The sequence below is a fragment of the Lygodium microphyllum genome, chromosome 15 (genome assembly GCF_053477565.2).
Source record: "Lygodium microphyllum isolate KBCC chromosome 15, Lygodium_microphyllum_v1.1.10, whole genome shotgun sequence".
In the NCBI taxonomy this organism is placed as follows: Eukaryota; Viridiplantae; Streptophyta; class Polypodiopsida; order Schizaeales; family Lygodiaceae; genus Lygodium; species Lygodium microphyllum.
In genome coordinates, this window is record NC_141149.1 from 8,772,559 (window position 1) to 9,060,916 (window position 288,358).

Here is a 288,358-nt window from a genome sequence, read left to right on the forward strand (position 1 = left end):
TTGCCATTATCTTCAAGTAGTTACATTGTTGTGTTTTCCAATCCTAGTTCCAAAGACTGATGCTTTTGATTTCTAGCATGTTGTCCTTCCACTTTTTTAGCATCATGCTTAACTATGATGATTAGTGCTAGAGTACTTTGAATCTATCTTTGGTGGATGTCACACTACTCTAAATACTCCCTTGTCTTGCTCCCACAAGAGCCATCAACTATTGGACAAGTCTATTCTTGAGCATCTTGTACTCTTCCCTTCATTTAGAGCACTTGTTCATTCACTTCATAGTTATCTTTCTTCTTTGTCTATGTTTGTGTTTGTGTTTTATATTTTGCATTCTATATTTATAATTGAGTTCTTTGTATTTCATCCCTTATTGTACACTTAGTTTTTTTCTTTTGGTTTTGCAAATGGTAGTATATCCCCACATGGTATCATAGTTGATGGTCTTCTAAAGTGTTGCCTAAGGCTATTATGAATTGCATGGTTTCTTTGTCCTAACTACACTATACATTACTATTGATTCATGATGGCTCAAACTGCTCCATCTTTGGATCCTCTAATTCTTTCTCAAGTTACTCCTTCAAGGGAACCTTTATTGAGGCATTAAGGCCATGATTTAGAGGGCAATTATCTATTTAGCAAACTAATTTTAATCCTAGTGGTGGTAGTGCCACACCAAGGAGGTTGAGGGGAGGTCTTCTCCAAGGAGGTAGCACACTTTCTCCACCCCTTGGTATCCGTGTTCATCAGTGGCATGCCAATAGTAGGGTAGATCCTAGATCTCCTCCTCAATTATTTCCTCATGGAATCTTTAATGGATTCTGTCATTATCTTCCCCTATACTAGTTTCTTAGGCATGCTAGGTCATCCTTAGGAACCTTAGGCTTGTTTTGTTTAAGCTTAGTTGCACTTTTTCAAGTCTTCCACTGCACACGTCCTTCTTTCATCTACTTTCATTGCATTTAACACTCATTTAGATCCCCTTTTCATTTAGCACAACATTCAAAGCATCTCAATTTGAAACAATTTGTATGTAGGTTGCTTTCTTGATGCTTTCATGCTAGGTCCTATATTTTAGATATGACTAATATTGAAGGCATATTGTTGGTCGTGCTTGGGTTCAAGGTTTGGTTTTTAGTTGCCTTTTATGAAGTATTGCCTCCATCAACATGGAGACAAATATAATATCTTCTCTCTCAATATTAGACACCCTTTTTCCTCATCTTGGGATCTATCTAAAAAAGAAAAAATTCGTTATCAAATTATGTGTGGGGTGGGGGGGGGCGCAGGATATAACAAGGCAATCAAAAAACAAGTTCACAAAAGAAAACATTACATTACAAGACCTCAATAGTTGCCATCACATTCCGTTTTTGCATGTTACATTGCTACAAATTACATTAGGCAGCTTTACAAGAGAGTCCAAAAATCAAGCTATAATCTTTAGAGAGAATACATAGCAATATCATTGGAAAACACATGGTACATAAATAGATATGAAACATTGGAAGAAACACTAGATTTATAAGTTTTTCCTATAGTTTGGAAGGAGAGAAAGTTTTCCTTTTCAAAAACCTTCAGTATGACCACTTCATAGGCCAATTTTGTGCCCTGATGGGGATTGTTAGGGTTAAGGTCTCTATATCAAAATCACCTAAGGGGGAAAACATGTGGACTATCTAGGTGAATGACTCTACATAGTCCAACACTTTGGGGGGGGGGGGGGGGGGGGAGCCATGTTGTGGGGAGGTTGGGATCTTTCATTACTCAAGCAGCATTGCTGTTGTGTATTCCGACTCCACATCAAGTGTGAATGCGAGGTAGAAAGGCACGATCTCATCACTAATGTGTGTTTGATGTAAAGAGAAACAAGGGAGGAGCATGAAAGTTCTAGAATGAATGGGGAGGAAAAGAAAATAACAAATGGGGATGGAATGAGGGTATGCTTTCGTTTCCCATTGTGGACCAAGCCACATGCACACGAGAATTTGTAATGTGTTTGGTTCTTCTTCAACAATGAAATCAACATTTAAGATTTCAACCTAAAGCATTATCATTGTGAGCCTCATCATCTTGTTTGCACTAATGTGTATGCTATAAAGATTGAGAGCTAAATTGTATAAGGATAAATTTCCTTTGCACTTTAAATCCCATGTGAGCAAGATTGAATGACAGTTGATAAAGTGTTAATGGTATCCCAATTTAAAAAAATTTAGAGAAAATAAAATAAAAAAAAGATATGCATACATATTCAATGCACTGAACCTATGGGTTCTCATGCTAGAATGCATCATTCCCTCAATTGAGTGGCTCCATCTCCAACCCCCTAGGCCCCACTCTATAGCACTAACACACTTGAGGCATATTAACCCCTTGAGCCCCTTGAATCACTTGCATATTTTTCTCCTTACAACACCATTCACCCACCTTAGTCTCAATTAATCTACAAATAGATGGCAAAAAAAAAAAAAAAAAACTTTGCAAGAAGAGAAGATGCCTTAGAGACACATGATTTAACTACCACTTAGATCAAACCCATGTGTTTGTCTATCCGACACTCTATCTCCTTACACTCTTCTTCATGATTCCCTTAACATTGACAAGATTTTCTACCCCTCAACCTTGCAAATTAACCTCTTGATAATGCAGGTTCCTAAAACTTTTGATCTTTAGGTTGTTGCTATAACTGTTGTTTTTGAGATTGATGTTGTACATTCCTTTCCTTTTCCAACTTAGAAGAACACCATTGAACCATCTCAATTGAAGAGTGATTTATAGAATATTCATCACGTAAATCTTCATCAAAACCACAAAAACTGAGTGATTTTTGTAATTCTTGAAATTTAACTTGCTGTTGTAAACCTGAACATTGCTGAAAACTGATCATTTGCTATCCTAAAACTTATTGTCCTAAAAACTGCTCATATAGGCAATCAATCGAAAAGTTTATAGTAGTATAAACTTACTGAATTTCTTTAGGCTAAATAGTATAATGACTTGAAATAGTATTCAATATGTTGAAAATGTAGGTATCTTGAAAAATAACATTAAAAAATGATGCATTTTGCACTGGAGGTAATGGCATTTTAGGTAGTTGTGCTCAAAGCCTCTCCATTGAAATTTGATTTCCTTGTTGTGTTATCCTAATGAACTAAGAAAATAATCCATTATAGCATCTCCATTGAGAAAACCATAATCCTTATGCTTTTCATCTATGACAGCATAATCTTCTTGACCACAAAACTGATCTTCTTGATCACCAAGCTAATCCATTTCCTTGATAATAACTTTATTGCTTCTTCCTTTTTCAAGACAATTGATTGGAGATTGATTATGATAGTTTGCAAGACACCAAAATATGGAAAATGCCTTTACGTTTTTGATGTAAGGTATATGATGCTCTACTCTCCCGTTTGTAAGCCCCTTCATTAGGTTTGGGGCACTTGAGGATCCTTGGTTGCTTTGGCTCTTGCCCTCTCTCACTCCCTCAGCCTCAATCTTTGGCAAACCAAAGGTAAAGGGTAGCAATCATAATGATCACTTGAACTTGAATCCAAATCTAAAAATAGAACATCTTCATATTTCTCCTTAAGTTTCTCGACTGCTCTAAGTAATCTCCAAACATGATTCAAACCAGAGCAAGATTTAACTCTCTGACCTTCATGATCATCATGCCATTCACAAGCATTATGAAGTACATTCTCAGAAAAACTCAACTTTTCCCATGCTCTATCCATCCCTCATCCATCATTGAACTTGCACCCTTCCTATTGTTGCTAAAGAACGCTTATTGTGTGAAAATCATTGAACTGCATATTAACCATGCAAAAATATTTGCATGAATTTTCTCTTTCACAAGATCCATAAACATATGGACATCTTCTTAAGGTATGTCCATGCTCAAAGTAGACTTTGTATCTCTTTTGCTTCTTCCTAGATTTACCCATGACGAAACATGCTTCTAGTTTGCAAAGGATCTAGTTTTCTTTCACCCAACCTCCTAACTTTTACAATGATGAAGTAGCAAGTTTTTAAACTATGATATATTGAGTTTATTCATGTGGTTTCTGTAGTTCAAGCTACCTGAAAAAATTGTTTGTAAATATTGCCTAAAAACTCCTACATTGATAAGATTTCATTATCTTATCATGCTAATTCTAGTAATTTTTTGTAGTTCACATTATTCCTATTATTTTTGTAGGTCCTTGACACTTTTGCAGTTCAAGTTATTCCTAAAATTTTGTTTCTATTTAGCCTATTCTTGAGATTTTTCCATTTCAGAATACTTCTAGAGGTCCTATACTATTTTCCCCAAAGAAAAGTGGACAACCCTTTGCTTTATCTTCTCCCTTTTCTTCTTCTATTTTTTATTTATCTTATCTTCTTCTATATCTTTGTGTTCTTCATCATTACCTAAGGACTATTTCTTGACAATTCATTCCCATCATTCTATTCTCTTGGGATTGCTCATGATCTTCTTCTTAGTTGGTGGGCATCCTTTTTGTTAGTTGTCTTCTTCTTTTCCACCACATCTTGAACGTATAAACTAAAGAAAACTCCTAGAACTGCTTGAATTTTAGAAATTTGCCTACATGCATGTCTACCTTGAAATAGCTTGAAGGTTTATCTACCTTGAAATAACTTGAATGACTATCCCCCTTCAAAAAACTTGAATGCAGGGTGTTTTGGATGACTTGACATTCTCTGCTTGTAGAACATCATGGAAAAGGACACCTTTCTCCCATCAGCAATTACATAACTACCACCACCCTCTTAAAAGTTTCATTCTTCCAAGCTTGAGAGCTAAATCATGAGTGTAATGCAACATGAAGAAGACAAGATCACCAAAGTATATTTGATAATATATTTCTTGAATGGAGAAACCATTGTAAATGACATGAGATTTTTGAAGAATTATTATACATTTAGGTTACAACTTTAAACACCCTAATAGGGCACCATCCTGAAGGATTTCGACTATAAATCAAAGATAGATCTAAAAATATGCATACATGGAGTTAGAACCAAGAGATCCACCCTTTACATAACTTCACATGACATTCAAGGACTATTTCATACATTGTAAATAAAGCACACATGCATACTAAGGTTAAGTGTGTAGTTCAAGCCTCAACACTACAGCATATATGAAGCAATGCACAATATGTTCACATTCATTATAGCTAGGGTTTCTTGAGTTGAATTGATCTCTAATCCCCATCCCTTGATCATGACATATAGTAGAAGATAAATGACCAAACCAAAAAAGCCAATAAATTCATAACTCGCAACATGTTTGTCCATTAAAAAAAAGGACTTATCTAGGATCAGAGATAACAATACAAAAATCATTGTGGACCCATGACCATAATAACATTCTAGTACTAGTGATTTCAAGGCTAAGGATATTCTATCCTCTAAAGAAAAGTAAGCACAAGTGAATCAGAACCTAGATAAATGGCTAAAGCTAAAGAAACAAACTCACATCAAGTGAGGATATTTGTCTCTTAGTAACATTTCTAGTTAGTTTGATATTTAATTTTCGTAATTGCTTCTTGATCCCACAAGAATTATGGTTAGGCACCTAACCTTGAGGAGTATATCTCACTTGAGGCACCCCATTCACACTTCATAAGGTCTCCATTCATCTAGGCTTTTTGAACATCAAGTTATCTCTCTCACCTCATATACTCCCTATTTGCACTAATATATATACATTATTTTTTAAACATATTAATAGATCCCAAATGGGGGGAGTACATCCCAATTTTAGCATATTCTTTTGTTTCATTACAGGTAATTCTTGAAAGGCAAATATGACCAATGTGTCTGCTTTGGGGGACCGTGTGATTTGGGATCATTCAAATCTATTATTGTCCTATAATTCTCACCCTTCATATTCTTCTTGGACTTCTAGTCTTTTGGCATCTTGTAACAATGTCCCTTTTAGAGGCCTACATGTTCTAGACTATAGTGAAAGTGATGGTAAGAGAAAGAGGGAGAGAGGTAATGAGCACACACACACACACACACACACACACACACACACACACACACACACACACACACACACACACACACACACACACACACACACACACACACACACAAAAGAAAGTTGTGGATATGGTAGGTCCTCCTATTGAAGTATCCTCCACATGTTCTAGATCTAACTTATCTAGTTCTCCTAAATATCTAACTATTGTCTTCCTACATATTCTCTAAGTACATTTTCATATTATTACACATCATCATTCTAACATTCCCCCTTGCTAGAAAAGATTAACAATATCCTCTACATTCTTCTTCTCTTCTCAGGAGAAAATAAGATTTTCTTTTGCAATACAAATACTTTCTACCAATCATATTGGCTACAAGAATGGTAAGATTACAATTATGAGTATAGCATGAGACCTTGTCCTCATCAGCATGGAGGAGGAGAAGAAGAAGAGGCGGGCAAGACATCATCATGGAGGAGGAGGAGGAGGAGGAGGAGGAGGAGGAGAGGGAGGAAGCGGGAGAAGCAGGAGAAGAAGAGAGAGAGAGAGAGGAGGGAGGTGAGAGAAAGAGGGAAGGATCAGGGAAGGGGTGTCGAGGAGAGAGAAAGAGGGGAAGAGAGAGGGAGAGAAGAAAGAAGAGGGAGAAGAGAGAGGAGGGAAGGGGTGGTTATGACCTGGAGAGGGGGAAAATTTTAAAATTGTTTTTTAGAAAAAAAATTATGTTTTGTTTTTGTTTTATGTGTGTTTTAAAAAGTTAAAAATTAAAAAAAAAGAAACCCCTCTCGTCCCGCACGTGAAGGTGAGTGAGGGGTTTTTTTTTTTTGCAGTGTTGGGATCAAAATGGCGAGCGGGGTGGATGTGGAAATGAATGTGATGTCATAGATGCGTATACACACTGTGGGAGCTTTCGCTCAACCGCCAAGACCCACGGACTGCTTATTGTTCAAGTGTTCCAAGCCAAGCACTAATGGCTACCTCTCACATAGCCGATGCGCCATCCATATCTATGGGTGTAGTGAGCTTACCTCCATGCCGATCGAGTTACCTCCTCTCCCGCGCACTCCGATAGCTCCATGATCCAAGTGCAAGCTTCAAGCAAGCTCCATCCTCAAGCTCCACGCTCCAAGCTCCATCGCTGCAAGCAAGACAAGAGAAGAGAAAAAGAGAGGAGAAGATGGAGAGCTTCTCCTCGCCGGTCCCTCACCCTCACACATTCACTTCCTCACACTCTCACACTCCCTCTCTCAAGCATAAGCTCAAGCAAGAAAGAAGAAGAAGAAGAATAAGAAGAAGAAGAGGAGAGCCACTTTTGGCCACACACAAGAATGAGCTTCTCATTCACTTTTCAACTTTATATACAAAACCCTAAATCCCTTTTGGGCAGTCATCCCCTTATCCCCTTTTTTACATGGCCTAGGCCCTTTTTCCCATTGTCCTTCTATCTTCCTAGCTTCATTTCCACCACCTGTCTACATTTACAAATTGCATGGGTGAGAGCCCGACGCTCCTTGAATTAAACCATGATGCACTTGGACTCTTTTACAAAAGTATTGACTTGCACTTTTTCTTGCGCGTCTTTCTCTCTTATTTAGGACTTTTCTCCTTGTGCATCTTTGTCTTCTGTTTCACTTTGCCTTGGCCTTTGTCTTATGCTTTAGCTTTTCTGGATTTTCCACCTTCGTTTGTTTGAGGGTTAACATTACCCCCCTCCTAGATGAGTGCCAGTCCCATAGCACTCACCGGCATAGGTAGCAGGCTTCAGCATGCACCAAAGACCTGGGTGGCTATGACGTCTATGGTTGCCATGGAGGAGTGTCGGTAGTGGTGGGAGGAAGGTCATTGGGGGCACGTTGGTGGTTTAGGTGGCTGGTGGTAGGGCTATTGGAGTTGGTGGTAGGCTGTTCTTTGCGGGGATTGCAGTGATGGAGGACAAGTGGCGGTTTATGGGGGATTCTGCACATGACAATTCTTGGCGGGCTTGCAGGATGATAAAGGATACAAATTCAAAGTTGAGTGTCAATGAAGAGCGAACGACACCTTTGTTGGAGTCTTCAATACCTGCAATTGAAAACCTCTCATAGGTGGTCTCTCCCTAGGGGTAGTGCTAGTCTTCTCTATCGTGCACAAGACATAGTTCAATTAGTTTGGGAGACAGGTTGAACCTTAAGCAAGCTGAGAATATTGTCCTGCACTTAAGGACCCAAACTGTGTATATACTTTGGTGCAAATATTATGTGAGTGCTCTTGCATACTTAGATATTACGTAGCTAGAAGACCGTGGGCTGGTTTCTTGTAACAATGTGTGGATGAAGCAAAGTTGTCCATGTTGAGAAGTAAAACACGTGAGGGTGTATGAGACATCCTTTGCGTTGTGACCGCATGACGTAGCCTAATTGAACGGAAGGACACCACACTTTCGATAGTTGGGAGCTATTGGACTTACTTGATGGGGACGGTGTACTTTTCATGGCCATTCGTGCGGTGCTTACCACAAATGATTACAATGGTATTAAGGCAGAGTACAAGAGGGAATTGTGTGAATGGATCAGGGTGACAGGTCTAACCATAGGCGAGACAAGCTCCCTAGGTATGTCTTGCCCTTGGTGTGCCCTGAACACTTGTGGGTGATGCTAAGGGGCTAGGGGACTAGGGACGGAGCCAGCCGACCAAGGTCACTAGACACCTAATTTGAGGACCCCTAGGTGCTGTGTTGTGATCGTGGGTGCTTGTTATCTTTTCGTTCTTTTTTTTAATTTTTTTTCCTTTTTTGTTGTTTTTTTTGTTTCTTTTTATTATGCTTTTTTTTTGACTTGCCTGAGTACAAACATTGCAATATGTTGAGGCTATCAGCCTTTCAATGGATTGAGAAATGTCAAGCTTCAAAGGCTCAGGAAATGGATATTACATTGATGATTGTGCCCTAGCCTTGTTGTTAGAGAAGCAATTGTTGAGATGGGGAGATACACTTGAGATATTGCAAACCTCTTTGCGACACGTGATATTGGTACAATTGAGGTAACAACTGTTGTGAGCCAACTGTAGAGCTTGACATAGAAAGAGAGAGTAGCCCATGACTATGCTTTGGGTCATGCAATGTGGGCACTCGCAAGGGTGATTTTTTGCGTTCGGCAGTGTGGTTTTGTCATGGTTCTTTGTGATGTTGGTGGTCTTGCGGTGACTTGGGCATTGAATATGTCTACACGAAGACCTGTGTCATCCTGCATCCACTTGTCACTTCATGAGAGTATATGCAAGTCGCATGCGTCAAGTACAATGAAAAAATGCAATCATGTCAAGATATTACTTTTTCAAAATCCTATGATGCTAATTGCAATGCCTACTTTGGTCTTGTTAAAGACTTGGCATATATTAGCAATAGGTGAGGAAAGTGTGTACAAGTGGGGAGCCTGCCCCTTTAACCATCAAAAGACAAAAAGTTATGGTAGGATGGCCTTTGCTAAGTTGCTTGTATATCATAGGGGCTACTCTATCTGCACAAGGCAGTGAGTTCGAGTGGTCAGGCGACTGAGGCTCTGCTGGTGAGGGGCTCCTGTGAAGTTGGGCAGGGAAGATGTCAGCTGGGACTTGAATGGTGTAGTCTCTGGCCGCAACCGTTTCCAAAATGCTTTTGAACAATGCATTGAATTATTCCTTGTCTCGAGCTATCCTCTCCGCTTTCGAGCACTTGGTGCCCGAGCGTCTATTGGGGGTTCGCACATTCAGCGTTGCCACGCCTTTGTGCTCCCTTGAGCTTCTATTCCCCTGGCCTGGGGATTTTTTGGCCTACATATGGGGTAGTATCGCTTGGGGTCTCGTTTCTTTGCATACCTTTTGAGGTTAGGCACGTAGTGCACCGGCGTGGGAGCTTGTGCCGCATGCTCCCTTCGACGGTAGAGAGCGCCTTTGCACGCCAGTTGCACTGGGTGCGCCATGCTTGCTATGTAGGGGGACCTGAAAAATGTGAACCAAGGATTAGGCCTTGAGACAAGATAAAACCATTTGCATGGAAGGGATTATATAGTGGGTTATCAAGCGCATATGGCGAGGAGGGGAGATGTGAGGCATGCAGTGGTTGTAGTAGAGGGATGGCCCCTATGATGATGTTCGTTTGGCCTCCAGCCATTAGCAAATCTTGGCTTATGCTATGTTGCCTGGGTTGGTTGTTAGGGAGCGGGGCAGGGCTCATTCTCAGAAGGATAGACCGTAAAGGGAAAAGGTGTATAGGAAGGGACGGTACCCTGTCCAAACCCTCAGAGATGTTGGTCAGAGCTTCTTATGGTGGTGATGAGGGTTGCATGCCCTTCACTTGGAGGTGAGAATGATCACACAACTTCTAAATGTGTGGTGAGAGGAGGACATGAGGAGCTTAGCCTGTTGAACCCAATTCTTCTCCCTGCGCTTGACTATCATTGCTTGTGTGTGTTGACATTGTCTATATAGGGTCACAAAAGTCATTGTTTATTTATATACATATCTACGAATCCATGTCACTTCACGAGGATAAAAGCCAATTGTAGAACTCCAGATTGTACTGGAGCATGGCACACGCATCTAGTACTCGTCACAGCTTACTCAATACTGATAGATATTTTGCAACATCGAGTAGCATGGAACCTTGTCCAAGTCTACTGGCAATATATAACTTCTCCTCAGTGAGAACCTTATCAGATAGAGAGTTCTCTTGGCTAGTTTCAGCTAAGTCCGTACCCCAAATGGCAGTCAGCACTCGAAAGGAAGTTGGTGCCACATAGGTTGGGTCTCTTTGAGACCGCCATTTGGCCAATCACTCCTCTGAGACTGTCATGATCTAGGCTCCTAGTTCGGCCATTGCAACACGGTTTTCACACCAATGTTGTTCAAATTGACTCCGACCCTTTGATAGTCGCTTTAGTTACTCTATCTCTAAGAGATTTGGTTGGCAAAGCATCTCATTGAATGTGATAGCTAAGTGTAGTTCATCGGCTTTCTCATCAGAGATGAGTCGTATGCGTTTATAGAGGAGATTGTTATAGTGCTCGTTAAGTTGTTCTTGCTCTTCCTAGGATAAGGGAAATGGCAAGTATTCTTCAAGCTACTCTTTAGGGAATGCACCCATGTCTGCTAGGACATAGACACGTGTGAACACTTTGAGCTTAGCATCCAACTCGGTTAAGCATTCTGTGACACTTCTATGTTCAATGAGGGCTTGCTCGGTTGCTATCTCATGCAAGGTTCTAGGAGTTTGCTTAGGCTTTAGCATAGCTGGGGGCAGAAGAGCAAGTTTGGTCAACACTAGGATTTCTTATGCTCTTGGGGTTTCCATGTTTCTCCTGAGGCTTCATTATTGCGTCATGGTTCTCCTTGGATGTGACTGGTATAGACTTGTCACCCTGTTGTGACAGCGTTGTATCTACTCTTGATTGGTCAATGCGAGTTCTATTGTCGGTGGATTGAGTGTTGCAAGCAGCCATTGATGGTAACGACTGCTTTGATTTTTCAGAGCACACGGATGTGTGTGAGGTTTCACCGCTATTAGGAGAGGCGTCAATGGGTTCATTGGTGGATGGACTCGATGCTTTATTCCTCAGCTCTCCAGCGCTCTTGGTGTCAATGTTCTTGGGGTCCACATCCACCGGTAGCTGTTGTTGTTTTCATTGTTTTCTCCTCTTTTTCTTGGTTAGTGAAGGTGCATCTCTCAATGACTCAGGACCCTAGACTAGGTCAACCATTGATGTGCTTAGTTGGGCCTCATCATTTTCTTTCTCTAGTGTGTCCTCATGGGACATAGCCATGGCCTGCTGAATAGCCTCGCTAGGTTATGAGGGTACAACTGCCTCCCTCTTTGGAGAGTCTAGCTCTTCAGCCAATTTCCTTGTGTTTAACTCCTCCAACCTAGGCTTTAGGCACTTTGGAAGCGCTTGAGTTTTCAAGAAAGTTGGTTGCGACACCTCCTCCACAGGTAAATTGCTAAGGACACGTTCTGCAAGGGGCATTGTCACGGCCAAGGGCTGTGATCCCTGATTGGAAGTAGTAGTAGCTATTTCAATGGATTGGCTACTACTAGTAGATTGCAGTGTCAAGTCCCTAGGGCGATCGGAAGTGGTTGTGTCTTTTATTGCCCTTTGAGCATTCACTTGTGTAGATCGAACATGTTTTGATCTAGTCACATTAGGTTGCACAGGCATATCCTTGGGCCGAGAGCTACGGCTGGTGTCATGTCCCACATCTTGGACATTTGGAAGCTTAGATGGAGATAGAGATTGGGATTGAGCAGTCGCCCTTGACGACTGTTGTAGTGCTTCCTGTGTCTGTTTGGAAAAAGAGGGTGTAGGAGGTCTAGGACTCTTAGGTGGACTTGGCACTGGCTGAATGGTTTGCTTGAGGCTATTAGACGATTGTGCTATTTGCTTTCTTGAGCAATCAACCTTCTCACGAGAAGCGTTGTGCCTTTGGTGCTCATTATCCTCTTGGAAAGTCAAAAGCTCCTTGAGCACTAATGGTATTTGTGCACGCTCAATGGTTACATATGACATCTGCTTATTAAGCATTCTAGGGTGAGGCTCTTTCTTTCGAACACTCATGTTTGGTTTCTTACCTCGAGACCTAGAGTTTCTCTTAGGTTTCCTCCCGTGTCTTGTTGCTTTTGGTGCAATCCGGCCTTCAGCTGATAGAGGTGGTTTAGCAGGGGGTTTTGGTATCCAAATCCATCGGTTATGTGCGTAATACTCTTGAGCACGTAGCAACGCTTTGGATATCCATCGCGGCGTTGTGCTAATCCTCCATCAATGCCTTCGTATATAAGGCTTGGGGTTCTTTTGGGATCTTCTATGATATTTGTAAGTCCAAAGCCCGTCCTTGGCATTGTCTCTTGACCTTCTTGTTTCAGGCATGGCCTCACTCACTGGTTCTCTTTGTTCGACCTGTGCTTGTATCAACTCTTTCAACAAGTCCTTGCTCTCGTTAGTAGGCTTGACTATTATGTCAGCACCTTCCTTGTCTTTCCCTCAAGGATCGATGAGGTCACCCTCGCTAAAGGTTGTGACTATCCTCACACCCGGTGCTGTCAGGTGTAACCTCTGTGCTACATAGTCAGCCTCAACACTTGTTTGCCCTTTTGAAGGGTCTTCCTAGGAGGGTTTCCTTCCCTTAATTAGCACTATTTGGAGGAACACGAAATAGGATAGGCAAGCTTTCAGTTTCAATTGTCATAAGGATTTTGCACTTCCCTATTAGTGCTTGTGGGTGTCCCCTGTAAGGGCTAAGAGTTGCACTAGTCAGTGTGTGAGCTCTGGTTGGGCCTAGTAGGATCCATGATTCATAGGTCAAGATATTAAAATTTGCTCCTTCATCAATCAAAGCATCGATAGTGTGCTCTCTCTTCGCAGTGAGTTTGACCCTAAGATAAGTAGATGGTACTATGTCTTCGTCTTCTGGGTCTTGACTTGTAAATTTAAGCCTTCTAACAAATGCCCTTGAGTCCCCAACTGCATGACCAGATGTGGATTCTCCACCAATGTCTTGGGTCATTTGTGTAGTGCTGCTCAAGGTACATCTCTCGTCAAGAGTGTCATGTCTAGTCATCTTCGCATTTGTAGCTTGCTGATGTTGCATTTTGCTTTGACTCGACACAGTCTAAACACAATGTCTTTGTGTTCTCGTGGTGTGGCCTTTTTGCCCTTGATGGCTAGATTGGTCTGTTGAGGTTCTAGGGTCTCTTTTTGTCTTTGTTTTGGTGTGGGCTTCTGTTTGCTGCTTTGTAAGTGAAGATCTATGCTTGTGTAGAGCCATTACTACACTAGGGTCTAATTTGGAGGACCTATCATGGTGCGCATTTTCTCTCCAACCTACTTGGGGGAGGTGCAGAGGGGACAGAGCCCTCTATGGGGGTCCGAGGGGCAGTTCCCCCGAACCGAAGGGCCATCACGGTAAACGCCATGCGCAATTTGAAGGACTGTTTATAGCCAAATTTTGAACTACTTGCTCTAAGTGTCAGCCCAGTGATGGATCTGTGATATGCCTTTAGCTCTACGTAGCCTTTGGGGTCAATTTTGGGGTTTAGATGCGTCAAAATTTGTGTTCTAGATACCTGTCCGATTTTGACATTAATTCTTAGATGTCCGATTTTTAGGAGTCCGATTATCAGAATCGGACGTTCAATTTTAGGGGTCCGGGGGGGGCAGTCCCCCTTGGCCCTCAGGGCCATCACGGTAAACGCCATGCACAATTTGAAGGACCGTTTATAGCCAAATTTTGAACTACTTGCTCTAAGTATCAGCCTAGTGGTGGATCTGTGATGTGCTTTTAGCTCTACGTAGCCTTTGGGGTCAATTTTGGGGTTTAGATGCATCAAAATTTGTGTTCTAGATATCTGTCCGATTTTGACATTGATTCTCAAATGTCTAATTTTTAGGAGTCCAATTATCAGAATCAGACGTCCAATTTTGGTTGGTTCGATCGGCCCAGTGGTCCGATTTTGGTCACGTCCGATTTCGACAGGTGTCCAATTCTGAGTGGTTCGATTCCTTGTGTCTGATTTCCAGGGTCCAAGTGTCCTATTTTAAAAAATCGGACGGCCGATCAGTCAAACAAGGGTGGTCCAATTCTGGAACTGGTCCGATTCCGAGACCGGTTCAATTGTGGGACTGGTCCGATTCTGGGAATTGGATCGAAAAGGTGGTTCGATTTTTGGAGTCGGACGGTTTTCGGGGAGGTTCGATTTTCGGAGTCAGACGGTTCGACTCCAGAGTTAGGGCAATCCTATTCTGGGACTCGGACAAACTGGTTCGACTACGTGGCCGACAGCCCGTGAGTTGCACGTGATGCCTCTAGGCCGATGTCTATTTCACCCAATCGTGCCGCACCGTCTAATTAGATGCAAAGCAACAAAGGAAAATGCATGGAGTACCTAGAAACAGTGTGGCACTTGAATCGATCAGCACATCAACGATCTCCCTGCAGCTCTTTGTCTCTCACTCTCTCCTTGGCTCTCAAGCTCACTCTCTTCTCAGAAGGCAGGGTGTCAAATGTGGTATTTCTCGATTCCCTGGGCCTCTTATTGCCCCATCCTAGCTTGCTGTGACCTCAGAAGTTAGTCCCTCATACTCTTCCAGCCAGAAATCTGAATCTGTGCTCCTATTCCCCTGTTTCAGCCTGTTATACAGCAACAGAAAACCCTACTGTTTGCTCCAATTTTTTGCTCCTATCCTTTCTAAATGCAATAAAAAATTATAAGAAAAATACCTACACTACTCCATTATGCTTTCCCAAGTCCAAAACAACAAAAACCTACTTACTAAGGAGATCGAATACCTCTTTAAAATCCCTCGCTTCCTACCCATCTACCTCAAGCACTGGTTTGGGGAAAACCCTACTTCAATGCTCGATTCGAAGCGCGCAAGCACTCAAGACTTGAATCTGTTTGTCCCGGCAACGGAACCAAAATGTGGGAGCTTTCGCTCAACTGCCAAGACCCACGGACCGCTTATTGTTCAAGCGTTCCAAGTCGAGCACTAATGGCTACCTCTCACAGAGACGACGTGCCATCCATATCTACGGGTGTAGTGAGCTTACCTCCATGCCGATCGAGTTACCTCCTCTCTCGCGCACTCCCGTAGCTCCACGATCCAAGTGCAAGTTTCAAGCAAGCTCCATCCTCAAGCTCCACGCTCCACGCTCCATCGCCACGAGAAAGACAAGACAAGAGAAGAGAAGAGAAGAAGAGAGGAGAAGATGGAGAGCTTCTCCTCCCCGGTTCCTCACCCTCACACACTCGCTCTCTCACACTCTCGCACTCCCTCTCTCAAGCACAAGCTCAAGCAAGCAAGAAGAAGAAGAAGAAGAAGAGGAGAGCCACTTTTGGCCACACACAAGAATGAGCTTCTCATTCACTTTTCAACTTTATATACAAAACCCTAAATCCCTTTTGGGCGGTCATCCCCTTATCCCCTTTTTTACATGGCCGGCCGTGGCCTAGGCCCTTTTTCCCATTGTCCTTCTATCTTCCTAGCTTCCTTTTCACCGCCCGTCTACATTTACAAATTGCAAGGGTGAGAGCCCGACACTCCTTGAATTAAACCATGATGCACTTGCGCTCCTTGAATTAAACGATGATGCACTTGCGCTCTTTTACAAAAGTATTGACTTGCGCTTTTTCTTGCGCGCCTTTCTCCCTTATTTAGGACTTTTCGCCTTGTGCATCTTTGTCTTGTGTTTTACTTTGCCTTGGCCTTTGTCTTCTGCTTTAGCTTTTTCGGATTTTCCACCTTCATTCGTTTGAGGATTAACACACACGTCAAAACCTGAGAACACGGATGGCATGTGCGAAAGAGAAAAAACGAGGCACGTGAAACACACAAAAATTAATACCAGAAAATGCATCCATCGGAATTAAGTGCGGGAAAAAGAAAAAATGTCTAGTTAGATGAGTCGGACGGGACTATCATGTCAAAACATGATTTAGATGTGAAAAAGGGGTGTTCACATGGAAAAAACAAGATAATGGAGATCGAAAATACATAAAAAATTGTAACAAAAAATTCGAAAGTCGAAACAGGATGGAGTAAAAAGGAAGAATGGGAAAGAATGGACATTGGATAAGGCTATCAAATTAGAAGAAATTTCCGAGGAGATAGGGCAGGTTCGCATGGAAAAAGAACAAAAAGATGTACGGAAAAGACACGAAAACCTGCAAAAATTAATAACGGACAAACTGTACCTTGGAATGACTAGCTGTACAGAGAAAAAATATCAAGTGGAAGGTATAGGGCAGGGCTATCACATCCATTAGCTATTCCAAACAAAAAAAACCACATTCACATGGGAACACGTCAAGGTGATGTAAAATTCTTCAAAAATTAATAACTTGTAAATTGTTGATTGGAATAGAGGGCTGTAAAAAGAAAAAGTGTACCATTTAAAGGGATGAATAGGGCTATTAGGTTGGATATGGGTTCAGGTGAACGTAGGATACATTCACATGGAAATTCATCAAATCAAGGGATAAAGAGAAACAGGGGAGGAGCATCCTCAAGAGTGGGGTGATAGAGGATGGGTGGGTAGGTAAGGGACCCCATCCGGGTAAAATCTTGCCATGTAATAGATGCATGATCAGAATCAGGATATGCATGAGTATATGCCTCGTAGATGCGTAAGGATGTGTCCCCACACTTAAGATTTTAACGGGAAGGGTGAATCGAGCAACAAGGATCTAAGACTTGACATTTTACTGGACGGCGACATCCCCACACTTAAAACATGACCATCACTTGAAAATAGAAAAAGCAATAGGATTAGAAACACTTGGTCCGATTTTGCAGATAGTCGACGGTGATTGTTCATGGCACGCATGGTATCACGGTCGTCTACAGAAGGTACCAGAGAGTCTTTATAGCACACGTCCAACATGGCAGGGACCACACAACAACACCTAGGGAGTGCATCGGTGATGATGAAGGGAGTAACATTCAACTCACTATCGCTCATAGAGGAGGATGAAAGAACAGTCACTCGCCCCAACTCTCACATTGCTCAATGAATAATCATGGGAACCCATAACTCACATCTGATTTAGAATGGAACAAGGGAAAAATAATTCAGAGAGAGTATGCCAATGTGCATAGTTAATGGTGCAAGAGTGTGTTCCAACCTGTTTGACATAGGTGCAAGAAGGCAGGCCAGGGAGCTTGATAGTGCAGTGCACAAAATAGAGTGACGTGTCTTGTGGTGATGGCAAAAACCCATCCTGTGTGTGTATAGGAATCCAAGTGTCATAACATTGGTAGGTGAATTGGGTAGTCAGCCTCTAATAATCCCCAAGACAACACCACTAGATAAAGATTGAGGATCTCACCTCAACAAAACCCACAATACGGCACCACTGAACACATGATAAAAAATTATTGATCACTCACTCCTCACAACTCAACAACTTGAGCAATTTAAACCTTCAAGCTTAGAATTACCATTTCTAGAGAGAATCTGATACTAAAACAACCATGGTAGAGACTCTGATAACATGAGCTTTCAGATTCACACAACTCTTATTTTAAGGGATGGCAACCCCATGCAGCAAACCATCCCATAGAGTGTGATTGCTTCAAGTAGTACAAAATCAGTTGTAGACCCTCTCCGTTCTTCTTGTGGAAATGTGCGAGATCTAGCTCTGTCCATGTGGAAATGTGTGAGATCTAGGACATGGAAGGGAGCTATGGTGGATGAAAGAAGAAGAATGAACTCATGATGACATAGACACGACTTGACTTGTTACACAAGTGAATTATGTTCCAAGATTGAGACTTGGACTCATAAACACAATCTTGTGTATAAGACTTACAATGGCAAGACAGCAACTAAAAAGACAAACTCAACAACTAACATGTATCACTCTCAATAGGATGAAGAACAACCCTCTGCTGTCTATCACTCATATCCATACATCAAAATTGATCTGTAAACTCTCTTCTCCACGGAATAGTAGAAGAAAACAAGACAAAAAGAAGACTCTTATTACCATCATCAGAAAACTGAGAACTCCCATCAGCTCATTGACTTCAGCATCCTTGCCATCTTGCTCCATAGCTTCAATAACTTCAGCTTTATGGTCTCTTTCTTTTGACAATTTGTTCTTCTTAATCTGAGTTTTAGATTTCTCCCTTCTTCAACCTGCAAGATTCTTCTTCTCCCTCCCTCCGTCCCTCTTTCTCTCTTTGTCTGTCTGTCTGTTTGTCTCTCTCTCTGTGATTGTCTTGTGTCAAACACTTCTCTTCTCTTCTTTTTTTCCTTTAAAAAAAAACTAAAACTCATCACATTTTTTTTCTTTTTCCCATATTTTTTCAAGTTGCCCCTTGCTTCCCCTTAGTTGTTAGATGGCAAACATGCCCATGCCATGTAGAATTCCACTCAGGGGCTCAAAATCAAAAGTGAGAATACATTTTCTTCTCTTCCTGCGTGAGGCACGTGTCTCAAAACTGAGATATCACAACCACGTGTGGAACATGCATGGTAGCACTTGGAATTTCCATCTATAAACCCGACTCCTGCTATGGGTAAGTGTTAGAAAGACAAAACAATGACATTTGCATGTGTTACCCCACTTGACTTCACGCAGCATCATGTCCTCCGTCGCTCATTTTCACTCATCATGATTAGCCACCCCCAGTTTGGAATACAAAGTGTGAACAAACCTTTATTAAAAGCTTCAAAAACATCCGACAAAGACAAACTCCTTTTCTTGAAAATCTGCTTCATAGAGCACTATAGAGAACATCTCATAACTTTCTAATCAGAAGTTGGATTGCCAAGCTTAAAAAAGGAAAGTTGTAGCTCTCTTTCCAATCTATAATTCTTCAGAACAACTCAGAGTCAAATACTTTGATTTGTTGCCTGAAGCAGCTCTACATAGTCTGTAGTCCTAAATTCCAGCATGTAGTCCACATTGACCTTCCTCTAGAGACCATAACTTTCACATTCTTGCTCGAATCAACACCAAACTTGATAAAGACCTTTAGTAGGTATCACCGTACACTTTGAATATGATGTCCATCATTTAAAACCATCTGATCAACACCAGATTTCAAAAAAATGAATCTACCCCAAACAATAAATTGGAAGCAACCTACTTTATGTATAGTATGTACATTACCTACATCCTCTTTATTTAAAGGATTATGCAGATATATTTCTTTAGACGAAACCCATTGGTTCTATTGTTTTGAACAGTCCCATCAAAATCTTGTAGCAAGTAAGAGCCATTTTCAAACTTCTGCTTGATGAGGAAAGGTCCTTCCCATCTGACTCGAAACTTGGTTTGAAAAGTGGAGTCCAAGCTACTGTCATATCTCATAACCAGCATTCCCTCTACAAGATTCTTCTTCCTCAACTATGTATTAAACCATTCCTTTCTTTTCACAATCTATTTTTCATAACAATTCATTGCTTATTGCCTATCCAATTGTAGGGTATGCAAGTTCAATCCTATGTCAATTCCCAATTCTCTTTGATCTAACTGATGCTTTCTTACAAACTCCATTGTAGGGAACATGACATTCATAGGTAATAATGCATCTTGACCATATACTAACTGAAAAGGGGTGAATCCTGTACTTGTCTTCTACATTGTTCTACAAGATCAAAAAGCTTGATGTAGATAATTGTTCCAATCTTTAGGATGATCTTCCACCAGCTTAAAGAGAATCTTTTGTAATGTTCCATTGAATGCTTCCACCAATCCGTTGCACTGAGGGTAATAAGGTGTAGCAAATCTGTCTTTCAAGTCTACTTTCCCTGTTAATTCTCTCAATAGCTTATTTTTGAAGCTAGGACCTTGATTTCTCACTATTTCTAGTGTTATTCCAAATCTGCAGCATATGTCCTCCATGAGGAATTGAGTTACATCCTCTTTCTTGCAATTCCTTGTAGCCTTAGCTTCATGCCATTTGGTCATATAATCAACTACAGTAATGATGTAAGACTTCTCTATTTTTGTACAAGGTAAAGGTCCAATAAAATCCAAAACCCACTTCTAAAATGGTCCATAGGCAACAATGGCTTTAGCAAGTTCTAGAATTAGTACCCTTTTTGCATATGACTAGCAAGCATGACAACTTTTACACCAATGAGCAACATCAGCACTCAGACTAGGCCAAGTAAGTGATGCTAATAGAAATTTCCTTTTGGTAAGCTCAAAGCCAAAATTGAAAGGGAGCGACAGATGGAAGGTTGGACTCAAGAGCTATGGTGGGAGAGCAAGAGCAAGAAATGGGGAGACTAGAAATGGGAACTCCAACAGTCACAATGTGTGATCGGACCTTCCTTTATTCAAACTGTCACTAAAATAATAAAGAATAAAGTGATGGTGACGGGCGCCCGCCACCTGCAGTGTGCAGTGGTGATGACTGTCAGTGTAGTAATACATGGGCGGCTAGGCAGAGGCGCCCTTACCCCCAACAACCTCCCACTTATAAAGGAAAATCTGACCTAGTGAGGAGTGAAAAGAAAAATAAAAAAGACAGTACAACATGTACACATGTACAATAGGATGAGAAAAGATGTCATCTCATCCCACGCCCATCAACCTCCTGAGGAAGGCAAAGCGCTCTATAGAGAGGCTTTTCGTGAGCAGATCTGCAGGATTCTGGTCAGTCGAGATCTTGACAAGATCAACAGACTTGTCCTCAATGACCCCATATATGAATTGATACCTCACCTCAATGTGTTTTGTCTTTGCATGGAAGATCGAATTCTTGGCTCGGATTCTTGGCCGGACTCTTGGCTGACTCTTGGCTAACTGAATAGCACTCATAGAATCCGAATGCAGTGTAGGGATAGCATCAATACCAATGTTTGCAACTAAACGACCCAACCAAATGGCCTCCTTTCAAGCCTTAGTGGCTGCAACATACTTGGCCTCTGTAGCAGAAAGGGCCGTGTATTTCTGCACCCTGGATATCCAAGAAACAACACCTATAGAATAGGTGAATACATAGCAGAAAGTGGACTTCCTACTATCTACATGTCCTACATAATCAGAGTCACTGTACCCCACAACTCATATATCTTAGCTACCATAGCATATTCACACATCTGCAGTGCCCTTCAGGTACCTGATGATACCCTTCACAGCATCCCAATGCTTCTTGCCAGGTGTAGCCATATAGCATGCCACAACACCAACTACAAAGGCAATATCTGGATGAGTGGCTATCATGGCATACATAAGACTGCCCATTGCAGATGCATAGGGAATCTTGGCTATCTTGGCCCTTTGCTCATCTGTCTGCAGACAATCAGCCTGCGATACCTTCACATAATAAGGCAATGGACAACCAATAGGCTTTACGTCCTGCATGCAGAAGCGCTCAAGGACTTTATGAATGTACTCCCTCTGTGACAAGTAGAGGAGTCCCTGATGCCTGTCGCATCTAATGCGCATACCAAGTATGTGAGCGGCCTGTCCTAGATCTTTCATCTCAAAGCTCTCCCGCTGTAGCCTTGTAAAGATACGGATCCATAGCACTCCCGCTGTAGCCCTGTGACTGCATAAAGGCATCAAACTTATGATACCACTCCCTAGGTGCCTGTTTCAAGCCATAAAGACTTTTCTTCAATTTGCACACTAGGTGCTCCCTACTAGGTTCTGCAAAGCCCTTAGGTTGCTCCTTATAAATTTCATCATGCAAGTCCCCATGTAAGAAAGCCATCTTGACATCCATCTGGTATAAATCCAAGTCAAGATGAGCAATCAAAGCCAAGACTAAGCGCAGGGTGGTCATCTTAACCACAGGAGAAAAGACCTCATCAAAGTCCACACCATGCTCCTGCTTAAAACCCTTTGCTACCAATCTAGCCTTGTATGTCGGCTTGGGGTGACCAGGGGTAATTTTCAGCTTGTACACCCACTTGCATGGCAAAGCCTTCTTGCCTGTAGGTAAGGAAACCAAATCCCAGGTGTAATTCTTATGTAGGGAGTCTATCTTAGACTGCATAGCCCTCTCCCAAGAGTGACTGTCACCCCTGCACATAGCCTCATCATAAGTGAAAGGATCTCCTGCATCTGTAACCAAGACATAATGCATCGAGGGCTGAAATCTATCAGGTGGACGTCTTTCTCTAGTAGACTGCCTCACGGCAGGCTCTGCTGCCTGTCCAACATCTTGACCATGAGCATCTGTTGCAGCTATAGGCTGTCCAATTGGCTATGTGGGAGCTCTTGGTTCCTTCTGAAATATGACCTGTGGATCTCAATAACTCTCTTAGGCTGCCTATGCATTTTGTCTTCATGGAAGATTACATCATGATTGCGGATGACTTTCCACGCTTGCTGCGGATCCCAAAGACGGTAACCCATCAATCTTGCCTACATCCCCATAACCAAGGAAAATGCATTTGACACTCTTGGGATCCAGCTTACTTCTCTTGTCCTTGGGCACATGGAAAAATTCCTCTCATCCAAAGACACAAAGATGCGCATAAGAGGGAGGATTTCCAGTCCATATCTCCTCTACAACTTGGAAATCCAAACCACTAGAGGGTGATCTATTTATAACATGCACAGTTGTACTAACTGCCTCAGCCCAAAAGCTCTGTGGTAGGCCTGCATGGCTTAGCATATTGTGTACACACTCCTAAATGGTTCTATTCATCCGCTCAGCCAAACCATTCTGGGGGGGGTGTAGGGGGTGGTCAACTAACGCTTACTACCCCTCTCATCACATAACTGCTCAAAAGCACGCGAGACATACTCACCCCCATTATCTATCCTTAGGTATTTTAGCCTATACCCAGGACTGGTTCTCAACCAATGCAAGCCATCTCTGAAACATAGCCAAGACATCAGATTTTAGCTTAATGGGATAAGCCCAAACTTTCCATGAAAAATCATCTATGAATGTAACAAAATACTTTGCACCACCCATAGACTGACAAGGTATGGGCCCACAGACATCCGAATGTACCAATGCCAAGGGCTCACTCATGAGTGGCCTACCAGACTTCTTATGCATAGACCTAGTCTACCTGCCCCATAAAGACAATGCTCACATGAATCAAAACATGCATAATCAAGGGGCGGTAAGTACTGCAAACCAGAAAGCATTTTCATTCCCTTCAAAGACATATGGCCCAAACGGGCATGCCAAAGAGATACATGTGGGATAGAACCCACAGAAAAAACATGATCAAGGGAAGAAGCTGATACAATCAAGGGGTAGAGACTGCCAGCCTTGGCACCTCTCACAATCACAAGTCTGCCACGAGTGATCTTCCATGCAGAGTCTCCAAAACATACATGATATTCTGTGTCATCAAGTTATCTAGCTAACATGAGAGTGCGTGTCAAAGCAGGTATATGACGTACATCCTGCATAACAAAACTGTTGCCAGAAGGAAACTACAGTCTAACATCACCAATGCCCATAATATCAAGAGAGCTATCATCACCCAAGCGCACAGAACCCGAAATAGTACGATATGAATGAAACCACTCTCGGCATGGTGTCACATGAAAGGATGCACTTGAATCCAAGAGCCAACACTGTGCATACATAGAGTGTATCTCTGTCATCTGGGAAGCACTAGAAGAAGCTGCTAGGATATAATCATCATCATCAACATTCTCAGGCTGCATAACATTGATCTCTTCAATTTTAACATTGTACTTTGCAGGTACTATGCTGCGATTAGAAGAATTATCGTGCACTTTGTCTTTTCCCTTATCTTTGCGCCTTTCATTGTGCAATTCATGGCATTGTGGCCTAATATGGCCCTTTTTCCCACAATGGTGACAAGTAACATCTGCATTTTTGCCATGGGATTTTCTACATGACTTCCCACGAGACTTGGACCGAGATTTTTGAGAATCCCATCCACGGCCATTACCACTGCCTTGCTTTCCATATCCATCATTCCTGCCTCTAACTGTCATACCATGAGACACACGAGAGGCATCCAAATTCTTATCGTTAACCTCTTCCTGCAGAAGAGCACTCTCAACATCAAATAATTTCAAGGTAGCAGTAGAGGCACATAATGCAGTGCAGAATACATCCCATGACTCATTAAGAGTACCAAGCAAGAAAAGAGGAGTGACATCCTCTGTAAAAGTGATGTCCTGCAAAGTCAAGTTCTTGAGTATAGCATGGAACTGGCTCAAGTGAGCAGACATAGTCACATTCTCCTTCATGCGCAAATCCATAAGCTACTTCACCCAATACATCTGACTCGCTGGACTTTTCTTGTCATAGAGATTTTTAATCTTTTCCCACAACTGCCATGCACTCTGTTCTTCCTCAAAGACATTATAGTGAACTTGTTCTGTGAGATACAATACAATAGTGGACTTGCATAACTCATCAAGCTCAAGCTATTCCTCATAGCTGCAGGCGGATGCTCGCTTAACCTCAAAGGTTTGATTTGCAATTTCTGCACCAACACCTACCAAATCTGGCTCTTGCAATAAAATTAATTCATACCATCAAGTTTAGTGATGTTGAAAATAGCATGATCAGTGGACGAACTCGCCATAATGCAGGCTGGAAGACTGTAAACAGTTCAAAACTACTTGCTGTTTACTACAGAAAATGACCAAAAAATCACCAAAATTGAGGAAAAATGGCAAAGAAAGTGGAACCAAAGCTGCTGCCCACTAAGTACTAGTGAAAGTACATCATTTCAGAGTGTTTTAGCATGAAAAATCCATGTCAGTCCATACATATATGCTTGCTATAATAAATTTTGAGATTTCAGTAAAAGAGCGCTAACAGTGCCAAAATCGGATTCCAAGGCAATCAGATACTGCCAATACCAAAGCCGGCATCACGCAGGCATAGCATAAGCATATGATAGTCGATAAGAATGAATCCAAAACCCACGTAAGTCATACAAATATCTTCTTGTGAGTAGGCACACCCCCTAGGCAACGGGGCAAAGTGTTCTTGCCATTACTAAAACTTGACACAAGTAGGTGTCAGTTCACAAAGATACAAATCCAAAACTGAAACTTAGCTCATAAGCATACAATGAACCAAGACATATGATGTATCATCCCAAAAGGTAAGAAGTCCCAAATTCTCAAGTGTCTATAACTGCTCAATAGCATGTAACGGCTCAATGCATAAAAGTACCACCTGCTCAATGTCTGATAAGCATTCAAGAATGCTCCCACTGGCACAAAAGCTGTATGTATGAGCTCAAGCCAAGGCAAGACACAGTGCCAATGACATAAATCCAAGACAATACATCAACAGTACATCCTGAACATGTAGGCGGTAGAGTATCTGTATGTAGCATCCATAAGCACGTAAGACATCAAGTACATCCCAAGATACAACTTTGGCAAGCCAATAAATAGCTCAAGTAAGCTCCAAGAATCCAAGGTCAAGCCAAGACCGAGCTCTTGTAGCAATAGGCTCCAAACAATGTAACTAGCATGTAGTAATGGCATAGGCTAAGCATATCAAGACTGGTAAGACAGAAGCAATATACATGCCATAAGTACATCCAAGACGGAGCATCCAAATGCTTTGCAAAGCGATCTCAAGCTCAACCAATGATCCCGAATCAAAACCAAGCTCTATGTCGAGCCCCAAGTGTTAATACATCACCATATATGCCCGAAACATAGCCCGAAAAGCATAGGCATATGTATACATAAGTAAAATGACTTCAGCCCAACTGTGTACAACAGTGATTTACTATTCAAAACTGAGAATTTCAGCACTAGAATCAGCTCCAAATGGTTGCCAAACAATAGGCATATATTCCCCTAACATCCGGGCATCAAACGGGACCAACCGGGCATCAAATGACAATGCCAAACAAGCTGTAGCATCAAATATCAGTGTAACACTGTCGTAAACTGCCTGTGGACTGTTATGACAGCCCCAAAACAATGTTAAATCAGTCCAAATGCTATGCCAACACATCAACCATCAAAACCAAGCATCAAAGCATGTTCATATGCCCGAAATGGAGCCTTTCCAAGTGCCAATGGAGGGGGAGAGCTGTTGTTGTGACTGCCAATGGAGGGGGAGAGCTGCTGTTGTGATTGTCAATGTTGAAGTCATATATGGGAGGGCTGCGTGATTCCACCAATTGTAAATGTTGGTCCTGGGGCTGCAAAAAATTGTGGCTAAGCTTCAGAGGGGTCCGGTTAAAGCCAAGGAAGGCCTCAAACAAGCTCCAGCAAGTCTTGTTCAAAGGCAAGTGAGATATGAAGCAAGGGAGCTTCAATGGTGTGCTGGCTACCTCAATCTTGTTTATAGCTTGTGAGACCTAAGGAGTGAAGTAAACCCTAAAGAAAATGATCAAATACCTCTGATGTAATGCCTTGAAGGTGCCCAACAATGCTAGGAAGGTGCTCGGGAAGCCGGGGAGTGATGGGAGCTCGAAGGAGTCGCATATGGTTGCCGAGAAGGAGACCCAATGCAAGTAGGGAGTCAATGGGATGCTGAGAATGCCACGAACCAAGCTCAAGAGTCGGAAAGCAAAGCTCTGATACCAGTTGAAAGGGAGCGACGGATCAAAAGTTGGACTCAAGAGCTATGGCGGGAGAGCAAGAGCAAGAAAGGGAGAGACTAGAAATGGGAACTCCAACAGTCACAATGTGTGATCAGGCCTTTCTTTATTCAAACTGTCACTAAAAGAATAAATAATAAAGTGATGGTGGACGGGCGCCTGCCACCTGTAGTGTGCAGTGGCGGTGATTGCCAGTGTAGTAATACACGGGCGGCTAGGCGGAGGCACCTTTACCCCCAACAAAAATGACCACCACATGCTTCCTCATGATAGTAAGATAAACAAGCAGAAATCTCAGAACTATCCAACACCCTTCTCAGTACATTATCAATCCCCTTCATGTACAACTGATCATTTATGAGCACATATGCCCTGGCCTTTCTGATAATGTCATATCTTTTGTATATCCAATGACTTTAGCTCCCTAGTTTTTAGAAACTCTTCAATCACGTGAAGGATCTCCTTGCCCTCATATCTAGGATTATCCACCCTCATTACAGCAACATACTGGGAAAGAGCATTTTCAGCCAATTCATGAGCTCTACGGTTGTTCTCCCTACCAATATGCCAATTTTCAAATTTTGCAGCTGCATCATGAGGCCTTTTATCTTAAATAGCCAGTCCTTCAAAATATATTTATTGGCTTTCCAAACATTTTGAACCTATTTGACCACCAAGATAGCATCTCCTTGTGCAACTATCTTCCTGTATCCCAGTTGAATACATTGTTTTAGGCGAGCATATAAACTCCCATATTCAGCTTCATTGTTACTTTGTATCTCTTTACTCTCTTAACTTCTAGAAAATTCTTCTCAATTTTCAACATCCATAATGACAAAACCCAATCCTCCTCCCTTTTTCAACACTCTTCTGTAACTGCCATAAAAAAACAAGGTATCATATTTATCCTTCATCTCCTCATGAATTTGTGGATGCGGAATCAACTTCCGTCTTATAACAACTGCACTTTCAATAGGTCCTTTATAAGTCAAGATATCAGTCAAGCTAACTCTTACAGTATCCTCCTTCAAACATGTAAATTCAAATTCTTGCAAAGCCAACAACCACTTAGTAACTTTTGGAGCATTTTTAGCAGATTGCAAAACCTATGGAAGCAACTAGGAAACAGTAAGTATGACAAATGGTTTTTGAATCAAGTATGATTTCCATATTTTAACTACATATACTAGCCCCCATACCAACAATTCTTCTTCCATCCAAGCTTTTTCAGTCGCTTCAAGGATCAGCTTATATAAAACACAAGCCTCATATAAGATATCCCCTTTTCCTTTTGCATTAAAATGGCTCCCATTGCATTTTTCCCAACACTAATACCAATGAAGAAAGGTTTATCCTAGTTTGGAGACATAAGAACTAGCAAAGTGCTTAACTTTTCTTGAATCTGCAAGAATGCATCCTCTTCAACTTGAGTCCAAACTAAAGGATCCCTTCGAGTTTCTTTTTGTAAAGGATATACATATTCAACCAGTATATGGAATGACCTTGATAGATACCTCAACTTTTGAACAAAACTCATCAGTTCTTTTACAAAATTTGGAGAATCCATAAGAAGTAAAGTCTCCACTTTACTAGGGTTAGGTGAAATACCATTAGAGACCATTCATGACCCAAGAGTATCACTCTAGTTCTTGCTATTTTACATTTATCAGGGTTCAACTGACCACCATCCTCATCAAGTTTACAACAAACTTCATCAAGTTTTTAGAGTGTAATGCCCTTGAGCTGTATACACAAAAGTCATCCATAAACACCCGCAAAGATTTTCCAATGAAAGGGGAAAATACCCAACTAACCCATCTTGAAAAGCTAGCGTATGCATTCATCAGACCAAAAGGCATCATTCTATAACAGACGCATCCCTATGGGGTAATGAATGTTGTTTTCTTTTGATATTCTTCCTCTATTCTGATTTGAAAATATCCAGAGTATCCATCCATCCCACACACTATAAAATTCATGACCAACCACTTGATCCACGATCTTATCCTGAAACAGAAGAGGATAGTATTCCCTCTTAGTAGATGCATTAAGAGGCTTTGAAATCAACACATACTCTCCACTTTCCATTCTTCTTTGGTCCGATTACAACATGAGACATCCACTTTGCATCATCAACATGATAGATAAATCCCGCATCAAGCAACTTTTGAATTTCAGCTTTAAGTACATTTCCTAAATTGTACCAAGTATCCTAAGTTTTTGAGCCACTGGTTTATACCCTTCTTTCAATTTGATATGGTGCATAATGCTGTTAGTACCCCTCACTTGGTGATATTCTATAACAAACAATTTTGGGTATTTTTTAAAAATGGCTAAATACTAATCTCTTTCATCATTAGTCAAGTCATTTCCCATCATATTCATAAGCTGTAGTCGAACATTCATTTCAGGTTGTTTCCTGCATGAAGTCTGTACTTCCTGCAGCAATATTTACTACTTTTTCCTCTCTTTTTGAACCTCGGATTGACAACCCAAAGAGGTCAACATCCCTAGAGAGTAGGCTAGCTTCCCATTCTCTATCTTCCTTATCAAGGTTATAATTTTCTGAATCACTACTTTCATTACCTCCAACATCACTTTCATGTCCACTTTGAATAATAGACCATGTTTTCATGTCAAAGATCACCCTCTTATGAGTTGGCTTCTCTAGATAAAGTTCCAATTGACCTCTATACCAGTCTTGTCTAGATCTCATACCAATCAACCATGGTTGTCCCAAAATGAGAGGATATGCCCCAAGTTTTACAGGCATAACATGGAAATCCAAACATTCTCTTTGACCTCCGGTGTTGATTTCCAAGTTCTCAATGATTCCCAAGCATTTAACTTTTGAGCCATTTGCCATTTTAACCTTAAACAATGACTTCCCTATCATTTTAAGATGCATTTACAACATTTCTTCTTCAGTGATTACACAAACTTGTGCACCGCCATCAACATAAACTTGATCAATTTTCCTTCCGTGTATCCATGCTTCCATGACATGTATAATGCCTTTCACATTTGATAGGTATACCACTCCAACATGCCTAGTTTAGGTTTTTCCTTTCTTGATGCTAACCAAACCATGACATTGCCTCCTCAGAGATGAGTTCATCTACAGTAGCTGACCATATGTAACATCAGCCTTTTTACCTTTTAAATCCTCAAGTAGGTTGTAAGGAGCTTGATTGAAACCCAAAGCAAAGTTTCCCATTTGAATCTTCCTTCTTTGTCTACCTTTCCTGCTAGTTTCTGGATCAACGTATGCAACCTATTTTTTCTTTTTAATCCTTGTTGGCCTTTGAGTTTCAGTTTCAGTATCCCTCTCTTTGACTCTCTTATTAGCTAGAATATCTGCATTTTTCCCATCATCAGACATGTTGGTTTTGATCAAATTCATATTCGATGTGCCTTCATTAGTTCTTCTTTTCAACTGTTGCCTAGTTGCTTCAAGTGGCCTTTGTTCCTGTTGAGGCCTAGCATCTTGCCTAGCATTCCCTTATGGCATGGGATACATCTCCCCTCCTGTTCTTCTTGGATAAGGGCAATCAGGAGCTATATGACCTCTCTCCTTGCAATTAAAGCATTCAAAGTTTTCTCATCTATTTCTTGGAGGTCCTCCAAAATTAGGTTGCATTTGAGGCTGCCTTGTATGCAATAGGCTCATATTCAAATTCAGATTTGCCAATTGTTCATGTAGTTTACTAATCATATCATCATCAAGTTTCCTATGGACATGTTGAGTTCCATTCTCCACTCTTTCAAATGCCCCATGAAGATTCATAGCTTGCTATCTTGCATTTCCTACAGCAGTGTCAACCTGATTAGGCCGTAAAAATGCATGCACAACAATATCTCTTGATTGATCCACCTCAATTGTAATTTCCTGTGCTTTTCTTTGGCAATTTTGACTGCATCTTCATATGTATCAGGGTCTTTGATAATAATCTTTTCTATAATGAAACAAACTTGTCCCTTTTCAAGAACATCATGGGAGGTCACTCCATACTCTATGCAATTTCTATCCATTTTGCTTTAAATCTCGCAGCACATTTAGACACTTCCTCATTTTCTCCCTGAAACATCCTTTCCAAAGATTTCCATAAACTCTCAGGAGTTTTCTTAGTTGCAAACCTTGTAAGGAACTCATTTTTTACTTCATTCCAATTTGCCCTTGTCAAGAATCGCATGGTGGGGAGACTTGCTCAAGATGCTGCACCAAACAGACATAGAATGCACAAGGAGAAGCTCACTCAAGAGACAAGAAGAGAGATGGAGGCCAAAACGTTTTCTTGCTGGTTTCTACTTCTTCTTCCAAACACTTTACAATGTACACAAAGTATAGATAAGATACAACATAAAGGAAACTGGCTTACTAAGTCAAACAATGCATAACCGACTACACTAATTGACTGGCGCTATAACTATGCCAGCTGTAAATAGGTGTAACAACCTGAATATAATAAGTAATGAGTCAGTGGCCATGTGAGAGTCATAATGACCACCAACGTGCTAAGTGTAGATGTCTGGACCCATCTAACTAGGCGGTCCATCATTAATGTCCGCATGTGTTGAGCTTGTCATCTCAACACTCCCCCTCAAGCTCAACTGCATCTTTGCAACTCCAAGTAAGCTTCGAAACTTTTGAAGCTTCTCTTTACCCAATGCCTTTGTGAAGATGTCAGCTATCTGATCCTGTGTGTTGACATACACCAAATCAATCTCACCTGCTAGTACATTCTCTCTCACAAAGTGGTAGTGTACCTCAATATGTTTTGTCTTGGCATGGAACACAGGGTTCCTAGCCAACTGTATACTGCTCATGTTGTCACAATAAATGACAACTGGACCTTCCACCTGCACATCTAAATCAGCCAATAACTTTCGCAGCCATACTACCTCACATGCTGCAACAGGAGCACCTCTATACTTAGCCTTTGTACCGACAAAGCAACTGTAGATTGCTTTTTGCTGCTCCAAGTAACTGCTGCACGACCAAGAGAGAACATGTATCCGCTGGTAGATCTTTTATCAGACATACTACTAGCCCAATCTGCATCTGTGTATCCAAATACCTGTACATCTATACCTGCCTCATAGAAAAGTCCATAATGTAATGTGGACTTCACATATCTCAATATGCGTTTGACTGCATCCAAATGTGGCTTTCTAGGTACTTGCATAAATTGACTCATAAGACCAACAATGTAGCTCAAGTTTGGCCTTGTAATGGTCATGTAGATCAAACTCCCCACTATCCTCCTAAACATAGTAGGGTCTTCTATCTCATCCCCAACATTAACACTCAACTTTACATTCTGCTCCAATGGGACTGAAAGTGGTTTGCATGCTGTCATACCATACTTGGACAACATATCCAAGCCATACTATCTTTGGGACAGCCATATACCATCATCACATTTGATCACCTCAATGCCAAGGAAGTATCTTAGCTTACCTAAATCCTTCATCTCAAACTTCTTCTTCAAAAAGCCCATGACTTCAGCAATCCCACTATCACTATCACCTGTAATAATCAAGTCATCCACATAGATGACTATGATGACCAAACCTGCATCTCCCTTTCTCACATAAAGTGAGTGATCCGTATCAAAAACATAAAATCCAATATTGACAAGATACTCTCTGATCTTGTCAAACCATGCTCTAGGTGCTTGCTTGAGTCCATAGAGCGCCTTCTTCAACGTGCACATATACGTGGGATGCTCTAAATCTTCATAACCTGCTGGCTGATCCATATACACTTCTTCCTGCAAATCACCATGCAAGAAGGCATTCTTCATATCCATTTGTTGCAACTTTCAACCTTTGGCTGTTGCCAAAGAAATCACACATCTGACAGTTGTCATCCTAGCAATTGGACTAAAGGTTTCTTCATAATCTATGTCATATGTCTACACATAGCCTTTTGCAAACAGCCTAGCTTTGTACCTACTAATAGAACCATCTGCATTGTGCTTAATCTTATAAACCCACTTACATCCAATAGGTCTCTTGCCCTTTGGCAATGATACTAGATCCCAAGTCTTATTGGCCTCTAATGTAGCCATCTCCTCATCCATTGCTGCATCCCAATGAGTATGACCAACATCATCCTCAAAACAAGTGGGCTCAACATCCTCAACTAGTTTCACCATATAAGCATAATGGTGAGCTGCATAACCTTCAAAACCGAATCTTTTAATAGGGTATTTGACCCTACTAGATTTGTGTACCATCGGATCACTCAATGGAGCCTTTACATTAATATGAGCTCTCTGTACACCTGGTGTCCTGACAGAAGGAATACCAAGCTCATCATCCAAGCTCTCTGAGCCACTCGAGTCTCCATCAAGAACTGCATCAATGCCATCTGACACTTTATTCTTTTCTTTGTCTTTACCTGTAGTGCTACTAGATGCACCCGAAGATGTAAAGCTACTCCTTAGTCTCCCAGAACAAGGACTACTAGATGATGTCTTTGGTCCACTAAGAGTCCGTGATTCTTGCTTTTCAGCCTACACATGAGTGTCATGATCATTATCATCATCCAATGCATCACCACTAGATGCATACCAACTGCTCATTTCATCAAAGATGACATTCCTGCTCACTTTGAACTTACATGTGATAGGGTTATTACAACGTTACCCTTTCTACTCTAAAGAGTATCCAATAAAGACACACTTTTCAACATTTGGATCCAGTTTCTTCCACAACTCATTTGGCACATGAACATATGCAATACAGCCAAACACTTTCAAGTGTGAGACATCACGATTCTTGCTAGTAAAGCATTCTTCAGGAGTCATACCATGAATTGCAGCTGTGGGAGTTCTGTTCATAATATAAACAGCAGTATGAACAGCCTCAGACAAAAAATGCTTAGGTATATTCTTTTCAGCCATCAAGGCGTGTGCAACTTATGTAATATGCTTTTTTCTCCTTTCTGCAACCCCATTTTGCTATGGGCTATACCTACATGTGAACTGTCTCTTTATCTCATGAGACCTCAGAAAATCACTGAACTCATTCGAGAGGTACTCTCCCCCTCCATCTGACCTCAAGCACTTTAATTTCAAGCAGGTTTCTCTTTTAACTGCAGCCTTGAAAGTTCTAAAGTGCTCAAACGCTTCACTCTTTTCCTTCATAAAATATACCCACAGCTTTCTAGAACAATCATCAATGAATGTGACAAAGTATAAACTGCCTCCAAGAGATACATTTTGTGTAGGCCCCCAAATATTTGTATGCACAACATTAAGGATATTTCTGCTTACATTTCTGTCATGTGAAAAGGGTTGTCTTGCCTGCTTACCAAACTGACATGCTTCACATACCTTATGAAATTCTGCAATTCTAAATGTAGGCAAACCTATAACCAACCCTTTGGATTGCATTAATTTCAGCCTTTGTACATTTGCATGTCCAATGCATTTGTGCCAAATTTCAATATCTGCAACAACACCTTTTCCTTTAGCATACATAGTAGCATTCATAGTAGGAATTCCAGCATCCAGAGTAAACATACGTCCAACTCTACTTCCCTTTGCAACCAACCTGCACTTGTCATTGAAGTCTTCTACAAAGTAGTCCTTTGCATTAAATCTAACTTGCTGCCCTTGCTCTACCATCTGATCGATTGTCACCAAGTTCTTTGTAATAGATGGCACATGTAATACATCTGAAAGACTCTTTGTCTTACCATCATGCAAGGACAAGGAAAATTTTCCAATGTGTGAAATTGGGTGGCATGAATCATCACCCGTCTGCACATAAGTTGCATTTTGCAAATCTTGCATCTCTCCAAACCATTCTGCATGGCTGGTCATATGATTGGTTGCACCTGAATCAACATACCAAACATCATCATGTGTTCCCTTTTCTATAACAGCATTCAGCATATGCTGCATAACAAATAGACGTTCATTTTTATCTTCATTCTGTCGTGAAGACAATGCATAGTTTCCTTGCTGCAACTTGCCACTGTGAATATCATCTTTCTTACCATAACATTGGAGTACAATATGACCTATTTTGCCACAGTAGTGACACACAATATCAGAGTTGTTAGAACCTCTGTTCTACCATCCACCTCTTCCTCTAAAGCTCCCCCTGCCTCTAAAGTTACCATGACCTCCTGAAACCTGCATATCGCCAAATTTCTCATTCAATCTGTTTTGCTAGTTGTCACTACCACGTCCTGTACCACGGCCTCTTGAAGAGAACTTGCCATGTCTCCTTCCTGAAATGGACTAGAAAGCTTGGACCTGTTCACCACTTCTTTCAGATGTCTCACTCTGCATGTTGATTGTTGAGATTCAGCAATCACGCTCACTAAACAGCCTCTTTGTATGTAGCTTCAAGGCCAAGGACATGCAGACTAATCTATCCCATATGCATAGTTGTGCCTACTGCAGTTTCCTACTTTCCTATAAAGCATTGTACTTGCTTCCTTTTCTTATTGCAATGATAGTACTCTTTTCTTTTTAATGAAGTGTCAATGTCATTGTCCACATATATAAGATTGTGTTTATGAGTCCAAGTCTCAATCTTGGAACCTAATTCACTTGTGTAACAAACAATGTCTTTGTCTTCTCCATCATGAGTCCACACTTCTCCTTCCATCCACCATAACTTACTGCCATGCTCTAGATCCCGCATGTTTCTCAACATGGTATCACAGCCCAGTCGGGCATGGCTCAGCTTGGCTTAGCTCTCCTCTGCCCTCTCTCAGCTCATGTTAATATCTGGTCAGCTTAGTTTCATCCCATGACTTTATCTCCCAACTCTACCTTCACTTAAGCTTCCATGGCAGCCATAGCCAACAGCACCCTGTCAGATTGAGCTGCTTATATCTCACTCCACAAGTCAAATCTCTTGGAGCTTCCTTCTGGAAAAGTGTTCCCTAACTCACAAAGCTTCCCTGTATCACATCAATCCATGACATTTGGCTATCTGAAGCTCAGCATTGTGAAAATTCCCAGTCACTGCCATAGTCTTCAATTGTGACCTGCAGGACATACCCTCCATGGAGCCTTCATATCTCTCTCTGTAGAGCATATCTTCATGAACTCTCTTCTAGACATATCTTCCTCTACTTAGGGCGCTCCCTCTTGGCACAAAAATCGACCACATTGGTGATCTATAGCCCTGGCATTGTAGAAATTTGTGGTTGCTAATGAAATCTGCGCCTGATGTATTCGTCCACTCTACGCACGCCATACATGTCGCGAACTTGACGAGGAGGATAGGTCTTTTGAAGAGCTTGAAGTAAGCTTCATTTCCATACAAAAAGTTTTGGAAATGATGAAGAGCACCCTGCCACGGCACAAATAGAACCACGAATCGGCTAGGTAGAGGCTGCAAATACATTGCTGGCCACAAAAACCTGCAAGAAAACTCTCATTCTCACCAAGAATCCATATCCTTAAGACACACAAGAGGAAGACACACAAGAAATTGAACAATTCTTCCATCCTCACCCTCTTCCTCTTCCTCACTCTCCATTAGATTTTGCAAAGGAGCACAAGAGAGAAAAGCAAGAACAAGAAAGATGAGAGTTGTGCCAAAATGGGAGAGGGAGAAATGAACCGTGAGAGGAGAAGATAAAGGAAGAGAGAGGGTGTAACCACCTCAACCTCCCACCTCCCCAAATCCCACGACTGCAACCACCTCCTTTTCCTTTCTTGAATTATGAAATTCAAATTTGCATACATTAGCTAAGGTCTAAAGACCCTTCAATTTTTAGCATGAGACAAAAGGGCTTGACCTTTCCTTTTCCTTTCCATATTCTTTTAATGTGAGCCTTTTGGACTACACATTTTACATTGCTTCATATTTGATTTTAACAAAGGGGTACATTTGCAAAGTATCAATTTAACAAAAGATGTTTCCATGTGAGCACATTTTGGTGCCTATTTTTGCACATATTTCCTAGTCATCATTCCTCCCACGCTTAAGTGTGAAGCGTCCTCGCGAACAAACTTGAAGAAGAACCACAATCAGCTCTTAGAAAAGTCTTTGTCTTCATCTTCGTCTTTGGTCTTCATTGTCTTTGAATTGTCATTGGATTTGGATAGGAAAATAATCACAAAAATACACACACACAACTAGGACGTTTAGCCTAGGTCACAAAGCACATCAAACAAAAATCAAAAGATAGGGCTCTTCAATAATTTATGGACAATAGCAACATCACAATCAAGTTAGGTTGAAAGATGATCACACTGTGAAGCACAATAATAAACCCGAAAATATATAAAAATGAAATGCATCCCTTGCAAAGGATAGGGTATTGAAGTTCTCCCACCCGATAAAATGTGTTTCAAAAAAAAGGAAAGGGAAGAGGCTTTATTAAAAATAAGAAAAAAAGAACAAAAAATGATCTTGTGTGCTTGAGGGAGAATGATCTTGATGAAAGGGCATGTTAAACATAAAGATGATGCATGTGAATGAGCCTTAGAGAAATTTTTTTAATAATTAAAGGTTAAAAATGGTTGGTTCATGTATTCAGGGTCTGAAGAATTAAAAGGAAGAATTGCAGAACAAGATAATGCCACCGTTGTTGCCACGTGTAGGATGAGGAGATGTGTGGACTAGATGGGACGTTGTCGTCGTTGCTACGGATCTTGCAGTAGGTGTAGAGAGGCTGAATGATGGGAGAGAACGAGTAAGGCACAGGGGTGGCGTTTGTGTGTTGGTAGAAGCAATTCGTTTGATGCGGCTGCCAGTGAGGACGGAAGCGGCCGTTGTTTCGTTGAAGGAGGGGGTGAGAGGGAACGACCGCCATAGCCGAGGAGGAGGAAGTGGAAGAGCGGCAACAGGTGAAGGAAGGTAGCGAACACAAAGTCAACGCAAGGGGAAGACATGGCGCTGCAAGGGGTAGGTGGACGGGAGGGAGCACAGGAATTCCAGGACCGGGGACGTGTTAGGCCCCCTATCTCATTAATCCCCCAGGAAGATGAAGGTGGACGGAAAGAAGGTCGGGGTTCCAAAGCACAACTCTAGATTGCGCCATAGTCTGCGCAGCATAGCCATGGATGTCCCCCGTGCACACTGTCACCTCTTCTCCTTCTTCAATATTCTTCTTCAATCTAAGTGTGGGAAGAATCGGAGGGGTAGGCATGGGTGTGTTGAAGGGGAGGGAAAGAATGGTCGAGGCCAGCAGCACACACAATAGAAGCCCATTGGATAGCCTCGTTGATCCTCTCTTTCATTCTCCTCTAGCATCTCAGCAAGATTGTCTTCATCCCTTGCTCTTTCCCTCGAAATGTAGCAAAGAAAAATCATATTCCATGGCAAAAATGCACCTGCAAATCCTTTCTTCTTGCAAGTACCATGACCACCTCATTCCCGGCCAGTGCACCAAATGAAGAGCACCCTGCCACGGCACAAATAGAACCACGAACCGGCTAGGTAGAGGCTGCAAATACATTGCTGGCCACAAAAACCTGCAAGAAAACTCTCATTCTCACCAAGAATCCATATCCTCAAGACACACAAGAGGAAGGCACACAAGAAATTGAACAATTCTTCCATCCTCACCCTCTTCCTCTTCCTCACTCTCCATTAGATTTTGCAAAGGAGCGCACAAGAGAGAAAAGCAAGAACAAGAAAGATGAGAGTTGTGCCAAAATGGGAGAGGGAGAAATGAACCGTGAGAGGAGAAGATAAAGGAAGAGAGAGGGTGTAACCACCTCAACCTCCCACCTCCCCAAATCCCACGACTGCAACCACCTCCTTTTCCTTTCTTGAATTATGAAATTCAAATTTGCATACATTGGCTAAGGTCTAAAGACCCTTCAATTTTCAGCATGAGACAAAAGGGCTTGACCTTTCCTTTTCCTTTCCATATTCTTTTAATGTGAGCCTTTTGGACTACACATTTTACATTGCTTCATATTTGATTTTAACAAAGGGGTACATTTGCAAAGTATCAATTTAACAAAAGATGTTTCCATGTGAGCACATTTTGGTGCCTATTTTTGCACATATTTCCTGGTCATCAAATGATCAACCATAGCTCTTGCAATCTGCAAAAAACCAGGCCCCTATCTGAAACCCTAAACTGTCAGCCATAGCTAGTTTCATCAAAGCTAAAAAATCTCATCATTTTTTTCTCTCCTGTCACTTGGAGAAACCCACTGCCACTCTGATCTACTGTTCCAGCACCAAATCAATGAGGGGAAGGACCTGATAAGATTGAAGAATGACCGAATGATCCCGAACAAAAAGAATCAAGCTCAACATCAACACTGACATAGTGTGTTTTCACATTGTCATTAACTGTGTCTCTTGACACATTGCAATCTGCTCTTCTACTGATAAAATCTCATAATTCTGGTGTTGATTTGCTGCTGATCTTGCAACCTCAACATGGGAAAAGACTCTCCAAATGCTCGATTCAAAGGAGTCAGGTTCCACACTTGGCAAATCCGCATCAAGCTCATCTTGATGAAGAAGGGTCTTTGGGCCATCACAAATGGAAAAGAGAAGAAACCTCGAGATGCGGACCTTGTAGTTACTTGGCAGAAGAATGATGACAAGGCATAAGCCATCATCAAACTGGAATTGGACGACAGCTACATCCATCATGTGGATGCCTGTGACACGTCCCATGACACTTGGGATAAATTGGATACCCTATTTGGTGCACAGTCAAAGTCATCCAAGTATGGTCTATTAATTGAAATTTTCCAACTTGATATGAAGCCTCATACATCCCTGGCATCCCATCTGAACTACATGGAAAGCCTGCTTACTCAACTTGTAGGAATAAAGCTAAAAATGGATGAAGATGTTTGTATTGGTGTCTTGCTAAAAAGTCTGCCTCCTGCCTATGATAATGTATCAACCACTCTAACCAATATGCCTGATCCTCAACTTGTTGATATTAAAGCCTCTCTGTTAGAAGAAGAAAAGAAACTTAAAAGCAAAGAAGAGCCTAGCACTTCAAAGGATGAACAAATGCTATACGTAAACAACAGATACAAAGGTAAAAAGGAACCGCTCTTCTCTGACTTCTGCAAAAGGACCGGACACACTGAGAAGTTCTGTCATGCTAGGAAGAGGTCCCAAAAGGCCTATCTTGCAGCTGTGAAAGAAGAAGAAGACCATGGACCAAAAGATGAAGATGAAGACCACCAAGATCGGAAGGACAAGACTCATCAGTCCTTCTACTCTCATTACTTTGATAGACTGTTTTAAAAGCCTTGTATTTCCTTGCCCTAATGCTTCTTGCCATAAGCTTTGTAAACTCCTCATGTAACTTGGCATTACAGTCCATGTACACTTTGTGAGGCCCCTGTTACAGCCTCTGGATGTCCATCATGTTTTGGTGCCCACACTTAGCCTTTTTTGCGACAGCCTCTCGTGTCTACCATGTTTGTGGTGTGCCCACACTTCGCAGGTGGTTCTCATTACAGCCTCTACACACTTTGTGCCTTTCTAGTTGTGATTGAGAAGGGGTGTTGAGATTCAGAAATCACACTCACTAAACAGCCTCTTTGTATGTAGCTTCAGGGCCAAGGACATGCAGGCTAACCTATCCCATATGCACAGTTGTGTCTACTGTAGTTTCCTACGTTCCTATAAAGCATTGTACTTGCTTCCTTTTCTTATTGCAATGATAGTACTCTTTTCTTTTCAGTGAAGTGTCAATGTCATTGTCCACATAAACAAGATTGTGTTTATGAGTCCAAGTCTCAATCTTGGAACCTAATTCACTTGTGTAACAAACAATGTCTTTGTCTTCTCCATCATGAGTCCACATTTCTCCTTCCATCCACCATAACTCACTGCCACGCTCTAGATCCCGCATGTTTCTCAACATTGATCTCTTCAGTGATCATAAGGGAGACCAACTCATCGAAATCTGGAAATGGCTTTCTGACATATACGGAAGTTACAAAAGACTTCCAAGCCTTTTCATTGTTAAGTCCACCCAAGGTAGAAGACAACAAATCATCATCATCGGGCATTGCATTAATCATTGCCAAGGCATCTGTAATGCTCCTTACCTTCAGTGCATACTCATTGATAGACATCTTCCCTTTCTTCAATGTATTCAACTCTTGCTTGAGTTGAATCTTTCGTACCTTTGTATTTATGGAAAACATACTTTCAAGTATGGTCCAAGCTGCATATGAATTCTCTACATTTCTAATATGTCCCAGCATATTATTGTCAATTACTGCAGATAGCCAATACATGACCTTTTTGTCTTTTGCATTCCATTCCTTTCGTGCCTTTGTCTCTTTTGCAGTTGGAGGATCACTCACCTTTGGCTCCTTTTCTTCACCTGAAACAAACTCGTAGAGGCCTTTTCCAATAAGGAAGTTCATGACACGGAACTTCCATGAAGGGTAGTTGTTCTTATTGAGCTTCTCAATGATGGTGTTTCCACTATTCTCTGCCATTATCACAAAATGAATACCAAACAACAAGTAAATCTTCTGCAACCCTCAACCTGTAGTGCACAACAATACACCAGACAGCCTTTTTCACTATCTGCTCAACAATACATGCAATCTGCAATCAATTTGCAGATAAACCTTGTGTTTATTTGTTGGTAAACACCTTTGAACTTACAGATTTGAAATCTGTAACCTGTGCACCTGTATACGGCAGACATAGCTGAAATTGCAAGGTATCTCAAATTGCTATCCGCAACCTTGCGGCTCTAAAACATGACCTGAAATGACCTCGAATGGCCAAAATAGTAGCGGGAAATCCCTAAAGTTCCTATTTGTAGAATACATAGTGGTCTTCGCGCACACCAAATCTCACAGCAATCTAAGATTTTTGCTCTGCCCTGCTTCTGGTGCCTCCACAAGCACTGTCCAAGAGAAAGAGTGGAAGAATGGGAGAGCTTCTTACCCGTGGCTTGCTTGCTCGAACCTTGCTTCTTCTCCTTCACTTCAACCTTCGAAATTAGTCTCTCTCAGTGGCGCGGCTCTGATGCCATGTCAAGAATCACGTGATGGGGGGACTTGCTCAAGATGCTGCGCCGAACACGCACAGAATGCACAAGGAGAAGCTCACTCAAGAGACAAGAAGAGAGATAGAGGCCAAAACGTTTTCTTGCTGGTTTTTTCTTCTTCTTCCACACACTTTACAATGAACACAAAGTATAGATAAGATACAACATAAAGGAAAGTGGCCTACTAAGTCAAACAATGCATAACTGACTACACTAGTTGACTGGTGCTATAACTATACCAGCTGTAAATAGGTGTAACAACCTGAATATAATAAGTAATGAGTTAGTGGCCATGTGAGAGTCATAATGACCACCGATATGGTAAGTGTAGACGTGTGGACCCATCTAACAAGGCGGTCCATCATTAATGTCCGCATGTGTTGAGCTTGTTATCCCAACAGCCCTTGCCTCTTCATTCAATAAGTTCCACCATAATCTTGCAAAACCTTTAAGCAGCATGCTCATCATTCGAAGCTTATCTATATCAATTTCCCTTTGATCTTGGTAACCCAACCACTCCAATCTCTTAATAAACTAATTAGCATCCTCATTTTCAATACCATAGAAGGGTTCATATCCAAAAGCCACCATGCTTGAGTTTGTGTACAGGTTGGTTTCCAAACCTTACACTTGCCAACTGAAAGATTAGCAAGAGATATTCAATACAAAAGATCCTCAGTGGGGGCACCAATTTTTGTAGGAAAATTGGGTAGTTTGTGGCCTCTAACAACCCGCAAGACAACACCACAGGATAAAGATCGAGAATCTCACATCAACAAAATCCACAAGATGGAACACATGATAATTTTTTTTTGATCACTCACTCCTCATTGAGACTTCAACTCAATAACTTTATCAATTTAAACCTTCAAGCTTAGAATTACCATTTTTAGAGAAAATCTGATGCTGAAAAAATTGTGGTAGAAACTCTGACAACACGAGCTTTCAGATTCACACAACTATAATTTTTAGGAATGGCAACCCCACGTAGCAAACCACCTCGTAAAGCGTGATTGCTTCAAGAAGTAAAAAATCAGTTATTGAGAGTGGAGTTTTGATGCTGAGAAGTGCTTAAAAATAGCTAAAAATTATGAATAACAAGGGAAAAATATTCAACGTCAAAGGCGGCGGCTCCAGCTGGACGATTTTAAGCGTCAAGTGCTTTAAAGACGTTCAAGTGACACTTGTTGATTTTTGATAATTTTCAGATTGTTGTGCGGGTTGTCAGGAGTTGCGACCAGTGCGGGATGTCAAGCCGGACGCGTAGAAATTTACAGCACTCGATTTGGACACCGGACGGGGAAATGGCCAGCAAATGGGCAAGATTTGAAGGGGTGGACCAAATTTTGGCCAAATGGTCATGACCTTTGGGGGGGGCATGTAGTATTTGGATGTAGCATGAAACTTTTGAAGAAATCATGATGAAGAAAACGTGGGAAGAGGACGTACAGGAAGGCGCCGAAAAATGCGCCATATGTTGATGGAGATCAATCTCCTAGTTGCAAACAATCCCCCTATTTGACATTGGGCCTTGGTTTCCTCCTGTATGTTGACTCTATCGCTGCCTCTCACCCATCAAATGGTGGCCTGGATGGAGATCTCTGATTTTAGTCTTTCTCTCTCCTCCCTCTCTCTCCCTTAAGGGGTTGTTCTTGTGTGGAAGAAGACAATGAAGAATGATGGAGGAAAGCTTGTCCGGATGAGATCGGATTGTTTCCCGATGCATGAGGACATGAAGAGTGTTGGTTTTGAAGATACTGAGCATTAAATGCATGCTGGAAATGAGTCCCGTAATCAAGACCAAGAAACCGAGATCTGAAAATAAGCGGTAATGCTATTTTTATGAAAAAAAATGATCTTTTTATGCTATTTGGTTTATGAAACTTTGTTCATATGGGATGAAAGTGCATTATAACATTGTTTGCCATGAGTTTGATCAGTTTATGCTTTGGAAATCAGAAAATATAAGGCTATATGGCCGGAATTAGTGTTAAAATATATGAAAAACACACATTTTAAGGGTAAAATTGGGTTTTTTGCTATATAAATGAAAAATATGATGTGTCACACAAACTAAATCTAAGTTTTTTCTGCCAATGAACCTAAGGGCCATAGCCCACAATCAATTTTCATTTTCAGTCATTATTTATTAAAGAAAAATAGAGAAAAAAATGCCCAAAAATGAGAAAAATGGGTTTAAAATTAGGGAAAAATAGAAAATGGACTGAGGAAAATTAGGGAAAATTATATCTATGTTTGTGCAATGTATAAGGATGGCAAAGCATGAGGTTGGCCTCGGTTTGTCCCCGTTTCTATGTTTTTGTGCGTATTTATCATTCTTTTAAGAGGGAAAAATGCATAGAAACCCTATCTAATTGATCAATGATGCAAAATGCTAAGAGTTGGATGAAAAGGGGTTGAAACGTTGAAAGATAAGAAAAGATTTGATTTATGCATTACACTTGGCATATAGGAAATAGTTTAAATAAAGAGGATGGTAGCATGGACATATGGCTCGGTGCCTCCTTTCAACGCAACACACGCTAGTGAAATTCATGGAAATAATGTTTTATGCACTATGCATGATGTTGATTTTTCTTTTGTCTAAGCACATAGCCATACATGATTTGCATTAAGCATAATAATTAAAAGGTATCAGAAAAACCTCCTGGATGCATGGCACTTGTCTTCCTTAGGTTGTGACCAACGATGAGCATGAGAGGATGTCCTAAGTTGAAGGTTAGTCATTGGGTCCTAAGGGGAAAGTGTAGTGGGGAATGGTACATCCTGGAATGTAAAATATTGGTACATTGAGAGGAGTTTGTGCTCGTATGTGTTATATGTTTAGCAGTGCATCAAAGGGCCAATCCCTGAGATGTAGGAGAGCTGCAGTGGGGCTCTGACTATTAGTCCTGACTATTAGTCGGTGGAGTGCCTCCTATGTGTGTGTGATCGTGGCATTGCCAATGTATAAGGGTTCTCCCTTTGAGGAGTTTTAGGGAAATGTTGGACTATAAACTATATACTCAGGAATTAAGCTTTAGGGCGGTTTGTCCTTTAGCATTAGATTGATGCTCCTGGTCCGCAAGGCCGTGAGAGTGTTTGTGTGTCATGAGCATGAGGTCCGGCTAGTGCTATAGCCAGTGCCGGCCCATTTCAGGTCCCATCAGTTGTAGACCCTCTCTGTGCTTCTTTCCTCAGAGCACACATAAATAGAATCCAAATACATAGGTACTCAAAGCTTTAGACATCCAACTTTCATGCCAACGCAGCTGCTATAAGAATTTCACTACTGTGGACATTCCATTATTGCATCAAAACAAAGTTTACAATAATATAGCAATGGATAATCATGATGAATTTCATGAGAAACCAAGTTGGTGACATAGCTGCTGCCTAATTCACTTGTTTCCTCATAGAGCACTAAAATTGCCTCATGGAGTATTACATAGAATAGTTCATAACTTTATACCTAGACCTTAGATTGCCAAGCTTAAAAAATGAATGTTGTAGCTCTCTTTCCAATCTATAATTCTTAAAATAACTCAGAGTCAAATTCCTTGATCTGCTACCCTAAAACAACTCTACACAAATTGCAGTCCTAAATTCATTCATGCTCTATACAACAAACACAACTTCTCTATTTCAAAAGCACAATCTTGCATTGATGAAGAGTCGTGGGAGCTTTGAACTTTACAAACTATGATCTATTATTTTCTTGGCTGCAAATCCTTTTAGATTTTGAGTAACTTGAGTCCGTGCATTCAACACCTGACCATAATACATATTCCTTTCTACATACCATGTTTTAGATGTAGAGACCCTTTATTTCCATTCTTCTTTGCTGATGGGAAGCCTCACTCAACAACTAACATGCATCACTCTTAACAGGACGAAGAACAATCCTCAGCTGTCTTTCACGCATATCCATACATCAAAATTGATCTGCAAACTCTTTGCCCCACGCAGTAGTAGAAGAAAACAAGACAAAAAAAGACTCCTATTATAATCATCTGAAAACTGAGAACTCGCATCAGCCCATTGAATTTAGCAACCCTGCCATCCTGCTCCACAGCTTCAATAACTTCATCTTTACAGTCTCTTTCTTCTGACAATTTGTTGTTCTTCTTTTGAGCTTTAGATTTCTCCCTTCTTCAGCCTCTGTAAGCTTCTTCTTCCCCCCCCCCCCTCTCTCTCTCTCTCTCTCTCTCTCTCTCTCTCTCTCTCTCTCTCTCTCTCTCTCTCTCTCTCTAATTGTCTTGTATTGAACACTGCTCTTCTCTTCTTTTTTTCCTTAAAAGAAAATCCTCACGTTTTTTGTTTTCCCCCTATTTTTCCAAGTTGCCCCTTGCTTCCCCTTAGTTGTTAGATGGCAAACATGCCCCTTGCCACGTAGAATTCTGCTCGAGACTCAAAATCAAAAGCAAGAATATATTTTCTTATCTTCACGCGTGAGGTGTGTGTCTCAAAACTGAAATATCACAACCACATGTCGAACATGCATGGTAGCACTTGGGATTTCCATCTATAAACCCGACTCTCGCTACGGATAAGTGTTAGAAAGACAAAAAAATGATATTTGGATGTGTTATCCCACTTGACTTCATGCACCATCATGTCCATGGTCACTCATTTTTACTCATTAATATCCCTTAATCCTCACCTCTTGATAATGGATTGAGGAAACATCAGTCATGCTCAGCCCCCCCTCTGTCTCACGCTATATTGATAGCTATAGAAGGGCAGCCCGTTCCTGAAACCCATTGATGTAATCCTCAATGTCACTTATGTAGAGGGTGTATGCCTTGTCCGCAATTGATGGTGCAATTGTCCATCTCGCCATGTGCCAGCATACTGTGAAAGATGGAAGGCCAGGGAGCCTTATAGTGCCATGCACATGAACAAGTTTGTGTTGTGTGCATTGAGAGGCCCATCGCCCATGTGTGCAATGCTCCATTCACACATCTCACCTTTGTTGAATATCAAGGGCAAGGATTGGTCACTCACCCCACCCTCTGTCTCACGCTCTATTGATAGATATAGAGAGGGCAGCCCATACTCACATTCCTATCCGATTAGGATGAAAACTCATGATGCTTTAAGTTTGCCGATGAAGATCAGCTTTTTCTGGTTGACGGTGTGAACATGCATTGGTTGACGAAGAAGCCTACCTAGGGAGGAAGTCAACAAGTTTGGCACTAGGATTACATGTTGGAAATGACGTATGTTGGAGGAATTAGAAGCACTGGAGAGGTTACAAGATTTAGTGCACCAAGGGAGGTGGCTCGAAAACTTTTCCTGCAAGAGGTCCATTAGAGTTTTAGCAATCCTAGATTGTGAGGTGTTACTACCTTTTCCACAGCCAACTTTCCATCCAAGGGTGTGGGCCACCTTGTCTTGGAATGAGGCCTGTTATGATAGTTATGATAGAGAATTGCTTCCTTTTCTCCCATAACAGTTTTATTTCAATTTTTTCTTTTCTTTTTCCCCTACTCTCGAGAGTGTTTTCACCTTTTCTTGAAGAATAGGTTAGCATGACAGGGACGAAAGTCCTTTTCTCCCATGACTGATATATTTTTATTTTTCTTATTGTTTTTGAAGCATCGAATGGTAGGAATGCCATGTATCACAACCATCCTCGATACCTCTGTTGCATTAGTCGTCGCAAGGGGAGGGGGAACTGGCTGCGAGGGGCTATCAGGACGAAACCATATCATCAAAATCAGCAAGAGGGTTATCAGGAGCATTAGGTAAATCCATCTCCACCATTGTGCAAAGAATTAGGAAGCTATTGAGAGTGATTGTTAGGATCCTCGGGGGGGTAATACTCCTTGAGGAAATAGCCATTAATAAGGAAGGGATGATTCAAAGCATCAATTTTCTAGACTTGAGCCATTCGAATTGATGATAAGTACCTTATAAGGACCCATCCAGCGTTGTTGAAGCTTTCCTGGAAACTTGCCAAAGCAGGAATCATAAGCGAGGACTAAGTCACCTTCCTTGAACTCTTTCTACTTGATGAAGCTACTATGATAGACCTTTCTACGAGCTTGTGTGGCTTCCATGCATTGTAGGGAAATCCTAGGAATCTCATCAAGACACTCTAAATGCAAGAGACAACATCATAGAGACTTGTCACAAGCGTTCGTTGATGGCCACACGCAGATAGGGTAGTTCGACTTCAACAAGAAAGATGGCTTCTGTTCCATACACCAACTGGAAATGAGTTTGTCCTGTAGTTGCCTTATGGGAGGTTCTGTATGCCTAGAGGGCCTCTATAAGTCACTCATCCCAATAACGTCGATTAGTGGCTATTGTTCTTGTCACAATCGAGTAGAGGATGCGATTGGTAACTTTGACTTGACCATTGGATCTGGGGTAGTAGGGGGTGGACTTACAGTGACGAATCTTGTATAGTTTGGTCAATTCTTCCATGATATTATTAAGACAGTGGGTATCTCGGTCATTGACAAGCTCTAGGGGATTGCCAAAATGGGCGATGATGTCCTCGTATAGGAACAAGGCTACACTATTACTATTGTCCCGGTTCAAAGCTTTAGCTTCACACCACTTTGTTATGTAGTATGTACAAACCAAGATGTATCTATTCTGTTTCCTTCTAGTTGGCAGATTAATGGGCCCCACGAAATCAATCCTCCACTTCTGGAACAGCTTTAAGGAAAGAATGGGTTACAAGGGTATGGCACTGGATTTAGTAGGCTTTCCCATTCACTGACAAGCATCACACCACTTGCAGTAATCATAGGCATCTTTATAGAGGGTCGACCACCAATATCCTGCAAGTAAGGTCTTTTTGGCTATCGCTTCTCCTGCAAAGTGTCCACCACAGGGCTCGTCATGGCATGCTTTCAATACTATGCCAATTTCTTCCCCTGCAACACATCTTCGCAAGACTTCCTCCTTGCCTTTCTTATACAGAGCACCTCTTAACAAGGTGTAGGGGGCCGATTCCAATAGAAGCTTCTTCTTCTCACGGTTCAAGATGCCAGGGGGATACTATTGGGTTATCAGGAGGTTGGCTATGTCTGCATACCATGGGGTAACTATTTTGATTAGAAAAAAGGAAGCATCAAGAAGGTTTGGATCATCTTGCTCGTCTTCTTCATCACTTTGAGGGATTCACGACAGATGATTAGCCAAGACATGAGAGCGATCGGGTTTGGTAACCACTTCAAAGTCGAAATCTTGAAACAAAAGGAGCTATCTCAACATTCTTCCTTTCACATCAGCCTTGTTCATTAGGAAGAACAGGGCTTCATGGTCCACGTAGATTTTGAACTGTGTCAACAATAGATAATGTCAAGACTTCTCTAAAGCAAACACCATTGCTAGACACTCAAGCTCCGTCATTGTGTAGTTTTGCTCTTTGTTGATTACATTTTGACTTGCATAATAGATTGGTTGATCTAACTTAGAGGGAGAGAGACCCTTTGGCATAAGACTGCACCTAGGCCTTCAACTGATGCATCAACGTGCACATGGAACTCCTTCATCCAATCAAGAGGCCGTAGGATGGGTGCTTCAATCAAACACTACTTCAGGGTGTTGAATGCCCCGTCACAACCATTGGTCCATGTAAACTATTGGGAATAGCAAATGATGCTTAACATGAATGATTTTAGAGGATGGATGTGTGCCCAAAAGAGGCTTGCCCATAAGTGACTTTGTACTAGAAGATAGACAAATGATGTATGCTCTAGGAAGAGATGTTCAAAATCTCATATGCACAGTGAGGAGAGTGATACTATCCAAAAAGCTATATAAGCATGTAGTTGACACTCATTTCAAGGTAATGGAACTATTAGTTTAAGATACTCAAGACTGTTTTTATGAGTCCAAGATAATCTATCTTGGAACCTAATTCACTTGAGTTATAATCTCTCATTCTGATAATGTATCATGTATTTGATTTACATCCACCATAGCTAACTAGGTCTAGATTTGTGTTTCTTAACATGGTATCAGAGTCATGACCGAGCAAGTTGGCTAGTGTGTGTACACTTTCATAATCTTCCTCTCCCCATTCTCTCATTCTCTCCATCTCTCAAAGTCATCCAATGTTTGCACTGCATTTCAAGATTAGGAGGTTCAAGTATTGAGGCCGAATCCTTCTCTATTTTCACGTGATAAGAAGGACAACATGTTTTTCACACTCAACCATTTTGTAGAGATCATAGATTGGTTACTCTCTATAGGCATTATCAGATTTTTACACCATGAGAGCTACCATAGCGAGAAGAGGCAAAGCCGAAGAGTGCCAAGTCAATGTCTTGTTTGCAAAAGGAAGGTTTGCAGTTTTCGATGGGAAGAATCGCTCGATTCCTTAAGAAGGGCAAGTATGCCGAGCGTGTGGGGGCTAGGGCTCCCATCTACATGGCTGCTATGATAGAATACCTTGCGACGGAGATGATGGAGCTTGCAGGCAATGCAGCACAAGACAACAAGAAGACAAGAACTATCCCTCGCCACATCCAGTTGGCTATGAGGAATGATGAGGAGTTGAGCAAGCTACTAGGAAATGTGGTAATTACTGATGGAGGTGTTCGGCCAAATATTCATGCCACCTGTTGTCCATAGAAGGGGGCTGCCCCATTCATGCGCTTGAGGCTTGAGTAGCTACTCGTGGAGAGTAGCTCCATGGAGGTGGATGCTGTGGCCATGAAAATATAGAGTGGCATCGCTGGCATCCAAGGGAGTTGTGTCAAACGAGAGCGGCTACTACGACGAGTGGTATTGGATGATTGGAAGTTGTCGATGTTTGGGTGCACGGACGACCATTCATGTTGTGATAAGCTTTTTTAGCTTATCCAAAAGCTTATTCATTAACCTTATCACTAAGGTTAAAACCTAAGCTTAGTCAATAGAGCACATTCACACCTAGTCTCTTCACAAACCACTTCACTAAAACCCTATCACACACATTCATCCACATCGTCTTCCTTACATCTCCATTAAAATCCCAGACATTAAGGTGATTTACCATTTCTTTATATTTACCATCAAGTATCTTTTGACACTAGCACTGTGTGCTTTCTCACTTTCTCTAAAAATTTTTGTAATCAGGATTAGACAGTACCATTAAGCGAAAAGTGAATTGGTAAGACCTTCCCGCAGTTGAAAAAAACATAATTTGTGTGCAAATGATCAATGCCATGTATGTCAAAGAAAGCGTGAAACACCATATTGGGGAATATGGGAATTTCCCATAAGTTTGCGACACGTGGTCAAATATTTAGATTTTTCATAACTTGAACACTATAACTCCAAATCGAGTGCTATATAGCTCAATAGATTCCATTTTTCAAGCGCTTTCCAATGATAGGTCACATCATATGGTTTTGAGAAACTTATGGACATGTTATCCGGGTTCCACCTTTTTTGTATTAAAAAAATGGGAATTGGGAGATTCCCAAACTCACTAATATTGTGTTCTGACAAGACAAGGCCATGTACCCATCAATAAAAGCATGAAGCAGAAAGAATGTGTCAAGAAGACTAGAGTAAAAAGCATGTACCACACATCAACAAAAGGGATAAGGAGCACAACAAAAGCTAAGGAGCATGAAGATAAAGAAGTCCAAGAAAACAAAGAAGGTCAATGATTGGAGCAAAAGAACAAGAAGAAAGATCAAAGGTTTCCAAAGAAGTAACAAAAAAAAGAGATGAAGAAAATATTTTCAGTTGCTACAAACCAACAAAATGTTTTGAAAAAATTTTCCATAGAGGATCTCAAATTCCCTGAGTGGATTTTCTTCCCATAGTGGATGTAACAAACCCTACCAAGATGTAAAGTTTCAAGCCTTAACTTGACTAGGCTACCAAAGAGCTAGTCTCCTAGTCCATGTTCACATGCAAGGGGAGAAAAAGCCACATCAAGGGTAGAGACTCATCATTCGAAAGGGGGTGTTGAGAATAGCAAATGATGCTTAACATGAATTCCCATAGAGGCTGGATATGTGCCCAAAAGAGGCTTGTCCATAAGTGGCTTTGTACTAGAAGATAGACAAATGATGTATGCTCTAGGAAGAGATGTTCAAAATCCCATATGCACAGTGAGGAGAGTGATACTATCCAAAAAGCTATATAAGCGTGTACTTGATACTCATTTCAAGGTAATGGAAATATTAATTTGAGTTACTCAAGACAATATTTATGAGTCCAAGCTAATCTATCTTGGAATCTAATTCACTTGAGTTACAATCTCTCATTCTGATAATGTATCGTGTATTTGATTTGTGTTGACCATAGCTAACTAGGTCTAGATATGTGTTTCTCAATATAAACTTGGCATCTTTTCTCAAGAATTTATGCAAAGGAGCTGCCTTAATCTCACAGTGTGCAATGAATCTTCTGTAATAGCCCACATGGTCAAGAAATCCCTTGAGTTGCTTAAGGTTAGTTGGGACTTTCAAGGTGGAAATCTTCTCAATCTTAGGAAGATCTATTACTATCCCTTGTGTAGATACAATGTGACATAGAAGAACTCCTGATGAGATGCCAAAGACACATTTGTCAGGGTTGAGAGAAATCCCATACTCTTGACATCTATCAACACACTGTTCTAGGTGTCCCCAATGCTCATGAATTAGGCTATAGACACAAAAGTCATCGAGGTATACCTCAATGAAATTGTGTAGATGGTTCTAGAAGGTAGCCATCATCACTCCTTAGAAGGTAGCATGAGCATTATAGAGCCCAAACGGCATCACTTTATAAGCATAGGTTCCCCATTTTGTTGTGAAGGTTGTTTTGGATCGGCCCTCTTCTACGATTTGGACTTGGTTGTATCTACTGATTCATCCAAGAGGGGATATAGCTCATGGCCTACCACTGTGTTCCAACATTTGGTTTAGGGATAGGGAAATGATCCTTCTTTGTCTTGGAATTTAGCTTTCAAAAGTCCACACATATTTGAAGTTTCTTATTCTTCTTGGGTATGACCACAATGGGTGAAACCCATTCACTATGAGCCACTGGATAAATGAACTCAGCTTTAAGGAGCTTCAATAGTTCCAAGAGCAAAATAATTAGAATTTATATGCCTTTGTCTTTGCCTTAGAGGTTTGGCATCAGGCTCTAGGTCAATGAGGTGTTGACATACTGTGGAATCGATCCCCTTTAGATCTTTATATAACCATGCAAACATGTCTAAGTTCTCCTTTAATAGGTCTTGCAAGACCACTAGTTTCTCTTTTGGAAGATTTAGACCCACCTTTAGGTGATGTTCAGTACCATCAGCATCCACAAATGTCAATTACCTTTCACCTTCCACTTCACGGATAAATGCCCCATGGACTACTTTTGGGTAAAGATTTGACTCCTTCAAGGGAGTGGTCTCATCTTCTGATGATGCACTGGAACTAATGTCCTCTTTTAATGGAGGCCTAGCTTGCTCTTTGGGAGGCTAAAAGGGTGTCATTGAGGTTTCGGGTTTGGTTTGGGGATGAGCTACTTCTTGGCTTGAGGATTTGTCTTCTGAAGATGCATCCAAGAATGTCATGAAACATGAACTTCCTACATTCCGTTTAACCTGCAAGGCTAGGGATTGTTGATAAGGTGCATCGTCATTATCTTCTTTAAGGAAGGGTAACTTTGGATGACAAGACCTACTGCTAAAGGAAGGCCTATTCTTCTGAATCCATTTCTTATAATAGCTTTGCTCATGATGTGACTCATTAATCAATCCAAAAGGTACCATAATCATTTTGTTGTGACCAGAGAGGGATCTTATGCTTTTGTGGCTTTAAGAACTCTAGGAACTTCTTCCTCATCTTTGCCTTCTATGAGTAGGATAGATCCTTCTAGCTCACTTTCATAATCTTCTTTTGCATTATCACCTTCATATCTGTTTAAGGTTCTATTTCTACATCGGTGAGTGCTTTGTAAGAGGAGAACAAACTCTTTGTTATGTCCTCTACTTCTGCTTCTGCTTGTCTCTATGTTTATCTTTGTCTTTGCTTTTGTCTTTGTCTCAGGCTGTGTTTCTGTGATTGTCATGTAACAGGGAGAACAATACATCCATGCTTCTATCTCGCTATCAGAGGTGATTTTGGAAGTTAATTCAGGTTCAGGAAGGAGGTATTTTTCCATAGACAAAGACTTTGCTTCCTTCGGTAATTGGCTTATAGTGCCCACTGCTAGGGACTGTGCCTTTTTTTTCTTGGGAAAGATCTATTTGATGGCCTCTTTGTCTCCTGATGTACCATCTATTACTTCATTGGAGGAGTTGGTTACGACTTCGATTGATGTGGATCCATTGCCTTTTCGTGATCCATACAACTTCAACACCACTTTATTGGGTCCTTTGCCGAGGGTTAGGGTTCCTTTGAACTAATCCATCCTTGCTCTTACTTCAAAAAGCCAAGATTTTCCCAACAGTAGAGGGTACGAGGTCCTGTAAGAATTTGGTTTGACGACCAAGTATGTCAACCAATAGTCTCTTCCTGCAAGGGTTGTTTTTACATATGGGAGGATGCCCAATGGTTTGATTCTACTTTGATTTTCCAATTCGATAAGCCACTACGTAGGTTGCATTCCTTGCACACCTAGATCCTTCATTGTCACATCTGTCATTATGTTTATTACTGATGAGCCTCTATCAATCGATGAATCTGCAATAAAGCATCCTTCAATCCATACACCAATCTCTAGGGTTCCAGGATCTAGGAAGGCGTTAGCCAAATCTACTTCCTTCACGGGTTCTGAGGCTTTGTTGGCCTTGGTTACCACCACGGAAGGAACAATTCTTAGGCCTCTTCTTCTAGTTATTATGTTTTTGAATTTCTTTCGATAGCTAGGAGACAACATCAATAATTGTTAAAATGTTAAGTTTGGTTTAAAAGTGACTAGGTCTTTGACCAAATCATACTCTTTGATAGGATCCACAGGCTTTTCCAATCGGCTGGGACATGGGGCCACACCCACTTTTATCTTCTCTTTTTCTTCTAGGAGCGGCAACATCTACACTTATTCTCATGAGGAGGTACTTTAGCATCCTCTATTTTCCGGACCTTTGGTCCTGTCTCTGCAACTGTCTCTGTAGCTCTCTATGGATCTCTAGTGCTCTGTATCTCATTGTTCAAGATTGCATTGTTCTGCTTTTCTCAAGGAAGGTTGAACTTCACAATCTTGGCAAGGGAATGTTCTCTTTTGGAACAACAAATCTCCTTTCTTTGCATGTGTTGTTGCAACGACTTCAAATTCCACCAAATTGGAAGCAAGTTCTTGGGTTTTCTGTTGGGTATTAGAAGTAGATTTCACAGGGGCTGATCTTTTGCAGTGTGGCCTTCTCCTTTGCATCAAATGCATAAGGGCTTGTAATCCACACACCTTCTAGGGTTTGGACAATTTGGTGAGATATGACCCTTTTCCCCACATTTGTAACACTCTAACTCTGATTCTAACCACTGCACTACTGTCATCCTCTATAACTCTGAGAGGGATGCCTCCTTGGACCGAAATTAGGACCAAACTCCCTAGGCTTTGGTCAAATGTCTTGTGTTGTCATTTTTGATTCTAGCAAGTTCAATCTTGCATCTTCATCTTTATTTCTTCGTTTGTGCATCTCTTTCAGAGAGCATATATCCTTTGTATGGTTCTTCGCCAAACAATATGAACAAAAGACTCCACGAATAGTTGGTTTTTAGGTACATTTAGTGGCTAAATTTCCTGCTCGATGGCACTTTCTGCATCATTTATTAGAATGCATTACATCTCTCGCACCTCTCGTAGGAGTGGATATATTGGCGGTATTCACCTTCAGCGTCGTCCTGTAGCTATTCTGTAATCACATCCATAAGATCTTTCTTGATACCTGCCACTAAATTGGACAGGTAGTCCTTCAGATTTTCACCTCCTAGAGTACTTGTAGTAGGGTTTTGGGAAGCTTTTATGATTACTACATATACTGGTTGGGTTGATCCAGAGGGTCCATTGTTCTAGTTTTGATTTAGAGCTCCTATTGAGACTTGGGGATGTTGGTTCCAGTGGGTAGGGTCCCATTGTGGTTGAGTCACCATTGGAGAAATTGTTTGGGGCCACTATTGTTGTGGTTGAACCATTATTTGAGGCACTATCATTTGTGGTGGCTACTATGGGTTAGGTGCATTGTATTGTGGCAATGTTTTCATTTAGGGGTAGGGATAGGGAACTGTTCCTGGAACTGCATTTGGTGGGTATACCATTCTTGGCATGGGAGGAGGTAAGAATCCTCTTCCTGTGGTCATTGATAACCTTGCTTCAACTTCGTCATACAGTCTCGCAACTTCCACTGCAACTTGTAGATTGATTGGTCTTCTCAATTCCATGAACTTGAGAACTTTTGGTTATAGCCTTTGAGAAACACTCCTTTCTGGATGCCTTCATCCAAATGATGATTTTGGTCCACCTCTTCAGGATGGATTCGATTTGCGAGACATAAGCTTCTACTCTTTCTCCAAGGGAGTGACTTAGGTTCATAAACTTCTCTCATATCTGCTCTTCAGAACACTCACGTATAAATTTAGTGAGGAAGGCTCATGTGCAAAAATTTCATGTCGCTTGTCTCTCATACCACTAAAACACTGCGTCCTTGAAAGTGATGGGGAATATTGCTAACCAATGCTCAGGGGTTTTGGCATTGTTAGCCACACATGCTACCATAAACTCTACTACATGAAGATCATGATCTTCATTGTACTCTCCCTTAAAAATGGACAGTGGGACTACATTTTCTGGCCTGTTATCAATATTTTGAGAACGGATTTGACTAGGAAGGGGACATTGAGTCACCATGGGGACTTTTGTAAAAAGTACTTTTAGGGGGTCAAAGGAGGCTTCTACTGCAATCTCGTTCTTGGCCTTGATTTTTTCATTCTCTCTTCTCACGTACCTCTCGACTCGCTGTAGTGCTTTCCTCCTGATTGTGTCATTCATCAGGGAGTTGGCTTTAGCCAATTGGTCTGTACTCAACAGAATAGAATCAGAGGGGGCTTCAATCTTTGTGGGACTCTCTAGCCAACGTTTCTTCTACTTCCTTCTTTTCTACGTCTCTGGATTCAGTCTTCAAACCACTACAAAGGGGGAGATATTCCACTCTAAAGGTATCAAAACTCATTCTTTTGAGAATCGTTGTTGTGCCATCATCATAATAATGCCAACTTCTGATGGTTTCAATAGTGTATGTTGTGAAGAACATTCTATCTATCAACTTCCAATGGGTTTGTAATTGGAAAAATAGGAGATTGTGCATATACCATGTGTCCCACGTGTCTTGGTGTTGAGCATCCATGAACAAATTCCAACTCTTTTCTTTCTTGTTTTTGTGAATCTCTACTAACCATGACTCCTGAAGCTTATTCACGATCTCCCATCTTGCCAATGTTGTCTGGAAACTTCTCAATGAATGCCAAATCTTCCATGGATGGTCATTCTCTCTGTTTCTACAATTAAGTTTATTCCCAAACAATTTGCCACCAAGATGCAAGTCTCTGCTGCTTCAACAGAAAGAGGAAATAGTCCACCACATAGAGCCTGCATCATGATGGTAATATGTTTTTGCCATTGTGGAATGAACTTCTTGTGGAAAGTGGCTTTGATAATAAGAATCTCCAACTCTTTAGTGGAAGAAGGAACTTTGCAAACATCCATTGAATTCTTCTCTTCTTGGTAATGCCATTTCCTCCATTTTCAGCCTCTTCTGATGCTTGTAGATGGCAAGTTTCCCCGGTTACGCACAAAAATATGGAGCCCCAAGAGAGAAACTAAGAAAAAGGGGTTTCTACTGCAAGAAAATCTATCTTATAACATCAACAAGCTTTTGTTTCATTCTTTAGAGAACCACAACAAGGAAAAGAGCACCATTAGCAAGAAATCTTCACGTAGCTTCATAGAAACAATTCTCCCATGACTTTAACTTCAACAAAATCCATCATCCTCTTTGAATTATTCATAGAATTCATCAACCAAAAAAGAGAACACGAAAGAGACACCACTTTTAATGGAAAAATATCACATATAGTATTCATCTTTATTGTCTTCATAGTTCTCTCTCACATTCTCTCATAGATAGATAAATTGTTTAGCATAGAATTGGCTATCTCTGACTCTCTCTTTCTCTCTCAGTCAATAGTACATCATCTACTCACTACAATACTCAATAATCATTCATAATAATCGTTCTTTGGTCGTGGATGCCCCTTCCAAAATGTGTGTCTGATATGAAAGGTCACCATAGCCACTATAGTGACTTCATAGCTCATCACTGTCACTTCACTCCAGTCTTCTCTTGAGTCTTTAGCAGCTACTTCTTCCACTTTCTTGAGCTCTTTTGAACTTAAATTCACCTCTTTCCAAGGCTAGAAAAATTTCCCAAATTCACACATACATTCCACAGAACACTTATAGAGGCATACATGATAGGAACAAAGGCTCTACAGAAGCTCAACAGAGGGTTACAAAAGGTCAATAGAAGGCATCAGAACCACATAACTCATACTAAAACGATTCCAAACTATAAAAAACCATTCAATGAGATTTCAAATGACCTCAACTTCCATCAATCATTAATCCATGCTTCATACAAAAGAAAAATAGAACAAAAGAAAAGCTAAACAAAACCAATTAGAACCTATCAGAACATCATAGAGCCTCATATCTCTATTGAAAATTATCATAAGCGTCCAAAAAATAATCAATCTCATCCAAAATACTCTTAAATACTTCCAAAAAAACTAATAATCATTCAAAATCCTTCAAAATTTAACCATTCAAGTCTCAAAATCAATAAAAATCAACCAAAAAACCTAGTCAATTTAACATTCAACACACGCATATATACAAGAAAGCTGTGTCTATGGAAGGTCATCTTACTAAAGTATCCTCTACATGTTTGAGATCTATTTTATCTAGTTCTCCTGAATATCTAGATATTGTCTTTCTAAATATTCTCTAAGTACATATTCATACGAGTATATATCATCATTCTAACATAATAGAGACTTGGGCAAACCTTGGGCATTCATTTTCTCTCAGTTAAATAGCCCTACTAGAGTCAAGACCTATGTTGCCTTCTCGGAGTAGGTAGTCTTTGTTGAGGATCCTTTTATAGGAGCCACTCTTGTGATCGATAACTAGGAGAGGGGGATATACATGCTTCATTATCCTTCTATTGTGCATGACCCTCTGAGGTAGATTTCCATTGCTACCCCACTTTTTACTTGTACCATCTCTCCCATAGGTTCCATCCCATCCCCCATCATCTCCTTTGGTGGTTTCATCTTACTCTCCATCTTTTACATGATATTGGCGATCTCGATGTGGATCTCATGGCCATTTTTTATTTAGAGGGGGATTCCTAGGACCTTGAGGAGTTTGTTTAGGGAATACAATTTTGTTGGTTCTTTCTTCAAGATGGTGATCTCTTTCCTTAATCATTGAGCCATCATCGTGTGCCACTTGACCCTTGGTCCCTATTATTCCAAGGCAGGTTATGGTTCCTTCAATAGTTCTTTGCTATCATCTCACAGTTTTCTATCTCCTTCCTCTCTCCTTGCTCACTTTACTAGTGTCAAATATGGTATATGTGTCCTTCCAATTCTACACGGTCCACCTAGGAACAAAACATATCGTAAGAGTCAAGAGCTTTTCCTTTCTCAATAGATCTTCATGCTATAGAATTCTAAATTTTGATTATGTACATGTCTTTGTGTATAATATCCTTCTCAAAATTTTCCATATTGAGAGTCATCTACTGTGTTCTTGAGACAATTGCATATAGCTACACTCAAATTATTATAACAATTCTATATTTGTTGCTAAATCCCTTGTTAGGCTTAGCAACCTATTCCAAGAAAGTTATTTTTCTTAGCTGCTATAGAGATACCAATATTGGGTCTCATATTGTGAGATTTTTTCTTAGGAAGAGATAGACTTCATTATATGAAGGAGATAATAGAAGAGGGTTTAGAATCAAGCTATAGACACTGATACGTTGAAAGCATGCTTCTAATATAATTGGATTGTAAAGAAGACTATGCATTTAACACAAACAAAGTATGTAGCTCAGTTTGGAAGACCTATGTATAGTGTATCTTTGGCTATGAACAACCCAAAACTTTTTTACAGAGCCCTGTATGCTTCCATCATTCAAGAACACTATGCAAGTATATGTTGATGCTATATTGAACCTCCATCTGCATTGTATAGAATCATGAATAATGAAAAATTAAATTGAAAAAATAAATATAAATGAATTTTTTTAATTATAATTTCTCATTGAATATTATTTGTTCTATCTTTTAAACAAAAAATACATGATTAAGAAAAACAAGAGACCCTAAGCATTTTTTGAGGAGTCATGGAGCCATTTTTACTAAGAGATGCATTTGTGGATGACATGGCCTTAGAAAAATACTTATTTAAAAAAAATATTTAAAGAATTTATAAGTAGATATATTTTTTAGTCTAATTTTTATTTTTGAGATATAATAAGAGGTGGCACAATTTAGGCTACGAGTAGAGGCCACACATCCTAGCTAGGGCAAATGGGTAGTGGGAGGGGATTTATTGCCACATATATAAGTGTCTAATAACATTTTTATATATTTTATTTCATACACATGTGTTTTTTAAATGTCTTTTTGTTTGTAAATAGATGAAAGACTATGGTTTTCTACCCACTCTTGCAGAGCTAGAGTTCATGATGTATTATGGCTCTATTGAGCTTTGTAGGTGAGACTTCCTCTATCACATCCCTTTGTAAATGCCTACGTATATTTATGAATCAATGCAATTTGTTAGTAATAAGTTTACAGAGAAGAGGGAGTGGATCCAAAGAGAGAAGAGTTATTCTTATGAGAAATTAGACTCCAATACACAAGAGCATAATGATGACTCAAGGGACAATGATGGTGGTGTAGCTTGAGTCACACTTCTATTAGTTGGCTATTTGGCCACTGCATCAAGTGTACTTTCACTTATTAGATGACTGCTTGTTGGTCTTTCATGTATCATGATACTCTTATATTTGCATACATATTTTACTCTTATGATACGGTATTTCTTTTTCTCATATTATTCTTTATTTGTTTAATCTCACAAATTGTAGTTGGGAACATATAAATATATCACTAACATGTCAATAAGAGTATATGTGTACAAAAAGATTAAACAATGCTTAAGTGACAAATTTCAATGTCCCAACGGCCCACGAATTGTAGTAATGAGCATTCTTACTTTTGTGATTTAAAAGGGGAGTTTGTTGATGTGAGATAGAGTATATGTAGCTAGATGATGCTATAGTAGCACCTCCACACTCAACCTCTGTACTTGATAAAGCAATTGTTTGTTGCTTTTTGTTGCTCCAAGTGATTGTTACACTACCAAGGAAAAATACAAATCCACAGGTAGATCTTTTATTAGACTTTCCAACTAGCCCAATTTGCATATGTGTATCCAAACACTTGTACATCTTTATGTGTCTCATAAGAAAATCCATAATGCAAGGTGGACTTCACATATCTCAATATGTGTCCGACTGCATCTAAATGAGGCTTCCTAGCTAGCTACATAAACTAACTCACAAGTCCAATAGCATAGGCCTTGTGATAGCCATATAGATCAAACTCTCTACTATCTTCCTAAACATAGTAGTGTCTTCTATCTCATCCCCAACACCAAAACTCAACTAAGAATTTTGATCCAATGGCATTGAAAGAGGCTTATATGCCGTCCTACTATAATTTAATAAAATATCCATCTCAAACTTTTGCTTCAAAAGGCCCTTAACAGTAGCAATCCCATTATCACTATCACCTATAATAATCAAGTCATCCACATAGATGATTATGACAACCAAACCTGCATCACCCTTTGTCAGATAAAGTGAGTGATTTGCATCTGAAACATAAGAGCCACTTTTGAAAATCTATTCTTTAATCTTACTCTACGTACTTGTTTAGACCTTAGAGTGTGTAACATTTCCCATGCCATAAGAACCCCCCCTTTTAAATTTTTTTAAAATTAGTTCAATTTTTTTTACCTCTCTCTATCCCCCTGCAGACATCATGTTGGGTAGAGAGAGAGAGAGAGAGAGAGAGAGAGGGAGTATGAGTGGGAGAGGGGGCATGCACCCCCCAGGTGTAGGAGTGGCGGCTCGTTAAACGGACGTCTCCCCCCCATGAACCACCCCCTCCCCACTATATAAGGGGAGTGTTCCCCCCCCAGTGGTCTTCAGTGCGGCCCCCTCTACTCCATCTTCAGCGCCGCCCCCTACTCCTCCTAACATGCCACGTCACCCCCCTGCTCCGCCTGAAACGCCGCCAGGCAGCCAGGACCGCTGCCACCCTCATCATCATCATTTTCGTCATCATCACCACTCTCAGCACGATTGAGGAGGAGATGCTATCAGGGACGATTGTCAGAAAACAAGAAACTAAAGAAGCTTCTTAAGAAGCTTCCTATAAGCTTCCACAAAAAGCTTCTTAGGGGTGCTTCACCCATAGATCGCGTGAAGGACACAACTTGTTGTGAAGGGAGTTCCCCTGTGGGAAGGAAGGACTGCCAACTTGTAGGAAATTTTAGCACACCCTCCACCTGCCCGACTTATTCCCAAATCCCAATTGCGATGGCCCCAAAGCACCACACAAGAGGAGCACGCATGAGAGCAAGAGGAGCATGTGTAGGAGTCCCCACTTGAAGCATAGGAATCGATAATATCCCTCCTGCGGATGTTCAGGTTCCATCAAATTCACCTTCTTCATTTTCGCATGATATATAAATTCGCATAGGGAAAAATTAATTGCATTGAAAATTTACTATATTTTAGCACCTTGTTTTAAAAAAGATCATAGGAATGTTCGAAAAAGTTTTAGATTGCATGTCAAGGTATTTCTAATTCTTGCACCATCATGATGAAAGGTTGTTACATTATTGAATATATGGCTCATGTGTTACAAGATGCACTTATGCAATAATGTCCTAGTTGCATCTCGCATATGGGTTAAATATATATTGCGATGCTCTTGTGCATTGGAAGGTTTGCATTGGGTAATTTACGTTGGAAAGAATGAATTATGTTGTATACAATGCATTTGTGCAATAAAAATAGATAGTTGTTATGGAGAGGAATAAAAGGGTTATATTTTATTTGATGAAAAGCATATAGGATGTAATACGCATGAAATGATAGTTACATTCAAAATGAAAAGATAGGTTAAGTTAAGTTAAAATAATGCTTAGTATTGTGCTTGCAAAGTTAATCCAACATTCTCATACTTAGATCCTTCTATGTTGCGAGTAAGAGAGGCTAGTAGGCCTTGGGACACGAATACTAGTAATATCAACAAACAAAGGATGTTAAGCGACCAAGCAAGTTGCTTGCAAACTGTCGCTAGGACCTTAGACTACGGAACAAGGACATTTCCCCAGTCTAAGATAAAATGATAGGTTAAACTCTAGGTTGGATTATCGATCAAGGCCTACGCCTTGGATATTTGGAGAGGATAATTTTAGACAATCATCGGATTTGTCTAATTAGACAATCTTACTAGGGACAAGTGGTCCATAAGGAGAAAGGACGTGATCTTAGGATTCTCATCTTAAAGATCGAAGGACCAAAATGTTAAGATCTCACAAGAAATCCTAGAGCCAAATCAATCTTCAGCCTAGTGGGACTAGCGTTTTTGATTGGGGTCAATGGAACTCCCAAGTTATATACCTTGATCAAAGGTATTCTTAATCAAAGAATGCCATATGACACGAGATGTAATTCCTCAAGATAAGTACTGCTACCTATCTCGTGCAACAAGTCTGCAAGGTCATATGCTATTGCAACTAAATCATAAGATGCTACTACTACATCTTAGGCCAAGGAAGGCGAGATCTAATTACAAACTAGATTCGTTAAGAGTCGTGTAGTCGCCCTACTACAACTCTCTTGGGACCGATTTTTCAAACTTAGGGAAATTGGGAATTTCCAAGAAGCAAATTGACCAACCAAGGATGACGGGATTGTCCAAGATCTATTTGACTATAGTACAAGGAGACCTAAGGTAATGATAATTGGGGTTGGCAGGGTATAAACCCTAACCCAAGGAAAAAGGGTAAACAAACAACCTAGCTTGCCAAGCCCTTGGAATCTCTCCAAGTCGTGAACAATCTAGGATCGAATGCTGGGAGTATTCGGGAAGAAGGAATCACACCTTAGCAGTTGGTCGTACGAACGACCATAGAAATGATCGTGATTGTACACTTAGGTACATTGCTTGAACTTCTTGCTCAAGGAACTAATTCAAGGCCAAACACTTAATGCTTTAGGTTAATAGCCTAGAGGGAGAGGCATGTTTAGTTACCTCGGACTGCCTACCTGGCCCTATCCAAGGGGGTTGTCAGCCGCGCCGGGTACATGGACCGAACCCGCCGTGAGAGGTCTCTCCATGGGTACTGCTTGGAGCGGGAGGACGCTTCCATGCCAGGGGAGCCCTTGGCTATAAATTCCTTGCCTCCAGATCCCGCACAAAAGGTCGACATGGCTCGAGATGGGATCTCGAGGCCCGTGTACTAGTCTACAGGCGAAACTTGGAGCAACAATCCTGATGATTGCTGGGATAGCCTTTGGGCAAGATACTTGATGTATTCCAAGATCAATTATTTGAAAAAAGAACTTGCTTGACATTGTTTTTTAATGTCAGTCCCTAAGTTAGGTGAAGAAACCTGTGTTTAAATTGGTTAATTAAGGAAGTTGCTTTCGCATACCAAACATAATATGGTAGGTAATTAGATAACTAAGCAACCCGAGGAAAGTGCTGTGGACGTGACTTGGGTCCGTCCTATGAAAGGGTGGTCCCAGTTAGCTGGGAACTTTTCTGAAAGATGTGATAATGAAATTGTGAAGACCTAGAGACAGTAGAGTTAGAATCCCGATTTATGTTGTTTTGGGGGAGCGGAATGGGACTATGACTTATGGGTAGAAACGTTGAGCTTCGCATCCCTCTCGTTTTCCATTCTCCATGAACCAAGTGTAGCATAAATCCGCTTCGACTCTGTTGTTCCTACGCAAAGTGGTTCATCTGGAGCTCGACGCTAGCTACTTCCTAGAGACTTGGCTGATAGGAAAAAAAAAACCCTGATTTTAGGTCAGTCCTAAGTGGGAACGATCGGATACTTCTACTTTGCGGTAGACTTGGGAAGACCTAGATCGCAAACCTTATGATATTCCTTGCGAGTGCCAGGTGGTGCTTTCTAGACTCTCCTCTCGATGGGCTGCTAAGACATGTCCCATAAGTGGACAAGCGGACACGTTACAGTTGGTATCAGAGCAAACCAACAAGAGCTAAAGATTATAAGGGAGCTTAATGAGGGAAAATAAAGGAAATAAGGGGATAAATAGGGGAGGGTGAGTAGAAATGTTTATCCCCTTATTTCTTTACTCACTTATGGATGCTGGATTGCAGAATCACGAAGCATGGAGCAAGTTCTTGGTGTTCCAGGTCATGTTCATGACTACAATGTATACTTTCAATTATCGTCAGAGGCTTGGCATGGTGAATATTTTGGACCACATCTATAATCCTTTGCCCCTATATGAGGAGCAGAGATGGACGGGAGACTCAGGAATATACTACATAGCAGCCCACTGACTCGCGTACCTTCAGACCAAGTTGAGGAGAATCAAGTGGATGGAGGATTTAAAGATCGTGAAGCTGTTCATCTTTGTCGAAGCTCATGTAAACACAACTTTGCATATTAGCAGCCGACAAGTTAAGTAGAATAAGTATGTCTATGAAGAAGTGACCCAGGTGATCTTTGCTAGGACAGAATCAAAGAATTAGGGCGCTATGAGAAGAAGGGTATCAAAGGAAGGGATACCCCAAGCTTCCTATGACTTATCGTTTCTTGAAAATCCATGATCCCACTCCATATTATTATTCCATCCATGTAGCCGATTGTAACACAATCCTATTTTCCCCAAACTGATGTATCAATCAACGTGTCCTACTTATTCAAAATAAATGTACTCAAAGGGTTATATATTCATGAATAAATAAGACTTTTTACAATTGTCTATTTTGATCATAAATGTTAACTAGGGTGTTAAGTGATTAAATCACTTCGCAAAAAGGTTGTACTAGTCATATTAACGTAATATGAGAATGTATGATAATATGTTAATATAAATAATCTTATTGTTTAGATGCAACCCCAAGCGCAGGTTCCAAATCCGACTCCTGCACTAAGTCTAACTGCGGCTCAAGAGAAGAAATTCATTCTCAAACAAATTAAGCCACCCGATTTTAATGGAAAGGGAAGGACTGTTCAAGCCGACGCCGAAATCTGGATTGAGTCCATGGAGGACTATTTTGAGGCAGTAGGAACTGCACTTGCTAACCAAGCCATGCTCGCCAAACTTAAGCTAACAGGCAAAGCGAGACTTTGGTGGAAACAGTGGTGTAGAGACCAAGTGATCTCGGAGGGGATAGTAACTTGGGATAAGCTTAAGGAAGCTGTGCGAGGGAGGTATCTGCCACTTGCCTACCGCACACAAAAGATGAATGAATTCTATGATTTGAAGCAGCTAGGATTATCCCTTGAAGCATATTATTGGAAGTTTGTCTCACTCCTAAAGTATGAACCTCCAATGGATATGACATAGCAAGTGTCAAAATTCTATATTGGATTGAATCTATCCATAAACACTCAATTGGAATCAATGCGCCCAATGGACCTACAAGATGCACTCATTTGAGCTGCTCCAATAATACAGGAGGTGCAGACCAAACCAAGGAACAACACGATTTGGCCTTACAAGGATCAAAATAAGGGCATGTCTAAGGAGGGAGAACCTCCAATTTTTCCATCAAGGAGCTGGGCAATGAAGAAGATCCATCCATGGACGGTGACATTGAGAGGGTAACAGTTCATGCCACTCTTCACAAGAAGGGTCCGAATCGCCAATTCTGGGTGATTCAAACTCCATCAGAACATCAAGGTAAAAGCTTTAAAACCTTGATTGATTGTGGCAGCACACATTTCTTCATTTCACAAATCTGTGCAGAAAGATTAGGGATAGCCACAATAGATGCACCTACTTTAATTGTGGAACTACCAAATGATCGTGAGGTCACTTGTACTAGGCAAACTACTAAGGTGAAATTCCTACTGGGTGGGAAGCCAACTTCTATGAGATTTAGGGTAATGAACCTAGGTGTCCACAAATGTTTACTCAGAATGGATTGGCTGATACCCAATGATGCCCACATTTATTGTGGGAAGGGCCATGTCTCCTTCCGCAATTCTGAAGGGGAACAAGTCACCACTCAAGGTGAGGTTGGTAAGCCAAAAATACAGTTGGCAAAAGCAACACGGATAATAAAAGGTGTTCAAAAGGGTCTACTTGTCTATCTGATTAAACTGAATAAGCTAGATTAGAATCAGGAATCTAGAGAAGAACCTCTACAGTTAAAGGAATACGTAGACATATTCCCTGAAGATCTAACGGAACTTCCTCCCCAAAGGAAAGTCGACCACAAAATCAAACTTGTGCCAGGAGCTGCATTGGTTGTAAAGAGGCCATATAAGATGTCCATCCCAGAAGCTATCAAACTAAAAGAGCAACTCAAGCAACTATTAGATCAAGGCTACATCTGTCCTAGCAGTTCACCATGGGGAGCTCCAGTGTTGTTCCAAAAGAAGAAAGATGGAATGCTTCGCCAATGCATTGACTACAGAGGGTTGAACCAAGCAACCATAAAAAATAAATACCCCATTCCAAGAATAGATGAATTACTTGACCATCTTCAAGGGGCAAGGATCTTGTCAAAGATAGATCTCAGATTTGGATATTATTAGATAAGGATCAAAGAAGAACATATCTCGAAGACTGCATTTAGTACAAGGTATGGACACTTCGAATTCCTAGTGATGTCATTCAGGCTGACGAATGCTCTTGCTATCTTCAACAAGTTAATGCAAGATATCTTTAGGCCCTACCTTGATGACTTCGTTCTCATCTTTTTTGACGATACCCTAGTCTACTCAAAACAGGGAAATGATCGTGAACCCCAGCTTCGCATTGTTCTTGAAACAATGAGAGCACACAAGATTTATGCCAAGAAGAAGAAGTGTGCATTTTTTAAGCGACAGATTGAATATCTGGGATTCATCGTATCAGTAAAAGGAATTTTAGTAGATCCAACTAAGGTCAGAGACATTCTGGAATGGCCAACACCAACTTATGTCAAAGAAATACGTAGTTTTCTTGGGTTGACAGGGTGATACAAAATTTTCATCAAAGATTATGCAATACCTCTGACTGATCTACTAAAGAGGCAAGTAGCAATTGTATGGTCACCTACTGAAAAGACCGGCTTTGACAAACTAAAGCAAAGCTTAGTATCAACACCCATCTTGAAACTTCCTAATCTTAGTAAGGAGTTTGAAGTGGTAATTGATGCTAGCGCACTTGCTTTAGGATGTGTACTTATGCAAGAAGGTCATCTCGTAGCATATTCTTCAAGAAAATTGAAGAGCCATGAAAGGAATTATGCTACCCACGACCTGGAGCTGTTGGTTGTCATCCATGCTCTCAAAATTTGGAAACATTACTAGCTAGGTAACAAAATTTTCTTAGTAACAGACCACAAGAGTCTTAAATGGATTTTCACCCAGAATGAGCTCAATATGAGGCAACGTCAATGGATTGAAGTGTTGGAAGAATATGGTTTTTAAATCAAATATAGGCCTAGAAAAGAGAATGTAGTTGCCGATGCACTCAGTCGCAAGGCATTTCTAAATTCTCTCATTTTGCAAGATCCATCAACAGCAAGGTCTCTAGCCACAAAGGTATCAATGCCAAACAACCCAATTCATGAGCTAGCAAAAGAAGGGGCATATCATGACCCAGTTTATTAGAAAATGCTAAGGGAGATCCCCATCAAGGATCAAGACCTGAAGCTAAAGACGAAGTATCAAGAATTCTCCATTAGTAATGGACTTGTCTACTTTAGGACAAGATTATGTATCCCTACAAGCCAAACTCTCAAGCAGAAGATACTTTGGGAAGCCCATGACTCCCCTTTCTTGGGGCATCATGGTTATGCCAAGACCCTTAATACGGTCAGCAAGATCTCTTTTTGGGAAAGGCTCGAGGGAGACGTACTCAAATATGTCACGGAATGTTTTTCTTATCAACGCATTAAGGCAGAACATGTTAAAATGCCTGGGAAATTGCAACCACTTGACCTTCCACAAATTAAATGGAGTTCATTAGTATGGACTTTATTGTTGGCTTACCCCAAGTTCAGGGAGGATATAACTCTATTTTGGTTGTAGTAGATATGCTCACCAAGGTCGCACATCTCATCCCTGTCAAGATGAACTATAAAGCTTCAGATATTGCATGATTATCCATCAAGGAAATATTCAAACTTCATGGGTTACCCAGAAGAATCATTAGTGATTGTAACTCTCTTTTCACATCACACTTCTGGAGGGCTATCTTTGAGGCTATTGAAACTCAAATCTGTTTCAACACAGCTCACCATTCCCAAACTGATGGTCAAACAGAATGAGTCAATCAAGTCATTGAAGATATGCTTAGGGCATACTACTGTTGCGAACCCAAAAAGTGGATTCAATACTTACCACTGGTTGAGTTTTCTTACAATGCTTCTTACCAACAGAGTATTCAGATGACCCCTTTCCAAGCATTGTATGGGCATGATTGTTGTACCCCTTTGAACTTCTTGGATCCAACTTTGAGGGTAGAAGCTTCAAGACAGATGCTGGAAGACATGGATGATCAAATCAAATCAATAAGACAAGACATTCAAGCTGCCAAGGATAGACAGAAGGCTTACGCTGACTTGAAACGACAAGAGAGATCCTTCGTCGAAGGTGATATGGTCTTCATCCATGTATACCCTAAAAAGAGTTCATTGTCCTTGGGAGAGTACAAGAAGCTAAGTCTGAGGTATTGTGGACCTTATAAGATCATCAAGTGCATAGGGCCTAATGCTTACAGACTAGAGCTACCTGCAACTCTAAATATTCATAATGTATTCCATGTTAGCCTTGATGCCAGGAGGCATATTTCACGGTGGATTCTGTGCCACGATGGATTCCGTGAGGTTTTATGGTGGATTCCGTAAACCTTTATTACCGGGGCTCATACACAAAGTGGATTCTTTGCGCGAGAAGTCAATGGGGACGCCTATCCTTTTCGGGCATTTTGTTAATTTGACGTGTACATGGGTGATTCCATAGCGGGTGATTCCGCAAAATACATATTTAAATTGATAAACATTTACGAGTTTATAGTGCGCACTCATGATAAATTAAGGTTAGGATTCATGGTGGATTCCGTGCCACGGTGGATTTCGTGAGGTTTTACGATGGATTCCATAAAAATTTATTATCGAGGCTCATAGACAACGTGGATTCTTTGTGTGAGAAGTCGATGGGGATGCCTATCCTTTTCGAGCGTTTTGTTAATTTGATGTGTATATGGGTGATTCTATAGCCGGTGATTTTGCAAAATACATATTTAAATTAATAAACGTTTATGAGTTTAGAGTACGCACTCGTGATAAATTAAGGTTAGGATTGATTTCCAACCAATTAATTTATTTATGTAGCTGAAGACTGCTAGGTATTCACTTTTGTCGGTTTAATTGTATTATTTTACTAACGATTGTGAATGCTTCAGTTGATGTGTAGAGATAGCAGCGGTGGCAGTGGAAAGCATTGCAGGATAGTGTGTATTCGAGTTATCATCTATATTTTGATAGGTGCATACCTTAGGCATGGCACCTATATTTTGTCGCGTCTATTTATCAAGGCATTTGATATTTATTTATTATTTTTGTATGCGTATGGGTGTACGATTTAGATATTTGTATTTGGACATTGTATTTGAGTACGCCTGACTTCTTGGGTGCCCATTAGCTTTATTTCTATTTGGCACAAAATCAAACTCAAAGCTAAAGCATGCTATTTTGTAATTTGGGCTATTATTTGAACTTGAAGATGATTAATACATAAAATACATGCTTTGTGGAGCGCTCACACAAGGCATGGGGGGAGATTGCACCCAATTGGTCTCTTGTTCATGTCGTATAAGCTTTCTACATTGATTTGTGTGCAAAAAGTAGAGTTCTTTTGTTCTTGGGGACCTTCTGACGCTCACTACGTGCGCTTACGGCATCCGATCTGTGCACCAAGCCTATTGAAAAAGTATCCACCTAATTTGAATTATGTACTTGATGATCAAAAAATTGTAATGCCTAGCCAAGGATTCCTTGAGCTATAGCCTAATTGAATCCTAGATGTTAGGGAGAGGCATTTGAGATCAAGGACCTTGAGAGAATACCTCATCTAGTGGAAATATTATCCCAAAGAGGATGCCACTTGGATGGATGAAAATACTGTCAACCAATAATACGCCCAGATCTTCTCGAGATGAGGACATCTCGATTCCTCTAAGGGGGAGAGGATATAACATTTCCCATGCCATAAGAACCCCCCTTTTAAAAATGTTAAAAATTAGTTAAATTTTTTTAACCTCTCTCTCTCCCCCTGTTGAGAGCATGTCGGGGAGAGAGAGAGAGAGAAAGGGAGTATGAGTGGGAGAGGGGCATGCACCCCCCCAGTGTAGGGGTGGCGGTCTGCCGTTAAATGGCCTTCTCCCCCCCATGAACCACCCCCTCCTCGCTATATAAGGGGAGCCCCCCCTGTGGTCTTCAGTCTTGCCTACTTGCTCTGCCTTCAATGCCGCCCCCCTTCTCTGCCTTCAGTGCCGCCCCCTTGCTCTGCCTGACACACCACGTTACCCCCTACTCCGCCTGAAATGCCGCCAGGCTGCCAGGACCACCGCCACCCTCATCATCATCATTTTCGTCATCATCACCACTCACAGCACGATTGAGGAGGAGGAGACGCTGTGAGGGCCGACTGTCAAAAAATAAGAAACTAAAGAAGCTTCCACAAAAAGCTTCTTAGGGGTGCTTCAACTGCAGATCACGTGAAGGATACAACTTGTTGTGAAGGGAGTTCCCTTGCGGGAAGGAAGGACTGCCAACTTGCAGGAAATTTAAGCACACCCTCCACCTACCCAACTTATTTCCAAATCCGAATTGTGATGGCCCCAAAGAACTAACAAGAGGAGTACACACGGGAGCAAGAGGAGCACGTGTAGGAGTCCCCACCCAAAGCGCAGGAATCGATAATACCCCTCCTATGGATGTTCAGGTTCCATCAAATTCACCTTCTTCATTTCTACATGATATATAAATTCGCATAGGAAAAACATAATCGCATTGGAAATTTACTATAGTTGAGCACCTTGTTTTAAAAAAGATCATAGAAATGTTCGAAAAAGTTTTAAATTGCATGTTAAGGTACTTATAATTCTTGCACCATCATGATGAAAGGTTGTTACATTATTGAATATATGGCTCATGTGTTAAAAGATGCACTTATGCAATAATGTCCTAGTTGCATCTCGCATATAGGTTAAATATGTATTGCGATGCTCTTATGCATTGGAAGGTTTGAATTTGGTAATTTATGTTGGAAAGAATGAATTATGTTGTATACAATGCATTTGTGCAACAAAAATCCCGTGTGATGACCGTAAATAGGTCAATTCATAGAAGGATGTTTGACTAAAGAATAGATAGTTGCTATGGAGAGGAATAAAAGTGTTATATTTTATTTGATGAAAAGCATATAGGATGCAATACGCATGAAATGATAGTTACATTCAACATGAAAAGATATGTTAAGTTAAGTTAAAATGATGCTTAGTATTGTGCTTGCAAAGTTAATCCAACGTTCTCGTACTTACATCGTTCTATGTTGCAAGTAAGAGAGGGTACTAGGCCATCGCTACAACCTTGGACTACGGAACAAGGACATTTCCCTAGTCCAAGATAAAACAATAGGTTAAACTCTAGGTTGGATTATTGATCAAGGCCTATGCCTTGGATATTTGGAGAGAATAATTTCAAACAATCATCGGATTGTCTGATTAGACAATCTTACTAGGGACAAGTGGTCCATAAGGAAAAAGGACATGATCTTAGGGTTCTCATCTTAAAGATCAAAGGACCAAAATGTTAAGATCTCACAAGAAATGCTAGAGTCAAATCAATCTTCAGCCTAGTGGGACTAGGGTTTTTGATGGGGGTCAATGGAACTCTCAAATCCTATACCTTGATCAAAGGTATTGTTAATCAAAGAATGCTATATGATAGGAGAGGTAATTCCTCAAGATAAGTACTGCTACCTATCTCGTGCAACAAGTTTGCAAGGTCATATGCTATTGCAACTAAATCATAAGATGCTACTACTACATCTTAGGCCAAGGAAGGCAAGATCTAATTACAAGTTAGATTCGTTAAGAGTCGAGTAGTCGCCCTACTACAACTCTCTTGGGACTGATTTGTCAAAGTTAGGGAAATTGGGAATTGCCAAGAAGCAAATTGACCAACCAAGGACGACGACGTTGTCCAAGATCTATTTGAATATAGTACAAGGAGACCTAAGGTAATGATAATTGGGGTTGGCAGGGTATAAACCCTAACCCAAGGAAAAAGGGTAAACAAGCAACCTAGCTTGCCAAGCCCTTGGAATCTCGCCAAGTCGCGAACAATCCAAGATCGAATGTTGGGAGTATTTGGGAATAAGCAATCACACCTTAGCAGTTGGTCGTACGAACGACCATAGAAATGATCGTGATTGTACACTTAGGTACATTGCTTGAACTTCTTGCTCAAGGAACTAATTCAAGGATAAACACTTAATGCTTCAGGTTAATAGTGATGCCAGGAGGCATATTCCACAGTGGATTCCGTGAGGTTTTACGGTGGATTCCGTAAACTTTGATGACCGGGGCTCATACACAAAGTGGATTCTTTGTGCAAGAAGTTGATGGGGACGCTTGTCCTTTTTGGGCGTTTCATTAATTTAGTGTGTACATGGGTGATTCCATAGCGGGTGATTCCGCAATATACATATTAAATTAATAAACAATTATGAGTTTAGAGTGCGCACTCGTAATAAATTAAGGTTAGGATTTATTTCTAACTAGTTGATTTATTTATGTAGCTGAAGACTGCTAGGTATTCACTTTTGTCGGTTTAATTGTATTATTTTACTAACGGTTGTGAATGCTTCAGTTGATGTGTAGAGATAGCAGCAGTGGCGGAGGAAAGCATTGGAGTCTAGCGAGTATTCGACCTATAGATTATATTTTGATAGGCGCCATGCCTATATTTTGTCATGTCTATTGAGGCATCGATTATTTATCATTATTTTGTATGCGCCTATGCACACAGATATGTTATTTCTATTTGGACATTGTGATTAGGCGTGCCAGACTCTTTGGGCATCGTCCATTAGCTTTATTTCTATTTTTGTAAAAGCAAACTCAAAAGCTAAAAGCTTGTCATATTTTTGTAAATTGGGCTATCATTGAGCATGAAGATGGAAATATACATAAAATACATGCTTTGTGAAGCGCTTACACAAGGCATGGGGGGAGATTGAACCCAATTGGTCTCTTGCTCTTGTCGTTCAAGCTTTTTACATTGTAATTTGTGCAAAAAAGTAGAGTTCATTGTTCTTGGGGACCTTCCGGGATTCACTACGTGAGCATACATCAATCGATCGGCGCACCAGTGGTATCAGAGCGGAGCTGAGATCAAGAGCTTCCAATCCCTACCCGTCTCGTGCAAAGACGGAGCTCCTGGAACGATTGGGCTCTACAGTCAATCTCGTCGCGAACTGTCCATACAGGCAGACTTCTGGCGATCAAGAACCCCTGTTTCTATTATCAGCTCGCGAAGGACCATGCAATACAGGCGGAGGACCACTCCCTCATCTCCATAAACAAGTCGTGGGCAAACTAAGAGAAATTCCATATATTCTCTCTTTCAAAGTTGAATCTTAGAGTTTATAAGCTTGGATTAGAAGCTTAATAGCTTCAACAAATCATCGTGAGGTATCCAGGGATGTCCGATTTTTCCGCGTGGTGGAAAAAAATGCCCCCCCCCACGACTGCGCCGTTTTTCATCAATTAAGCCCCCCTCACTAAGCTTAATCCATTAAGCTTATCCTAAACAAGTCAGACAAATCACCTCTGGTCAGCAAGTCGAGGTCCCGCGCCTCAAAAATCAAGTTCTGCAAGTCATCTGTGATCAAGTTCTGCAAGTTCACTAAGTCGACTAAGTTCTGCAAGTTTGCAACTCTGCAAGCCACATAAGTCTGCAACTCTGCAAGTCAGACTAGTCAACTGGAGTCAGAACTGACTTGTGCTTTAAAACTCCTAGAAGGGCTGTTCCTGTGTAGAAACTCCGAACTACAAAGTTGTTCGTTGGAAGGTATTCTACCCATACGCAGGTTTGCTGAAGTATTTTCAGCATACGAAGAAGGAAAAATTGCAGATTTTCTGAAGATTGAGAAAGATATACCCCAAAACATATAAGCCTTGTAACCCCGAATTTGAGCTACGCTCATCCCGCTAACCTGATTTTGAGTGAGAAAGGTCTTTTGAGTTTTACAGGATGACGGAACCACATATGGATGATCCTGTGGCTAAAGACGACCTACCTGAGCCTACGATGGAGCAAAAGCTGGACTTAATCATGATGCAATTGGAAGAAGAACGAAGGGCTAGGCAAGCATTGCAAGCATAATTGGCAAAATTACAAAGAGCGTCTACCGACAAAGGAGAACCTCAAGCTAAAGATTTGATTCGACGTACCATTGATGCCACTCTTGAAGCTCAAACCATTTGCAAGGAATCAAAGATAAGTAAACGAAGTTTCAAATTTCGCACTTTCAATGGCATACGAGAAGAAAAGACTGTTCTAGCATTCATTAGTCAGTTTGATGACTATTTCCATGAGGAAACCTATGCAGAGAAAGATAAAATCAAGCGTGTTACTAATCATTTGGTAGACAGAGCATCACTTTGGTGGACTGTAGTACGCAAGAGCATAGAATGTCCTGCTACTTAGGAAGATTTCAAGAAGAAGTTCATGTAGAATTTCCTTCCACCGCAATTTCATGAGAAGGCTATCAAGCAATGGGATCTACTTCAACAACGGGATCGTGAGCCTATACCTCAGTATACAGAGCATTTTTGGAATGCACTCCTCCAGCTACGCATGCTTGAAGACGTACCAGAGACGACACATAAGTGGAAGTATATGTCTGGACTTCTTAGACATTACTACGCTGAAGTGAACATGTTCAAGCCTGCTACCTTGAAGACACCATTTCACTAGCTCACGACACTGAAGATAAGCTACGAGGTAGAGACAGACGACCACATCAATTCCAAGTCAATGGTAATTATGGATCTAAACAATTCAATTCCAATTTTAGAAGATTTAATCCAGGTCATTTCTCTTCATCATCTTTCCGCAAGAATTGGGCTAAACCACCTGCATTACCATCCAATATCAATCCAAATCCTAAGCCTATTCCACAGCCAAATCCAAATGTACCTAGACTTCCCGCCATTGCAAATAATGTAACCAAAGCCAAGCCAATAGTATGCTATAAATGTCACCAGCTTGGACATCTCACAGCAATCTGTCATTCAAAGAAGCCACCAGCTCATATCAACTATCTTGGAGCCATGGACGAAGACAAACATGAGGATATGCCTGATTTCACTGAAGATGAGGACGACATTACTACTATTTCCGATACTTTACCAGGTATGCCTACTCCACATTGTTTATTGACTATGAAATGTTTGGTGCATGGAAAGGAAAAGACTATTTTGCATGATGACGGTAGTACTCATGATTTTATTTCAGCAAAATTGGTAAAGGAATTGAAATTACAGACTGTACCTACGCATTATCGCATAAAAGCTGCATTCTTAGGCGCTAGGTATAATGGTACACATGAAGTGCAAGACTTAGAGATTCAAATTCGTTCATATACTGAAAGAAGAAATTTCTTAGTTGTTCCATTACAATCGAGTGACATTATTTTAGGAATGCCTTGGCGACACTAACATAACCCAGATATAGATTATTCCACACACACAATGAATATTAATTTTCAAGAAAAATCTATTACATTATATGGTATGCATGCATCTAATGTTTTTCCACTGCTTTCGCATACTCAAGCTAAACGTGCATTACGCAAGAGTAGTAAATCCTATCTCATTTGGGTGAATGAATTGCAAGTAAAAGAAAATCATATGCACCCTAGGCATAAGGAATTTCTTGCATATTTTAAGGACTGTTTTGCAGAAGACCTACCACCAGGTTTACCTCCTTCACGTCCAGAAGACCATAAGATAGATTTAATCCCTGGCACACAACCACCTTGCAAAGCACCATATAGGCACAACCAGATAGAGCAAAAAGAAATCCAGAGTCAAGTTGAGGAATTACTAAATAGAGGTTTGATTCCACCTAGCAGTTCTCCATTCGGTGCACCTGTATTGTTAGTCAAGAAAAAGAATAATACCTATCGTATGTGTATTGACTATCGAGCTTTAAATAAGATCACTGTAAAGAATAGGTATCCTATTCCTAGAGTTGATGACCTTATGGACAAAGTGCAAGGATCTTCTATATTTAGTAAAATTGACCTTAAGTCTCGTTATCATCAGGTGAGGCTAGATAAATCTGACATATTTAAGACTGCATTCAGAACACAGTTTGGTCAATACGAATTTTTAGTCATGCCATTCGGATTGACTAATGCACCTGCTACCTTTAGTAGAATGATGAACCGTATCTTTTTGAAATATCAGTATTGTGTAATTGTTTTCTTTGATGATATTTTGGTGTTTAGTCAAAATGAGAAAGAACATTATGAGCATTTGTCATTGGTTTATCAGTTATTGAAAGAAAATCAACTGTATGCAAATCCTGAAAAGAGTGAATTCTTTAAGACACAAATTGAGTATTTAGGTCATATTGTATCATTTGATGGAATTAAAGTTGATCCTAAGAAAATTGATGCAATATTGAATTGGCATGTTCCTAAAAATGTGCATGAGTTACGTTCATTCCTTGGTCTTGCTAGTTTCTATAGGAAGTTTGTACGTAATTTTTCATTACTTGCTTTACCATTAACCAAACTTCTCAAGAAAGGAATTGTTTATCAATGGACCGAAAATCAACAGAAATCCTTTGACTTACTGAAACATGCATTAACCAATGTCCCTGTTCTACAGTTGCGTGACTTTAATAGACCATTCTTTCTAGTAGTAACTGATGCTAGTGGATCAGGAATAGGAGCCGTACTTATGCAAGACAATCATCCTATAGCATATTCTAGTTGTAAGCTGAAACCCTTTGAGCTGAAATATTCCACATATGACAAAGAACTATTAGCAGTTGTACAAGCATTAAGACAGTGGAAACACTACTTAATGGGTTCAGAATTTATGATAAAGACTGATCAGCAAAGTATTAGACATTTACTTAGCCTACCTCAAATCTCTGACCGTCATATCAAATGGGCTTCCTTCATTCAAAGTTTTCATCCTATCATTCAATACCAACCTGGAAAAGAAAATGTGGTGGTGGCTGATGTATTGAGTAGAAGACCTGCCATTCATAATATTTCTGTCATATCTTTTGATTCTTTGATTGCTATGAAAGATACATATCACCAGGATATCACTTTTCATTCTGATTGGAATAAATTAGTTCAAAATCATTTCATTCCTGTTGATTCATTCTCATATAATGATGGATTTATGTTTTATGAAAAGAGACTGTGTGTTACTATTCCATTCCGATCTTTTGTTTTGAATGAAATTCATTGTCCCCCATATCAAGGTCATAGAGGTATCATATCTACATTACGTATGTTAACTGAAGATTTTTATTGGCCGCATATGGATGCAGATGTATCTAATTTCGTTTCTAAATGTTTGATTTGTCAAAGAGTTAAGAGATATCATGGTAAACAATATGGATTACTTATGCCTTTGTCTACTAAACCTTGGGAACAAATCTCTATGGATTTCATTACTGGTTTACCAAATACTAAATCTAACCATGATATGATTTGGACAATTGTAGATAGATTTAGTAAACAAGCATATTTCATTCCATGTAAGAAAACTTTAACAACATCACAAGCAACACAATTGTTTTTGAAAATTGTTTTTACTAGCCATGGATTGCCAAAAGTTATAATTTCAGATCGTGATTCTAGATTTTGTAACAATTTTTGGATTATACTATTTGCTAATCTAGGCACAAAGATTGATTTTTCATATGCATTTCATCCAGAAACTAATGGACAAACATAAGCCACAAACAACACTATTCTAGATCTTTTACGTGCATATACTATCTCTAAGCCTCAGACATGGGACACTCATTTGCATTTATTACAGTTTGCATATAACAATACACCGCGCACATCTACAAAGAAAGCACCATTTGAAATCATTTATGGATATAGATTATCTACACCTGTTGCATCTTTTCTAATAGAATTCAGAGTGCTGATGATATTGCTAGTATGCATAACAATATATTTGATGAGGTTAAGGATATGATTGCTAAAGCCCAGCAATCATATACCAAACAAGCCAACAAGAAAAGTCAAGCCATGAATTTCAAAGTTGATGATTATGTTTGGCTGAGAATAGAAAAATGTAGACTGCAAAGTGTAGATCGACATCCAGTTGTCAAACTAGCTCCTAGATTCTATGGACCATTTAGAATCATTCATAAAATTAATGATAATGCATTCAAGTTAGAATTACCATCTCATTGGAAAATTCACAATACATTTCACATTAGTTTATTGAGACCATTTAGAGGCCAATTACCTGTCCACCCTGTTTATGAAAACCCACCTTTATTAGAGGAAGAGACTGAAATACTTGAACTAGAAGCTATCATAGACACTGACTTTATGACCACTAGAACTGGCTGAACGTATTCTAGATATTTAGTTAAATTTAAGAACCATCCTATAGAGGAAGCACAATGGATGCACGCTAGAGACTTAAATGCTTTCCCCACTCTGTTAGCTCCACATTGAGCTAATAGCAATTGAGGTCAATTGCTATCCCACCCCGGGGGTATGATGCCAAGAGACATATTCCACGGTGGATTCTGTGAGGTTTTACGGTGGATTCCGTAAACTTTGATGACCGGGGCTCATACACAAAGTTGATTCTTTGTGCGAGAAGTTGATGGGGATGCCTGTCCTTTTCGGGCGTTTCATTAATTTAGTGTGTATATGGGTGATTCCATAGCGGGTGATTCCGCAAAATACATATTAAATTAATAAACGTTTATGAGTTTAGAGTGCACACTCGTAATAAATTAAGGTTAGGATTTATTTCTAACCAGTTGATTTATTTATGTAGCTGAAGACTGCTAGGTATTCACTTTTGTCGGTTTAATTGTATTATTTTACTAACGATTGTGAATGCTTCAATTGATGTGTAGAGATAGTAGCAGTGGCGGAGGAAAGCATTGGAGTCTAGCGAGTATTTGACCTATGGATTATATTTTGATAGGCGCCATGCCTATATTTTGTCATGTCTATTGAGGCATCGATTATTTATCATTATTTTGTATGCGCCTATGCGCATGGATATGTTATTTCTATTTGGACATTGTGATTGGGCGTGCCAGACTCTTTGGGCACTGTCCATTAGCTTTATTTCTATTTTTGTAAAAGCAAACTCAAAAGCTAAAAGCTTGTCATATTTTTGTAAATTGGGCTATTATTGAGCATGAAGATGGAAATATACATAAAATACATGCTTTGTGAAGCGCTCACACAAGGCATGGGGGGAGATTGAACCCAATTGGTCTCTTGCTCTTGTCGTTCAAGCTTTTTACATTGTAATTTGTGCAAAAAATTAGAGTTCATTGTTCTTGGGGACCTTCCGGGATTCACTACGTGAGCATATAGCGACCGATCGGTGCACCAAATTAGCCTGAAGGGAGAGGTAGGTTCAGTTACCTTCGACTACTTGCTTGCCCTATCCAAGGGGGTTGTTAGCCTCGCCGAGTACATGGACGGAACCTATTGTGAGAGGTCTCTCCGTGGGTGCTGCTTGGAGTAGGAGGATGCTTGGGTGCCAAGGGAGGCTCTGGCTATAAATTACTTGCCTTTGGATCTTGCACAAGAGGCCGACGTGACTCAAGATGGGATCTCGAGGCCCATGTACTAGTCTACGGGTGAAAATTGGAGCAGCAATCTTGATGATTGCTAGCCTTCGGGCAAGATACTTGATGTATTCCAAGATTATGATAAATAAAGATCAAATATTTGAAAAAGAACTTGCTTGATATTTTTTTAAATGTCAGTGCCTATGTTACGTGAAGAAACCTGTGTTTAAATTAGTTAATTATTAAGGATGCTACTTTTGCATGTCAAATATAATGTGGTAGGTAATTAGATAACTAAGAAACCTGAGGAAAGTGCGGTGGACATGACTTGGGTCCATTCTACGGAAGGGTGGTCCCGGTTAGTTGGAAACTTTTCTCAAAGACGTGATAACGAAAGTGTGAAGACCTAGAGATAGTAGAGTTAGAATCTCGATTTATGCTATTTTAGGAGAGCGGAATGGGGCTATGCCTTATGGACAGAAAGGTTGAGCTTCACATCCCTCTCGTTTCCCATTGTCTCCATGAACCAAGTGCAGCATAAATCCGCTTTGACTCTGCTATTCCTACGTAAAGTGGTTCGTCTGGAGCTCGACGCTAGCTACTTCCTAGAGACTTGGCTGATAGGGGAAAAAAAAAACCCTGACTTTAGGTCGTTCCTAAGTGGGAACGATCTGATACTTCCGCTTCGGGGTAGACTCAAGAAGACCTAGATCACAAACCCTGTGACATTCCTTGCGAGTGCCAGGTGGCACTTTCTAGACTCTCCTCCCGATGGGCTGCTAAGATGTGTCTCACAAGTGGACAAGCGGATACGTTACAGAGTGCCTTCTTGAACATATGTACATATGTGGGATGCTCTAAATTCTCATAACTTTCTAGCTTCTCCATATACACCTCTTCTTGTAAATCACCATGCAAGAAGGTATTCTTCACATCCACTTGTTTTGTAAACTCCAGTATTTGGGTACTTCCAAAGCAATCATACATCTAATAGTTGTTTTCCATCCTTGCAATTGGAATGAACGTCTCTTCATAATCTATGCCATATGTTTCGGTATAACCTTTTGCAACCAGTTGGCCTTAGACATGCTAATAGATTATTTGCATTATGCTTTATTTTATAGAATCACCTACAACCAATAACATTATTTCCTTTTGTCAATGGTACTAGATCTCAAGTCTTGTTCACCTCTAATGTAGCTATCTCCTTATCCATTGCTATATCCCAATTGTCAAGAATTGCGTGGTGGGGAGACTTGCTTGAGTTGTTGCGCCAAACACACACTGTATGCACAAGAGGAATCTCACTCAAGAACACAAGAAGAGAGATGGAGGCCAAAATGTTTTCTTGCTGATTTTTTCTTCTTCTTCCACACACTATATAATGTACACAAAGTACAGATAAGATACAACATAAAGGAAAATGGCCTACTAAGTCAAACAGTGCATAACATACTACACTGATCAACTGGCACTATATCTTTTCCAGCTCTAGGTAGGTGCAACAAACTAAATATAATAAGTAATACGTGAGTGGCCATGTGATTATCATAATGACCACCAACATGCTAAGTGTAGACGTGTAGACCCATCTAGCTAGGCGGTCCATCATCAATGTCTGCACGTGTTGAGCTTGCCATCTTAACACTCCCCCTCAAGCTCTACTCTATCTCCGCAACTCCAAGTAAGCTTTGGGACTTTCGAAGCTTCTCTGCACCTAGTGCCTTTGTTGAAATGCTAGCTATTTGATCCTGTGTGCTTACATATACCAAGTCAATCTCTCTTGCAAGTACCTTATCTCTCACAAAGTGGTAGTGCACCTCAATGTGTTTTGGCCTAGCATGGAACACTGGATTTCTAGCTAATTGTATGCTGCTCATGTTGTCACAATGAATGACAAATGGACCATCTCCCTACACATCCAAATCACCTAATAACTTTTGTAGGCATACCACCTCACATGCTGCAATAGTTGCACCTTTATACTTAGCCTCCGTACTTGATAAAGCAACTGTAGGTTGCTTTTTGCTACTCCATGTAATTGCTGCACTACCAAGGGAAAACATGAATCCACTCGTAGATCTTCTATCTGACATGCTACCAGCCCAATCTGCATCTGTGTATCCAAAAACCTATACATCCTTACCTGCCTCATAAAAAAGTCCATAATGTAAAGTGGACTTCACATATCTCAATATACGTCTAACTGTATCCAAATGAGGCTTTCTAGGCATCTACACAAACTGACTGAAAATACAAACAACATAGCTCAAGTTTGGCCTTGTGATAGTCATGTAAATCAAACTCCCTACTATCCTCCTGAACATAGTAGGGTCTTCTATCTTATCCCCAATGGTGGCACTCAACTTCACATTTTGCTCCAATGGTACTGAAAGAGGCTTACATGTTGCCATACCATACTTAGATAACATATCCGAGCCATATTGCCTTTGGAAATATACCATCATCACATCTAATCACTTCAATACCAAGAAAGTATCTCAACTCACCCAAATCCTTCATCTCAAACTTCTTTTTCAAGAAGTTCTTAACTTCAACAATTCTATTGTCACTGTCACTTGTAATAATCAAGTCATCCACATAGATGACTAAAATGACCAAATATGCATCTCCCTTTCTCACATAAAGTGAGTGATCAACATCAAATACAAAATCCAATATTGACAAGATACTCTCTAATCTTGTTAGACCATGCTCCAAGTACTTGCTTCAGTCCATAGTGCGTCTTCTTTAACTTGCACACATATGTGGGATACTCTTAATCCTCATAACCTGTTGGTTGTCCATATACACTTCTTCTTGCAATTCACCATGCAAGAAGGAATACTTAATATCCATTTGCTGTAAACTCCAACCTTTGGCTACTGCCAAGGCAATCACAGAGCTAACAGTTGCCATTCTAGCGATTAGATTGAATGTCTCTTCATAATCTATGCCATATATTTGAGCATACCCTTTTGCAACCAGCCTAGCCTTATACCTGCTAACTGAACCATCTGCATTATGCTTGACTTTTTGAACTCACTTACAGCCAATAGCTTTCTTACCCTTAAGCAAGGGTACCAAATCCCAAGTCTTATTGGCTTCTAATGCAGCCATCTCCTCATCCATTGCTACATCCCAATGAGCATGACCAATAACATCCTCAAAACAAGTGTGCTTAACATCCCCAAGTAGTTTCACCATATAAGCATAATGGTGAGCTGCATAACCTTCAAAACCAAATCTTTTAAGAGGGTATCTCACCCTGCTAGACCTCCGTACCATTGGATCTCTCAATGGAACCTTTACATTACTATGACCTCTCTGTACACCTGGTGTCTTAACTAAAGGAATACCAAGCTCATAATCCAAACTCTCTGAACCACTAGAATCTCCATCAAATCCCAAATGACTAGTAGATGCATCACTACCATCCAACAATTTCTTCTTTCCTTTGTATTTGCCTATAACACTTATAGATATACCTGAAGATGTGGGGCTACTTCTTAGTCTCCTAGACCAAGGGATCATTGTAGATGTAGTACCAAATGATGTTTTTGGTCTACTAAGATTCCGTGATTCTTTCTTTTCTTTCTACATATAGCTATCATGATCATTATCATCATCTAATACATCACTAGCAAGTACATACCAACTGTTCATCTCATAAAAAATAACATCCCTGCTTACTCTGAACTCACCTCTGATAGGGTTATAACAATAATAACCTTTCTACTCTAAAGAGTATCCAATAAAAATACATTTTTCAGCCTTTGGATCAAGCTTCTTATGTAGCTCATTTGGCGCATGAACATATGCAACACATCCAAATACCTTCAAGTGTAAAATGTCAAGCTTCTTGCCAGTAAATCATTCTTCACGTGTCATCCCATGAACTACAGCTATGGGGGTTCTATTCATAATATAGATAGCAGCATGAATAGCTTCAGACCAAAATTTTTTTGGCATATTCTTTTCAGCCATTCATACTTGTGCAACTTCTGCAAAATGCCTATTTTCTTTTCTGCAACCCCATTTTGCTGTGGGGTATACTTGCAAGTAAATTTCCTTTTTATCCCATGAGTTCTCAAGAAGCCACTAAACTCATTAGAGAGGTACTCTTGCCCTCCATTTGATCTCAAACACTTCACTTTCAAGCCTATTTCTGTTTCAACAACTACCTTGAAAGATTTGAAGTGCTCAAATATATCACTCTTTTTCTTCATAAAATATACCCATAGTTTTCTTGAACATTCATCAATTAATGTGACAAAGTATTTGCTGCCATACCAAGAGATACATTTTGTGTAGGCCTCCAAACATTTGTATGCACTACATCAAGTATATTTCTACTCACTTCTCTATCATGTGAGAAGGGTTGTCAGGCCTGCTTACCAAACTGGCATGCTTCACAGACTTTATGAAATTTTGTAAATCTAAAAGAAGGCAACCTTGTAACCAATCCTCTAGACTGCATTGATTTCAGGCTTTGCACATTTGCATGTCCAATACGTTTATGCCATATTTCAATATTTGCAAGTACTCCTTTTCCTTTAGCATACATAGCAGCATCAATTGTAGGAATTCTAGCATCTAAAGTGAACATGTAGCCAACTCTACTTCCTTTTGTGACCAACTTGCACTTATAATTAAAGTCTTCTACAAAACAACCTTTTGCATTGAATCGGACATACAACCCTTGCTCTACCATTTGGCCAACAGACACTAGATTCTTTATGATTGATGGCACATGTAATACATCTGTCAAACTCTTTGTCTAGCAATCATACAAGGACAAGGGAACCTTTCGAATGTGTGAAATTGGGTGGCATGAATCATTACCCATTTGCACATAACTTGGATTTTGTAAGTCCTGCATCTTTCCAAACCATTCAACATGACTGGTCATATGATTAGATGCACTTGAATCGACATACCATACATCATCATGTGTCCCCTTTCATGTAACTGCATTCATCATATGTTGCATAATAAACAGATGCTCATTTTTGTCTTCATTCTATTTTGAAGACAATTCATAGTTTCTTTGTTGCAATTTACCACTGCGAATATAATCCTTCTTAGTATAACAATGGGCTGAAATATGACTTATCTTGCCACAATAATGGCAAACAATAACACAATTTCCAGAACCTTTATTCCGCCATCCACGTCTTCCTCTAGAGCTCCCCCTGCCTCTAAAGTTTCCTCGGTCTCCTGAAACCTGCATTTCACCAAATTTCTGATTGAACCTGTTTTGCTGGTTATTGCCAACACGTCCCATACCACGGCCTTTGGAAGAGGATCTACAATGTCCCCTTCTTGAACTTGAGTAAAATGCTTGGACCTGCTCACCATTTCTTTCAGACGAGTCACCCTGCATATTAATCTCTTCGGTAATCATGAGAGAGACCAACTCATCAAAATCTGGAAATGGCTTCCACATGTACATTGAAGTAACAAATGATTTCCATGCCTTCTCATTATTGAGTCCACTCAAAGTGGATGAAACCAAATCATCATCATCAAGTATTATATCAATCCCTACTAAAGCATCTGCAATGCTCCTCAACTTCAATACATACTCATTGATAGACATTTTCCCTTTCTTCAATGTATTTACTTGAAAACATGTTCTCAAAAATTGTCCAAGCTGCATGTGAAATTTCTGCATTCTTGAGTCCCAACATAGTATTAATGACTACAAATAGCCAATACATCACCTTTTTTTCTTTTGCATTCCACTCTTTCCATGCCTTTAATTCATCTGCAGTTGAAGAGGGATATCCAGCTCTGGCTCATTTTCTTCACCTAAAACAAACTCATAAAGGTGTTTCCAATGAGAAAGTTTGTCACACGGAACTTCCATGAAGGGTAGTTGTTCTTATCGAGCTTCTCAATAATGGTATTTCCACTATTCTTTGCCATTATCACAAAAAAACGTACAACACAACAAGCTAGTCTTGTGCAACCTTTCACAACAAGTGCACATCAATATACCAAGCAACCTTTTTCAGTGATTGCTCAATAGTACATGTAATCTGCAACCTATTTGAAAATAAACCTTATGCTTACTTCTTGGAAAATACCTCAAAAATTACAAATTCAAAATCTATAACCTGTGCACTCACTTTTGGTCAATATAGTCGAAATCACAGTGTACCCTGAAACTGTTGTCCACAACTTTACGGCTCTAAAATGGGACCTGAAACCGCCTCTCTGAGATTTTCACTCTACCCTGCTCCGGTGCCCCCACAGGCACTATCCAAGAGAGAAGGTGGAAGAATGGGAGAGCTTCTTACCCATTTCTTGCTTGCTCGAATCTTGCTTCTTCTCCTTCACTTCAGCCTTCAAAATTAGCCTCTCTCAGTGGCACAACTCTAATACCATGTCAAGAATCATGTGGTGGGGAGACTTGCTTGAGCTGTTATGCCAAATACACACTGTATGCATAAGAGGAAGCTCACTCAAGAACACAAGAAGAGAAATGGAGGCCACAATATTTTCTTGCTTATTTTTTCTTCTTCCACACACTATGCAATGTACACAAAGTATAGATAAGATACAACATAAAGGAAAATGGCCTACTAAGTCAAACAATGCATACCAGACTACACTAATGAAAGTAGAGTATACAATGAAAATACATATTTTAGCCTTTGGGTCCAGCTTCTTCCTTAACTCATTAGGCACATGGATATATGTAATACAACCAATCACTTTCAAGTGTGATATATCAAGTTTCTTTTTTGTAAAAGTTTTTTCAGTAGCCATACCATGAACTACAATTATAGGCGACTCATTCATAATATAGGCAGTAGTATGAATAGCCTTATATAAAAAATTCTTGGGTATATTCTTATCAACCATCAATGCCCATGCAACTTCTGCAATATGTTCATTTTTTCTTTCTCCAACTCCATTTTGTTATGGGATATAAACATGCGTGTAAATTGTGGCTTTATCCCATGAGACACCAAAAAGTCACTAAACTCATTAGAGAGGTATTCTCCCCCTCCATCTGACCTCAATTCATAGGCCTTCACAAGGCCTCCCATGCCTCACCTAAGTCAGCTATGACATCCTCTAAAGTCTTACCATGGTGGCCTTTCTAGGATTCTAGATCGTAATTGGCAACCAACTGTTGGATTTCTGTTTGGGAGATCGCCTAAGTCGGGCTTCTCATCCCAATTGTGGCTAGTGCTTGTATGTGCCATGTTTGCGGTCTCATGCTCCACCAAGTTGTTGACAAGATTGACTAGATTGGGTATATCCACTCCTTCGATGGTGACTATTTCTCTTGGATTCCCTACTGCATCTTCTGCTTGGTCCTATGCTTGGGGTTTTGATCACCCGACTATGTATCCAGATCTCCTCCTACTGGTGGGTTCCTTCTTGGGTTATGCTTGGGAGAGTTCCCTGTTATTTACAGAAACTCCTCAACTTAACTACCTCTGTGGATGTGTACACGTGCTCTCTTCCATGCACTGTGAAAAATCAGGCTCTCAGATTTTCAATGCATGTTAAGTGATGAAATTGATGTGGGGTGCGAATGCAGAATGCAAGATGCAACTCATGCTATCCTCCCTTTTTGTTTGTAGTCTAATATGGCTCTAGGTGTGCTCTTTGGCTGCTTGTAATAATTGTCTAGGGTCTCTACTACTCCCCTCTACTTGGTCGGGGTAATTCTATGGTCTATGAGCTGGTTCTAAGGTTGATTCTGGCTTGTTCTAGTCAAAGGATGGTAAATTTTTCCTAGTTTTGTTTTGCCCTGTTGGTTTGATTCCCAAAGTTGGACGGTCCACCAACTATGGTGGTTTGTTGACTGCAGTTGGTCCAAATTAGACTATTTGAGTCAGTTGGTATGTTCAATCGGATCAGTGTTGTCTGACTGGACATAAGGCGGGGTCCGAATTGACTGGGCGTGGTTTGACTCGGGTGGTCCATTTCAGACTGTACAAATTGACTGGGCGTGGTTTGACTCGGGTGGTCCATTTCAGGCTGTACAAATTGACTGGGTGTGGTTTGACTTGGGTGGTCCATTTCAGACTGTACAACTTACTTAGTCGGACGGTCCAATTGGTCCTTAACTCTAGGAGTTAGACACCGACTATTGGTCTGATTGCGGTGGATGCAATCTCAAATGCCAACATGATCGATGCTAAAGATCCCTAGGACTCGTTGCCCAATCCCTGCAACCCTCTAGAACTACTGATTAGAACACAAGGAAGACTTGGAACTACCTAGACTACAAGATCGGGCTCAGAATCAATGCACTCGATTTGTCTTGGACCTGCAACTCTCTCTCTCTCTCTTGCAAGCTCTCTCAGAATGCAAGAGTTGAAAATGAGCTCTTCCTTGAACTCTTGGGTTATAAATCCTTCCTCGGCTAAGGCTTCAACCATTCTAGTCATTCTCCTAGTGATGTAAATCCTTCTAGCACTCTTTTTTCCTGATCTTGTGCCCTGTTTGGGCCTGTTTCACAACAACAAAACCCTACTGTTTTCTTGCAAGTTATTGGTCCTAAACTACTCTAAGTTTCAAAAAAAAAATTGTAATACTGCCTCCTACTTGGCTAATCATCAACAACACAAAATAATTACTTGTTTTGAAGCTTAAAATCCCAAATCTCCTACCTGTTGAGATGACAAGCTCAACACGTGCGGACATTGATGATGGATCGCCTGGCTAGATGGGTCCGCACGTCTACACTTAGCATGTTGGTGGTCATTATGACACTCACATGGCCCCCACTGACTTATCACTTATTATATTTAGGTTGTTACACCTACCTACAGCTGGCAAAGATATAGCGCCAGTTAATTAGTGTAGTCGGTTATGCACTGCTTGACTTAGAAGGCCACTTTTCTTTATGTTGTATCTTATCTACACTTTGTGTACATTGTATAGTGTGTGGAAGAAGAATAAAAATTAGAAAGAAAGCGTTTTGTCCTCCATCTCTCTTCTTGTGTTCTTGAGTGAGCTTCCTCTTGTGTATACAGTGTGTGTTTGGCACAGTAGCTCAAGCAAATCCCTCATCACGCGATTCTTGATATGGTATCAGAGTTGCACCACTGAGAGAGGCTAATTTTTAAGGCTGAAGTGAAGGAGAAGAAGCAAGGTTCGAGCAAGCAAGCAATGGGTAAGAAGCTCTCCTATTCTTCCACTCTCTCTCCCTTGGATAGTGCTTCTGGAGGCACTGGAAGTAGGGTAGAGTGAAAATCTTAGATTATTGTGAGATTTGGTGTGCGAGAGTAGAGCTTTGTTTATTCTGCAAGTAACACCTTCAGGGCTTTCTCGTAGTTATTTTGGGCGTTTGAGGCCATTTCGAGCCCCGTTTTAGAGCCGCAAGGTTGCAGACATCAGTTTCAGGGTACACTGTGATTTCGGCTGTATTGACCGAAAGTGGGTGCACAAGTTACAGATTATGAATCTATAATTTTTGAGGTGTTTGCAGAAAGTAAACATAAGGTTTATATGCATCAAGGTTGTAGATTACATGTACTATTGAGCAATCAGTGAAAAAGGTTGCTTGGTGTAGTGTTGTGCACGTGTTGTGAAAGATTGCAGAAGAGTAGCTTGATGTGTTGTATCCTTGTTTGTGATAATGGCGGAGAATAGTGAAAATCCCATTATTGAGAAGCTTGACAAGAACAACTACCCTTCATGGAAGTTGCATGTGACGAACTTCCTCTTTAGAAAGGGCCTTTATGAGTTTGTTTTAGGTGAAGAAAAGGAGCCATAGCTGGGTATCCCTCACGATTGTAGATGAATTAAAAGCATGGAAAGAATGGAACGCAAAAGACAAAAAGGTAATATATTGGTTATCGACAGTCATTAATAATATGATGTTGGGATATATCAGGAATGTAGAAACTTCACATGCAGCTTGAACAAATTTTGAGAACATGTTCTCAGTAAATACAAAGGCTTGAAAGATTCAACTCAAGCAATAGTTGAATGCCTTGAAGAAAGAAAAAATTAACTTTCACAATGAGTATGTGTTGAAGGTGAGGAGTATTGCAGATGCTTTAGCAGTGATTGATGCAATGCCTGATGATGATGATTTGGTTTCATCCACATTGAGTGGCCTTAATAATGAAAAGGCATGGAAATCATTTGTTACTTTAGTATATGTACATAAGCCATTTCTTGATTTTGATGAGTTGATCTCTCTCATGATTACTAAAAAGATCAATATACAAGGTGACTCATTTGAAAAAAATGGTGAACAGATTCAAGCATTTTACTCAAGTTCAGGAAGGGGACATGGTAGATCCTCTTCGAGAGGTTGTGGTATGGGACGTGCTGGTGATAACAAGCAAAACATATTCAATCAGCAATTTGTCACATTTATTGATGATTGTTTAAAGAAGTTATGGGTATACTTCATGAAGAAAAAGAGTGATGTGTTTGAGCACTTCAAATATTTTAAGGCAGCTGTTGAAATAGAAAAAGTCTTAAAAGTGAAGTGCTTGAGATCAGATGGAGGGGGAAAGTACCTCTCTAATGAGTTTAATGGCTTCTTGAGGAATCATGGGATAAAGAGGCAATTTACTTGCAGGTATACTCCACAGCAAAATGGGGTTGCAGAAAGAAAAAATAGGCATATTACAGAAGTTGCATGGGCATTAATGCCCAAACATTAATGTAAAGAAGTTGCAGATGAAAAATGTTTGGGCTATCCATACTGCTATCTACATTATGAACAGAACTCCCACAACTACAGTTCATGGGATGACTCTTGAAGAATGATTTACTAGCAAGAAGCTCGATGTATCACACTTGAAGGTATTTAGATGTGTTGCATATGTTCATGTGCCAGATGAGCTATGGAAGACGCTTGATCCAAAGGCTTAAAAAGGTATTTTTATTGGGTAGTCTTTAGAGCAGAAAGGGTATCACAGTTATAACCCTATCACACGTGAGTTTAGAGTGAGCAAGGATGTTATCTCTCACATAACTGACGTGCTATCTCTCACATAATTAACGTGCTATCCTTGTCTACGAGTGTAGTGAGCTTACTTTGATGCCCAATTGAGTTGTTTCCTCTCTCAAGCACTTCGATAGCTCCACAATTTGTGATGCAATCTCCAAATCCCAAATGAATAGTAGACATATCATTACCATTTGACACTTTCTTTTTTCTTTTATCTTTTCTTGCAATACTCCAAGATGCACCACAGAAGACATGGGATTGCTCATGTTCTCCCAAACTGAGGGCTAATTGTAGATGTAGTGCCATATGATGTTTCTCGTCTGCTAAAGCTTCATAATTATTGCTTTCTATTTGCACATAAGTATCGTGATCATCATCATCATCTAGTGTATCACCACTAGATGCATACCAACTACTAATCTCATAAAAATAATATCCATGCTCACTTTGAACTCACTATAATAGGGTTATAATAGCAATACTCTTTCTACGTTAAATAATATCAAATGAAAATAAAAAATTTAGCCTTTGGATCGAGCTTCCTTTGCAACTCATCTGGTACATGAATATATACAATACAACCAAATACTTTCAAGTGTGACACATTAGGCTTTTTATTGTAAAACATTCTTTGGGAATCATTTCTTGAATAGGAGTTATGGGAGTTCTGTTCATAATATAGACAATAATATAAGCAGCTTCAAACCAAAAATATCTTGGTGAAATATTTTAGTCAATATTTTCCATGTAAATTTTGCAATATATCTATTTTTTCTTTTTGTAAACCCATTTTGTTGTGGGATATATAGTTACAAGTAACTTATCACTTTATTCCATGAGACTTAAAAATGTCACTAAAATCAGTAGAGAGGTACTCTCCCACTCCATCTGACCTTAAGTACTTAACTTTCAAGCCTATTTCTATTTCAACGGCAACCTTGACATTTTTGAAGTACATAAATACATCACTCTTATGCATCATGAAATATACCCATAGGTTTCTTGAATAATCATCAATAAATGTGATCAAATATTTGCTATCACCAATAGATATATTTTATGTAGACTCCCAAACATTTGTATGCACAACATCGAGTATATTTCTACTTATATATCTATCATGTGAAAAGATTGTATTGTGTCCTAACCAAATTGACATGCTTCATACACTTTATAAAATTCTAAAACTCTAAAAGCAGACAATCCTATAACCAGTCCTTTCTTTCACAAAACAACCTTTTGCATTGAATCAAACTTATAGTCCTTACTCTACCATTTGGCCAACACATTAAATTCTTTGTGATGGATGACATATATAATTTATTTGACAAACTCTTTGTCTAAGTATCATGCAATGATAAATAAATTTTTTAAATGTGTGAAATTGGGTAGCACGAATCATCATCCATCTACACATAGCCTAGACTTTGTAAATCCTCCATCTCTCCAAATCATTCAACATGGCTAGAGATGTACCTGAATCAACATACTATACATAATCATTTGTTCCCTTTCTTGTAATAGCATTCATCACATTTATCATATGATACATAACAACAAATACTAATTTTTGTCTTCATTCTATTGTGAAGATGATGCATAGTTTCCTTGATACAATACCATTCTAGATATCATTCTTCTTAGCATAACGCTCGGCTATAAAATGACATGTTTTGCCATAGTAAAATGATAAATAATACCAGAATTACCAGAACCCCTATTTTTCATCCATCTCTTCCTCTAGAGCTCCCCTTGCCTCTCAAGTTTCTACAACTTCTTGAGACTTGCATTTCATTGAAGTGCTAATTTAAGTTATTTTATTGGTTATCACTAGCATGTTTCATACTATAGTCTCTTGAAGAGGATCAGCCACGTCTTCTTCTTGAGCTAAAGTAAAAGGCTTGGACATGTTTACTTGTTCCTTTAAACAATTAACCCTACATGGTGATCTCACTTTCAAAACCACTCAATTACAAATATCTTCCCTTTCTTCAAAGTATTCAAATCTTGCTTGGGTTGAATCTTCCATGCCTTTGAATTTATTGAAAACATGTTCTCAAAAATTGTCCAAGCCGCATGTGACATTTTTACATTTTTGATATGTCTTGGTATAGTATTATCAATGATTAGAGATAGCTAATACATCACCTTTTTGTCTTTTGCATTCCATTCTTTAAGACTATAAACATGCCATGAATTTATATACAAATTAAAAGTTGCATTGTTGTATATAAAACTTACCCTTATAATCATATATAATAATCAATAATAAAAATCAAATTATTTTTGTATTGCATTTTATCCTTGTTATAACTATTGCATATTCCTATTAGATAGGTTCTGGTGGCAAGGTGAAAACATTTTTTGTGAGAATATTCCCACATAAAGTATTTCTCTCTTTTCTTTGGGACACCAACACATAAGGTTCACCATGATTAGCATTATTATCAAATAAAAAGTCATGTATCTTAGACAATGTAACATATTTTTGGATTATGTATTATATCTACCTTGTAACCATTACAATTGAATGACTAAGTAGTAGGGATACTAATGTCCTTTTTTGCTAGGTCCATTTGCACTTGACATAAGGAGATGTTTGTCGTTATACTTAGCATAATTGAAAGCTCATCCTCTAACCAAACCCCTAACATAGTCATAGGATTATCAATGTCATCTTATGAGTCTTCATCAATTGCAACAAACTTTCTATCCATATAATACCATCTCGTACAATAGAAAGTCAAAAATCATATAATGAATTTTCGTTGCACTTTAGAAATAATCCCACACACTTCTTTTATATCTCAACTTTGATCTAAAAAGTCCATGCATATCTCTAATTTGCATGTGAACATTAATGATGTTTTTCAAACTTCCTCATCATAAAAGAAGTCCACAAAAACATGTAATGATATAAAGACTATGATCTTCACTTGTCAACTCACTACATTAGGTTGCAAATTTCTTTGAATATCTGTATAAATTTTTATCTAAAATATTTGCATGATTTTGGGTCTAGAATTGGGTACTCTATGTGTTATCTAGAGCTAAGAGAACCATATCTTATCATACTTGATGGTGCATTGCAAATTTTTTCATAAAATAAAATGCCTTCCTTTGCCGATTGAGATTGCTTTGTACCATGAAATGCATCAAATATTTCAAACATGCATTTGATAGGTTGACAATCTTTGAGATTTAATGGATATATATACCTAGAAACATAAACAAACTTTAGTAAATTTCTAAAACATAAGACCTCGTTTAAAGCTTATTAAAATATTCTAGTAAACTTACAATTTGTTCTATGCCATGGCATATCAATGGGCCAATTTTGCAAGTGCAATTCTGAGTGCATATATACATGTTGTATAAGTATCTATTTTTTCCTTGATCCTTAGCCTGAAATCCTTAGCTCACTCTTGTAAGTGTCAATGAATTCATCTTCGCGTTTTCTCCTCTTCTTTGTCTATAACATGACCTAAGAACCATCAACAATAGTAGCAATAATCCACCTATTGTTGTCGAGGTCAAAATTGTTGTATATTGTGATTGCTCTGATAGAAGATAAAGAATGCTAAGGAGGTGAAGCTTCCATTGAAATAGAGGATAAAGAAGAGGAGGTTGAGTGAAAAGAGAAAATAGCAAATCTTGTGAAAAATGAAGGGAGGGCATACTCTTTCTTGAATTGTTTGCTATTTTTGAGAAAATGAGAGGAATACTACAATGGAAAGAATACATTTGGGTGTAGTATTCAAGAATTTTGAGAAATTAATTAGGAGACAGCAAGCTTGGGATTGACAAGAAATGTGTCTAATCTGGCATCTTTAATTATACTAATGCCTCTTATAGTTCGTGTCTCCACTAATTTTTGCTCCAAAAATACCTCAAAATGATTTGTTTAAGAAATCTTTAAATATGAGATGAAAGAATTCAAAATTGGAAATTCCATATTTTACTATAATAGTAGCTTTCACCATATTGGTTGAGAGGTTTTCTCTCTCTAAAAATAAAAGGCCTAAACTTAAGTCCGAATCTCCTCTAATGTTTGATCTGGTGAGAAGGCATCATGGAAGGCCTAATTCAAAAAATATGTCAAATAAAGGGATTTTAAGAAAGGTGATCTTGTGCTGATTTTGTCCATTATAGAACATAAGAAAAAGATGAAATTCAAAGACCTAGGGCCTTTCCACATGCATGCAATTAATGGAACTAGCAACATTGAACTTGAGATACTTGATGACAAAGGCATAGGCTTCTCCAATGGCAACCAAATTAAAAAAACATTATTCACCAACACATGGACTGCATGAACCACCAATGGTATTGCCATTAATTTATATTCATATTTTCACAATTATCATAGTCGATCCTGAGGGGACAAAGAACCAATACCCATTGCCTATCTTAGAATCAAGCTAACAACAAACAGAAATATATCATTGATACCCTCATTTGACAAAGGTGCTAGTTATAACATCATGACCTATAACAACTTGACCAACCCATACTCATTCATGCTCCTATGAAGGTGAATCCATATGGAGGTACACTACATATACTGTTATGAAAGCACAAGGTTTGGTAACTATTGAGACTGAAAGTTTTCTAACCATTTTCTATGTGTTGGTTAACATGGAAGGAGTTGGAAATGTGACATTGTTTGGACCACCCATTTAAACAATTAGACCAAGTGTATGGTTGACTCTAAAATGCAACACATTCACTTGGAATTACCCAATGTATGAATTATCACAACTTTTGGCAAGGAGCACCCAATAAGCACATTCAACAAAATTTTAAATACAATATCTTTTATATATCAAAGCTAAGTAAAGAGCTATGGAGGGAACCATCATATGCAAACATAGGAATCACCTCTCAACATCACTAAAAGCCAATGAGAGCAATGTAAGGCCCTCTAACTTTTTGTTCCCTTTGGCTCCACCCCTCAAGTGGCCACCTACTAGTTGTCATGAAAATCAACTCAAAATCCATCCTTGCAACCACCCAACCCATTAGCTGAATGCAACTAATTACCCGTATAAATGAAACCACTCATAAACTAGGTGAGGTTGTCATCCATAGCATTCAAAAACTAGATAACACTCTCACCTTGTTTGTGCATAGCTATGACATATTAGACCTTAATTACTTAGATGATAACATGGTGGAAGCTATGAGATTTCTACTATGTGAGAGAGGTAAGAGACTAGATGAGAGCTATCCTGTAGTAGATAGTCAAACTCCTAAAATAATAGGAGCTCCACACTTGTTCCACCATTGAGCATTATTGTGACGTGATAACTTGCCTAAGGATGAGTCTACTATGCAATCCCATTTTGTTGACCAATGAAAATACTTTGTTCCACATCTATCCAACACATGCATGACCAGAAAAGGTGGAGAATATTATCTCTTTGCATTGATACAAAAAGCACCAAGGCAACATAGGTTTGTAGACCAAAATCTTATCCTTTGTAAGAAACTTCTTGGCAATCATCCTCCATAGGAAAATATTAAGGGGTGGTAAGGGGGTTTCCTTCCAAGTAATCATGAAATGCTTCTTCCAAAAGCTTAGGAATATGCCAAGGAGGGTGTCCTTCCACTTAATTGGTTTTTCTCAAATTTGCAAGAAATTGTATGAAATAATAAAATACATAGATATGGGATTTAGTCCTTTCAAAAGGTGTCTACACCCAAAATCTCTAATAGCAAAAAGGTGATGAAATTAGGTATAATAGCAAGGATACTATCCTTGTTACATTGGGATGACATTAGCCTAAAAGGAAAAAATATGCTTAACATGTTGATTTTGTGGAAACTAGACACAATAGACCAAGCTAATGATTCATCATTCTACCTCTTCTATGGAAGTCACATAAAGAGATCCAAAGCTAGCTTCTTTGTAGTCCAATGGTACATGGCACTCCTCATATACTCAGAACTCTTTTAGAGAGATGGATTCTCCAAACCAGAAAAGATATTTTAGGTTGGATAGATGGCGAGTAAATTGCTCTAAATCTACATTCCCATTGGATCTTATTCTAGGAAATTAGCCACCTTTTATTTACTTTACAAATTTATGAGCTGTTAGATGAAGGTAGTCTAAGAATGGGGGACATCTTAACCTCCATAAGCCACCAAATATAATTAATTTTATTCTAAAGGTTACATTGAATAGAGGTTTATACATCATCCTAACAAACTTTCCTAATAGACAAAACTTGCAAATCACCATTATTAAGTCTAAATCTCTCCTTGCGAGTTTTATCAATTGACCACTTTTTCTCTTTAAAGTCCCATATGTCCCCCCATTTATGAATGCCTTATTCCACTTATTTTATCCCATTTGGTTTGTCTAGTATGGGAGGTTTAGATATGATTTGTATCTTTGCCAAGCCTTCCATGTGTGCTTAATGAGGGGAGGGATCCTATAGGCGAAAACCTTTTTTGGAGAATATTAGATTATATAATGGGAGATTTGTGACGTTGGAGCATTATGATAGTCTAAACTTGCTAATAGTGTGGTCAAATAGAATGGCCTAGTCCTCTTTAGGCTATTTTCAATACCGAATGACCATTTCACTACCATTTTGTCTGTACCATAGAGTGAATATCCATAATCCCAAAACACCCTTGTTTCTTAGGAAGGGTGCAAGTCCTCTATGCTACTTTTGTAGTTTTGAATTTATACTCAATTTATGAGTCTTCCCCTAGAAATAATTACAACAAAGAGCTTCTAGCCAGTTAAGACTCGTCTTAACACATCTCCAGCAAGCTAAGTAATAAAATATGATGATAGAAGTGAATCCATGATGCAAATTATTCCACCTATTTAGTTTGGTCTGTACTCTATGTAGCACTCACATCCATCTTCACTTTACTCATATGTATATGAGGAAGTAACCCGTGTAATCCCAGTCGACAGGACTAAAGTGTTGGGCCACCATGAGAAGTATGGATTCCAACGGAAAGGGTATCTTGAACTTCCAATGAACTATCGATTCCTAAAGATCCATGACCCAAAACCCTACTATTACGCAGTTCCTGTAGACAAATGCAATACAACATTGTTCTCCCCAAATTGAATGTAATGATTGGCTTATCATCACATGAAACGTTGTATTCAAAAAGGCTATGCCTATGTAAATACAAATAAAGACTTCTTTTTAATATCTGGCTGTGCATAAGAGTTGTTAAAAATTAAGTGGCTACATTGTTTACACGATAGCTGAACTAAAATGAAAGATAAGCTAACGTCGATTATCATATAATAATGTTAAGAAAACTTTTATCCAGGCATAACCCCAGGTACAGGTTCCAAATTCGCCTCCGACATCAAGTACTGCTGTGACCTAGGAGAAGAAGTTCCTCCTCAAGCAGATAAAGCCACCTAAGTTTGACGAGAGAGGCAGATTCGTCCAGGCTAATGCTGAAATTTGGATTGAATCCATGGAGGATTACTTTGAAGCAGTTGGTACTGCACCTACCAATCAGGCCATGCTCATCAAGTTAAAGCTCACCGGCGAAGCCAGACTTTGGTGGAAGCAATGGTGCAGGGATCAAGGGATTTGAGAGGGGTCCGTTACCTGGGAGAAATTGAAGAAAGCCGTGCAGGGAAGATATTTACCACCTGCATATCATACGCAGAAAATGAATGAGTTCTACGAGCTAAAACAGCTAGGACTCACTCTTGACGCATACTACTCTAAATTCGTCTCACTTTTAAAGTATGCGCCACAGATGGACATGACGTAGCAAGTGTCCAAATTTTGTGCGGGCTTAAATCCACCCGTAAATACTCGTCTTGAATCTATGCATCCATCATATCTTCAAGATGCACTCATTCGAGTGGCGCCTATAATTCAGGAGATGCAAGCTAGACCAAGGGGTAACAAAACTTGGTCCTATAGTGACCCGAACAGAGGAGCATTCAGACCTCAAATGAAGAGAGTTCAAGGTCATAATCAGGGACAAAGGAAGAAAGCAAGGATAAATAATGTCAACAACTTTGTTCCTACTCAAAGTAATGGCCGAAACCTCCGTTGTTTCCACTGCAACGAACCCGGTCACTTCAAGAGGCAATGTCCCAAGCTTAGCGGAGGACATTGTCAAATACCTTTCCAAGGTGCAGGCCGCAGTCAAGGAGCCGTTACCCGTGGAAGAGGAAGAACCGCTTGCATTGCCAATAGGCAAAGATGCGAAGAAGAAGGAGAGGAAGATTTGACTATGGAAGCTGAATTCGAAAAAGCGACAGTCCATGCTACTTTACACAAGAAAGGGCCAAATCACTAGTTCTCGGTGATTCAGACACCGTCGGACTATCAAGGTAAAGGTTTCAAAACCTTGATTGATTGTGGCAGTACACATTCCTTTATCTCACCAGCATGTGCAAAAAGTTTAGGAATAACCACAGTAGAAGCACCTACCCTGCTTGTGGAGTTGGCAAACGGTCGTGAGGTAACTTGTACCAGGCAAACTGCTAAGGTGGAATTCTTTTTGGGAGGAAAGAAGACTTCAGTCAAATTCAGAGTCATGAATCTAGGTATCCATGAGTGTCTACTCGGGATGGATTGGCTTAAGCCCAACGACGCCCACATCCACTTTGGAAAGGGTCAAGTTTCCTTTTGAAATTTCTGAAAGGGAATTTGTCACAACTTTAGGTGAGGCAGGAGTGCCAAGAATCCAATTGGCCAAAGTATCTCAGATCATAAAAGGAGTCAGAAAAGGATTACCCATTTACTTGATCAAACTCAACAAGTTAGATCAAAAGCAAGAGTCTCATGAGGGACCTTCTTGGCTAAAGGAATACGTTGATGTATTCCTTGAAGAATTGACCGAACTTCCACCTCAAACAGAAGTGGATCATGAGATTAGGCTAGTACCTGGAGCTGCACCAATTGCAAAAAGACCTTATAGAATGTCCATACCAGAAGCAATTGAGTTGAAGGAACAACTCAAGCAACTGTTAGATCAGGGTTAGATCCAGCCTAGCAATTCACCGTGGGGAGCTCCAGAACTATTCCAGAAAAAGAAAGATGGGACACTTCAACTATGTATTGATTACCAAGGGTTGAATCAATCAACAGTCAAGAACAAGTATCCTATTCCTAGAATAGATGAGCTTCTTGATCGTCTTCAAGGTGTAAAGATCTTCTCCAAGATTGATCTCAGGTCAGGTTACTATCAGATAAGGATCAAGGAAGAAGATATTCCAAAGACGGCCTTCAATACAAGATATGGGCACTTTGGGTTCCTGGTTATGTCATTCGGACTTACAAATGCACCTGCCACCTTCAATAGATTAATGCAAGATATCTTTAGACCATATCTTAATGATTTCGTGCTTGTCTTCTTCGATGACACTTTAGTCTATTCTAAACAGGAAGAAGATCATGAACCTCAACTTCGGATTGTCCTTGAGACAATGAGGTCTCATAAGCTGTATGCAAAAATGAAGAAGTGTGCATTCAACACAATATTAGAGAGTTTGGGAATCTCCCAATTCCCATTTTTTGAATACTAGAAAGGTGGCACCTGGATAACATGCCCATAAGTTTCTCAAAACCATATGATGTGACCTATCATTGGAAAGCCCTTGAAAAATGGAATCTATTGAGCTATAGAGCACTCGATTTGGAGTTATAGTGTTCAAGTTATGACAAATCCAAAGATTTGACCACATGTCCCAAACTTATGGGAAATTTCCATATTTCCCAATATGGTGTTATTCTTCAAGCGTCAGATTGAATATTTGGGATTCATAGTATCATCAGAAGGAATATCAGTAGACCCATCCAAGGTCAGAGATGTGCTTGAATGGCCAATACCAGTATCCGTCAAAGAGATACGTAGCTTTCTTGGATTAACAGGATGGTATAGGGTCTTTATAAAAAACTATGCTTTGATTGCAGCACCTCTTACAAACTTACTAAAGAAGTAGACTTCCATTACATGGTCAACTTCCGAACAAAATAGCTTCGACAAATTGAAGCAAAGTTTGGTATCAACACATATTCTAAAACTTCGTGACCTCAATAAGGAGTTCGAGGTAGTAATTGATGCTATCATTCTTGCCTTGGGGTGTGTACTTATGCAGGAAGGTCATCCAATAGCATACTCTTCAAGGAAATTGAAGAATCATGAAAAGAATTATGCCACGCATGATCTAGAATTACTAGATGTCATCCATGCTCTAAAACTTTGGAGACACTATCTGTTGGGTAACAAGTTTACTCTAGTAACCGATCATAGGAGTCTCAAATGAATTTTTACCCAGAACGAGCTCAACATGAGGCAATGTCGGTGGATTGAAGTATTGGAGGAATATGATTTTGAAATCAAGTACCAACCAGGGAAGGAGAATGTAGTTACTGATGCACTCAGTCACAAGGCATTCCTAAATTTCCTAATCTTGCAGAATCCATCAACGGCTAGATCTCTGGCTACAAAAGTATCTATGCCAAACAACCCTATACTTGAACTAGCTAGAGAGGAAGCATGCCATGATTTGGCCTACCAAACAATGATAAAGGAAATATCTACCAAGGAGCAGAATCAGAAGTTTCAAGCTAAGTATCAGGTTTTTTCCATTGATAATGGACTTGTCTACTACAGAACAAGGCTGTGTATACCAGCAAGCCAGTCACTTAAGCAGAAGATATTATGGGAAGCTCATGATTCTCCTTTCGCAGGACATCTTGACTATGCGAAGACTCTTAATGCAGTTAGGAAGAGCTACCATTGGGAGAGGCTTAAAGGTGACGTTCTCAAACATGTCACTGAGTGTTTGTCTTGCCAACGTATCAAAGCCGAACATGTCATGATGCCAGGGAAACTGCAACCGCTTGACATTCCCCAAATGAAATGGGAATTCATTAGTATGGATTTTGTTGTGGGCCTACCCCAAGTCCAAGGAGGATACAATTCCATTATGATTGTGGTTGACATGCTTACCAAGGTTGCACACCTGATTCCAGTAAAGACAAACTATAAAGCCTCCGACATTGCAAGATTTTTTATCAAGGAGATATTCAAGCTACATGGGTTACCTAGAAGAATCATTAGTGATCGAGATTCTCTCTTCACATCACACTTCTGGAGAGCTATCTTTGAAGCTATTGGGACTCAACTCTGTTTTAGCACCGCCTACCATCCCCAAACGGATGGCCAAACAGAGCGAGTAAATCAAGTCATCGAGGATATGCTTAGGGCATTTGGTTGAATTTGCCTACAATGCTTCTTACCAGCAGAGCATTCAGATGACCCCTTTTCAAGCATTATATGGTCATGATTGCAGAAGTCCCCTAAACTTTTCTGATCCAACCCTAAGAATTGAAGCGCTAAGACAGATGTTGGAAGACATGGATGATCAAATAAAGTCAATAAGACAAGAAATACAAGCGGCCAAGGATAGACAAAAGGCATACGCAGATTTGAAACGTCAAGAAAGAGTCTTCGAAGAAGGAGACATGGTCTTCATTCGTGTATGCCCTAAAAAGAGTTCTCTATCCCTAAGAGAATGCAAGAAGCTAAGTCCAAGGTATTGTGGGTCTACAAAATCCTCAAATGCCTAGGACCCAATGCTTATAGATTGCAACTTCCTGAGAACCTAAAAGTTCACAATGTATTCCATATCAGCCTATTGAAAAAATATGTACCCAACCCTAATCATGTACTTGATGACCAACAAATTGTAATGCCTAGTCAAGGAGTCCTTGAACTAAGGCCGGATAGGATCTTAGATGTTAGGGAGAGACAGTTAAGATCTAGAACCTTAAGAGAATGCCTCGTCCAATGGAAAGATTATTCCGAAGAGGATGCCACCAGGGTAGATGAAGGCACTCTCAACCATCAGTATCCCCAGTTTATCTCGAGATGAGGACATCTCGATTCTTCTAAGGAGGAGAGAATGTAATATATCAAAAGGAAAAAAAAAGGAAAATCTTTTTCGCCTTCACGGCGGCGTGTTGAGTGGGAGCATGCGAGGTGGAATGGAGGAGCCAGTAAGCTCCTCGCCGCTGGAGCTTGCTTGGCTCCCTTGCCATGCATGATGACAGCTAAGGGGGGAGGGATTCTCTCCCCCCCTATAAAAAAATATGAGGAGAGGAGGTGCTGGAGTATCGTGGAGGGAAAGAAAGATTGAGGCGTTGCTGCCGTTGAGGGGAGACCCTGCAAATCGCCGCCTGTGCCAAGGAGGAGCCGCTCGATACACCAGTCGGCCTCTTTTGTCCTAGTTTGCGCCCCCCAGCTGGCTGTCGAAACGCCGCCGAGTCGCCGTGTGTGCTCCCCCCTCTCACGTGGAAGCTTCCTGGGGGGGAAGCTTCTAAAGGGCCATCTTAGCCCCCTTTCACCCCCATGCTAAAGCCCTTTCCCCTTTTCCTTGGAGCCCCCCCTGTCCCCACCCCCCCCCCCCCCGCCTGGTTTTAATCCTCTTAAGGGCCTTTCACCCCCTTGTTGTGTCTTTCAAAGACATTATTATTACCCCCGTGTCCTAAAAACCCCCAAGGCCCCCTTCTTATGTTTTTTGGAACCTCACCCCCCCCCCCCCCCCCCGTGCTTTTAAAAGTCACATAGCCCCTTTCCTTAAGTCCCTTTTTCATATTTTATAAATCCTCAAGTCCCCTTTTCGTTGGAACCACACCCCCCATGTATTAACCCTTAAACCCTTTCCTTGGACATCCTGAAACCACACCCCCCGTGTTAATCCCTTAAACCCCTATCCCTTTTCTTTGGAACCACCCCTCTTTTCTCCGTGTTTAAACCTTCCCTAGCCCCTCCCCTTGTGGCGTATTGAAACCCCCTTTTAAGTTTGACTTAAGGGTCCTTCGACCTTATTTATAACCTTTACGGTTACTATATCCCCTTTGAAGTTCTCTCCTGCACCTTGTGTTTTTTCCATCCCTTTTTCGTTCCTCCTTTGAGCGAGTCATTAAAAGACCATTAAGCCTTCCCCATGGCTTCAATGGGTCTTAATCATAGAAGACTTTGAAACACCCTTTCGAATTTCCCTGATTTCCAAGGAGGGAGCCTTCCAAAAACTACTATCGACAAGTGGTGCAAGGAAGCGACGGTGGAATTCCTAGGAGGAGTTGTGGAGCTGCTTCCACGTTCGAAAAACTACAATTGCGATGCCTCCCAAGAAAGTCCAAGGCGTATCCGCGGGAGGGTCATCACCCGGTATCCATGTGGATATCTCACCCCAAAACCAGGTTTTTCTTCTTAGCTTTAATTCGGTTTTAAGTCGATCATGCAAAGAGAAATTGTTAGGGATAGGACATATTTGTCCGAGTTATTTGTAATGGAAGAGTTTAGTATTTGAATGAATGATAATGTATAGAACTTAGTTTCCTTCAAATTGCATCAAGCATTATAAATTACGAGCAAGATTATCCATTTACTATAGTAGTATATTTTAGTTAAATCCTAAAGGTATAGAAATTATATCTTGCACCATTAGTCTTATTTCTTTCGCAACAAATCATTGAAAATGATTAAATTCATGAAACGTTTCTTTTGTTGCTCAAATTACTAGGAAGTTATCAATGTTTGTTATTTGGCATGAGTTCATCTGCAAGGAAAAAGGAAGTTTAAATTGAACTGTATTGACTAAAAAGTAAATTGTCACAAGGATAGCAAAACCGTGAGAAGACGATTAATATTACCTTCCAAAAGATATCCAAACCAATCTAAACATAGAAATATTCATACCCTAAGCACTTGACTACTTTCCTTATTGTAGGGTCAAATTTTTTTTTTTTCGTAAAGATAAAGAACTAGGGCTGTCCCCGAGATCCTTAAAAAGAATCCCTAGGCCCGATATACGTCAGTTTAAAGGATCTAAAATGGATTATTCCATCGCAAGACTTGCGTAGCAAGTACGAAATCATTTAGTCTTGTGATTGATTCACAAGGAGAAAGGATTAAAAAAACCTCAACAAGGATGGCAGATCCCTACGCAAGTTATCTTGCAAAAGGACGTATTTTTAGATATCCTTCTAAATAAGGAAAGTTGTAAACCGGAAACTAGCATATCTAAGGAACTTTAGGGTTGACCAAGTTGGGTTAATAAGGTACGCCCTACACCAGAATGTAAAGGATCTTGCCAATTTACAAGACACCTTGGGAACGAGTACTGATACACTCAAAAGGAAAGAACACTTCCTTAGCAGTTTGCCAAACAACACGGTTGATTAATGGAAATGTTTGTGCTTGCTAGAGATTTTAGGGCTCTGTTTGAATTATGAATTACAAATTAAATGAGTACCTATACTTCAGGTTAAAAGCCTGAAGGAAGAGGCAGTTTCAATTACCCCCGACTACCTGCCTAACCCTAACCAAGGGGGTTGTTCACCGCGTCGGGAACGTGGACCGAACCCGCAGCGAGAGGTCTCTTCGTTGAGCTCTACTTGGAGTAGGAGGATGCTTGGGTGCCAGGGGGGGCTCTGGCCGTAAATCCCTCACCTTCCAGGTCCTGCACAAGAGGCTAACGTGACTTGGGATTGGATCTCGAGGCCCGCATACTAGTTTACGGGCGGAAGCTTGGAATAGTGATCCCTGGGGAGTACTGGATAGCCCTCAGGGAAGCCTATGGGTGGAACTTCTTGTATTTCAAAGATAAAATGATGAAATGTTAAAAAAAGAACTTGCTTGATATTGTTTTTCTATGTCACGTGATAAGATTACGTGAAGGAACCTGTGCTTAACAGGATTAATTAAAGAAGTTGATTGTTATATGTCAAATTAATGTGTTAGATAATTACATAACTAAAACCAAACCGAGGAAAGTGCGGAGGATGGGCCATGGGTCCGTCCTACGGTTGGGTGGTCCCGGTTAGCCGGGAACTTTTCTCAAAAATCTCGAAGAACAGCGGGATGATCATTAAAACGAATAACGAGAGCGATGACCTAGAGTTACGTCTTACCCGATTTACACTGTTTTAGGGGAATAGAATGGGACTATGCCTTATGGCAGAGAGGTTGTGCCTTGCATCCCTCTCGTTTCCCATTCTCATTGAACCAAGTGCAGCGTGAATCCGCTTCGGACCTGGCATTTCTGTGTAAAGTAGTTCACTCGGGTTTGACGCTAGTTGCTGTTAGCTAATGACCAATCATGAAAACCCTAATTCCGATCGATCCTAAGTGGGAAAGGCTAGGATACTTCCGCTACGTGGCAGATACGGGAAGACCTAGATCGCAAAACCCGTAATATTCCATGGGAGTGCCGGGCGGAGTTTTCTAGACATCCTTTCCAATGGATTGCTAAGACGTGTCCTGGATGATACTAGTGGACACATTATATTTCTGTAGGCATGGTTACTAAATCAATAACCCATCTATAGTGAATGGATAAAGGATAGGTAGGCTGAAGCCCATCTCTATGCTTAACCATAGAGTACATTTGACAAACATGACAAGACTCAACAAAATGTTCAATGTCTTTATACATGTTTTGCTACCAAAAGTTCTCTTTTATTTTGGTAAAAGTGCCCCATATGCCTCTATGACCAGCCAATAGGCTTTCATGAAATTCTTGCATGACCTATCTTTGAGTCTTTTTGTCTCCTAAGACACGAACAGGCACCCTTCCTTTCTTTTTCTCATGCCTCCAAAGGTAACCATCTTTAAGAAAAAAGCCATAAGATTTTCTCTTAATTCTCTTGAACTTTTCATTAGACCAATCTTCCTTCTTTGTCATAGTGCTAAAAAATTGGCCAATTTTTAGCCAATCATCTGCATAATATTCTTCTTTAAAGTGTGAACAAACCATAACAAAACATTGAGCATGTTGTCTACTAGCTTCCCACTATCCTTCTTTGGTTGTTTCATCCTTCATTGCTGATGTAAAATTGGCTTTAGCAACTGAACCTGTTGTACTTGCTGTAATTATTATTGTACCTGCATTTTTGACTGTTGAATCATCATTAGATTCAGCTGTACTTGCTGTTTTCAGATTTGTACCTGCATTTACAACATCATTTATAGACTCTAATTCTTCTTCATCCATCATTTCTTCTTCATCCTTATATTTGGCACGCAAAAGCATGTCAGTAAGGATTATCTCTTCTTGCAATATGTTTCAAATCAGGATTTAAGGATTTAATATAGGATATCCATCTTAGCATAGCTATATCGGGAGTGGAACAGTTGGCAATCATGCCGAAGAGTGGGAGGCAATCTGTTTCAACTATTACGTGTGTGCCCATGTAGTACTCCCTGTCACATTTCAATGCATTTAGTACTCCCAAAAGTTCTCTTTTAACTTGAGCATACCTTCTTTGTCGTTCATTAAGAACCTTCGCTCCAAAGCGGATTCCATATCTGTTGCCTTCAAGGTCATCTTGACCAACTGCCCATCCTATTCCAACCAATAGGACTTGTGTCCACTGTGAGTATAATAGGCTGTCCATTAGAGTAATTAGCTCTCTTTAAGGTGGGGGCTGAAATCAGCAACTTCTTTAGTCTTTGAATAGCTTGAGTATGTTCTTTTTTCCATATAAACCTTTGGCCTTTTCTTAGCAGTTGATAAAGATTTTCAGCAACATGAGCAAAATGTGGGATCCAAATAAGGTAGAAGACACATGCACCAAGAAATCTTCTCACCTTTGAAACATTTGTACATATTTCTTGCATTTTGCTGATAGCATCAATCTTGGATGGAGAAGGCTTTTGACGATATGGACCACACATATGCCCTACCACAAGAACTTCTTCAACTCCAAAAATAGACTTTGCACCTGAAAGAGTAAGATGGGCTTCTTCTAATTTAGACAAGATTTGAGCACAATCATTAATATGATTGGAAACAAACTTGCGACATCCAAGTTCATTGAGTTCTTCATTCTTCTCATGAACTTCACATCCTTTGATTGGAACATCATCAAGGAAGGGAAGAGTTAATTGAGGAATATAATCCCTCAATACTTTATGCATGGCATTCATCATGTGAGCTACTGAATTCGTAGCCCCTTGAGGTAGAGTACACATGCGGACTAAGCCAAGAGGCATCTTCATTGTGGTAATGTCTCGGCTTTCCAAAGCAAGTTGAAATTGGTCATAGCTTGAATATAGATCTCCCATGGAATAGATTGCTCTACCTGAAAAAGCTTCAACAAATTCATCAACAATTGGCCCTTATCCAACATTTCTAATAGCGACTTTATTGGCAAGCTGTAAATCTTGAATGAATCGCAAAGATCCATTCTTCTTAAGCATGGTAAACCATCAGTGGAATATGGAGGTGAGGATGGCTCCAATATTCGCATTTTTATCTTTTCATTTAGAAGTTCCAATAACTTAGGCAAACGAGCCCTTGGTACCAGAATCAGTTTAAGATTCCAAGGAACATGTGGGACCGTAAAAATTACCATTGGTGCCACAATGCTTGGATCCACATAGCCAATTTCATGTGGCTAAAATGAAAAAGATTTGCCATGATTTTTTAACATCTGCATGAAGATTTGCTTTTCAGCTCTAGCAAGAGAAAAGAGTCTTTATCAATTTTCAGCTTTTGTAGACTTTCTGCTGTAAATTGGTGACCAATATCTTTAGGATCTTGAAGGCTTGGCTGTTTGAATACCCTTTCTACCAGTCCTTCACTTTCAGGTGGTAGAGGAGTAGCCATCGACTTGACCTTTTTGTCAACTATTTTATACTTTGTTTCTACTCTTACTTCATCCTTGTTTGGCTGTTCAAAAGCTTCATAATTTGCAAATTCTTGAATTATGTCATACATATCCAATGTACATACCTGTATGGCTGATTTTCAGCTTGGTTTTCTGCATGAACGGCTATATAAATTTCAGCCATTGTATCATTATAATTCAGCCCATAAAATAGCCCTGAAATTTCTTCATCTTTAGGTAAAACATCAATTTTCTTCAATTCTTGTTCCATATGACACAAATACTTTCTTTTAGCCCTATTCATGGCTGAAAACTGTTTATAACAGCCCACACTATTGGCTATAAAAATCTGCAAGTCAGCTTTTGGCCTTTCCTCCTTTATATATGGAGGCAATTTTTTATGACATGATGCACTGCCATAGCCTCCACTTATAGCAGCGCTACCCGAAAACCCTTAAATTCTCGGGCATTAGGAGGAACAGGATGATCTCTCAACTAATCCCTATTCCGGTGATGATTTACACATATAGTCAAGAATTGGACAGCTTTGTCATTATCCTTACTTCTTATCCGAGCATATGATGAACCATCATCAAGGGCCTTTGCCTCTAAACGAGACTCAGAAATAAACGGTTGTCCAAGAATGATAGGATAGCTGTAGGAATCTTAAACAAAGAAATGAAATTCATCTTTTACATTACCAATAGTAACTTGTACATAAGGACATACTGCATAAAGATCACCAGAAGAGTTATTGGTTGCCTTCATGCGCCATCTTGGGTCCACATCAATGGGCCATCCGCCATTCTCATAGAGACTTCTTGACATAACATTAATCTCCAAACCATGGTCTATAAGGGCAATGCATGGAGTCTCTTTTTCACCGATTTTAACAACGGTTTCAGTAGTCGCCCTTGCCCAATGGGTACGGGAGTAGTGACTACTAGGAATAAAGTGAGCATCACTTTCTTCTTGCATGTTGTGAAGATGAGCTTCTTTCTTAAGCATGGGCTGCACTTTAGATTGAGAAGTCCCCACCATAATGGCTTCTTCAATTTCTGCTTCATAGATGTCTTCATCTTTGGCTTCTATGGCTGCAATCAATTCTTTGATTGCCTCCAATCGAATCCCTTGAGTTTTCAACTTCTCTTCATCCTGCAAATACACATGAAGTGCTTGCAAAAAAGCATGCACAAATTCTTCAGTTTCCTCACCAACATATTGTCTTTTTCGTTTAATTACATCAATTATTACATCATGAAATCCTCGTTTTGCAATTTCGAGAATTTCACCTAATATAAATTCAATTCTACTTCTAAGAATCTTTTCTTCTAGGATTCGTTTAAGATCCATTGCAGTCTCTATGTCTGACTACAACTTGTAACTGGGATGTTTGCTTTTTCTTTTTCCTTCTATCTTCTTTGCTTGAGGAGCATCTCCCATATCAAGCTCTAGCGGTGATGGATTTTCAGTAGCCTTCTGCTGGTCTAGTTTACTTCTTGTCACGTGTTTAGTTGGCCCTGAAGAAGAAGGACCGGCAGCATCTTCATCTCTTCTTCTCTTTTCTTCTATCATGACTTCATGATTATTAATTTCAGCTAACCGGGCAAAAGCTGAAAATGAATCAACAGGCTCGGTCCAACCGGTTCTTCCTCGGATGCATTGACTGGCTGTGGTTAAATCATCTTTGATTGCCTTGTCTTGCTCCATGGGATCCAAGGCCTGCATCCACACTTTAGATTTTGCATTAGTTTTACATGCTTTAACAATTTCATTAGTTGGCTCAATTTGCAGCTCATAGGTTGCTGCATCAACAGTTGCAATGGCTGTTCTTGTTGCCAAATCCTCCAATCTTTTCTTCATGCCACCGTTGCCAAAGTTTGGCTCTAGAGGAAGCCCGGTTTCAGTTGCATGAATTTTACCATCCTTCCAAAATACTAATTTTTGTGCTTCAGCTTCACAGAATGCACCGCACTCCCTCTTGTCATGCTGCAGGCTATCACACTAGATATAGAGTCTTTTGAAGCCTTCTCGTACAGGCCTTTTCCCATTCTTCCACTTTCACATCAAGCTTTTCCACTTTGAAATTAATCTCTGTTAGATTAAGATGGAGATCCCACATACTTTTAATTAACTCATCCATGACATCCTTCTATGGAGACGAAACATCAGAATTTCTTGGTTGCTCGGCCATAGAGACAAGAGGTCAAGAAACATGAAAAGGCTCCTTCATGGATTCGGTTGTTGCGGGGGTTGATCTCCATCTTAGGCGCAACCAAACTCTTCGAGCAATCATATTAACTACTTTAGTGACATCACTCCAAGCAGTCTTCAATCTCGTCTCATAGTCAGGATCTTCAAGTCGATCAGTTAGCTTCTCTTGAAGGAAAGGATCTGCAGCCTTTAGAAATAATTCAATCTTCTAGCTTTCCATACCTTGTTGATCGTCAGGATCTAGTTGAGCAAATTTTCTTTCGAATTCTCGATGAAAAGCAGTGGCGGTTAGATCCTTTTTGGGCCTTTCGACCCATTCAGTGAAAACTTTCTTTGTCATAAGGCGAGAATCTTCAATTAAAAAAATTTCTCGAAGATCCTTCTTGAACATGGACCATTTCGCATCTTTTTGGAAAAGACCATGAATTCGGTCCTAGAGACCATGCACAGCCAAACGGGCAAAATAATGGCTCCAGGCATGTTGAGGAACTCCAAAGAAGACCATCTTGTCAGTATAGAGGCAGATAAAAGAGGACACATTTTGCCCATTAAACTGCTTGAGCTCTTGCCCAACTGCTTCCAAAGCTTTAATGGCAGCAATATCAATCCTCTCTTCTTATTGTCATTATTGTTGTTTCAATTCCAACTGCTACTGAAATTGCAATTGTTGTTGTTGGCTTTCTTGCATTAGATGAACCAACTGTTACAAGGCATCTCCTCCCGAACTTGATGACTCTCCCATTGGACTTCTTCTTCCGCAATGGACCTTCACATCGGGTTCACCACTGTCGCCATGTTAAGGGTTGAAGGTCTACCACCGGGGCTTAGTGCAGAAGAGGAGTATGGGATTCAAAGTTCAGGAAAGGGAAAAAGATTGGGGTTTAACAAGATCCGGGTTTTAGAAATGATTTAGATGTGGAAGAAGAATTCAAGCTTTTTCTATGTATTAAGTATACATGAATGGAATAAATAACTCCATCTTGATTACATCAAATGCCTTCGGATACATAATCCATAACATTAAGGATATACTCAGATTCTTAATCCAAATATGAATATCAAATGCAAGCTCTAATGGCTTTTATTTCAAGTACATAGATGGATTTTAACTCTAGGGAACAAGTATTATGTTGGTAGACTTCAAATACATTCAAGATTTGGGCCAATGATACATGAAATGCATTGAAGAAGCATAATCTTTACTTCAGCCCTGTTTTAAAACAAAAAGTTACAGCCCATAATCAAGCTCAAAAAGAGTGCATAAACTCAAGAATAAGCTCCTCTAATCATTAATGAGTAAAGTCCTGATGAAAGGAGGTCATTTTCTTCTATTACAACCACATAATCTCTTGTTTGCTCATAAAAAAGGACAAGAACACTGGGCTGCCCTGTTTATGACTAGTTATTTGAGCCCGTAACAGCCCATACACCTTCAAAATCCTCACCCTTTGCTTGTCCCAAAGTCACTCAAGTACTTGGGTACAAGTCGTGCTTCATTGGACCATGAATAAGGTAGAAAAAATGAGAGAAAGTGTACAAAAGAGCAGGTTGAATCCTTTTCTCTCAGATTTTTCCTGTTTATAGACTATCATACCATGCATTTTTGTTAGACCAAATGGACAGATAGGTGGAGCTCTCACCGTGTTTGCATCTTCATCTTTAGCTCCTGTTAATCTTCAGTTTTCATGCTCCAAATCATGCACCATGGCTTCAGTTCTCTCCAACTGCACTCAAGCTGTGTAGCCCGCATTTTACGCCGAAAAATGCAGGTTGCTTCCTGCTCAGGCCCAAGTCACTTTTTGACCTACTCAAGTCACTTGTGCTGGTCACATTAGTTTGTTACTTTAGGTCCCCCATGAACCTAGTGGACATTTAGCATTTTTCTTGAGTTCTAACCGTATTTTTGCACTTGAATCAATGTGATTTATCCTACAGACTATCAATTACTTCCACCTGACCAAGTTGTAGGTCCCCATAGACTTATTTTTCATCAATATACAACTGAAAATTATATGCTAAATACAAAAGAACTTATGTGATTAAGTTGGTTATTGGGTAACAATGACTGAATTTTGTATGCAAATTCCTTATATAACTTCCACTGAAGTTCTTCTGTGTTCATAAGAATCCCATGATTTATATTATGAACAATAAACTCTTTGACAATGCGATCTTTTCCCAGGCCTTATAACCCACTTCCGAAAAGGGGTATTCCTGCGTAAGGGAGAAGCGAATAGATTTTGAAGCTATTTACCAAGCTTGGAGGCAATTCACAGATCATGTAAGGGCGAAGGCAAACCCGGAGTCTAAACACACTACCTCTACAATGGCTCCAAACTCCAAGTCGCAAGGCGCACGCGTGGAAGATTCAAACCCAATTTACACGTGGACATCCCCACGGATCCACAAACCCAGGTTCTTGAAAGTTTAATTCCGCGTTGGGCATGCTTAAAATTCATAGGGAAGCTATGAATATAAATTGCTTATTCATCTTACGAGCGTAGTTGCATGTTGCCAGTTTTGTGCATTTCTAAAGTGAGAAGTCTAAACGCATATAGCTTAGGGTTAAAAGATGAAAATTTTAAGTGCATTTTTGATTGGCTGTGGAAAGAATAAGCATAGATTTCATTTAGACAATAACTTCCTTGTTGTGATTCGCATGGGGAAAAATTGTTAACATCCGTTAGATGTTGTTCGAAAAATTTCATAGCAATGAAACCATGGTCTTGCAAGTTGCATGCAAGAGATGCTTGGGAATGGGTTAAGTCAACACTAGTCTTAGTCTTGCATTAACTTCATTAACGATGTTGTATCTAATGGTTGCATGTTACATGTTCGTCATGCGTAGATTTCATTTCATCGAAGTTGCATGTAGAAAAGGTTGCATGTCATATCAAAGCATGAAATTCAATTGCATTAAATTAAAGGTTGTAGGCATAGTTTCTTGATGTGAGTCTTGTAGGTTTTATGCAAGATATGCTCCAAATTGTCATTCATCATGACTTTAGCAAGAAAAGAAGTAGTTATTGCAAAACCTTTTAGCTGCCTAAAAGTAATGAATCGCATGTTTCAATTATTTACACCTTTAGAGCAAGCTTAGCCTCTAAGAAAGGATCGTTCCTTGTCGCAAGACGAGTAGACCAATTTAGCTAAATCACTTGTGGCGTTATAACCCTCAAGGGGTTTATGAAAGCATATTTAGTTGATATGATAAACACCTCAAAGTGCTAGCTAGGGTTTAGCACATTAGAAATTCTGTCTAGTATTGCACTTGGTCGCCAAGTCAAGACCCTCAAACCTAAAGGGTCCTACCCACATTCACAGAATGTTTGGATTAATCGGATGCCCATACATTAATGATCTAGGGGTTATACCCTAAGGATCGATTGACCTAATGCTAAAACTCGGATTGAGTTTGGAATTGCTAGGACGTCGGCCTAGTACAATTAGGGTTCCGTTGCGTAAGAAGACACCCCAAATCCTACACCTTGACTAAATAAATTCCTTGAACAAGAAACACCATTGATGGGTGAAATGATCCCATGAGTTAGGTGGGACACTTGAGCAACAAGTTGCAACGTCACATGGCTTTGTAGTTTAACCACAAGATAAAATTGCCACTCTTTGGAATAAGGTTGGTAGGTTCTAGTGCAAGTCTAACTTGCAAGAGGATGAGTAGACATCCTGTTACATCACCTTTCTTGGGTTGATTTGCGAAGTTAAGGGAAATTATGTATTGCATAGTAAGCAAAGGATTAATCAAGTTAGAGCGACATGGTCACCAGGATTTACTGTCTTAACTTAAGAAACCTAAGGTGTTGGTTAATTTGGGTTGATAGGGTATGACCCTAACCGAAGGACAAAAAGGGTAAACAAACAAACCCTTGAGGATCTTGCCAAGTTGCAATTTGATCCTGGAACGGATGCTGGATGCATTCGGAGAGAAGGATTCACTCCTTAGTAGTTGGCCAAATAAACGACCACTGGATTGATTGTGTTTGTAACAATTTAGGAGCACTGTTTGCATTGTTTGCTCAAGGAACTAAAGATGGAAAGATAATTAATGCTTCAGGTTGAAGGTCTGAAGGGAGAGGCAACATTAGTTACCCCTGATTGTCTGCCTGACCCTTACCAAGGGGGTTGTTAGCGGCGCCGGGAACGTGGACCAAACCCGCTACGAGAGGTCTCTCCATTGGGCGCTACTTGGATCAGGAGGACGCTTGGGTGCCAGGGGGGCTCTGGCCATAAATCCCTTGCCTTCTTCTGGGCCCTGCACAAGAGGCCAATGCGACTCGGGATTGGATCTCGAGGCCCGCATACTAGTCTACGAGCGGAATCTTGGATTAGTAATCCCTTTGGATTGCTAGATAGCCTTGGAGAAGATTATGGATTGCCTTTGGGCAAATTATGGATTATATGGATGTATTCCAAAGATAAATAAGATCAATTGATATAAAGGAACTTCATTGGAAATGTTTTTCTATGTCAAGTGCTAAGATTATGTGAAGGAACCGGTGTCTAGTTGGCTAATTAAGGAACCTATTTTTGTGTGTCCAACTAAATGTGGTAGGTAATTAGACAACTAAAGCAACCCTGAGGAAAGTGCGGTGGATGTGGCCATGGGTCCATCCTATGGATGGGTGGCCCTGGTGGGCTGGGAACTTTTCTCAAATGAAATCGACAGCAGGGAATTTTTCTCGAAGGAAATGAACAGCAAGGGCGTTGACCTAGAGTCTAGGTTACTACAATCCCGATTTATGTTGTTTTAGGGGAACGGAATGGGACTATGACTTATGGGCAGAGAGGTCGAGCTTTGCATCCCTCTCGTTTCCCATTCTGATGCCAGGAGGCATATTCCATGGTGGATTCCGTGAGGCTTTACGGTGGATTCCGTAAACTTAGATGACCGGGGCTCATACACAAAGAGGATTCTTTGTGCGAGAAGTTGATGGGGACGCCTGTCCTTTTCGGGCGTTTCATTAATTTAGTGTGTACATGGGTGATTCCATAGCGGGTGATTCCGCAAAATGCATATTAAATTAATAAACGTTTATGAGTTTAGAGTGCGCACTCGTAATAAATTAAGGTTAGGATTTATTTCTAACCAGTTGATTTATTTATGTAGCTGAAGATTGCTAGGTATTCACTTTTGTCAGTTTAATTGTATTATTTTACTAACGATTGTGAATGCTTCAGTTGATGTGTAGAGATAGCAGCAGTGGCGGAGGAAAGCATTGGAGTCTAGCGGGTATTCGACATTTGGATTATATTTTGATAGGCGCCACGCCTACATTTTGTTATGTTTATTGAGACATTGATTATTGATTATTATTTTGTATGCGCCTATGCGCCCGGATATGTTATTTCTATTTGGACATTGAGATTGGGCGTGCCAGACACTATGGGCACCGTCCATTAGCTTTATTTTCCTATTTTTGTAGAAAGCAAACTCAAAAGCTAAAAGCTTGTCATATTTTTGTAATTGGGCTATTATTGAGCATGAAGATTGGAAATATACATAAATACATGCTTTGTGAAGTGCTCACACAAGGCATGGGGGAGATTGAACCCAATTTGTCTCTTGCCTCTTGTCGTGCATGCTTTTACATGGGTTTTTGTGCAAAAAGGTAGAGTACTTTGTTCTTGGGGACCTTCCGGGATTCACCACGTGAGCTATCTGCGACCGATCTGCGCACCAGTGGTATCAGAGCGAAGCAGAGATCAAGATCTTCCAATCGCTACCAATCTCGGGCGAAGGCGGAGCTCCAGGAACAAACGGGCTCTATAGTCAATCTCGTCGCGAATCGTCGATACAGGTAGACTTCTGGCGATCAAGAACCCCTGTTTCCACTGTCAGATCGCGAAGGACTAAGCTTTGCAGGCGGAGGACCACGCATTCATCTCCAACAACAAGTCGTTGAAAAAAACAGTGAGAAAAGTCTTAATCCTCTTCACTAAAAGCTTAATTACAAAGCTTTAAAAGCTTAAAGGAAGCTTAAGCTTCCCCAAATCTCCTCGGCGTATCAGAAGATAGGCCCGAAAATATCGCGCAGCCAAAAAAAACGGCCCCCCCCTCACGAAATCAACGACGGCCTGTTAGTCCTCCTTAAGCTTCATAAGCTTAAGCTTAATCACTTAAGCTTACACCACTGCAAGTCATACAGGGCAGACAAGTCCGCAAACTCTGGGTCTCGCACTTCTGAAGTCAAGTTCCGCAAGTTGACGGTAATCAAGTTCTGCAAGTTCTGCAAGTCGGCCTAAGTTCAGCAAGTCAACAACTCTGCAAGTCTGCTAAGTCTGCAACTCTGCAAGTCAGACTAAATCAGAACTGACTAATGCTTAAAACTCATAGAAGACTTGTTCGTATGCAAAAATTCTGAACTGGAAAGTTGTTCGCAGTAAGCTGTTCTACCTATCTACAAGTTCGTTGAAGTACTTTCAGCAAACGGAGACAGAAATATTGCAGAATTTCTGAAAATTGAAGAAGAAAATACCCAAAAATACATAGCCTTGTAACCCCAAATTTGAGCTACGCTCATCCCGCTAACCTGATTTTGAGTGAGAAAGGTTTGTTGAGTTTTATAGGATGACTACCCCACATATGGATGATCCTATGGCTGAAGACGACCTACCTGAGCCTACCATGGAACAAAAGCTGGATCTAATCATGCTACAATTGGAAGAAGAGCGAAGAGCTAGGCAAGCATTGCAAGTGCAATTGACAAAACTTCAAAGAGCGTCCACCGATAAAGAAGAACCACAAGCTGAAGATTTGATTCGACGTACCATCGACGCCACTCTTGAAGCACAAACCATTCGCAAGGAATCCAAGATAAGTAAACGAAGTTTCAAGTTTCGCACTTTCAATGGCATAAGAGAAGGAAAGACTGTTTTATCATTCATTAGCTAGTTTGATGACTATTTCCATGAGGAAACTTATCCCGAAAAAGATAAAATCAAGTGTGTTACTAATCATCTGATAGACAGAGCATCACTTTGGTGGACTGTAGTCCGCAAGAGTATAGAATGTCCTGCTACTTGGGAAGATTTCAAGAAGAAGTTCATGCAAAATTTCCTTCCACCGCAATTTCATGAGAAGGCTATCAAACAATGGGATTTACTTCAACAACGAGATCGTGAGCCTATTCCACAGTATACAGAACGTTTTTGAATGCACTCCTACAGCTACGCATGCTTGAAGACGTACCAGAGATGACACATAAGCGGAAGTATATGTCTGGACTTCTTGGACATTACTACGCTGAAGTAAACATGTTCAAGCCTGCTACCCTTGAAGATGCCATCTCCTTAGCTCACGACACTGAAGATAAGTTACACGGAAGAGATCGACGACCACAACCATTCCAAGCTAACGGTAATTATGGATCTAAACAATTCAATTCCAATTTCAGAAGGTTTAATCCAGGACGATTCTCATCACCATCTTTCCGCAAGAATTGGCCTAAACCACCTGCATTACCATCCACTGTCAATCCAAATCCAAAGCCTATTCCACAAGCAAATCCAAATGTACCCAGACTCCCAGCCATTGCAAATAATGTGACCAAAGCCAAGCCAATAGTATGCTACAAGTGTCACCAGCCAGGGCATCTCGCAACAAATTGACATTCAAAGAAGCCATCAGTACATATCAACTACTTTGGAGCCATGGACGAAGACGAGCATGAGGATATGCCGGATTTCACTGAAGAAGAGGATGATATTACTACTACTTCCGACACTTTACCAGGTATGCCTACTCCACATTCATTGTTGACTATGAAATGTATGGTGTATGGAAAAGAAAGAACTATATTGCATGATGACGGTAGTACCCATGACTTTATTTCATCAAAATTGGTAAAGGAATTAAAATTGCATACTGTACCTACGCATTATCGCATAAAAGCTGCATTTTTAGGCACTAGGTACAATGGCACACAAGAAGTACAAGATTTAGAAATTCAAATTGGTCCATACATTGAAAGAAGAAATTTCTTAGTTGTCCCATTATAGTCAAGCGACATTATTTTAGGAATGCCATGGAGACACTAGCATAATCCAAATATAGATTATTCTACGCACACAATGAATATTAATTTTCAAGGAAAATCTATTACATTATTTGGTATGCATGCATCTCATATTTTTCCACTGCTTTCGCATACTCAAGCAAAACGTGCACTACGCAAGAATACTAAATCATATCTCATTTGGGTGAATGAATTGCACGCAAAGGAAAATCATATGCACCCTAGGCATAAGGAATTTCTTGCATATTTTAAGGATTGTTTTGCAGAAGACCTACCACCAGGTTTACCACCTTCACGTCCAGAAGACCATAAGATTGATTTAATACCTGGCACACAACCACCTTGCAAAGCACCATATAGGCACAATCAAATAGAGCAAAAAGAAATCCAGAGTCAAGTGGAAGAATTACTAAATAGAGGCTTAATTCGACCTAGCAGTTCCCCATTCGGTGCACCTATACTCTTAGTCAAGAAAAAGAATAATACCTATCGTATGTGTATTGACTACCGAGCATTAAATAAGATCACTGTAAAGAATAGGTATCCTATACCTAGAGTTGATGACCTTATGGACAAACTGCAAGGATCTTCTATATTTAGTAAAATTGACCTTAAGTCTGGATATCATCAGGTGAGGCTAGATAGATCCGACATATTTAAAACTGCATTCAGGACACAGTTTGGCCATTATGAATTCTTAGTCATGCCATTCGGATTAACTAATGCACCTGCTACTTTTAGTAGAATGATGAACCGTATTTTTCTGAAATATCAGTATTGTGTGATTGTTTTCTTTGATGATATTTTAGTGTTCAGTCAAAGTGAAAAAGAGCATTATGAGCATTTATCATTAGTTTTTCAATTACTGAAAGAAAATCAATTGTTTGCAAATCCTGAAAAGAGTGAATTCTTTAAGACAGAAATAGAATATTTAGGACATATTGTATCAAAAGAAGGAATTAAAGTTGATCCTAAGAAAATTGACGCAATATTGCATTGGCCTATTCCTAAAAATATACATGAACTACGCTCATTCCTTGGTCTTGCTAGTTTCTATAGGAAGTTTGTACGTAATTTTTCATTACTTGCTTTACCATTGACCAAACTTCTTAAGAAAGGAATTGTCTATCAATGGACTGAAACTCAGTAGAAATCCTTTGATTTACTCAAACGTGCATTAACCAATGCCCCTGTTCTACAATTGCCTGACTTTAATAGACCATTCTTTCTAGTGGTGACCGATGCTAGCGGATCAGGAATAGGAGCCGTATTAATGCAAGACAACCATCCAATAGCATATTCTAGTTCTAAGCTGAAACCCTCTGAGCTCAAATATTCCACTTATGACAAGGAACTATTAGCAGTTGTACAAGCATTAAAACAATGGAAGCATTATTTAATGGATTCAGAATTCATGATAAAGACCGATCAGCAAAGCATTAGACATCTACTTAGCCAACCCCAAATTTCTGACCGTCATATTAAATGGGCTTCCTTCATTCAAAGTTTTCATCCTATCATTCAATACCAACCTGGAAAAGAAAATGTAGTTGCTGATGCATTGAGTAGAAGACCTGCAATTCATAATATTTCTATCATATCTTTTGATTCTTTGATTGCTATGAAAGACACATATCACCAGGATATTACTTTTCATTCTGATTGGCAAAAATTAGTTCAAAATAATTTCATTCCTGTTGATTCATTGTCATATAATGATGGATTTATGTTCTTTGAAAAGAGACTGTGTGTTACTATTCCATTCCGATCTTTTGTTTTGAATGAAATTCATTGTCCCCCATATCAAGATCATAGAGGTATCATTTCTACATTACGCATGTTAACTGAAGATTTTTATTGGTCGCATATGGATGCAGATGTATCTAATTTCGTTTCTGAATGTTTGATTTGTCAAAGAATAAAAAGACATCATGGTAAACAGTATGGATTATTAATGCCTTTGTCTATTCCATCTAAACCTTGGGAACATATATCTATGGATTTCATTACTGGTTTACCAAATACTAAATCTAACCATGACATGATTTGGACAATTGTAGATAGATTAAGTAAGCAAGCATATTTCATTACATGTAAGAAAACTTTAACAGCATCACAAGCAGCACAGTTATTTTTGAAAACAGTTTTTACTAACCATGGATTGCCAAAAGTGATTATTTCAGATCGTGATTCTAGATTTTGTAATAATTTTTGGATCACACTATTTGCAAATCTAGGCACAAAGATTGATTTCTCATCTGCATTTCATCCAGAAACAAATGGACAAACAGAAGCCACAAATAGTACCATTCTAGATCTTTTACGTGCATACACTATCTCTAAACCTCAGACATGGGATACTCATTTGCATTTATTACAGTTTGCATATAACAATACACCGCACACATCTACAAAGAAAGCACCTTTTGAAGTCATTTATGGATATAGATTATCTACACCTATTGCATCTTTGTCTAATAGAATTCAGAGTGCTGATGATATTGATGTTATGCATAACACTATTTTTGATGAGGTTAAGGATATGATTGCTAAAGCCCAACAATCATATACTAAACAAGCCAACAAGAAAAGACAAGCTATGAATTTCAAAGTTGATGATTATATTTGGCTTAGAATAGAAAAGCGTAGACTGCAAAGTGTAGATAGACATCTAGTTGTCAAATTAGCTCCTAGATTCTATGGACCATTTAGAATCATTCATAAGATTAATGACAATGCATTCAAGTTAGAATTGCCATCTCATTGGAAAATTCATAATACATTTGATATTAGTTTATTGAGACCATTTAGAGGCCAATTACCTATCCACCCTGTTTATGAAAACCCACCCTTATTAGAAGAAGACACTGAAATACTTGAACCAGAAGCCATCATAGACACTGACTACATGACCACTAGAACTGGCCGAAGGTATTCTAGATATCTAGTAAAATTTAAGAACCATCTTGTAGAGGAAGCACAATGGATGCACGCTAGAGACTTAAATGCTTTCCCCACTCTGTTAGCTCCACATTGAGCTAATAGCAATTGAGGTCAATTGCTATCCCACCCCGGGGGTATGATGCCAGGAGGCATATTCCACGGTGGATTCCGTGAGGCTTTACGATGGATTCCGTAAACTTAGATGACCGGGGCTCATACACAAAGAGGATTCTTTGTGCGAGAAGTTGATGGGGACGCCTGTCCTTTTCGGGCGTTTCATTAATTTAGTGTGTACATGGGTGATTCCATAGCGGGTGATTCCGCAAAATGCATATTAAATTAATAAACGTTTATGAGTTTAGAGTGCACACTCGTAATAAATTAAGGTTAGGATTTATTTCTAACCAGTTGATTTATTTATGTAGCTGAAGACTGCTAGGTATTCACTTTTGTCGGTTTAATTGTATTATTTTACTAACGATTGTGAATGCTTCAGTTGATGTGTAGAGATAGCAGCAGTGGCGGAGGAAAGCATTGGAGTCTAGCGGGTATTCGACATTTGGATTATATTTTGATAGGCGCCACGCCTACATTTTGTTATGTCTATTGAGACATTGATTATTGATTATTATTTTGTATGCGCCTATGCGCCCGGATATGTTATTTCTATTTGGACATTGAGATTGGGCGTGCCAGACACTATGGGCACCGTCCATTAGCTTTATTTTCCTATTTTTGTAGAAAGCAAACTCAAAAGCTAAAAGCTTGTCATATTTTTGTAATTGGGCTATTATTGAGCATGAAGATTGGAAATATATATAAATACATGCTTTGTGAAGCGCTCACACAAGGCATGGGGGAGATTGAACCCAATTTGTCTCTTGCCTCTTGTCGTGCATGCTTTTACATGGGTTTTTGTGCAAAAAGGTAGAGTACTTTGTTCTTGGGGACCTTCCGGGATTCACCACGTGAGCTATCTGCGACCGATCTACGCACCACATTCTCCTTGAACCAAGTACAGCATGAATCCGCTTCGACCATGATGTTTCTGCGTAAAGTACTTTGCCTAGGATTTGATGCTAGCTACCGTTCTAGGAGTTTGACCACTAGGAAAACCCTGATTCAGGTTGGTCCTAAGTGGGAACGGCCGAAATGCTTTTACTACATGGCAGACTCGGAAAGACCTAGATCACAAACCCCGTAACATTCCATGGGAGTGCCGGGCGGAGCTTTCTAGACCCTCTTCCGGATGGGCTGCTAAGACATGTCCTACGAGCGAACAAGTGGACACGTTACAGTTGGTATCAGAGTGGACCAACGTAGGATCTGTCTTTATAAGAAAAATTAATAAGATGAAGTAAAGAAAATGTTGCTATTAAGAACATTTCCTTACCTACTTGTCAATGCTGACTTGTAGAGTTGGGAAGCATGGGACAGATTCTTGGTGTTCCAGGTTATGTTTACGTTCCAGGTCAATGTAGACTTTGAGAGGGCAACAATCCATGCCTCCCTTTACAAGAAAGGCCCGAATCGCACCAGTTTTTGGTGATTTAGACACCATCGGATTATCAAGGTAAAGGCTTCAAAACCTTGATTGATTGTGGCAGTACGCATTCCTTTATTTCACCAGCTTGTGTAAGAAGATTAGGAATAGACACAATAGAAGCACCTACCTTGCTTGTGGAATTAGTAAATGGTTGTGAGGTCACTTGTACCAGGCAAACTGCTAAGGTGGAATTCTTTCTAGGAGGAAAGTCGACTTCGGTGAGATTCAGGGTCATGAACCTAGGTATCCATGAGTGTTTGCTTGGAATGGATTGGCTTAAACCTAATGACGCCCACATTCATTGTGCAGAGGGCCAAGTTTCCTTTCGAAACTCTAAAGGGGAATTGGTCACAACTCAAGGAGAGGCTGGAAAGCCGAAAATTCAATTGGCCAAAGTATCTCGAATAATAAAGGGAGTTAGAAAGGGACTACATGTCTATTTGATTAAGATTAATAAGCTAGATCAAAAGCAGGAGTCTAGTGAAGAACCTTTATGGCTAAAGGAGTACGCAAACGTATTTCCTAAAGAGTTGACAGAACTTTCGCCTAAAAGGGAAGTTGATCATGAAATCAAGCTAGTGCCAGGAGTTGCGCCAATTGCAAAGAGGCCATGTAGGATATCCATTCCAAAAGCGATTGAGCTAAAGGAGCAACTCAAGCAACTGTTAGATGAAGGCTACATCTGTCCTAGCAGTTTGCCGTGGGGAGCTCCAGTGCTATTTCAGAAGAAGAAGGATGGAACGCTTTGGCTATGTATCGATTACAAAGGGTTGAATCAATCAACCATTAAGAACAAGTACCCTATTCCAAGAATAGATGAACTTCTTGACCGTCTTCAAAGTGCAAAGATCTTCTCCAAGATTGATCTCAGGTCTCGATACTATCAGATAAGCATCAAGCAAGAAGATATCCCAAAGAAGGCATTCAGTACAAGATATGGACACTTTGAGTTTCTAGTCATGTTGTTCGGGCTGACAAATGCACCTGCCACCTTCAACAGGTTAATGCAGGATATATTTAGGCCATATCTTGACAACTTTGTGCTCGTCTTCTTCCATGATACCTTAGTCTACTCCAAACAGGAAGAAGATCATGAACCCTTGTCCTTGAGACAATGAGGGCACACAAGCTTTATGCCAAGATGAAGAAGTGTGCATTCTTCAAACGTTAGATTGAATATATGGGATTCATCGTGTCAGCGGAAGGAATCTGAATGGATGCGGCCAAAGTCAGAGATGTTCTAAAATGGCCAATACCAACAACTGTCAAGGAAATACGTAGTTTTCTTGGATTGACAGGATGATACAGGGTCGTTATAAAAAACTATGCTTTGATTGCAATGCCTCTGACCGATCTGCTGAAGAAGAAAACATCGATTGTATGGTCAACTGCTGAACAATCTAGCTTTGATAGACTAAAGCAAAGCTTGATATCAGCACCTATCCTGAAACTTTCGGACCTTAGTAAGGAGTTTGAAGTGATAACTTATGCTAGCACACTTGCCTTGGGATGTGTGCTTATGCAAGAAGGTCATTCTGTAGCATACTCTTCAAGGAAACCAAAGAGCCATGAATAGAATTATACTACCCACGATCTAGAGTTGCTAGCTGTCATCCATGCTCTCAAGCTTTGGAGACACTACTTGCTAGGTAACAAGTCTACCCTAGTAACGGATCATAAAAGTCTTAAGTGGATCTTTACCCAGAATGAACTCAACATGAGGCAACGTCGATGGATTGAAGTGATGGAGGAGTATGATTTTGAAATCAAATACCGGCCTAGAAAGGAGAATGTAGTTGCCGATGCACTCAGTCTTGCAAGGCGTTCCTTAATTCTCTAATCTTGGAAGATCCATCAACAACTAGATGTCTAGCCACAAAGGTATCCATGCCAAACAACCCAATACTTGAGCTAGCTAGAGAATAAGGATACCAAGATCCAACCTATCAGAATATGCTAAAGGAGATCCCTATCAAGGATCAAGACCTGAAGCTACAGGCTAAGTATCAAGAATTCTCTATCAATAGTGGACTTGTCTACTACTATAGAACGAGATTATGAGTCATTCAAGCAAAAGATACTTTGGGAAGCTCATAATTCCCCTTTCTCGGGACATCATGGCTATGCCAAGACCCTCAATGCAGCCAAAAAGATCTACTATTGGGAGAGGCTTAAAGGTGACGTTCTCAAATATGTCACTGAGTGTTTGTCTTGTCAACATATTAAGGGCGAACATGTCAAAATGCGAGGAAAGTTGCAACCACTTGACATTCCCCAAATGAAATGGGAATTCATCAGTATGGACTTTGTTATTGGCCTACCCCAAGTTCAGGGAGGTACAACCCCATTATGGTTGTGGTGGATATGCTTACCAAGGTTGCACATCTTATTCCTGTTAAGACAACCTATAAAGCCTCAAACATTGCAAGGTTGTTCATCAAGGATATATTCAAACTACATGCGTTGCCCAAAAGAATCATTAGTGATCATGATTCACTCTTCACATCACGCTTCTGGAGAGCTATCTTTGAAGCAATTGGGACTCAACTCTGTTTTAGTATAGCTTACCATCCTCAAACCGATGGTCAAACGGAGCGAGTCAACCAAGTCATTGAGGATATGCTAAGAGCACACTGTTGCCGTGAACCCAAAAAGTGGATTCAATATTTGCCACTAGTTGAGTTTGCCTACAATTCTTCCTACCAACAAAGCATTCAGATGACCCCTTTTCAAGCATTGTATGGCCACGACTGGCGAAGTCCTTTAAACTTCTGAGATCCAACCCTAAGAGTTGAAGCTTCAAAGAAAATGTTGGAAGATATGGATGACCAAATGAAGTCAATAAGATAGGACATCCAAGCTGCCAAGGATAGATAGAAGGCATGCGCGGATTTGAAACGTCAAGATAGAACTTTCGTTGAAGGAGATATGGTCTTCATTCGCGTACGCCCAAAGAAGAGTTCCCTATCCTTAGGTGAATGCAAAAAGCTGAGTTCGAGGTATTGTGGACCCTACAAGATCCTCAAGTGCCTAAGACCCAATGCTTATAGACTGCAACTCCCTGAGAACCTAAAGGTTCATAATGTATTTCATATCAGCCTATTGAAGAAGTATGTACCCAATCCTAGCCATGTACTTGATGACCAACAAGTTGTAATGCCTAGCCAAGGAGTCCTTGAGCTACGGCCTGATAGGATCTTAGATGTTAGGGAGAGACAATTGAGATCCACAACCTTGAGAGAATGTCTCATTCAGTGGAAAGATTATCCCGAGGAGGATGCCACTTGGATGGATGAAAGCACTCTCAACCAACAATACCCCCAGTTCTTCTCGCTATGAGGACATTTGGATTCCTCCAAGGGGGAGAGAATGTAATATCTCTGCTTTAAATATTAAGGAGCTTTGATTACCCCACGCCCGCGCAAAAACCTGTGCAAAGTTATTTTCCACATCGTTAATATTGGCAACTTAATCCTTACCCTGTATGCACAATAATGAGCCCATCTGCATTGTGCAATTGAGGACGGGGTTTAAAACCACAAAGCGGTGTGAGAACACCCTTTTTAGAAGAAGGGAAAATTTAATAATGGGTAAGGCTAAGTCAAATTTTTTTAATAATTACCCCTCCCCTCAGCCGATGCATGGCAGAGGGAGAGAGAGTGTGTGGAGGAGTGACACAAGGTGGAGTGGTGTGTGGGTTGCATGAGGGGGGAGGCATGCACCAGCCACGTATGTGGCCACCTCTCCCTCCCCTTAGCACTATATAACCTCCTCCTTAGCCTTGGGGGGAGGCACGATCATAGAGAAGAGGGGAGGCTGCCGTACTGAGGGTCACGAACGAGGAGGGAAGAAGAGGCCGCCTGTCTACCTGCTATCGTGTTGTCTTGTGCCACCGCTGCCGTCACGACCACACGGTTGCAGCCGCCCTGCTGCCGCTCCCCAAGCCACCGCCGCCATATCATCATAAATACCCCCCTTTTCGTCGTCATCTTTCCACCAATCATTACCTCCATCCACGTTTTCTAAAAAGGCAGAAGCTTTCTAGAGGCTTCTAAAGGAAAACCTCTTAAGCCTTGTGCACGCGATCTTTTCCCAAGCCTTATAACCCACTTCTGAAAAGAAGTATTCCTGCGTAAGGGAGAAGCGGACAGAGTTTGAAGCTATTTACCAAGCTTGGAGGGAATTTGCAGATTGCGTAAGGGCAAAGGCAAACCCGGAGTCCAAACACACTACGTTTACGATGGCTCCAAAGTCCAAGTCGCAAGGCGCACACGTGGAAGATTCGAACCCAAGTTTACACATGGACATCCCCACGGATCCACACACCTAGGTTCTTGAAAGTTTAATTCCGTGTTGGGCATGCTTAAATTCATAGGGAAGCTATGAATATAAATTGCTTATTCATCTTACGAGCATAGTCGCATGTTGCCAGATTTGTGCATTTCTAAAGTGATAACCCTAAACGCATATAGCTTAGGGTTAAAAGATGAAATTAATAAGTGCATTTTTGATTGGCTGTGGAAAGAATAAGGGTACATTGCATTTAGGCGATAACTTTCTTTTTGTAATTCGCATGGGGAAATATCGTTAGCAACCGTTAGATGTTGTCCGAAAAATTGCATGGCAATGAAACCATGGTCTTGCAAGTTGCATACAAGAGATGCTTGGGAATGGGTTAAGTCAACACTAGTCTTAGTCTTGCATGAACTTTGTTAACGATGTTGTATCTAAGGGTTGCATGTTACATATTCGTCATGCGTAGATTTTTATTTCATCAAAGTTGCATGTAGAAAAGGTTGCATGTCATATCAAAGCATGAAATTCAATTGCATTAAACTAAAGGTTGTAGGCATAGTTTCTTGATGTGAATCTTGTAGGTTTTATGCAAGATATTCTCCAAATTGTCATTCATCATGATTTTAGCAAGAAAAGAAGTAGTTATTGCAAAACCTTTTAGCTGCCTAAAAGTAATGAATCTCATGTTGCAATTATTTACACCTTTAGAACAAGCTTAGCCTCTAAGAAAGGATCGTTCCTTGTCGCAAGACAAGTAGACCAATTTAGCTAAATCACTTGTAGTGTTATAACCCTCAAGGGGTTCATGAAAGCATATTTAGTTGATACGATAAACACCTCAAAGTGCTAGCTAGGGTTTAGCACGTTAGAAATTCTGCCTAGTATCGCACTTGGTCGCCAAGTCGAGACCCTAAAACCTAAAGGGTTCTACCCATATTCATGGAATGTTTGGATTAATCGGATGCCCATACATTAATGATCTAGGGGTTCTACCCTAAGGATGGATTGACCTAATGCTAAAACTCCGATTGAGTTTGGAAACCCTAGGACCGTCGAATGTTGTCCGCCTAGTACAATTAGGGTTCAGTTGGGTAAGAAGATACCCCAAACCCTACACATTGGCTACATAAATTCCTTGAACAAGAAACACCATTGATGGGTGAAATGATCCCATGAGTTAGGTGGGACATTGGAGCAACAAGTTGCAACGTTGCATGGCTTTATGGTTTAACCACAAGATAAAATTGCCATTCCTTGGAATAAGGTTGGCAGGTTCTAGTGGAAGTCTAACTTGCAAGAGGATGAGTAGACATCCTGTTACATCACCTTTCTTGGGCTAATTTTCCAAGTTAAGGGAAATTATGTATTGCTTAGTAAGCAAAGGATCAATCAAGTTAGAGCAACATCGTCGCCAGGATTTATTGTCTTAACTTAAGAAACCTAAGGTGTTGGTTAATTTGGGTTGATAGGGTATGATCGTAACCCAAGGACAAAAAGGGTAAACAAAAAAACGCTTGAGGATCTTGCCAAGTTGCAATTTGATCCCAGATCAGCTGATGGATGCATTCGGAGAGAAGGATCCACTCCTTAGCAGTTGGCCAAATAAATGACCATTGGATTGATTGTGTTTGTAACAGTTTAGGAGCACTGTTTGCATTGTTTGCTCAAGGAACTAAAGATGGAAATATAATTAATGCTTCAGGTTCTTGAAGGCCTAAAGGGAGAGGTAGCATCAGTTACCCCCGGTTGTCTGCCTCACCCTTACTAAGGGGATTGTTAGCTGTGCCGGGAACGTGGACTGAACTCATTGCAAGAGGTCTCTTCGTTGGGCGCTACTTGGAGCAAGAGGACGCTTGGGTGGCAGGGGGCTTTGGCCATAAATCCCTTGCCTTCTTCTAGGCCCTGCACAAAAGGCCAATGCGACTCGGGATTGGGTCTCGAGGCTCGCATACTAGTCTACGGGCTGAATCTTGGATTAGTAATCCCTGTGGATTGCTGAATAGCCTTTGGGCAGATTATGGATTGCCTTCAGGCAGATTATGGATTATATGGATGTATTCCAAAGATAAATAAGATCAATTGATGTAAAGGAACTTGTTTGGAAATGTTTTTCTATATCAAGTGCTAAGATTACATGAAGGAACCGGTGTCTAATTAGTAAATTAAGGAAGGTGTTTTTGCATCCAACTCAATGTGGTAGGTAATTAGAAAACTAAAGCAATTGTGAGGAAAGTGCGGTGGATGTGGCCATGGGTCTGTCCTACGGATGGCTGGCCCTGGGTGGCCGAGAACTTTTCTCAAATGAAATCGACAGCGGGAAACTTTTCTCGAAGGAAATTAACAGCAAAGGCGTTGACCTAGAGTCTAGGTTACTAGGATCCCGATTTATGTTATTTTAGGGGAACGGAATGGGACTATGACTTATGGGCAGAGAGGTTGAGCTTAGCATCCCTCTCGTTTCCCTTTCTCCTTGAACCAAGTGTAGCATGAATCCGCTTTGACCCTGACGTTTCTGCGTAAAGTACTTCGCCTGGGATTCGATGCTAGCTGCCATTCTAGGAGTTTGACCACTAGGAAAACTTTGATTCAGGTTGGTCCTAAGTGGGAACGGTCGGAATACTTCCACTACATGGTAGACTCGGAAAGACCTAGATCGCAAACCTCGTAACATTCCATGGGAGTGCCGGGCAGAGCTTTCTAGACCCTCTTCCCAAGGGGCTGCTAAGACGTGTCCTACAAGCGAACAGGTGGACACGTTACAGGTACATCAATAATTATACCAAGTACAGTAGGTACTGCTACTGTAATAGAAATTACAGCAGCAAAGAATGAAGAAACAACCATGGAAAGTTGGTGGGCAGCTGAAAGACAGCCATCTCGATGCTTTGTTTTAGTTTGTTCTCATTTTATGGAAGAATATTATGCAAATGATTGGCTAAAAATTGGCCAATACTTGAGCACTATGACGAAGAAGGAAGATTGGACTAATGAAGAGTTTAAGAGAATTAGGAGAAAGGCTTATGGCTTCTTTCTCAAAGACGGCTACCTTTCAAGGCATGCAAAGAAGAAAGGAGAAGCACCTATGCGTGTCTTAGGAGACAAGAAGATTTAAAGACAGGTCATGTAAGAATTTCATGAAAGCCTATTGGCTGGCCATAGAGGCATATGGGGCACTTTTGCCAAAATAAAAGAGAAATTTTGGTGGCAAAACATGTATAAATACATTGAGCATTTTGTTGAGACTTGTCATGTTTGTCAAATGTACTCTATGGTTAAGCATAGAGATGGGCTTCAGCCTACCTTTCCTTTATCTATTCATTACAGATGGGTTATTGATTTAGTAACCATACCTACAAGAATTTTGAACATGAGATATCTAGTGTTTGCTAGAGAAGATCTCACAAATCAAGCAGAAGAAAAAGCCTTGACAACAAAGACCACTCAAGTTGTTTGTAGATTTTTACTTGAAGAAGTGTTTTGCAGGTATGGCTGTGTTGCCAAAGTAACTGGGCTGATAGAGGAGAATTGGATACTGATGAGGCTTGCCATTTCTTTGCTCAATTGGGAATCAATCTATCTCCTACATCAGCCTACAATCCTAAAGGCAATGGTAAGAGTGAAAGAGGTCATCAACCAATTCTCAAAGCTTTGGCAAAGTCTTGCAGAGGGAAGATGAGAGAATGGCCTAAAATGCTTCCATTCGTGTTATGGCCTGATAGAACTACCCATAGAGTAGTGACAAGTTATATGCCGATTGAACTAATGTATGGGCAGCCACCTATTACGCCTATTGAGGAGTCTATTATCACACCATATGTGGTGAAGGTAGTACATGATAATTCTACTTACACTTTGGCTGAAATGGATGGGACCATGATCAAGATACCAATAGCCGGAAAACATATCAAGCTCTTCAAACGAAAAGATTCTTCTACTTATGAGCTTGATAACTTGGATGTGAGCCATCTACTTGAAGACAAGGAAGAAGAAGAAGACTTAGAGGATGAAGATGAAGATATGTCAGAAGAAGAGCCTCCTTAACCTGCAAATTCATGAAGTGGCACATGCCGGAGGATGTGCAGGTTAGGAGGGGGTGAATGTCAAAGGATCTTCTGTTCATGGCATAAAACATGGAGTTCTTATGTTTGCAGAATAACTTCATTAGGATCCACATAAGAAACTTTCATACATAATTCAATTATTATTCCCTTACATTTGTCTTAGATGTCATTTAATCTCATAAGTTCTTTCGTAGCTTGACATCATGTAATTTGCAGTTTGTATCAAGAAAAATGGCAATGATAGTGTATATGAGGACCTTCAACTTGATCAACAGGTGGTAATTGATAGTTTACAGGTTATGTCACATTGGTTTATGAAGTTCATTAGCTTGGAAGATCCAACTGTTGTCAAGAGCACTCCAAAGCTGACTAGGTCCACAAGAGACATGGAGTAATAGTTGCTCGTGTTTTTCGGTGCATTTTTTGGGCCTACACACCTGTGGAAGATGGAGGGAGAGTTGAAGACTATGGTGAATGCTCCAAAGCATGCTAACATAGAGCAAACTGAAGATAAAGAGGAGATACAAACAAAGAAGTTGAGAGTCCTTTTTGCCCCATCCATTTGGTATCACAAAAATGAGTTGTATGATAGTCCATAAAAGGGAAAAATTGAGATAAAGTATTCAACCTACTCTTATGAGCGTCTTCTTCCATTCTCTTACCATATTTGTGTACCATTTAAGCCCTTCTTGTTCCCAAGTACTTGAGTGACTTTGGGGCAAGTCAAGAGGTGATTTTTGCCAATGTATAGGCTGAATAGGCTCTCCCAAAAACTATCATAAATAGGGCAGCCATTAAAACTCATTCATTTGAAGGGGTTTCTTAAAGTCTAATCATTTTCTTGTGTAGATAATGCTCCCGAAACAATAGGGCATTGGTTGAGATTGTAATGAGAGATTTTCCCATGAGTTTGTATACATTTTTGACTCAAGTTTGAGGGCTGGAAATTACTGTTTTAATGCAAGGCTGAAGTACATTTGTGGTTCTATTGAAGCATTTTTATCATCCTTTGGACTCTATGTCAATTGTAATGAGTTCTATCTCTCTATACCTTGTATCCTAAAGTCTCAATACATGTATCTTCATGAAATGGAGGGAATTAGATCTTGAATTTGTTGTAGGAAATGGAAAAAAATGTGATATAGATCTATGCATAAACCTCATGGTTATTGATGTAATCAGATCCAAGTTTATTATGGTAAACTTCTATGACACGGCTTTGTAAGATATTGGTTACTCTCTATCTCATCTACTCTCTCCATAATCTGAGAATCCATCAAACCCCAATCTTTTTCCTCTCTCCCCTTTGAATCTCTCACTCCTCTTCTGCTCTAAAGCCCGGTGGTAGACCTTCGACCCCGAACACGATGACAATGTTCTAATCTTTAGCTTCTTCTTCATGCTTTCCTTTGACTTCAAAAGATCTCATTAATCTTCGTCATTCCTCTCTTTAGCTACGTCGGCAGATAGAACTTTTTCTCCCCCTGTCATCACGCTTCTCTCCTTTAAGCTTTGGAAAAATCTAAAAGCTTCGTATATGTCTCTTCTATTTGAGACACGAAAAAAAACACACCATGGATGTCACTGATTATGTCATTATTCTCCCATAATATTATTCCCTGTTGAGTCCCAAGAGAGAGATGTAAGAGTCTTGTAAGAAGTTTCTTTTTATTAGTGTGCCTTTACATTTTCCAGTCCTTGTATTAATGCTACTTGGTATTTTTGATGTACTTCTTCTCTAGGTACTTGTTTACTTCGACTCTTTCAAGTATTGATCCTTTCTTTAGTTTTGTTGCATCATATCTCTTAAAGCAGAGATACATGGATGCATAAAAGTAAAGGAACAGTTATCAGAGCTAAAGTTTCCCCCTTCTACTCAAAGAGTACTAGTGTTAGTTTGTAGCATAATTCCACTTAAATGTTTATAATATGAACGGATATCCATGGACTCCTAAATATTGTTCCAATCTTCATGCCCAACCACTCATGCTTTAAGGAAATACAAACTTTCGATTCATGATATGCAAAGAATTGAGCGATGCTCCAAAGAAAATTATGAGTGCATTGAGGATTTCGTGCCTATACTATCTACATGTGCTCGTGCATCATGCAAATACACATAACGGAAATTAAACTTATAATGACGATGACTTAAGAGTGTAAAATTTTGGCAGAAAACTCCACCCTCAGGTTTGAAGTGGTAGACGCGTAGCATCACGACACCACATCCACAAATTCATGAGGAGATGAAGGATAAATATGCTACCTTGTTTTTTTATGGCACTTACAGAAGAGTGATGAGAAAGGGAGGACAGGGTTTTGTCATTATGGATGCTAAAAATCGAGAAGTCTTTTTGGGAAGTCAAGAAAGTAGAGAGATACAAAGTAACAATGAAGCTAAATATGCGAGTTTACATGCTGGCCTAAAACTGTGTATTCAACTAGGATACATGAAGGTAGTTGCAAAAGGAGATGCTATGTTGGTGGTCAGACATGTTCAAAATGTTTGGAAAACCAATAAAGATACTTGGAAGGATTGGCTCTTTAAGATAAAATGCCTTATGAGGCAGCTGAAAAAATTTGAAATTTGGCATATTAGTAGGGAGAACAACCATAGAGCTCATGAATTGGCTGAAAATGCTCTTTCCTAGTATGTTGTAGCAATGAGGGTGGATAATCCTAGATATGAGGGTAGGAAGAGCCTTCATCTGATTGAAGAGTTTCTAAAAACTAGGGAGTTAAGGTCATTGAGTGATAAATACAAAAGGTATGCCATTATCAGAAAGGTCAGGGCATGGGTGCTCATAAATGATCAGTTATACATGAAGGGGATTTATAATATACTAAGAAGGGTGCTACATAGTTCTGAGATTCCTGCCTGTTTATCTTCCTCTCATGAGAAAGAATATGGTGGTCATTTTGGTTTTGAGCTTACCAAAAGGAAAATTTTGCTAGTAGGACTTACTTGGCTTAGTCTGAGTGTTGATGTTGCACAAAAGTTGTTATGCTTACCAGTCATATGCAAAAATGATACTAATTCGAAAACCTACTAAAGCCATTTTTGCCTATGGATTATTTGAGAAGTGGTTTTGGACCTTTGCCTGGTACAAAAACAGGAAAATCTTACATCATTACTACAGTTGATTATATGACCAAATGGATTGAAGCTAAGGCTACAAGGAATTGCAAGAAAGAGGATGTAACTCAGTTCCTCATGGAGGACATATGCTACAGATTTGGAATACCACTAGAAATAGTGACAGATCAAGTCCCTAGCTTCAGAAATAAGCTATTGAGAGAATTAATAGGGAAACTAGACTTGAAACACAGATTTGCTACTCCTTATTACCCTTAGTGCAATGGATTGGTGGAAGCATTCAATGGAACGTTACAGAAGATTCTCTTTAAGATGGTGGAAGATCATTTCAAAGATTGGGACAATCATCTACATCAAGCTTTGTGGGCTTGTAGAACAATGCAAAAGACAAGTATAGGATTCACCCCTTTTCAATTAATATATGGTCAAGATGCTTTATTACCTATGAATGTCATGTTCCCTATAAATGGAGTTTGTAAGAAAGCATCAGTTAGATCAAACAGAATTGTGAATTGACAGAGAACTGAACTTGCATACCCTACAGTTGGATAGGCAACAAGTAATAGATTGTTATGAAAAACAGATTGTGAAGAGAAGGGAATGGTTTAATACATAGTTGAAGAAGAATAATCTTGTAGAGGGAATGTTGGTTATGAGATATGACAACAACTTAGACTCTACTTTTCAAACCAAGTTTCGAGTTAGATGGGAAGGACCTTTCATCATCAAGTAGAAGTTTGAAAATGGCACTTACTTGCTACAAGATTTAGATGGAACTATTCACAACAGTAGAATCAATGGGTTCCGTCTAAATAAATATATCTATTGAATACTGTAAATAAAGAGGATGTATGTAATGTATATACTATACATAAAGTAGTTTGCTTACAATTTACTGTTTAGGGTAGATTCAATTTTTTAAAATATGGTGTTAATTATATGGTTGTAAATGATGGACAACATATTCAAAGTGTGCTTTGACACCTATTAAAGGTCTGTGTCAAGTTTAGTGTTGATCCAAGCAAGAATGTGAAAGTTATGGTCTTTGGAAGGTCGATGTCTAAAAAAGGCTCCATGCAGGAATTTAGGATTGCAGATTTGTTTCAATGCAGGAGATCAAGGAATTTGACTCTGAGTTGTTTGAAGAGTTATAGATTCAAAATAGAGCTACAAATTTACTTTTTAAAGCTTGGCGATATGAGGTTTGGTTAGAAAGTTATGAGCTGTTCGATGCAAAGCTCTATGAAGCAGATTTTCAGGAGAAGGAGTTTGTCTTTGTTAGATGTTTTTGAAGCTTTTAATAAAGGTTTGTTCACGCTTTATGTTCCAAACCAAGGGGTGGCTTATCATGGTGAGTGAAAATGAGCGACCAGGGACATGATGCTGCGTGAAGTCAAGTGGGGTGACATATGAAAATATCATTTTTTTGTATTTCTAACACTTACCTATAGTAGGAGTCAGGTTGATAATTGGAAATCCCAAGTGGTACCATGCATGTTCAACACGTGGATGTGATATTTTTGTTTTGAGACACACGCTTCATGTAGGAAGAGAAGAAAATGTATTCTCACTTTTAATTTTGAGTCCCCAAGTGGAATTTTACGTGGCAAGGGGGATGTTTTCCATCTAGTAATTAAGGGGAAGCAAGGGGCAACTTGAAATATTAAGGGAAAAAGCAAAAATGTGAGTAGTTTTTTTTTTTTAAGAGAAGAGAAGTGTTCGACACAACACAACAAGCGTGAGAGAGAGAGAGAGAGAGAGAGAGAGAGAGAGAGAGAGAGAGAGAGAGAGAGAGAGAGAGAGAGAGAGAGAGAGAGAGAGAGAGAGAGAGAGAGAGAGAGAGAGAGAGAGAGAGGGGCGGAGGGAGAAGAAGAATCTTACAGGCTCAAGAAGGGAAAAATCTGAAGCATCATAGAAGAAGAAGAACAAATTTTCATGAGAAGGAGTCTGTGCAGCTGAAGTAATTGGAGCCGTGGAGCATGATGGCATGGTTACTGAAGTCAATGGGCTAATGTGAGTTCTCAGTTTTCAGATGATGGTAATAAGAGTCTTTCTTTTATCTTGTTTTCTTCTACTGCTTTGTGGGACAGAGAGTTTGCAGATCAGTTCTGGTGTATGGATATGATTGAAAGAAAACAGAGGGTTGTTCTTCTTCATGGTGAGAGTGATGTTTGTTAGTTGTTGCATGAGGCTTCCCGTCCGCAAAGAAGAATAGAACTAAAGGGCCTCTGCATCTGAAACTAGGTATGAAGCACGAAATATGTATTATGAGCAAGTGTTGAATGTACGAGTTTGAGTTAGTGGAAATCTAAAAGGATTTGTAGCCAAGAAAATAATGGATAAGAGTTCATAAATTTTTGAAGCTTTTGCAACTCTTCATCAATGCAAGTTTATGCTTTTGGAATAGAGAAGTTGTGTTTGTTGTATTGAGTATGCAGGAATTTAGGACTGCAGACTGTGCAGAGCTATTTCAAGGCAGCAGATCAATGGATTTAACTCTAAGTTGTTCTAAAGATTGATTGGAAATAGAGCTACAACTTTCCTTTTTAAAGCTTGGCGATCAGAGGTATGGTTAAAAATTTATGAACTGTTATGTGTAATGATCTATTAGGCAATTTATGTGCTCTATGAGGAAACAAGTGAATTTCGCAGCATCTACGTCACCAACTCGGTTTTCCAAGATAGTCATCATGATTTTCCATTGCTATATCAGTGCAAGCTCTATTTTGATGTAGTAATAGAATGTCTATAACAGTGAAATGCTTGTAGCTGTTGAATTGGCATGAAAATTTGCCGTATAAAGCTTTAGTTACATGTGTATTTGGATTGTATTTATGTGTGCTCAGGGAGAAGAAGAATAGAAAGGATCTACAATTGGTTTTACACTGATTGATGCAACCACGCTTTGTGGGGTAGTTTGCTGCTTGGGATTGCCATACCTAAAAAATAGGAGTTGTGTGGATCTGAAAGCTCATGTTGTCAAAGTCTATGCCATGGTTGTTTCGGCATTAGATCTTCTCTAAAAGTGGTAAAATCTGAGCTTGAAGGTTTGAACTATTTAAGTGTTGATTTAAAGTCTCAGTGAGGAGTAAGTGATCATGAATTTTGGATCATGTATTCAATAGTGTTGTTTCGTGAGTTTTGTTGAGGGGAGATCTTTTGTCTTTATCCTGTGGTGTTGTCTTAGGGGTTGTTAGAGGCCGACTACCCAATTCACCCCCAATGACACTTGGAAAAGATTGGATACTTTGTTTGGTGCATAGTCAAAGTCTTCAAAGTATGATTTGTCGATTGAAACTTTTAGACTAGACATGAAACCTAACACATCTGAATTACATGGAAAGTCTCTTAACCTAGCTTGCATAGATCAACATTAAAATGGATGAAGATGTGTGCATTGGTATTTTGTTAAAAAGTTTGCCTCCACATTATGATTGATGTCTCCAATACTGAATCAACATGCCAAATCCTAAACTTGTTAACATTCAAGTCTCTTTGTTAGAAGAAGATAAGAAGATAAAAAATAAAGAATAGCCAAGTACTTCTAAGGATGAACAAGTACAGTATGTCAGTAAAAACAAGTATAAAGGCAAAAAGAACCAACTAGTTTATGACTTCTGCAAAAGGACTGGACATACTAAAAAGTTATGTCATGCTAGAAAGAGGTACTAGAAGGCCTACCTTGCTACTAGGAAGGAAGAAGAAGATCAAGAAGGTGAAGTAGAAAAAGAAAAAGACCATCAAGAGCAGAAGGACAAACCTCACTAGTCCTTCTATTCACACTACTTTGATAGACTTTTTAAAAGCCTTGTATAACCTTGCCCTAATGTTCCTTTCATAAGCTTGTAAACTCCCTATGTAACTTGGCACTATAGCCTCTGTACACATTGTGAATCCCATGTTACAGCCTTTGGATGTCCACCATGTTTTTTGTACCCACACTTAGCTTTGTTTGCCATAGCCTCTGGATGATTACCATGTTTGTGGTGTGCCCACACTTTGTAGGTGGTTGCTCACTAAAGCCTCTACACACTTTGTGTCTTTTTCGTTGTATAAGCTGAAAATTTTAACTCAAAATTTTGAAGGAATTTTTAATCAAATTATATATTATTATTATTATATAATTAAAATTTTAAAAAAATTTAAACATTCTCCCTTAAATTTAAGTTTAACAATTCATTTTACATTAAACCTTGATTTTTCGTGAATATTAGTTGGCGAAACCTCTTTAAACAATGAGCATGTAGCATGCCAGTCGTGAGTTCCTCTCCCCTTAAATCAATTGGTGAACCTCCGTGTGGCAGGGCCTTCGCAAGATTTTAGGGGGAAAACCTTAGATCGAAAGTTGAAAGTTGAAATTCGTAGTTTCGCATGTTGATGAATGTAATGTGGGGAGGCGATATGCTAACCAAAGGATTGAATTGTGCACACAGGTATCATGGCGGACGGCTTCATGGCACGTGATATCTCGTTCAGGAACACGGCGGGGGCCAGGGGGCCACCAGGAAGTGGTAGTGCGGGGTGGGGCAGACAGACTGGTGTTCTACCGCTGCAGCTTCGAGGGCTACCAGGACACGTTGTACGCACTGGCGGGCCGGCACTATAACAAGGAGTGCGTGATCGTGGGCACGGTGGGCCTCATCTTCGGGAACGTGGTGGCCTTCTTCTCGAGGAATGCCACCCACTGGCGCGGCGGCCACTGGACACCCGGAAGAACGTCACATACACGGCTCAGGGCCGGACCCTCGCCCTAGATGTGTTCAGCTTCTCCTTCTACAACTGCACCCTCACCGTCGACTCCGCCACCCTCGCCCTCATCGACGGCCCCACCGCCTTCGACACCCTGACCTTCCTCGGCCGCCCTTGGAAGCCCTTCTCCCGTGTCGTCTTCCTCCAGTCCTGCATAGAGGCCCTCATCAACCCCGCCGGCTGGCTCCCCTAGAATGCCAGCAACCCTTTCGTCGACACCATCTTCTATGGTGAGTTCCAAAATACTGGCCCCGGATCCAACACCTCCCTCCGCATCGATTGGCCTGGCATCTACCGCAGCATGACTTCCATGCAGGCTCGAGTGTTCTCCTTCCGTAGCTTCATCGCGGGTTCTTCCTGGATCGGCTCCTTCGGCCTTCTTGATTCGATCGTCACGGTTTGATACTGTTCCTTGATCAGCAGTTGCTCGCAATCAGCTTTCCACGACTCACACTCAACTCGAGCGCCATGCAGCTGCAATAACGTCTCCTCGTGAGTCGTGCCTACGCCAATTATGTGACAGGATTTGTCGACAATAACTGAACATCATAACAGGATTCGTCAACTTTCCACTTCGAGATTCTGTATACAAATTACAAACTCATATATGTATTTGTTGCAATTCTCAGGAAAGTAAGGAAATTTTCCGAAGGAACCAGTCTTGTTCTTCGAAATCTCTATGACGTGGGTTTTAAAGCTTTAAAAATGCACCCTCATTTTACAAAATATCAGCCTATGTTTCAGGACTCGAATCGGTAGAAATACATTGAAAGGTTATTGTCCGTGAGCATTAGAGACTTATACATTTGAAGATCTAAACTTTGAAACATCAAATATTGGTAGTATTTTCTGGACAAGTTGCAATTTCTTTAAACACGAGTACCCCATATGGATCTCGTGGCCAGACCTACTGGATAGTGAACTTGTGGCCATTGCTAAAGTGCTCGGGAATTTTGTGGGACGCAGGAAGGCGCCACCATATGATCTCAAGCTCTTCAAGACCAATAGCGTCAAGATCATTACCGAAGTGTGCTTTGGGCTTTCCTCGGCAATTTCCACCTATGCAAAGGGGTGGGTAATTTTTCTCGTCAATGGCCGTGCAAGCAGCAAAGTGAAGACACGGATGTGGAAGAGGATCATAGCTCGAATTGGGGCGGTGTCCTAGAGTCAGCCACATGTGCAAACGGCTGCTGAAGCGACTAAGGTGCCAACCTCTTCCACTACTACATACCAAATGTAACATTCCTGATTTTCTAAAACACGCATTCTTCATATGAACCTCCTCTTAGGAGGCCAAAAGGATAATTCATGGGGGAATAATGGCAATTTTTTTAAATTAACTATCCCTCTCTCCTCCAGCCGACTGTCGTGCTGGAGGAGAGGGGAATACCAAGGGGCAATTAAGCTCCTTGATGAAGCTCGCAAGAGGGTGGAGGCCATGCGTAATGGCGCGTGGAGGGAGGGAGGTACCTCTCCCTCTCCCTATAAAACCCATTGCCATGGGAGCTTTGGAAAAGGAAGGAGGAGCCGAGACACTGCTGATGCTGCCATTGAGAAAGGGCGTAAGGCTGGCCGTGAAGGAGGAGGGAACTTCGCGCTGCAGTCTAGAGCCGCCGCCTGAAGCCGCGTACGCCGTCCCAAGTCACTGATTCGGTTTGTCTCTTGCCCGCCATCATTTCTCCAAAAATCATCCCCTTTTCCACGTGGTTACTGAAACCCCAGAAGCTTCCAAGAAGCTTCTTGGAAGCTTCTAAGGGGAGGAGCTAAGCCCCCCTTCATATGGCCTCCTTAAAGCCTTCCTTTAGAAGGTCTTTTACACCCCTTGCTTCCCCCCTTTTTCCCGTGGGGTCCCATCTGAGCTTGTAAAAGGCCATTAAGCCCCCTTCCCGTGGCTTTAATAAGCCTTACTCTCAAAAGATTTTAAAACCTCTCTCCTTAGGATTTAAAACCCTCCCTGTGGGTTTTTTACCCTACAAAATGCTTTAGGGTCCTTTAAGCCCCTTTCATATTGCAAGCCCAAAAAAATCCTTTCTTGTGGGCCTCCTTCAAAGCCCCCTTTCTTGTATTGTCCCATCCAAGCTTTTATAAGCCCATTAAGTTCCCCCCCCCCCCCCCCCCCCGCGTTCTTACACAAAGGTTCATCTTGACCTCGGGGTCCCTTAGAACCCCCTTTCTATTGGCCTTCACAAACAACCTTTTCCCCCTTAGGTTCCCCACAAGTTCCCATTAGCCAAATTTAAGGAGGAAACCTATAAAGCCTTCTAAAACTGACTCTGAAAGACGGTGCAATTGGTCACACAAAGGGAGTTTCGCGTTCGAAGAAGATTGGCCAAGATCATAGATCTGCATCCAAGACGAAAAGGCCGCATTCGCGATGGCTCCTAAGAAGGCACAAGGCGCAACCGCAGGAGGATCGTCTCCTAACATCCATGTGGATATTTCACCACAAGTCCAGGTTTTTCTTCCTAAATTTGATTAACGTCGTAATATTTCAATTATGCATGGATCATTTGATGAATAAGGATGCATGTTTTTTTCGATTGAAAATACTTTGGCTAATAGATCACAATTGAGAGATTCGGTCATTAGTATTTTTCAATAAAACGAACAAAATAAAGTGAGCATAAGATTTCTATGCATTTCCAGCAAGTCATTTTTATGCATTGCAAAGTAATAAAATTAGATTAATTAATGTCCATTTTTACAAAACAGAATTATGATAGTACACTTCGATTAAGCATGGAAGGAATAAACCGCATATCGCATTATTGAACATCTTTTCTTCGAAATGATTTTTAAAGAAAGTTGCTAGCAACCATAGAAAATTGCTAGGGCTGCATGAAGAAGATTTAACTCTAGGCAAGTGGCCTAAAAACTTAAATCAACAAAAGGGTGTGTAAGTTCAACATCCGACAAATTCATTTGGAAAAGAAAGTAGAAAAAGGCTGCATGTTTAAACATAAAATCCTAAAGTTTAGTAGCATGAATCTTGTTTGCATGTTATAGGATGATCAATTGGAATTTGCTTTAACTTAACCTATGCTTTGACCTTAACCGAAAAATTAGGGTTTGTAAATTAACTTATACGTAGACAATGAATAATGTGGTTACGAAAATGGTAGCGTAATAGACAAGTTAAATTGGTTTAAACCTAAACACCTAAAACCGCGAGGTACTCGTTTATCAGGAAGGGTTAATTCAATGCAACATATCCCAAAGAGCTAACTAGGGTTAGCACGTTGAGGACATTACCTAATTGCTCTTATTGCCAGAGCTGAAACTCCTATCCCCTAAGACTTGCCCACATTCACGGAATGTAGGGACAGTAGGACATACTTGCGAGAAATGATCTAGGATTTTTCCCCTAAGGATCTCTTGCTAAAAAGATGAAACTCGGTTTGACTTGGAACCATAGGACTGACAATGTCGGCCTAATGCAATCAAGAACAGATTGTTATATCTAATCATGATTTCGTGATTATAAGACTCTATTCGATGGGTAAATAGTCTCATAGTTTTGATGCGACACTTGTATAACAAGTTGCAGAGTCGCATGATCTTGTGATTTAATCACAAGGAAATGGCCAATTTCTTGGAATGAGATTGGCAGATTCTCACGCAAGTTATCTCGCAAGAGGATGAATAATTGTCTTGATATAATACCTTTCTTGGGTAAAGTGACCAAGTTACGGGGGATTAGATATTTTCTTGGAAGCAAAAGACCAATCAATGAATTGGAATAACATATTCACTACTAATAGAACTTATGATTTTGATTAAGTCAGGTTAATAGGGTATGACCCTAACCCAAGGATATAGGGTTAACAAACAAACCCTTGGGGATCTTGCCAAGTCGCAATTGATCCCGGATCGAGTGCTGAATGCATTCAGAAAGAAGGATTCACTCCTTAGCAGTTGGCCAAATAACAACCAATGGAAATGATTGTGCTTGTAACAGTTTTAATAACACTATTTTTCTTTGTTTGCTCAAAGAATTAAAGGATAAATGGATATCTAATGCTTCAGATTGAAGACCTGAAGGGAGAGGCAGTTTTAGCTACCCCCGACTACCTGCCTGATCCTAAACAAGAGGGTTGTTAATAGCGTAGGGAAGGTGGACCGAACCCGCCGCGAGAGGTCTCTCCGTTGAGAGCTACTTGGAGCAAGAGGACGCTTGGGTGCCAGAGGAGGGTCTAGCCGTAAATCCCTCGCCTTTTGGGCCCTGTACAAGAGGCCAACGTGACTCGAGATTGGATCTGGAGGCCCGCCTACTAGTCTACGGGCGGAATCTTGGATTAGTAATCCCTGTGGATTGCTGGATAGCCTTCGGGCGGATTATAGATAAGCCTACGGGCTAAACTTTATGTATTTCAAAGATAAATATGATAACCTGTTGAAAAGGAACTTGTTTGACATTGCTTTTCTATGTCAAGTGCTATGATTACGTGAAGGAACCAGTGCCTAACGGGCTAATTAAGGAAACTGATTGATACATGTCCAACTAAATGTGTTAGCTAATTAAATAACTAAAACAACGTGAGGAAAGTGCAGAGGATGGGGCCATAGGTCCGTCCTACGGATGGGTGGTCCCAGTTGGCCGAGAACTTTTCTCAATCATGATGGACAGCATAAAGATTATTAAAAGGACACGAACAACAAGGGCGCTGACCTAGAAGTCTAAGTTATAATAATCCCGATTTACGCTGTTTTAGGGGAACGGAATGGGACTATGCCTTATGTAGAGAGGTCAAGCCTTGCATCCCTCTCGTTTCCCATTCTCCTTGAACCAAGTGCAGCGTGAATCCGCTTCGGACCTGGCGTATCTGCTTAAAGTAGTTCGCTCGGGTTGGACGCTAGTTGCCATTTAGGAAATGACCAATAGGAAAAACCTTGATTCAGGTCGGTCCTAAGTGGGAACGGCCAGAATACTTCCGCTACGTGGCAAATGCGGAAAGTCCTAGATCTCAAACCCCGTAACATTCCATGGGAGTGCCGGGCGGGGCTTTCTAGATATCCTTTCTGATGGACTGCTAAGACGTGTCGTGAAGACAACAGGTGGACACGTTATAGTTGGTATCAGAGCCAATCAATGTAGGATTTGTTTTTAATGAAATCTTAATAAGATGAAGTAAAGAAAATGTTGATGTTCCGAACATTTTCTTATTTTCAATGCTGTCTTGCAGAATTATGAAGCATGGAACATGTTCTTAGTGTTTCGAGTCATGTTTATGACTGCGATACGTTCCTTGGATTATCAACAAAGGGTTGGGATGATGAACATCCTAGAGTGTATTACTATATAGCTGCTCACTAGTTTGCATACCTTCAAACCAACTTAAAGAGGATCAAGTGGTTGGAAGACCTGAAAGTTGTGAAGCTGTTCATATTTGTGGAGGGTCACATAAATTCAACTTTACATATTCGAGGCTGGAGGGTTGAGCTGAACTCATATGTATATGAGGAAGTGACCCATGTAATCCGCACCAATAGGATCAAGGTGTTGGGGCGCCATGAGAAGAATGGGTTCCAAAGGAAAGGATACCCTGATCTTCCAATGACTTATCGATTCCTCAATATCTATGACCGGAAACCATACTATTATCCAGTTCCTACAGATAAATGTAATACAACATTATTCTCCCCAAACTAAATGTAGACAGTTGCCCTATCATCCCAAGAAATGTTGTATTCGGAAAGGGCTATGCCCATATAAATACAATAAGACTTCTTTTTATCAATGTCGGATTGTACATGAAAGTTGATAAAAATTTAAGTGATTAGATTTCTTAGTTGATAGGCTGAAATAGAGATGAAATATAAATCATAACAATTAACGAGTAATAACGTTAAGAAACCTTTATCCAGGCACAACCCCAGGTATAGAATCCCAGTTTGCCTCCTACATCAAGTACTGTTGTAATCCAGGAGAAGAAGTTTCTTCTCAAGCAGATTAAGCTGCCCGAATTTGATGGGAGAAGCAGGTCCATCCAAGGAGATGCTGAAATTTGGATTGAATCCATGGAGGATTACTTTGAAGCTACCGGTACTGCACCTGCCAACGAGGCTATGCTCTCCAAGCTAAAGCTCATCGGCGAAGCCAAGCTTTGGTGGAAGCAATGGTATAGAGATCAAGGGATCGCGGAAGGATCCGTTACTTGGGAGAAGCTGAAGAAAGCCGTGCAGGGAAGATACTTACCACCTGCGTATCACACGCAAAAAATGAATGAGTTCTACGAGCTAAAACAGCTGGGACTCACTCTTGACCCATACTATTCTAAATTTGTCTCACTTCTTAAGTATGCACCACAGATGGACATGACACAACAGGTGTCAAAATTTTGTGCTGGTTTAAATCCACCAGTGAATACCCATGTCGAATCTATGCACCCATAAGATCTACAGGATGCACTCATTCGAGCTGCCCCTATAATTCAGAAGGTGCAGGCTAGACCAAGAGGTAACAAAAATTGGTCTTATAATGACCCGAACAAAGGAGCATTTAGGCCTCAAATGAAGAGAGTTCAAGGTCAGAATTAGGGACAAAGAAAGAAAGCAAGGACTAATAATGCCAACAACTTTGTCCCTACCCAAGGCAATGGTGGAAACCTCCGTTGTTTCCACTGCAAGGACCCCAGTCATTTCAAGAGGCAATGTCCCAAGCTTGGAGGAGGACATCGCCAAGCATCTTTCCAAGGAATGGGCCGTGGCTAGGGAGCTGCTACTTGAGGCAGAGGAAGAACCGCATACGTTGCCAATAGGAAAATGTGTGAGAAAGAAGATCCGACCATGGAAGCAAAGTTTGAAAGGGCGACAATCCATGCCGCTCTTCACAAGAAAGGGCCGAATCACCAGTTCTCGGTGATTCAGACACCGTCGAACTACCAAGGTAAAGGTTTCAAGACCTTGATTGATTATGGCAGTACACATTCCTTTATCTCACCAGCTTGTGCAAAAAGATTAGGAATAGCCACAATAGAAGCACCTATCTTGCTTGTGGAATTGGCAAATGGTCGTGAGGTTACTTGTACCATGTAAACTGCTAAGGTGGAATTCTTTCTGGGAGGAAAGACGACTTCGGTCAAATTCAGAGTCATGAGCCTAGGTATCCATGAGTGTCTACTCGAAATGGATTGGCTGAAACCTAATGATGCCCACATTCATTGTGAAAAGGGCCAAATTTCATTTCGAAACTTTGAAGGGGAATTGGTCACAACTCAAGGAAAAGCAAGGAAGCCAAAAATTCAATTGGCCAAGGCATCTCGAATTATAAAGGGAGTCAGAAAAGGACCACATGTCTACTTGATTAAGCTCAAAAAGTTAGATTAGAAGCAAGAGTCTAGTGAAGGACCTTCATGGCTAAAGGAATACGCAGATGTATTTCCTGAAGGGTTGATAGAACTTCTGCCTCAAAGAGAAGTGGATCATGAGGTCAAGCTAGTACTAGGAGTTGCACCAATTGCAAAGAGACCTTATAGAATGTCCATACCGGAAGCAATTGAGCTGAAGGAACAACTCAAGTAACTGCTAGAGTAGGGCTACATCCGTCCTAGCAGTTCACCATGGGGAGCTCCAATACTGTTCCAGAAAAAGAAAGATGGAACGCTTCGACCATGAAAGTAGACTTTGAGAGGGCAACAGTCCATGCCTCCCTTCATAAGAAAGGCCCGAATCGTGCCAGTTTTTGGTGATTCAGACACCATCGGATTATCAAGGTAAAGGCTTCAAAACCTTGATTGATTGTGGCAATATGCATTCCTTTATTTCACCAGATTGTGCAAGAAGATTAGGAATAGCCACAATAGAAGCACCTACCTTGCTTGTGGAATTAGTAAATGGTTGTGAGGTCACTTGTACCAGGCAAACTGCTAAAGTGGAATTCTTTCTGGGAGGAAAGTCGACTTCGATGAGATTCAGGGTCATGAACCTAGGTATCCATGAGTGTTTGCTCGGAATGGATTGGCTTAAACCTAATGACACCCACCTTCATTGTGGAGAGGGCCAAGTTTTCTTTCGAAACTCTGAAGGGGAATTGGTCAACTCAAGGAGAGGATGAAAAGCTGAAAATTCAATTGGCCAAAGTATCTCAAATAATAAAGGGAGTTAGAAAGGGACTACCTGTCTATTTGATTAAGATTAATAAGCTAGATCAAAATCAGGAGTCTAATGAAGAACCTTCGTGGCTAAAGGAGTACGCAGACGCATTTCCTGAAGAGCTGACAGAACTTCCGCCTCAAAGGGAAGTTGATCATGAAATCAAGCTACTGATAGGAGTTGCGCCAATTACAAAGAGGCCATATAGGATGTCCATTCCGAAAGCGATTGAGCTAAAGGAGCAACTCAAGCAACTATTAGATCAAGGCTACATCTGTCCTAGCAGTTTGCCATGGGGAGCTCCAGTGCTATTTCAGAAGAAGAAGGATGGAACGCTTTGGCTATGTATCGATTACAAAGGGTTGAATCAATCAACCATTAAGAACAAGTACCCTATTCCAAGAATAGATGAACTTCTTGACCGTCTTCAAGGTGCAAAGATCTTCTCCAAGATTGATCTCAGGTCTGGATACTATCAGATAAGGATCAAGGAAGAAGATATCCCAAAGACGACATTCAGTACAAGATATGGACACTTTGAGTTTCTAGTCATGTTGTTCGGGCTGACAAATGCACCTGCCACCTTCAACATGTTAATGCGGGATATATTTAGGCCATATCTTGACAACTTTGTGCTCGTCTTCTTCCATGATACCTTAGTCTACTCCAAACAGGAAGAAGATCATGAACCCCAGCTTTGCATTGTCCTTGAGACAATGAGGACAGACAAGCTTTATACCAAGATGAAGAAGTGCGCATTCTTCAAATGCCAGATTGAATATCTGGTATTCATCGTGTCAACGGAAGGAATTTGAATGGATCCGGCCAAAGTCAGAGATGTTCTAGAATGGCCAATACCAACAACTGTCAAGGAAATACGTAGTTTTCTTGGATTGACAAGATGGTATAGGGTCTTTATAAAAAACTATGCTTTGATTGTAGCGCCTCTGACCGATCTACTGAAGAAGAAAACATCGATTGTATGGTCAACTGCTGAACAATCTAGCTTTGATAGAATAAAGCAAAGCTTGGTATCAGCACATATCCTGAAACTTTCCGATCTTAGTAAGGAGTTTGAAGTGATAACTGATGCTAGCACACTTGCCTTAGGATGTGTGCTTATGCAAGAAGGTCATTCGGTAGCATACCCTTCAAGGAAACCAAAGATCCATGAAAAGAATTATACTACCCACGATCTCGAGTTGCTAGCTCTCATCCATGCTCTCAAGCTTTGGAGACACTACTTGCCAGGTAACAAGTTTACCCTAGTAATGGATCATAAAAGTCTTAAGTGGATCTTTACCCAGAACGAACTCAACATGAGGCAATGTCGATGGATTGAAGTGATGGAGGAGTATGATTTTGAAACCAAATACCGACCTAAAAGGAGAATGTAGTTACCGATGCACTCAGTCGCAAGGCGTTCCTTAATTCTCTAATCTTGCAAGATCCATCAACAGCTAGATCTCTAGCCACAAAGGTATCCATGCCAAACAACCCAATACTTGAGCTAGCTAGAAAATAAGCATGCCAAGATCCAACCTATCAAAATATGCTAAAGGAGATCCCTATCAAGGATCAAGATCCGAAGCTATAGGCTAAGTATAAAGAATTCTCTATCAATAGTGGACTTGTCTACTATAGAACGAGATTATGAGTCACTCAAGAAAAATATACTTTGGGAAGCTCATGATTCCCCTTTCTCGGGACATCCTAGCTATGCCAAGATCCTCAATGCAGCCAAAAAGAGCTACTATTGGGAGAGGCTTAAAGGTGACGTTCTCAAATATGTCACTGAGTGTTTGTCTTGTCAACATATTAAGGCCGAACATGTCAAAAAACGAGAAAAGTTGCAACCACTTGACATTCCCCAAATGAAATGGGAATTCATCAGTATGGACTATGTTATTGGCCTACCCCAAGTTCAGGGAGGATACAACCCCATTATGGTTGTGGTGGATATGCTTACCAAGGTTGCACATCTTATTCATGTTAAGACAACCTATAAAGCCTCAGAAATTTCAAGGTTGTTCATCAAGGAGATATTCAAACTGCATGGGTTTCCCAGAAGAATCATTAGTGATCATGATTCACTCTTCACATCACACTTCTGGAGAGCTATCTTCGAAGCAATTGGGACTCAACTCTGTTTTAGTACAGCTTATCATCCTCAAACCGATGCTCAAACGGAGCGAGTCAACCAAGTCATTGGTGATATGCTAGGAGCACAGTGCTGCCGTGAACCCAAAAAGTGGATTCAATATTTGCCACTAGTTGAATTTGCCTACAATGCTTCCTACCAACAAAGCATTCAGATGATCCCTTTTCAAGCATTGTACGGCCACGACTAGCGAAGTCCTTTGAACTTATCAGATCCAACCCTAAGAGTTGAAGCCTCAAGGAAAATGTTGGAAGATATGGACAACCAAATGAAGTCAATAAGATAGGACATCCAAGCCGCCAAGGATAGACAGAAGGCATGAGCAGATTTGAAACATCAAGATAGAACTTTCGTTGAAGGAGATACGGTCTTCATTCGCGTACGCCCAAAGAAGAGTTCCCTATCCTTAGGTAAATGCAAAAAGCTAAGTTCAAGGTATTGTGGACCCTACAAGATCCTCAAGTGCCTAAGACCCAATGCTTATATACTGCAACTCCCTGAGAACCTAAAGGTTCATAATGTATTTCATATCAGCCTATTGAAGAAGTATGTACCCAATCCTAGCCATGTACTTGATGACCAACAAGTTGTAATGCCTAGCCAAGGAGTCCTTGAGCTACGGCCTGATAGGATCTTAGATGTTAGGGAGAGACAATTGAGATCCACAACCTTGAGAGAATGCCTCGTTCAATGGAAAGATTATCCTAAGGAGGATGCCACTTGGATGGATGAAAGCACTCTCAACCAACAATACCCCCAGTTCTTCTCGCTATGAGGACATCTCGATTCCTCCAAGGGGGAGAGAATGTAATATCTCTGCTTCAAATATTAAGGAGCTTTGATCACCCCATGCCCGTGCAAAAACTTGTGCAAAGTTATTTTCCACATCATAAATATTGGTAACTTAATCCTTACCATGTACGCGCAATAATGAGCCCATCCGCATTGTGCAATTGAGGCCAGGGTTTAAAACCACAAAGCCGCGTGAGAACACCCTTATTAGAAGAAGGGGAAATTGGATAATGGGTAAGGTTAAGTCAAAATTTTTAAATAATTACCCCTCCCCTCAGCCAATGCATGGCAGAGGGAGAGGGAGTGTGTGGAGGAGTGACCCAAGGTGGAGTGGGGTGTGGCTTGCTGAGGGGGGAGGCATGCACCAGCCACGTATGTGGCCACCTCTCCCCCCCCTTAGCACTATATAACCTCCTCCTTAGCCTTGGGGGGAGGCACGATCAGAGAGAAGAGGGGAGGCTACCTTGCTGAGGGTCACGAAAGAGGAAGGAAGAAGAGGCCGCATGTCTACTTGCTGGCATGCTGTCCCGTGCCACCGTTGCCGTCACGACCACGCCGTTGCAGCCGCCCTATTGCCTCTCCCCAAGCCACCGCTGCCATATCGTCATAAGTACCCTCCCCTTTTCGTCGTCATCTTTCCACCAATCATTACCTCCATCCATGTTTTCTGAAAAGGCAGAAGCTTTCTAAAGGCTTCTTAGAAGCTTCTAAAGGAAAACCTCTTAAGCCTTGTGCACGCAATCTTTTCCCAAGCCTTATAACCCACTTCTGAAAAGAAGTATTCTTGCGTAAGGGAGAAGCGGACAGATTTTGAAGCTACTTACCAAGCTTGGAGGGAATTCGCAGATTGCGTAAGGGCAAAGGCAAACCCGGAGTCCAAACACACTACACCTACGATGGCTCCAAAGTCCAAGTCGCCAGGCGCACACGTGGAAGATTCAAACCCAAGTTTACACATGGACATCCCCACGGATCCACAAACCTAGGTTCTTGAAAGTTTAATTCCACGTTGGGCATGCTTAAATTCATAGGGAAGCTATGAATATAAATTTCTTATTCATCTTACGAGCATAGTCGCATGTTGCCAGTTTTGTGCATTTCTTAAGTGACAAGCCTAAACGCATATAGCTTAGGGTTAAAAGATAAAATTCCTAAGTGCATTTTTGATTGGCTGTGGAAAGAATAAGGGTAGATTGCATTTAGGCAATAACTTCCTTTTTGTAATTCGCATGGGAAAATATCGTTAGCATCCGTTAGATGTTGTCCGAAAATTTGCATAGCAATGAAACCATGGTCTTGCAAGTTGCATACAAGAGATGCTTGGGAATGGGTTAAGTCAACTCTAGTCTTAGTCTTGCATCAACTTCGTTAATGATGTTATATCTAAGGGTTGCATGTTACATATTCGTCACGCGTAGATTTTTATTTCATCGAAGTTGCATATAGAAAAGGTTGCATGTCATATCAAAGCATGAAATTCAATTGCATTAAACTAAAGGTTGTAGGCATAGTTTCTTGATGTGAATCTTGTAGGTTTTATGCAAGATATTCTCCAAATTGTCATTCATCATGACTTTAGCAAGAAAAGAAGTAGTTATTGCAAAACCTTTTAGTTGCCTCAAAGTAATGAATCTCATGTTGCAATTATTTACACCTTTAGAACAAGCTTAGTCTCTAAGAAAGGATCGTTCCTTGTCGCAAGACAAGTAGACCAATTTAGCTAAATCACTTGTAGTGTTATAACCCTCAAGGGGTTCATGAAAGCATATTTAGTCGATACGATAAACACCTCAAAGTGCTAGCTAGGGTTCAGCACGTTAGAAATTCTGCCTAGTATCGCACTTGGTCGCCAAGTCGAGACCCTAAAACCTAAAGGGTCCTACCCACATTCACAAAATGTTTGGATTAATCAGATGCCCATACATTAATGATCTAGGGGTTCTACCCTAAGAATCGATCGACCTAATGCTAAAACTCCGATTGAGTTTGGAAACCCTAGGACCGAACATTGTCGGCCTAGTACAATTAGGGTTCGGTTGGATAAGAAGACACCCCAAACCCTACACATTGGCTAAATAATTTCCTTGAACAAGAAATGCCATTGATGGGTGAAATGATCCCATGAGTTATGTGGGACACTTGAGCAACAAGTTGCAACGTTGCATGGCTTTATGGTTTAACCACAAGATAAAATTGCCACTCCTTGAAATAAGGTTGGCAGGTTCTAGCGGAAGTCTAACTTGCAAGAGGATGAGTAGACATCCTATTACATCACCTTTCTTGGGCTAATTTTTCAAGTTAAGGGAAATTATGTATTACTTAGTAAGCAAAGGATCAATCAAGTTAGAGCAATATGGTCGCCAGGATTTACTGTCTTAACTTAAGAAACCTAAGGTGTTGGTTAATTTGGGTTGATAGGGTATGATCCTAACCCAAGGACAAAAAGGGTAAACAAACAAACCCTTGAGGATCTTGCCAAGTCGCAATTTGATCCTGGATCGGATGACGGATGCATTCGGAGAGAAGGATTCACTCCTTAGCAGTTGGCCAAATAAATGACCATTGGATTGATTGTGTTTGTAATAGTTTAGGAGCACTGTTTACATTGTTTGCTGAAGGAACTAAAGATGGAAATATAATTAATACTTCAGGTTCTTGAAGGCCTGAAGGGAGAGGCAGCATCAGTTACCCCCGGCTGTCTGCCTCACCCTTGCCAAGGGGATTGTTAGTCGTTCCGGGAACATGAACCGAACCCGCTGCAAGAGGTCTCTCCGTTGGGTGCTACTTGGAGCAGGAGGACGCTTGGGTGCCACGGGGACTCTGGCCATAAATCCCTTGCCTTCTTCTAGGCCCTGCACAAGAGGCCAGCGCAACTTGGGATTGGATCTCGAGGCCCGCATACTAGTCTACAGGCGGAATCTTGGATTAGTAATCCCTGTGGATTGATGGATAGCCTTCGGGCAGATTATGGATTGCCTTCGGGCAGATTATGGATTGCCTTCGGGCGGCGGATTATGGATTATATGGATGTATTCGAAAGATAAATAAGATCAATTGATGTAAAGGAACTTGCTTGGAAATGTTTTTCTATGTCAAGTGCTAAGGGCTCTTTCCATTTGCTAAAGAATCTATGGTGTCTTTTAGTTCAATTTCTGTGATGTCCCCCTCTAGGATGCTAGCTAAACTAGAAGGTAATACCTTCTTTCTTACCCTTGCTATCTTGGCTTTAGCTACAGTGTCAACCAAACTGCTCTCCCTAGGAGTACTAAACATGTTGGAGAAGAACTCCTTAGCAATAAGGAGGTTCTCCCCATTGTTATGGGCATAAGTTCCGTCCTCTCTTCTAAGCAGGGGGATTGTGTCTTTGTCTTTTTTCTTTTTAAGGATTTGAAACATTTCTTTGGTGGGTTTGTCAGCCTTTCCAACCCACCAATGTCTCGTAAAGAGTTGAATACTAGAGGCCTCTTTCTCTTGTGCTAACCTTCATGTTTAACCCTTAGCACCTGAGGCTGAAGGTATGTTTCCCCTTGGTCAACCCTTATTTCAAGTGTTTGGCATTCAACATATTTTCTTGCTCTACTAATCCTTGTACTTTTAACTTGGTGTAGCTTAACCTCTTTAAGGTATTGTTGGGTGTCTCTAATGGCTCTAGTCTAGGCTTGGGCAGGTGACCAATCTTGTAGAAAGGATAGAGACCATATCATGCAAAGAGTGTCTCTTACATTCTGGTTCTTGAAAAGCCTAGCGTCTGTATGAAACCACCCAGTCTTAATGGTATGCCCAGAATTTGAAAGGACAAGTTGAATGGGTTTATGGTCTGACAACACAATATTATCTAGGACTTTGGACCTACAATTGACATATGAGGCTAACAGCCCTGCTAAAACATAAAACCTGTCAAGCCTAGCCTTTCTTAGGTGATAGTCACTTTGATTATTTTCCCAAATGAACCCCAAATCCTCACTGACATTAGTAGGACCATGAAATGCTTTAGTGATTAACCATTTATCTTTTTCCTTACCTGAAACACTATGTCCTTTTTCCAAATACCTATCTTTGGAGGTTTCCACCATGTTGAAATCTCCAACCAAAATGATGGGACAGCTGATTACCTGTAAGGTATCCCAAACTCTAGCTCTCTCCACAGAGGAATTAGGTGTATAGATAGACACAATTGCAAACTCATCTTTATCCTTGAAGTGCATTGCAACCCAGTTAGCATTATCATCATGAGTGACTTTGAGCAATTTGTCATTCAGCTTTGATGAGATTCCAATGCAGGCTCCCCCTCTCCTATTTGTGTGTTTGGTTGATAACCATATGTGTTCTCTTGATACTCTATCTAAGTTCTTAAGTAGGGGGTTTCAGTGACTTTAATCTCCCGTAGGCATATTATATCAGGGGAAATGGCATCAATTTTAAGCCATTCCCTGATGATTAATGCCCTTTTAGGGTCTGTCAGCCCTTTTGTATTATAAGAAATAGTTTTCAGTTTGTCCATCATCATAGTAAATCTAGTTCTTTTTAGATTTTCCCTTCTTACTAGCTTCTTTACCCTGACCAAATGGTTTACTAGCACTCTGCCCTACTCTCGAGTATCTTCTTTTAGAGTTTTGTGCCCCAGTTCAATCTTTTCTTGGGCTTTCCCCTAAAGGGGGACTTAGGGGAATGTCTCCCCCATCTGGAAGCTCCTCCTCTTCAGCCTGAGTCAGTTCAATGCCATCCTGAGTGTTGAGGTCTATGATGGGGTTCTCCCTATTTTTTCCTTCATCATTGGCCTCCATTTGAGTCTCTTCAATAATCACATCATCATTATCAGATTCTGTGGGTTTACCCTCCTTATCTTTACTAGATTCTCCTTTCTCAAATGTACTAGTGGGCTCCTTCTCTATATTCATTAGAAGTGCTGAAAATCTATTGGTATTATTGTTTTTACTCTTAGTTGGGTTATTGTTTTTATGGGCTAACTGATTGTTGTTTTTCCCCTTCTTATTTACTGTCTGAAAGCCATCATCCTGGGCTTTCTCAGTTTGTGGAGGGGTTTGTTCCTTTTGGGGCTCTGTCTTTTCCTTTTTTTTCCATTCTGAGCAATTTCTAATAAAATGCCCTGTTTTGAGACATTTAAAACATGTGTTGGGGAGATTTTTATAGAGGACTGGCTGGTCCTTTATAAAATTTCCCTCCGAGTCAGAGATTAACAAAGATTCTACAAGTTTTTTACTGAGATCTACTTCTATCAACAGCTGGGGGTGCCATCTAGGATTGATGTCCGTGTACGGTCTTTGTCCCAGAAGTCTGCCTATTGGGGATGATAACATCTTAAGGAATGGGTACAAATTCAGTGGGAGATTAGGAAACTCTACCCACACAAGTATACAAGTAGGCTTTGGGCCTGTAGGGTCGAATTCCGGGGCCCATTTAAACAGAGATAATGGTGAGCTTTTGAGCATCCATTGCGCATAGCTCAAGATGGTCAGGGCAGCTTGTTCATTCTCAAATAAGAAGAAGAAATAACTATTTGGGAGATAATGCATGACTATTGGTTTAGCCCCAATTGGTTCCCAATTGGTACGTACCCATGTCCGTAGAAATTCCATTGGGGGTCGGGCACCATGACATAATCCTATAAGAGCCCTAGATTGATATGACAAATTGCATTTTTTAAACTCACTTGCTGGAACCAAAAGAGGTACTTTGTTACCTGCTGTGGTTGTGGATTCCGTTTTTGAGTTAGTGAGAGTTTGGCCCGCTTTGGGGATGTCATTGGTGTCAGATTGCCCTTTTTGTGGTCCACCCTCAGCTTGATGTTCGCTTCGTTGAGCTTTCCTCAACGAAAATAATATATTGAAATAAGTTATATATAGCTTTGCGTTTTGTTAGTTACCTACTGTCGCCGTTCTATAGGTGTTGAAGCTCCCAAGGGCCACGCTCCGGTCACCCGTGATGACAGTTCGGCCGATGCCACCGCCAATGAAGCTTATGTTCTCAAGGTCGCTGGTCACATTGAACACTTCGTTGTAGATGCCTGCCTTGATGTAGATCACGTAACGGCCTTCGAAGAAGAGCGGGACGTTGCCCAACGCCGTGGTTATGCTGAGAAAATCGCCGCTCCCGTCCATGGCAACGACAGCATTGGGTTTAATGGTAGTACTGCTACTATTACGACTCACAGCATCTCTGTCGTCTAACTGTACATGCAAGAGCTGCGGCCCGTCTACGTCAGTCACCCAATCCAGTAAGGCTCTCCTGGCTCTATACTCATGATCGGATGACACAATCTGACGATTATGATCGTATTCCTGTACATTATCCGAGCCCCTTGATTCATAATCATCTCCCGCTATACTGTCAAAATGCAGGGGTGCCAGCCCGACGGCGCCGTATTGACAATAATATCGGTCTACCATCCCCTCCAATCGTTCCCGAGCACGAATTCACAAGGAACTTTCAATCGATCCCCATATAGGAAAAAAAAGAGAATTCCCCATGGAATTCCCTAGTTGAAAATATATATAAATGGGAAAAGTAAAAACTAGGGAAAATGGGACATTTCCTAGTGAGAATAAGTAAGGAATCATATAAGACCTTTCTTATGTAGGAAATATTTCTTACATAGGAAATTCTATAGGAAAATACAAAATTTTCTATGTAGGGAATAATTCCTATATAGGAAATATTCCATATATAGGAAAAAAATTCTAGAGGTGATTCCCTAGGTACTCTCACTAGGAAATCTCTCATTTTTCTTATTTTTTACATTCCCTACTTATATGTACTTTCAACTAGGGAATTCTCTTTTTTCCTTATCACTTTATCTACTTTGCCCTTACTCTTAGACATGCTAATATCAAACAAGAAATTACATAATAATTTTTTAACTAGAAAATTATATAGAGAATGTCATCATTTGTAAGTAAGGATCAATAGCATACATCGAATGATCAAAATAGATTAAACAAATTAAGACATCAACATCTACTTCTAGCAACCAAAAGAAAAATGAAAATACTTTTAAAGGAACATAGAACTAAAAAACTAATTAAGCAACATGTGTGTCTTGATTGTTTTATCCCTTAAATCTCCAATATGTTGCAAAGTAATAAATGTTTGAGTAATCCCTCAAATCTCCAATATGTTGAAAAGCAATAAATTCTTAACTCAAAGTAGAAGTTATGCTAAAACTTCCACATCATCTAGACTAAGCACATTGCTATTTTTGTTTAATACAACTTTGCCATTTCCTAGTAGCCAATAAATAATCTCCTTAATCATATCATCACTTGTTAGCTTCTTTGTATCCTTAATCAAGACTCAAAAGCTAGCTTCAATCTTTTTGAGATTCATGTATGTACTCTTTAAAGAAAAGTACATATCATGAATTGTAGGCACACCAAGATACTTCAAAAGTATGGTTTCCATGTTTTCTTTTGTCATATTAACTTGCATTGAATAACAAAAAGAGAATAAGTAACTTATTATACTATGTATAGATAATTAAATGACACGAATTATAATATGAAAAGCCATAAATTTAACTACATGACTATTATATATATATAAACTATAAAGCTACCCTTTAAGCATCATTTGAAATGTTAATCTCATTGCCTTGGTTTGGGAGATCTTTACATTTCTAATTCAAATAAAATAAAAAAATTAGATTATGCTTTTCATGTATGACATAAACAAAAATATAAACATTTACATCTAGCACCTTTGGTTCTTTTTCGTTGATATTGGTACCTCGTTTCATGCTCCTTTGTTGCAAAAGATCTTTCATCTTCTCACTTGGCTAGTCAACACGTAAAATAAATAGTTATGTAATAAATTATATCTTTAGTTATTCACTAAACTATGACACTATTGTTCTCTCACAAACATATATCAAATACCTTCCTCTTTCTTTGACTTTTTCGAGATGTTTCAATAATGTCATCATCTGGATTAGCCTACATTCAAAACTAAAATTAGTAATCACATTAAAAACATTTATATAAAAAAAAAAGTTATATACCTTATCATTGCTTGAACTATGGATACTTTGTTCCAAAGTTTCTTGATATTTAGTTCAGTACATTATTTTGTCTAAACCATGTGACAACAACTTTGAAAAGCTGGCACAATTTTTCATATCAAGTGTCTCATCTTCATTTTCAACATCCTACATTTTAAGCATGTAAAGGAGAAGATACTGTTAAGAACATGAATCATATGGTCAATCTTAAATTTAATATAAAGCAAAGAACCTCATCGGATGTATAACATTGAAATTCTTCAAAGCTCTTTTCTTCCTCCACGAACATATTCATCTATGGGAAATGAAAGTTAATGTATAAGTATATGTATAAGAGACATTCTCAAAGAAATTTATTAGATATGAGCTTAAAAGCATTACCTGCAATGATAAATCTGTTTGCTTGTATTGTTGTCCCTCAAAGGAGCTACTTTCTTCAAGAGGATACATCAACAAAATAAGATCATGTGTATACATCAAATGTCTCCAAAATATATGAAATCAAGTATAAAAATGATAAACATATAAGATTATAAGATACCTTTTCCAAACCTTGTTCATTCGCAATATCATCCATGCTAGGAATGTATACATCAAGTTGATTAGAATCAATAGTAGCAACATATGGTTCACTCTACCATCAATAGACACCCCTAAATGAGTATGGGAGAAAAAAAACCAATCCTACACTTATGATATCAAACTTATAAATCATATCATCTTATCATTGATGATGTTATGTCATTTGATATTTTGTATCAATTTGGGTCACCAAATTTGTACAAGTTTTTTATCCTTAAAGTTGGTACCTGCATCTTGACTTGAAGAAACATTATCGCAAGTAACCTCCTGATCTCCCTTTCTTACATTACCTCTTTTCCCACCTTTTGTTGTTTTTTTATCTATGCTTATATATATACACAAAATTACTCAAAGTTTAAAAATATGAATAACTATGAATATTTTAAATTAGGCAAAGAGACTAATTAAAACTAGTTAATCCCAAAATGAATCACCTAATAAAGCAAGATGTAATATATGTATAAATTTTAATTTTCAAAGTTTAGTAGAAATAAATACATTTACCTGTATCGTGATTTGAAGAGACATTAGGGCCAATAACCTCCTTGTTGAACAATGCGCGAGGGAGACGAGGAACGGAGGAAGAGAGAGGAGAAGAGAGACACGAGACACCAAAAGTGGAACCCTAGAAGTGTGTCAACTGAGCACACATGATAGGAATATATAGAGGGGACTGGGGTGCTATATATAGACAGACTATATATATAGCTAACACCCCCGCTCAAATAAAGGTCCCTTATTATGGATGAAAAACCCCTTGGGGGCTCAAGGGAAAAACCCACAGCTCTATATAGGCCTACCATTATATTAATATTAAAAATATAAAATTACAAAGTTGAACTTACAAGAGCCTATTCATAGGCATCAAAGGAGCTACATCACTCATGAATTACAACATCAACGGAGAAGGAGCTACATCACTCCTGAATTACAACAGCCTATTCAAAGGCATCAAAAGAGCTTTATCAATCCTAAATATACAACATGTAAAATAGGGATAAGCGACATCATTGCAAAAGATAAAATCTCCAAGAAATTCCTTCAACTGAACTTGGAATGTAAGCTCTATATCTGTCATATCAAAACTTAAAGAAAAACGTTACAACACAAGGTCTATAGAGACAGTTTGTGATGCCGCTCTATAGACAACATAACACATGTGGGACCCCATGAACAGAATATAAATAAAACAATTTGTCATCAACTAGAATATAGACGCTCATCAGCTGGAACGAAATAATGTGTCATCAGCTGGAATTTAGACACTCATTAGGAAAGAATATAAACGAAACAATTTGTCATCAGCTGGAATATAGACCCTCATCAGCTGGAAAGAATATAAATGAAACAATGTATCATTATTAGCTAGAACAACTCAACAGCTGGAATAATAAGGAATGTAACACTAGCACGCATAGCCAAAAAAAATTGTGTAGCTCAAAAAGTGTGATAGAACACAATCCAAATGATGACAGTGATCCTTCTAGAGAGATGAAGTTTTGAAAGTGCAAAATCTGAATTGAACTTTTCAGAGCTCGCACATAATAGCCTAGATCCACTAGGTCTAATTATACAAACATTGATGATTCTAACAACAGTGTGGCACTAGGTCTAATTATACAAACATTGATGATTCTAACAATAGTGTGGCAACTGAAAATAAATATGATTGATGCTTCTATACTTCTCTAAAATAGATAATTATTATACATAATACGTTCCACATTTCAAGTGGAGCACTTGAATTGGTTATGATGAAGCTCCACCAGAAGCTATAGAACACCACAAGTCAGACCCTCAACCCACATTCCAAAAGCATAATGGATATAATACACCATAAAATAACTTCTCAGCTTGAAGTAGTGATCATCTATGTCCTTCGCAACTATCGTCTACAAACAAAGCAGCGCATACTGACCCAAGGTAGTCATTCCAGGTTACATACACTTGGTAGTTAAGTGATGTTGATCAGACTGAAACCATGTTAAGTAATTTCATTAACAACATTAGCAAAGACCACTAAACCAATGGAGCAGATACCTTTCTGCGGTTTCCCTGACTCAAACAACACCTGCATGAATGCATCTCAAAAGGGTGCACCAATAGAAACTAAAATAAAGATCTCTGATATTCTAAAATGTCAGTCATCTCACCAAAGAAAAAATACAACATATTGTTATCAGCTTTCTAATACCTACCAAGAAAATACTACCCCTCTACTTCCATTGACTGAGAAAAACAAGAAATAAATGGAGTCATGAACCAGATGGTTTTGGAGGTAACAGAAACCCTGAACTTACCTCCATCATATCCACCTCCAAAAATCACCACTGTCTGTGAGATAGAAGCCATTGAGATAGAGGCCCGAGCAGCCGGATAGACATCTCCCTGATACAATCTATGCCAGCTAACAGCACCTAAAGCCACATCTGCCTGTGCAGGCGCTTCCATCCTATCTTGCCATCACGAGGCAAAAGCCAAGCATCCATGGCACTGATCTCCCATTCTCGCCTGTAAATTAGAGCCCAGAGAGAATCTGAATTGGCAAGATCACGGAACCGTCAGCATGTCATCCCAAATGCCAAAACTGAGGATACCGGGAGGCGCTGAAAAATGCCCAGCACTCAATCTGCTCCAGCTGAAGTATACTGTGATCTCCATCGTCCTTATTGTCATCATCCATTTCCTCATGGAATGACCAATCCATGGTTACTTGGAGAAGTCATACATGTTCTGTTGACCATGCCCAAGCACCAGAGCCCTAAAAAATGCTTTGATCTGTGTACTGGGATATCAAAAAGCAATTGGCCTGAGAGGCTCTATTCACCACATACGATTTGTCCACTAGTACTTGAGCCCTAATAAATGCTCTGATCTGTGTACTGAGGCATCAAAAAGCCGTCAGTTTGTAGACCATGTCCAGTCTGTTTGCAAGTATCAAGCCCTAAATATTGATGTCAAGCTGAAACACTGCGTCAAAGCACAGTCACAATATCTGTGTGCCGCCCAGTACAACTAGAGGAAGCCCTAAAAGGAGAAGAGCTTCATCCTCTCAAACGATCTTCAGCTGGAGAGAGAGCATGTAATCCGAGCAGCAGCAGGGGAGGGCATGCGCAGTCCGTCGCATCGAGAACAGCACCAGTCGGCAGGTACTGGAGATGGAGGAGAAAATAGGGGAAGGTCTCCCGACTGGGCATTCTTGCCTTGTGCACTAACATAGAACAAATGTCACTTATTTCTCAACATAATGGCCAAACACTTGATATTCACATCAAGAATCTTGCCCTTTTGAATATGTTTTTGAAATTCCATTATAAACCTTTATCTCGATTTAACTAGTTTAATGTTTTGATATTTCAATTAATATCTACTAGCAACACTTGCAAAAATAGATACACATGGAGAGTGGCTACAAATAGGGCTAGCATTTTGCAAGACATTCATTATTTTGAAGTTGTGGTCCCACAATATCATACTTATAAACCATCGATGATTGCGTATTTGAGATGTTGCAAAACCAAGTGAGCCCTCACTTGTTTATGGTCGTAGAGGCGTACGAGTCTTGGTCCAATTCATGAAGCACATTTGGCTTGGTTTCTTTTCATTCGCCCCAGGTCCACGAACGGTGACCCGATTTCTTTAGGCTCCCTTCAAGCTCAAGAGCTAACATTTTTACATTCTCTCATGTCAAGAATTTTGAGAGAACATGGGGATTTCCTTTGGTGTCATTGAATTGAGGTGCATCACACTTAAGCAAGAGGTAACTTGCATAAGTCTACATGAAAGCATACCAATTTTGTTTACAATTGACCTCTCCTATGGTATTACTGTTGCAAAGAGGACGATGATGTATTATACGTATACATGCAAGAAATTTAGGTAGCCATCACTCAAAAATTTATTTCACCGTGCTATTGGTTTTGGGAGACTTTTGTGGATCAACAATACTTGGACACATTTGGAAAGCATATTTCTAGACAATAGGGATAATAGAGGCATCACATATATTTCTTCCTATTCCATCATTTATGCTACTATAGATTGGGATAAGGATTCTCTATATGGTTGGTATGATACTTCAAACACCTACTCCAGGGCTAGTCCATATCCCAATGTCATCCAACTTATAGGAATGATTATGCCTTGGATTATGTAGGGCATGATATGGACTACAATATGATGCTTGTGCATTATACTTGGACCATGTTGGTCATTATCAAGAGACCACGGATCATTCGCACGCCACCTCCTCAGTAGGATGTCGATGCCCTCTAGGAAATACATGCACAAATTTTAGGTAGCTAACACTCATATTTTATTTCAGTGCATTATTGCATTTGGGAGCCATTGGTAGATTGGCTAGTACTTCGATGCTCTTAGGAATTGTATTCTTCAATGAATGATAATAGAGCCTCATGACAATTCTAGCATAACTAAATACAACAAAAACATTAATACTCTTTAAGGATGAAATTCAATGTTTCCTTTGGTTCTAATCCACAACATCCAACACATTTTACTAACCTAAATGCTAATTCATGTAGTTTCATTTGAGAATAAAACCCCCAATGCATGTAGTGTGATATGAACATAATGTGGTTGGATGCATCTACATCATCAATACTTTCTCATTTCTCATCCTCTTGCTTGATGATTTGCTTCCATTGTTTGTTCTTGTTCTCTCCTGCTTGATTGTCTTTCTTCAACATCAGAATCTCTATAGACTTACATGTCCTCAATGTGCAAGTGTGTCTGACACTAGCATGTGCCATCACTTTCCATTACACACCTTGCAGTCTTTTCACTCTCACATGGTATACACCTTTCAAGCACATCACATGATATTGGAAGATACTTTCAAAAACACATCACGGAAGGTTGTTATACATTACAAGATTGGTATGCATACACACACAAAAACATACACACACACACAACGCATTTCATTGCAATACTGTAAAAAAAAATCTAATAGTAACTAAAAAGGTTATGTTTTTTGGTATTTTGCCACTTTTACTTCATTTTTCCTAGGTTTATTTGGGAATATGTGTTGTACAGATATAATACAACAAAATCTTTGCTTATGTATGTTAAATCAAACCACCTAGTACATTATTCCATTATAGCTCCATATATATATATATATATATATATATATATATATATATATAGAGAGAGAGAGAGAGAGAGAGAGCACAAAGTTGTTACCCTTAAGACTTCATTTTTCCTAGGTTTATTTGGGAATATGTGTTGTACAGATATATAATACAACAAAATCTTTGTTCGTGTATATTAAGTCAAACCACCTAGGACATTATTCCATTATAGCCCCATATATATATATATATATATATATATATATATATATATGTATATGTATATGTATATACATATATACATAGAGAGAGAGAGAGAGAGCATGCACAAAGTTGTTACCCTTAGAAGTTAATGTTAATGTTATAAATACAACTATAATATATTTAAATTCTCATGATTAATTTTAGTTTACGAAGCCTTTCTTGTATACCCATCATAGCTACCCATGTGGTCTAGGAATGGGGCCTGAATGAAAGTTAAACATAGAAATAAAATAAATAAAATACTAAATATTAGTAAAGTAAAAATAAGATTGATCTAGTCACCCTAGTCGAGTATATGGGCTAGGTGTGGGGCCAGCAAGTTTGGCTAGGTGTTGTATACCCAAAGCTAGAAATTTTAGTGTTGTATAAGTTGCAGCAAAGGCACATTCACTTTCTACAAGCTCAAGTACTAGCACAAGAGGCACATGCTATGGTTGCACAATAATCTCTTTATCACTTGGCATTTCTAGAAAAGACATATGTTGTAAATGTGATTATAAGAAAATAAGCTCGAATGCTTGCATGGGAATGCACTGCAGTTTATGGAGCAGCCTTGGAAAACTCCACCATGCTACAACCCTTCATCAGCGTAGTCGATCTCCTCTACCACCGTTACCGTGCTCAGTAACACAAACCACTCCATCCAAATCTGTAGACCCCTCTATAACCACTCCTCTCTCGATAGCTTTTGGCTTAGCTTTTATTATTGCGATTAGTCTAGCAGCCTGACTTGCTCAGGTCACAGTAGCAGACTGATATCTATTCATGGTGTCATCCTTCTTTGTGGACATTGTAACTAGAAATGCTACTTGGTATTATATGTAAACTTAGCTTTTTAGCAACATAGCCGTGTTTAAAGAAGCAAAGATAAAGCTACAAGAGTGGCAATGAGTTTGAAGGAAACTATCATTATTTGGAGGAGGAGTTGCCTTGTATTCATGGAAGAGTGGACCACTTAGAGAGCATCCAAGTTTGAAATGCAAGAAGAGGCACGTTGTCGTGTTGCTGCGCATCCGAGTCGTAAACACCTCCATTTTTGTTGTGCATCTGTGTTATCTTATTGCACGTGTTTCAATAAAAATATGAAAAACTGATGCCAAAGAATATTATTAAGCTGTCAATTTCAATGATGAATTCTAAGTAAAGCGCTGGACAAACTTCAAATCCCCAAAACAAACAAGATGTGCTTTGGTGATGGAGACCCGCAAAAACATGGGAACATCGAAGTTGATATTGAAGATGGAGATGATGGTGAAATTGTGTAGTTTGTCTAAGGATTTTTGGAACTTAAGCAAATCTTACATCCCCAAATGACCATGACATGAATGATGAGAATTACGGGGATCACCTTGCTAATAGGAACAACTAAATTTGTTGGGCCTTTTTGCCTATTTTGAGAAAAAGGGGGGGATATTTTTGAAAGGCTATGAATGGCGGGCTGTGCCTGGATTAGAAACAGAGAGAGCTATTGTGAATCTATTCAGGGAGAGATTGTCAGCAAATTACGAACGTCAGGGATTCGACGACACAGATCATCCCCCTTACAGGTGGTTCTTCCTTCTTAGAAACTGGACATTCAAGAGAAAGGACGACTCATTGCTCTGAAATGCCATAGCGCTTCTGCAAAATCTGGAGCCCTGAAGTTCTGGACATAGGAGACAAAGAGCACTATCTGATGCCTTCTGTTTTCATCCTAAGGCGGCGTCATAAACTCCGAGAGCTTCAGGGCATTGATGGCGACTTCCATGCACACGCAATGATCTCCTCAGTGAAGGACTGCTGACTCGAATTTCCAATTGCCTGCACTCAGTTTTGCTTCCCGAACTTCGACATCCAACCAGTATACACGATTTCAATCTTCGAGAGGTATGGGAATCGGGTGCAAAAAGAGGACAATGCAGATTCAAATGGATGGAGGCCGCAACCAACCTTGAGGGCATGTCGATGCTGCCGCTCGAGGTCGTAGAAGCAGCGACTGACTTGGGAGATGACATTGAGGTCTGCGACCTGTTGCCGTAAGTGGGAGAAGATGAGGTACAGCAGTTGAACTGGGAGCTCATCCATCATGCCTAGCGAGCCCCCCCCGCCGATAAAGCTGCTATTGATGCCATCCTGGAACAGCGTGTGGCCATGGCCCAGAACTGTGCAGACGAAGGTGCTAGGGAAGGTGCCAAAGCTGCACTAAAAGCATTTGTTATTACGGCAATACCCACTCTTGTTGCTGCACGAACGCTACCTTGGGCAAAGGCACATCTGAATTACACTGGCCAAGCATTAATCATCTGTAGAGCTACAATTGCTACATACTTCATTGTTTCTCATAGAACTATTTTGGAGTGTGCTCGGATGACTTCGTGTGAAAGGATCAAAGCTGAATGTGCTGCTGCAGGAAATAGGGATGGTTAGATTTTCTGCTTTGTGTGATCCTTAACTCTTTGAATGCTGCATGACATTGAGAAAGGTCTTTCCTTGGATAGCAAATCTGAATGAGCTCACAGTTTTTTTTAATCGCATGATGCAACCAACTTCCATGTTGCAAGTATCCCAAAGGCTCTGTTTAGGCTGAAATTTCAGTAACCCAGTTCCCATTCTCAGCAATCCTCTCGACAGAGTTTTCATCTTCAAGCATGGCATACTACAGCTGAACGACCACGTGCAAGGCTTTACTTGGTGCTGTACTTGTTTGAACCAAAATTTTGAGCTGTGGCTATGTTCTTGGCATCATTTCCCTCATGAGTTGGTACCCTTTCAAGGAGCGGAAGCAACTTGCCAAAGTCCCTCTTCGTGTAGTCCTTCACAGAATCAGACTGACAGCTGGTCAAAATATACAAGTGACACTGTCCTCTTTTTTTTTAGCCATGAATCCAATCAACAAAAGATGGAAGTTGTAAAGACTTGCTGATATCTTTTCAGCAAATAAAGATGGACTTGACCTCATTATAGAGATGTTCTTTTGGAGTTTCTGAAATTCTCTGCTGAACTAGTAACTGCCAAGTTACGAAATGAACATGTTGATGTGAAGAGTGTTTCCCTTCCTACTGCAACTGTCATCATACACCTGAATGTAAACAGTTTATGAGATACTTCGGATTATCCTGAACATGAATTTCTTGTAACTCATTTGACAAGCAATATAGTGAACTTTGACATCAAAAATTTGAGTTCTTCTTGTTAGACTCTTCCATTGCTGTACCTTGAACCCCGTGTTCTGCAGCTCTTGCACGATCTCTTTGACATTTCTGGTGAACCCGACGTGAAAGTGCTGCGTCATCAGCAAGATGGGAGACTCGCAAGAAGAGATGACATATGATAATGTCATGAAGAACCTGTTTCAGTCATTTACCATGTATATGCAGCAGCAAGCTCATGCAAAACGAGACAGTGATGCTATGGATGCTTTGAAAGTTGTCCAACAGGAGATGAAGCAGTTTAATGGCCAGCAAGTGTCAACTTACCTGCATTTGTATGAAGAAAAGATGAAGTTTTTTGGGGTTTCTCAAGATGTTTGGAGCCGCTACTTCTTGCGGATCGTGGTTCGAGCTCTTGAAGGTCGAATTGCAGAAATTCAAGAAGCACATGCAGGTTGGGCTGAATTTAAAAAGGCATTAAAAGATGAATATTTCCTGGAGGATACAGGTCTTATGAATCGCAGGAATTTTTTAGCATGGGTTTCTATGCCTAATAAGGGACTTTATGTTACCGTTCTTCTGCGAGAGTTTGAAAGCCGTTATGATCAGTTGGATGGGACTGAACAGCAAGCTTTGGAGATGCAGAAAGTGGAGTTATTTTTGCAAGCTGCAGATGCTGATTTACAGGAAAAGTTGGATGATCTTTTGGAAGATCAAGCTACTGATTCAGGTTTAAAGACTGAGTGGAGACATGTCATTGATGCTGTGAATGCTCTTGTTAAGAAGCAGCGCAGGAGAGTCAGATTGCATCGAAATACAGGATCAGTTCCTGAAAAATCCTTGGAGACTTCTTCTTCTACCCCTGCTGCTTCTTTGCCTAAGCCTACTCCTCCTGTTGTGAATCCACCAGTTCCTGCTGCTCCAGTGCCCTTATCTGTAGATGATGTTATTAAAGGCTTGGCGGATTTGACGATTGAAGCAGTCAAAGCTGAAGTTGGTAAGTTAAAGTAGCAACTTATGTCAGTACCTGCTGTAGCACCTGCTCCAGTGACTGCTTTTCCAGCTGGTCAAAGAAAAGGGCGACGATGTATTTGGTGTGATAGTACAGAGCACCAACACTGTAGAGATTGTGATGCTTTTCAGGAAGCACGTAAGAAGAATGTAGTGTTCTGGGGACAAGATGGGAAGATATGGCTGACAGAGACTGGCGCTCCTCTTGACACGAACTTTGGTAAGGGAGGTATGAAGAAGCTTGTTGATGATATGGCTGCGCGATCAGCTTATGTGAGTGTTAGAGGAGATGCTTCAGCTTTTGGAGTCCAGCTTGAGCAGAAATCTGATGGAGACTCTGCTTTATGGTCTTCTGCCTTGGAGATAGCGAGAAGAGGGAAAGTTCAAACTTCTACTATGACTTGTGTGGGCTCTAGCATCCGAGGAGAAACAGGATGGGATTCTCCTGTTGACAGGTATTCTATTTTTGCTTATATGGCTAAAACGCAGGGTTTAGATGCCATGGTTGAAGAAAAGAGAAGAAGAGATGAGGAGGGTCCTAGCTCCTCCAAAAAGACTAGAGGGGGTGACTTTGTTTCACCACCTGTTACAGCTCCACCTATGCCAAATTCTCCAACTCAAACAGGTTCCAATCAACCAATGGGAGACAAGCAGAAGGAAAAGAAGCAACCAAGAAAAGAACCAGGATTCAAGCTCTTGTCAGACCTTGATATGCAAACGGATATGAGTAAGATTTTTCATGAAAGAATTTTGAATAGTGAAGTCACTTTTACTGTTGGAGAGGCTCTTGGGATTGCTAGAAGAGAAATACAGGATCAGATGCAAGATCTTTTGCGGAGGAAACGACATGCGATGGAAGGACCTGCTTTATAGGGATTGTGGCATGGAGCTCTTGGGGAAGAGCATGATGATGCAGTGATGGTTGAGAATGCTTCTGTTAATTCACAATTGGAGAAAATAGTGCAGCCTATGCAGTATGAAGATGATGAGACCCCTATTCTCATTCCTCGCAGCCATTTTTCACGAAGTCATTGGGCTAGAGCAACCACTGAGACAGTGGTAAGGATTGGACAGAAGCAAATTCCCTTGATTGCTTTAGTTGATCATGGTTTTGAGATTAATCTTATTGCTCGAGGTGTTTATGAGAGTGGCAAGTGGCCTATGGATGCAGAGCATGGCTGGCGCATGAGAGCCGCCAATAATACTTCTGGTGATATGTATGCTGCTTGTCCGAGTATCAGAATTTCTATTGGTAATGTTGAAGAGGATTATCATTGCTTTGTTCAGGATTCATGCTCTTATCCGATTATTCTTGGACAGCCTTTCATTATAGAAGCAAGAATGGAAACAAAAGTGATGGATGACGGATCAGCTTATGCGCGGATACGCAGTAAAGATGGTATGCGAGCTGTTCAGTTTATGACTGTTGGGGTAAATCATCCGAGGAACAGGGACTCCTTGCGTGAGGCACCACTGCCTGCGAAGGAGTTGGATTTTCATTAGGTACCGCTGTCTTGCGAGACGCCAGTGGTACGGAGCGGAGAAAAGAGGAGATCTCGCCTCTTGGCAGCCAGTCTTTCTCCAATAACTTTGTTGGGTTTACTTCAGATAGTTCAGTAAGTTATCAGAAAATTTCAGATTTGCCTAGAGCTACCAGGCAGTACATTGGTCGTAAGGAGAAAGAGTTGAAGAATGCAGGTATTTTGCAAGCAGAAGAGCATGTGGATGGATTGTATGAAGGGATGTCTTATGCAGATACATTGTTTGAGATGAGAGCAATGCTGAAAACTGATGTATGCAAGGGTTCAAAGATCATACCTGTGCAAACCTTGGATATGTTTCAGGAAATTTCTGGTTTTATGTTGCAAACAAAGTTAGAGGCTGAGAAAACTCAGCAAACTGAATTTATGGCCGATCTTGATCAGCTAATAGAACTGCAGAGGGCTGAATCCATTCAGCCAACAGAGTTGAATGCAGAAAAATTTCTGCATACAGAGTTTCAGGATGCATCTATGCAGTCCATAGAGCCGAGGGCTGAATTCATTCAGCCAACAGAGTTGAATGCAGAAAAATTTCTGCATACAGAGTTTCAGACTGCATCCATGCAGTCCATAGAGCTAAAGGCTGAAATTTTTCAGCCAACAGAGTTGAAAGATGCTGAAAATTTGCAGAAATTGCAGCAAAGGAAAGAGTGCCTGAATGATGCCAAGGTTGATGACACAAAATATAAAACAGTTGATAAGAAGGTTAAGCCGGTTGCAGGCCCGCTTCCTTCTGATAGTGATGAGCAGATTGAAAAACCTATGAAGCAGCCTATGTTGAGGGATCTTGCAAATATTGGACATAAGTTTACAGTTGAAACTCTTGCAGAATTGAAGATTGGAAATGATGATTTTTTGCTTCCAGTGGAAAAAGAATGTTTTAGAGAGATGCTTGGACGTCATGGTAAGGCATTTGCTTTCTTTTCACATGAAATTGGCTGCATTAGTCCCGAATTGGTTGCACCCATGGTCATCTTCACTGTTCCTCATGTACCATGGAATATACGTCCTATACCTGTGCCTAAAGCACACTTGCCAAAGCTGATAGAGTTGCTGAATGAGAAGATTAAAATGGGGATTTTGGAACCCTCTTCTGCACCTTATTCTAACAGGTGGTTTACTGTACCAAAGAAGAATGGTACTTTGAGATTTATTCAGGATATGCAGCCCGTGAACAAAGTGACAATCAGGAATGTGGGAACAGGTCCAGTTGTGGATGAATTTGCTGAGGCTTTTGCAGGACGAGCCATCTATTCACTAGGTGACTTGTATTCAGGTTATGATCAGTTTCAGCTTGCCTTGGAAAGCAGGGATATTACTACTATGCGGACACCTATTGGTCTTGTGAGGATGTGTACCTTGCCACAAGGTGCTACAAACTCAGTTGCTCATATGATGAATGCTATGCATAGAGTTCTTCGAGACTATATTCCGCAGTATACCATGCCATTTCTAGATGATGTGCCTATTAAGGGTTGTGCAGAAGAAGAAAAGAATGAAAGTCTTGATTTGCGTGGATGTAGACAGTTTGTGGCTGATCACTTGAATGCTTGTGAACAAATATTGACACGATTAGAGGAGGTAAATTTGACACTTTCAGGGCTGAAATCTGTCTTTGCTGTTAATGAAGTCATCATAGTTGGGCATATGGTTGGATATTATGGCAGAAAGCCTTCTCCTGCAAAGGTGGATGCCATAAACAGGATTGCAGAGTATTGCTCGACTACTTCAGAGGTGCGGAGATTTGTGGGAGCTTGTGTATTTTACATGATTTGGATTCCTCATTTTGCTCATATTGCAGATGTTCTCTATCAGCTGCTTCGAAAGGGGCAGAAATTTCATTGGGATGAGAGGCATTCAAAAGCCATGCGTAAGCTCAAGAAGCTATTGCAATCAGCTCCTACTCTACGCAAGGCGGATTATCAGTGTGGACGGCCGATCATGTTGACAGTTGACACTAGCCCTATCGGCATAGGTTGGGCTGTGGGACAGGATGATGCTGATGGAAATAGGTATGCTATCCGCTTTGGAGCTAAAGTTCTTAATGAGCGACAAAGGAGATATCCGCAGATTAAAAGAGAGTTGTGGGGAGTAGTCACTGCACTGAAGTGTGACAAAGGATATTTTATTGGAGCTTCAGTTATTGTGGAAACAGATTGTTTGCCTTTGCTTGGCATGATTACTAGTTGCTCGACTCCAGATATAGCGATGCTTCGGTGGATTGCCTATATTAAATCATTGAATCCAGAATTTCGACACATAGCAGGGAAAGATAACCCAGTTGTTGACATGCTTTCTAGAGCGAGATATGAGGATGAGGAGTCAATGCTTGCAGAAGATGATGAGACAGAGTTTGCTGCTTCTGTCCTTATTCATGATTGTCATGTATCTACTGTTGAAGCTTTTATTGAAGAACTTTATGTTGATGAATGGCTGCAAATTGGACAATATCTAAGTTCATTGACTCGAAGAGCTGATTGGACAGATGATGAATTCAAGAAAATCAGAAGGAAGGCTTATGGGTATTTCTTGAAAGATGGTTTTCTTTGGAAGCATCCAAGAAAGAGAGGAGGCTTGCCCTTGAGAGTAGTTTGTGATGTAGCGATGCAAATACAGATTATGCGAGAGTTTCATGAGAGCTCATGGGCAGGACATAGAGGTGTGTGGGCTACCTATGAGAAAATCAAAGAAAGATACTGGTGGAAAGGGATGTATAAAGATGTTTCTCACTTTGTGGAGACTTGCAGGGACTGCCAGCTTTACTCTTTAGTGCGACATCGTGATGAGCTGCATCCGACTTATCCACTATGTATGCATTACAAGTGGGTGGTAGACTTGGTTACTTTGCCAGTGGGACTTTGGCAGATGAGATATCTTGTCTTGGCTAGGGAGGATCTTACAAACTATGTTGAAGGTAGACCGTTGCGGACGAAGACCACCACTACAGTATGTAAATTCTTGTTGGAAGAAATATTTTGCATGTATGGATGTATAGGCAAGATTACAGCTGATCGTGGAGAGCTAGATGCTGATGAAGCTAGAGAATTCTTCTCACGGCTTGGGATTAAATTGGCTCTTACTACTGCCTATAATCCAGAGGGAAATGGCAAAAGTGAAAGAGGACATCCGCCAATAGTTAAAGCATTGGAAAAAGCTTGTAGAGGTCGGATTGGAGATTGACCGAGATTACTACCTTTTGCATTATGGGCTGATCGCTCTACACATAGTGTGACTACTGGATACATGCCTGCGGAGTTGATGTATGGGCAAAAACCTGTCATGCCTACTGAAATTTGTGCTCTCACTTGGAGTGTTCTTCCGTGGCATGAGAATTTATCAAGGGAAGAGCTGTTAGCCCTTCGGATTCGTCAACTAGAGAGAAGGACAGAAGATGTGCAGCTAGCCGTTGACCGTTTGAAGGCAGCCCTTCTCAGAAATAAGGACAGGTTTGATTTAAGGCATCGCTTGAGGCCTAGAGCCATAAAAGAAGGGGATTGGGTTCTAGTCTACGACAGTAGTCTAGAAAATCAGCATAGTAGCATGAGAAAAATGGTTCAAAGATGGTTTGGACCGTATGAAGTGAAAAAGGTTTTTGACAATGGTACTTATGAGCTGACTGAATTAGATGGAACAGTATTGAGGGTGCCTATTGCTGGAAAACGAGTCAAGATTTTCAAGAGAAGAGAAGATGAAGAATATGCACTTGAAGCATTGACAGAAGAAGAGCAGATAGGAGAAAGACAAGCAGAAGAGACAGAAGACATAGATGATGAAGCCGATGGAGAAACAGGTCTACTAGAATCAGAAGATGGACTTGACCTGTTTGTGGAGTTGAATGATCCTGGATAGTTGGCACATCTGGAGGATGCGCAGGTTTAGAGGGGGTGGATGTCGTGTTGCTGCGCATCCGAGTCGTAAACACCTCCATTTTTGTTGTGCATCTGTGTTATCTTATTGCGCGTGTTTCAATAAAATATGAAAAACTGATGCCAAAGAATATTATTAAGCTGTCAATTTCAATGATGAATTCTAAGTAAAGCGCTGGACAAACTTCAAATCCCCAAAACAAACAAGATGTGCTTTGGTGATGGAGACCCGCAAAAACATGGGAACATCGAAGTTGATATTGAAGATGGAGATGATGGTGAAATTGTGTAGTTTGTCTAAGGATTTTTGGAACTTAAGCAAATCTTACATCCCCAAATGACCATGACATGAATGATGAGAATTACGTGGATCACCTTGCTAATAGGAACAACTAAATTTGTTGGGCCTTTTTGCCTATTTTGAGAAAAAGGGGGGGATATTTTTGAAAGGCTATGAATGGCGGGCTGCGCCTGGATTAGAAACAGAGAGAGCTGTCGTGAATCTATTCAGGGAGAGATTGTCAGCAAATTATGAACGTCAGGGATTCGACGACACAGATCATCCCCCTTACAGGTGGTTCTTACTTCTCAGAAACTGGACATTCAAGAGAAAGGACGACTCATTGCTCTGAAATGCCATAGCGCTTCTGCAAAATCTGGAGCCCTGAAGTTCTGGACACAGGAGACAAAGAGCACTATCTGATGCCTTCTGTTTTCATCCTAAGGCGGCGTCATAAACTCCGAGAGCTTCAGGGCATTGATGGCGACTTCCATGCACACGCAATGATCTCCTCAGTGAAGGACTGCTGATTCGAATTTCCAATTGCCTGCACTCAGTTTTGCTTCCCCAACTTCGACATCCAACCAGTATACACGATTTCAATCTTCGAGAGGTATGGGAATTGGGTGCAAAAAGAGGACAATGCAGATTCGAATGGATGGAGGCCGCAACCAACCTTGAGGGCATGTCGATGCTGCCGCTCGAGGTCGTAGAAGCAGCGACTGACTTGGGAGATGACATTGAGGTCTGTGACCTGTTGCCGTAAGTGGGAGAAGATGAGGTACAGCAGTTGAACTGGGAGCTCATCCATCATGCCTAGCGAGCCCCCCCCGCCGATAAAGCTGCTATTGATGCCATCCTGGAACAGCGTGTGGCCATGGCCCGGAACTGTGCAGACGAAGGTGCTAGGGAAGGTACCAAAGCTGCACTAAAAGCATTTGTTATTACGGCAATACCCACTCTTGTTGTTGCACGAACGCTACCTTGGGCAAAGGCACATCTGAATTACACTGGCCAAGCATTAATCATCTGTAGAGCTACAATTGCTACATACTTCATTGTTTCTGATAGAACTATTTTGGAGTGTGCTCGGATGACTTCGTGTGAAAGGATCAAAGCTGAATGTGCTGCTGCAGGAAACAGGGATGCTTAGATTTTCTGCTTTGTGTGATCCTTAACTCTTTGAATGTTGCATGACATTGAGAAAGGTCTTTCCTTGGATAGCAAATCTGAATGAGCTCACAGTTTTTTTTAATCGCATGATGCAACCAACTTCCATGTTGCAAGTATCCCAAAGGCTCTGTTTAGGCTGAAATTTCAGTAACCCAGTTCCCATTCTCAGCAATCCTCTCGACAGAGTTTTCATCTTCAAGCATGGCATACTACAGCTGAACGACCACGTGCAAGGCTTTACTTGGTGCTATACTTGTTCGAACCAAAATTTTGAGCTGTGGCTATGTTCTTGGCATCATTTCCCTCATGAGTTGGTACCCTTTCAAGGAGCGGAAGCAACTTGCCAAAGTCCCTCTTCGTGTAGTCCTTCACAGAATCAGACTGACAGCTGGTCAAAATATACAAGTGACACTGTCCTCTTTTTTTTTAGCCATGAATCCAATCAACAAAAGATGGAAGTTGTAAAGACTTGCTGATATCTTTTCAGCAAATAAAGATGGACTTGACCTCATTATAGAGATGTTCTTTTGGAGTTTCTGAAATTCTCTGCTGAACTAGTAACTGCCAAGTTACGAAATGAACATGCTGATGTGAAGAGTGTTTCCCTTCCTACTGCAACTGTCATCATACACCTGAATGTAAACAGTTTATGAGATACTTCGGATTATCCTGAACATGAATTTCTTGTAACTCATTTGACAAGCAATATAGTGAACTTTGACATCAAAAATTTGAGTTCTTCTTGTTAGACTCTTCCATTGCTGTACCTTGAACCCCGTGTTCTGCAGCTCTTGCACGATGTCTTTGACAACGTGAGAGACCAGAGAAGACAACCCTTGAGACTCAAGCCTAGAAGAGAGAATCAACTTCAAGCCTTAACACCTATAGTCCATAAGATTTATTTTGAGAGCATGTTAGACCATTAATCTTTTACTACAAGAGTCAAATCATTTTTATCTTTTATCATAAAAATGTTAAAATATGTGTTCTTCTATCATACATAAGATTTGAATGATTTTAATGTACTCATTATAATAAGAGTGATATTGAAGCTCTATAATGCCTATGATGGTTCATCTTTCCTTCTTTGGAAACTTATTGAAAGTGCAAACGTTTACATTACTCCATACGATGACAAAGTACATGTGAGAGTTTTGTTTTGTTGTGATGGAATATGGTGCACCTTTTTTTCAAATTATAAAGGTCAATGCGAAGGTATGAAGAAAATTTGGTGCCTTTGAGACTTCATGTGGAACAATCTTTTGATCATACAATGAATAGTCCTTTCCTTGAGATGCATACAATGCTCTATACCTCATGTGGCAAATGTGATATATATCATGTGGTGATGTCTAGCTACTAGTTGGCTTAGTGAGTTGTTGCCATGTCCAAAATTTCTTTTGGTTCAACTCTTAAAAAAGAGAGAGATTAGTATCTTGAATTAAGAGAGTGTTGACTCTTTACTTGAGGGATTGATTGCATGAAGAATATTGTGAGAATCAAGAACAACCTACTAGTTCTAGGTGTTTTGACTTGAGAATGTTATTACATGCTTACAAAACCTAAGAAAAAGAAGATATCATCAAGAGTTTGAGTTGAGTCTAATAACATTAGATTCAGTGATAGAAGGATCCTCATTGGATAGAAAGATTTAAGACTACTTCTTGGAGGAGAGTTCAATTATCTATGTTGGTGGCTTAGGGTTGTAGCACTTGTCAGATATTCTCACAACTTGAAAAGGGATTTTGAGGAAGGTGAGATGTCTGTAAGAGTACTCCACCATTGGGCAAAGGGAAATTAAGGCATAGGAAAGTTGCTTCTTTGTAGTTTGATATGAAGATTGTTTCCCATTGAGCATGTAGTTGATGTTGCTAGTTTTATCACGTAAGTCTATCAACCCCTAAGTTGATGTTGAGTGTAAATATGGTGAGTGGATGAGAGAGCCACTATAGGTCAAGCAACACTCGAGTTTTTAGCATAGTTGCAAATCTTTTGGGTAAGTTGCATGTTTCTCCCAAGGAGATTTCCTAAAAAATCATGAAAAAACTACTCATTTTCAAAATTGGGTTCAATGTTAACATGTGCTTTTTTAAAAAATCCCAAATCTAGTAGTTTTTTAATTATACTTCTTTAGTGATAAATATTGTTAGTAAATTGGATATTTTTAAGTAGTTTATATTCACACTAGTACATGGTTAACTATCAAGAGTTTTATCCATCACAAAACTATGCATTTTGTTTATCTTCACCTTAGTTTTAAACAAATTTTGATCTTAAAGTTGTCAACTATTTTGACCCCCTAAATAACTCTTTAGATATCCAATGGAGTTTCTACACTTGATATTTGGGATAATATCAATATATATTCTAGGATGTACATATTGATATATTAATACTTAGTAGTATTGCCTAATGAAAACAAGTATTGTATACTAAGTTTTCTGCATCTCAATGAGATACTGACTTTAAGATGCCATATGTGAAGTGAATGTAGTAATTTTTCAATAAGATATTAACTTACACTTATGAAAGTAAGTGCTACATAAGAATTTACCACATACTCTTTGCATGAGAACTTGATTCTAGACCATCAACACATTTATTTGATTTCATAAATAGGAATACCTCATACTAGAGGACCCTCTAAATGAAAGTTATGTGGAATAATTGTCAAATGATTTATGAAGCTTTTGGGCACAAGATCCAAACTTGGTCTAATTTATCAAATCATATTCACAAGATGAAACTTGCTCTACTTTTTCAAATCTCAATGCAAAAGTGGGCATCAATATTGCAAATCCAACAAAATTAATCGAGTTGATTAAAAAGGGTTGCAATATTAAGGAGCTACAATGAAAAATAAATAAAGGATTCAAACTTAATAAAATGCATCAAGGTAGATTGTAAGAATTGTATTAAATAATCTATATTTTCCAAGAAAAATTTCTCATATTGTATAACTTTTCATTAAGTAATAGGGTTAAAGCTACATGACTTATAATCATGTTGTGCACTATTTAAACGTATGTTACAAATATATAAACTCATAAACATGACGACCTACAACTTATAGAAAATATATGATTTCCAAATCTATGTAGGCTTGTTATAAGTTATACATCTATAAAGTACCTTTAACCACATCCTTATAATTCCTTATGTAGGGATTTTCAAAGGAATGTGGGGAATGCTCTATATTCCCTATTATAAGATGTAGGGAACGTAGGGACTTTCAAAAGAATGTAGGGAATGCTCTATATTCCCTATTATAAAATGAAGGGAATGCAATTTCCTAGTTATAGATGGGGAATACTTGTCTGCATAGGAAATATTGGAGAATTTCCTATATTCCACCAAATTGCCTATGTGGGGAACGATTGAAAGTTCCTTGTGTCATAAGCTCCTAAGGTCGGTGGATCCCTATTAACAAGCCCCTAAGGTTTCATATAACAGGCCAATTTAGGTAGGCAGGCCTGCAACAGATCACCATGAGGGGGGCAGGCCTCATTCTGACAGTTAGCTCCATCTGTGCACTGAACGTGGTTGCCGTTGTTTTTGGACGTGTGTCTCTGCATGACACTACGAGCCGCGTAGAACAAAGGGCAACTAGCCATGATGCAGGACCGGTACATACAAGTACATTCGGCCGTCATCGCCAAGCGTTAAGTACTACAGTACCGTCTACGATTAATGCCTTAAGAATCCAGTCGCTATGCACGGGCACAGTTTATCCGGACGTATGCGCACAGGTTGTTTACCAGACTCAATCCCGTGCCAACGATCTTCGACAAGAACTCCTGGCGGGTTTGGATTTCGTGCCGGATACTACCGGTTCCGGCTGGCTTGACTGTTGTATCGTTGGCGCTTATATTTTCGAAGCCGTCGAAGCAAGCCGTCTGATAGCTCAAGGATGCGCTGAGCAGAACTGGATGTCCCGCACGGAGCAGCTCGAGTCGTTGCGGCAGCCGACGGCTATGTCTTGGAGCCTGACGATTACGGCCCGTAACCTGTGCTTTACAGTGTCCATGAGCTCCACGCAGTCGGTCGCGGCTTGGATGTCCCAGGCCGACTGTCCTGCATCATTAAGACTAGATTCACAGTCATGCGCGCGCGATCGAGTTTCCTTTTGCGCCTCCTCCGCGTGCTCGACTGCCGCTCCCAGAAACGACGATACCATCTCTGACGGACTGGCCTGATCGGCGCTCTGCAGCCATAACGATGACAGCTGCTGGAGTGAGTCCTGTCGGCCAATATCACATATAGTTTTTGAACACGTTTAAAATGACTCGTGTAATTTCATAATCTCGGTTGTAAATATGAGATTTCAAAATAGATGTGAAGACATCTTAGAGACATGTCGCACGTAGGTTGATTGACGTGGATGCAGTCGATGGAGTCAAAGTTGTGCACATGTGAGTGTGTAGCTTGAACTTTGGGGGGTGATGGGTGGGACTTGTCACAACACTCTTGGTACATCCAATTTTAGTGTGACTTGCATTTACTAGGGCCACTTCACCACCACATAGCAATCAAATAGCTCAACATCTTTCTCTTTACGGATTGTTCCTAAAAAGGCCCCTTCCCTGCTACCTCCCACCTCTTCCTTGAGCATGCAAAGCACACTTGCAGGCGCGAGCGTGTGCACACACACACACACAGCCAATAGAGATCCCGTGGGAGACACCATTACATCCCCTCCCCCAGCATCTAGTTTTACATGCATCTAGTGGGTTTTTTATTGTTACCACTACCAAGAGTTACATGAGGAGAGTGAGGGCACATCTCCATCATAAGCAAAGGGAAACAAGTACATGATTCAGTAGGGAAATTCTTTCATAATTTTGTACACGTGCTTATTATTCTCCTCTGCATGCAGATTGCATGTAGATATGATCTCATGCCTACAACACCTCTCTCTCTCTCTCTCTCTCTCTCTCTCTCTCTCTCTCTCTCTCTCTCTCTGTGCAAAGCCTCATGTTACTACATATAGCGAGTAAATTTGGGTTTTGAGAAGAGAGTTTGATGGCTTTTGAATTCACGGGTTGCATGGCCACTCTACTTTGTTTTGAATGAATATGTACATTCCATAAGATCGAGCCATTGTGTATGTAATTTGTTCAACTTTATTTCGTTACATCTAAAGCACTTAATTTGCAACCACAACTACCATAAGAAAGACAAGCAAAGGAGACACAAATCTCATTTTAAAGCCCCATAGCAAAGTTGATATGCAATTAAATCCATCCTTACATTTTGTTTTTTACTATATATTTGGTTGGATCATTTGGTCTCAATAAATTTCCATTACATAATTGCATTCTCTCTATGTGTGTGTGTGTGTGTGTGACTACAAGATACAAGCCTTATACTGACGTTCAAAGCGACAAAAATGTTCATAAATAAATTTACCCCCGTCGTCACAAAAAACATTGGTATTAGCGATGCCATAGAACAGTCGCTATCAACATCACTATTTGCATTACTATCAGCGTCGAAAATAGCGATGATGATAGCAATTCTTTGCAACGCATATTATGACGCTAATAGTGACACGTGCAATAAATTTGCGACACTAAAAATAGAGATGGTAACAGAGAAAAAAAAAAGTTGTGGCAGGGTACTACTTGAATCATAAGACTGACACATCAAATAAATATAAGATTGCATAATGAAAGCGACGGTACAATCATGGCAAGATACAAAGGATGATAATAACATAGTGCATAAAAAATGCATACATAAATCTTATGACAAAAAAAAAGAGCATGTGCGCTCCATGGATCCAAGGGCGAGCTATAGATCCTCGCCATCCGAAAGCTTATCCCACCGCAAAAAGGAGCATCGAACGGACTCTGCAAAAAAAGAAACAACTACACATCAGTCCACCATACAATAATGAAATTTAAATAAAATTAGTAACTATGGACAAGAAATATGAGTAACTTATAGGGCCGCCGCCTCCATACAATCGGTCGATCAATGCAGTGAGACCGTGTCTCTCTGTATATCGAGTCTCCAGACCGGTGGGATCGCGGTTTGTAATGAAGTGCTGCAAAGAAAGCAAAATACAACTGCTAGAAACATGATTGTTCGTACAAGGGATATTGCAAAAAAATAAGCAAGCAGAACAAAAGAAAAACTTACAAAGTCCTCCAGATAAGTCTTGTGGCTACCACTCCTAAGATGATAGACCACTCTTGTCTCCAGTTGTGCCCTCACCGCCTCTCACTGCTGTCTCCAATGTCCTCGAGAATCTGTAGCCTCTTGCTTGAGTCGGTGCCAGTCATCCACATCTAGCCACTCGGGCTTTGAGGTCCCACTCTTAAGTGCCTTGCATGCGTCTGATCATCTATGTGATATGTACGCACGGATGCACTCCATCATCCAGCCTTTGGAAAGCCTATCTGCTGCGATGGATACTGGAAACTCCTCATGCAAGGATGCTACTATGTCTTCCTTACTCCCTTCCGGTATGTTCTTCCAATGATCCAAGACTTGTGACGAAAAACTTGTTGATACAACTCTCTCTTACAAGCCATCACCCTCCTCCCCTCATCATTCATGATAATGGCTCTTGTCCTATCATCTACAAGGTATCCATACCCCTCTAGGGGTATGCCTAAGATGTGCCCTCTTCCATCTTCAACTACGCTCCTGGGCATATCCAAGAGACCCATGTACATCTGGTGTACCTACGGGGGTAGTATCTCTCAAAGTAGCATCCTTAGAGATGCCACCTGCGGACGGTTGAGCAAAAGCTAGAGTGACTGGAGTAGACATCCCCACAAGTGTGAAAAATCCCATAGGTGACACAACTCTAGCAAAACGAGGAGATGGAGACACTATGTCAGTACCTCCACAACAACCACCTGAGCCACCCTCTCTCGAACTTGCATGAGAGCGAGGAGTAGTATCTGTATCCCGAGGCGACCGTAGACTCATTGCATCCACATCTCCGCAGCATCCCCTAGAACCACTCCCTCCTTTCGGCCCAAGTTTGGAGCGTCGACCTCCTCTATTGGAAACTCAAGCATCCGAGCGCACCAAAGTAGATCTAACAGAACGGCTTGATGGTGTCCGAGATAGCTCCTCATCTGCCATATGTCTGTATTGAGCCATCTAATTTGGAGATATATGCGTGAAGTTCTCCTGTAGCTCCTCGTTGCTCATCCCTTGACTCATCATGCTGATCTAAATATCCACAAAGTTCACATGCATAGACGGAAATTGATGTTAGCCTCCACCCCTTGCAATATCGACCCCTCCATTTTCATAATGTCCTCATCTACGCTGAGAACATCACTTTGATCATATACTCTCGTACTTCTGGGAGCTAAAGATATAACATACCACCGAGATCTTCGCAAGTTTAGATAGAAAATTACATGTTCAAAATCATGTACAAGAGAGATTTAACTTTTGTGACACGTACCATGTCGTAATAAAATTCAAAAAAACATGAGTTCATGCACATGTTCACAATGGATTGATAATGCAAACATGTCACCTAAATCCGTCTATCTTTTTTCAGAATCTTTTTCCAGAAATCCAAATGGACCTCATCGAACTGTTGCTCCAGCTCCTTCAAATACCACTTTCAACTACTGCACATCGAATAGGATGATGGAGAAGTTACAATAATCTACCATGATAATACTTTGCAAGTTTTCAAAATACTCCATCTTATCTATAATCATGTTTGGATCCATTGCTCGTCATTGGCTCTCTTGCTCGAACTTTGCCATGATACCACAATCTATTGTGGAGCACATTTTGTCAATACACTCCATGCAGAAAATATCATTCTCACAACCACGCCGCACTATATATTTTGTATTGTACATTGAAATACTCAATTAGTTGTTGCATATAAAATGTAGATACGACAAATCTTAAATAGGTCATCACCTTTGGACTACATCCCCTCGAGGATTCCCACTCCTCGGTTGAGACCTCCGTCCCTTCGCGAGACGCTGTGGTCAAAGCTCCATCCAACCATCGCGTTGATATAAACTGCCCTCAGGATATCGAATCAATCGATGGTGTGTACTACGTCAAAATTCAGATTGTGCTTCTTTCCGATCTTTCATGGCTTGCACTACAACAGAAACGAGGCATAGACACGCATGTTAGACGTGCAAAGTCAGGTGTGTCTATCATTGCGTCTATATGTGTGTGTAAAAGAGCATGTAAATAGATGCAAATTTTGGATCTATATATCCGTGTAAATAAACGTAAATATGGACGCATCTTCAGACGCATAATTATTTAACCACCTGAAATTGGATTTAATACAATTAAAAAATCAGAGTTAATAATTACTTTTTCATTGCTCTCTAATGAATGGCAGTTCCTCCAGTTGACAAGCCTGATATAAGTAATTAGCGGCAAGCGACAGAAACCTTACAATTAGTAGCAAGCATTGCAATATGTATCTCATAATTTCTCTGCGTATTTGAAGATGATAAAAGATACTTCCTTTTTATTATGGAAAATTCAATTTAGCTTTAAAATTGACTATTGATTCTTGAGTATACATGTGCGCGCATGATAAAAAGCATAGAATTAAGAATACACATTGAATCAATAAGCAAATTAAGTATGTTACAGTGAATGATCCATCTCATCTTCAATGAGATCAACCCTTGCTAAACTATCTACTTCTAGGTCTATGTTACCAAGAGGTAACGAAACAAATAAGTCTATCCCACTATCAAATGTATTGCTATATTGCTCAATAACTTCATCAATATCATCGACAATCACATTATTGTCTTATTCTGTGTTTCCTTGAACATCCTCGTGAGGTTCATCTTGTACTATATCACGCATATCATCCATTATGGTATCATCATGCACATCATCATTAATTGTTGGATTGTCATCTGTTATCTCCATGTCGGTAATATTACCATATATTGGTTTTGAATGATTAGATATAGGGATGACATACCACCATCGGTTATTGTTTACCATTGGATGATACACAACGTGTATTTGAAAAACAAAAGCAAAAAACTTAAGTACTTATTATATTGTGTATATGTATCACATGTATACATATAAAAAAATTAGCCTTTGCATATATACCTGCTCGCATTGTTGAGGTAGTACTAATGTGTCATTCTTGTTTTGGTGAAATTTTGTAAAGTCAATGATTACAAAACCACTTGGATGACGTCTGATTGTGCAATGCTCACCATTTGTTACCACTTCTTTAAACCACTTCACATCCAGTACATATATAAAGAATCACAAGCTTCAGAATATCTTGGATCAAGCCACAATAACCTTCCATGGTACCATTGGCATCCTCGAAGTGAGCAAGGACACCACAATCTTGGGTATTTCTCTTTTCATCTATACGTTGAGTTCGAAGATGTTTACCCTTACACCAAAGTGCATTGAATAATGTGCACTAGTAGTAAAAGATAAAAGATCAAACATGTGAATTATTTATATAAAATAAAACTTATAGAAATAAATTAATTGATAGTATGTCTCACCTTTGATAAGCAACCTCGTGCGTATTCCCACTCTTCTTGAGATATATTAATTTCCTCATCTTTTTCCATTCTCTCCATTTCCTCATGTAACCAATCTATATTAATATGACGTGGGAGCACATTTAGATGATCTGGAAATGAGACATTACGTCCATATCTTTCGCTTTCTCTTCTTGCCCTTGCTTCATTATATAGTGTCACCCATTTGCTCATTACATCACTATTGAGCACACAAAAACTATTTAACTTACGAAGTTCTTCTTTTGTTAGCACCTTACTCATTCCTTTTCCTTGAGGTACTATAGAGGTCATCCTCAAGTCCTCATCATCTTTCCATAGTCATGGTTGAGAGGGATCCACTTTAGCAAGATATTCAGAGATATAAACAAGGGATGATTGCACTAACCAACCCTCAACCATGCTTCCCTCAGGCCGTGCTTTTTGCCTCACAAAATCTTTCAAGGTTTTCATGAAGTGCTCAAGAAAAAACATCCACCTTAAAATGAACTGCCCCACAAAGTGCAATCTCATCAATCAAATGTATGAGTAAATGAAATTGAGTAGTCAAAATGGATCGATAAAAAATTTCATCCACCAAACAAACCACCTCAATAGATAATACTCGAGCATCTTGCAATGTGTTTGGATCAATTTTCTTCGAGCTCACGTATCTGCCAAGATGTATTTTAGAATTGTTTATTTTTGTGTAGAAATTCAAAGATATATAATGAAAAAATACAATGTATACACACCTCACAATGTTTATTTTTGTGTAGAAATACAATGTATTTGAGGACACTCTTGTACGAACTCATGAATCCCACAAAATAAGACACAATCATTGACACATGTATGGATCTTGACATAATCGAGGCCTCCCAGAGATGTCAAGTAATGTCTTGCTTGCTCTCTCTTAGTTGGCAATTTGTTTCCTTTTGGAAGCATTTGTGATAATAACCTATATATATTTTTAAAAGTGAGTTAAAAAACCACCAACATATATTTCTGTTTGATTTCAAAATAGAATTAACAATTAATATTATGATTCATAAGCCAAACTGAATTGATATCTACTTCAATAACGCATCCAAACTGACATTACTCCATCCATAAATTATTTTCAATTAGTTAACTATCTCGAGGGACACACGAAGAACGGAGTACGTACAACGTTCATACAACGGAGTAGATGATACTACATATAGTGGATCATTTGGCTTCGTAGAGTGACCTTCTCCCTGAACCAGTTGCGAAAATAGATGGTGTACCATGTTGTCCAAAATCTCATCCTCTAGGACTTGATGGGGCATTTCATGAGGGCTACTATCATGGTTGTCAATCTCTACTCTTCTTGAAGACTGTGCCTCCTTGCTTCGACGTTTTGCAGCCTCTCGACGCCCGGGAGGGAGCATTTGAGGATGTGGCACCGCATCCTGCTCAACCACAAAAGGGAGTTTCATGTACGTTGATATATAATTCCCGTAACATAAACTCTGCAAGTTCTGCAAGTCAGCAGAGGTCAAAACTGACTTATGCCAAAAACTCCCATAAGGATTGTTCCTGCGCAGAAGCACTGAACTGCAAAGTTGTTCCCTGGAAGACTCTATTTGCATACGCAGACTTGCTGAACCAGTTTCAGGACATGCAGAAGGTCATACACAGATTTTACGAAGACTTTAAATCCCACAACCGCAAAAGTTGAAGACCGTGAAAGACAAACAAAAATCTATAAGCCTTGTACACCGGACTTTGAGCTACGCTCATCTCGCTAATTGGATTTTGAGAGTGTGAGATCTTTTGAATTTTTACAAGATGACAGAACAAAATATGGATGATTTAATGGCTGAAGGTGATCTTCTTGAATCTACCATGGAAAAAAAATTGGATTTAATTATAATGTAGTTGGATGAAGAACGAAGAGCCCGGCAAGCCTTGCAAGTTCAATTGGCCAATTTACAACAGTCGACGACCAACAAATATGAACCACAACCTGAAGATCTTACTTGACGAACCATTGATGCGACTCTCGAAGCTCAATCCATCCGCAAAGAAACAAAGATAAGTAAAAGAAATTTCAAATTCCATACTTTCAATGGAACTCGAGATAGAAAGACTGTTCTTGCATTCATCAGTCAGTTTTATGATTACTTTCATGAAGAGACATACGCTGAAAAAGATAAAATCAAGTGTGTCACTAATCATTTAGTGGATAGAGCATCTCTTTGGTGGACCGTGGTTCGTAAAAGCATAGATTGTCCCACTACCTAGGAGAGTTTCAAAAAGAAGTTTATGCAGAATTTTCTTCCTCCATAATTTCATGAAAAAGCCATAAAGCAATGGGATCTTCTTCAGAAAAGAGATCGTGAGCCTATTTCCCAGTACACCGAACCCTTTTGGAATGCCTTACTCCAACTACGCATGCTTGAAGACATACCTGAAGTGACTCATAAGCGCAAGTTTATGTCTGGATTACTTGGGCATTACTATGCTGAAGTCAATATGTTCAAGCCTGTAACTCTTGAAGATGCAATTTCTTTAGCTCATGACATTGAAGACAAGCTTCGAGGAAGAGACAAGTGTCCACAACAATTTCAAGCAAATGGTAACTATGATTCAAAGCAATTCAATTCAAATTTTAGAAGATTCAATCAAAGTTGATTTCCTTCATCATCTTTCTATAAGTCTTGGGCTAAACCATCTTCTTTGCCATCAAATACCAATCAAAACCCTAAGCCATTCTCACAGCCAAATCCTAATATTCCTAGACTTCCTGCCATTGCAAGCAATGTATCCAAAGCCAAACCTATAGTGTATTACAAATGCTATCAATCTGGACATCTAGCATCCAATTGCCAATCAAAGAAGCCACCTGTCCATATCAACTATCTTGGAGCAATGGAAGATGAAGAACATGATGAAATGCCTGACTTTATGGAAGATAAGGATGACATTACTACTCCTTCGGATACTTTACCATGTATGCCAACTCCACATTCTCTATTGACAATGAAATGTTTAGTGTATGGAAAAGAAAAAAAAAATTTGCATGATGATGGTAGTATACATGATTTTATTTCTGCAAAGTTAGTGAAAGAATTGAAATTACAAACTGTTCTTACACATTATCGCATTAAAGCAGTATTCTTAGGCACAAGGTATAATGGAACACAAGAGGTGCATGATTTAGAAATTCAAATTGGTGAATACACTGAAAGAAGGAATCTTCTAGTTGTACCATTACAGTCCAGTGATATTATCCTAGGTATGCCTTGGCGTCATCAGGATAATCCTGATATAGATTATTCTACACATTCAATTCAAATTCATTTTCAAGGAAAACACATTACATTGTATGGTATGCATGCATCTAATAATTTTCCACTGCTTATTCATACTCAAGCTAAATGTGCATTATGCAAAAGTAGTAAATCTTATCTAATTTGGGTGAATGAACTTCAAGCTAAAGAAAAACATATGCACCCTAAGCACAAAGAATTCCTTGCATAATTTAAAGATTGTTTTGTTGAAGATCTACCACCTGGACTACCTCCTTCATGTCCTGAAGACCACAAAATAGATTTAATTCCTGGTACACAACCACCCTGTAAAGCACCATATAGGCATAACTAGATTGAACAGAAAGAAATTCAAAATCAAGTTGAGGAATTATTAAACAGAGGATTAATTAGACCTAGTAGTTCTCCATTTGGCGCACCTGTTTTGTTGGTAAAGAAGAAGAATAATACTTATTGCATGTGCATTATCATGCCCTAAATAAGATTACTGTAAAGAATAGATATCCAATTCCTAGGGTAGATAATCTTATGGATAAACTACAAGGTTCTGCTATATTTAGTAAAATAGATCTTAAATCTGGTTATCATCAGGTAAGATTAGATAAATATGATATATTTAAGATTGCATTTAGAACACAATTTGGTCATTATGAATTTCTAGTGATGCCTTTTGGATTGACTAATGCACCTACTACATTTAGTAGAATGATGAACTTCATATTTTTGAAATACCAGTATTGTGTTATAGTATTCTTTGATGATATCTTGGTATTCAGTCAAAATGAGAAAGAACATTATGAACATCTATCTTTGGTTTTCAAGTTGTTGAAAGATAATCAATTGTAAACACCATATTGGGGAATACGGGATCTTTCCATAAGTTTGGGATATGTGATCAAATCTCTGGATTTGTCATAAGTTAAACACTATAACTCCAAATCGAGCACTCTATAGCTCAATATATTCAAATTTTCAAGCGCTTTCCAATGATAGGCCACATCATATGGTTTTGAGAAACTTATGGGCATGTTATCCGGGTGCCACCTTTTTTATATTCAAAAAATGGGAATTGGAAGATTCCCAAACTCACTAATATTGTGTTTGTATGCTAATCCGGAAAAAAGTGAGTTCTTTCAAATAGAAATTGAATATCTAGGTCATATTGTGTCATCAGAAGGTATTAAGATTGACCCTAAGAAGATAGAAGCAATATTGAACTGGCCTATACCTAAAAATGTGCATGAGTTACGTTCTTTTCTAGGTCTTGCTAGCTTTTACAAGAAGTTTGTGCGAAAATTTTCATTACTTGCTTTGCCTTTAACTAAATTTTTAAAGAAATGTATTGTTTATCATTGATCTGATAATCAACAGAAATCTTTTGATTTATTGAAACATGCATTAACCCATGCTCTTGTATTACAACTACCTGATTTCAATAGACCATTATTTTTAGTGGTTACTGATGCTAGCGGATCTGGAATAGGAGCCGTACTTATGCAAAATAATCATCCCATAGCCTATTCTAGCTGTAAACTGAAACCATCCGAACTTAAATATTCCATATATGATAAAGAATTGTTAGCTGTAGCACAAGCTTTAAGACAATGGAAACATTATTTAATGGGTTCTGAGTTTATGATTAAGACTGACCAACAAAGTATTAGACATATCCTTAGTCAACCTCAAATATCTGACCGACATATCAAATGGGCAGTTTTTATTCAGAGTTTTCATCGCCTTATCCAATATCAACTAGGTAAAGAAAATATAGTAGTTGATGCTTTAAGTAGAAGACCCACCATTCATCATATTTCTGTCATATCATTTAATTCTCTAACTTCTATGAAAGATACTTATCATCATGACATTACTTTTCATGCTGATTGGAATAAATTAGTTGGAAATAACTGGATTCCTATTGATTCACTGTCTTACAATGATGGATTCATGTTTTATGAAAAGAGATTATGTTTTACAGTCCCATTTAGATCTTTTGTTTTGAATGAGATTCATTATCCTCCATATCAAGGTCATAGAGGTATCATATCTACTTTGCGTACATTGACTGAAGATTTTTATTGGCCATATATGGACAGTGATGTATCTAACTTTGTTTCTGAATGTTTGGTTTGTTAAAGAGTTAAGAGACATCATGGTAAACAGTATGGTTTAGTTATGCCTTTATCTATTCCATCAAGACCATGGAAATAGATTTCTATGGATTTTATTACTGGTTTACCTAATACTAAAGCTAACCATGATATGATTTGGACTGTAGTAGAGAGGTTTAGTAAACAAGCAAATTTCATTCCATGCAAGAAAACTTTAATAGCATCTCAGGCAGCACAATTGTTTTTGAAAATTGTTTTCACTAATCATGGATTACCAAAAGTTATTATTTCTGACCGTGATTCTAAATTTTGTAATAACTTTTGGATTACTTTGTTTGCTAATCTAGGAACAAAGATTGATTTCTCATCTCATTTCATCCTAAAACTAATGGTCAAACAGAAGCCACTAACAGTACTATTTTAGATCTTTTACGTGCTTACACTATTTCTAAACCATAGACATGGGACACACATTTACATTTACTGCAGTTTGCATATAACAATACACCACACACATCTACAAAGAAAGCACCGTTTGAAGTGATTTATGGTTATAGATTGTCTACACCTATTGCATCTTTATCAAATAGAATTCAAAGTGCTGATGATATTGCTAACATGCACGCTACTATTTTTGATGAGGTTAAAGACATGATTGCCAAAGCCCAGCAATCATATACTAAACAAGCAAATAAGAAAAGATAGGCCATGAATTTCAAAGTTCATGACTATGTTTGGTTAAGAATAGAAAAATGTAGATTACAAAGTGTAGATAAACACCCAGTAGCAAAATTAGCACCTAGATTCTATGGACCATTTAAGATCGTTCACAAAATCAATGACAAAATGCATTTAAGTTAGAACTACCACCACACTGGAAAATTCACAACATCTTTCACATTAGTTTATTACAACCCTTTAGAGGCCAATTACCTATACATCCTGTATATGAAAACCCACCTTTGTTAGATGAACAGACTGAAATCCTTGAGCCTGAAGTTATCATAGATAGTGACTTTATGACCACTAGAACTGGCTATAGATATTCTAGATATTGGTCAAGTTTAAAAACCATCTTGATGAAGAGGCCCAATGGATGCACGCTAGAGACTTAAATGCTTTCCCCACTCTGTTAGCTCCACATTGAGCTAATAGCAATTGAGGACAATTGCTATCCCACCTCGGGGGAATGATGCCAGGAGGCATATTTTACGGTGGATTCCGTGCCACGATGGATTCTGTGAGGTTTTACGATGGATTCTGTAAACTTAGATTCCATGAGGTTTTACGGTAGATTCCGTAAACTTTGTTGATTGGGGCTCATACACAAAGTGGATTCTTTGTGCGAGAAGTTAATGGGGACGCCTATCCTTTTCGGGCGTTTCATTAATTTAGTGTGTACATGGGTGATTCCATAGCGGGTGATTCTGCAAAATACATATTAAATTAATAAACGTTTATGAGTTTAGAGTACGCACTCGTGATAAATTAAGGTCAAGATTGATTTCTAACCACTTGATTTATTTATGTAGCTGAAGATTGCTAGGTATTCACTTTTGTCAGTTTAATTGTATTATTTTACTAACGATTGTGAATGCTTTAGTTGATGTGTAGAGATAGCAGCAGTGGCGGAGGAAAGCATTGGAGGATAGCCTGTATTCGAGTTATCACTTATATTTTGATGGGCGCATACCTTAGGTATGGTGCCTATATTTTGTCACGTCTATTTATTAAGGCGTTGGATATTTATTTATTATTTTGTATTCGCATAGGCCCACAATTGTGATACTTGTATTTGGACATTGTGTTGGGTATGCCTGACTCTTTGGGCGCCTGCCCATTAGCTTTATTTCTATTTTGTGCTAAAGCAAACTCAAAAGCCAAAAGCATGCTATTTTGTAATTTGGGCTATTATTTGAGCTTGAAGATGATTAATACATAAAAAGACATGCTTTGTGGAGTGCTCACACAAGACATGGGGGGAGATTGCACCCAATTGGTCTCTTGTTCATGTCGTGCATGCTTTCTACCTTGAGTTTTGTGCAAAAAATAGAGTTTTTTTGTTTTTGGGGACCTTCCGACATTCACTAAGCAAGCATACAACTTCCGATCTGTGCACCATCATGAACCTAAGTCAGTCCGGAGAAAGAGTAGAAGCTTATGTCTCACAAATGGAATACATCTTGAAGAGATGGACCAATCATCATTTGGATGAAGGTATCGAGAAAGGAGTGTTCCTCAGAGGCATACAACCAGAAGTTTGCAAGTTCCACTACAAGGATATGAGGGTATAGCAACGCCCATTAGCGATGAGAAATATCGGCGTCACTATTAGCATCGCATGCGATGCTTATAGCGACGCAAATATCGATGGTACCCAGAGGAAAAAACGCAGGCCGAAACCCGAGCGCGTCATTTTTTGCGCATTTAGAAAATAGAGAGCGAAAGGTAGAGCCAACATCTTGCTGAGAGGGAGAGAAAGAGAGAAAGAAGGAGAAAGAAGGCTTCTCACTACTATCATCGTTGCCGCCGCCGCCGCCGCCGTTCGCGAAGAAGAGGAGGAGGTGTGTTGAGGGCAAAGAGGAGCCGCCAAATCCTTCTTCCAGCCTTTACGGTGAGTGCATTGTCCATTCTTGCTTTGCTTTTGTGTTTTCTCTCTCTCTTTTACTTGTTTTTGGTATAATTTGTGTGTATTGAGAGAGGGAGAGGGAGAGGGAGGGAGAGAGAAAGAGAGGCATAGGGAGAGGGAGAGGAGGAGGGAGAGAAAATGAGAGAGGGAGAGGGAGTTTTCTCTCTCTCTTTTACTTGTTTTTGGTATAATTTGTGTGTATTGAAAGAGGAAGAGAAAATGAGAGAGAAAGAGAGGGAAAGGGAGAGGGAGGGAGAGGGAGAGGAAATGAAGTATAATTCGTGTGTATTGAGAGAGGGAGAGGGAGAGAAAATGAGAGAGGGAGAGGGATTTTTCTCTCTCTGTTTTACTTATTTTTGGTATAATTCGTGTGTATTGAGAGAGGGAGAGGAAATGGGAGAGGAAGGGAGAGAGGGAGGAAATGGGAAAGGAAGAGAGAGGGAGAAGGAGAGGGAGGGAGAGATAAAGAGAGGGGGAAGGAGAGGGAGAGGGAGACACTAAACATAATAGGGAGAGGGAGAGGGAGGGAGAGAGAAAGAGAGGGAGAGAGAGGGAGAGAGAAACATAATAGGGAGAGGGAGAGGGAGGGAGAGAGAAAGAGAGGGGGAGGGAGAGGAAAAGAGAGAAAAAAACATTAAACATAGTAGGGAAAGAGAGAAAGAGAGGAAGAGGGTGAGGGAGGAAGAAGAAATGAGAGAGGGAGAGGAAGAGAGAAAAAGGAAATGAGAGAGGGAGAGGAGAGAGAAAAATGAGAGAATGAGAGGAGAGAGAAAAATGAGAGAAAGAGAGGAGAGAGAAAAAAAGAGAAAAATGTTAAGTATAATAGGGAAAGAGAGAAAGAGAGGGTGAGGGTGAGGGTGAGGGTGAGGGAGGGAGAGGAAGAGAGAAAAGGAAATGAGAAAGGGAGAGGAAGAGAGAAAAAGGAAATGAGAGAGAGAGAGGAGAGAGAAAAAATGAGGAGAGGAGAGAGAAAAAGAGAAAATATGTTAAACATAATAGGGAAAGAGAGAAAGAGAGGGAGATGGTGAGGGTGAGGGTGAGGGAGGAAGAGGAAAAGAGAGAGGGAGAGGAAGAGAGAAAAGGAAATGAGAGAGAGAGAGGAGAGAGAAAAAGAGAGAAAAAACATTAAACGTAATAGGGAAAGAGAGAAAGAGAGGGTGAGGGTGAGGGAGGGAGAGGAAATGAGAGAAAGAGAGATAAAGAGAGAAAAGGAAATGAGAGAGAGAGAGAGGAGAGAGAAAAAAGAGAAAAAACATTAAACCTAATAGGGAAAGAGAGAAAGAGAGGGAGAGGGTGAGGGAGAGAGAGGAAGAGGAAGAGAGAAAATGAAATTTATTGTTGTTGTTTGTTGTAGTAGTAGTAGTATTATTTTTCTTTTCTTTTCTTATTTATTGTTGTTTAGTTTTCTTGTTTTTTTGTAGTAGTAGTAGTAGTAGTAGTTTTTTCTTCTTTTCTTGTTTATTGTAGTAGTAGTAGTTGTTGTTGTTTTTTTTTCCCTTCTTTTCTTGTTTATTATAGTGGTCGTAGTCGTGATAGTGGTAGTGGTAGTGGTAGATGTGGTGGTCATAGTCGTGGTCATAGTCATAGTAGTGGTAGTGGTAGTCGTAGTCGTGGTCGTGGTCGTGGTCATTGTTGAGTGTTGAAATGACTTGTTTTTTGGCTGATTTTTGTTGTTTTTGAGAGCTGAATGATTGATTTTATGGGATGATTGGTTGATTAGGAAGTGGATTGAGAGTGTTTTGGATGATATTGATTATGTTTTGGAAGTTCATGATGTTTGTTGATGGTTCTGTGATGTTCTGATAGGTTCTGTATACCTTCTGTTTTGTTTTGTTTTGGTCTGTTTTGTTCTGATTATCTTCTATAAGGAGGGATGAAGTATTGATTGATGAAGAATGAGATATTGTGAAAGCTTATTGAATGTTTTGTGAGAGTTTGGAATGAGTTGAGAATGAGTTATGTGGTTTTGATGACCTTCTGTAACCTTCTGTAGGTCTTCTGTAGAGCTTCTGCTTCTGTTCTGTTTCTGTTCTGTCTTTGTACTGTAGCTGTTCTGATACTGTTCTGTAGACTATTCTGTATGCTTCTGTAAGTGTTCTGTGGAATGTATGTGTGACTTTGGGAAAGTTTTCTAGCCTTGGAAAGAGGTGAATACAAGTGCAAAAGAGCTGAAAGAAGTGGAAGAAGTAGCTGCTGAAGACTCAAGAGAAGACTAGAGTGAAGTGACAGTAGTGAGCGGTGAAGAGACACTGTAGTGGCTCTGGTGACTCTTCATATCAGACATACCTCTTGGGAGGGGTATCCATGACCCAAGAATGATTATTGAGAGTAATTTTTGAGAGATTGTAGTGAGGACATGATGTATTATTGATGGAGTGAGAGAGAGAGAGTCAGAGATAGCCAATTCTACTCAACCAGAGTGATTGTATATGAGAGAATGAGAGAGAAGACTATGAAGATATTGAAGATGAATACTATGTGATGTATTTCCATTCAAAGATGGTGTATTCCTTTGATTTCTTTGTTCTATTGATGGATTTTGTGAAGATGTTGAAGAATATGGTTGATTCTATTAAAAACCGTGGGAGATCTACATGATGCTGCATGAAGATTTGTTGTGCCTGGTGTTCTTTTCTTCATTGTGATCATATGAAATATGAAAAACAAGCTTGTTGATGTTACAAGATAGATTTTCTTGCAAGAGAATTCCCTTTTCCTTGGTGTTCCTCTCGGGGCTCCATGTTTTTGGTGCGCAGCCGGGGAATCTTGCCATCAACAAGCACCAAAAGAGGCTGAATATGAAGGAATTGACATTGCCAAGAAGAGAAGAATTCAATGGATGTTTGTAAAGTTCCTTCTTCCACTGAAGAGTTGGAATTCCTCATAATCAAAGCCACTTTCCACAAGAAGTTCATCCCACAATGGCGGAAACACATCACCATCATGATGCATGCTCTATGTGGTGGACAGTTTCCTCTTCCTGTTAAAGCAGCAGAAACTTGCATCTTGGTGGCAAACTGTTTGGGAACAAACTGAAGAGCAGAAACAGAGAGAATGAACATCCATGGAAGATTTGGCATTCATTGAGAAGTTTCCAGACAACATCAAGTGGGAGATTGTGAAGAAGCTTCAGGAGTCTTGGTCTGTAGAGGTTCACAAAGACAAGAAGGAAAAGAGTTGGAATTTGTTCGTGGATGCTCAACAGCAAGATACATGGGATGCTTGGTGTACTGATAATCTTCTGTTTGTTCAATTAGCAACCCACTGGAAGTTGGTAGACAGAGTGTTTTTCACAACATACACTATTGAAACCATCAGAAGCTGGCATTACTATGATGATGGCACCACCACAATGCTCAGACGTATGTATTTTGACACCTTTAGAACCGAATACCTTCCTCTGTGCAGTGGCATGAAAGCAGAATTCAGGGACATTGAAAAGAAAGAAGTAGAAGAAATGTTAGCAAGAGAGTCCTCCAGAGACTGAAGCCTTCTGTTAACCCTCTGTGGAGCACTAACAACATAGTGGAGCCACACCCCTGATGAATGACGCAATAAAGAGGCAAGCATTGGAACGAGTCCAGAGATACGTGAGAAGAGAGAAAGCAAAAATCAGAGCCGAGAGCGAGCTCGTAGCAGAAGCCGCCTTTGACGCCCTTGCGGAACTCTTTACAGAAGTCCCAATGGCATATCAAGCCCTTCCTCCTCCTGCTGGAGGTCCACTTCCAAGCCAGATCCGTCCTGGAAATATTGATGACAGACCAGCGAATGTAGTCCCATTGCCAGTTTTTAAGGGAGAGTACAATGAAGACCCCGATCTTCATGTAGCAGAGTTTATGGTAGCGTGTGTGGCTAACAATGCCAGAACCCCGGAGCATTGGTTAGCAATATTCCCCGCCACTTTCAAGGGCGCGGCGTTTCAGTGGTATGAGAGACAAGCAGCAGGAACTTTTGGCACATGGGACGACCTGAAGTTGGCCTTCCTCACTAAATTCAGGCGTGAAGGTTTTGAAGAGCAGATGAGAGAGGAATTCATGAACCTAAGTCAGTCCTCTGGAGAAAGAGTAGAAGCTTATGTCTTACGAATGGAATCCATCCTGAAGAGATGGACTAACCATAATCTAGATGATGGCATTCAGAAGGGGGTGTTTCTCAGAGGATTACAACCAGAAGTCCGTAAGTTTGTGGAGCTACAAAGACCAGCCACCCTGCAAGCTGCAACAGAAGGTGCAAGACTGTATGATGAAGTGGAAGCTAGACTAGCAATGCATACAGGAAGAGGAGTCCTACCTCCTCTGATGCCAGGAATGATGTATCCACCAAATGCAGTTCCAGGGACTGTTCCCTATCCCTACCAACAGATGCCCTCGGTATCACAGTACAGTGCACCAAATCCACAGTGGCCACAATCCATGCCTCAAATGATGGCTCAACCACAACAACAATGGTCCCAACCAATTTCCTCAATGCCAAATCAGCAGCAACAGTGGAACCCTACCAACTGGAGTCAATAGCCAACAGTTCAAACAGGAGCTCTGAATCAGAACCAGAACAGAGATCCCTCTGTACCGGCTCAACCCGTTTATGCAGTGATTACAGAGACTCCTCAAAACCCTCCTGCCAGTACATCCGGAGGAGAAAGCTTGAAGGATTATTTATCCAACTCAGTTGCAAACATCAAAAAGGAGTTGATGGATGTGATTACAGAACAACTACAAACGCTGAAAGTGAATACCGCTAGCATATCCAACGTTGCAGGAGCAGGAAGAGATGTGATGCGGTCAAACACTTGGTGTGGTAAGTGTCATCAAGTAGGCCATTTAGCCACTGAATGTACACGAAAACCCACCATTCCTGGGGCCTTCTGTTCCTACTATTTGCGGAAGAATCATACAGAGGACATTTGCTCTTTGAAGGAGATGCATGATAGGAGAAGAAAGGAAGAAGATGCAAGATTCAACTTGTTGGAATCCAAAATGACAACACAAGATATTGGACCCAAGCCTAGAGAGTTTGGTCCTAATTTTGGACCCAGAAGATTTTCTTCTCAAAGTTACAGAGGAAGACAATCTGGCGGTGGTCAGAGATCAGAAGTGGAGTGTTACAGATGCGGAGAAAAGGGACACATCTCACCAAATTGTCCAAATCCTCGAAGGTCAGTGGATTACAAGCCCTTATGCAGTCATTGCAAAGGAGAAGGCCACACTGCAAAAGACTGTCCAAGCCCAGCCCCAGTGAAAAACAGTGCTACTGATAGTCCGTCCAAGGCCCAAGAGCCTACCTCTAATTTGGTGGAATTGGAAGTTGCTGCCATCACGCGTGCAAAGCAGAAGGAACCACCTATCCAGAAAGAAAATAACCCTCCTGCCAGAACAGTGAAGTTCAATCTTCCAACAGAAGAACAGAACAGAACAGAGCCTAACAGTGCCGTACAGAGCACTACAGTGCCACAGAGAGTTACAGAGACAGTTACAGAGACAGTTACAGAGGCAGGACCAGAGGTCCAGGATACAGAAGAGGAGGAAGTGCCACAAGTGGTAGAAGAAGCTCCTGTAATTCCTCTGATGGAAGAAAGAGGGAAAATGAAAATGGGTGTTGCCCCATTCCCTAATCGGTTAGAGAAGCCAGTGGATCCTATTAAGGAATACGATCTGGTTAGAGATCTAGATACCTTTAAACCAAACCTCACATTCCGACAATTATTGATGTTGTCTCCCAGTTGCCGAAAAAGGTTCAAAAGTATACTGACAAAAAGACGTGGCTTAAGGATTGCTCCCTCAACAGCAACAAAGCCCAACAAGGCTCTAGAGCCTGTAAAAGAAGTGGATGTAGCTAATGCTTTCCTAGATCTGGGTACTCCAGAGACTGGCGTGTGGATAGAAGGCTGCTTCATTGCAAATGCACTGATTGATGGAGGCTCATCAGTGAACATTATGACGGATGTGACAATGAAGGATCTAGGCCTACAAGGTGTGCAACCCACCCAATGGCTCATCAGACTGGTGGATCAGAGTAGAATCAAGCCTTTGGGCATTCTCCCATATGTGAAGACTACAGTGCCTGGAAAAGATTATTGGCTAACCTATCTGGTGGTGAAGCCAAACTCTTATGGTACATCCTATCCTCTGTTACTGGGTAGACCATGGCTTTTTGAAGCCTGAGCAAGGACGGATTGGTTCAAAGGAACTTTGACCTTGGGTAGATGACCCAACAAAGTGGTGCTGAAACTGTATGGTTGTCAAAAAGCACATGGATCCACCTCCTTGGAATTATCTTCTGACTCCCCTACTGAGGCTATAGATGGAACATCAGCAGACGAAGATGCTGTCAAACAAATCCTTCCCAAGAAAACAGTGGCACATTCCTTAACAGTGGATACTGTAAGCCGACTTCCAAAAGAGACAAAGCCATTATCAATGGGTGAATACTTCCTGCCTGAATCAGGAATGCCTTCTGAAATCACTTCTGATAGTGAGATAGAAGCATGGATGTACTGCTCTCCCTGTTACATGGCCACAGCAGAAGCAGAAGCAGAAGCAGAGACAGAGGCAGGAGAGGAACCAGAGAATCTGTTCTTCTGTTACAGAGCTCCTACAGAGACAGAAGCAGAAGCAGAAGCAGAGACAGAGGCAGGAGAGGAACCAGAGAATCTGTTCTTCTGTTACAGAGCTCCTACAGAGACAGAAGCAGAAGCAGAAGCAGAGACAGAGGTAGGAGAGGAACCAGAGAATCTGTTCTTCTGTTACAGAGCTCCTACAGAGACAGAAGCAGAAGCAGAAGCAGAAGCAGAAGCAGACGCAGAGACAGAGACAGAGACAGAAGAGGATGGATATGATATGGACGAAGAAGATTATGACAGTGAAATGGAAGAGTCTATCCCACCTGAAGAGGATACATTTGAAGAAGACATTCTAGAAGTATCAGAAGCCGATGAGCTCATGCTATGGGACAGAATGGCGATGGTACCATTTGGTCTGGTAAATGGATCTTCTCATATGCAAAACTTTTATAAGGGATGGATTAAGAAGAACAAGCCGTCTTTCAAGAGTGGCTCCTGCCGTCCTAACCCATCCTTGCCAAAGAAAGATGATGATGATGCACCGTGCCAACAAGCACCGATCCCACCAACCCAACAGGCATCAGAGGGTCCTTGTTATGTGACGTTCCTAGATGTATCATCAGAAGATGAGTCTTTAAGCCAAGAGGTAATTAATTTTGAAACCAAACCCGAAACAGCTCTAATCCCATTCCAACGTCTTAACGAGCAACCTAAGTCTCCACCAAAAGAAGAAGTTGGTTCTAGTGGGACATCAGACGAGGACACCACTCCCTTGAAGGAGTCGGATCTGTATCCAGAAGCGGTCCGTGGGACCTTCATCTGAGAAGTAGAAGGTGAAAGGCAGTTAACCTTTGTGGATGCAGATGGCACTGAACGCCACTTGAAGGTGGGTAGCAGTCTCCCAGAAGAGGAGTTGTCAACCTTGTACAATTTGTTGAAAGAAAATTTGGATGTGTTTGCATGGTCTTACAAAGACCTAAAGGGGATTGATCCCACAATATGTCAACATCATATTGACTTGGAGCTTGATGCCAAGCCAGTACGGCAACGACAGAGGCGAATGAACCCGAATTATTCCACATTGGTGAAAGCGGAGCTGTTGAAGCTTCTGGAAGCCGAGTTCATTTATCCAGTGGCAAATAGTGAATGGGTTTCACCCATCGTGGTTGTACCCAAGAAGAATGGCAAATTGCGAATATGTGTGGATTTCCGAAAGCTTAATTCCAAGACAAAGAAGGATCATTTTCCTATCCCTTTCACAGACCAACTATTGGACACAGTGGCAGGACATGAACTTTATTCTCTTCTGGATGGATTCAGTGGATACAACCAAGTCCAAATCGCAGAAGAAGACCAATCCAAAATAACCTTCACCACAGAATGGGGGACCTACGCTTACCGAGTGATGCCATTTGGGCTCTGCAATGCCCCTGCTACTTTTCAACGAGTCATGATGGCCGCATTTCAAAATCATCTGCACGACTTTATTGAGGTATATTTGGATGACTTCTGTGTCTATAGTTTGATCCGTGAACATTGGGAACACCTGGAACAATGCTTTGACCGATGCCGGGAGTATGGGATTTCTCTCAACCCCGACAAATGCATCTTTGGGGTCTCTTCTGGAGTCCTGTTGGGCCACATTGTCTTAGCACAAGGGATATCAACAAACCCTGCAAAGATCGAAAAGATTGCAGCTCTGACAGCACCCACCAACCTCAAACAGTTGAGGGGATTCTTAGGTCATGTGGGTTACTACAGAAGGTTTATAGTCCATTTTGCGACAAAGGCAACTTCCTTGCACAAGCTTCTGAGGAAAGATGCAGAGTTTACTTGGACGGAAGAATGTGACAAAGCCTTCCACACTCTGAAGCAGTGGCTGATAGAGGCACCCATTCTGCAACCTCCTGATTGGACGAAAGAGTTCCATGTACACACTGATGCATCAATTGAAGGCTTAGGTACTGTCCTCTGCCAGAAGGGCTCCTCGAAGTTGGATCAACCGATCTATTATGCAAGCCGAAAAGTCACTGATAGGGAACGGAACTATACAGTGACCGAGCTGGAGTGCTTGGCAATGGTGTTTGCCCTGGAGAAGTTTCGCCATTACCTCCTATCTACCCACTTTAAATTTTATGTGGATCATGAGGCCCTATCCTTCTTGATGAACAAAGCAGATGTGAAAGGACGATTGATGAGATGGCTCCTTTTATTCCAGGAGTTCTGTTGAGAATCTGTCAATCACACCTTGCGTATGCCCCTTTGTATGGAACAGCTAGGTTAGGAAGATGCAGTTTATTCTAGGAAGAGAGACAGAATCCCATATGCACAGTGGATGAAATGTGCTACCAAGCAATCCTATATAATGATGTACTTGACTATCACTTTCATATGAAGATAATGCAATAGTACTTGTCTCTTTCTGTCAAGTCACTGTGTCATTGTCAGTCCTACACAAGATTGTGTTTATGAGTTCAAGTCTCAATCTTGAAACCTAATTCACTTGTGTAACAGTTGTCTTCTTTGTCAATGTCAACATGAGTAGTATCTTTATCTTCCATCCTCCATAGCTTCCGTCTTTGCCATGCTCTAGATCCCGCATTTCTAACATGGTATCAGAGCGCAGCTGAGCATGGCTTAGCATGTTTCAGGTCCTCTCTCTGCTCCCTCAGTTTCTCATAATCTCTATCCAGCTCAGCTCAAGTGTTTGACTTCATCTCCAACTCCATGCCATAGCCAACCTGCAACCTACCTCTGTTGGAGGAGCTGGATCTCCACTTACAGGGCATATCTTCACTTGCTTCCTTCTGGGAAAGTGTTCCCCTACTTCCAGAGCTTCTTCTTGACACATCAATCACTGACATTGGGCTCCTATAGCTTTAGCATTGTCATTCTTCTGTGGTTCTGTCCTGTGGCCACCATAGCCAGCCTGAACATACCTCTGATAGAGGGCTGAGATCTCCCTCTACAGACCTTATCTCCTCATGCTTTCTTCTGAGAATATCTTCTACAGTTCTAGGCGCAACTTCCCAACATGAAAAACGTCAACATTGTGCGCAGTACGGCGTGCCATTGCTGATCTCCCCAATCTGGCGCAGTTTTTCGCAGCTGCCTAAACGACCTGCTGTAGCTCAGCATAGGGGCAGCCATTGAAGGGGCTTTTATGGGTCTTTAGTAGGCCATATAGTGGGCCAACTCCAGCTAAGAGGGTTCTTAAAAATTTTACTCCTACGTGCTGCTACAGTGAAAAGAACAGTCGGATCTATGAACCCTAAACTCAGGCAGCCATAGCTTTGAGCTTCAAGCTCAGAAATTCATCAGTTACTCTCTCCTCAGGACTCAAACAAAGCTCTTGCCACTCAGATCTGACTAAACACTGAAGATTCTAACAAGGATTACTCATCAAATCACATCAAGGAGGGGAGATTTGTGCTTGGAAGATTTGAAAGAGTTGAAGAAATCAAGCAGCTCAAGCAAGAGCCACATCAAGCTTCTCTTCCAACTCATACTTTTCACTCAACTGAAGGCTTTGCCTACTCCAAAACTCAGTCTTCAGCAAGAAATCAAAACATCAAAATCAACAAGAAGAAGGTTCAAGAAGATCCAGCATCAACATCAGGCTCATCAAGAACAGTATCTATTGATACTTATCAAGTGTTATTTAACACTATTCTTCTTGTATCCTTTGATACACTTGAGTACAACACTCTTACTGATTTATATCAGATTTGAAGCTGATTCTTGGTCATATCAATGGAAATCAGGAAAATTTCTATGTGGATACACTTCATGAAGAGTAACATGACTTGTGTTGCTTATTTACATGACATAGAAGATGTTCTTACTCTACTTGCAGAAGGAAATGGAGCTACCTACACCAAAGAGAAATCAATGAATCCATTTGAAGATTCTGAAGACATGTCTACCACTTTGCTTGAGGGGGACAACTGGAAGAGCAAACTCAAAAATGCTACAAGCAAAGTCAATAAAGGAGCAGACCAAGAAGATCATGAAGAAGAGAAGAAAGATAAGAAGATTTTCCATGATGCTGACAAAGAAATAGCATATGCTGAAAAAGACCACAAGGGCTTATCGGTCCTTGTCTCTCATTTTCTGTTTTAAAACCATTGTACCTGCCTTAATGTTCCTTTCATAAGCTTTGTAAACTCCTCATGTAGCCTTGTACTACAGCCTCTGTACACTTTGTGAGGCCCCTGTTACAGCCTCTGGATGTTCACCATGTTTATGGTACCCACACTTAGCCTTTTCTGCGACAGCCTCTGGTGTTTTGCCATGTTTGTGGTATGCCCACACTTTGCAGGTACTGCTCTCACTAAAGCCTCTACACACTTTGTACTTTTAGGTTGTGATTGAGGAGGGGTGTTGAGAATCTGTCAATCACACCTTGTGTATGCCCCTTTGTATGGAACAGCTAGGTTAGGAAGATGCAGTTTATTCTAGGAAGAGAGACAGAATCCCATATGCACAGTGGATGAAATGTGCTACCAAGCAATCCTATATAATGATGTACTTGACTATCACTTTCATATGAAGATAATGCAATAGTACTTGTCTCTTTCTGTCAAGTCACTGTGTCATTGTCAGTCCTACACAAGATTGTGTTTATGAGTTCAAGTCTCAATCTTGAAACCTAATTCACTTGTGTAACAGTTGTCTTCTTTGTCAATGTCAACATGAGTAGTATCTTTATGTTCCATCCTCCATAGCTTCTGTCTTTGCCATGCTCTAGATCCCGCATTTCTAACAAGTTCGACTTTGAGGTGATTACTAAGCCTGGTCGTTCCCATGTTCTGGCTGATCATCTGTCGCGTATCCCACAAACTGCAGACGAGGAGCAAGATGATCCAGACCTCCCTGATGCTTCCCTATTCTTGGTAGAAACTGTCACTCCCTGGTATGCGGACATTGCCAATCTGCTGGCAACCCAACAGTACCCTCCTGGTATCTCTAGTCGGGAAAGGAAGAAGCTCATGCTAGAATCAGCCCCATACACCCTGCTAGGCGGTGCACTGTACAAGAAAGGTAAAGATGAAATGCTCAGAAGATGTGTTGCAGGAGATGAGATTGGGATTGTTCTGAAGGCTTGCCACGACGAGCCATGTGGAGGTCACTTTGCAGGAGAAGCTACGGCCAGGAAGGCTCTGCTAGCAGGTTATTGGTGGCCTGCAATTCACAAAGATTCCTATGATTACTATAAAAGATGTGATACTTGTCAAAGAATGGGGAAACCCACGAAGATAAGTGCCATGCCATTGCAACCTATCCTTCCTTTGAAGCCGTTTGAGAAGTGGGGTATCGACTTCGTAGGTCCGATCGACCCTCCCACCAGAAGGAAACAGAACAGATACATCCTCATATGTATAGATTATGTCACAAAGTGGTGTGAAGCTAAAGCCCTAAAGCAAAACGATGGTAACAGCGTGGCCCTGTTCATGTACGAGAATATCATCACCCGTTTTGGCAGTCCCTTAGAGCTGGTAAGTGACAGAGGCACGCATTTCCTTAACAAAGTCATGGAAGAGTTGACAGAGTTGTATAAGATCCGCCATCGCAAGTCCACTCCTTATTACCCCAGAGCCAACGGCCAAGTCGAAGTCACCAATCGCATCCTCTGCTCGATTCTGACAAGAACAATTGCCGCACATTGTCGTGATTGGGACGATCGACTTACAAAGGCCCTCTGGGCGTACAGAACCTCCCATAAAGCAGCAACAGGACAAACACCCTTCCAGCTGGTGTATGGTACAGAAGCTGTTTTTCCTGTTGAATTGGAATTACCCTCTTTGAGAGTGGCTATCAAAGAGCGTTTGGGGGATGATGATTCACTGCAACGCCGTCTCCTGCATTTGGAATGTTTGGACGAAATTCGTTGGATGGCTCTACAGTGCATGGAAGCCACGCAAGCTCGACGTAAGGCTTACCATGACAGCTTCATCAAGCACAAGGAGTTCAAAGAAGGTGATTTGGTCCTAGCCTATGATTCACGCTTTGGCAAGTTTCCTGGCAAGCTCCAACAGTGGTGGATGGGGCCCTATAAAGTACTTGCCGTCAACCCTAATGGCTCTGTCCAAGTACAGACCCTGGATGCCTCTGATGATCCCTTTCTGATCAATGGATATCGCCTCAAGAAGTACTTCCCTCCTTGGGGATCTTGACAATTATGGACACTTGATCCTTTCCCTCGTTGGCGCGGCACTATACTTCTTATGATGCTACTTTTGATAGCCGTTCTTCAATCATTTCTGATGAAGAGGGCGCAACCCTCTGTCCCCTCAAAACCCCCTTCTAGTCTTGATTTCTTATCCTCTATTTTCCACCAGCGACAGTGGCGAGGTGGATACTGACAAACGGTAGTTCTGCCATTCCCTTGCTCAATCTTGAAAAGAAAAAAAAAACATATCGGTCATGGGAGAAAAGGACTAAGGTCCCTGTCATGCCGACCTCTTCTTCGAGAAAAGGTGGAAACACCCTCGGGAATAGGGGAAAATAAGAAAAAGAAAAAAAAACAAAGCAGAAAAAAAAAACAAGAAAAACAAATCTGTTATGAGAGAAAAGGAAGCAATTCCCTGTCATAGTAGGCCTCGTTCCAAGAAAAGGTGGTAAACACCCTTGGGCGAGAAGCTGGCTGTGGAAAAGGTGGTAACACCCAACAGTCCAAAAAGTGGATTCATTAATTGATATCCCTAGGATCCAATTCCGACGCTGCCTCCCTTGGTACGCTGTGTCCTGGGTCTCTTTGCAAAGTGGCTAACTGTCCTCTAGCAGACGACATATTCCTATTCAACACAATGTTCGATTTGATAGCTACCTCCCTGGGTACGCCTCTTCAACAACTGATGACGCGATCTTCATCGACAACCCCTTGAGTGATGTGAGCTTTCATCCTAACCGGATGGGGAAGTGAGTACGGTTGCCCTTTGTATCTATCAACAGAGAGTGAGACAGAGGGTGGGTCGAGAGACCAGTCTTTTCCCTTCAAATCAAATGCGAGGTGAGAAGTGTGAATGAAGTGTTGCACGCACGGGATGGGCCTCTCAAAGCACAAAGCATGATTTGTTTCTGTGCACTGCGCCATAAGGCTCCCTTGCCTTCCTTCTTGCACCGTATGCCGGCATAGGGCGGGATGCACTGTTGCACCATCAACTGCGCACAAGGCATACACCCTTTGCACAAGCGACTGTGAGGATTACATCAAAGGGTTTCAAGAAAAGGCTGCCCTCCTGTATCTATCAACAAAGCGTGAGACAGAGGGTGGGTTGAGTGTGACTGGAGTTTCTTCAATCAATTACCGAGAGGTGAGATTGAGGGACGTTACGACACTTGGAGTCAGGTATGTTCCCGTTTCCCTATGCACCCACGGGATGGGTCTTTACCGTCCTCACAAGACACTTCACCCTGTTCTGTACACTGCACTGTAAGGCTCCCTTGCCTTGCTTCTTGCACCTATGCCAAACGGGTTGGATGCACTAATGCACCGTCAACTGTGCACCCTGGCATACTCCTTCTGCACCATTCCCCCCTTGTCGATTCCTCAACCGGGTATGAGATATGGGTCTTAATCCTTATTCCTCAAGAGATATTAGTCATGGGGCGAGTGACTGTTCTTTCATTTCATTTGAGTGACTGTGAGTTGAGTGTAGTATCCCTCATCATCTTCGACGAATTTCCTGCGATTCCTTCCATCAGCTACCTCCCTGGGTGCTGCCGCATGGTCCCTGCCATGACGAACGTGTGCCGAGAAGATGCCTTGGTCCCTCCAGCGCTGACAACAACACTGGACGTGCCATCGATACTCAACCTTGATTCTTGACGAAACGGGCCAAGTTTTTCTAACCCTACACTTTGGTTTCTTCGTGCTGGTCATGTTTTAAGTGTGGGGACATTAGTGGATGGTCTGTGGCGTGGTCCTAGGTCCCTGTTGTTCGGTTAACCCTATCCGTTAAGGTCTTAAGTGTGGGGACGCGTCCCTGCACGTCTATGTTGCATACCCCTCTGCATATGCCTTATCTTGCTCATGCATATATGCCATGACTTGCTTTTACCCTAATGGGATCCCTTCCCACCCACCCGGTTATGTTTCACCCACCCTTGGGGCTATTTCCTTGCAGTTTTCTTTCATTCCCTGATTTTGAGGTCCTACCATGTGAATGCATCCTACGTTCACTGAAGTCCAAATCCAACTTTATAGCCCTGTTCCCCCCATTGAACTGATCATTTTTCCTTTTTGCCTACCCCTGTTCCGGTGCACGGTTTTTGAATTATTAATTTTTGAAGCATTTTACGCAATTTAGCCGGTTTTCCATGTGAACGCGTCTTATCTCAGTCGGAATTATGTTTTGATGTGATAGGATTGTCGGGCACATCTTTCTGCATAGTTTTCCTTTTTTCTGCACTTCATTCCGATGCACGGATCTTTCGATATTAATTTTTAAATTGCGTTTTTGGTTCGTTTTTTGTGTTTTTTGCACGTGACCGCCCTTTACCCCTCCCGGAACCCCCGTCCCGTATTTTCCTTGTTTTTCGCCTGCCGTCCTGCCCACTTTTTGTTTTTACGCTATTTCGTTTTGACATCCGGATTGGGAGTGATTAATTTTTCTTTATTTTTACGTGTATTCGCGCGCCCGTTTTACGCGTGAATGCACCCTTTTTCGATTTTACGAGTCCCACGCGCCCCAGTCGTGTCCGCCTAACCCGTACTGTCATCCCAACGTCCTTTCAATCCCGTCACGGCAAATTTTTTTACCCCGCCCCGCGCATGTGCGCGGGACGGGGGTACCTACCCTTGTCCCCACCCTGCCCACCCCCTTACCCTACCCTTGTCCCTACCCTTCCCTACCCTTCCCCCCACCTGCCCACCCCATGGCCCCCCCCACGGGCACCCCCACCCCTTCCCCCCCAACTGCCCACCCCTTCCCCCCAACCGCCCTTCCCTCTCTCTTTCTCTCTCCCTTTCTTTCTTTCTCTCTCCCCGTGCAGCCTCCTCCTCCTTCTCCTCCTACCCCCCCTGTGCAGCCTCTTCCCCCACTCCTTCTCCCCCAGTGCCTTCTTCTCCCCCAGCGCCTTCTTCTCCCCCAGCGCTACCCTCCCCCACTCCTTCTTCTCCCCGCTACCCTCCCCCACTCCTTCTTCTCCCCCAGCGCCTTCTTCTCCCCCAGCGCTACCCTCCCCCACTCCTTCTTCTCCCCCAGCGCCTTCTTCTCCCCCAGCGCCTCCCTCCCCCAGCGCTACCCTCCCCCACTCCTTCACCCCCCCTGCCAGCACTTCCCTCCCCCCCGCCAGCGTCTCCTCCCCCCGCCCCCGTCCGCCTCTCCTACTCCCCCGCCTCCTATCGCTGGCGCCGCCTCCTCCCACAGCGCCGTCCCCCCCCTGTGGGCCACCCGTCGTCGCTGCCCGTGGAGACGTCGGTCGCCGCCTCCCTCCAGCAGGTCGCCGCCTCCAGCCGCAGGCACCGCCGTGAAGTCGCCTTGCCGCCGTCGCCGCCGCGTGGAGCCGCCGTCAGCCGCCGCAACGCCGCCCACCACCTCATCCTCCTCCCCCTCTCTAATCCTTTAGGTTAGTTAAACTAACCTTTAATTTAGTTAAACTAACCTTTAATTTAGTTAAACTAACCCCTAATTAAGTTAACCTAACCCTAACTTAATCTGAGTTAGGTTAACTAATCTAACCCCCAACCCTAACCCTAGTTAGTTAACTTAGTTACCTAACTATAGTTAACTTAGTTACCTAACCATAGTGAACTTAACCCCAACTTAACCTAGTTAACCTAACCCCCTAGTAACCTTACACCTAACCCACCCCCTAACCAACTAACCCTAGTTAGTTCCCTAAACTAACCCTAGTTAGTTTACTAAGCCTCTCCTAGTTACCCTAGACTAACCTAACTATAGTTAACCTAGACTAACCTAATCATAGTCAACTTAATTAACTAACCCCAACTTAGTTAACCTAACTTAGTTGATTAACCTACCTAGTTAGCTAACCTAGCCTAGTTGACTAACCTAAGCAACCTAGACTAACCTGACTTGCTTTAGGTAGACTAACATGACTTACCCCACTAACCAGACTTAATTGACTTATGCCTAACTGACTTATTTGATTAATGTGATTTAGGTGACTTAATTAATCACTACATTAATTTTTCCATTAAAAAATTTCAGAAAAATTTCTAAAAATTCCTTTTGCCTTTTGCCAATTTTTGGGAATTTGTCTGCTGGAAATTGCCTACCCTATAATTTCTGAAAATTCCACATTTCCTAAATTTACCCCTAAATTGCCAATAAATGTAGAAAAATCATTTAAAAAATTGTACAAAATTCTAAAAATTTCTAAAAACATTCTAAAAAATTCCCCTCACCTCCCTTGCTCATTTTCCATTTATTCAACCATAAATAATCACAACTAAAAATAAAAAATAAAAATAAAAAAACCCAACACAAACTAAATCCACCCATCTGCTAAGGTGTTGTCATTGTTGTTTCATCAGTGCTCTTTACTTTTCCTTTACTGGAACTCTTCCATGCGCATTCCTGCATTACATACACACCCCTTCCAGGTATTTATTTTATGTGCTTTATTTATTTTTATTTTCCCCCTTAATCACAAATTAATTGTTAAAATGCACCCTTTAATTCACCCACAGTTCCCACGCGCATTCGCGCTAAACACACATCTTTTTTTTTAAATTAAAATAAACCAGCCGTTCACTTAGCACGCGCTACGTGCGCTAAAGAGGTACTTTAATTTTTTTAATAAAATAAACCAGCCGTCACATGAGCACGCGCTGGCAAAAAAGCACTCCACATCACCTTAATTTGTAATCAATGAATTGCATTTAGAGACCCAGTCGGGAATCGAAGTTTGGGAATCGAATAACTACACCGTTTTAACCTAATAATTGGTAATTAAATAACTAATAAGGAACCGCCGTTTTCTTGTTAAGGTTTATCACCTAATAAAAATTCACCCATTTTTAATAATTAATTAAAATCAACCCTTCATTAAATTAATTCCCCCCTCACTGCACTTAATTCCCTTTTTAATGAAGCGTTTCGTGGGATGGGTATGCGCAGTCATTAGTGTTATTTTCCATGGTCTAGTCTTGGTTCTATCACAGATGTCGTATTGATATGTGTCGGATATGGTATGGTTTTGGTTTCCTGTCTTAGTTACGGTTACGAGTACGGTATGCAGTTTTTTTTCTTTTGTTGCCTGATACGGGGTTCAGGGTGTTTATTTGATGCATCGCATGAAGCTTTCGGTCGCATTTGTCTCAAGGTCATGTCAAATTTTTTCTAGGATGTGGTTTGCTTGGGGTTAGTAGGTCGAGTCACGTTTTATTAGTAATTCTCTTATCCTTGTTTTTTTTGTCTATTGCTTTGCAGGCATTCTTCTTGATTGTCTGTGTTTGTGGTGTGTGTGTAACCATCTGAATGGCGCCTTCTCATGCTCCTCCCCCTATCCAGTACGTCCCACTAGTTAGTAGGGATTACTCGTCCCTACTTACTTTTGAGCCCCTCATGAAGGCGGGACTTGCTGCTTTTGTGGCCACTCCTTTTCCATTACTTCCAGAGGATCCGTCATTATGTGATGAGTTCCTGGCCTCTTACAGCAAGAAGACAGGCGTAGTCCACGGCATGTCTATGACATTGACGTCTCGCGGCTTAGGGAAGGCTCTGTCTCTTCCCTTCAAAGGAGAACCTTTTGTGACCACTCGTCAGCTCTTCTCTAATGAAGAGATTCTCAAGCTGTTGCAGAAGCAGACAAGGGAAGTCCTTGATGTTAAGAAAGTGATAAACTCTTCAGGAGTTTCTTTTTCTATGATTACTGATCCCGTATGGAAGACGATGTGTCAGTTCCTTCAGGACAGGTTCATGCCTGCCAAAACGCCATCCCACTATTTGTCCAAAGAGCTTTTCACAGCTTCCAGGATGGTGCTGAAAGGCGTTGCTATTGATTGGAGCACATACCTCCTTACTAAAATGGATCAGCATTTTGTTAAAGTCACGAGGGGTAATGTTACCAATGTTACCTATGGATCATATTTGTCTGCCTTCTTGACCTATTCAGGTTTACAGAAGACTGTGCCTCCACCTCCTCCATCAGATCCAGTACCTCCTCCTCCACCTTCAGAAGAGTCAGAACCCATTGACATAGAGGATGATGATTCTCCGCCTCCCCTGGTCATACAACGCAAACGCTTGAAGAGGGTAGCGGATAAAGCCCCTGCTGTTCTTCCCTCAGTGCCTATCCCTGCTACTTCTGGCAGTGAACTCCCTGGGTATCTCACTTGCAATAACCTGTTCAGAGCACATCGAGAAGGATCCTTGGAGATCTCAGTTCCCTCCCTGAACAGTCTCGTTTCAGGAGATGCCATTTCTTTCCTCTGCAAGGATATTCAAAGTTCCATTGAGTTGTCCGTGACAGCCTGTGTTCAACAGCTGTACGCATCTTTCTATGAAGAGCTCATGCAGTCCAAAGACCAGTTGCATAAGGCAACATCTGAGTTAGCTTCTGCTAAGGATACCCTAGCAGATTTATTTAAGCAAATGGAACAGCAAACCCAACTGGTTGCCATCCAAAGCGATGAGATTTCTTCATTGAAGACCCAGTTATTCGAGGCTCAGTCACAGGTTACTAGCCTTTCAGCAGAGAAGGAGAGGTTGTCCAGCGAAGTGAAAGAATTCCAAGCTATTTTAGATGACAAGCTTTCAGCTTTACAGATGGCTAATGACACAATGGCCAACCAAGCCTCCCAAATCCAACAGTTGCAAGATCAGCTTGCAAAGTCCTGCTCTGTTCCTCCAAGCCCTCCTGTTCCATTAATTCCTTCTCTTTCACAACAGGATTTGGCTGCCCTACAGAGACAGGCTACTTTGTGCCCTCTATTCCAAGACAAAGTGGAAAGATTGCAGTCCAGAATGGACTTGTTATGGTCTACCTTTGAACAGTTTCAGGACTTTGTCCTACCAGACCATTCTTTCTTTGTCCACTACCACTTACAGAAGTTGGTCTTCTACATGAAGCTTTCCACGATGGATTTACCTTTTCCAGAGGATGGCTGGAGTGGGGCTTGGTCTGCTGAGTTGTTGACAGAGGTAGTCAGAATGCTCTTTGAAGATTCTGTCACGCCAGACACCATGTTGATGTCATACATGTATCTCCGAGGAGATTTGTTAATTCCAGATGAGGTAGATATGGCATGGTATGTGGGGGATGTGGTCTTACAGGCTGTTTTATATGTCAATCATTTGGAGTTGCACATAGCTGATATGTTCCAAAGTTATTCCTCCAAAGTAGCTGATTGTCAGGATAATTCGTGGCATCCCATGATTGATTCGGTGGTCCTAAATCAAAGACAAAACACAGCTCCTACCTTTGCCCAGAGTACTAACCAACTGAGGATGGATCTCTTAACCTATCTTTCCAAACATAATCCATTTGATGCTACCTTCTTTGATGCCTATCATAGACGATCTCTCTTAGGACCTTCTGTTCCTACCCTCCTCTATTACCAACAATTGGCTCACCGCTATGCTATATATATTTCCCTTTGTCAATCTAATTCCACAATTATTTTACCTCTTCTTTTCCAACCTTCACATTTCCCTCAAATTCCTATTTTCACTTACTGTTCCTTTATTGAGGATAGGGTATTTTCCCCTCTCCACCCTGTCCTTCACCCCTCATAAATGTACCCTCCACATTTCCTATTTATCAGTTAACACCGTTCCTTAGTGATTTCTTACAAATTTCTGCCACTCCTTCTTTAACCTTTTCTTCCTTTTATGATTTTTTCTATCCTTCCCTTCATCCACTTTCCCTTATTCCATTACCCTCTCCTAACACTTCCATATCTCAACCACCTCAGTTGGTTAGTGACTGTGACGGGTTTGATAATCAGATTTCCAGAAGAAGGGGATGGAGTTCGGATGATTGCCTTACAGGACCGCAGATTAATTGGCCAGTAATTCCAGGAGAATGGACAGCTTCTAGTTAAGCTTATCAAAACTATGTTCATTTTGCCCAACAATATTCCCAGTCTGCAGATCCCTCAGTGAGATTAACTGCTCACTTTGCTTGGTACCTGGCGTATATGCATAGGCACTCTCATACTGATTCAAAGCCTATTCCAAAGTTGTGCATGAATGTCAATGTTAGCATTGATTCCCAACAGCTGGAGATACTGTATTTTCATGCCCTCTGTTTGCCTAGTAGATACTTGGTCCTGTTGGAAAGGATGTGCTGTCTCCAATTTTTTCAAAATCCTCCTAAAAACTTTGTAGATGAATCCTTATCTATGGATCGATTCCGACAACATCAATCTTTTAAGAGGGATCATCTTCATTGATACCTTTCCAATGTATGGTGGAAGCTTTTAATGAACAACTCTCTTTTTGAAGAAGTCATTCAGATGGTTGTGTTGTGTATTAGTGTTTGTGTTGTGAGTTCATGTATGTCAAACGAACGTGGTGGTTTCCTATTGGATTTTGTGTACGAGCTATGTTTTGGAGATTTGTAGAGATGGGGTCGTGGTTAGAGAGTTGAAGCTGATGCTGAAGAAGAAGAAGTAAACTCTTATATCCTTTACAAATTTGTGATGATTTCTAGTTTGATAAGAGGTGTTAATTTCAAAAGAGTTTTCCTTTCTTTGTATTTTTATATCAGAAACAGGTTATAAGATGGGGTCGTGGTGGATGGATTCTTTGTGAAAAGATATTGAAGATCAAAGTTGAGCTTTTCCCTGAACTTGTATTTCCTTTTTCCTGGGTCGCGAGGACGCTTCCTTATTAAGTGTGGGGATATGTTGAGTGTTGAAATGACTTGCTTTTTGGCTGATTTTTGTTGTTTTTGAGAGCTGAATGGTTGATTTTATGGGATGATTGGTTGATTAGGAAGTGGATTGAGAGTGTTTTGGATGATATTGATTGTGTTTTGGAAGTTCATGATGTTTGTTGATGGTTCTGTGATGTTCTGATTGGTTCTGATTGGTTCTGTATACCTTCTGTTTTGTTCTGTTTTGGTCTGTTTTGTTCTGATTATCTTCTGTAAGGAGGGATGAAGTATTGATTGATGAAGAATGAGATATTGTGAAAGCTTATTGAATGTTTTGTGAGAGTTTGGAATGAGTTGAGAATGAGTTATGTGGTTTTGATGACCTTCTGTAACCTTCTGTAGGTCTTCTGTAGAGCTTCTGCTTCTGTTCTGTTTCTGTTCTGTCTCTGTACTGTAGCTGTTCTGGTACTGTTCTGTAGACTGTTCTGTATGCTTCTGTAAGTGTTCTGTGGAATGTATGTGTGACTTTGGGAAAGTTTTCTAGCCTTGGAAAGAGGTGAATACAAGTGCAAAAGAGCTGAAAGAAGTGGAAGAAGTAGCTGCTGAAGACTCAAGAGAAGACTAGAGTGAAGTGACAGTAGTGAGCGGTGAAGAGACACTATAGTGGCTCTGGTGACTCTTCATATCAGACATACCTCTTGGGAGGGGTATCCACGACCCAAGAGTGATTATTGAGAGTAATTTTTGAGAGATTGTAGTGAGGACATGATGTATTATTGATGGAGTGAGAGAGAGAGAGTCAGAGATAGCCAATTCTACTCAACCAGAGTGATTGTATATGAGAGATTGAGAGAGAAGACTATGAATATATTGAAGATGAATACTATGTGATGTATTTCCATTCAAAGATGGTGTATTCCTTTGATTTCTTTGTTCTATTGATGGATTTTGTAAAGATGTTGAAGAATATGGTTGATTCTATTAAAAACCGTGGGAGATCTACATGATGTTGCATGAAGATTTGTTGTGCCTGGTGTTCTTTTCTTCATTGTGATCATATGAAATATGAAAAACAAGCTTGTTGATGTTACAAGATAGATTTTCTTGCAAGAGAATTCCCTTTTCCTTGGTGTTCCTCTCGGGGCTCCAGTCATGGTCGTAGTCATGGTCGTAGTCATGGTCGTGGTCGTTCTAGTCGTAGTCATAGTCATAGTCGTGGTCATGGTCATGGTCATGGTCATGGTTGTGGTCATAGTTGTAGTCGTAGTCATAGTCATAGTCGTGGTCGTGGTTGTAATCGTAGTCGTAGTTGTGGTCGTGGTCATGGTCGTAATCATAGTCGTGGTTGTAGTCATAGTCGTAGTCGTGGTCGTAATCGTGGTCGTGGTCGTGGTCGTGGTCGTGGTCGTGGTCGTGGTCGTGGTCGTGGTCGTGGTCATGGTCATGGTCATGGTCATTGTCATAGTAGTGGTTGTAGTCATAGTCGTAGTCGTATTCGTGGTCGTGGTCCTCGTGGTTGTGGTCCTAGTCGTGGTCCTAGTCATAGTCATAGTCATGGTTGTGGACTTCATCATAGTTGTAACCGTGATCGTTAAATAAAATAAGAGAGGGGAAGGAAGAGAAAAAAAAGAAGGAACGAGAGAGACGGAATAAACATACAGCATAATAAAGAAAGAGAAAAAGAGAGAGAGATGGAAGGAGAGGAGATAATGAATGGATAAAAAACAAAGAGAGAGTGGTGGTGAGGTCCGGTGCAACACCACGAGACGGGAAACACTCTAACATATATATGTTAATCTATGGGTGGGTGGGTAGAGACTTTACATACGTTAATTTTTGTTGAGTTACAAGAGAAGAAATCCCTTCTCAAACAAATTAAGAAAGAGAAAAAGAATGATAACAAAAACAAATTGTTTGTTGTAACATAGACAAAATGGAAAATGATGAAGGTCTTGTTGTTCAAGATTGCGAGGCGTATCTTAATCAGTGTGTCCCATGTTCTTGCTCTCAATGCAAGCTGGCAATTAGACGAAAACGTCGATTGTCTATAAAACACGTACGACGCTTCAGCGGGTTTCAATCTGAGATTGTTGATCAAGTGATCTTGGATTTTCAGCAAACGGTAAGAAAAATTAATATCAATCATGCATTGTACTCGCAAGCTAATTGAATACCATATACAAGAAGATTGGGTGTGGCTGACAAATTTCCTATCCTGGGAGTTGAGGTCTCATCTCAAGGAGGAGTGTACTCTTTGCAGCCAATTAGAAGAGTTCGTGGGCATGCGATGGATGGAGTGCCTAAGCCAATCCACCACTTGGAAGGTACTACCCAATCTATACCGTCAATATCAAAGGAGACATGTAGCCTTCTAGACCTACCTACAATCTCGGAGCCTGAGATGGAGGCAATGATCCATGCATTGATTCCCATGGATGTTGAGACTTCTGATCCGCTTAGAGAGGAAGCATCCATACCATTATATGATGGGTGCTCAGTATCCCGCCTGAAGACACTGCTTGCACTCCTAAGTGTATAAACAAAATACGAGTGGAGCGATGGAAGTGTGACCGATTTTTTCAGGTACCTTGTACGTATGCTTCGTTGATTTCTTTTCGGCACTATCATTAAAAAAATTTGTGATTTTTCAAGGTGTTTTATGATATTTTTCAAGTTACTGAAATATCATATATTACACACATGAAAATACCATGCCCGAGTCTCGTGATGATGCACGACATGTTTTACGAAATCTTGGCATGGAGTACAAGAGCATTCATGCATGTATCAATGATTGCATACTATTTTGAGGAGAATACAAGACTATGGAGACATGTTCAAAGTGTGGTGCTCACAGGTATCAATAGGACTTACAAGGGCAAACCATCCCTCAAAAAGTTCTTAGACACTTTTTGCTTATCCCTCGCATAAATCACATGTTTCGTACGTTCGGCATGGCGAGCTTGACAACGTGGCATGCGCAGAATAGATCCACAGATGGAGTTCAACAAATATCATCAGATTCACGCACATGAAGCCACATTCACTTACCTTCCCAGGCTTTGCTCGAGAGCCAAGGAATCTTCGACTTGGTCTTGCAATGGATGGCGTAAACCCATTCAGTCTGCGCTCAACTTCTTACCGTGTGTGGCCCATAGTCCTTATCAATTACAATATCCCTTCCATGGCTTTCTACGAAGAAAGGACATCTCATTCTTAGTTTACTCATCCCTGGCCGCTACAAAGTCAATAATATGAACGTGTATCTTCGTCCATTAGTCGATGAGCTTAAGATTTTGTGGGAGGAGGGGGTCACTGTGAAAGATATGAGCAAGCGTGATGGTTGATGGTCTGCCAATACTCGAGTCATTCTCATGTGGACGATGCATGACTTTTCACGATTTGGACAATGCTCAGGTAAATAAACTTCCATTCTCGTTGGTAATATCTATATTTTATCTCATTTAAGTTTGTATTCACTGGATAGAGATGTTGGAACAGGTCTGGTTACCTCAGGTTATCATGCACGTCCATTGTGCGGGCCACAGTTAGACTCTCGAAGGTCACGAACCATGAAGAAGAGTGTATATCAAGGACATGCCGCTTTCTTGCCAGAGGGTCATGAATTGAGGGAAGGTTTTCTTGGACGACCTCCAATATGTATGAATGCTGCAAGCTGGTACGAGCTGAAAATGGTCCACGTGGAGTCACATCCAAACAACGGAATGCGACAGTTCTCAGTTTTCTACGAGTTGCCATATTGGACCCACTTACAGATCAACCACTTGTTGGATCCCATGCATATTTTCAAGAATGTGGACAGCTTGCTATGGGACCACATCACAGGAAACAGGGACACAATAGGGGCACGAATGGATTTGAAGGAGGTGCTTTGGCCGCAGTTGAGTGCTTATGGTCATGTGCAGCTACCTCATGCTTCTTGGGTTTTGTCCACTAAAGAAGAGTGCATTGTGAAGCAAGTAGTCAAGTCTATCCGCACTTCAACGGATATGATGCGTTCTCTTAGGTCTGTATTTTCTAAAGACGACCAATTATCAAGGCTAAAATCCCATGACTGGCATAAGATATGATAGGTTTGTACTACGAATGGATTTTAATTAGCATGCGCATTTTGCTATTTGGAGTGTAGCCATTGTTCATAATGCTTTCTCATTTGTGCCAGTTTGTTCTACCGATCATGATCGCAGGATGCCTTACTCCAGAAATACGCGGGCCATTTACAAGTTGTTGATTTTGGTACAATGGATCTCAGAGAAGGAGATTAAGATGTCCTCTATTGAATTTGCGAGGCGGGGAGCAGTGGAGATGGTCTATCTCCTTAAGAAATACTTGCCTACCAACATGCTTACGATACAAATCCACCTTCTTATGCATCTTGTAGATAAAGTGGAGATTGTTGGATGTGTCCATATGTGATGGATGTTCTTCTTGGAACGCTTCATGAAAACCCTGAAAGGCTTTGTGTGACAACGAGCTCGACAAGAAGGTAGCATGGTTAAATGTTTTGAGATGCTAGTGCATATTTCACAATGGCTACCAACGGTGGATCCAGACAACAAAATGCTATGGTCGCTGAAGGAAGATGATAGACTGACCAGAGATGTAGTGGTTGGAAATGGGGTAGAAAAAAGAATGGATGCTGCAATGGAAGAGAAGGTGAATCACTTTTGTATGTTGCACCATGCCTCTATGGATTCATGGCTCGCCCGGTACCAGATTGCTAGGCAAGATCAAGAGGAAGCGCGATCTGAATTTCGACGTAGTACGTGCCGTGGACCAATTCGATATCTCGAGGGCATGAAGGAGATGCTGTGGTTCATGTCAACATGATGGTTGCATGGAGCTTTGACCGCAACATCTCGCAAAGGGGCGGAGGTTTCAATGGAGGAGTGGGAATTTTTGAGGGGATGTAGTCCAAAGGTGATGACATGTTTAGGATTTGTCGTTTCTATATTTTATATGCGATAACTCATTTGAGTGTTTCAATGTATACTACAAAATATATAGTGCAATGTGGTTGCGTTGACGGAATTTTCATGTGGAGCGTATTGACAAAATGTACTCCACAATGGACTGTGGTATCATGGCAAGGTTCGAGCAGGAGAGCCGACGACGAGAAATGGATCTAAACACGATTATAGATGAGATGGAGTATTTTGGAAACTTGCAAAGTATTGTTACGGTGGGTTATTGTAGCTTCTCCATGATACTATTCGATGTGCAGTGGTTCAAAGTGCTCCACCGAACCCCCCCACAACATGGCACACCCTCCGCTCCCAAAATACCTCGCATCTTGAGGAGGGGGTATCACGTGAGAGCGAGGCAGAGGGAGGGGCCAGGCACGTACTTGAAGGAGCTGGAGCAATAGTTTGATGAGGTCCATCTGGATTTCTCAAAATAGATTCAAAAAAAAAAAGACAGATTTGCACGACACCTTTGTGTTGCCGGCCCATTGTGAATAGGTGCATGAACTCATTTGTTTGTTAATTGTATTAAGACATGGTATATATCACAATAGTTTAATCTCTCTTGTATGTGTGTGTGAGCAGGTAATCTTCTATCCAAATCCCGACAACCTCGATGGTGGTATGTTATACTTCAGCACCCCGAAGTTCAAGAGTATATGATCAAAGCGATATTTCAAGCATAGATGAGGACAATATGTAAACAAAGGGGTTGATATTGTAAGTGGTGACCACCGAAAGCTTGGAGCATGTAGAGGAGCCAGCATCAGCTAACAATGATGGAAATACAAAAGTCCAAGAATTCTTTGAGAATGAGGTGGACTCATCCTTTTGTGGTGACATGCCTATCGACCTTTTAGTGTATGCAGAGTTGTGTTAGGAGATTGATATGGGACCATAGGATACTTCATACTTGGAGCATTCACTTACTCAATTCATTGACTAATCGCTTATAAGGGTACATAAGATATGCATTTTAAGTAAGATCATTTTTTTAGGATTTATATTATCGTGCTTTGTATTATTTAAATTGATTATGCTAACATCATTTTTTGTCTATGTAGGCGACATTTTCAGGATGAGTCGAGGGATGAGCAATGAGGAGTTGCAGGATATCTTCATGTGCATGTCTCCAGATTAGATGACGAGATTCAGAGACATGGCGAATGAGGAACTGTCTCGAACATTGTCAGGCCGCTCTATTAGATCTACTTCAACGCCATCAAATGCTTCAGCTTCGAGCAGACGAGATTAACGCTCGAGACTTGGGCCAGAGGGAGGGAGTGTTTCAGGGCTAAGGGAATGTTGTAGAGATACAGAGGCAGTGAGCCCACAGTCGGCATGGGATAGAGGTGAAACTCCTCGCTCTTGTGGCAGTTCCAGGGAGCGTGGCTTAGGTGGTTGCTGTGGAGGCACGAATGCGGTGTCTCTGTCTCGTCATTCTGCTGTAGTTGCATCACCTCCAGGATTTGTCACACTTGTGGGGATGTCTACTCCGGTTACTCCTGCTTTTGCTTAGCCATCTGTAGGTGGCACCCCTATGGATACTACACCGATAGATACTACCCCGGTCGGTACATCGGATGTACATGGGCCTCTTGGATATGCCCAAGAGTGTGGACACAGGTGGGAGAGGACCCATCTCAGGCATATCCCAAAGGGATATGCCTATCTTGTCGATGATAGGTCAGGAGCCATCATCATGAATGATGAGGGGAGGAGGGTGATGGCTCGCATGAGAGAGTTGTGCCAACAATTTTTTCAGCACAACGTCTTAGATCATTGGAAAAACATACCAGAGGGGAGCACGGACTACATAGTAGCATCCTTGCATGAGGAGTTTTCGGTTCTAGCCATAGCAGATAGATTTTCTACGGGTTGCATGATGGAGTGCATGCGTGCATATATGACACACAAACGATCGGACACATGCAAGGCACTCAAGAGTGGGGCTGCAAAGCCCGAGTGGCTAGACACGGAAGACTAGTGCTGATTAAGGGAGAAGGCTACAGATTCTCCAGGACGTTGGAGTCAACAGCGCGAGGCGGTGAGGGCATGACTAGAGGCCGGAGTGGTCCATCATCTTGGGAGTGGTGGCCATAAGATATATCTGGAGGACTTTGTAAGTTTTTCTTTTGTTTAGCTTACTTTTTTTTTGCAATATCATTTATACTGGCAGTCATGTTTCTAACAGTTAGTATTTTGTTTTCTTTGCAGCACTCAATTACAAATCACGATCCAACTGGCCGTGAGACTCGATATGCAGAGAGGCACGATCTCACTGCATTGATCGATTGATTGTATAGACGTGGCGGCACTGTAAGTCACTCATCTTTCTTGTCCGTAGTTACCATGTTTCATTAGAATGCATTATTGTATGGTGGACCGATGTGTAGTTGTTTTTTTTTCAGAGTCCGTTCGATGCTGCTTTGCGGTGGGACGAGCTTTCGGATGGCAAGGATATGTAGCTCGCCCTTGGATCCATGGAGCTCACACACCCTTTTTTTTGTTGCATGATCTGTGTAGACATTTTCTATGTAGTAGTGATATCTTGTCATGATTCTACAAGTCGCTTTCATTATGCAATCATGTATTTATTTCATGAATCAGTGTTATGATTCAAGTACACTTTGTTTTTGTTTACACGAGCATTGTACACAGTGCAAAAACTATTTTGTATGGCCCAAATAAAGCACACAGTGCTATAAATTTTTTTTTCCCTGTTATCATCGCTATTAGCGTCGCAAATTTACCTGCATGTGTCATTATTTGCATTGTTATTAGTGTCGCAGAGCGTCAGTATTAGCGTCTTTATTTGCATCGGTATCAAGACGCTGATACGGGTGCAAATAGCGATGCTGATACCAATGCTAATATTGACTATTCTATGGCATCGCCAATAACGATGCTTTTTACAACGACAGAGGCAAATTTTTTTATTTACATTTTTATCACTTTTAACATCGATATAAGGCCTATATCTTGTAGTGTTCATGGAATTGAGAAGACCAGTCAATCTACAAGCTATAGTGGAAGGTGCAAGATAGTATGACGAAGTTGAAGCAAGGTTGTCAATGACCTCAGGAGTAGGAGTCTTATCTCCTCCCATGGCAGGAATGGTATACCCACCAAATGCATTCCTAGGGATAGCTCCCTACCCCTACCCCTAGATGCAAATAGTAGCACAATACAATGCATCTAATCCATAGTGGCCATAGATGATAGTGCCTCAAATGATGGTTCAACCACAACAATAGTGGCCTCAAACAGTTCCTCCAATGGCGACTCAACAACAGTGAAATTCTACCCACTAGAATCAACAACCCCAAGTCTCAATAGGAGCTCTGAATCAGAACTAGAACAAAGGACCTCCTAGATTAACTCAACCAATGTATGCAGTAATAATAGAAGCTTCCCAAAACCCTACTATAAGTACTGTAGGAGGTAAAAATCTAAAGAACTACCTATCCAACTCAGTCGCAAGTATCAAGAAATAACTTATGGATGTGATTACAAATCACCTACAGACGGTGAAGGTGAATACCACCAATATATCCACTCCTGCGGGCAGGTAGGAAAGATGTGATGCGTTCTGATACATGGTGGGGAAAGTGCCATCAAGCGGGAAATTTAGCCACTGAATGTATCCAAAAACCAACTATTCCTAGAGCCTTCTGTTCATACTATTTGAGAAAGAACCATATAGAGGATATCTGCTCTCTAAAAGACCCACAAACTTGGACAAGCCCGCTTTAGTGACAAGGTCCGAATCCAATAATGAGTGGTTGCGGGGTTTAATGGGGGAAGGGTGGGAAGGGGGGCTTAGGAGGAGTTGGGTTTATGGGGGGGAGGGGGGGTAAGTAAGGGGTTGGGGGGGTAAGGGTTATGGGGGGGAAGGGGGGACTAAGTAGGGAGAGTGGGGGTAGTGGGAAAGGGGTGTAGTGGGAAGGGTGGGAATGGAGGTTAAGAGGGAGGTAGGAGTTGGATTGGTGGGTGGGATTGTGGGGTGGTGTAGGGAGAGGAGATGGATGTGGCGGACTGGCACAAGCGGCGATGGCGGGATTAGAGCGAGCAGCATTCAGGGGGAGGAGGTGGGTGTAAGGCCAAGGCGGTATGGTAGGCGGGTAGGGCATCAGTGAGAAGAAGAAGAAGAAGAAGAAGAAGAAGAAGAAGAAGAAGAGGGAGGAAGCGGGAGAAGCAGAAGAAGAAGAGAGAGAGAGAGGGGGGAGGTGAGAGTAAGAGGGAAGGAGTAGGGAAGGGATGTCAGGGAGAGAGAAAGAGGGGAAGAGAGAGAAAGAGAGAGGGAGAGAAGAAAGAAGAAGAGGGAGGAGAGAGAGGAGGGAAGGGGTGATTATGACCGGGAGAGGGGGGAAATTTAAAAAAATATATATTAATTTTTTTAAATTTGTGTTTTATATGTTTTTTAAAAGTTAAAACTTAAAAAAAAAGAAACCCCTCTCGTCCCGCATGCGAAGGTGAGTGTGGGGGTAATTTTTTTTTGGCAGTGTTGGGATCAAAACGGCGAGTGGGGTGGATGTGCAAATGAATGATGATGTCATAGACGCGTATACACACGTCAAAACCTAAAAACACGGATGGCATGTGCGAAAGAGAAAAAATGAGGCACGCAAAACACACAAAAATCAATACCAAAAAATGCATCTGTCGGAATGAAGTGCGGAAAAAAGAAAAAATGTCTAATTAGATGAGTCGAATGGGACTATCATGTCAAAACATGATTCCAATGTGAAAAAGGGGTGTTCACATGGAAAAAACAAGAAAATGAAGACCGAAAATACATAAAAATTTGTAACAAAAAATCCAAAAGTCCAAACAAGGTGGAGTAAAAAGGAAGAATGGGAAAGAATGGAGGTCGGACAAGGCTATCAAATCAGAAGAAATTTCTAAGGAGATAGGGCAGGTTCACATGGAAAAAGGACAAAAGATGCATGAAAAAGACAAAAACTTACAAAAATTAATAACGGACAAACCATACCTTGGAATGACTAGCTGTAAAAGGAAAAGATGTCAAGTGGAAGGTATAGGGCAAGGCTGTCACATCCATTAGATATTCCAAAGCAAAAGAATCACATTCACGTGGGAACACGTCAAGGTGATATAAAATTCTTCAAAAATTAATAACTTGTAAAGCGTTGATCGAAACAGAGGGTTGTAGAAAGAAAAAGTATACCATTCAAAGCGATGAATAGGGCTATTAAGTTGGATATGGGTTCGGGTGATTGTAGGATACATTCACATGAAAATTCATCAAATCAAGGGATAAAGAGAAACAGGGGAGAAGCATCCTCAAGAGTGGGGTGAGAAAGGATGGGTGGGTGGAGAAGGGACCCCATCAGGGTAAAATCTGACTGTGTAATAGATGCATGATCAGAATCAGGATATGCATGAGTATATGCCTCATAGATGCGTAAGGACATGTCCCCACACTTAAGATTTTAACGGGAAGGGTGAATCGAGCAACAAGGACCTAAGACTTGACATTTGACAAGATGGTGACATCTCCACACTTAAAACATGACCATCACTTGAAAATAGAAAAATGAATAGGATTAGAAACACTTGGCCCGATTTTGCAGATAGTTGATGGTGATTGTTGATAGCACGCATGGTATCACGGTCATCTATAGAAGGTACCAGAGAGTCCTTATAGCACACATCCAACATGGCAGGGACCACGCAACAACACCTAGGGAGGTAGCTCTGTGAAGTGCATCGGTGATGATGAAGGGATTAACATTTAGCTCACTATCGCTCATGGAGGAGGATGAAAGAACAGTCACTTGCCCCAACTCTCCCATTGCTCAATGAATAATCATGGGAACCCATAACTCACATCTAATTTAGAATGGAAGAAGGGAAAAATAATTCAAAGGGAGTATGCCAATGTGCATAATTAATGGTGCAAGAGTGCGCTCCAACCTGTTTGGCATAGGTGCAAGAAGGCAGGCTAGGGAGCTTGATAGTGCAGTGCACAAAATAGAGTGACGTATCTTGTGGTGATGGCAGAAACCCATCCCGTGTGTGTATAGGACTCCAAGTGCCATAACGTTGGTAGGTGAATTGGGTAGTTAGCCTCTAACAATCCCCAAGACAACACCACTGGATAAATATTGAGGATCTTACCTCAACAAAACCCACAAGACGGCACCATTGAACACATGATCAAAATTCTTGATCACTCACTCCTCACTGAGACTTCAACTCAACAACTTGAGTAGTTTAAACCTTCAAGCTTAGAATTACCATTTTTAGAGAGAATCTAATGCTGAAAAAACCATGGTAGATAACATGATCTTTCAGATTCACACAACTCCTATTTGAAGGGATGGCAACCCCATGCAGCAAACCATCCAATAGAGCATGATTGCTTCAAGTAGTACAAAATTAATTGTAGACCCTCTCCATTCTTCTTATGGAAATGTGCGAGATCTAGCTCTGTCCATGTGGAAATGTGTGAGATCTAGGACATGGAAGGGAGCTATGGTGGATGAAAGAAGAAGAATGAACTCATGATGACATAGACACGACTTGACCTGTCACAAGTGAATTATGTTCCAAGATTGAGACTTGGAATCATAAACACAATCTTGTGTATAAGACTTACAATGGCAAGACAATAACTAAAAAGAGAAACTCAACAACTAACATGCATCACTCTCAACATGATGAAGAACAGCCCTCTGTTGTCTATCACTCATATCCATACATCAAAATTGATCTGCAAACTCTCTTCCCCACACAATAGTAGAAGAAAACAAGACAAAAAGAAGACTCTTATTACCATTGTCTGAAAACTGAGAACTCGCATTAGCCCATTGACTTTAGCATCCCTGCCATCTTGCTCCATAGCTTCAATAACTTCAGCTTTATGGTCTCTTTCTTTTGACAATTTGTTCTTCTTAATCTGAGCTTCAGATTTCTCCCTTCTTCAGCCTACAAGATTCTTCTTCTCCCTCCCTCCCTCCCTCCCTCCCTCCCTCCCTCCCTCCCTTTCTCTCTCTCTCTCTCTCTCTCTCTCTCTCTCTCTCTCTCTCTCTCTCTCTCTCTCTCTCTCTCTCTCTCTCTCTCTCTCTCTCTCTCTCTCTCTCTCTCTCTCTCTCTCTCTCTCTCTCTCTCTCTCTCACGCTAATTGTCGTGTGTCGAATACTTATCTTCTCTTATTTTTTTCCTTTTTAAAAAAACTTATAATGTTTTTTTCTTTTTTCCCCTATTTTTTCAAGTTGCCCCTTGCTTCCCCTTAGTTGTTAGATGGTAAACATGCCCATGCCACATAGAATTCCATGCATGGACTCAAAATCAGAAGCGAGAATATATTTTCTTCTCTTCCTACGTGAGGCACGTGTCTCAAAACTCAGATATCACAACCACGTGTGAAACATGAATGGTAGCACTTGGGATTTACATCTATAAACCTGACTCCCGCTATGGATAAGTGTTAGAAAGACAAAAAAAATGACATTTGCATGTGTTACCCCACTTGACTTTACGCAGCATCATGTCCTTGGTCGCTCATTTTCACTCATCATGATTAGCCACCCCCGGTTTGGAACACAAAGTGTGAACAAACCTTTATTAAAAGCTTTAAAAACATCTGACAAAGACAAACTCCTTTTTCTGAAAATTTGCTTCATAGAGCACTACAGAGAACATCTCATAACTTTCTAATCAGTTTTTGGATTGCCAAGCTTCAAAAATGAAAGTTGTAGCTCTCTTTCCAATATATAATTCTTCAGAACAACTCAGAGTCAAATTCTTTGATTTGTTGCCTGAAGCAGCTCTACACAGTCTATAGTCCTAAATTCCAGCATGTAGTCCACTTCAGACATTGACCTTCCTCTAGAGACCATAACCTTCACATTCTTGCTTGGATCAACACCAAACTTGATACAGACCTTTAGTAGGTGTCAAGTACACTTTGAATATGTTGTCCATCATTTACAACCATCTGATCAACACCAGATTTCAAAAAATTGAATCTGCCCCAAATAGTAAAGTGGAAGCAACCTACTTTATGTATAGTATATACATTACCTATATCCTCTTTATTTAAAGGATTCTGTAGATATATATATTTAGATGAAACCCATTGGTTCTATTGTTTTGAACAGTCCCATCAAAATCTTGTAGCAAGTAAGTGCCATTTTCAAACTTCTGCTTGATGAGGAAAGGTCATTCCCATCTGACTAGAAACTTGGTTTGAAAAGTGGAGTCCAAGCTACTGTCATATCTCATAACCAGCATTCCCTCTACAATATTCTTCTTCCTCAACTATGTATTAAACCATTCCTTTCTTTTTACAATCTATTTTTCATAAGAATTCATTGCTTGTTGCCTATCCAATTGTAGGATATGCAAGTTCAATCCTTTGTCAATTCCCAATTCTCTTTGATCTAACTGATGCTTTCTTACAAACTCCATCGTAGGAAACATGACATTCATAGGTAATAATGCATCTTGACCATCTGCTAACTGAAAAGGGGTGAATCCTATACTTGTCTTCTACATTGTTCTACAAGACCACAAAGCTTGATGTAGATAATTGTCCCAATCTTTAGGATGATCTTCCACCAGCTTAAAGAGAATCTTTTGTAATGTTCCATTGAATGCTTCCACCAATCCATTGCACTAAGGGTAATAAGGACTAGCAAATCTATGTTTCAAGTCTAATTTTCCTGTTAATTCTCTCAATAGCTTATTTTTGAAGCTAGGACCTTGATCTGTCACTATTTCTAGTGTTATTCCAAATCTACAATATATGTCCTCCATGAGGAACTCAGTTACATCGTCTTTCTTGCAATTCCTTGTAGCCTTAGCTTCACGCCATTTGGTCATATAATCAACTGCAGTAATGATGTAAGACTTTCCTATTTTTGTACCAGGTAAAGGTCCAATAAAATCCAAACCCCACTTCTCAAATGGTCCACTGATGGGACCTGAAATGGGCCGGCACTAATTATGGCACTAGTCGGACCTCATGCTCATAACAGACAAACACACCCTCGCGGACTAGGAGCGTCAATCTGCTGCTAAAGGACAAACTTCCCTAAACCCTATCTATGCATTTATAGTTTTATAGTTTTGTAGTCCAACGTTTCCCTTTCTATAAACTCCACAGAGGGAGAACCCATACACATTGGCAATAAATACCACGATCATCACATACATGGGAGGCAATCTCTTGGTAGAAACATCGCGGCCTCACTGGAGCTCTCCTACATCCCACGGATTAGCCCCTTGATGCGCTGCTCAACATATAAAAAAAGCGGACAAACTCCACTCTTCCATTTCAAATGTCTCCAAGAGATATACCATGTTTTCTTACCAAATAATCCCACAAGAAATGAATGTCTATCCTATGGCTTAGGATACCTTTCCACACTCAACATAGGTCATTGTCATTGAAAACAGGTGCTATGCATCCAGGTTTTCTTACTCCGATACCATGATCGTCATGCACATGCAAAAGTGAATGATTCCAAAAGTGCTCAAACATCATTTTCAAATCAGCAACGTGTTTGTGCATAATCAGGATTTTCAATTACATTTAGTAACCCATTGCAGCAAATAAAAGGATAGCATCGAGATAACACTCATGCTACTATCCTCTTAATTAACATACCACAAAACTCTATGACATGATGTGCATCAGAAAATTAGCAACAATCAGTACACAAATCACACCATTCAAACCTCCCAACCCCCTACGTTTAGGTATTGCTTTTGTTGCACAGGTGTAAAGCTTCATTTTGTCATGTTTTGATGTATAAAAAGCAATAAATCACAAAATTTGACAAAGAGATAGGGCAAACTGAGGCTAAACCTCATGCTTTGCCACTACCACACATCCATAAATATTTCTTATATTTTTCCTTATTTTTCCAAGATGTATTTCTATTGTTTCCCTTATTTTCTCTATTTTCTTTCATTTATTTGGCAATAAAATATGTTATTTTCATGTTTTTCATGTTTCAGCCACTTCAACATACTAACATTCAATTTATCTTCCATATTCCCCCCATGGGAACATATTTTGCCCACCCGAAACGGAAAAACTACCATTTTGCCACTTAAAATTGCATTTCGGGTTTACGGGAATTAAATGAAGCATGTAAAACATTGAAAAATCAGAATTTTCTGATACACAATAATTACTCATGATGCAAACAGCCCACAAACAAATTTTCATCCAATAAGAACATAATTATCATCATAAACTACCAAAAATCCTTCATTTTCTTCATAAAAATGGTCGTACCATGTTTTTACATAACCCGAGATGCCTTGAATGACTGCATAACCAGCAAGCGGAGCCTCCATTGCTTTCAATCCAATGGTGTACTTCAATCTTTAGCATCTCTATCAATCTTCATCATCACTTTCTTCATTCTCCTTTCTCGGTTCCCCCTTCAAGATAGTACACATGAATAGCCCATAAAGAAGAGAGAGAGGGAGGAGAGAGAAATACTAGAATTTGTTTCTTCATTCAATCTGCCATTCCACATGAAAAGGGCGGCGATAAGACCATCAAAGAGAGAGAAGTCAAGTCCCATTGTCGGTTCTATGGGGTACTCACAGCCTGTCATCATGATGATCATGGAGGAGGACGCAAATTTCGGCTGTGCTACACGTCGCCACATTTCTTCTTCTCTCTCCACGATTTGCTTCAAAAATTAGGGGGGGTTTAAAAACTCCGAAGGACATTCTCCCTTTGGACCATGTTGTGGCCACCCTTTCAAATCTTGGCCATTTTGTGGCCTTTGTCTTCGTCTAGACTCCGATTCGAGCTCTGAAAAATCTTGGGCATCTAGCTTGACATCCTGCATCGATTGGAAACTCCTAGCATCCCACACGGCAGTTGGAAAAATATCAAAAACCCACAAGTGTCGCTTGGGCGCCTTTTAAAAGTTATCTTTCACTTGGTGCTTAAAATCGTCCTAGCTGTAGCCGCCGCCTTCGATATTAAATATTTTTTCCCTAAATTCTAGATTTTTTGTCAAATTTTAAGCACATCCCGAGCTCAAAACTCTGTTCTCATTGGTGACCACGGGATAGGGTGACTTAGCTCGTCGAATCCCACAACAGAGCTGCACAAAACAACCAAAGGAAGCATCAAGCTGATACGAAATAGATATATATTAAAACATAGTACAATGCTCACCCTACCCCCTGACAAAACCAAGGCATGGCATCCACAAGGAGTAGGCCTGGCATAATCTGATAAAAGGTCCGAAGCTAGTCACTAACCGACTGCTCCAACACGGCCAAACTAAAAAGAAATATCAAAGAGGTCGCCCTAAGTGGTGGTCTGAGCTACCTACTTAACTAAGGACAACACAACGAAGAGCTCCTACTAGGCGAGGACTCCTATAGCCTGATCAATAAGTATTTTCTTTTGGCACATTTCTTATTTTAGGTTCCTATTTTTCCATACTCGATTATGTAAAAAGGAGGGAGCTGAGCGTAGTGACCCAAGGAGAACAAGGCATCGACCTCAGGACCTGTCTTGATACCCAAGAACCTACCAAGCCCTCGCAAGGTGACACTTAATCCTTTTATGACGCTCACTTTTATTTTCGCTCCAACCTTCCTTACTTTCTTCTTTTCGAACAAGACGCTACCCCTAGGAAGACAAGGCATCGGCCCCGGGTCTAACTCATCCCCAGGAACCTCCATGCCTTCGCAAGGCGATGATCAATTGCTTATAAATTTTTCTTTATTTTCTTTTTTATTTTTATAGGGGTTAGAACCATTTTTACACACCTTTGTATGTATTATTGTCTTGGAGATATTCAGGGTTTTTTCCTCTCTATCATCACCATTTTGTTTCCTTCAACAGGCTTCTCTAACTGCCTCACAACTAACAAGAACTCCTAGAATGGCTGCCTAGCAGGCTAGTAGAACAGGATCACTAGGATTGCCTTCTGAAACATGTCTTTTGATGCCTTGCAATGTCTTTACAAGAGGCAACGACTACTAAGACCTCCCTCAGACATACCTAGCCTAAACCTGGGACTTCATGCCTTGGATGTGGGTCCCCAACAAGAAAAGAAAATCCCCTACAAGTACACAGACACATATAACATAAAAATACATTACTCGTAAAGAAGAGATATCACCTAGATAGGGCCACAAGACGCTCCTGCGCAACAAAGGCTCATTCCAAGCTCTTCTTTGAACCTGTCTAGCACAAGACTAAAACAAGAAACCATTAACCGCACCTGTACTAAATAGACACTGGCCCTCTTGGCCTAATGAAATAAAACATTTCACTACAAAAGCTGATCGGCCCTCTTGGCCTAATGAAATAAAACATTTCACTACAAAAGCTGATCGGCCCTCTTGGCCTAATGAAATAAAACATTTCACTACAAAAATTGATCGGCCCTCTTGGCGTAACGAAATAAAACAGAATAGCACCTACATATCCCTCCCCGAAATAGTACAGATATACAATAATATACTCCTTTCCAAGGAGAAAAAATAGGACTCACAGCCCTAAACTAAATGCATAAGATTATGACCCATCCCTCCTACATATATAGCAAGAGGCGTACGCATAACATGTTGTCTAATCAACCTATGGGCCCAAGATAACAACGGTAGATTGGTCTTGGCGACTCTTTGCATCACCCATATCAACCATCGCCTGCCATATATTGCATGCTCTGATAACATTACCCACAAGCGACGGGTCTTGTATCATTATTGATAACAATATCCAAACTAGGACCATAGTTGAAGAAAATGTCTTCTTCATAAGCAAGATTTGCCAGTGAATCTGCAAACTGATTCCAGTAATGTGGAAGCAACTGAAGAGACACTCTCTCGAACTCCTCAAGTAGGGTCATCACAATTCGATGATACATACAAAGGATGGGATTCCGCACTGTGTATGTCCCATCTAGCTGATTCAGGATCAACTGGGAATCCCCTTTTACTAACAACCACCGAATACCACCTTACTTGGCAATATGCAGTCCCATAATCAAGGCTTTATACTCCGCCATATTGTTAGTAAATTCTACCCCGAGATAAGCAGCTAACATCATCGTAACTCTACGTCGGGGATCTCGGAATACCACTCCAACACTCCCTTTTTTATTAGGGCCCCTGGACGCTCCGTCAAAATATAATGTGTACGTCCACAACAGATTTACATAGCCTGCCATCACGAACTCCTATATTCATAATTATGATAGTCAAACTTTAACATGTTTAGAGGATGAATTGATGGCTCCATCCCACCTTCTTCATTAAACTCAACATGGATATTTCTCAACATTCCAAAGCAGTGATGGCAGAAGACTTTGATCTCCCACACAAAGGTTCTACCTTCTTGCTCAATCACTTTGTATCCTTTGCTCCACCAAATAAGTTTCCCTTGATGGTATCTCTGCTCCAAATATGGGTGCTCCAAATAAGGAATTAATCACCCCATCAATCAACTTTAAGCTCTTTTGCAGATCTCAAATCAGCCCCAGCATGGACCTGCAATGCATTTTGCCGTGTTAGCATACTTAGAAATAATAAGGCTTAATCTTATTAAGATTAACCTTATTTTTAAATTCCACTCCCTGCAGATCAGTTAGTAGAGCCGTAGACCTATTTTTTCCTATCCTAACAATCTTGTAGGGGCCATCCCATCTAGGTTCCAGCTTCCCTGGAAAAATCTCCCTATGCACATCATAATACAAAACTAATTGCTCTTTTTTAAAGGTATACTTCTTTCCTTTAAGGTCATGCAACTTCATCATCCGCTATTTAGCTACCTCTTGGTGTAATAGGCTCTACAACTTCAGTTCATCCAGGTGGGCTATGGTCGTGAAACATTCAAAGAGTGAATCCTCATCTCCCAAAGAGTGGTTAATTGCAAACCGTATGGTTGGCAACTCGATTTCAAGGGGTAACACACACTCTTCCCCATAAACTAATTTAATTGGAGTATGGCCGATAGCTCACTTGAACGTTGTATTATACGCCCATATTGCCACATACAACTTCCTATCCCAGTCTCTTTTCTTCTCGGAGATTATTTTAGACAAGATACCCACAAGCTACTTATTAGTACTTTCGACTTGCCCGTTGGCTTGCGGATTATAGGGGATCGTTTTATTGTGCTTGATTTTCCAAGTTTCAGTCAAGATTTTGATCATTTTATTCAAAAAGTGGGTTCCACGGTCCGACACTAGCTCCTTCGGTGGACCAAAATGGCAGATAATCTGCTCTAAAAGAAAACTTGCAATCTCTTTTGCATTGTCCTGCCTCATCACTCGTGCTTTTAACCATTTTGTAAAATAATCAGTTGCTACTATAATGTACCTCTTCTAAGCAGTAGACGACGGGGTGATAGGACCCACAAAGTCAATGCCCCACTTCTCAAATGGAAGGATAGCCATGATAGGCATAAGTGGGCATTTCCTATTCTCTCTGTTGTCATGTCTTTGACAGGTATCACATCTCTTAACATACTCAAAGGAATCTTGGAAGATGGACGGCCACCAATATCCATCTCTTAAAGCTTTCTGTGCCGTCAACCATCCAACGAAGTGCCCTCCACATGCAGAGTCATGGCACTCCTCCAAGATGAAAGGAACCTCGTCAGGCATCATACATCAGCGATAGATATCATCAACACCTTGCCAATATAGTGTTTCTACGATCAAGGAAAACTTCAAAGCCTCTTGTCTAATTTTCCTCTTCTCCGATTTTGATAAACTAGCTCCAGTCTCTCCCGTTGATACATAATGCGTAATAGCAGCATACCAAAATGGGATAGTTGTATCAATTTTAAACATTTCTTCAATATCACTTCCTTCAGCCTCGGCTCCCTAAAATCCACAAGGCATTCCACAATCCCCTTCAACCTCAGTGGCTTACTCTTAATCTCATAATCGAACTCTTGCAAAGTGATTAACCACTTTGCCAGACGATTAGGCGGTTGTAGCTTGTTCATAAGCAATCTAAGCCCTTTCGCCTTTGTATAGAAAACTACCTTCTCATAGAGGATGTAGTGCCTGAATTTTTTAGTCGAAAAGACCATCGCAAGGCATAACTTCTCCATGTAGGTATAGTTAATTTATAATATGCCCAATTTTCAACTAGCAAAAGCTATCGGATGATACCACTTTTCCTCCCAAATTTGGGCTAAACAGCCAGTTGATACTATGCATGGTGGCTGCTGAAAATATGTAAAATACCTCGCCTCTTTTAGGTGCTTTTAAAACGGGTGCTTTTACTAGCTCATGTTTCACATGCTCGAAAGCTACCTTACAAGGGTCGCTCCATATACATAGACAGCTAAAGGATATAAAGTTCCTTAATAGCAACGTCCTTTCTGCCAAGGCATTTATAAACTTCCGATAGTATCCTATCGATGACAGAAAGCTATGAACCTCTTTCAAAGTGCATGGTGGACTCATAGCGACTATAACCTTGATCTTTTCAGGGTTAGTTTTGTGATTCTTACTGAACTGACCACATGGCCTAGCAATAGCCCATAAGGCACTCCAAAGACACACTTCCGTGGGTTAAGAGGGATACAAAATTGTTTGCAACACTCAAAGCACTTTCTTAAAATAATCAACATCATTTCCCTTACAGTGGCTGCCCCTAAGTCATCGATAAATACTTTCAACTCATTTGGAGAGATGTCGCCAAAGGTCTTGTATGTTGTTCGTTGCCATGATCTAGGTGTATTGCACAATCCAAAGGCCATCACATGGTATGTAAAAGTACCAAAGGTAGTAATGAAAGTCATTTTCAACTTGTCCTCTTCTGCAATTGCCATCTGGTTGTATCCTACAAAGCAATCCATAAACGAATATATTTCCCTACCTACTAATTGATCCAAAATCTGGTCAATAAATGGCAGAGGGTAGTAATCCTTAACCGTCTGCTTATTCAGCTCTCTAAAATTGATGCCATGAGACATATTCCACGATGGATTTCGTGCCACGGTGGATTCCGTGAGGTTTTACGGTGGATTCCATAAACTTTGATGACCGGGGCTCATACACAAAGTGGATTCTTTGTGCGAGAAGTTGATGGGGATGCCTGTCCTTTTCGGGCATTTCATTAATTTAGTGTGTACATGGGTGATTCCATAGCGGGTGATTCCGCAAAATGCATATTAAATTAATAAAAGTTTATGAGTTTAGAGTGCGCACTCGTAATAAATTAAGGTTAGGATTTATTTCTAACCAGTTGATTTATTTATGTAGCTGAAGACTGCTAGGTATTCACTTTTGTCGGTTTAATTGTATTATTTTACTAACTATTGTGAATGCTTCAGTTGATGTGTAGAGATAGCAGCAGTGGCGGAGGAAAGCATTGGAGGATAGCGAGTATTTGATTTATGGATTATATTCTGATAGGCGCCACGCCTATATTTTGTCATGCCTATTTATTGAGGCATCGATTATTTATTATTATTTTGTATGCGCATGGGCGCACGGTTATGTTATTTCTATTTGAACATTGTATTGGGCGTGCCAGACTCTTTGGACACCATCCATTAGCTTTATTCCTATTTTTGTAAAAGCAAACTCAAAAGCTAAAAGATTGTTATATTTTTGTAAATTGGGCTATTATTGAGCATGAAAATGAAATATACATAAAATACATGATTTGTGAAGCACTCACACAAGGCATGGGGGGAGATTGCACCCAATTGATCTCTTGCTCTTGTCGTTCATGCTTTTTACCTTGTAACTTGTGCAAAAAGTAGAGTTCATTGTTCTTGGGGACCTTCTGGCATTCACTACACGAGCATATAGCGTTCGATCTACGCTCCAGTGGTATCAGAGCAGAGCTGAGATCAAGAGCTTACAATCGCTACCCATCTCATGCGAAGGCGGAGCTCCTGGAACGATCGGGCTTTACGGTCAATCTCGTCGCGAACTGTCGATACAGGCAGACTTCTGGCGAATGAAGAACCCCTATTTCTGTTATTGGATCGCGAAGGACCGGGCTACAGAGTCGGAGGATCACTTCCGAATCTCCTTCATCAAGTCGTGGGAAAAAAAAAAACAGTGAGAAATCTCTATAGCTAATCTTTTTCATAAGCTTAATAGTAAAGCTTATAAGCTTTAAGAAGCTTAAAAGCTTCCAATTATCAACGTGAGGTCTCTGAGGACCTCCAAAATTTTTGCGTCGTCAACAAAAACGGCCCTCTCCCCCACGATCTGCGCCGTTTCCTTCTTATTAAGTCTTAAGCTTAATCAATTAAGCTTAGTCACATAAAACTCTCAATCCTGCAAGTCACAAATAACTCCAGGTCACACACAGTCAGTCATATTTGGCAAGTCTATCAAGTTGAAGTACTGCAACTTTCATAAATCGACTAAGTTCTGCAAGTCTGCAATTCTGCAAGTCACATAAGTCTACAACTCTGCAAGTTAGACTAGTCAATTGGAGTCAGAACTAACTTGTGCTCAAAACTCCTAGAAAGACTGTTCCTGCGCAGAAACTCCGAACTGCAAAGTTGTTCATTGGAAGGTACTCTACCCATACGCAGGTTTGCTGAAGCATTTTTAGCATCATACGAAGAAGGATAATACACAGATTTTCCGAAGATTGAGAAAGCTATACCCAAAAACACATAAGCCTTGTATTCCCGAACTTGAGCTACGCTCATCCCGCTAACTTGATTTTGAGTGAGAAAGGTCTTTTGAGTTTTGCAGGATGACGGAACCACATATGGATGATCTTATGGCTGAAGGCGACCTACCTGAGCCTACGATGGAGCAAAAGCTGACTTAATCATGATGCAATTGGAAGAAGAACGAAGGGCTAGGCAAGTATTGCAAGCTCAACTGGCAAATTTACAAAGAGCGTCTACCGACAAAGAAGAACCTCAAGCTGAAGATCTTATTCGACGTACCATCGACACAACTCTCGAAGCTCAAACCATCTGCAAGGAATCAAAGATAAATAAAAGAAGTTTCAAATTCCGTACTTTCAATGGCATACGAGAAGAAAAAACTGTTCTAGCATTCATTAGTCAGTTTGATGACTATTTCCATGAAGAAACCTATGCAAAAAAAGATAAAATCAAGTGTGTCACTAATCATTTATTAGACAGAGCATCTCTTTGGTGGACTGTAGTACGCAAGAGCATAGAATGTCCTGATACTTGGGAGAATTTCAAGAAGAAGTTCATGCAAAATTTCCTTCCACCACAATTTCATGGGAAAGCTATTAAGCAATGGGATCTTCTCTAGCAACGGGATCGTGAGCCTATACCTCAGTATACATAGCGTTTTTGGAATGCATTACTCCAGCTACGCATGCTTGAAGACGTACCTAAAGCGACACATAAGCGCAAGTATATGTCTAGACTCCTTGGGCATTACTATGCTAAATTTAACATGTTCAAGCCTGCTACTCTTGAAGACGCCATTTCACTAGCTCACGACACTGAAGATAAGCTACAAGGTAGAGACAGACGACCACAGCAATTCCAAGCCAATGGTAATTATGGATCTAAGCAATTCAATTCCAATTTTAGAAGATTTAATCCAGGTCGTTTCTCTTCATCATCTTTTTGCAAAATTTGGGAAAAACCACCTACATTACCATCCAATCTCAATCAAAACCCTAAGCCTATTCCACATCCAAATCCTAATGTACCTAGACTTCCCGCCATTGCAAACAATGTAACCAAAGCCAAGCCAATAGTATGCTATAAATGCCACCAGCCTGGACATTTAGCAGCAAATTGTCATTCAAAGAAGCCACCTGCCCATATCAACTACCTTGGACCAATGGACGAAGACGAACATGAAGATATGCCTGACTTCACTGAAGATGAGGACGACACTACTACTACTTCCGATACTATACCAGGTATGCCTACTCCACATTCTTTATTGACTATGAAATGTTTGGTGCATGGAAATAAAAAGACTATTTTGCATGATGATGGTAGTACTCATGATTTTATTTCAACAAAATTAGTAAAAGAATTGAAGTTACAGACTGTACCTACGCATTATCGCATCAAAGCTGCATTTTTAGGCACTAGGTATAATGGTACACAGGAAGTGCAAGACTTAGAGATTCAAATTGGCCAATACATTGAACGAAGAAATTTCTTAGTTATTCCATTACAGTTGAGTGACATTATTTTAGGTATGCCTTGGCGTCACCAGCATAACCCAGATATAGACTATTCCACACACTCAATGAATATTAATTTTCAAGGAAAATCTATTACATTATATGATATGCATGCATCTAATGTTTTTCCACTGCTTTCGCATACTCAAGCTAAACGTGCATTACGCAAGGGTAGTAAATCTTATCTCATTTGGGTGAATGAATTGCAAGTAAAAGAAAGTCATATGCACCCTAGGCATAAAGAATTTCTTGCATATTTTAAGGACTATTTTGCAGAAGACCTACCACCTGGTTTATCTCCTTCAGGTCCAGAAGACCATAAGATAGATTTGATCCCTGGCACACAACCACCTTGCAAAGCACCATATAGGAATAACCAGATAGAGAAAAAAGAATTTCAGAGTCAAGTTGAGGAATTACTAAATAAATGATTGATTCGACCTAGCAGTTCTCCATTCGGTACACCTATTCTGTTAGTCAAGAAAAAGAATAATACCTATCGTATGTGCATTGACTATCGAGCTTTAAATAAGATCACTGTAAAGAATATGTATCCCATTCCTAGAGTTGATGACCTTATGGACAAACTGCAAGGATCTGCTATATTTAGTAAAATAGACCTTAAGTCTGGTTATCATCAGGTGAGACTAGATAAGTCTGACATATTCAAGACTGCATTTAGAACACAGTTTGGTCATTACGAATTTTTAGTAATGCCATTTGGATTGACTAATGCACCTGCTACGTTTAGTAGAATGATGAACTGTATATTTTTGAAATATCAGTATTGTGTAATTGTCTTCTTTGATGATATTTTGGTGTTTAGTCAAAATGAGAAAGAACATTATGAGCATTTGTCATTGGTTTTTCAGTTATTGAAAGAAAATCAAGTGTATGCAAATCCTGAAAAGAGTGAATTCTTTAAAACAGAAATTGAGTATTTAGGTCATATTGTATCCTCTGATGGAATTAAAGTTGATCCTAAGAAAATTGATGCAATATTCAATTGGCCTGTACCTAAAAATGTGCATGAGTTACGCTCATTCCTTGGTCTTGCTAGTTTCTATAGGAAGTTTGTACATAATTTTTCATTACTTGCTTTACCATTAACCAAACTTCTGAAGAAAGGTATTGTCTATCATTGGTCCGAAAATCAATAGAAATCCTTTGACTTATCAAAACATGCATTAACCGATGTCCCTGTTCTATAGTTGCCTGACTTTAATAGACCATTCTTTCTAGTAGTGACCGATGCTAATGGATCAGGAATAGGAGCTGTACTTATGCAAAACAATCATCCTATAGCCTATTCTAGTTGTAAGCTGAAACCTTCTGAACTAGAATATTCCACATATGACAAAGAACTATTAGCAGTTGTACAAGCATTAAGACAGTGGAAATACTACTTAATGGGTTCAGAATTTATGATTAAGACCGATCAGCAAAGTATTAGACATTTACTTAGCCAACCTCAAATCTCTGATCGTCATATCAAATGGGCCTCATTTATTCAAAGTTTTCATCCTATCATTCAATACCAACCCGGAAAAGAAAATGTAGTGGCTGATGCATTGAGTAGAAGACCTGCCATTCATAATATTTCTGTTATATCTTTTGATTCTTTGATTGCTATGAAAGATACATATCATCAGGATATTACTTTTCATGCTGATTGGAATAAATTAGTTCAAAATAATTTGATTCCTATTGATTCATTGTCATATAATGATGGATTTATGTTTTATGAAAAGAGATTGTGTGTTACAATTCCATTTCGATCTTTTGTTTTGAATTAAATTCATTGTCCCCCATATCAAGGTCATAGAGGTATCATATCTACCTTACGTACGTTAACTGAAGTTTTTTATTGGCCGCATATGGATGCTGATGTATTTAACTTTGTTTCTGAATGTTTGATTTGTCAAAGAGTTAAGAGACATCATGGTAAACAGTATGGATTACTTATGCCTTTGTCTATTCCATCTAAACCTTGGGAACAAATTTCTATGGATTTCATTACTAGTTTACCTAATACTAAATCTAACCATGATATGATTTGGACAGTTGTAGATAAATTTAGTAAACAAGCATATTTCATTCCATGTAAGAAAACTTTAACAGCATCACAAGCAGCACAATTGTTTTTGAAAACTATTTTTACTAACCATGGATTGCCAAAAGTTATTATTTTAGATCGTGATTCTAGATTTTGTAACAACTTTTGGATTACTCTGTTTGCTAACCTAGGCACAAAGATTGATTTCTCATCTGCATTTCATCCAGAAACTAATGGACAAACAGAAGCCACTAACAGCACAATTCTAGATCTTTTACGTGCATATACTATCTCTAAACCACAGACATGGGACACACATTTGCATTTATTACAGTTTACATATAACAATACACCACACACATCTACAAAGAAAGCACCATTTGAAGTGATTTATGGATATAGATTATCTTCACCTACTGTATCTTTGTCAAATAGAATTCAAAGTGTTGATGATATTTCTAGTATGCATAACACTATTTTTGATGAGGTTAAAGATATGATTACCAAAGCCCAACAATCATATACCAAACAAGCCAACAAGAAAAGATAAGCAATGAATTTCAAAGTTGATGATTATGTTTGACTGAGAATAGAAAAACGTAGATTACAAAGTGTAGATAGACACCCAGTTGTCAAATTAGCCCCTAGATTCTATGGACCATTTAGGATCATTCATAGATTAATGATAATGCATTCAAGTTAGAATTACCATCTCATTGGAAAATTCACAACACATTTCACATTATTTTATTGAGACCATTTAGAGGCCAATTACCTGTACACCCTGTTTATGAAAACCCACCTTTATTAGAGGAAGTGACTAAAATACTTGAACCAGAAGCTATTATAGACACTGACTTTATGACCACTAGAACTGGCCGAAGGTATTCTAGATATCTAGTTAAATTTAAGAACCATCCTGTAGAGGAAGCACAATGGATGCACGCTAGAGACTTAAATGCTTTCCCCACTCTGTTAGCTCCACATTGAGCTAATAGCAATTGAGGTCAATTGCTATCCCACCCCGGGGGTATGATGCCAGGAGGCATATTCCACGGTGGATTCCGTGAGGTTTTACGGTGGATTCCGTAAACTTTGATGAACAGGCCTCATACACAAAGTGGATTCTTTGTGCGAGAAGTTGATGGGGACGCTGTCCTTTTTGGGCGTTTCATTAATTTAGTGTATACATGGGTGATTCCATAGCGGGTGATTCCGCAAAATGCATATTAAATTAATAAACGTTTATGAGTTTAGACTGCGCACTCGTAATAAATTAAGGTTAGGATTTATTTCTAACTAGTTGATTTATTTATGTAGCTGAAGACTACTAGGTATTCACTTTTGTTGGTTTAATTGTATTATTTTACTAACGATTGTGAATGCTTCAGTTGATGTGTAGAGATAGCAGCAGTGGCGGAGGAAAGCATTGGAGGATAGTGAGTATTCGATTTATGGATTATATTCTGATAGGCGCCACGCCTATATTTTGTCATGCCTATTTATTGAGGCATCTATTATTTATTATTATTTTGTATGCGCATGGGCGCAGGGTTATGTTATTTCTATTTGGACATTGTATTGGGCATGCAAGACTCTTTGGGCACCGTCCATTAGCTTTATTCCTATTTTTGTAAAAGAAAACTCAAAAGCTAAAAGCTTGTTATATTTTTGTAAATTGGGCTATTATTGAGCATGAAGATGAAATATACATAAAATACATGCTTTGTGAAGCGCTGACACAAGGCATGGGGGGAGATTGCACCCAATTGGTCTCTTGCTCTTGTCATTCATGCTTTTTACCTTGTAACTTGTGCAAAAAGTAGAGTTCATTGTTCGTGGGGACCTTCCGGCATTCACTACGCGAGCATACAGCGTCCGATCTGCACACCAAAAATCTACACATAGTCAGATCTAGTTGATTTTCTTCTTCCTGATGATAACTGGTGAACACCATTTTGTGTGATGTACAGGAACTAGAAGGATTTGAGCTAGTAGCGACGCCGATTAGCGACAGTAGATAGCGGCATCGCTATTGGCGTCGCTAATAGAGTCGCTATTTGCGTATAGCGACGCTCCACAGGGAAAAAAAGCGGCCGAAATCGAGTCCGATTTTCATTTCGCGTTTGCGGCTTGTGTGTTTTGAGAGCGAGAGCGAGGGAGAGAGCGACCATCGTGAGAGAAGGAGAGGAAGAACACTTGCCGTCGCCGCTGTTGTTCGCGAAGGAGAGGAGGAGTCTTCATCGCAAAGAGGAGCCGCCCCATGCTCGCCATATCTCATCGGTGAGTCTCCCTCTCTCTTTCTTTTGCTTGTTTAATGTTTAAATCACTTTCTCTTTTGCTTGTTTAGGAGAGGAAACGAGAGAGAAAGAGAGGGAGAGGGAGAGGAAGAGGGAGATGGAGAGGGAGGGGGAGGAAATGAGAGAGGGAGAGAAACAGAAAGAGAGGGAGAGGGAGAGGGAGAGGGAGGGAGAGTGCATTCTCTCTCTCCCTCTCCCTTTTGCTTGTTTAATATTTGAATCACTTTCTTTTTTTCTTTTTTAGGAGAGGAAATGAGAGAGAAAGAGAGAAAGAGAGGAAGAGGGAGAGAGAGGGAGAGAAAGAGAGGGAGAGGAAGAGGAAGGAAATGAGAGAGGGAGAGAAAGAGAAAGAGAGGGAGAGGGAGAGGGAGAGGGAGGGAGAGTGCATTCTCTCTCTCTCCATCTCCCTTTTGCTTGTTTAATATTTGAATCACTTTATTTTTTGCTTATTTAGGAGAGGAAATGAGAGAGAAAGAGAGAAAGAGAGGGAGAGGGAGAGAGAGGGAGAGAAAGAGAGGGAGAGGGAGGGGAAGGAAATGAGAGAGGTAGAGAAAGAGAATGGTGCGCAGATCGGTCGCAGATAGCTCACGTGGTGAATCCCGGAAAGTCCCCAAGAACAAAGAACTCTACCTTGTTGCACAAAAAACAATGTAAAAGCATGCACGACAAGAGACAAGAGACGAATTGGGTTCAATCTCCCCCATGCCTTGTGTGAGCGCTTCACAAAGCATGTATTTTATATATATTTCCAATCTTCATGCTCAATAATAGCCCAATTACAAAAATATGACAAGCTTTTAGCTTTTGAGTTTGCTTTCTACAAAAATAGGAAAATAAAGCTAATGGACGGTGCCCATAGAGTCTGGCACGCCCAACCTCAATGTCCAAATAGAAATAACATATCCGGGCGCATAAGCGCATACAAAATAATAATCAATAATCAATGTCTCTATAGACATAACAAAATATAGGCGTGGCGCCTAATAGATATAACAAAATATAGGCGTGGCGCCTATCAAAATATAGTCCAAATGTTGAATACCCGCTAGACTCCAATGCTTTCCTCCGCCACTGCTGCTATCTCTACACATCAACTGAAGCATTCACAATCGTTAGTAAAATAATACAATTAAACCGACAAAAGTGAATACCTAGCAGTCTTCAGCTACATAAATAAATCAACTGGTTAGAAATAAATCCTAACCTTAATTTATTACGAGTGCGCACTCTAAACTCATAAACGTTTATTAATTTAATATGCATTTTGCGGAATCACCCGCTATGGAATCACCCATGTACACACTAAATTAATGAAACGCCCGAAAAGGACAGGCGTCCCCATCAACTTCTCGCACAAAGAATCCTCTTTGTGTATGAGCCCCGGTCATCTAAGCTTACGGAATCCACCGTAAAACCTCACGGAATCCACCGTGGAATATGCCTCCTGGCATCATACCCCCGGGGTGGGATAGCAATTGACCTCAATTGCTATTAGCTTAATGTGGAGCTAACAGAGTGGGGAAAGCATTTAAGTCTCTAGCGTGCATCAATTGTGCTTCCTCTACAGGATGGTTCTTAAATTTTACTAGATATCTAAAATACCTTCGGCCAGTTCTAGTGGTCATGTAGTCAGTGTCTATGATGGCTTCTGGTTCAAGTATTTCAGTCTCTTCTTCTAGTAAAGGTGGGTTTTCATAGACAGGGTGGATAGGTAATTGGCCTCTAAATGGTCTCAATAAACTAATATGAAATGTATTATGAATTTTCCAATGAGATGGCAGTTCTAACTTGAATGCATTGTCATTAATCTTATGAATGATTCTAAATGGTCCATAGAATCTAGGAGCTAATTTAACAACTGGATGTCTATCTACACTTTGGAGTCTACGCTTTTCTATTCTAAGCCAAACATAATCATCAACTTTGAAATTCATAGCTTGTCTTTTCTTGTTGGCTTGTTTGGTATATGATTGTTGGGCTTTAGCAATCATATCCTTAACCTCATCAAAAATAGTGTTATGCATAATAGCAATATAATCAGCACTCTGAATTCTATTAGACAAAGATACAACAGGTGTAGATAATCTATATCCATAAATAACTTCAAAAGGTGCTTTCTTTGTAGATGTGTGCGGTGTATTGTTATATGCAAACTGTAATAAATGCAAATGAGTATCCCATGTCTGAGGTTTAGAGATAGTGTATGTACGTAAAAGATCTAAAATAGTGCTATTTGTGGCTTCTGTTTGTCCATTTGTTTCTGGATGAAATGCAGATGAGAAATCAATCTTTGTGCCTAGATTTGCAAACAGTGTGATCCAAAAATTATTACAAAATCTAGAATCTCGATCTGAAATAATCACTTTTGGCAATCCATGGTTAGTAAAAATAGTTTTCAAAAATAACTGTGCTGCTTGTGATGCTGTTAAAGTTTTCTTACATGCAATGAAATATGCTTGCTTACTAAATCTATCTACAATTGTCCAAATCATGTCATGGTTAGATTTAGTATTTGGTAAACCAGTAATGAAATCCATAGAAATATGTTCCCAAGGTTTAGATGGAATAGACAAAGGCATTAATAATCCATACTGTTTACCATGATGTCTCTTTATTCTTTGACAAATCAAACATTCAGAAACGAAATTAGATACATCTGCATCCATATGCGGCCAATAAAAATCTTCAGTTAACATGCGTAATGTAGAAATGATACCTCTATGACCTTGATATGGGGACAATGAATTTCATTCAAAACAAAAGATCGGAATGGAATAGTAACACACAGTCTCTTTTCAAAAAACATAAATCCATCATTATATGATAATGAATCAACAGGAATGAAATTATTTTGAACTAATTTTTGCCAATCAGAATGAAAAGTAATATCCTGGTGATATGTGTCTTTCATAGCAATCAAAGAATCAAAAGATATGATAGAAATGTTATGAATTGCAGGTATTCTACTCAATGCATCAGCAACTACATTTTCTTTTCTAGGTTGGTATTGAATGATAGGATGAAAACTTTGAATGAAGGAAGCCCATTTGATATGACGGTCAGAAATTTGGGGTTGGCTAAGTAGATGTCTAATGCTTTGCTGGTCGGTCTTTATCATGAATTCTGAACCCATTAAATAATGCTTCCATTGTTTTAATGCTTGTACAACTGCTAATAGTTCCTTGTCATAAGTGGAATATTTGAGCTCAGAGGGTTTCAGCTTAGAACTAGAATATGCTATTGGATGGTTGTCTTGCATTAATACGGCTCCTATTCCTGATCCGCTAGCATCGGTCACAACTAGAAAGAATGGTCTATTAAAGTCAGGCAATTGTAGAACAGGGGCATTAGTTAATGCACGTTTGAGTAAATCAAAGGATTTCTGTTGATTTTCAGTCCATTGATAAACAATTCCTTTCTTAAGAAGTTTTGTTAATGGTAAAGCAAGTAATGAGAAATTACGTACAAACTTCCTATAGAAACTAGCAAGACCAAGGAATGAGCGTAATTCATGTACATTTTTAGGAACATGCCAATGCAATATTGCATCAATTTTCTTAGGATCAACTTTAATTCCTTCTTTTGATACAATGTGACCTAGATATTCTATTTCTGTCTTAAAGAATTCACTCTTTTCAGGATTTGCAAACAATTGATTTTCTTTCAGTAATTGAAAAACTAATGATAAATGCTCATAATGCTCTTTTTCACTTTGACTGAACACTAAAATATCATCAAAGAAAACAATCACACAATACTGATATTTTAGAAAAATACGGTTCATCATTCTACTGAAAGTGGCAGGTGCATTAGTTAATCCGAATGGCATGACTAAAAATTCGTAATGGCCAAACTGTGTTCTGAATGCAGTCTTAAATATGTCGGATCTATCTAGCCTCACCTGATGATATCCAGACTTAAGGTCAATTTTACTAAATATAGAAGATCCTTGCAGTTTGTCCATAAGGTCATCAACTCTAGGTATAGGATACCTATTCTTTACAGTGATCTTATTTAATGCTCGGTAGTCAATACACATACGATAGGTATTATTCTTTTTCTTGACTAAGAGCACAGGTGCACCAAATGGAGAACTGCTAGGTCGAATTAGGCCTCTATTTAGTAATTCTTCAACTTGACTCTGGATTTCTTTTTGCTCTATTTGATTGTGCCTATATGGTGCTTTGCAAGGTGGTTGTGTGCCAAGTATTAGATCAATCTTATGGTCTTCTGGACGTGATGGAGGTAAACCTGGTGATAGGTCTTCTACAAAACAGTCCTTAAAATATGCAAGAAATTCCTTATGTCTAGGGTGTATATGATTTTCCTTTGCGTGCAATTCATTCACCCAAATGAGATATGATTTAGTATTCTTGCGTAGTGCACGTTTTGCTTGAGTATGCGAAAGCAGTGGAAAAATATGAGATGCATGCATACCAAATAATGTAATAGATTTTCCTTAAAAATTAATATTCATTATGTGTGTGGAATAATCTATATTGGGATTATGTTGGTGTCTCCATGGCATTCCTAGAATAATGTCACTTGACTGTAATGGGACAACTAAGAAATTTCTTCTTTCAATGTATGGACCAATTTGAATTTCTAAATCTTGTACTTCTTGTGTGCCATTGTACCTAGTGCCTAAAAATGCAGCTTTTATGCGATAATGTGTAGGTATAGTATGCAATTTTAATTCCTTTACCAATTTTGCTGAAATAAAGTCATGGGTACTACCGTCATCATGCAATATAGTTCTTTCTTTTCCATGCACCATACATTTCATAGTCAACAATGAATGTGGAGTAGGCATACCTGGTAAAGTGTCGGAAGTAGTAGTAATATCATCCTCTTCTTCAGTGAAATCTGGCATATCCTCATGCTCGTCTTCATCCATGGCTCCAAGGTAATTGATATGTGCCGATGGCTTCTTTGAATGACAATTTGCTGCGAGATGCCCTGGCTGGTGACACTTGTAGCATACTATTGGCTTGGCTTTGGTCACATTATTTGCAATGGCTGGAGTTTGGGTATATTTGGATTTGCTTGTGGAATAGGCTTAGGATTTGGATTGACAGTGGATGGTAATGCAGATGGTTTAGGCCAATTCTTGCGGAAAGATGGTGATGAGAAACGACCTGGATTAAACCTTCTGAAATTGGAATTGAATTGTTTAGATCCATAATTACCGTTAGCTTGGAATGGTTGTGGTCGTCGATCTCTTCCGCGTAACTTATCTTCAGTGTCGTGAGCTAAGGAGATGGCGTCTTCAAGGGTAGCAGGCTTGAACATGTTCACTTCAGCGTAGTAATGTCCAAGAAGTCCAGACATATACTTCCACTTATGTGTCGTCTCTGGTACGTCTTCAAGCATGCGTAGCTGTAGGAGTGCATTCCAAAAATGCTCTGTATACTGTGGAATAGGCTCACGATCTCGCTGTTGTAGTAGATCCCATTGTTTGATAGCCTTCTCATGAAATTGCGGTGGAAGGAAATTTTGCATGAACTTCTTCTTGAAATCTTCCCAAGTAGCAGGACATTCTATGCTCTTGCGGACTACAGTCCACCAAAGTGATGCTCTGTCTATCAGATGATTAGTAACACACTTGATTTTATCTTTTTCGAGATAAGTTTCCTCATGGAAATAGTCATCAAACTGGCTAATGAATGATAAAACAGTCTTTCCTTCTCTTATGCCATTGAAAGTGCGAAACTTGAAACTTCGTTTACTTATCTTGGATTCCTTGCGAATGGTTTGTGCTTCAAGAGTGGCGTCGATGGTACGGCGAATCAAATCTTCAGCTTGAGGTTCTTCTTTATCGGTGTACGCTCTTTGAAGTTTTGTCAATTGCGCTTGCAATGCTTGCCTAGCCCTTTGCTCTTCTTCCAATTGCAGCATGATAAGATCCAGCTTTTGTTCCATGGTAGGCTCAGGTAGGTCGTCTTCAGCCATAGGATCATCCATATGTGGGGTAGTCATCCTGTAAAACTCAATAAACCTTTCTCACTCAAAATCAGGTTAGCGGGATGAGCGTAGCTCAAATTTGGGGTTACAAGGCTGTGTATTTTTGGGTATTTCTTCTTCAATTTTCAGAAATTCTACAATATTTCTATCTCCGTTTGCTGAAAGTACTTCGACGAACTTGTAGATAGGTAGAACAGCTTGCTGCAAACAACTTTCCAGTTCAGAGTTTTTGCATACGAACAAGTCTTCTATGAGTTTTAAGCACTAGTCAGTTCTGATTTAGTCTGACTTGCAGAGTTGCAGACTTAGTAGACTTGCAGAGTTGTTGACTTGCTGAACTTAGGCCGACTTGCAGAACTTGCAGAACTTGATTACTGTCGACTTGCGGAACTTAACTACAGAAGTGCGAGACCCGGAGTTTGCCGACTTATCTGACCTGTGTAACTTGCAGAAAGCCTTAAGCTTAAGTGATTAAGCTTAAGCTTATGAAGCTTAAGGAGGACTAACAGGCCGTCGTCGATTTCATGGGGGGGGGGCGTTTTTTGGCCGCGCGCGGATTTTTCGGATCACTCTCTGACACATCGAATAGATTTGGGGAAGCTTAAGCTTCCTTTAAGCTTTTAAAGCTTTGTAATTAAGCTTTTAGTGAAGAGGATTAAGGGTTTGCTCACTGTTTTTCAACGACTTGTTGATGGAGATGATTACGTGGTCCTCCGCCTGCAGAGCCTGGTCCTTCGCGATCTGACAGTGGAAACAGGGGTTCTTGATCGCCAGAAGTCTGCCTGTATCGACGGTTCACGACGAGATTGACTGTAGAGCCCGTTTGTTCCTGGAGCTCCGCCTTCGCCCGAGATTGGTAGCGATTGGAAGCTCTTGATCTCTGCTCCGCTCTGATACCACTGGTGCGCAGATCGGTCGCAGATAGCTCACGTGGTGAATCCCGGAAAGTCCCCAAGAACAAAGAACTCTACCTTTTTGCACAAAAAACAATGTAAAAGCATGCACGACAAGAGACAAGAGACAAATTGGGTTCAATCTCCCCCATGCCTTGTGTGAGCGCTTCACAAAGCATGTATTTTATGTATATTTCCAATCTTCATGCTCAATAATAGCCCAATTACAAAAATATGACAAGCTTTTAGCTTTTGAGTTTGCTTTCTACAAAAATAGGAAAATAAAGCTAATGGACGGTGCCCATAGAGTCTGGCACACCCAACCTCAATGTCCAAATAGAAATAACATATCCGGGTGCATAAGCGTATACAAAATAATAATCAATAATCAATGTCTCTATAGACATAACAAAATATAGGCGTGGCGCCTAATAGACATAACAAAATATAGGCATGGCGCCTATCAAAATATAGTCCAAATGTCGAATACCCGCTAGACTCCAATGCTTTCCTCCGCCACTGCTGCTATCTCTACACATCAACTGAAGCAGTCACAATCGTTAGTAAAATAATACAATTAAACCGACAAAAGTGAATACCTAGCAGTCTTCAGCTACATAAATAAATCAACTGGTTAGAAATAAATCCTAACCTTAATTTATTATGAGTGCGCACTCTAAACTCATAAACGTTTATTAATTTAATATGCATTTTGCGGAATCACCTGCTATGGAATCACCCATGTACACACTAAATTAATGAAACGCCCGAAAAGGACAGGCGTCCCCATCAACTTCTCGCACAAAGAATCCTCTTTGTGTATGAGCCCCGGTCATCTAAGTTTACGGAATCCACCGTGGAATATGCCTCCTGGCATCAGAGAAAGAGAGCGAGAGGGAGAGGGAGAGGGAGGGAGAGTGCATTCTCTCTCTCCCTCTCCCTTTTGCTTATTAAATGTTTAAATCACTTTCTTTTTTGCTTGTTTAGGAGAGGAAATGAGAGAGAAGGAGAGAAAGAGAGGGAGAGGGAGAGGGTGAGAGAGGGAGAGAGAGAGAAAGAGAGGGAGAGGGAGAGGGAGGAAATGAGAGAGGGAGAGAAAGAGAAAGAGAGGGAGAGGGAGAGGGAGAGGGAGAGGGAGGGTGCATTCTCTCTCTCCCTCTCCCTTTTGCTTTTGGAGAGTGTTAAGATATATTGTGAGAGGGAGAGGAAATACGAGAGAAAGAGAAAGAGAGGGAGGGAGAGGGAGAGAAACAGAAAGACAACATATATTGGAATGATAGCATATCCATGATTATGGTAATGGTATCCACTTTACTTTTTTTATGGGTACCATTACATCGACTCCTTAAGAGGGCTAAAAATTAGTCATACCATTTATAAAGTCTAATTAGGAGATTTAAGATGCACGATAATAGACTTATCGATAATGGTATGCAATGTGCTTTGCCATGGGCCACATACATTGGTGACTCTTTAAGATGGCTCAAAATTTGTCATGTCCTTCATAATGTCCAAGTAGGGGATCTAATTGTGATATGCATAATTCATTGTCTTTGTATTAACTTTATAGGCATAACAAATTAGAAATCATGCCAACTAGTCAATGGAAGGACTAAAAGAAAATGATACCCCAGCTAATGGTCATTACGGTACTTCATCAAAATGAACCCAAAAGTATTGTTATAGAAGAAGAATCCCTTAAATTGAGTATAGGATATTTTCTCTTAGGTCTTATGACTATGAGTAGAATTGATTGAAATAAATTTTATTACTATAGTTGATAAATTTCATAGATGGCATTAATTTTAATACGCGATCCTAGGACAAAAAAACCACATTTCTAAGATGCTTTTTGTTGAGACTGATTTATTATTAGACTAAGAGATCCTCAATGATTCTCATAAATGGATTACTTATACTCAAAGCCCTCTAGTGCAGTTTTTTACAATAACGAATAATTATCTACCGGGACAAACAAATCCTTGAGCATGATACAGGCCTGAGATATAACATCAATAAATCTCTCAACTACTATGTACAATGCAAGATTTATGGTCAACTTGTAACTTGACGTACATCTCCATAAAGCTATCCATTTAAGCCTTGTTTGATGTAATGTAGATAAGATGGAAGACGAAGAAGTCTTATTGTTCAAGATCACGAGGCATATCTTAATCAGCGTGTCCCATGTCCTTGCTCTCAATGCAAGTTGGCAATTAGACGAAAATGCCGATTATCTATAGAACACGTACCGCGATTTGGCGAGTTTCAATCTGAGATCATTGATTAGGCGATTGCGGATTTTCAGCAAACGGTAATTTGAAGTTAATATTAATCATGCATTGTACTCGCAAGCTAATTGAAAACCATACACAATAAGATTGGGTCGTGTTGGCAAATTTTCTATCCAGAGGGGTGATGTCTCGACCCAAGGGGGAGTGCACCCTTTGCGGCCAATCAGAAGAGTTCGTGGACGTGCGATGGATGGATTGCAAGAGCCAATCCACCACTCGCAAGGCCCATCTATATCGTCAATGCCAGAGGAGACAGACAACCTTCCCGACCTACCTACAATCTTGGAGCCTGAGATGGAGGCAATGATCGATGCATTGATTCCCATGGATGTTGAGATATCTGACCCACTTAGAGAGGAAGCATCCATACCATTATATGATGGGTGCCGAGTATCTCGGTTGAAGACATTGCTTGCACTCTTAAGTGTGCAAGCAAAATACGGTTGGAGCGATACAAGTGTGACCGAGTTATTCAGGTACCTTGCACATAGGCTTCATTGATTTTTTTTTTTACAGTATTATTGCAAACATTTGTGATTTTTCAAGGTGTTTTATGATTTTTTTTCAGGTTATTGAAATATCATATATTACCACATGCAAATACCATGCCTGAGTCTCGTGATGATGCATAACATGTTTTACGGAAGCTTGGCATGTACTACAATAACATCCATGCATGTATCAATGACTACATATTGTTTCGAGATGAATATGAGACTATGGAGACATGTCCAAAGTGTGGTGCTCACAGGTATCAACAGGACTTGCAAGGGCAAACCATCCCTCAAAAAGTTCTCAGACACTTTCCGCTCATCCCCCGCATAAACCACATGTTTCGCACGTCCGGCATGGCAAGCTTGACAATGTGGCATATGCAGAATAGGTCCACGGATGGAGTTCAACGAATATCAGCAGATTCGCGCGCATGGAGCCACATTGACTCTACCTTCCCAGGCTTTGAGCGAGAGCCAAGGAATCTTCGGCTCGGTCTCACCATGGATGGTGTGAACCCATTCAGTCTGCGCTCGACTTCTTACAGTGTGTGGCCTATAGTGCTTGTCAACTACAACATCCCTCCATGGATTTCTACGAAGAAAGGACATCTCATCCTTAGCCTGCTCGTCCCAAGCCGCTACAAAGTAAAAAATATGGACGTGTATCTTCGTCCATTAGTCGATGAGCTTAAGATTTTGTGGGAGAAGGGGGTCACTGTGCAAGATATGAGCAAGCGCGATGGTCGGCGGTCAGCCAACATTTGAGCCATTCTCATGTGGACGATGCATGACTTTCCGGGATTGGGAGAGTGCTCAGGTGAGCAGACCTCCGTTCTCGCTGGTAATATCTATATTTTATCTCATTTAATCAATTATTCACTAGGTCGTGGCTCGCCTTACAGGTCTGGTTACCTCAGGTTATCATGCATGTCCATTGTGTGGGCCACAGTTAGACTCCCAAAGGTCACGAACCATGAAGAAGATAGTATATCAAGGACACGCCGCTTTCTTGCTGGAGGATCATGCACTCAGGGAAGGTTTTCTTGGATGACCTCCAACACATATGAACGCTGCAAGCTGGTACGAGCTCAAAATGGTAAATCCAGAATCATATTCAAATGAAATGCGACGGTTCTCAGTTTTCTATGAGTTGCCATATTGGATCCACTTATAGGTCAACCACTTGTTGGATCCCATGTATATTTTCAAGAATGTGGGCAGCTTGCTATGGGACCACATCACAGGAAAGAGAGACACTATAGGGTCACGAATGGATTTGAAGGAGGTAGGTAAGATGGAGGCACTTTGGCCGCCGCAATCGAGTGCTGAAGTGGGAGTGCAGCTTCCTCGCGCTCCTTGGATTTTGTCCACCAAAGAAGAGCGCATTGTGAAGCAAGTAATCAAGTCTATCCGCACTCTGACAGGTATGATGCGTTCTCTCAGGTTTGCATTTTCTAAAGATGACTAATTGTCGGGGCTAAAATCCCATGATTGGCATTAGATATGTTAGGTTTGTGAACAGAATGGATTGTAATTAGCATGGGCATTTTGCAATTTGAAAAGTCGCCATTATTCATAATGCTTTCTCACTTGTGGCAGTTTGTCGTACCGATCACGATTGTAGGATGCCTTACTCCAGAAATTCGCGGGGCCATTTACAAGTTGTTGACTTTGGTGCAATGGATCTCACAGAAAGAGATTAAGACGTCCTCTATTGAATCCGCGAGGCGGGGAGTAGTGGAGACGGTCTGTCTCTTTGAGAAATATCTGCCCACTAGTATGCTCACGATACAAGTCCACCTTCTTGTGCATCTTGTGGACGAAGTGGAGATTGTTGGACCTGTCCATACGCGATGGATGTTCTTCCTGGAGTGCTTCATGAAAACCCTGAAAGGCTTTGTGCGACAACGAGCTCAGCCAGAAGGTAGCATGGCGGAAGGTTGGTTGGTGTCAGAGGCATTTGTGCATATCTCACAATGGCTACCAACGGTGGAACCAGACAATGAAATGCTATGGACGCTGAAGGACGATGATAGACTGACTGGAGATGTGATGGTTGGAAATGGGGTAGAAAAAAGAATAGATGCCTCAATGGAAGAGAAGGTGAATCGCTTTTGTATGTTGCACCATGCCTCCATGGAGACGTGGCTCGCCAAGTACCAGATTGCAAGGCAAGATCGAGAGGAAGCGCGAGCTGAATTCTGACGCAGTATGCATCATCAACCGATTCGATATTCCGAAGACATGGAGGAGATGCCGCGGTTTATGTCAACACGATGGTTGCATGGAGCCTTGACCGCAGCATCTAGCGAAGGGACAGAGGTCTCAATGGAGGAGTGGGAGTTCTCGAGGGGATGTAGTCCAAAGGTGATGAGGGGTTTAGAATATATCGTATCTAAATTTTATATGCATAATCTAATTTGAGTGTTTCAATGTACAGTACAAAATATATAGTGCAGCGTGGTCGCGCGGACGGCATTTTCGCGTGGAGCGTAATGACAAAATACGCTCCACAATGGACTGTGGTGTCATGCCAAGGTTTGAGCAAGAGAGCCGGCGACGAGCAACAGATCCGAACACGGTTGTGGATGAGATGGAGTATTTTGGGAACTTGCAAAGTATTATTACGGTGGATTATCGTAGCTTCTCCATGATACTATTCGATGTGCAGTGGTTCAAAGTGGTACTTGGAGGAGCTGGAGCAATAGTTCGACGAGGTCCATCTGCATTTCTCGAAATAGATTCCAAAAACAAATGGATGGATTTGTGCGACACCTTTGTATTGCCGGCCCATTGTGAACAGGTGCATAGAGTCATTTACTTGCTAATTGTAATACAACATGGTTTATGTCACAATGGTTTGAACTTGCTTTGTACGTGTTTGTGAACAGGTGATCTTCTATCCAAACCCCCGACAACCTCAATGGTGGTATGTTATACCTTCAACTCCTCGAAGTGCGAGAGTATATGATCAAAGCGATGTTCCGGGCATAGATGAAGATAATATGCAAATAGAGGGGTTGATATTACAAGGGGTGGAGGCTGCCGCAAGCTTGGAGCCCGCATCGGCTAACAATGATGGAAATACAGGAGTCCAAGAATTTTTTGAGAATGAGGCAGACTCATTCTTTTGTGGTGACATGTCTATCGACCTTCCAGTGTATGCAGAGTTGTGTCAGGAGATTAACATGGGACCATAGGATACTTCATTCTTGGAGAATTGTATTACTCAATTCGTTGTTTAGATCTTCCATAAAGGTACATAAGATATGCATTTTAAGAGGGATTTTTTAAAAATGATATTTTAAGAGGGATTTTTTATCTATGGAGGTGATATTTTCAGGATGAGTTGAGGGATGAGCAATGAGGAGTTTCAGGACATGATGACATGCATGTCTCCAGACCAGCTCGTGAGATTCAGAGAGATGGCAGACCAAGAGCTATCTCATTCTTCGTCAGGGCGCTCTACTAGATCTGCTTCAGCATGATCAGATGCTTCAGCTTCGAGTAGACGATCTCGACGCTCACGACTTGGGCCAGAGGGAGGGTCTACATCAGGATCAGGGGGATGCTGCTGTGGAGACATGGATGTGATGTCTCCGTCTCGTCGTTCAGCTGGAGCTGTGTCACCTCCAGGATTTGTCATACCTGTGGGGACGTCTACTCCAGTTACTCCGGATTTTGCGCAGTCGTCAATAGGTGGCACCCCTTTTGGTGGCACCCCTTTGAGTGCCACTCCGAGAGAGGTTACCCCCGTCGGTACACCGGATGTAGAGGAGTCTCCTGGGTATGCCCAGGAGCGTAGACGGAGATGGGAGAGGATCCATCTTAGGCAGACTCCTAGGGGTTATGGATATCTGGTTGATAGTAGGTCAGGAACCATCATCATGAATGATGAGGGGAGGAGTGTGATGGCTCGCATGAGAGAGTTGTGCCAACAAGTTTTTCGGCACAACGTCCTGGATCATTGGAAGAATATACAAGAGGGGAGCAAGGACTACATAGTAGCATCCTTGCACGAGGAGTTTCCGGTGCCAGCCATAATAGATAGATTCTCTACGGACTGGATTATGGATTGCATGTATGCATACATGTCACATAGACGATCTGATGCACGCAAGGCAATCAAGAGTGGGGCTGCAAAGCCCGAGTGGTTAGATGCAGACGACTGGCGCCGACTGAGGGAGGAGGCTATAGATTCGCGAGGACGTTGGAGTCAGCAGTGGGAGGCGGCAAGGGCACAACTCGAGGCCAGAGTGGTCCATCATCTTGGGAGTGGCGGCCACAGGACATATTTGGAGGAGTTTGTAAGTTTCTCTTTTGTTTTACTTGTTTGTTTTTTTGAAATATTCTTTGTACTGACAATCATGTTTCTAACAGTTAGCATTTTTTTTCTTTGCAGCACTCCATTACAAATCACGATCCGCAAGGCCTTGAGACTCAATATGCAGAGAGGCACGATGTCAATGCATTGATCGACCGATTGTATAGACGCGGCAGCTCTATAAGTCACTCATCTTTCTTGTCCGTAGTTATCATGAGATATTTGAATGCATTATTGTATGGTGGATTGATGTGTGGTTTCTTTTTCTGTAGAATCCGTTCGATGCTCCTTTGCAGCAGAACAAGCTTTCGGGGGACGAGGATTTGTAGCTCGCCCTTGGATCCTTGGAGCTCACACACCTTTAGTTTTTAATCGCCTAATCTATGTAGACATTTTCTATGTATTAGTGATATCCTTTCATGATTGTACCAATCGCATTTTATGCGATCATGTATTTATTTCATGTATCAGTTTTATGATTTTAGTATATATTCTTTTTGTTTGCAAGTGCTTTGTATGCAGTAGTGCAGAAACTATTTTGTATGGCTCTCATACAGCACACAAGCTGCCCTACCACAAAATTTTTTTTCCCCTGTTACCGTCACTATTTGCATCGCAAATTTACTAGTTTTGTCGCTATTGGCATCGCTATGTGCGTCGCAAATTGACTGGTTGCGTCGCTATATGCGTATAGCGACGCCAGTAGCGACGTTTCTATGGCATCTTCAATAACAACGCTATCGTAGAGTTCATGCAAAGGCTGCAGAACACGGGGTTCAACATACAGCAAGGTAAGAGGCTAACAAGAAGATCTCAATAACTCAATTTTTTATGCCAAGATCATTATATTGCTTGTCAAGTACATTACAAAAGGAGAGTCAAAATAAATAACGAAGCATGACAATCTGTCCACTGCTTTACAGTAAGTGTATGAGCTTGGTTTTCAAGTAAACTCTCAATGGCTATGAAAGCAAAATAGCCGCACAATACAGAAGTGGGATCCTCTTTAGAATAGGCATAGCAGCAATGCATGCAGCCACCAACAAAGACTGCAGGAAACAGCTCCCGCGTTGCTTTTTCACCACCATAGGGATTAGTTCATCGAAATGTTTCTCTGGGTCAAACAATGTCGCATTCACTAAAGCTTCTAGTGTGTCAGTGCCTGAAGTCAACTGAATTGTGCAGCTCTTAAGCTCTTTTAGGACCAACAGTGATGGTTGTGGATTATCAACAGAAGTCTGCTTGTTGTCCAGCTCACTGAAGTGTGCCTGCATTAGTACTTACACCTTTAAAACATCTGCAAACTCAGTGGATGGAGTACCATAAAAGGACACCACTGCATCAACTCCAGGCACCAGTAGAGCACTTGCTAGTGAAAAAGCTCCTCCCATACCAAATTCTGTTACTCCAATCTTACGAAACCCGTTCTCCTTGAGCCAATTTACAGAATCAGCTATATCCTTGACTGCACCTGGTCAGTCCAAGTTATCCATCAAGTGTTGTGCCTCTTCTACATCCAGACCCAGCTTTCCACGGTACACGTCTGGAAACAGGGATCGGTAGCCTTTGGTAGCAATTGTAGCAGCATGGATTTTGATTTAATAGTTCACTCCCCACCACTCTTGGAGGACAACAACACCTGGAGCTGTTGCTTCACCAATAACATACGCATCGAAAGACCTGTCTCCGCACTCAATTTTCACTTTCTCGAAGCCAGGCGGCAGATCTGTTCAAACCAATATTCAGGTTGGAAGATATTGAAACAAGGAGTGGAAGACTGTGATGCCAGTCAGCCTTTAAAAAAAATCTCGTTTGTGATGTGCTTTGATGCTCTGTGAGGGCTCTTTAGTATTGTATCTTATGTCAAAAATGTGATTTGTAGGATTAGCTGAACTGGAGACAATACAGTGACGATCGAAGAACCACGTCTGATTGCACGAATCTGATTTATGTAACTTAGAGTCTGGACGGTATATGCTGTCTAAACGGTATGGGGCGATATTGTGAGCTGGAAGAGAACTCACACCTAGAGCAGGATCCAATGGAGCCACACTTGGCCTATCAAAAGCAACGTGACGGTTCACCTGCCAAGACCTCAAATCGCGATTGACTTGCGCATTACTTACTGCAAAACCAGGATCCAGTAAATTTAAGAGTTGGGAAAGCACTGAGCAGTATTCCTCCAAACGACTGTCATGGGATGAAGCTATAGGCAAAAAGCTGTCCGTCTCCCATAGCTTTGAGCTGGTGATTGTGCCTCCTTCATGTTCACCTCCATGACTTCCACAAGGCTCTGTGTACTCCTATCCTGGGGTACTAATTTTTCCTGCTTTGTGATTGCCTCCGGTATTGTCATAAGAGATCTATGCATACTTCTCTATTGGCTGGACCTTTGGGCTCCCCTATCTGTAGAGATGCTTGATCTTCATTAGCTTTCATCGCCTTTCTTCGGATCGCACCATCTTCTCATCACCATCTTCGCATCAGAATTTCGACGTTTGTCCTTTTGATTTGATGCATCCTTCTGGTCTTCACATCTTAGATAACAGTTTTTCACAACAATTCTCCGAGCTCTCTCCTTCTGTTCACTAGCAGCCTATTCCACCGCGAGAGCTCGTCCCAGATCCCTTGCTACACCCGTGAGTGATCACTATGGTTTTGTTACCTGACCTCCTCTGTCGATTGCTTATTATTAACTCAGAACGATTCGATTTGCATTGTTCTGTTCCCTCCTGGAAAACTCCCAAATTATTTCCCTTCTCCTCTTCGTTTTTTCTCCCGTGGATGAATTCCTTCATCGCCCCCAAAAACGACCTGCTTTCCTCTTGCTTTTTCCCTCCAAAAGCGGTTCAAAACCCAAATTAGTTTCCCCCTTACTAGCTTTTTCCTGTTGATCCCATGGGAGAGAAACCGCTTCCTCTAAAAAAAACCAATAAACTAAATATTTCTGGTGTCTGACTTGCTCTGGTCGATGACATCAACAATGACAACCAGCGCTTATCCCTCTCGCTTTTCCCTCCAAAATTCCAGCAGCCAGCTCCCGTTTTTCCCTCTTCCAGTTATTTAAAAGAGCAACTAAGTTTATTAGATTTGTCACTTAGGTCTTCGTGTACTCCAGATGAGCACAAATCCAGTGAATGTATTCAGGCTCAGGAAGATAAAATGCCTTAATAAAGCCTCAACGACATGCAGATTTACAACAAGCCTGTGTGGAGCTAGATGCCTCAATCCATTTATCAAAACCTGAAGGTCTAATGACATTAGAGCACGACCGTCATTAGTACATTTCTTGACGCGCGAGAAACCTTCAAGTAGAACCTCAGCCAATGTATCCACTCCATACTCCAAAACCATTTCTCGAGCACTTCTGAGGTGAGAGAGTTTCAAAATTCTCCTGCCTCAACCTTCTCCACATTCAACATGAGCTCCAAATGATGAACAGCTAACCACTTCATTGCAGCATCCACAGCGAATTCCCGAGCCTTCCTTCGGTTCCACGATATCCTGCACTTTTCTTGGAATTCATGATTGTAAATTGACAACATAATATTACTCTTTGGCATCAGTTTTTTATATTTTTCTGACGCACACACATCATGCATCCAAACAAAATCATACACACACACTAACGGAATATATACATTGGATGAGGATTATCATAATGCATCTCACACACAATGAATCACACGTAGAAAATAACACAAATACACAACAAAAGAAATGGAGGTGTATACGACTCGGATGCACAGCAGCACGACATCCACCCCCTCTAAACCTGCGCATCCTCCGGATGAGCCAACTATCCAGGATCATTCAAATCCACAAACAGGTCAAGTCCATCTTCTGTTTCTAGTAGACCTATTTCTCCATCAGCTTCATCATCCATATTCTCTACTTCTTCTGCTTGACTTTCTTCTACCTGCTCTTCTTTTGTCAACGCTTCAAGTGCATATTCTTCATCTTCTCTTCTCTTGAAAATCTTGACTCGTTTTCCAGCAATGGGCACCCTCAATACTGTTCCATCTAATTCAGCCAACTCATAGGTACCATTGTCAAAAACCTGTTTCACCTCATACGGTCCAAACCATCTTTTAACCATTTTTCTCATGCTACTATGCTGATTCTCTAAACTACTGTTGTAGACTAGAACCCAATCTCCTTCTTTTATGGCTCTAGGCCTCAAGCGATGCCTTAAATCAAACCTGTCCTTGTTTCTGAGTCGGGCTGCCTTCAAACAATCAACTGCTAGCTGCACATCTTCTGTTCTTCTCTCTAGTTGACGAATCCGAAGAGCTAGAAGCATCTCCCTTGATAAATTCTCATGCCACGGAAGAACACTCCAAGTGAGAGCACAAATTTTTGTAGGCATGACAGGTTTTTGCCCATACATCAACTCTGCAGGCATGTATCCAGTAGTCACACTATGTGTAGAGTGATCAGCCCACAACGCAAAAGGTAGTAATCTCGGCCAATCCCCAATCCGACCTCTACAAGCTTTTGCCAATGCTTTAACTATCGACGGATGCCCTCTTTCACTCTTGCCATTTCCCTCTGGATTATAGGCAGTAGTAAGAGCCAATTTAATCCCAAGCCATGAGAAAAATTCTCTAGCTTCATCTGCATCTAGCTCTCCATGATCAGCTGTAATCTTGCCTATACATCCATACCTGCAACATATTTCTTCCAAAAAGAATTTACATATAGTAGTGGTGGTCTTTGTCCGCAAAGATCTTCCTTCAACATAGTTTGTAAGATCCTCCCTAGCCAAGACAAGATATCTCATCTGCCAAAGTCCCATTGGCAAAGTAACCAAGTCTACCACCCACTTATAATGCATACATAGTAGATAAGTCGGATGCAACTCATCACAATGTCACACTAAAGAGTAAAGCTGGCAGTCCCTGCAAGTCTCTACAAAGTGAGAAACATCTTTATACATCCCTTTCCACCAATATCTTTCTTTGATTTTCTCATAGGTAGCCCACACACCTCTATGTCCAGCCCATGAGCTCTCATGAAACTCTCGCATAATCTGTATCCGCATCGCTACATCACAAACTACTCTCAAGGGCAAGCCGCCTCTCTTCTTTGGATGCTTCCAAAGAAAACCATCTTTCAAGAAATACCCATAAGCCTTCCTTCTGATTTTCTTGAATTCATCATCTGTCCAATCAGCTCTTCGAGTCAATAAACTTAGATACTATCCAATTTGCAACCACTCATCAACATAAAGTTCTTCAATAAAGGCTTCAACAGTAGATACATGACAATCATGAACAAGGATAGAAGCTACAAACTCTGTCTCATCATCTTCTGCAAGCATTGACTCCTCATCCTCATATCTCGCTCTAGATAGCATGTCAGCAACTGGATTATCCAGCGAAAGGACAGAGGTCTCAATGGAGGGGTGGGAGTTCTCGAGGGGATGTAGTCCAAAGATGATGAGGGGTTTAGAATATGTCGTATCTAAACTTTATATGCATAATCTAATTTGAGTGTTTCAATGTACAGTACAAAATATATAGTGCAGCGAGGTCGCGCGGACGGCATTTTCGCGTGGAGCGTATTGACAAAATGCGCTCCACAATGGACTGTGGTGTCATGCCAAGGTTTGAGCAAGAGAGCCAGCGACGAGCAATGGATCTGAACACGGTTGTGGATGAGATGGAGTATTTTGGGAATTTGCAAAGTATTATTACGGTGGATTATCGTAGCTTCTCCATGATACTATTCGATGTGCAGTGGTTCAAAGTGGTACTTGAAGGAGCTGGAGCAATAGTTCGACGAGGTCCATCTGGATTTCTCGAAATAGATTCCAAAAACAAATGGATGGATTTGTGTGACACCTTTGTGTTGCCGGCCCATTGTGAACATGTGCATAGAGTCATTTACTTGCTAATTGTAATACAACATGGTTTATGTCACAATGGTTTGAACTTGCTTTGTACATGTTTGTGAATAGGTAATCTTCTATCCAAACCCCCGACAACCTCGATGGTGGTATGTTATACCTTCAACTCCTCGAAGTGCGAGAGTATATGATCAAAGCGATGTTCCGGGCATAGATGAAGATAATATACAAATAGAGGGGTTGATATTACAAGGGGTGGAGGCTGCCGCAAGCTTGGAGCCTGCATCGGCTAACAATGATGGAAATACAGGAGTCCAAGAATTTTTTGAGAACGAGGCAGACTCATTTTTTTGTGGTGACATGTCTATCGACCTTCCAGTGTATGCAAAGTTGTGTCAGGAGATTAACATGGGACCATAGGATACTTCATTCTTGGAGAATTGTATTACTTAATTCGTTGTTTAGATCTTCCATAAAGGTACATAAGATATGCATTTTAAGAGGGATTTTTAAAAAATGATATTTTAAGAGGGATTTTTTATCTGTGTATGTGATATTTTCAAGATGAGTCGAGGGATGAGCAATGAGGAGTTTTAGGACATAATGACACGCATGTCTCTAGACCAGCTCGTGAGATTCAGAGAGATGGCAAACCAGGAGCTGTCTCATTCTTCGTCAGGGCGCTCTACTAGATCTGCTTCAGCATGATCAGATGCTTCAGCTTTGAGCAGACGATCTCGACGCTCACGACTTGGGCTAGAGGGAGGGTCTGCATCGAGATCAGGGGGATGCTGCTGTGGAAACACGGATGTGATGTCTCCGTCTCGTCGTTCAACTGGAGCTGCGTCACCTCCAGGATTTGTCATACCTGTGGGGACGTCTACTCCAGTTACTCCGGATTTTGTGCAGCCGTCAATAGGTGGCACCCCTTTGAGTGGCACCCCTTTGAGTGGCACTCCGAGAGAGGTTACCCCCGTCGGTACAACAGATGTAGAGGAGTCTCCTGGATATGGCCAGGAGCGTAGACGGAGATGGGAGAGGATCCATCTTAGGCAGACTCCTAGGGGTTATGGATATCTGGTTGATAGTAGGTCAGGAGCCATCATTATGAATGATGAGGGGAGGAGTGTGATGGCTCGCATGAGAGAGTTGTGCCAACAAGTTTTTCGGCACAACGTCCTGGATCATTGGAAGAATATACCAGAGGGGAGCAAGGACTACATAGTAGCATCCTTGCACGAGGAGTTTCCAGTGCCAACCACAATAGATAGATTCTCTACGGGCTGGATTATGGATTGCGTGCATGCATACATGTCACATAGACGATCTGATGCACACAAGGCAATCAAGAGTGGGGCTGCAAAGCCCGAGTGGTTAGATGCAGAGGTATGGCGGTGACTGAGGGAGGAGGCTACAGATTTGCCAGGACGTTGGAGTCAGGAGCGGGAGGCGGCGAGGGCACGACTCGAGGCCGGAGTGGTCCATCATCTTGGGAGTGGCGGCCACAGGACATATTTTGAGGACTTTGTAAGTTTCTCTTTTGTTTTACTTGTTTGTTTTTTTGAAATATTCTTTGTACTGACAATCATGTTTCTAACAGTTAGCATTTTTTTTCTTTGCAGCACTCCATTACAAATCACAATCTGCAAGGCCTTGAGACTCAATATGCAGAGAGGCACGGTCTCAATGCATTGATCGACCGATTGTTTAGATGCGGCAGCCCTGTAAGTCACTCATCTTTCTTGTCCGTAGTTATCATGAGATATTTGAATGCATTATTGTATGGTGGATTGATGTGTGGTTTCTTTTTCTGTAGAATCCGTTCGATGCTCCTTTGTGGCGGGACAAGCTTTCGGGGGACGAGGATTTGTAGCTCGCCCTTGGATCCTTGGAGCTCACACACCTTTAGTTTTTAGTCGCCTGATCTATGTAGACATTTTCTATGTATTAGTGATATCCTTTCATGAATGTACCAATCGCATTTTATGCGATCATGTATTTATTTCATGTATCAGTTTTATGATTTTAGTATATATTCTTTTTGTTTGCAAGTGCTTTGTATGCAGTAGTGCAGAAACTATTTTGTATGGCTCTCATACAGCACACAAGCTGCCTTGCCACAAATTTTTTTTTCCCCTATTACCATCCCTATTTGCGTCACAAATTTCTTGGTTTCGTCGCTATTGGCGTCGCTATGTGCGTCGCAAATTGACTGGTTGCGTCGCTATATGCATCGCATATGCATATAGCGACGCATATAGCAACGCCAATAGCGATGTTTCTATGGCATCTTCAATAACGACGCTGTCGTAGAGTTCATGCAAAGGCTACAAAACACGGGGTTCAACATATAGCAAGGTAAGAGGCTAACAAGAAGATCTCAATAACTCAATTTTTTATGCCAAGATCATTATATTGCCTGTCAAGTACATTACAAAAGGAGACTCAAAATAAATAACGAAGCATGACAATCTGTCCACTGCTTTACAATAAGTGTATGAGTTTGGTTTTCAAGTAAACTCTTAATGGCTATGAAAGCAAAATAGCCCCACAATACAGAAGTGGGATCCTCTTTAGAATAGGCATAGCAGCAATGCATGCAGCCACCAACAAAGACTGTAGGAAACTGCTCCCGCGTTGCTTTTTCACCACCACAGGAATTAGTTCATCGAAATGTTTCTCTGGGTCAAACAATGTCGCATTCACTAAAGCTCCTAGTGTGTCAGTGCCTGAAGTCCACTGAATTGTGCAGCTCTTAAGCTCTTTTAGGACCAACAGTGATGGCTGTGGATGATCAACATAAGTCCGCAATGTTGTCTAGCTCACTGAAGTGTGCCTGCATTAGGACTTACACCTTTAAAACATCTACAAACTCAGTGGATGGAGTACCATAAAAGGGCACCACTGCATCAATTCCAGGCACCAGTACAGCACTTGCTAGTGAAAAAGATCCTCCCATACAGAATTCTGTTACTCCAATCTTAGGGAACCCGTTCTCCTTGAGCCAATTTACAGAATCAGCTACATCCTTGACTGCACCTGCTCAATCCAAGTTATCCATCAAGTGTTGTGCCTCTTCTACATCTAGACCCAGCTTTCCACGGTACAAGTCTGGAAACAGGGATCGGTAGCCTTTGGTAGCAATTGTAGCAGCATGGATTTTGATTTAATAGTCCACTCCTCACCACTCTTGGAGGACAACAACACCTGGAGCTGTTGCTTCACCAATAACATACGCATCGAAAGACATGTCTCCGCGCTCAATTTTCACTTTCTCGAAGCCAGGCGGCAGATCTGTTCAAACCAATTTTCAAGTTGGAAGATATTGAAACAAGGAGTGGAAGACTGTGATGCCAGTCAGCCTTTAAAAAAAATCTCGCTTGTGATGTGCTTTGATGCTCTGTGAGGGCTCTTTAGTATTGTATCTTATGTCAAAAATGTGATTTGTAGGATTAGCTGAACCAGAGACAATATAGTGACTATCGGAGAACCAGGTCTGATTGCACGAATCTGATTTATGTAACTCAGAGTCTGGACGGTATATGTTGTCTAAACGGTATGGGGTGATACTGTGAGCTGGAAGAGAACTCACACGTAGAGCAGGATCCAATGGAGCCACACTTGGCCTATCAAAAGCAACGTGACGGTTCACCTGCCAAGACCTCAAATCTCGATTGACTTGCGCATTACTTACTACAAAACCAGGATCCAGTAAATGTAAGAGTTGGGAAAGCACTGAGCAGTATTCCTCCAAACGATTGTCATGGGATGAAGCTATAGGCAGCAAGCTGTCCATCTCCCATAGCTTTGAGCTGGTGATTGTGCCTCCTTCATGTTCACCTCCATGACTTCCACAAGGCTCTGTGTACTCCTATCCTGGGGTACTAAATTTTCCTTCTTTGTGATTGCCTACGGTATTGTCATAAGAGATCTATGCATAGTTCTGTATTGGCTGGACCTTTGGGCTCCCTTATCTGCAGAGATGGTTGATCTTCATTAGCTTTCATCGCCTTTCTTCGGATCGCACCATCTTCTCATCACATCTTTGGATCAGAATTTCGACGTTTGTCCTTTTGATTTGACGCATCCTTCTGGTCTTCACATCTTAGATAACAGTTTTTCACAACAATTCTTCGAGCTCTCTCCTTCTGCTCACTAGCAGCCTATTCCACCGCGAGAGCTCGTCCCAGATCCCTTGCTACACCCGTGAGTGATCACTATGGTTTTGTTACCTGACCTCCTCTGTCGATTGCTTATTATTAACTCAGAACGATTCGATTTGCATTGTTCTGTTCCCTCCAGGAAAACCTTCAAATTATTTCCCTTCTCTTCGTTTTTTCTCCTGTGGATGAATTCCTTCATCGCCCCCAAAAACGACCTGCTTTCCTCTTGCAATTTCCCTCCAAAAGCGGTTCAAAACCCAAATTAGTTTCCCCCTTACTAGCTTTTTCCTGTTGATCCCATGGGAGAGAAACCGCTTTCTCTAAAAAAAACCAATAAACTAAATATTTCTGGTGTCTAACCTACTCTGGTCGATGACATCAACAATGACAACCAGCGCTTATCCCTCTCGCTTTTCCCTCCAAAATTCCAGCAGCCAGCTCCCGTTTTTCCCTCTTCCAGTTACTTAAAAGAGCAACTAAGTTTATTAGATTTGTCACTTGGGTCTTCGTGTACTCCAAATGAGCACAAATCCAGTGAATGTATTCAGGCTCAGGAAGATAAAATGCCTTAATAAAGCCTCAACGACATGCAGACTTACGACAAGCCTGTGTGGAGCTAGATGCCTCAATCCATTTATCAAAACCTGAAGGTCTAATGACATTAGAGCACGACCGTCATTAGTACATTTCTTGACGCGCGAGAAACCTTCAAGAAGAACCTCAGCCAATGTATCCACTCCATACTCCAAAATCATTTCTCGAGCACTTCTGACGTGAGAGAGTTTCAAAATTCTCCTGCCTCAACCTTCTCCACATTCAGCATGAGCTCCAAATGATGAACAGCTAACCACTTCATCGCAGCATCCACAGCGAATTCCCGAGCCTTCCTTCGGTTCCACGATATCCTGCACTTTTCTTGGAATTCATGATTGTAATTGACAACATAATATTACTCTTTGGCATCAGTTTTTTATATTTTTCTGACACACACACATCATGCATCCAAACAAAATCATACACACATACTAACGGAATATATACATTGGGTGTGGATTATCATAATGCATCTCACACACAATGAATCACACGTAGAAAATAACACAAATGCACAAAAAAAGAAATGGAGGTGTATACGACTCGGATGCACAGCAGCACGACAACGCTTTTTGCAACGACGGGGGCACATTTTGTTGTTTATTTTATCGTCGCTTTAAACGTCGGTATAAGGTCTATATCTTGTAGTGAGGAAAAATTAAACCAGCTTTTCGTAACTTCTGTAACTCCTCAAACAGCCCGTCCCTCAATTCAAAAGGTATATGACTTACTTTTTGATGCATAGGATGACTGCCTTCTTTTACAAGAATAGTATGAACAACTAGGCTTGGAGGAATGCCTCTCAGCTCGTCATAACTCCCAGCAAAGATGTCGCGGAATTCTTGAATCAAGGACACATAGTCCTCCCTTTCTGCTAAATTGAGCATGAAACCTAATTTAATTGGTCGCGAATCATTCGGCGTGCCAAGGTCCAACTCAATCACATCCACGTCTCTTATCCTATCTTGCGACTCTATCAGCTCATTTAGAGTTATCTGATAAATATCCTCTATAATGGACCTCTCTTTAGATTCATCACTAGATGATGTCTCACTACTAGATGGATCATCTGCTATTTCTAATTCAGTAGAGGATAACACAGCTCTCTCGCTCTGAGGAGACTCAGGGTAAGCATCGACTATCACTCGATTAGCACCTCTACCTAGAACCGCTCTATCGACAGGTATATCGACTTGACAATCTGTTCGTAAGATCCAAGGCCTACCTAGCAAGACTCGATAGCTAGGACGTCCTGCAAATCTTATCACCCTAAAGTCCAGGAAACATTCTGCACTTGCAACTGTAACATGAACTTTAGTGACGTAACCTTTTGGTTGTCTTAGACTATCATCAACCATTCTAAGAAGGGTGGAGCTATCTTTTTGGATGCCTAGACCCAACCTCTCCATCAACTCTAAACTCATGATATTGACGGAGGACCTAGTGTCTATGATAGCATGTTCCACTAATATTCCATCCACGTATGCTGGAACCCTAGGGCAATTCTTTTCAGCATGATCAAACCAATCTTCCCCTACTCGTGCTATGCCCAAAGGTTCTACAATATACCCAATACGAAGGATCTTCTTGAATTCCTTGCATACTCCTGGGGATAATTTAATGAACTGTAAGAGGTTTACATCTGGTTTGACTTCGCAAAGAGAACTTGCTAAATCAAAATCATGATAGGTAGCCAAAGCTCTCTTTTCTCGCCCGATCCTTTCTTTTGGTCTCGAGACCAGCTTTGGTGCTTCTTTTTTAGCTCTTGCATTCTTTCTTGACACTTCCTCATCCTTCTTAGGATCGAGTTTTTTGTCAACAGGTCTTAGAGGTCCACCTTCCACGCCAGGATTCAGGACTTCGTTCCCTTATCCCCTTGCTTAGGGTTTCCCTCGGCCGGTTTTGCATTATTTTTATAACCCTCTTTAGCCTTTTGGCCTCTTGTCACGGCTCGTAGGTTAGAGGTTTCAGTGCCATTGACGCATACAGCCTCAATAAGGCTGACTCCATTGCCTTGTGGCAACTCTTCTATAGTGGTCTTTCCCCTTTGCGGTATTTGTCTTGGTCCATCATTTTGCTGGAGGTTATTACCTTGCGCTCTATGAGTAACTGGACCTGGCTATTTACTCCCTTGTTGGAGGGAACTAGTCTTATTCCAGCAGATAGCGGCTAAATGGCCCAACTTCCCACAAATATCACATTTAAAATCTGGACAGTTTCTAGGGAAATGTTGTCCGCCACACCACTTACAGGTGAATCTTGAGGGTCCACCCTCTTCAGGGCATCGACTCCATATCAGATTCTACTACTTCTTCAAGAAATTGACATCAACAGCTATTTGTCGATATTGTTCAGAAATCATATCGGTGTAGTACTTCATCATATCCTTAACTTTGCCAAGGACATTCGAGACACTCGACTCATAGCCTTGATTATCTATCTGTCATTCCATTGGCCTAATAATTTGATTGGACACTGGTTGTTGACTCACAGGAACAACATAAGGATTCAAAACTTGGCCTTCAACATTTGGTGGAGCCAACTGACTAGCCATAGGCATAGTCACACTGGGAGGAGCTAGCAATAAAGGTATATTTTGAACCATGCTTCCTCTCCCGTTAGGGTTATTCATAGGCATCCCTTGACTTCCATTTAACAATGGTAGATTTCATCCAGGACTAGACTCGCATTAAGATTTATTCGAGAGGAGTAGGCCATTTGTAATCATGACTCTACTCCTTCTGCCCCATGATGGCGGTGTCTATATCAGCCAAAGCCACACTGCTCAATTGTACCTGAATATTGAAATCCAATCCATGCAAGGAGTATTGCAATTGGGTAGCCAACTGAATGGGAATGTAAGTTTGAAACTTACGAAACACTTCCTTAAGCTTCTTGGCATAGGCTTTCACATTCTCATGGAGATCTTGGCGTGTTACATTCAAAACATGCAATCGATATTGGCTACCTCTTCCAGGGACATATTTTCCTCGGAAAGCTGCATAAAATTGGTCGATTGTGGTTATGGTTCTAGTCTCTATGCTATGATACCATACTGCAGCCCTTCCTTTTAATGTCATGTTAAAGAACATCATAAGATGTCCCTCATCTTGGATGCGATAATTAAACATTAATCCTTGGAATTCACAAATGTGAAACTCTGCATCTTCTTCGGCTAACCCATTAAAAATGAGCAAAGGAACTCCTAAAGCTGGTAGATCCGGTGTCCCTGCAGGAATTGCAATGGTTTGTGCCATGGCGACAATCGGATTAACAATAGGAGTTTGAACTGATGGAATCACAACCCCACCATTCAAACCTCCCAAACCTCCCAAACCCTACGTTTAGGTATTACTTTCGTTGCACAGGTGTAAAGGTTCATTTTGTCATGTTTTGATGTTTTGAAGTGAGTTGACTTGGTGGAAAAGAGGAAGAACTTCCGCTTCCTCCTGCACCTAAAGGACTATGTGCAGCAGTTGGGTTACTAAGACCACTGCCTCCTATGCATATTGCGCTACTCCTTTGAGGAGAGTAACGACTTACGATCTCCAACCGCCGTCTAGCCCTCTCAGCACGTTCTTCTTTTTGTATTTCGGCTTGACGATCCTTGTCAAAGGAAATAAACCAGGTTTTTGGTCCCTAAAAACCATAGATTCGAGGAGCACCACTTGCCGGCACTAGCTATGGCACTAGCCCGACCTCATGCTTATAACAGACAAGCACACCCTCGCGGCCTTGTTGACCAGGAGTGTCAGTCTGCTGCTAAAGGACAAACTGCCCTAAAGCCTAATCTATGCATTTATAGTTTTGTAGTTTTGTAGTCCAACGTTTCCCTTTTTATACACTCCATAGAGGGAGAACCTGTACACATTAGCAATAAATACCAGGATCATCACAGACATGGGAGCCAACCTCTCGGTAAGAAACACCATAGCCCCACAGTAGCTCTCCTACATTGCAGGGATTAGCCCCTTGATGCACTGCTCAACATATAAAACCAACGAAAAAATGCCACTCTTCCATTTCAAACCTCTCCAAGAGATATACCATGTTTACTTACCAAATAATCCCACAAGAAACGAACGTCTATCCTATGGCTTAGGATGCCTCTCCACACTCTCAACATGGGTCATTGTCATTGAAAACAGGTGCTATGCATCCACGTTTTCTTATTCCGATACCATGATCGTCATGCACATGCAAAAGTGAATGATTCCTAAAGTACTCAAACATCATTTTCAAATCAGCAACATGCTTGTGCATAATTAGGCTTTTCAATTGTATTTACTAACCCGTGTTGCAGCGATGAAATGATAGCACCGAGATAACACTCGTGCTGCTATCCTCTTAATGAACATACCACGAAACTCTATGACATGATGTGCATCAAAAAATCAGCAACAATCAGCACGCAAATCACACCATTCAAACATCCCAAACCTCCCAAACCCTACGTTTAGGTATTACTTTTGTTGCACAGGTGTAAAGGTTCATTTTGTCATGTTTTGATGTTTTGAAGTGGGTTGACTTGGTGGAAGAGAGGAAGAAATTCCGCTTCCTCCTGCACCTAAAGGACTATGTGTAGTAGTTGGGTTACTAAGACCACTGCCTCCTATGCATATTGAGCTACTCCTTTGAGGAACGACTTACGATCTCCAACCGCCGTCTAGCCCTCTCAGCACATTCTTCTTTTTGTATTTCGGCTTGACGATCCTTGTCAAAGGAAATAAACCAGGTTTTTGGTCCCTAAAAACCCTAGCTTCGAGGACCACCACTTGCCGGCACTAGCTATGGCACTAGCCGGACCTCATGCTCATAACAGACAAGCACACCCTCGCGGCCTTGTGGACCAGGAGCATCTGCTGCTAAAGGACAAACTACCCTAAATCCTAATCTATGCATTTATAGTTTTATAGTTTTGTAGTCCAACGTTTCCCTTTCTATAAACTCCATAGAGGGAGAACCCATACACATTAGCAATAAATACCACGATCATCACATACATGGGAGGCAACCTCTCGGTAAGAAACACCACAGCCCCACAGCAGCTCTCCTACATTGCAGGGATTAGCCCCTTGATGCACTGCTCAACATATAAAACAAACGAAAAAATGCCACTCTTCCATTTCAAACGTCTCCAAGAGATATACCATGTTTCCTTACCAAATAATCCCACAAGAAACAAACGTCTATCCTATGGCTTAGGATGCCTCTCCACACTCTCAACATGGGTCATTGTCATTGAAAACAGGTGCTATGCGTCCAGGTTTTCTTATTCCGATACCATGATCGTCATGCACATGCGAACGTGAATGATTCCTAAAGTACTCAAACATCATTTTCAAATCAGCAACATGCTTGTGCATAATCAGGCTTTTCAATTGTATTTACTAACCCGTGTTGGAGCGATGAAAGGATAGCACCGAGATAATACTCGTGCTGCTATCCTCTTAATGAACATACCACGAAACTCTATGACATGATGTGCATCAGAAAATCAGCAACAATCAGCACGCAAATCATACCATTCAAACCTCCCAAACCTCCCAAACCCTAAGTTTAGGTATTACTTTCGTTGCACAGGTGTAAAGGTTCATTTTGTCATGTTTTGATGTTTTGAAGTGGGTTGACTTGGTGGAAGAGAGGAAGAACTTCCGCTTCCTCTTGCACTTAAAGGACTATGTGCAGCAGTTGGGTTACTAAGACCACTGTCTCCTATGCATATTTGGCTACTCCTTTGAGGAGAGTAACGACTTACGATTTCCAACCGCCGTCTAGCCCTCTCAGCACGTTCTTCTTTTTGTATTTCGGCTTGACGATCCTTGTCAAAGGAAATAAACTAGCTTTTTGGTCCCTAAAAACCCTAGATTCGAGGACCACCACTTCCCGGCATTAGCTATGGCACTAGCCGGAACTCATGCTCATAACAGACAAGCACACTCTCGCGGCTTTGTGGACCAGGAGCATCAGTCTGCTTCTAAAGGACAAACTGCCCTAAAGCCTAATCTATGCATTTATAGTTTTATAGTTCTGTAGTCCAACATTTCCCTTTCTATAAACTCCATAGAGGGAAAACCCATACACATTAGCAATAAATACCACGATCATCACATACATGGGAGGCAACCTCTCGGTAAGAAACACCACAGCCCCGCATCAGCTTTCCTACATTGCAGGGATTAGCCCCTTGATGCACTGCTCAACATATAAAACAAACAAAAAATGCCACTCTTTCATTTCAAACGTCTCCAAGAGATATACCATGTTTCCTTACCAAATAATCCCACAAGAAACGAACGTCTATCCGATGGCTTAGGATGCCTCTCCACACTCTCAACATGGGTCATTGTCATTGAAAACAGGTGCTATGCATCCACGTTTTCTTATTCCGATACCATGATCGTGATGCACATGCAAAAGTGAATGATTCCTAAAGTACTCAAACATCATTTTCAAATCAGCAACATGCTTGTGCGTAATCAGGCTTTTCAATTAGATTTACTAACCTGTGTTGCAGCGATGAAAGGATAGCACTGAGATAACACTCGTGTTGCTATCCTCTTAATGAACATACCACGAAACTCTATGACATGATGTGCATCAGAAAATTAGCAACAATCAGCACGCAAATCACACCATTCAAACCTCCCAAACCTCCCAAACCCTACGTTTAGGTATTAGTTTCGTTGCACAGGTGTAAAGGTTCATTTTGTCATGTTTTGATGTTTTGAAGTGGGTTGACTTGGTGACATAGAGGAAGTACTTTCGCTTCCTCCTGCACCTAAAGGACTATGTGGAGCAGTTGGGTTACTAAGACCACTGCCTCCTATGCATATTGGGCCACTCCTTTGAGGAGAGTAACGACTTACGATCTCCAACCGCCGTCTAGCCCTCTCAGCACGTTCTTCTTTTTGTATTTCAGCTTGACGATCCTTGTCAAAGGAAATAAACCAGGTTTTTGGTCCCTAAAAACCATAGATTCGAGGAACACCACTTGCAAGCACTAGCTATGGCACTAGCCGGACCTCATGCTTATAACAGACAAGCACACCCTCGCGGCCTTGTGGACCAGGAGCGTGAGTCTGCTGCTAAAGGAAAAACTTCCCTAAAGCCTAATCTATGCATTTATAGTTTTATAGTTTTGTAGTCCAACGTTTCCCTTTCTATAAACTCCATAGAGGGAGAACCTATACACATTAGCAAAAAATACCACGATCATCACAGACATGGGAGCCAACCTCTCGCTAAGAAACACCATAGCCCCACAGTAGCTCTCCTACATTGCAGGGATTAGCCCCTTGATGCACTGCTCAACATATAAAACCAACGAAAAAACGCCACTCTTCCATTTCAAACGTCTCCAAGAGATATACAATGTTTCCTTACCAAATAATCCCACAAGAAATAAACGTCTATCCTATGGCTTAGGATGCCTCTCCACACTCTGAACATCGGTCATTGTCATTGAAAACAAGTGCTATGCATCCACGTTTTCTTATTCCGATATCATGATCGTCATGCACATGCAAAAGTGAATGATTCCTAAAGTACTCAAACATCATTTTCAAATCAGCAACATGCTTGTGCATAATTAGGCTTTTCAATTGTATTTACTAACCCGTATTGCAGCGATGAAAGGATAGCACCGAGATAACACTCGTGCTGCTATCCTCTTAATGAACATACCACGAAACTCTATGACATGATGTGCATCAGAAAATCAGCAACAATCAGCACGCAAATCACACCATTCAAACCTCCCAAACCCTAAGTTTAGGTATTACTTTCGTTGCACAGGTGTAAAGATTCATTTTGTCATGTTTTGATGTTTTGAAGTGGGTTGACTTGGTGGAAGAGAGGAAGAACTTCCGCTTCCTCTTGCACTTAAAGGACTATGTACAGCAGTTGGGTTACTAAGACCACTGCCTCCTATGCATATTGGGCTACTCCTTTGAGGAGAGTAACGACTTACGATTTCCAACCGCCGTCTAGCCCTCTCAGCACATTCTTCTTTTTGTATTTCGGCTTGACGATCCTTGTCAAAGGAAATAAACCAGCTTGTTGGTCCTTAAAAACTCTAGATTCGAGGACCACCACTTCCCGGCACTAGCTATGGCACTAGCCGGAACTCATGCTCATAACAGACAAGCACACCCTCGCGGCTTTGTGGACCAGGAGCGTCAGTCTGCTTCTAAAGGACAAACTGCCCTAAAGCCTAATCTATGCATTTATAGTTTTATAGTTTTGTAGTCCAATGTTTGCCTTTCTATAAACTCCATAGAGGGAAAACCCATACACATTAGCAATAAATACCACGATCATCACATACATGGGAGGCAACCTCTCGGTAAGAAACACCACAGCCCTGTAGCAGCTCTCCTACATTGCAGGGATTAGCCCCGTGATGCACTGCTCAACATATAAAACAAACGAAAAAACGCCACTCTTCCATTTCAAACCTCTCTAAGAGATATACCATGTTTTGTTACCAAATAATCCCGCAAGAAACAAACGTCTATCCTATGGCTTAGGATACCTCTCCACACTCTCAACATGGGTCATTGTCATTGAAAACAGGTGCTATGCATCCAGGTTTTCTTATTGCGATACCATGATCGTCATGCACATGCAAAAGTGAATGATTCCTAAAGTACTCAAACATCATTTTCAAATCAGCAACATGCTTGTGCATAATCAGGCTTTTCAATTGTATTTACTAACCTGTGTTGCAGCGATGAAAGTATAGCACCGAGATAACACTCGTGCTGCTATCCTCTTAATGAACATACCACGAAACTCTATGACATGATGTGCATCAGAAAATCAGCAACAATCAGCACGCAAATCATACCATTCAAACCTCCCAAACCCTACGTTTAGGTATTACTTTCTTTGCACAGGTGTAAAGGTTCATTTTGTCATGTTTTGATGTTTTGAAGTGGGTTGACTTGGTGGAAGAGAGGAAGAACTTCCGCTTCCTCCTGCACCTAAAGGATTATGTGCAGCAGTTGGGTTACTAAGACCACTGCCTCTTATGCATATTGGGATACTCCTTTCAGGAGAGTAATGACTTACGATCTCCAACCGCTGTCTAGCCCTCTCAGCACGTTCTTCTTTTTGTATTTTGGCTTGACGATCCTTTTCAAAGGAAATAAACCAGCTTTTTGGTCCCTAAAAACCCTAGATTCGAGGACCACCACTTGTCGGCACTAGCTATGGCACTAGCTGGACCTCATGCTCATAACAGACAAGCACACCCTCGCGGCCTTGTGGACCAGGAGCGTCAGTCTGTTGCTAAAGGACAAACTGCCCTAAAGCCTAATCTATGCATTTATAGTTTTATAGTTTTGTAGTCCAACGTCTCCCTTTCTATAAACTCCATAGAGGGAGAGCCCATACACATTAGCAATAAATACCACCATCCTCACATACATGGGAGGCAACCTCTCGGTAAGAAACACCACAGCCCCACAGTAGCTCTCCTACATTGCAGGGATTAGCCCGTTGATGCACTGCTCAACATATAAAACCAACGAGAAAACGCCACTCTTCCATTTCAAACGTCTCCAAGAGATATACCATGTTTCCTTGCCAAATAATCCCACAAGAAACGAACGTCTATCCTATGGATTAGGATGCCACACCACACTCTCAACATGGGTCATTGTCACTGAAAACATGTGCTATGCATCCAAGTTTTCTTATTCCGATACCATGATCGTCATGCACATGCAAAAGTGAATGATTCCTAAATTACTCAAACATTATCTTCAAATCAGCAACATGCTTGTGCATAATCAGGCTTTCCAATTGTATTTACTAACCCGTGTTGGAGCGATGAAAGGATAGCACCGAGATAATACTCGTGCTGCTATCCTCTTAATGAACATACCATGAAACTCTATGACATGATGTGCATCAGAAAATCAGCAACAATCAGCACGCAAATCATACCATTCAAACCTCCCAAACCTCCCAAACCCTAAGTTTAGGTATTACTTTCGTTGCACAGGTGTAAAGATTCATTTTGTCATGTTTTGATGTTTTGAAGTGGGTTGACTTGGTGGAAGAGAGGAAGAACTTCCGCTTCCTCTTGCACTTAAAGGACTATGTACAGCAGTTGGGTTACTAAGACCACTGCCTCCTATGCATATTGGGCTACTCCTTTGAGGAGAGTAACGACTTACGATTTCCAACCGCCGTCTAGCCCTCTCAGCACATTCTTCTTTTTGTATTTCGGCTTGACGATCCTTGTCAAAGGAAATAAACCAGCTTGTTGGTCCTTAAAAACTCTAGATTCGAGGACCACCACTTCCCGGCACTAGCTATGGCACTAGCCGGAACTCATGCTCATAACAGACAAGCACACCCTCGCGGCTTTGTGGACCAGGAGCGTCAGTCTGCTTCTAAAGGACAAACTGCCCTAAAGCCTAATCTATGCATTTATAGTTTTATAGTTTTGTAGTCCAATGTTTGCCTTTCTATAAACTCCATAGAGGGAAAACCCATACACATTAGCAATAAATACCACGATCATCACATACATGGGAGGCAACCTCTCGGTAAGAAACACCACAGCCCTGTAGCAGCTCTCCTACATTGCAGGGATTAGCCCCGTGATGCACTGCTCAACATATAAAACAAACGAAAAAACGCCACTCTTCCATTTCAAACCTCTCTAAGAGATATACCATGTTTTGTTACCAAATAATCCCGCAAGAAACAAACGTCTATCCTATGGCTTAGGATACCTCTCCACACTCTCAACATGGGTCATTGTCATTGAAAACAGGTGCTATGCATCCAGGTTTTCTTATTGCGATACCATGATCGTCATGCACATGCAAAAGTGAATGATTCCTAAAGTACTCAAACATCATTTTCAAATCAGCAACATGCTTGTGCATAATCAGGCTTTTCAATTGTATTTACTAACCTGTGTTGCAGCGATGAAAGTATAGCACCGAGATAACACTCGTGCTGCTATCCTCTTAATGAACATACCACGAAACTCTATGACATGATGTGCATCAGAAAATCAGCAACAATCAGCACGCAAATCATACCATTCAAACCTCCCAAACCCTACGTTTAGGTATTACTTTCTTTGCACAGGTGTAAAGGTTCATTTTGTCATGTTTTGATGTTTTGAAGTGGGTTGACTTGGTGGAAGAGAGGAAGAACTTCCGCTTCCTCCTGCACCTAAAGGATTATGTGCAGCAGTTGGGTTACTAAGACCACTGCCTCTTATGCATATTGGGATACTCCTTTCAGGAGAGTAATGACTTACGATCTCCAACCGCTGTCTAGCCCTCTCAGCACGTTCTTCTTTTTGTATTTTGGCTTGACGATCCTTTTCAAAGGAAATAAACCAGCTTTTTGGTCCCTAAAAACCCTAGATTCGAGGACCACCACTTGTCGGCACTAGCTATGGCACTAGCTGGACCTCATGCTCATAACAGACAAGCACACCCTCGCGGCCTTGTGGACCAGGAGCGTCAGTCTGTTGCTAAAGGACAAACTGCCCTAAAGCCTAATCTATGCATTTATAGTTTTATAGTTTTGTAGTCCAACGTCTCCCTTTCTATAAACTCCATAGAGGGAGAGCCCATACACATTAGCAATAAATACCACCATCCTCACATACATGGGAGACAACCTCTCGGTAAGAAACACCACAGCCCCACAGTAGCTCTCCTACATTGCAGGGATTAGCCCGTTGATGCACTGCTCAACATATAAAACCAACGAGAAAACGCCACTCTTCCATTTCAAACGTCTCCAAGAGATATACCATGTTTCCTTGCCAAATAATCCCACAAGAAACGAACGTCTATCCTATGGATTAGGATGCCACACCACACTCTCAACATGGGTCATTGTCACTGAAAACATGTGCTATGCATCCAAGTTTTCTTATTCCGATACCATGATCGTCATGCACATGCAAAAGTGAATGATTCCTAAATTACTCAAACATTATCTTCAAATCAGCAACATGCTTGTGCATAATCAGGCTTTTCAATTGTATTTACTAACCCGTGTTGGAGCGATGAAAGGATAGCACCGAGATAATACTCGTGCTGCTATCCTCTTAATGAACATACCATGAAACTCTATGACATGATGTGCATCAGAAAATCAGCAACAATCAGCACGCAAATCATACCATTCAAACCTCCCAAACCTCCCAAACCCTAAGTTTAGGTATTACTTTCGTTGCACAGGTGTAAAGATTCATTTTGTCATGTTTTGATGTTTTGAAGTGGGTTGACTTGGTGGAAGAGAGGAAGAACTTCCGCTTCCTCTTGCACTTAAAGGACTATGTACAGCAGTTGGGTTACTAAGACCACTGCCTCCTATGCATATTGGGCTACTCCTTTGAGGAGAGTAACGACTTACGATTTCCAACCGCCGTCTAGCCCTCTCAGCACATTCTTCTTTTTGTATTTCGGCTTGACGATCCTTGTCAAAGGAAATAAACTAGCTTGTTGGTCCTTAAAAACTCTAGATTCGAGGACCACCACTTCCCGGCACTAGCTATGGCACTAGCCGGAACTCATGCTCATAACAGACAAGCACACCCTCGCGGCTTTGTGGACCAGGAGCGTCAGTCTGCTTCTAAAGGACAAACTGCCCTAAAGCCTAATCTATGCATTTATAGTTTTATAGTTTTGTAGTCCAATGTTTGCCTTTCTATAAACTCCATAGAGGGAAAACCCATACACATTAGCAATAAATACCACGATCATCACATACATGGGAGGCAACCTCTCGGTAAGAAACACCACAGCCCTGTAGCAGCTCTCCTACATTGCAGGGATTAGCCCCTTGATGCACTGCTCAACATATAAAACAAACAAAAAATGCCACTCTTTCATTTCAAACGTCTCTAAGAGATATACCATGTTTCCTTACCAAATAAGAGATATACCATGTTTTGAAGTGGGTTGACTTGGTGGAAGAGAGGAAGAACTTCCGCTTCCTCTTGCACTTAAAGGACTATGTGCAGGAGTTGGGTTACTAAGACCACTGCCTCCTATGCATATTGGGCTACTCCTTTGAGGAGAGTAACGACTTACGATTTCCAACCACCGTCTAGCCCTCTCAGCACGTTCTTCTTTTTGTATTTCGGCTTGACGATCCTTGTCAAAGGAAATAAACTAGCTTGTTGGTCCTTAAAAACCCTGAATTCGAGGACCACCACTTCCCGGCACTAGCTATGGCACTAGCCGGAACTCATGCTCATAACAGACAAGCGCACCCTCGCGGCTTTGTGGACCAGGAGCGTCAGTCTGCTTCTAAAGGACAAACTGCCCTAAAGCCTAATCTATGCATTTATAGTTTTATAGTTTTGTAGTCCAACGTTTCCCTTTCTATAAACTCCATAGAGGGTGAACCTATACACATTAGCAAAAAATACCACGATCATCACAGACATGGGAGCCAACCTCTCGCTAAGAAACACCGTAGCCCCACAGTAGCTCTCCTACATTGCAGGGATTAGCCCCTTGATGCACTGCTCACCATATAAAACCAACGAAAAAACGCCACTCTTCCATTTCAAACCTCTCCAAGAGATATACCATGTTTCCTTACCAAATAATCCCACAAGAAACGAACGTCTATCCTATGGCTTAGGATGCCTCTCCACACTCTCAACATGGGTCATTGTCATTGAAAACAGGTGCTATGCATCCACGTTTTCTTATTCCGATACCATGATCGTCAGGCACATGCAAAAGTGAATGATTCCTAAAGTACTCAAACATCGTTTTCAAATCAGCAACATGCTTGTGCATAATCAGGCTTTTCAATTAGATTTACTAACCCGTGTTGCAGCGATGAAAGGATAGCACCGAGATAACACTCGTGTTGCTATCCTCTTAATGAACATACCACGAAACTCTATGACATGATGTGCATCAGAAAATTAGCAACAATCAGCACGCAAATCACACCATTCAAACCTCCCAAACCTCCCAAACCCTACGTTTAGGTATTAGTTTCGTTGCACAGGTGTAAAGGTTCATTTTGTCATGTTTTGATGTTTTGAAGTGGGTTGACTTGGTGACAGAGAGGAACAACTTCCGCTTCCTCCTGCACCTAAAGGACTATGTGGAGCAGTTGGGTTACTAAGACCACTGTCTCCTATGCATATTGGGCTACTCCTTTGAGGAGAGTAACGACTTACGATCTCCAACCGCCGTCTAGCCCTCTCAGCACGTTCTTCTCTTTGTATTTCGGCTTGACGATCCTTGTCAAAGGAAATAAACCAGGTTTTTGGTCCCTAAAAACCATAGATTCGAGGAACACCACTTGCCAGCACTAGCTATGGCACTAGCCGGACCTCATGCTTATAACAGACAAGCACACCCTCGCGGCCTTGTGGACCAGGAGCGTCAGTTTGCTGCTAAAGGACAAACTGCCCTAAAGCCTAATCTATGCATTTATAGTTTTATAGTTTTGTAGTCCAACGTTTCCCTCTCTATAAACTCCATAGAGGGTGAACCTATACACATTAGCAAAAAATACCACGATCATCACAGACATGGGAGCCAACCTCTCGCTAAGAAACACCGTAGCCCCACAGTAGCTCTCCTACATTGCAGGGATTATCCCCTTGATGCACTGCTCACCATATAAGACCAACGAGAAAACGCCACTCTTCCATTTCAAACCTCTCCAAGAGATATACCATGTTTCCTTACCAAATAATCCCACGAGAAACGAACGTCTATCCTATGGCTTAGGATGCCTCTCCACACTCTCAACATGGGTCATTGTCATTGAAAACAGGTGCTATGCATCCACGTTTTCTCATTCCGATATCATGATCGTCATGCACATGCAAAAGTGAATGATTCCTAAAGTACTCAAACATCATTTTCAAATCAGCAACATGCTTGTGCATAATTAGGCTTTTCAATTGTATTTACTAACCCGTGTTGCAGCGATGAAAGGATAGCACCGAGATAACACTCGTGCTGCTATCCTCTTAATGAACATACCACGAAACTCTATGACATGATGTGCGTCAGAAAATTAGCAACAATCAGCACGCAAATCACACCATTCAAACCTCCCAAACCCTACATTTAGGTATTACTTTCGTTGCACAGGTGTAAAGGTTCATTTTTTCATGTTTTGATGTTTTGAAGTGGGTTGACTTGGTGGAAGAGAGTAAGAACTTCCGCTTCCTCCTGCACCTAAAGGACTATGTGCAGCAATTGGGTTACTAAGACCACTGCCTCCTATGCATATTGGGCTACTCCTTTGAGGAGAGTAATGACTTACGATCTCCAACCGCCGTCTAGCCCTCTCAGCACGTTCTTCTTTTTGTATTTCGGCTTGACGATCCTTGTCAAAGGAAATAAACCAGCTTTTTGGTCCCTAAAAACCCTAGATTCCAGGACCACCACTTGCCGGCACTAGCTATGGCACTAGCCGGCCCTCATGCTCATAACAGACAAGCACACCCTCGCGGCCTTGTGCACCAGGGCGCCAGTCTGCTGCTAAAGGACAAACTGCCCTAAATCCTAATCTATGCATTTATAGTTTTATAGTTTTGTAGTCCAACGTTTCCCTTTCTGTAAACTCCATAGAGGGAGAACCCATACACATTAGCAATAAATACCACGATCATCACATACATGGGAGGCAACCTCTTGGAAAGAAACACCACACCCCCACGGCAGCTCTCCTACATTGCAGGGATTAGCCCCTTAATGCACTACTCAACATATAAAACAAACGAAAAAACGCCACTCTTCCATTTCAAACCTCTCTAAGAGATATACCATGTTTTGTTACCAAATAATCCCGCAAGAAACAAACGTCTATCCTATGGCTTAGGATACCTCTCCACACTCTCAACATGGGTCATTGTCATTGAAAATAGGTGCTATGCATCCAGGTTTTCTTATTGCGATACCATGATCGTCATGCACATGCAAAAGTGAATGATTCCTAAAGTACTCAAACGTCATTTTCAAATCAGCAACATGCTTGTGCATAATCAGGCTTTTCAATTGTATTTACTAACCTGTGTTGCAGCGATGAAAGTATAGCACCGAGATAACACTCGTGCTGCTATCCTCTTAATGAACATACCACGAAACTCTATGACATGATGTGCATCAGAAAATCAGCAACAATCAGCACGCAAATCATACCATTCAAACCTCCCAAACCCTACGTTTAGGTATTACTTTCTTTGCACAGGTGTAAAGGTTCATTTTGTCATGTTTTGATGTTTTGAAGTGGGTTGACTTGGTGGAGGAGAGGAAGAACTTCCGCTTCCTCCTGCACCTAAAGGATTATGTGCAGCAGTTGGGTTACTAAGACCACTGCCTCTTATGCATATTGGGATACTCCTTTCAGGAGAGTAATGACTTACGATCTCCAACCGCTATCTAACCCTCTCAGCACGTTCTTCTTTTTGTATTTTGGCTTGACGATCCTTTTCAAAGGAAATAAACCAGGTTTTTGGTCCCTAAAAACCCTAGATTCGAGGACCACCACTTGTCGGCACTAGCTATGGCACTAGCTCGACCTCATGCTTATAACAGACAAGCACACCCTCGCGGCCTTGTGGACCAGGAGCGTCAGTCTGTTGCTAAAGGACAAACTGCCCTAAAGCCTAATCTATGAATTTATAGTTTTATAGTTTTGTAGTCCAACGTCTCCCTTTCTATAAACTCCATAGAGGGAGAGCCCATACACATTAGCAATAAATACCACAATCCTCACATACATGGGAGGCAACCTCTCGGTAAGAAACACCACAGCCCCACAGTAGCTCTCCTACATTGCAGGGATTAGCCCGTTGATGCACTGCTCAACATATAAAACCAACGAGAAAACGCCACTCTTCCATTTCAAACGTCTCCAAGAGATATACCATGTTTCCTTACAAAATAATCCCACAAGAAACAGACGTCTATCCTATGGCTTAAGATGCCTCTCCACACTCTCAACATGGGTCATTGTCATTGAAAACAGGTGCTATGCATCCAGGTTTTCTTATTCCGATACCATGATCGCCATGCACATGCAAAAGTGAATGATTCCTAAAGTACTCAAACATCGTTTTCAAATCAGCAACATGCTTGTGCATAATCAGGCTTTTCAATAAGATTTACTAACCCGTGTTGCAGCGATGAAAGGATAGCACCGACATAACACTCGTGTTGCTATCCTCTTAATGAACATACCATGAAACTCTATGACATGATGTGCATCAGAAAATCAGCAACAATCAGCACGCAAATCACACCATTCAAACCTCCCAAACCTCCCAAACCCTACGTTTAGGCAAATCATACCATTCAAACATCCCAAACCTCCCAAACCCTACGTTTAGGTATTACTTTCATTGCACAGGTGTAAAGGTTCATTTTGTCATGTTTTGATGTTTTGAAGTGGGTTCACTTGGTGGAAGAGAGGAAGAACTTCCGCTTCCTCCTGCACCTAAAGGACTATGTGCAGCAGTTGGGCTACTAAGACCACTGCCTCCTATGCATATTGGGCTACTCCTTTGAGGAGAGTAACGACTTACGATCTCCAACCGCCGTCTAGCCCTCTCAGCACGTTCTTCTTTTTGTATTTCGGCTTGATGATCCTTGTCAAAGGAAATAAACCAGGTTTTTGGTCCCTAAAAATCCTAGATTCGAGGACAACCACTTGCCGGCACTAGCTATGGCACTAGCCGGACCTCATGCTGATAACAGACAAGCACACCCTCGCGGCCTTGTGGATCACGAGCGTTAGTCTGCTGCTAAAGGAAAAACTGCCCTAAAGCCTAATCTATGCATTTATAGTTTTATAGTTTTGTAGTCCAACGTTTCCCTTTCTATAAACTCCATAGAGGTAGAACCCATACACATTAGCAATAAATACCACGATCATCACATACATGGGAGGCAACCTCTCGGTAAGAAACACCACAGTCCCACAGCAGCTCTCCTACATTGCAGGGATTAGCCCCTTGATGCACTGCGCAACATATAAAACAAACAAAAAAACGCCACTCTTCCATTTCAAACGTCTCCAAGAGATATACGATCTTTCCTTACCAAATAATCCGACAAGAAACGAACGTCTATGCTATGACTTAGGATGCCTCTCCACACTCTCAACATGGGTCATTGTCATTGAAAACAGGTGCTATGCATCTAGGTTTTCTTATTCCGATACCATGATCGTCATGCACATGCAAAAGTGAATGATTCCTAAAGTACTCAAACATCATTTTCAAATCAGCAACATACTTGTGCATAATAAGGCTTTTCAATTGTATTTACTAACCCGTGTTGCAGCGATGAAAGGATAGCACCGAGATAACACTCGTGCTGCTATCCTCTTAATGAACATACCACGAAACTCTATGACATGATGTGCATCAGAAAATCAGCAACAATCAGCACGCAAATCACACCATTCAAACCTCCCAAACCTCCCAAACCCTAAGTTTAGGTATTACTTTCGTTGAACAGGTGTAAAGGTTCATTTTGTCATGTTTTGATGTTTTGAAGTGGGTTGACTTGCTGGAAGAGAGGAAGAACCTCCGCTTCCTCCTGCACTTAAAGGACTATGTGCAGTAGTTGGGTTACTAAGACCACTGCCTCCTATGCATATTGGGCTACTCCTTTGAGGAGAGTAACGACTTACGATTTCCAACCGCCGTCTAGCCCTCTCAGCACGTTCTTCTTTTTGTATTTTTGCTTGAAGATCCTTGTCAAAGGAAATAAACTAGGTTTTTGGTCCCTAAAAACCCTAGATTCGACGACCACCACTTGCCGGCACTTGCTATGGCACTAGCCGGACCTCATGCTCATAACAGACAAGCACACCCTCGCGGCTTTGTGGACCAGGAGCGTCAGTCTGCTGCTAAAGGACAAACTGCCCTAAACCCTAATCTATGCATTTATAGTTTTATAGTTTTGTAGTCCAACGTTTCCCTTTCTATAAACTCCATAGAGGGAAAACCCATACACATTAGCAATAAATACCATGATCATCACATACATGGGAGGCAACCTCTCGGTAAGAAACACCACAGCCCCACAACAGCTCTCCTACATTGCAGGGATTAGCCCCTTGATGCACTGCTCAACTTATAAAACAAACGAAAAAACGCCACTCTTCCATTTCAAACGTATCCAAGAGATATACCATGTTTTCTTACCAAATAATCCCACGAGAAACGAACGTCTATACTAGGACTTAGGATGCCTCTCCACACTCTCAACATGGGTCATTGTCATTGAAAACATGTGCTATGCATCTAGATTTTCTTATTTCGATACCATGATCGTCATGCACATGCAAAAGTGAATGATTCCTAAAGTACTCAAACATCATTTTCAAATCAGCAACATGCTTGTGCATAATCAGGCTTTTCAATTATATTTACTAACCCGTGTTGCAGCGATAAAAGAATAGCATCGAGATAACACTCGTGCTGCTATCCTCTTAATGAACATACCACGAAACTCTATGGCATGATGTGCATCAGAAAATCAGCAACAATCAGCACACAAATCACACCATTCAAACCTCCAAAATCTCCCAAACCCTACGTTTAGGTATTACTTTCGTTGCACAGGTGTAAAGGTTCATTTCGTCATGTTTTGATGTTTTGAAGTGGGTTGACTTGGTAGAAGAGAGGAAGAACTTCTGCTTCCTCCTGCACCTAAAGGACTATGTGCAGCAGTTGGGCTACTAAGACCACTGCCTCCTATGCATATTGGGCTACTCCTTTGAGGAGAGTAAGAACTTACGATCTCCAACCGCCGTC

The 288,358-nt window shown here is 40.8% G+C and overlaps 1 protein-coding gene and 1 pseudogene across 1 annotated transcript; one reads left to right on the plus strand and one right to left on the minus strand.

The window, feature by feature from the left end:
• Positions 1-16,161: 16,161 nt before the first annotated feature.
• LOC148024253 (uncharacterized) lies at positions 16,162-163,491 on the minus strand. The gene is made up of 5 exons (XM_087693857.1): positions 160,046-163,491; positions 159,897-159,959; positions 159,543-159,599; positions 159,365-159,442; positions 16,162-16,273 (listed from the first exon to the last, which is right to left on the minus strand). The coding sequence occupies exons 1-5, from the start codon at positions 160,139-160,141 to the stop codon at positions 16,187-16,189; spliced, it is 381 nt and encodes a 126-aa protein (XP_087549983.1). The 5' UTR covers positions 160,142-163,491; the 3' UTR covers positions 16,162-16,186.
• On the plus strand, positions 140,296-141,009 carry LOC148024254 (pectinesterase 2-like; annotated as a pseudogene).
• Positions 163,492-288,358: the final 124,867 nt, after the last annotated feature.

What these genes read in the sequence shown, in the direction of transcription:
- LOC148024253 (XM_087693857.1), bottom strand. Translation starts at nt 160,141, where the DNA reads ATGTATACACATGATCTTATTTTGTTGATGTATCCTCTTGAAGAAAGT. An exon ending in AATGTTATACATCCGATGAG is followed by an intron (nt 159,600 to 159,896) that starts GTTCTTTGCTTT and finishes TTTTGAATGTAG; the next exon opens with GCTAATCCAGATGATGACAT. An exon ending in AAAGTCAAAGAAAGAGGAAG is followed by an intron (nt 159,443 to 159,542) that starts GTATTTGATATA and finishes CGTGTTGACTAG; the next exon opens with CCAAGTGAGAAGATGAAAGA.